Here is a 243,793-nt window from a genome sequence, read left to right as displayed (position 1 = left end):
TTTAAGTAGATGATGCATGTAAACTATGAACGACAAAGATGAAACATTACACAGTTGTCTAACCCCTGTTAAGTACCTTGAACCAAGAACTCATTCTATCATCAATTCTCACTGTAGCCCAATTATTAACATAAATGTCTTTTAGACATGATATAGGCTTTTGGGCTTATGCCGTGTCAAGAAAAAAAGGTGAAATTTTTTATGTTTCGCAGAGAACTGTGCTCTGTGTCATCAGAAGAAAATCTTGACTGTCCACGAGAAAGGCTTCTTAAATGATGAGACTTTTGAAATGTCGACGTTATAATAGAAGTGGAAATGGTATGTTCATTTGTCACCAGATGGGTCCCCAGACGCGGCACAGCACTAGCATTCGAAGCTGACCAAACCATCAGAATCAGTCCACGTCCGACTGGATCCCTCGCTGCGCAAGTCGGCCGTGATCAGTCTAAGAGGGTCACATAACATGTGTACATAACATATGACATTGACAGGTGTATGACATAGACACAAGCCTGGAAAGAAACATCTGGCGATGAGGAACGTATGAATTTGCAAAACACCAACACAAAATTACAATAGTGAAGGGACAGGGAAGGGAACTACCTATGTAAATCGTTAATGGCTGGCAACCAGGAATTACTTAATTGATAGCCAGTGTCCCTGTTGAAATTGTTAGGATTTCTACGTATTTCCACAGCTTCCTCTATAATCTTGGACCTGTAGTGTCTAGTGTGGCTAAGAGCTTGAGCATCTTGGAACAAGGCATCATGACCAGCTCAGCTATTGCCAATTTGTCTGGCTGGTTGACATGAATATTACGTTTCTATTCCTTGATATGGGTACCAATGGACCAGCATGTTTAGCCGATGTACACCTTACTGCAAGTACAGGGAATTTTGTATACCCCAGGATGTAAAAGTGGGGACAATTTGTCCTTGGTTTTACCCAGACTGTGAGCAATTTTAGTGGCGGTGCCAAACACGGTTTTTATGTTGTGTTTGCGGAGGACCTTGGCAATTCGATCTGTGGTGTTGTGAATATAAAGCATGTAGGCAGTCCCTTTCACTGCTTCCCTCTGTGAACTTTGCTTGGTCGTTTCTCTGGGATGCAGGGCTCTATGAATCTGCAAATCGCTGTAACCATTATCCTTGAACGTGACTTTGAGTGTCCCCATCTCCACCTGGATATTTGTTGGCTCACAAATTTGTCTCGCCTTCTTGGCAAGTGTCGTCAGAATCCCTTGTTTTTGTGCTGGATGGTGGTGAGAATCTGCATGAAGACAGCGATTTGTGTGGGTAGGCTTACGATAGACGGTATGTCCTAAGGAGCCGCCCAGTTTCTTTCTTACTAGAACATCCAAACCAAGGACAAACTGCATTATTATTAAATTATTCTGTTTCTAATCTTTTAAAAGAAAAAGAAAAGGAGGACACATTTCCACTTACTGAAGTTGATCTAAAACTGGTATCTTATTTCCATATATGGAATATTTAGAAGGTTTCATTAATTTTCTCATAATATCAGATCAACAATAATATGTCGAGAGATTATTAATCTAAACAAAAGATCATACTGTTCCATATTGGAGTTAGGCTGGAAAATGAAGTGTTCTCTACAAAACCATTTTCCAGCCTATTCACTGAATTAAAAAGCTCCATCATTAGACTTTGGGTGGCAGCAGATTCTGTTGATTTCTAAGAATAATGTAATACTACAAAACCTGAACTACACTACCTGATCAAAAATATCCAGACACTCCTATGCAATGCGGAATTGAACCTTAGATGTCATGAGAGGCGGACCCGCTAATATAAAAGGAGGCAGGGAATATTGTGTTGTCAGTAGATAAGCAGTAATAGCAGAATGGGTTGGTCAAGAGAGCTCGGTGACTTGGAACGTGGACTTAGTCGCTGGATGTCACCTGAGTAAGAAATTCAACAGGGACTATTCAACCCTTCTAAAGCTGTCCAAGTTGATTGTCGGTGATGTGATTGTGAAGTGGAAACGCGAAGGAACAACTGCAGCTAAACCAAGACCATGCAGACCTCATTTAATGATGGACAGGGATTGTCGAATGTTGCGGAGGGTAGTTGTAAAAAATCACAACAAACCAGCATAAGGAATCACTTGCGAGTTCCAAAGTGCCATCAGCAGTCCAGCCAGCACAATGACTGTGCACTGGGAGTTAAATGGGGTATAATGGTAGAATTGCTGCTCATAAGCCAAATATTTCTGTAGTCAATGCAAAGCAACGCTTGAGGTGGTGTAAAGAGTGATGCCACTGGACAGTGGATGACTGGAAATGAATGATTTGGAATGATGAATTACGCTATACCCTGTGGCAATCAGATGGAAGGGTCTGGGTTTTGCAAATGCCTGGAGAACTTTGCCTGCAATCATGTGTAGTGCCAACAGTGAAGTATGGAGGAAGTGTGTTATGTTATTTTAAAATTTTTTTGTCATTAGGGTGTGGTCCTCTTATTGCGCTTAAGATAACTGTAAATGCAGAATGATATGAATGCATTTTAAACCATTGTATACTGCATACAGTAGAAGACCAGTTCAGAGACAATGATTTTATTAGCTGAAAATGCAGTCATAAAGCTGCATCTAGAGGCAATGGTTTGTGAACAATAACATTCCTAAAATGGACTGGCCTGCCCAGCTCTTGAGGAAGAATGGGCTGCCATTCCTCTACTCCATTGAAAGTGTCCCCAGCAGAGTTAAAGCAGTCATCAAGGCAAAGGGTGGACCTATCCCCATATTAAATGTTCAATAATAGGGAACATGACACAGGTAAAAATCTAAGTGCAATAATTTCAGATATAACCCATATAACTACATAGCACTTCCTCTCTATTCAACCAAGTTATTACCTTCCCCCATATGGTAAACCAACGCCATGACATATATTCACACTATTTTATTTAGTGCTTAATGAATGTCACAGGAGGCTATTCTGACGCTAAACATCTGGAATGTGGGTTATTTTTATCTTATTTGAACTTAGACAGCGTTCTTGTTACTTAAGACATTCTTAGCAAGTTATTGTCAATAAAATAATGTCTTGCAAGATACTCCTTAATTCAGTTCCACTCTTTTCTTTCATCAAAACCATTTCCATGCATCTACTCTCTAATACACAACAAGACAAATATAAGATGGCCTACCAGCACTTTCCCTCCCCTCTCTGCTGAACAGTTATAGCCTACAACATTGTCCTACATAGCAAACATGAGTGGAGCAAGAAAACTGGCTTCAATCCAAATATACAGTAGTCACTGGAGGTACCGTATAATTAGCAGCTTACGTTAGTACAGTGGAGGACTACAGCAATCATATCCCCCTGTGGGTATAATAACACCCATGGTATCCTCTGCCGGTTGGAAGATGCGACTAAAGGAGTCCCAGGGGCTCTGAACTTTAGAGCGTGGGTTGGTGAACACGGGGCCCTTAGCTGATCCCTGGCATTGCTTCCACATACTTATACCAGGCTTCTCACTTTCATCTATCCTATCCGAACACCCTTGGTCAACTCTTGTTCTTTTCTGACCCCGACGGTATTAGAGCACATGAGGCCTAGGGAGTCTTTCATTTTCATGCCCTTCGTGGCCCCTGTCTTTCTTTGGAGCGTGGGTTGGCGACCACGGACCCTTAGCTGAGGCCTGGTATTCTTCCACTTATTTGTGCCAGGTTCCTCACTTTCATCTATCCTATCCGACCTCCCTTGGTCAACTCTTGGTTTTCCGACCCCAGCAGTATTAAGTATGGAGGCCTAGGGAGTATGTCATTTCCACGCCCTTCGTGGCCTTTGTCCTTCTTTGGCCGATACCTTCGTTTTTCGAAGTGTCGGATACCTTCCATTTTCTCTCTCTGATTAGTGTTATATAGGGGATGGTTGTCTAGTTGTACATCCTCTTAAAGCAATAATCACCACCACTACGGCAATCATCATTCATCTCACTTGTTCATAACATCACCAATTCAGAATCATTGACAAGTTTACACAACATAAACAATACTGTACATATATACACATAGTTTAAAGTGATTTGATAGAATTTGAGAATGTTCATTAATGCTGTTTTACAGGTAATTTATAGTGTTATAATTAGTGTTTTCAACAGAGTGAAAAGCTTAAAAGTTACATTAACTGAGTCAACACGGGAAAGTATGGCTTCCTTCCTGACAATATTAAAGAAGGAACTAAAATGTCTGGATGCAGCAAAAGTAGTCATGAGAGTATCAAAGTAATAGCCTCATTTTCTAGGAGATGTAAAAGTTGCTCCTCATGTGGATCATTTTATATTGATACATATTTTTGGGTTTTAAAAGAAATCATCTGCATTTCAGTTTTTCCATATGGGAAAATTTGCTTTGATATATGAGTGCTTTGGATTACAAGCACATTTACAGAATGAATTATGCTCATAATCCAAGACTTTACTGTGATTTTCAATTCCTTGTTTAGGTACAAATTTATTTCAATGAATGGCAAGGATAGGGGAAAAGGCATGGCTATTAATTTTGAAATGAACAAAACAAAACAACTTGAAACTGTTTACTATAAAAACCTTTAGAAATTTTCTGTACAAATAATGTTAGTTAACATTATTATCAGTCTGAATTTGTTTCATCTGAACTATCATCAGGAGAATGTTTACTCTTTTTGTGGCTCTTGTGAGAATGTTTTTTTCTTTTTCTATTCTTCTTATGTTTCTTCTTCTTCCTCTTTTCATCTTCACTATCATCATCGCTATCACTGTCTTTACTTGACCTACTTCGTGATCTATCACGAGACTTAGATTTCTTCTTCTCTTTTTTAACTTTACTTTTTTTTGATTTCTTTGCTTTCTTTAACTTTTTCTTGAGCTCCTTCTCCCGAAGTTCTGTTAGAGGGGTGAGGTAATTCTCTTCACTATCACTGCTAGTACTACTAACGTCAAGTACAATCTCTTTATTAGGATCAATTTTTATAAAATTACGACACTGATAAGTAAGATGACCAGCATAACCACATTTCTTGCATGCCGGAGAGATTGTTTCTTTTCCTTGAGGTATCAATCGAGCTAGAATCTCTGGATCCATAGTTAGGTGGTTAAGAATGATGGCAACCTGGAACAAAAAATATACAATTAAATTGATGAATTCCCTAACAATGGAGTATACATTTAATACATACATGCAACCATGTTACAAGCCAGCTGCATATATAAATGAACCATTATCATCTGCAAAATTCAATAAGGGAAACAAGAGGATGAAGATCTGCATAAAGGCAGACCACAGGTGTAAATGGTTCAACAGTAATGGATTAGCAGAAGAAGTACAAAATAAGATGTTGGGATGTACAGGATAAACTCCAATCCGTGATATTGGAAAATGTTTATTGATGAAGAAGTAAGCTAGGAAAATAAAAGAGACAAATATACAGATGAATTCAGGTGGTAAAACACCAGAAACAGGGCAAATGGAGAAGGAGAAGAGGAACCCAACAGATCAATATAAGAAATGGAAAGGAGCAAATGTTTGACAAGTCAAATGATATTCAGGAAAAAAAGAGGATCATGAATAAGAACCTAATAAAAATAAAAATGGCAATTTATCTGTTCACTTCAAATTTTTGCCTCATATATTTATTTTTTACCTCGGATTAGGCATACAAAAGTCGATAGTGGATTCGGTTCAGTTCGATTTCTGTCTGTTTGGATGTTTGTGTGAACATCATGGGAAAATGGATACACAAAATTTCTTTAAACTGTATTTAAGTTAGGGAGATCCAGAGAATGCACTAGCTATATATTATTTGATTAGTATACAGTGGCTTAGAAATATTGGTGAAAAAAAAAAAAACTAACTAATTCAGTTAGTTTTTTATTTTATTTTACTACATATGGTATTTATATGATAATGTTCTAATTACCCCGGATTTCCCTAGTGTAAAATATAATTTCCAATCTTTTATGTTTTTTACCCCCCTTGCGAACCATATGACCTTCAAGGGTTATGAATTTCATGTTGTTGGTCCGTACTGAACTGAGAATAACATATTAATTATAACACAGTAGAGATTTCCACCTATTCAATATTAAGATGTATTTACAATATTCATATTACATGGGACTAGTTTCAACCCTCCTCGGGGTCATCATCAGCCATATTAAAACAAACAATTTATGGCGAAATCCTAAAACATGTTTTTTAACGGTAAGAATCTTATGGATATACAATTTACAATATGAAGTGTGGTTGAAATGTTGCAAATGAAAATGAGAGATATTACGTGTGATGCAGGTGAGTAATAATTAATACAAGTAAATAATACATACTAAGAAGTCTGGAATAAAAGTACAAATAGGTGCTCTGTGTTGTAAAAATTTATACACTTATGGAATTCAGTAGGTCCTGGTAATACTGAACACAATGTAAAATGACACATATAAAAATATACAAGTATGTACAATGTCTGGGTAGTAAAATGTGATACTCTCTAGATGAAGAGTTGACTTTACACTGTATCAGCTTAAGCCGAGAATTTGGCAGTTGGTGTATTTAACCAAGCTGTGTTGATGGGCTGGATTGTTGATTGTTGGAGTTGTGCAGAATGTGAAGCTATTTTGAATTCTTGTTAAGAAGAAAGTAGACACTGCGCATGGAGATATTAATTGGTGGAATTCTCAGTTCATAGCGGAAACCAAATTAGACCTATTAAAATTGAGAAAAGCCAGTAAAAAGCAAAGTATGCAGAAAGAGGAAAAGATTACCATAAAGTGAAAGGACACTTACCTCACGCTGCGGTGTGTGTAGTTTGGCTGAAAGTGTGCAATTGGTGGCAGGAAGAGAAATATGGGCAGGGAGGAGGGCTCGCGCCTGCTGGTTAGGTAGAGTGCAGGTGGCTTGAAAAGGCGGGGGTTAAGGCGGAGCTGAAGGGTGCGGGAGAAAGGGTAATTGTTTCGGAAAAGTACCTTTAATTAAACTTAGGATTGAGTTCTGGTTGGCTGCATTATTGTTTCTGAGAAAAGTGATAAATAAATCGAAAAGTGTGTTGGGTTGCTCTGAGATTTCATTAAGATTGTAATTAGTGTTAAAATATTGATCTAGGTGTATGTAGTAATTTTCCATTATGTTGAGTAAAGGGCCCTTGTTTGCTAATTCAAAGATGATCATGTCCTGTTTGATATTGGTAAAATTATGGTTATAATCTTGCATGTGTTGGCCGATAGCTGAAAACTTATTGTATTTTATTGCGTTAGTGTGTTCATGGTATCTTATATTGAAGTTTCTTCCGGTTTGCCCAATGTAGGATTTTTTACAGGTATTGCATTTGATCCTATAAACTCCTGATTTTAAAAAGCTGCCGGTCTTGTTGATATGTGAAGTATTGTGTAAAACGTTCATGTTTTTGTTGTTGGTTTTGAAGGCTGTTTCAACGCCCTGTTTCTTGAAGATATTGGTTAATTTGTGAATATCATTGTTGAACGTGAAGGTGGAAAATGTTAGAGGTTTATTTCTTTTTTGAGGGTAGTTTTAGGGCGATGTTTGTGTTTATTGATTATCCTTTCTACAAAATGATTGCTGAAGCCGTTGAATTTTGCAATTCCGCGGATTGTGTTAAGTTCATTCTTTAGATCTTTCTTGAACATAGGTATGCTAAAGGGTTGAGGAACTAGGTTATTGTATGTAGCTCGTTTGTGGGACTGGGGTTGCAATGAATCTTGGCGAATGGTGGAGGCTGTTTGAGTAGGTTTTCTGAATATTTTATAACTGAAAGAATCTGAGTTTCTAGTGATAGTTAAATCTAGAAAGTTGATTTTTTGATTTGATTTGGATTCTAGTGTGAATTTGATATGAGGATCAATATTGTTGAGTTTTAAGAGGGTGGTGGAAGCGTTAACTGATTTTTTGTCCATGATTACAAAAACATCAACATATCTGGCCCAGAAGTGAATGTTTTCAAATTCATTGTCAATTTTGGTGTATTCGAGGAAGTCTAGATATATTTCTGCCAAGATGCCTGAGGCCGGTGATCCTATTGCCAAACTATCCTGTTGATATATGACATTGTCGAAAGTGAAAAAGTTATTGTTGACGATTAGTTTTAATACTGTGATAAAGTCTTGTATCTCTAGTTTGCTTAAATGGCTGTTTTTGTTTAAATTGTTATTAATTATTGGAATTAATTTTGATACTTGTATGCTTGGGTACATATTTACAATATTGAAAGAGTGGATCGAGTAATCAGGTTGCATACTGAACTTGTTTAGTTTTTCTACTAGCTCTGATGTGTTTTTAATATACTTTTTTGATTAAAAAATATTTTTTTCTTAAGAAACTTTGGATGAATTGTGATATTTTATATAAGGAGCTTGGTCTATACTTGATAATTGGGCGAATGGGAACTCTGGCTTTGTGTATTTTGGGGAGAGCTTCAGCAGTGGGGAGACCTGGTTTCATATGTATGAGTTTGGATTTTTCCTGTTCGGTAAATAAAAATAAAGTGTATTCGAGGAAGTCTAGGCATATTTCTGTCAAGATGCCTGAGGCCGGAACATATCCAACAGTTGATGCTGATGAAATGGGAGACCTAATTTTGAGTCAGAATTCGACAGATCTTTAAGAGACCTAAATAGGAACAAGGCACCTGGAATTAATGATATTTCCTCTGAATTACTGACTGCCTTGGGTGAAGTGCCATCTGATTATGGGCAGAATGTTGTTATACCTATTCCGAAGAAAGCTGGTGCTAACAAGTGTGAAACCTACCACACCATTAGTTTAGTATCTCATGCCTGCAAACTTTCAACACATTACTTACAGAAGAATATGGAAAGATAAGGTGAAAACGAGTTGGGAGAAGATCAATTTGGCTTCAGAAGAAGTGTAGGAACATGTGAAGCAATCCTGACTTTAGATCTGATTCTACAGGATTGAGTTAAGAAGGAGAAGGCCACATACATGGCGTTCGTAGATCTAGAAAAGGTATTCGATAATACTGACTGGACCAAGTCTTTTGAGATTCTGAAGGTGAACAAGATCAGATAGCAAGAACGAAGAATGATTTACAATCTGTATAAAAATCAATCTGCAGTGATAAGAATAGAGCGCTTTGAAAAAGAAGCAGCAATCTGTAAAGGAGTGAGGCAAGGCTGCAGTTTATCCCCCCTCCTTTTGAATGTTTATACAGAACAAGCAGTAAAGGAAATCAAAACCCTGAGATTTTTCGATGATATTGTTATTTTATCTGAGACTGCAGAAATTCTAGAGAAATTGCTGAATGGCACGGGCAGAGTCTTGGATAAGGAGTACAAGATGAAAATAACCAAAAGTAATGGAGTACAGTCGAACGAAGTCAGGTGTTGCAGGTAATATTAGATTAGGAAATGAAGTCTTGAAGGAAGAAGATGAATATTGTTACATGGGCAGTAAAATAACTAACAATGGCAGAACTAAGGAGGACATAAAATGGAGACTAGCGCAAGCAAGGAAGAGTTTTCTTAAGAAAAGAAATTTGCTCACTTCGAACATTAATATAGGAATTAGAATGATATTTTTGAAGACCTTTGTATGGAGCGTGGCATTGTATGGAAGTGAAACATGGACGATAACTAGCTCAGAAAGAAAGAGAACATAAGCTTTGGAAATGTGGTGTTACAGAAGAATGCTGAAGGTGAAATGGATAGATCAAATCACAAATGAAGAGAGAGATTTGGCTAAATTTGATGATAGAAGGGACAGAATGATAGGACACATCTTAAGACATCCAGGACCTGTTCAGTTGGTTTTTGAGGGAAGTGTAGGCAGTAAGAACGGCAGGGGTAGATCAAGGTATGAATATAACAAGCAGATTAGAGCAGATGAAGGATGAAGTACATATGTACAAATGAAAAGGTCTGCCTAGGATAGGGTGGCATAGAGAGCTGCATCAAACCAGTCTATGGACTGATGACTCAAACAACACAACACGTTTTATGCTTTTTTGCCTTACGGATACTACTAAAAATAATGATACAAATAATGGAGATATTTACGATTATTATATTTTTTTACAAACTTCCCAATATCATACCTCCGCAGGAATAGTGACACAACTCAAAAATGTAGGTTTCCAAGAAAACAAAGTTTAACAGTCTAAGACACCACATCAAATCATGGATAATATTTTATCAGACTAATAATACACGATAAAAAATTGAGCATATTTATATTACATCACATTTTCACAGAGTTGCAATGAAATTAATTGCACTTATGACAGTTTTCTAGATCAAAGGAGTGATTATTTTTGCACATGGTGCATGTCATGACATTTTTTAAGTTGTGTCACTATTTTTGTGAGGGTGTGATATCTCCGGAATATTTGTGCCATTTTAAACTCTTACATAACAAAAGTAGAAACTCAATTCCTGACTATTGATGTTTCATACATTTTTACTGCTAGGCCTTTAATAACAGAGATATTCACAAATTTAGATTTTTAGTGCCAAGTCCATCAACACTGAAGATTGCTGACAAAATAATACAAGAAAAGGGAGTTGCGAAAGGAGGTAAAGTAAACTCGTGTCCTCATCCCGAGCTGGTTCAGCTCTTTTTGGGCACAACCCCATTCGAGGTAAGCTGCATGTACCGTTTCACCCACATACCAGCCCTCCTGCCATTCTTAAATTTCTGGCAGTACCGGCAATCGAACCCAGGACCCCGATGACGGCAGCTAATAACACTAACCGTTACACTACGGAGGCGGACGCGAAAGTAGGTGGAAATAAGAGACTCTCTTGACCTCGGATGCCCTAATATCACTGATCCAGAAGAAAATGAAATGTGGTGACCTACAATGTCCTAAGCTCATATAACCAACCAACAATTATATTATACTGACTGTTGTTAACTGAGTAGTGTTCTCACTCTCTTTCTCTGTGGCTGCCACTCATCTCTGCTAAATGGCTTTTCTCCTGCAATTGTATAAAAACTAACCTGTAAATGACGGGTCCAGTAGCTAGTATATAATAAATACATAGGAAGAGGGAGTAACAGAAAGAGGAGAGAAGGAGAACCAAGAAAATACAAAAGAACAATCTCCACTTCTTCATCTACTGCCAGATCTTTTATAGCCATTTCTTCTCCGTCACTGATGAGCTTTTTTCTGCTTTCCAGTTACAGCAGGAAGACAGGCATCAATCACTAAAGGGTCATCTTGACAGGTCTTCAGATTTGATGTGGGAAGTGAAGGGTAAGGGTAAGAAATAAGTGTAGAAATAACAAAATACTAAGTAAAAGACAAAACAGCTTGTCCATTATCATTATACAACGTACCAACAGAGAGACAAAATACAAAGAACCATCTCATAATGAACAGTATGATTTAAAAAAAAAAAAAAAAAAATTAGACTAAGATAAAAACAGAGAGAACAAAGAACACTAGGGTTATCGGCTTGTTGGTTGTTAATGACCTTAATGTGGAACACCATGAGTCTTTCACTTATTCCATGAAGAAGAACAATAATAATAATTTAGGTAACTGTGTATAATGTAGTACATATTGCAGTTAACTAAGCAACATTGAAAAGATAATCATCACACTTTTCACTGGTGAAAACAGCCCAGTTCAATCTGTGTTCTGGTGGTAATTATTAATAAGAAAATGAAAAATGAAAGTTACCTCTAGTTTTCATTGTACGCGAGTATTAAAACGAAAATTACAGGGCGAGTTGGCCATGCGGATAGGGGCGCACAGCTGTGAGCTTACACCCGGGAGATAGTGGGTTCGAGCCCCACTGTCGGCAGCCCTGAAGATGGTTTTCCACGGTTTCCCATTTTCACGCCAGGCAAATGCTGGCGCTATACCTTAATTTAGGCAACGGCTGTTTCCTTCCCATTCCTAGGCCTTTCCTATTCCATCGTCGCCATACGACCTATCTGTGTCGTTGCAACGTAAAGAAAAAAAAAACTTCTCAGATTTTCACGACTGTGATTTATTCAGACTTCTATTTTCAGCTGTGCTTCCAAGGATGTGTTCACCTTTTTCAAGATCTTTAAACGGGAAGAGTTGGGAAAGAAACTTGAGTCAATAAGGCAGAACGTCTGGGTGATATGTATATGAGCACTCACTTCCTCGCCTAGTTAGCCTGTATGCGGCCTTGTGTTGAACTGTGGACAGCTGATCACCTGTTTGGAGTAGCAAGTATGTAGGGGAAGGAGTGAGGGGGTTGTAAAAGTGAAGTGGGAGTATACAGATTGTGCGTAATTGTTGCAGTGTTAATGAAAAATGTATTAATGATCTCTTCAAACAGGAAGCTGAAACTTTCAGGTATTTTGTTCAAATTACAATTCAGGTTATTCCTTTGGTCTATATTAATAAAAATGTTCTCAAAGATGTATAAAAGAATACTTTTGTTAGCTTTATGAAGAATGGATAAATATTGTTTGATTAATGAAAATGAATCTTTTCCAGTTGTAAATCAGAAAGCATCACATATAACTCAGATTAATCAAATGAAAGTCAGATGTAATTCAGATTAGTCAAGTGTGGTTCAGGAATACATTAGATGTAATTCAGGTCAATCAACTGTAATACAGAAAGTGTTGTATGTATTTCAGACAAATAAACTGTAATTCAGAAAACATCAAATGTAATTCAGATTAATCAACTGTAATTCAGAAGACGTCATATGTATTTCAGATTAACCAATTGTAATTAAAAAAGAATCACATGTATTTCATAAAACATGAATTGTAATTCAAGAAACAACTGTAAATCAAATTGTGGAACAAAGAGGATATATGACGCTGGTGGTGGTGCTTTGTCCATCGGATGATGACTTTAAGCCTTGAGCAGACCCCTCGGTGCTATTCGACAGGAGTAGGCTATGCGCCGGTACCAAGTTTAAATTTTTAGTGAAAATTATTATTTAGTAATTATAACAACATATTTGTTTTCTGTATATGTATGTTACAAAGGTCTGTGTGAAAAATTCAGTAGGGATGGAGTTTAAAGGTAATTGCGCAATTTGTCGTGTATATGTGGCACGAGATGAATTAGTACGAATACTTCCATGTCACCATTTATTGCACACAAAGTGTTTTTGAAATGCAAATGAACCGCAAGTCAACTGTCCTATTTGCTGGACTGATATAGCAGAAAACGAGCCTGTTTTGCAAAAACCTACAAGGAACATTCCAGAGAATACAGAAAAAGAATTGTACAATGTTCCAATAGAGGAGATGACTATGTGACATTGGCAGGTATATTAGGTATAAAATACAAAACAGCATTTCACTGGATTTGATCTGGTTGACCCACAATGCTACAAAAAGGAGGGATCAGGTCAAGAATTTTAAGTGAAGAGGAAGTAGATACTTTAGGATGAATGTCACACAATGCTCAAACAACTACGTGAGAAAATAAGACAAAACTTTAATAAGGAAGTCGTCACTATCTACAGTTGAACATTATTTGGAAGATTATTTACACTAAAGCAAGTATAACATGTACCAACAACCATGAATTCAATCAAAAGTAAATACAAGAGGGCTGAATATGTATGCAATTAAACAAATTTATTCAAGAGGGTAAATAAATTGTTTGAATAGATCAAACTAATTTGAATTTGTTTTGTTGGCGAAGTAGGTGCCGTGCCCTTGCTGCTTTGAGAGCTGTCTAGCAAATGCTGCCAGCAAGAGGACCAATTGTTCACCTCACTGCAGCCATTTCAGCAGTAGGCATTGTGATAATGAAGACAAGGAGGAGTTCATTCACGGCTGTGTCAGAGAATAATTGGGTTGCATCCCCTGCATCGTTGGGAAGAGATGGGCAACCGACTCAAAGAGTTAGTGGTAGTGTGTGATAATGCACCATGCCACTTGAGATTGGAAACAGTGTTTTACAGCACTGGAGCAACACTGTTGCAGCTAGCACCATATGCACCCATGCTCAATCCCACTGAGGTGATATGGGCCAAAGTAAAATCCTATGCAAAACCCATCTCATAGTACCTCGTGCTGCAGCTCCTGGAATTCAAGATAAAGACTCATTTACTTGGAGGAAGTCACTGACCAAGCGAAAAATACCATTGTGGAGCGGGGGAGAGATTGTGGTCGTGCAGCACAGCATACTACCGCTCACCACTCTGCAGCTTTGGTAATGGAAAACAAGCCAGCAGGTTGTTAAAAGCTTTGAATAACTTGCATTTATCCCCATGTAATTATCTACATGGCAACTATCTTTAATGAGTAGATATATTAGCGATCATGTCTTAGAAAAATGTTACTTGGCAACAATGATGATATGGTAGAAGTGTCTCGGAAGTGAGACAGGAAGTGACCGGAGTGCACTAAGTTTGGAATACGAAGAAGAAAGGACAAAATCCAAAGAAGAATATGAAATAGTATTGGGATTTGAATTAGGTAATATGTCTTCCTTTTCAGATCTAACTAAGAACTGTTTGCAAGAGAATGATTATGTATAACATTTATTCTTTAAGGTAATTCAAAACACATCCTTGTTTTAATACTAAGTTATCCTGTATTAAAACTACAGTAGTGAGTGATTGCCTATGTGATATGCAAGAACATAGTTTAAGATTCAGTGTACTTAACTTCTTATGAGTTACATGAATAATGATACTAGGTAGTACTAATGGTTTATGACTGATGTTTTCTGAAATACATTAAATGTTTTCTGAATTTCAATTGATTAATCTGAATTACATATGGCATGTTCTGAATAATTTGATTAATATGAAATACATCTGATGCATTCTGAATTATACCTGACTATTCTCATTTACATCTGACATTTTCTGAAAATCATTTGATTAATCTGAATTACAATTGACATTTTCTGATTTGCAACTCGAAAGTGTAGTACGGCAGGGTGTTTTACAATGCTTTCTTGCCAAACACACTCAAGAACATGTGCCTGAAGAAGGAATAATGTGTGTGAATTCCTGGCCACTAACAATGCAACTGTGATGCAGTGTGTGATGGACTCCTTGAAATTATCATGGCCACCTGGTATCAAGTATGACCGGCTACTTTTATTTCTTACAGATGCAGGTACTTATAATGGTAAAATCAGGACAAACACTCCAAGATATTTTTTCCAACTTTATTCATATAAATTGCTTAGCACATGTTCTTCATCGCATTGCTGAGATAATATGCAATTCATTCCCATTGGTAGACTGATTTGTAGCCTCTACAAAGAAAATTTTTCTTAAATCTCCATCGAGAGTACAGGAGAGTACAGTCGTTTAGATCAATAGTACCTAATAACTCGCTTCCTCCTGCACCAATGTTAACTTGTTGAGGAACGTGGCTGGATGCAGCATTGTATTATGCTCATCACATAGAATTAGACAAAGAGATTGTTAATTCATTGGACTTGAATGATGCTGTATCAATAGAAACAGTTCAAAATATTCTGCCAGGGATAGAGTTGGAAGATAACCATTTTTCTTTCTTACTAAGGGTCATAATATCACTGGTAGCTGTAGGATCTCCCTTAAATGAATCACTTACTGTTTTTGAAAAAACAGTATGTAATCAAAGATCTGTTCTTGGTAGTATAGGACAAAAAGTGAAAGAGAAAGTGAATTATGTAATTTCAAAAAATCTGTCTTATAAACAGATCTGCGATATTCGAAGCATTCTTGAAGGAAACTGTCTGGCATTCCAAGAGACTCGCCTCTCTCTGTGAAGCAGTTAACATCGTTTAAATATGCCCTAATAACCTCCTCTAACGTGGAGAGAAGTTTTACACGTTACAAAAGTGTTTTTCGAGACAAAAGACTAAGTTTTCCAATTGAAAATTTGTGCAAAATGATTGCTGTGAACTGCAATTTATCAGTCAATATTGGCAATCGGACTACTTCTGCTTCAACCTCAAGGGAATAACGTAAGTTCATTAATTTAATACAACTCGTCTTTTCTACTTGCAAGGGGCATTAATTCTTTCAATTTAATAGTGAATGGGCATATTGTCAGTTTTTTTTAAAGAGCATATGTGCATTCATATTTCCTGGATTTTTAGGGCATGAACTTTTTGGCCCTACTAATAACAATTATTACTCCAAGCAACACTGGTATGAATTCATCACATGAATTACATCGAAACCTTTTATGTACTTTCATATATCTTATAGTTGAAGTTAGAAGCAGTAGTACTGTAATGTTATGTTAGTAAATTATCATTATTTTAAAAATTGCTTTACGTTACGTTGCGCTGACACAGACAATGGGACAGGAGAGGGCTAGGAGTGTGAAGGAAGCAGCAGTGGCCTTAATTGAGGTACAACCCCAGCATTTGTCTGGTGTGAAAATGGGAAACCATAGAAAACCACCTTCAGAGGTGCCGACAGTAGGGTTCAAACCCACTATTTCCCGAATACTGGACACTGGTCACACTTAAGTGACTGCAGCTATTGAGCTCGGTGGTAAACCTTCTACCTTGGTTGAAGACAAACTCATATTAACTGCACCAACATCACAAGCATGTCTCGATTAGATGTATATAAAAGGCAAATACCACTCAGGGATCAAGAAATCTTCAGATCCAAAAGACCTGGAAAGGTAAAATTAGGAATATAGGTTCATCTCTTGCCCTAGAGCTGCACTAAGAAAGTATTTTTTTAAATTCAGCTTCTGTCCTAGATTTAGGCCCTTTGCCACAGTAGGATAGGGTAATATAAGTGAAAATCAAATCTGTCCTACAAGGACAAGACAAAGCTCATTTTAAGTCTTATAACGTGAGAGAAGTCCCACAGGGACACCGAAACAACGTTCTGAGGCCCTAAAACCAACTGTTTTTGAGATATGGACACCACACTGCCACCAGTCTACAGTCAGTACTGGAGAGCAGATGTTGATAGGCTCACAAAGAGGCGATTGGAAGCATGAAAACTTCTGCTTGGGCAGACTGCGTAAGACACGCAGGAAGAAGATGTTGTTCTGTGAGAGAATTTCACGGTGCTCACTGTCAGTTGTCTCATTTACAGCAATACAATCAGACATGGTTCTGTATTCTATCAGACAGCTTTATACTGTTCACTGTACTAACTCTTATTCGTCATATCCCTTTCAGACTGTGTACGCACAACTGTGCGGGTTTGTATTTTATTTATGTCTGAGCTTATTTGACGTTTTCTTGGCGCTAGACTGGACTGCAGTGCTTGTGCGGGACATGTAGCATGTACTTCAGCTGTTTTTATTTAGTACTTGACCATCAGGGGGCAGGAAGAAGAGTTTAAAAATACAGTTCATTAGCAATATGGCAGGAAGCAGTAATGCCTAAAGTAAGTGTTTATTGCATTCATATTAATCTAGAACCTTTACTGAATATCAGAATATAATCAATGAGGTGTGTAGATTGTGTAGCAAACGTAAATTGTGAACTTACAACATCGTACGTAATACCATGAGGTTTTGAATGTTGATATGCACATATGTGCGGGCTAGGTTTCCTTACAGGCAATGCATGCAGGAGTGCTGGGTGCTGTCACAAAAAGGACTGTGAAAGAAAAACTCGTACTCTACATGAGAAATGTAATGTATACGATTTTAATTGTTTAAAATCGTTCCACACTGTAAAATAGAACATTTGATCATGTACATGTGCATATTCACATGTACTGAGTCAAATTTTTTATTTTTTGCAAGTAGTAATGAAGTCCTGACACACACAATTGTGTGGGTTCTGTTTTTCAGCTGATAGTTCTTATTTTGTAAAATAAACTGTAAAAACATGTATTTGAGAGCATTTTAGTAAGTTTTTGACGTTTTGACACGTCCAGATTTCTTTCAGGTCTGTGTTTGAACGAAGATTTAATTGTTTTTAAATTATTCCCCACTGTAAAATAGAACATTTGATCATGTACATATGTATATTCACATGCATTGAGGTAATTTTTCTTTTTTGTAAGTAGTGAAGTAAGTCCTGACACGCACAATTGTGCGGGTGCTTTTTTTTCAGATGTTAATTTTTATTTTGCAGAATAAACTAAAAATATATCCGCCAGGTTTCTTTCAGGTCTGAAAGGGATAAACTATGTCTTTTCATATCTATCTATCTATCTATCTATCTATCTATCTATCTATCTATCTATCTATCTATCTATCTATCTATCTTCTTCTACTCTTAATACTTTCCAGTTTTACAGACTTATCCGTGTCACAATACTATAGTTATTCTACCAGGCTTTCCTAGAGCTCCTGAATACTGTAGTTCCTGTTACTCATAGCTGACTCTATTTTCCTTTCCTTTCCCACATCTATCTTCTATACACAGAAAAGCACATATAAGCTTTTGCGGTGCAGCCGTCTCATTTACAGCAGTATGATCAGATGCGCTTCTGCATTCTATCATACAGCTCAGTGAACTAACTTTTATTCATCGTATACATCTTCTCTTCTTTTATTCTTAATACTTTCCACTTTTCCAGACTCATTTTGGTCACTACGCTATAGTTGTCCTGACAGGTTTACCTTTCTGTTTACCTACAGCTCCTTTATACTGTAGTTCCTGTTTCTCATAAGTGACTCGATTTTCCTTTTGTTTTCCATAATAATAGGATTTGTTAGGCATGGAGATCATTGCTATTGGAGGTGTAATGGTACCTCACCGTGCTGTAGCTACGAAGGGAGACGGGTCCAGTATTTTCTATTGCCTATCTTACTTAGTACACATTACCAACTCCTAGGCGCCTCAGGTACGGCTTAGTGTCGTACGAGGACGGTTTGAAAAGTTCTCGGAATCACCGCTAGATGTCAGTGCTAGAGCGAGGTTCCCGCGCAATAATCACACATCCTTTGTGAGTGAACACGTGGCGCGTCAGTGCTCTAGCTGTAGGAGTGTGGTAGTGACGACTCTTTGTTGTTGTTCCCACGTAGTGATTTGTGACAATGGAAAAAACTGAGATTCGAGCAGTGATTAAATACTTTGTAAAGAAAGGTATGAAAGCAAAGGAAATTCATGCCGACTTTCAGAACACACTGGGGGAACTCTGCTCCTTCATTTTCAACTGTTGCCAAGCGGACCAGCGAGTTTAAATTTGGTTGGGAGAGCTTGGATGATGATCCGCTTAGTGGACGGCCAAAAAGTGTTACGATCCCAGAATTTATCGCAAAAGTGCATAAAATGGTCATGGGGGATCGTCGACTGAAAGTGCGGGAGATTGCTGAAGCTGTAGGGATGTCTTCTGAACGGGTATATTATATTTTAACTGAAGAATTGGGTATGAAAAAATTATCCACAAGATGGGTGCCGCGACTCTTGACATTGGACAATAAACGCACCAGATTGGAAATGTCTGAACAAAGTCTGGCTCGTTTTCAGTGCAACCAACAAGATTTTTTGCGCCGGTTTGTGACTACAGATGAAACTTGGGTCCACTACTATACCCCAGAGACAAAACAGCAGTCAAAGCAGTGGAAACATGCTGATTCACCACCACCAAAGAAAGCAAAGGCAGTGCGTTCGGTCAGAAAGGTCATGGCCACAGTTTTCTGGGATGCAAATGGCATTCTGCTGATAGATTATCTTCCTATTGGCCAAACAATTACGGGGCAATACTATGCAAACCTCCTAAACCAACTACAGGAAAAGATACGTGAAACAAGGCCTGGTTTGGCAAGGAAAAAGGTCATCTTTCATCAGGACAACGCTCTGCAGCACACAATTGTTATTGCCATGGCAAAACTTCATGAACTGGGGTACAAATTGTTGCCACATCCACCTTATTCACCTGATTTGGCACCATCAGACTTTCATCTATTCCTCAAGCTGAAAATTTCCATCGGTGGATGGAGATTTTCTACAAGGGAAGAACTGACAGCCGAATTGGAGAGGCTTTTTGCAGGCCTGGAGGAATCTCATTTTCGAGATGGGATCAAGGCATTGGAACATCGCTGGAACAAATGCATTAGTCTACAGGGAGACTATGTTGAAAAATAAAAGCAGTTCCACCGAGGTAAGATACTTAATTCTAGTACATTCCGAGAACTTTCCAAACCACCTACGTACAGCACAGCACTGGCAACAGTTTCAAGTGTTTACTATGATGCCATGTGGAAAAATGTACAGAACCATGATTGAGTACCAGGCTTACATGCCCCTTCCTACCTCATACTCTACCCAATGCACAATTGTCGTTGTGGGTGAAATATACCCTTACCATCTACAGAGTTTCTCATATAAACTAAGACCATCGAAGCAGTGTTTTTACTCTGCATTACGTAAGCTGCAGTATGGGAGGCGCGCTCATATTTCTTGACCTTGCAAGCAGCCTGCAAGTGTTCGATCTGGCAAGCATCACACCCCAGTCTGAATCTCAGCTGTTAACATGGTGAGACAGTTATCATTGCAACACCACATTTTGGTATGTAAAAGTTCTGGTTTTGTCTTAATCGTGGTGTGAACAGTCATAACTCTCACTATTGGTGTACAGAAATTCTTAATGATGTTTACAAAGTCCCCCATTACCACAGGAAGATTGGTGTCTGGTGTGCTGTTAGTGCAAGACAAATAACTGGACTTTTTTTTTTTCCAGACGACAGAAAATGCGGAGAGGTACCGAGATGACATTTCGACGCCGTACTTCCATCAGTTAACGGAAGAAGAAAATTTGTGAGGGTAGTTTAAACAAGATTCAGCTCCTGCTCATAGAGCAGAAGATTCCCTTCTTACAATCTCAGAAGTGTTTGCAGACAGAGTGATCAGTGCTGGTCTATTTCGCCCTTGTTCTCCAGATCTAACAGTGTGCGATTTTTACTTGTGGGGTACACTGAGAGGAAAAGTGTATAGAACAAATCCTCACACATTGGAGTAACTGAAAGAAAACATTACGAATTAAATCCGAAACATTAGAGGGGCAGAACTCACTTGCGTCAGTCAGAATGTGGTTACCAGATTCATTGTCAGTATAACCCAGGAAGGACAACACAGCATCTTTTATAAGGTAAGATTTCATATAAGTTTGTATACACACTTAAGCCAGGGCAGCCGTGCACGACTTAAGTTTGGTTGAGGAAGCTGCCATAGTGCAGAGTACAAACACTGTGATAATACAGCCTGAAGAGCCTATCGAGGGAAGGGCCATATTATGTTTTAAGTGTTCTAGTCCCATGATGTCATTGCATTTTGAACCATCAATACCTCAACATGTCCCTTCTCATCAACCACCACCTGCTGTTGATAGCCCTGCCCTTACATCATTTAATGTAATCAGCCCTGGAAGCTGTTTTATCCAGTGCTCTGCCAATGACAAAACAAACAATGAATTTCCATTCACTGATTATCATCCTCTTCCTAAAAACAGGGGCCTTTCTGCTGTGCCTGATAATAATCTAAATTCTCCCACTAAATCAGAAAACAGTTCAAAAGTTCTATCATCCAATGAAAATCAAAGAGGGAGAAAAAAAAAAAATCACACCATGCAAGATACACCAATGGATTAAGATAAGTTTTGGTTGCAAGTTGCTTTACGTTGCAGCAACACAGATAGGTCTTACAGTGATGATGGGATACAAAAGGGCTAGGAGTGGGAAGGAAGTGACCGTGGCTTTAATTAATGTACAGGCCCAGCATCTGCCTAGTGAGAATATGGGAAACCATGGAAAACCATGTTTAGGGCTGCCAACAGCAGGGTTCAAATCCACTATCTCCTAAATGCAAGCTGACAACTATGTGATCCACCCCTGCGCAGCCACTTGCTCGGTGAATTAAGATAAAAAAACATAGGAATTCCGAGGAAAAAAAAAAAAAAAAAAAAAAAAAAAACCACCTGATGTTAATATGAAGGCTGTTACAAGTAATAAATCTCATTGTAGACTGTATTGGACATTATTCTTGTTTTAATGAAGGCTGTTATGAAATACTCTAAGAACAATCACAAAGACAATCAAAAAGCTGTTATGAAATACAATGAAAATAAACAACTAATCCCGTGGACAACAAAATCTTTATCAGGATTCAAGTATGACCAATGACCACAGTACAGATTGCAGTGATAACAGGGTTGTTACTACTGGCCAGAAAGTTGAATGCAAGAGGTGCCATCCAAAACAATAGAAAGAAGAAAGCCCTGGTCTGTGTTATAGGAACTGAAAGGTACATCTCCCTCTTACTGAAGAGTCTCCCCATCATCTACACAGCCTCCTTACTAATGACCATCCCGAGTCCGAGCATTTTTGAGGAACATTAGGAAGTATAATGGATGTTTTCAAAAGATGCCTTTGGAGCTACGGAGGTACTAAATGAGGGAAATTTTATGCAAACTTTTAATGTTCAAGCAAGTTTACCATAGAATAGGAAGTTTGTTACCTTCATTCTATGAAAAACACCCATTTTTACAAATATATTTTGTTGAAACTCCAAAAATTGATTGTGACTGGCAGTAGGCAGGGGGCCTGCCATTGTAGGCCCTAATCTAAACTTCCAAATTTGACTGTCATTGGCAGTACACAAATGGGACCTGCCATTATAATGAAAACTCCCCAACCCGGACTTTACATGAGAAACGACGTATGAGGACCTCCCATTGTTGTTTCATGGGTAATGCTAGGAGCAATGCAATGTAATAAAAATCTTACTCACAAGGTGTATATAGAACTAGAATTCCGTAGCGAAGCACGGGTATGTGAGCTAGTACGTTTAGGCCTATAGTCTTATTTTATGCACGTTGTGCGTACTTCTGTTTAAAGAATACTTATAATCTTACCTTTCTTTAACAAACACTCAAACTTTCCTGTGCAAAAACATGGAAATCAACTCTGATGCTACGACACTTTTAGTCACATGGTCCTTACGATAAACACTATGACTCACGCAATTAGGTTATGAATGCCTTCCAGTATGTCCAGGAACGAAGTATAGAACAAAAATATAAATAGGTTCTTTTCGTTATTTTCTCTCACTCATCCTCCTGGAACTTGCTGAAGAGTATAATTCAAGTGTTAATATGCACATTACGCTTAACCTGACACCAAAACCAAGCACTCAATAAACCAAAGCGAGTACTGTCGTACCAAAGAGGTGTAGTACTGTACCCAAGAAGTTTGTAAACAAAACAGCCCAGCTGTACAGAATCTCGCACAACGCGCAGGTGTAAGATATTTTCGATACTGCACAATCGACTTGAGCGCTGACACATACAAAGTCCCCTATCTTATTCGCATGCTCTCATAATCCACTATCCAAGATATACGGGGTAGTTAAAATTCATACTGGTATTGATGCACGGCTGAAGTATAAAATTTAAAGTGGGCGAAAATGTGGATTCTTCGACTTGTTGGTTGATATATCTTTTTCCTTTTATGATAACGTTCATTTCGATGATCGACTCAATGGCTCTTTGACTCGATGAATGTTATGTTACGATTGTAAACAGAGTTATGTTTCTGGAATGTTGTGAATCTGTTGATATTGTTGTATTTGGAATAATGGAGATGTGTTCGAATGTTAACTAGACAAAGTAATAATGGCTGCTTCAAAAATGCCAGGAACTGGGTTGGAGGACGTTGGTGTTCCTGGCCAGAGTTACCTACGAGATGCTTTGACAAGTTGTACGGATCCTTTAAAGGCTATTGAGGAGTTTCAGGCAAGCACAATTTTTATAAGATTTATTTTGCCAGTCGGTAAACCAGGTCAAACAGTCAATAAATAATTAAGGTTATGCTATAGTGTTTTATTAATTATTGGTTGTTTAAGCACATTATGTAGTGCAAACATAACCTTATGTCTAGATTTTTTTTTCCAATTTATTAAGGCCGTTTGAAGCCCTTTGCATAGTTAATTTCTGTGAATAATTGCTTGTTTAATTGAACATCATTCTTCTACTCGTACTTCTTCTTCAAGTACCATATGCGGTCCCCAGACGTTGACGATCACCCTGGACCCTCGCGAGGCAGTGTAACGTCAGTCGTCGCGTGCGGTGGAAAAGACCGCGCAAGAATTCCATATCCTTTTTGTTTTTCAATTTGCTATTTGTTTTTGTTATGTTGCTATATTTTTGTTTACTCTTTTTCATAATTAAAAATACGAATATTATTTATTTACATTTAAACAGTGCTTTAAAATAATACAATAACTAACGTTACGTTCTGCTTAACACACATCAAAAAACAGTGAAATGGGAAGAACATAGATTTACAGAATTCACAAAAGTAAACTGGTAAAAGAAGTATAGTGCGAGTAATTTACAACTATCAGTAAAAATATGTACAAAACAAAACTACACCAGTATAAATAAGGTATAATGTCCAATGGTAAGAGCAAGGCTACAACAGATAGAAGGGTAACAGCAATTAGAGATTTACTGTTCACTAAAGAAAATTTATTTGTCATTCTTCATTATATTCGTGAGCTGACTGTGTCCTTACATAACAAAATGGTCATCTTCACTTTCTTCATCTTCACCTGCTGTTCCCACACTGCAGGCTTGACAGGTGAAGACAGTGTGCTCCCAACATATGCACAGAAAGCAGGTAGCACACGAAGTCTTCGTCTTTCTGTTTCTAGAGCCTAAGAAGAACACGAAGTAGTACACAACAAGCTCGCATATCAAACACAAGTCAGCCACACCAATAACAATAATATAACATCACTGCACAGCTACAAATGGGAAAGGAGCCACTACTTTGAACCCAATGTCACTCAAATTTTATGGACGTCACAGGACAACATGATTCGATTTTAACATAAGGCAACAGATTCAACACACAGCAGAGCTGAACATATTTTAGCCTATTTCTATCCATACGTCTGGCACCTTTTAAAATTGGAAAGTGTTTTATTCTATGTATATACATGAAGACAAAATCTTTTATTCATACAACGTGACTGTTTTACAAACAAATCATATCATTTAAACTCCAGGAACAGCAACCAAGTGTACAACTATGTAAACAAGACTTGAACACAGAAGTCAACAGATGAATTGAACAACACACAAGACGTGAACGTTCATGTGCATGAAATGTTCTTATATATTGTATTCATCTTATATATATAAGTTAGTTTTAAGTAGAGATGTATTTTATAAACTAATTTTAAGACCTTAAACATTATTTTATACTTACAATTGCAGTGTTGCACATAGTGACATATATGCCAGTTAACGTTACGACATGCCCCATTTGGATGTGACCAAATGTTTATCATCATATGGCATTCCCTAGAAAACATAATCTTAATCATAGCTTCATGACATAGATATGAATGTATGGTTCAGCTGAAGAAGACCCTATGTAAGAGGTCGAAACCGGTCCTGTAGCATAATAAGTACAATAAATAAGTATTGATAGGTGGAAATCCTTTCCTATTTCTAATTGTGTAATTCGTCGGTACGGAAATGAAGATTATAGATTACGACACCTTTTGTTTGGTATTCTGACAGTGTTGTTTGAAAGATAATGTTCTGTCCAGTTTCACACCAAGGTACTTTGGTGTATAACAGTGTACAAGGACTACTCCTCTCCATTCCACATGCAGTTTTCTACTGACTTCTTTATTACGTAGACGAAATGCGCAAACTCGAGTTTTGCTGGGGTTGGGTTTCAAATGATTGTTCTCTTAGTATTGTAACCATTCACCAACATGCTAATAGACATGTCATGAAGCCCAACAAATAATATATGCCATTTTCCATGTCATTCTACAACATATTTGGTCATAATGAGCATTTTTCGTCTAGTCCGGGATATGAGCAGCACTGCACCAGCTCAGAGGGCGAAGGTCTAGTTACGCGTACAGAGAGAAAGAGAGCTCAGTACAGCGTAACCTTGAAATCACACTCTGTATTTGCTGATAGAGAACAGCCACGCCAAGCGCAAATAACATTTAGGTCAGAAGCGGAGTCTATTTACTGTGTTTTAACCCAAGAATGGGAGATTCTCAGCTATTTCCCTGTATATTCATGGATACCAACTCATAATGCACTTGTTAATAATAATAATAATAATAATAATAATAATAATAAAATTTTTGATACAAGCTTGTGATATCTACGAGTAAGGATTTGTTGGAAGCTGTGTAATTTCTGCTATTCAGTGATGTCAGAAGATGTCTTGCTTAATGAATGTATTGGTAATGACGCACCTTAGACAGATGTGCATAATAGGAAACAGATGTTGGGTGCGCGTAGCCTGATGGAGGCGAGGGAGTACCAGTTGGATTATGACTGGCGTGCAAATTTATGAAATTACTAGAGATTCAGCAATCGGATCTACATGAAATTAGATCAGTGTAAAGTGGAATTCAAGAGCTGGAAAATGACTGTTCACACGACTAAGAGAGATCATTATTAGCGGAGCGATTTCTCATAGGTGATTCACAACTAAGTATTTTTTATTTTCCACCTTGTCGATACATTAGTTGCTTAAGGCAACTTATTGGTTAAAAGTAGTACATGTTTCGTATATTATTAACATCTTCAGCCACATAACACTGTTTAGATGAAAAATTCATATATTGACAAAGTATCAGTGCTTTGAGAGAAAGTGTCCTTAAAGTAATAATAATAATTGGCCGGAATCAAGGCCGGTACAGTAGTAGGAGACGCTAATCGAACTAATAGAAATTGCTAGATTAGCTCTGATGTCTGATTTGGTAAGGGGCGCTCACATAAAAATAACGGCAATCATTAACTGTAAGTATTTTTTAAGGACACTTTCTCTTAAAGCATTGATACTTTGTCAATATATGAATTTTTCATCTGAACAGTGTTATGTGGCTGAAGATGTTAGTAATATACGAAACATGTACCACTTTTAACCAATAAGTTGCCTTAAGCAACTAATGTATCGACAAGGTGGAAAATAAAAAATACTTAGTTGTGAATCTGTTAAAGTGCGATACGGACTATGAAGTTGATTTTATGTAATTCTCACAGGTGGGCGGAGCCTACCACCTCTGCAGCCAGCAACCCGGATTCACTATAAAAGAAACCGTCAAACGAGCCCTAGTACCCAGTCTGATCTATTCTACCGCAGTTTTTACTCATTCGTTGTGAAACTTCGTCAGTCAGTGTGAACCAGTCAGTCAGTCCTCGGGCATTTTGATTCAGTGCTACTGAAAAATATTGAGTGTTCTTCATTTCTAACTGTTAAACAGAAGTCTGTTCCGTGTGACATCAATACACGTATAATATAATTAGACCGTATGGTGTAAAATAACAATTGTGGTGTGCGAATATAAGTGCTTATAGTTCCCGTGTTCTCATATTAAGGGGATGCAGAATGTTAACTCACTGGCAGCTCGCGTGAATAATATTTAAAGAATGGGTGAAACTTATGATAATCGCTTAGACGTAGTGAGATGCTGACTACATTCTACTAATAATTATTGGCCGGAATCAAGGCCAGTGCAGTAGTAGGAGACGCTAATCGAAGTAATATAAATTGCTAGATTAGCTAGGATTGCCTGATTGGGCAAGGGGCGCTCACATAAAAATAACGCCAATCATTAACTGTAAGTAAAATTCTTTCGAGAATTTGCGTGATTGACAACACACCACAGTTCTGGTTTTGTTGCTGCCAAACGTACAACATAGGTGATTAAAAAACACCTTCGGATGAACATACTTTTTACTAACTTTATTAACCTAATGATTCATCCAATGAAGATCCAGTTTTTTGCTTTGGACAATTTTAGTTAAAAGCAGATAATTGTTATTGTATTCATGTCACAAATTTTGGTTTTATTCAATGTACACATTTTAAACCCATGTACACAGCATCTAAGGAAAAGCGTTTTTATAAAAAAAAAAAAATAGAATAAGATCATTTTGTATAGCATTAAGTTCAAATGTTTAACTCAAACAAGGCCTTGGACTGATGATGATGATGATGCTTGTTGTTTAAAGGGGCCTAACATCGAGGTCATCGGCCCAGGCCTTGGACTTGACCTTAAGATTGTCAATAGACTGAAGATGCCCTAAAAGGGCGAAATATGTACCTAAAAAGTGTATGTAATTCATGTAGATTTTTAATCACTATAAATTGTGAATTGTATTGAAGGTAGTACAGTAAATTTTATTCTTGAAAGAATTTTACTTATTGTTATCTTCAATACGGAACAGACGTGAGATTTGTTACTTCTATTACATTGAATCCAATCAATACGGAATATGAAACTTATAAATAATAATTTGTTACTTGTAAAATAAAATCATTAACTGTGTCGTGTTGCAAAAGGGAAATGCACCAGCTCACAGGGTGAAGGTCTAGTTACGCATACAGAGAGAAAGAGAGCTCAGTACAGCGGAACCTTGAAATCACATTGTATTTACCGAGAGAGAACAGCCATGCCGAGCGCAGTTAACATTTAGGTGAGAAGGCAGAGTCTATTTACAGTGTTTTAACTCAAGAATGGGAGATTCTCAGCGATTTCCCTGTATATTCATTGATACCAATTCAGTGTTCACTTGTTAATAATGGTAATAATAATAAAATTTTTGATACAAGCTTGTGAAATCTACGAGTAAGAACTCGTTGGAATCTGCGTAATTTCTGCTATTCAGTGATTTCAGAAGATGTCTTACTTAATGAATCGGTAATGACGCACCTTAGACAGATGTGCGTAATAGGAAACAGATGTTGGGCGCGCATAGCCTGATGGAAACGAGGGCGTCCCCATTGAATTATAACTGGCGCACAAATTTATGAAAGGAAGCTTAAGAGATTGCTAGAGATTCAGCAATCAGATCTACATGAAATTAGATCAATGTAAAGTGGAATTCAAGAGTTACAAAATGACTATTCACACGACTATGAGAGATCATTATTAGCGAAGCGATTTCTCACAGGTGGGCAGAGACTACCACTTCTCCATCCGCAACCTGGATTCACTATAAAAGAAACCGTCAAACTAGCCCTAGTATCCAGTCTGATCTATTCTACCGCAGTTTTTACTAATTTGTTGTGAAACTTCGTCAGTCAGTGTGAACCATTGTGCTCAGTTATTTTGATTCAGTGCTACTGAAAAATATTGAGGGATGTTAAGTACAGAAAAAAAATGGCCAACCGGACACCAGTGGGATCCGAACCCACAACCTCCCGATTAACATCCCTTCTACATGTACTAAATGTACGTAACACAACCTAATAGGTTGAAAGTCTGTTTCGATTACAATGCGGTTGTGGAAATTCAATATTCAACACACTCCCCTGTTGTAGCCCAGTTTGTCTTTCCAAGTGGAGTCTGAATGCTGCTCACATAGTTTTTGTACATTGCTTGCACATTTCTACAGTTTGTGTACCCAGCCTCTTTTTGACAATGGTTTCCCGTACCTTCTCTCTGGGAACACTATCGTGTGCATTTGTCAGATCTTCGAATGTCATGATCTGATCCTTTCTATATTCCCAACTCTTTTCCATTAATTGCCTCATGCTGAAGATTGGGTCCACTGTAGCCTAGATCTTCCACTTCTAAAGCGATACTGTTCTTCTTGCAACTCTCCTTTTACCTTTAAGACATCTTATATCAGACAAACAACATGGTTTCCTTTCACGATGTTCCACAGTCACAAACTTGGGTTAACTTCATTCAGCGAGTGTCCACAGAACTTGACACGGGTGGACAAATGGACGTAGTATTTACAGATTTCGCAAAAGAATTCGATAAAATTAATCACAATGCCCTAGTAAGTAAGTTAAACCTGTTCAGTTTCTCGAAACAACTGTTGCTTTTTTCAGTTCCTATCTGGGTGATAGGAAGCAGTTCGTTTCTTTCCAGAGACATTCTTCTCAGGAATACCCTGTAAATTCAGGAATAATTCAGTGGTAAAATTTAAGCCCTTTAGTTTTTCTCGCATTCATCAGTGACTTGCCTGAACAAGTGAAATTCAAAGTGTTCAAAGCCATTGAAAACATAAACGACTGTGAACAGCTTCAGCTAGACTTGAAAAGTGTACTGGAGTGGGCGACTGAAAATAAACTATACTTAAATGTAGAAAAATGTGTATCTATGTCGTTCACCAGAAGGAAAACTCCCGTCCACTACATGTACAAGCTAGGTAACAGTGATTTACAATCAGTTTGCGAGACGAAAGACCTCGGGGTTTTATTTGACCACGAACTTACATTCAATTCGCATATAGGGGAGACCGGGGCAAGATGACGAATCAGCCATAACTTTTGTAGTATTCTGTTCACTAAGTTGGGTACCATGTGACCTTGGGCCCGATATCTCACACGTATAACTTACACATAGAAGGAAATTCCTTTCAGTCTGAGACATGCAGTGGTAGGGGGGTGTCTGTCTAGCGCTGTCGCACTAAAATATCTGAGGTATGTGCAGGAAGCTTCTACTACTAGTGTGCTCACAATATGAATTAACTGTTTTATTTTCTTTAAATGTCAATGTATTTCTTACTTACTTCAGTGTTAACTGAATCTTGATTGTAAGATGTCTGTCGATTATAAGGACGAACCGCTTCCTAAGCAACCTGGGGCAAGATGACGGGGGCTAGTTGACGAATTCGTCATCTTACCCCAAGCCAGGTATAGGCTACACGTAGTCTAATTACAGAAATACCTAGAAATTTTCGACGGAAGATGGATGGACGGGACAGGAATGAAGTAAGCATAATACCTGCAATGCATGCTGTCAAGAATCTCATATGTCTTGTAATGCAACTATGAGCAACGCCATCGAAAGATTTGAAGCTTGTGCGATTGACTCATTCAACCCACAAATATTTGATGAGGAAATTGCTCTTCAGCAGTGACAACAGAAATATATTATGAAGAACAGTGAATTAAATTAGCCTATGTTCATCATCTAAATGAAGACTGGATCAGTGTATGATAATTGTAAAGTATGGTGGCATGAAGACTGCTCAGTTATGAAGGTAGTTGACGGTTTCTCTGTGATATGTGCTGAGTATATTCCAGTTTAAAACGGTTAGAGTTTTTGTATTTAATGTAGTGCACAGTAGGCCTAGTCATTAATTTTAGCAGGAACTTCTAAAAGTTATTTTCAATTTATTTTAAAGTATTTTAACATTTTTCAAATTTATGTTCTTTAGAAATGTATGTCCTTGTGCAGTACATTATTAAAATTAAGTTACTCCACGTGTTGATTGTGTGTTGAACAAATTTCAGTGAAGTTCCGAGTTGAAACAGTTGAGAAGAATGCTCGTCATCTTACCCCAATAGGTTCGTCAACTTACCCTGGGCATGGGACAAGATGACGAAATTTACATAATTATAAACTTTACTACTTTATGAAAAAGCAATTTAAACAAGAACTTTGAATATTGCAGTACTGTTTCACGAAAAGGTAAGCGGTAAATAATCATGTCATCACAGCCGTAAAACACGCCATTTTCCGGCGGAATGTCGAAAGAAAGCTTATCGTCAACTTGCCCTGGTCTCCCCTACTGAAAGTGGTAGCTGAGTCATACAAGACCCTAGGATTCATTATCAGGAATATAAAACCCTTCAAAAACACACAAACTTGCATTCATCTGTTCAGTACCATAGTAAGACCAAAAGTAGAATATGCCAGCATCGTTTGGAGCCCTAGGTATCAATCATATGTCTATCAGATTGAAAAATTACAAAAAAGAATTTTAAAATACTTACAATATAAAAAACTGGCTGCTATCCCTGTATGGTACCCTATAGTGATATCCTTTTAAATTTCGGAGTGGGGAGTTTAGAAATTCGCAGACGGAAGGATGCAGTAAAATTTCTTTTTAAAGTTGCAAACTATGCTATTGATAATCCTGAATTACTTTCTCTCCTAAATTTCCATGTACCTCGCTTCAATTCCAGAAATAACATAACATTTTTAAATGAAAAAACCAGGACATGTGCCCATGATAACTTTCTGGTAAACACTCTCTGCAGTATCTTCAACAGTGCCATTCAGAAAAATAATGGCCTTGACTTCAGTTTGCCATTGCGTGAGTTTGTAACTGAACTTCATCGCGCAATTGTATGAAGTCATAAAAAAAGGGGAAATTGTAAGGTGAAGTTGTATAATATTATGCAATATAATGTATTGCTTCATTTATTTTATCATTTTACTTTGTCGTGTGTTGTTCCACCGCATTAACATAAGGTTCTTTAGTCTTTAGGAAAATACTTTGATATTTTATATCAATATTATAGGAGATTTGATAAAATTGTAGAATATAGTTTAGATATAAGTTTCACCATGTTAATTGTAGGTTATCTATCGTAGTTGCCACTGTAATTGGGACACTAAGTCCTGTAGTGTGAAATAAATAAATGAATGAATAAGTAAGTAAATAAATAAATGAATGAATGTTGAGCCATCATACTGTATTACTCCCATCTTCTCTGCACAATTTCTCACATTCAGCACTTTGTCATACTCCTTCCATCTTCATTTCTTCTGGGTATGTTATAAACTCTCCACCTTCTTCTTTCATCAGCTTTGAATTTATAAACTCTTTCATTCCTATTACTTTGTATAATTCCATTCAGCCTTCTTTTACTGCCAGCTCAATCTTGTTTCCATCTTTTGTGCAAATTCTTCCCAACTTTTCTCTCTTACCATATTCTTACATTTCCTTTTATTATCAAGATACTTCCTTTTGCCTTCTTCTTTCATCTCTTTTCCATTAATGCTATCCCTTCTTCTTTTCTTTCACTGCTTCTTTCACCTTCTCATTCCACCATAGTGTCTCCTTTTCTTTCACTCTCCTCAATGTTCTACCACAGGCCCTCTCTGCTTCACTTACAAATGCCCTTTTGAATTTGGACCATTCATTTTTTATATTTCCTACTCCAGTAACTGGAATTTATTGTTTCAGTCTCTCCAGAAATTCTTATTGTACATTCTTATCTTTAAATTTCCACACTTTTATTTTACTATCTCATATCTCCTTCAATTTTTACATTTTCTTCCCTCTCAGTTTTGCTATCACAACTCTGTGAACTCCATCGAATGCTTCTCCTGTTAAAGCTGTTATATCCATCAACTGTCTGTGATTTGTCCGTTCCACCAGAAATTAATCAATTTCAATCTTCTGTCCCCCAGCCATATCTTATAATTTTCCTGTTGTTTTTCTTCTGAAACCATGTGTTGCCCACTATCATTCCATTCCTGTCACGAAACTCACTCAACTAGTTTCTCTTTCTTTATTCCTTTTCCCATATCCATATGGTTTGATTTCTTCTTCCTTTCCTTCTCTTTCACTTCCCACCTGTGCATGTAAGTCTCTGATGATAATCACTTCCACATCAGTTATCTCCTTTTCGTGTTTCTCCAGGAATTCCTCAATATCCTCCTCTATGTTCCCTGTCTGTGGTGTGAACACTTGTGTAGTCCTTCACCGTTCTTCATTTTCAGTCTAATTTTCATTTTCCTGTCGCTGATGTACTTTACCATATCCACACACTCTTCCAGATGTTTTGAGATAATTTTTCGCCTCTTGCCACCATTCCTCGCTCTCTTCTTTTGTTTCTCCTTCCATTTAACTTCACTCAACCCCATAATTTCTATCCCCTCTTTCTCCATAAAATCCACCACTTTTTCTTCCTCTCCTGTTAGGGTTCTCCCAGTGCCCAAGGAACTGCCCGTCGCTTGCAGCAGGGTATGCCCTAAGCTTTTCCGAGACAGGTTCTTAAGTGCCATATCATATATAGGCTATTATTATGGTGGCGTTGCCACTCCCAGAGGCATTTTATATCTACTGCCAGGTGTAACTTTAGGCCGCTCCTCAGGAGTACAGATGCCTTTTACAACCGTTTATCTGACAGACGTTGCTGACAGGAGAAAGTTCTTCCGTTTTATCTGCCTTTAGGGCTGGGGTCCTTTTCTGCCATCTAAACCGTTTATTTGGCCAAAATAATAATAATAATAATAATAATAATAATAATAATAATAATAATAATAATAATAATAATAATAATAATAATAATAATAATATTAATAATATCACAACTTTAGCATTGTAGTATGATAAATAATAGGTTTACCAACATATTGATGTACTGTAGTTCTAATATTTAATTTTTTGTACAATCCCACTCAATTCTTCATTATTGCACTCGTTTTAAGAATAATGCAGAATCCATAAACACAGCAGTAAATTACTTGTACCGAGAGACATGGCGCAATTTTGATGGGACCAAAGTATTTAAGGAGCTGTAATACATTAGTTTCCATATTGCTAAGACAAACTTTTTGCACATTACGTATGTTCCCTTTTTTCTAAACTGTGGTCATGCCAAGTTATCCACCCTTGCAGAAAAAATATCATGGAGCCCCAGAACCAGTTCTGCAGAACTCAGTTTGAGAACTACTATTTTGGAATATGTGCCTGATATAAAGTTTTTTTAAAATCTTGGCAGAATGAGGTCGAGTTAATTAGTCCAAGAAAGGAAAATTATCAGGGCCTTGCATACCGTAATTGAAAATATCAGAGTTGACTTACAGTATGTAGGTTTGGCACAAATAGGTGAAAGAGAAAAGCCTAACTTTAAGTAATTAAGATAAATAAGGTCTTAATTATCTTGAGGTCCTGTGGTTACTAGATTTTTCTTATGTGGAAATAAATTATGCTTCATACTCCTAGTTTGTTATGAATGTAATTGTATTTTTGGACATAGCTGATGTAAATACAGTATATTGTCTTGTTAATCATTATGTATCTTCTTTTATGTTCTAGTTGGAGAATGGAATTTTACTTCCCTCCTTGAGACCAATGTTGCCACTTTTGGATCTCCACGGAGTGAGGCGATTGGATTTTCACACTTCTGTCCTGGAGGTTTGCTCTCATATTTTTTGTTACATTTTTTTACCCCTCCTAAGTGTTGTATACATTTCATCATACATATTTGTGTAAAGATCCTCTGTTATAATTTATTGCAGTAAAATGAAGAAATATCTCACTCGAGGACCTGCACTTGACCTTAAGTTCTGCAAACTGGATCATAATTGTAGGATATTGTTCATGTGGAAAGCATGCCTTGCATAGATTAAATTTGTATTTATTGGAATAATATTGTATAGCGTTATACCATTTCAGTGTTGTGTTAGGATCTTCCTTCAGAAATCTGAGTAATTAATGTGTAATAGAAAAGATAAATATTATTTACATACATAACCAGAATATATATTCCTTTTTTTATTTATAGGAATTGCGAGATCGGTTGGTTGCTCACATTAATGAAATTGGACAAAAGGAAGGAAAAGAGAGGGACCGGAAATTGAAGGACTTATTAGCTAAAAGTTTTCCTGTCGTGCGAGTGAAGGCTCTGCGACCAGTTGTCATGTGTATTCTGAGAAACACGCCTCACATAGATGATAAGTACCTGAAAGTCTTGGTAAGTATTCTGCCATATTGAAGAAAAAAAATTAGAGAAGGATTTTAGGAGAAATATATATTTTTTTGTCATGGTATCACCATCTGCTATACTTATAATGCCTAGCCACTTCAGTTGGAACATTGCACACACAATAATGTTACAGTCCTTCACTTCACAGCTCAGAGCACTGAAAGGATGTCCTTCAAGTACCTCACTGTTTTTGCATCTGCTGCAGGCAGCTTAAACTCTTCCGACTTAAAGGTTTTCCACTTAGGTACTAATAATATTTTTTTTTTTTTTTTTTTTACTTAGGTACTTAACATATTCAGATCGTTCTGTTTCGCCAACAGTTTTGTGAAGAAAGATTGGAATTCTGTGTTACAAATCAGCTTGCTGAACTGCTCGTTACGATGATGAGGTGTACAGTAGCAAAGGGGATTCTTTTCAGTACAGGCAGAACAATTTCAGTTCATGCCTGAACATTTCTTTGAGTAGAAATAAGGTCTCAGGAATTCGATATATTAGGTTGATAAGCCATTTATAGAAAACACATTAAATGATTCTCAAGTACTGTCATATTTTCTCTTGCACTTTGAAGAATAGGTTAATCATTGAGTTTGATTCACTAGAAAAGTTTTTTGTGCATGCTGAAATGTCCTTGCGATCAAAAATGTATCTAGCTTTTTAGTGTACTGTAGCTACTGTTTTGTAGACATCTCTTCAATAGTTAGAGAACATATTCTTTTGGCTAAACCCCTTAATAACCCGGCGAGTTGGCCGTGCGGTTAGGAGCGCGCTGCTGTGAGCTTGCATCCAGGAGATAGTAGGTTCGAACCCCACTGTCTGCAGCCCTGAAGATGGTTTTCCGTAGTTTCCCATTTTCACACCAGGCAAATGCAGGGGCTGTATCTTAATTAAGGCCACGGCCGCTTCCTTCCAACTCCTAGCCCTTTCCTATCCCATCGTCGCCATAAGACTGATCTGTGTTGGTGCGACTTAAAGTCACTAGCAAAAAAAAAAAAAAAAACCCTTAATTTGCAGTTCTCACAGGGTTATGCCAGAAAGATGAGTTCTTTTCTGAGTAAATAATATATTTATAGGAAGCAAGGAGTGAATGGAAGTTACTATGACGAAATAATTACAGGTAATTTTCAGTGGTTAATAAAAGCTTACGTTACAATTTTTTTTTTTTTACAATAGGCATTTCTTTTTTGTGAGTTTTATTGTTGTTTTGAGAGTAATGTCTTGTGACCAATACATATTTATCTCTGGCTTTTGAATTATTCCCAGAACAAAACAAGCGCGATAAACTGCCGAATTTCAAAAGAGTAGGTTTCTTTCCAAAATCATACCTGCCAAGTATTCCGGTTTTTCCATAAAATGTACGGATTTTGAGTGTGTTTTATGGTTGTACAGATGAACAACGTTATTGTACGTATTTTGAATATCCGCGCTGGAGTTTTATCTCCCGTATGCAGTTATCATACTCTGCCTCTTATAATGGGCTTCTGATAAGTTCACCTGCATACACCCCAGCGTCAGTGGGTAGGGTCTGACACATCCCACTCTGACAAGTCTAGTGTCAGACCTAAGACGAAACGCTGGTTAATAGAGCAAACGCCTGAAAAGCCATACATCTAAATTTTTTATCTGGTTTTGCTTTCTGGGGTCAAATCGGATTTACAAAGATTTACGACAATAAAAATCTTTATTGTTATAAGTCTTTGTGAATAGGATTTGATACGGAAAATGAAACTGATTTCTTGCTATCAAATCGGATTTGTCGATTTTCACCGTGCTTTTGTCACCTATTCGACCTCAACTGCTACTTCATTCAATTAGATGTTCCCAAACAAATAGTAGGCTGCGATTTTGAAGAAAAGAAATCCATGGAAAGTAGCAGGCTGTGAATTTATATAAAACAACTTTAGTAACTGCATCGTGCTTCGTAGTGGCTGAAAGGCTTAGTTTGTGTGCGTGTGTAACATTGGCGGTAGTTCTGAAACTCGTGTAATTGTGTGACGAACTTCTAAGTGATTTAGTATTTTTAGTGGTGTTTGTAATGAGTTACTAAGAAACGATATTATCAGTCTTTTCGTGAGGCATATTCTGCTTAATTTCCTTGGTATATACGATCATGGAAAGTGTTTCCAGTGTAAAGTGAAAACAGATGAGCACTCATCAAGATGTAACTTTGTGTATTTAATTTCAGGGTTGATCATAATATACTCAGTAAAACCTCGATGCATTGTTTTTCAGGAGGCAAGGGGAAAATGACGACGGATGTGGGAAATGACTATAAATGCGGGCAACATAAAAATAGCGGGATAGCTAAATAATAAAATATGGGTACTGTATTGGGACATTTCTCGTTATGTAGATATTTGGAAAATAAGTAAAATAACTCCGATCCTTAAATCTGGTGTTAGTTCGAAAATTGAGAACTACAGAGCTGTTTCAATAATATGTGCTCCAGCGAAGCTCTTTGAACAAATACTCTATGTTAGAATATTTAATCATATCAAACCATACGTATCAGAATTTCAGCATGGGTTTTATCCCAAGCGTTCTACTAATCTTATGAAGTTTATTCAGGATATTTCTGATTCATTGAATGAAGGGCTTCCTGTCGATGCAGTTTATACTGATTTTGCAAAAGCTTTTGATAAAATTGATCATGGTATTCTTTTGAGAAAATTATCATTATTTGGTTTATCTTCTGAATTTCTGAAATTAATTTCTTCATATCTGTTAGACAGAAAACAGTTTGTATCTTACGCACAAAATACTTCATTCAAGTTCAAAGTTAATTCTGGAGTCCCTCAGGGCTCAAACTTTGGTCCATTGTTCTTTTTATTATTTATAAATGACTTATCGAATGTAATAAAATATTCAAAATGCTTACTCTTTGCTGACGACTTAAAGATTTATAAGCAAATTACCGGGTATGATGATGCTATGGAATTGCAAGCCGATCTGAACAACTGTTACAAATGGTGTGTTGCAAACAGGCTTTTTTTTCAATATTAAAAAGTGTTTTCTGACCACATTTTCTCGTAATAAGAATGTGACTGTAAATAACTACAGTATAAATGGTGAGATCTTGCAGAGGTGTAATTTAGTAAATGATCTGGGTGTTATGGTTGATTCAAAACTTTCATTCAACAGTCACATTCACAAAATTACAAATGATGGATTTAGACAATTAGGGTTTATTATTAGAAATACTCGGGAACTTAGCGATGAATATACTTTAAAAATCTTATTCAGTCATCTTGTTAGAAGTAAACTTGAATATGCATGTGTAGTGTGGTCTCCTCAGTACATGTGTACAATTAACGAAATAGAAAAAATACAAAACAAATTTCTGCGGTATTTATATTTTAAAAAATATAACCGATCATCATATCACCAAAGAGTTTCTTATAGAACTCTATTAAATGAATTTGGTTTAATGCAGCTCAGTACACGTAGAATATTAGCTCAACAGATATTTCTTTACAAGACAGTTAATGGAATATTAGATAACCAAGAGTTTCTTAAAAGAATCAACTTCAATACCAAGGGGGTAACTCTTCGTTTGAGACAAACATTTTACTGCCCCTTCTCAAGCACCTCACATCATAAAAATTCACCTGTTGTAAAAATGTGTGAAGTATATAACAAAATATCTTCAGACAGCAGACAAATAGATTTTGCTTTATCACTTCCTTTATTTTCAAAAATGTTAAAACAATATTTACGTTATAATGAATAATTTATTGGAGAAAATTCAGCACTGAAATATGATGTATGTAATGCCACTATTATTTTTCAAATGTATATGTGTTCGTGTATTTGCTGTTCTTTTGAATATCTTTTTTCTCTGCTTATTTGTTTTATCTTCCTTAACTTTAATACTTTATATGTTTGTATGTTTTATTGAAAATGTGTTTAAATTATTCTTAATTTAGTCAAGGCAATCTCGGTTTTTTAATTGTTATATATTATTTTGTACATATAGGTACCATTTATATATTGAATGTATTTTGTACCATCCATTGTAATTGGGGATATACCCTGTTATGGATGTATTAATAAATAAATAAATAAATAAATAAATAAATAAATAAATAAATAATAATAATAATTATTATTATTATTATTATTATTATAAGAACAACAATAATGGCACGTGACCTTCAGAGCCGGGTGCATGTCTTTCGAGTTGTCGCATGATAGGCGATCTACGCGCATATTAAAATGTGGCCCTACCTAATACGAATATTAATGTTTAAATCGGCAGGCAGGCAGCCCCGAACCGTTGGAATTAACCAAGGAAAGTTAAAATTCTCGACCCAATCAAGACCCCTTGAACGAAAAGCCAACACATGCTAACCATTTAGCTCATACTATATATAACGGTATCAAAATATTGCAACCATGATATAGGCCTACGAGGTGAAAAGAAAAAGCGTGATATTACTCCGTTTCGTTTCACTTTTCTTTACACATTCCATAGTAATTGAAAACCTTTGTAAACCTTCAGGTTCAGTTCTCTTATTGCAAGTTCAATATATACGTGGATATTACGGCGATAACCTGTATTTAGGAAAAGATTCCGTAGACTCTTTGCGAACAGTAGGTTAGATACCCAACACGGCGCGGCTCCTGCAGCTCAGTTCAGACTATGTCACAGAGGTTAGAAATTCAACGCAGTGTGTCTTGAATGATGTCACAGCGGCTTGAGCGAAGCTGCCAACTTAGGAACTAGTTACAAGACTAGGCTATGAGAAAAGATTATTGGTCTGGCTTGGTTAGGTTCGGTTTGTAACAAGACTATTGTGCTGAGGGCAGGAAAGTGGTCAACAGGCCTCTAGCGTCCCACACACTCCACAAGGTGACGTGATTAATCACCCTGTGAGTGATTAAAACGAATCTGGCACACGGCACGATTTTCTCTTTTTTTCAACGAAGTTGGCAGCCCTAGCCAGCCTATACAAATGCAGAAAATGGTGGCAAATTTGACTTTTACGCTTTCTACGTTTTAATTCTTGTAAATAAGAATACTTCTGGGGTCGGTTAGTGGATCAAGGAGAAGCGTTGCCACCACAAGGCTCGTAGTGAGGTTGCGCGTGAATAACCTGCGCACACACTCCGGCCTACAAGATCCTTGTTCAAGACTAGCAACTCCGAATCGCTCATACATTCTCACAACAGGTTGCCGCTATTATATGCTAAGAGTATTGAGGAGTCTCTCTAAATTAAAAAAAAAAAAAGTTGCGTGTATTTTTCATACGTATGATCGATCAATGCGGGAAAATTGTGACCGAGTACAAATATATTTTTTTGACTCTCGATGCGATAAAATGATAGTTTGAGAAACGGTGGATGTGGAGAAATTTAACATTGGTTTATATGGAACATTTTTTGGACCGAATGAATTCAACAATGAATGCGGGAAAACGACAGTTCCGGGAACGGTGCATCAAGGTTCTGCTGTATAAGAACAACAATAATGGCACGTGACCTCTGGAGCCGGGTGCATGTCTTTCGAGTTGTCGCATGATAGGCGATCTATGCGCATATTAAAATGCAGCCCCCCACCACCATGCCGTCCTTTCTCATTATGTCTGAAGACTGTTACGCATGCGCGTGTTGTTAAAAAATTTTCACTTAAGGATCTTCCAGATTTCTCTTTTCGAAAGTTGGCAGGTATGCAAAATTGTGTCCTTGTATGTACAGGTTTCGATTACTACCAAACTTATATCATCATCCATTAGAAATAGTTCAAAACAGTCAATCGCACTAACCCTTACATTAGGTTTCCAGTAAATGTAATAATATTAGATCGTGCTGTATTTCCAGGATAAATTTTTTTCCCAGACAAATTTACATTCTACATCTTTTACCATAACCATTGCTTCTGCCGTATTATCTTCTTAAGTTTTCTAGAAATACCAACAAGGTCATCATTCGAAGAATCATTATCACTACTCTCAGAAATACTCACTTAGGGATTAATCTTCGATGTAGTTCTTTATTTTATTTTTAGACAAACATCTCTTCTGTTTCGCTCTCACCATTCCTGTTTACCTCGTCAGCTGATCAGAGATTGTACATAAAGGAGAGAAGGTAAGGTTTATGTTAGGCCAAAGGTTTCATGTGAAAAACCTCCTGCCATCTGTTGAGAATGCTGGAAAACATTTTCCACAAAGATTATGATACCTAAGAAAATATTGGGTGACCGTGAAATGAACGCTTCAGCTAAACGAGAATTTCTTGGACGGTCACGTATTGAAAGTTGTCATTTTTTTTTGGTTTTCTACAATTGCTCTTGCCAGCAATAGCTGCTTACAAGGAGCAGCTCCTACAAGAGGTGCAAACGAAAAGGAATAACATAGACAAAGAATTCTACACCACCACGGCTATGCAATCCAAAGACTGGATGAAGGTAGAATACGAGGTGAGGCACTTAGTGACATGTTTGGCAAAGCATGGTTTCCACCACCGAATTTGCAGTCTGAAGTCATTCCATGAGGCAGCGGATGAGTGTATTTGCGGTTTGTGCAGAAAAAAGTGAAAAATATCATGTCATGAAATGTACCAACAGAACAGCATCACTGACACAGTTCTGTTTATAGTAAGTTGTAATGTACTCCCGTGTCCATTGGACGCACCTTCATTATTATTATTATTATTATTATTATTATTATTATTATTATTATTATTATTATTATTATTATTATTATTCTTGTGTACAGTGCTATTAAGATGTTTGTCACACAAATCTTTTCTTTCCCATGTGACTCTCGTATGAGATTTTGCACATCATCACTTTGCGTTTTGCATAAAAAACATAGAAGCTTTCTTTCGCATATTCTAAAGCACAATGTACAGTAACCGTGGGATGATTTTTCGATGTTGAAATTTACATGAAAATGGGAATTTCATTTTATAATTTCCCCACACGTATACTCCTGTGATATGCTCTCAACCTATGCCTGTCTTTCACAGGAACTGGATACACATCGCTGCTTCACTGAAATAGCTACTTTGACGCCATTGTGGTCAAGAGTGTTCCATTCTACTGCGATTGTGTGGTGCTATTGAGAAGAAAAGAAACAAGAAAAAGAAAAAAAGAAAGAAAAAAACCTGACTCTTAACTTTCTTGAACTGGTAGCAGCCTAGTTGCACTGCTCTCTGGATGTCAGTTCTGAAACTTACGTTTCCATCATTGGCAGTTGGAACATGTTGCTAATGATGAGAGAGTCGGATAGAAACTTTCTTGTACTTTTTTATGAGTAGGCTTACATCATCATCATCTTTGACCATCTCCAGTTGCCCGGGTGTGGTGTACGAGCCCCCTCTATCTTTGTCTGTCCATGAACCAGTATTCTCTCATAATCTTCTCCCAGTCTTGTCCTCTCTCCTCGACATCTTTCTTTACCAGATCTGTCCATTTTCCTCTGGGTCTGCCCACTGGTCTTTTTTCTTTTACTTCTCTTTCATATTCTCTTCTTGCAGTCCAACGTACTTCCTGCAATCTTGACACTGTATTATCAGATGCATGCTGGCCTTGAATGTTTCATTCCATGCCCGAGCAAGCATGTTTTGTAAACAAACCTTCCACCAGCTGAACCCGATAAGATAACTGTTCAATGTTTGTCTCTGTCACCTGTCTAAATATTGTTAGAGAATTTCGGACAGTTGCATTCAAGAGTCTTTTGAACAGCTTTATATGCCATTTAGTCGTTTTCTTTCTTTCGACTAAAAACATGTAATAACTGATCTTTGAGATCTATGCGTCTCCTGCTATGGTTGTAATCTATTGCGCACAAAGGCTTTACCGTTTCTTTTCCCTTCTTAGTAACACTTTTGTGTTTCTGCATTGTGGTATGTAGACACGAATGTCCTTTTTTTTTTTTTTTTTGGTCACACCAGTTTAGCACAGTGACTGGACCAGAATGCATAGCTATTATTTACTCATTCTTAAATTTTTTCCTTTTACTTCGATGGGAACGTTTTTTCTGTTCACAATCTGTCTAATTATGTTTTAGAAGTCTTGCTAACTCTGGACTGTTGTAGTAATTGTCTAACGTAAAGTGTGTCCTTGGCCTAACAAAGGTTCTAACAATTTTAAGACAATTGCTGCAATTTTCGGAGTTTCTGGAGTGATAAGAGTTGATTCAATGAGAGTTCCTTTCCCTGTGTACACAAGAAAACACAAAAATTGAGTACTTGACTCACATAATTCAAATGTTTTTATACCAAAATTTGAGGCCTTTAGTGGTAAGTATTGCCAAAACGAGAGGCGTCCTTTAATAACCAGGCAAATGCTTGCGTGGTGGAACTCAGAAGGCTGACAAGAGTGATGTCCTACTATAGATCATTCCATGTTAAGAAAACAGTATTGCTCTTATGATAACAGGGTTGCAATATCGAACAGCTCTGCTCGACAGCATCACGGAGATGTGGCGGCACATACAGTATATTGCTGGAGCTCATTACTTAAGTTCAAAATAAAAGAAGGAAGAAACTAAGCTGCATTAAAAAATCTAAGGTATAGGGCTGTAAAAGGGGGGGAGGGCAGTACTATTTAGGTTTTTACAGCGACATGGGTACACTACTGCACACACACAAAACCTCAGTACTAAAGTTCAAGGTGAACTGGGAGAAAATAGACAACAGATCATTCTTATAGGCTCTAGGGGAGTGAGGGAGGAGGAAGGCTGTTAAGTGCATTTAATAAATTTGCCTAGAAAACACTGGGTACTACTGTGCCGTCATATCACCCCACGAAAAGATTGGTAACAATTAAATGCACTCATGAAAAAGTGGTAAGAAAGTGGCAAACATAAATTGCACTTAAGAAACAAAAACTAAGTAACAAAACCAAGCACAGATAAAAATCACTGTGAATTTCTGTATAAGTCATCCCAATATGTATCGCTGAACACCACAGCATCAACATTTTCAGCAATAACTGTTGTACAGTACAAGAATATTAGAACACACACACAAGTAAATAAATACAGTAAATAAGGAGAATTCATAAACGTAAAAATTTTACTCCCTATAACGGATTGTCGTTATATCCGATTTTTGTATAAAAGTCGGGAAACCCCCATATACATTAAAATCGGTATGAAACGGCAATAAGTTTGTTCAAAACTTGCGTTTCCGCATATGATATCCACACCGGCTTACTTGTTTGTTATTTTTCGAAATCTGGTACTACGTGAAAGTGTATGTTTAATTTCATTCTGTAAAAATATAGTACCTATTTCTCCGAATCCAAGACGAACCCCACTTTTTCCTTCAAAAAATTTAAATCAGGCTCAAAAAGTACTTTGTAAAATCATATGAATGCCTTTGTTGTACAGTAGGCCTACACATTTTAGACTATTTTTAGATGCAGAACATTAAATTTCGTCATGCCGTATTTTTTTTTTTGTTTTGGCGGCTGCACAATTATTCTTTATTCCCGTGGATTTAAGGACCATTAACTTAAAATTGGCATCATAATACCGAAGAGAACCCGTTGAAAATTTGCCGGCAATACCTGTTCCATGCATCTCTACAATACGACGATCCATCAGGAAATTATTCTTGCTGTCTCTAAAACTGTTACTTTTACTCAGTGTCAGATATAACCGGCTACCGCTACACGCACGTCTCGCTTGCCGGGTTCGGCCAAATTCAGCGGCTAGCGATGTATAGGCCTAATCGCGGACGTTGAAAGTCAACGAATGAGTTTATTGTGCCACGGTATGGCCATTCCGCCCTTGCGTTTTTCGTGCACATACCTCACAATTTTATCTTCGACTTCTTTAAAGCCTCCTTGTTGCGGACCACTGAATGCATTTTTTGTACAGTATGCATTTTTTTTACCTTTTGTCTTCACGCTAATACCAAATATTGGCTTTAGTTAGGCCTATGCCGTATTTTCTTGCGGCTGCACAATTATTCTACATTTACGAGTGTTTAATAACCATTAACTTACAGTAAAATTGGCATCATAATATCGACTACAACCCGTTGAAAATTTGCCGGCAATGCCTTTTCCACGTATCTTTACAATACGACTATCCATCACGAAAATATTCCTGCTGTCTATGAAACTTAATTTTACTAAGCGTCAAGTACAATAGACGCGTTATAACTCTGCCACTGAGTAGCCGTGGTCTTTCTATGAATTCGAAGGCTCGCATGTTTTGATGCCATTCTGCAGATTTGAGAAACGTTTTTGTAGAAGCTAATAGAACGCCATACTCTCTTCACTATTTACTGAGATCCATTGACATTACACACAAGCACTGTACAACTGGTTGTCGCGGATAGCGATGTAGGCTTTAGTAAAGAGCCGGTCGTTTATTGTCAACGAGTTTTGTGCGCGTGTGAAAAGCAGCAGCGTGGTTACCGCGGTAGTTGCCAGTGGTATCCATTAACTTACTGTTAGGCCGCGAATGCAAGACAACCCTTGAGTTTTCGCATGAGATTCTGAGAAAAAAAAGGTCTTGGATTCGGAGAAATACAGTATCACTCCAGAGGTTTCTCTGGCAAACACTTCAGTTTTCTTCTTCAAACGGCGTCACCTAACGTAACTGTGTATGTATCATGAAAACATATTTGAAACTCATGTAGAGAAATGATAACCTACTCGCGAAAAATTTACATGTAAATAGCCTTTCCAAAATTTAACTAGACGCGAGAAGATATGAAATATCCTCTGAAATAGGTGATGTACTCTGCAATATCTTGAGGTGTATCACATTCTTACTTAATTTCTGTATAGGCTATAACGTTCAGATCAAGATATCGTTTACTTCAGTCATTATTTTTAACGAATTAACAAATGCTATCGGCCACGTTATTTACACATTTATTACGAAAACATGTTATCCTCTTTCATTTCGAATTTTCTTTAGAGAACAGCAATCGACAGGTATTAGTAATCAATTCCAACATCGCCTTTGAATGTCGACGAGAGAGCTTGCAAATGCACAAAGTGAGAAAACTACTGTACCGAGGATGATCGATCGCATTTTGTTGCAAACGTTTCAGTTTTCTTATTCAAATAGCGTCACCTATCCAAACTTAACTGTTCTATGCGTATGATGAAAACACACTTCAAGCGCCAGTAGAGAAATGATAACCTTCTCGCCATAAATTTTCATAATAGCCTTTCCGTAATTTAACCAGAAGCGAGAAAATATAAACCAACATCTGAAATCAATTAAGCACTCTGCTATATCTTGAGGTGTATCCCATTCTTACTTAATTGCAGTATTTAGCCTCAAAATTAAGCAGTCGTTTATCAGCCTTAATTTTTAATGAGTTAACAACCGTTAATGGACACATTATTTATGTATTTATTACGAAAATATGTTCTCTTTCATTTCGAATTTTCTTTACGGAACAGCAGTTGACGGGTATTACTAATCGACTCCGACATCGCCTTCGAATGTCGATGAGAGAACTCGCTAGTGCACATAGTGAGGAAACGATGCCGAAAGTAATCGAACGCATGCAATATCATCGCTGGGGTGCATAAATATTGGTAATGGAAAAAAATCGTGCGCGCTTAATCGCTCGTAATAATGGATGCGTCAGTGATAGGGCTCTCGCTGTAACCGAAGGACGATACACAGTTTAATATAGGAAATTTGAAGGAACAGAAATCAGTCGTAGCTATAGCGGAGTTCTCGATATATGCCGTACTCGTTATAGCGGACTTCTACTGTAAATGATTTATCTACAACAGTGATAAGCTGCCGGCAATTCACAGCGTAATGAATTATGTATTGCATACACCAGAGCAACTCAGAAGGAAAATGAAAGATGGCAACAAAGCGATGGCTGTTCCTGCCATTGTGCTTCCTCCCTGCAAATGTATTTATTAAATAGAGAATGTTAAATAGTTATTTTAATAACTCATGGGTAAAAGCATGCCCCATCCATTTTCTTTCTTTCATAATACAATGTAAAGTGCATTATAATATTCCTTAATCGCAAGGAATTGTGGATGTCTAAGAGGGGGTGTGGTCACTCCTTGTAGGTCCATAAGAGCAATACTGTTTTCTTAACATGGAATGACCTGTAGCGCTCCTGTGAGAAAAACATCAACTACGTGCTGCTTGCTGTTTAGCATGGAAGTGGAGGCAAATGGCAAGGCGTTATGCGCATAGCAGATGGCGATGGTCATGCTATTACCATACACTTGATTTGTTATACATCCATTCTTTATGAGCTCCTAAAAACATGTTTACAGTGCAAGAATTTGTAAATTTTGAGTCCTGTCCTTTTTTTTTTTTTTTTGGTAACAATTATCCGTTCTGTTTCTAGGTTCGTGATCGTGAGTTGTATAGCGATACAGATACAGAAGTGAAGAGACAGATCTGGAAGGATAATCAGTCTTTGTTCGGCGATGAAGTGTCTCCACTCTTGAGTCAGTATATTAGGGAAAAGGAGCATATTCTATTTGACCACTTGAATCTCACAAATTTGTTCTTTACACCTTCTCCAAAGGTATGTATATCGATTTATATTTGAACGGTAATTTAGGTGTGGCTACTTTGCATTGTAATGATTTGCCAAGAATGGATCTGTGCATGTCTCATTTCTCTTTTTTTTGTGTCAGTATTGGCTATTAGACATAGTTTACTGCCAAAATTATGAAAGCAAGAAGCATTTCTTCAGATGAATTCTCTTAATTATGATGATTGCTGCTTGTAATGTGGAAATGATGTGATTAGTCAAGAATTTTGTATCGATTATGCAGGTCTGATGAATCTAGGCTATATTAAACCTCATCATTGACATACTAGGTTTTCTTTGGTTACAGCAGTAAAAATGTTCTAGTTTGTCTCATTTTGTTTTCTTTTGGCTTGGTGACATAAGCTCATCCAGGCCTACAAAGTCTTCCATTCTTCCCTTTATGATTTGTTTCTTCCTCATTCTTCAAGTTTATCAGTTGTCATTTTCATTATCTTTCTGAACAATAGGGGCTGCTGGCAATGCAGTTTTGCACTTTATAAAACAGTCAATACACCAACCACCACCATTGTCACAATACTGTTAATGATGCTCACTGTTGATGGACTTGGCAATAAAAATCTAAATTTCTTAATATCTCCATCATCATAGCTTGTAAGGTAAAGTGTATGAGATAAGAGATTTAAAATAGTATTTTACACTACTTTTATTATGTACAGCTTTTCAATACACCTCATATTAACGGAGAAATTTGACATATTATGTTTTTTTCCCCCCCCTGATATTGCTATGCCACTGTGTATTGTAACGTGACAGGCCCGCAAATAAACACACAACTAGTAACTATACCCTACCTGGGAGTTAAAGTAAATGCCAAAAACACATGGTAAATGTGGTGGTACTGTCTATCTTTTGGTAAGGCGTTAAAAATACTTTACATGTGTTAAGTAATGTTATTTCCACGTAAAAGTTATGTACGTCATCTAAATATGTTCATCTTCACTTTTCACTTTTAAAAAGCTGTGTAGTTTCAATTTATAATTGATACTCATGCGTTAAAGTGCCTTTTGAGAGGGGCGATGTGTCAAAAGTGGAACAGCCAATGCAGTATTCAGTAGTGGCTCATTTAGCTAACATACAACCCACGTGCTTTCTGTTTACTGCTGTGTTCCAGGTGTTATTGGCACGCCAGTGACTCTGCATATTCTTACGAGTTTCTTTCGTGCTAATATTTAATGATATATCATTATTAAGTTGATAGTCAGTCTTTGTCTTTGTGTTTAGGATTTAGTCAACTGTTTTAATTTGCATTTACGTTTGTTAAAGTTCTGTGTGGAGTGAAGATGGATGAGCCCAGCATTTCTCATGTAAAGCATAAGAAAGGAAGAGCATTGAGAGGTGGAGAAAAACAGTTGTTTTCTCAATGTTTTTAAGAAGTTTAGAGACGCAAATCCTGGTAGTACTCTCAGAAATGTGACGAGGTTAGTAGTTGCTACTACTGACATTTCTAGGACTAGTATTTATCGTGCTAGAAAGAAACTTAAAACTACAGAAAGCTTCGGGAGGGGGGAAGACGAATTTATTACTTGGGTGAGATGTGGGTAAATTCAGGACATACCTGTGCGAAAGTATGGGGTAAAACTATCAAATCCAGTAAGGACGCATTCTTGAAGGGATTATTAAGCGGCTTAAAGAATCCTTTGGGGAAGGGGAAACACTTGATAATTATGCATATCGGCAGTGAGAAAGGTTTAGTGGAAGGAGGGTTACTATGTTTTGAATCTTAACTCCACGAAAGACTATCACGAGGAAATGAATGGAGATGTATTCGAAGAATGGTTTGTGAATGTTCTTACTCGTCTTGAAGCCAATGCAAGAACCTTTCTTATCTGACGCAAATAACGTCTTTGCCACAAAACTATTTCCTCCCTTTTAATGAGCAGTGGTTGGCGACTACGCAACATAAACTTGAAATTTAGAGTTTTTAAAAGCTTATGAAGCGTTTCACATGAAAACAAAGGCAGGGTTTCAGCACTCTTCACAGATTCTAATATCGTGTTGATTGTTGGTATTTCACTTCTGAAGAAAAACTTGTGAACGATCTATGATGGCTGATGCCCTGAGAGAAAAGCATTACAGTAAAACTTCGTTAATTCGAAGTCATTGGGACGCAAAATTCAGACTTCGAATTAACCACAAACTCTTAATTCAGAAATGCCAACCCTTGCTGCATCAAAAAATATTCTAAGATCTGTACTGCATGAAATTAACCTTGTTTCAAAGTTTAAACCTTTGAAATGCCAAGGAAAAAACCGATTTCCAAAATGTATCCAAGAAGGTGCATTTGCAGTATTCAAATTCACAATACAGTATTCACTTGGATAACTCACTGACAAACATAACCTCATACAACGAAAGAAAACAAAAGCATGATTCTTTTTTTTTTTTGCTTTACGTCGCACCGACACAGACAGGTCTTATGGCGACGATGGAATAGGATAGGCCTAGGAACTGGAAGGAAGTGGCCGTGGCCTTAATTAAGGTACAGCCCAGGCATTTGCCTGGTGTGAAAATGGGAAACCACGGAAAACCATCTTCAGGGCTGCCAACAGTGGGGCTCGAACCCACTATCTCCCGATTACTGGATACTGGCCGCACTTAAGCGACTGCAACTATCGAGCTCGGTTAAAGCATGATTCAAAGACGAGGGGAAATCTAAGCTGGCTTCCCTGAGCAAGTCCTTTACTCATTGGATTACTGAACTTTCCTATCACGAGGGGATAAAGTCTCTCACTTCTGTCTGCATTCGAACACAGTACAGTGACTCACCTATCTTTGTATGATTTTCTGCCATGGTACTTATCTCGTAACTCAGAAATGCGAACGCTTGCCACGTCACAAAGTATACTAAGAAGCATTAATGTATGCAATCACCTTGATTCACAGTTTAAGCCTTTGAAAAAATCTATTCCCAAAATGTATCCAACAAGGTGCATTTATATAATTCAAATAATGCACTTGAGTAAGTCAATGGCAAACATAACCTCACGCATCAAAAGAAAAAGAACACACGATTCAAAGACGAGGACAAATTATGCTGGCTCCCTTGTGAAAGTCCTTTATTCATAGGATTACTATACTGAATGCATTTTAGATGTCCTGTACTTGCACGGAAAGTGCCCGACGCCCTTATAGCATAGTGGCTCTACCGCACCATATCATTTTATGGTACGTTTACTTTTCTGATGTCTTCACGTTCCTAGCGAACTCTAGTATCTATCAACTATTACTCTTTCCCATCATGTGTCCTTACCACTATGTAATCCTTCTCTATTCCGACAGATGGCGTCTTATACGATAGGATAGGTCAAAGCATTTCTTTCTGCCCCGTCTTGTGGAATTATCTTTCTGATGGATTTTTTTGAGATCTTTTCGACGTGAGAAGATGGAGGGATTCGATTTTCAAGTCGCCTTTATGGCTTATAAAATATATTTTAAGAAATTCAAGATGTCTTTGGACACATCTCAACCTTTTGAGTATGCTGTTTGCTTATATTATCGAGGTATTTATTTTTCTTTAATCTTCTTTTAGTTGAGTTATAAAGGCTTCCCTCATTACGTGTTTTTCTGATTTATTCGTGTGTTAACCTTGATTTCTTTTACTGATTCACTATGTTTGAGAATAGAAGGTAGTACGGATTCATGTGTATGTATGAGATTGTCTGCTGTGTGCGACCGAGACCTTTTTCCCATGTCGCTTTATTAACATTCCGCTTGAGCTCATGTCGTATTATTTTATCACGTGTTCTGTATAATTCATATCCATTTCATTGATCTGGTATGAATTCAAGCTAACTACGCGATTTGCCTGCTTCTGTGTGTTTTGATGGACCACTTTCTGTTTCATATTGTCTGAGCTCGAGAGCGGTTGTTTATTTATTATGTGCTGTTCGTCGACACTCTTATATGTTCCTTTATTTGCGACAACCTAACCTCTTGGTCTCTGTGTGAGCGTGGGTGGTTCTGACTTTTGATTCGTGCTACCTTTTGTGCTTAATTTACCTGTTTATTGATCGTTTCATATCACCGTCATTGGCTTTCCTTTCTTATTTTCTAGTTTAATATGTTTTATTCCTTGAGGGTTGCCTTTCTATATTTTCTTGTTGTGTTGCGTGAAACTATGGTAACCGCCCCTTTTGCTTTTCCTCTCTGGTTGAATTTTAAGAGCTCGGTGCACCCTTCCCTCTTCTCTATTTATTCTCTTTTTACTTAATGTTATTCTATTCTCGGGGGATGTGATTATTATTGTTGAGAGTCTTGATGCCTTGACGGTAGAATCGAATGAGAGTACGTTATGATGTGAGGCTATTACTCTCTAATCTTATGATTGTCTTGACCTGACGTGCTATAAAGAAATGTTTTGTACTGTCTAAACTCATATGCTTCAGCTAATTGGTATAGATGCCATATCTTTATGCTAAACTTTTCTTCACGTCCTTTACGAAGGTAAGTTTTTGCGAAGGTATTATTATCATTGTGTCTGGTGTATTTCAATCATGGGCCACATATTATTAATATTGCCCATTTGATTTTCGGCCCCCGTTTTACTTATGCTATTTTCTTTTGATTTTATTTTCATAATAAATTTAAGTTCTTACCCTTGTCACTGTTATGTTTTATTTTCTTTGCGTCTCTTATATGTTTCTTTTACCTATAAGAGGCCCGAGTCCAGTTCCTGGCAGTTTTCTTTTCGCTAGTTTTGACCAAATCCACTGCACTGGGTCTTCATCGTATCCTTAGTGTCAGTTCATGGCTTCTCGAACTTCCCTGTGATGAGGGGAAGAAATCTCTCGCTTCCGTGTGCATTGCAACACAGTGCAATGACCCCCGTTGTACGATTTCCCGGCTGGCACTTCCCTCCTATAAAACTGTAAATCCGTTTGGGCTCGGCATTAGAAAAACAATGCAGTTTCATCGGCATTGACAATGTTCAGTTCGTACCAATTGATTATATGAGCCAGGCTTTTTCGCCAACCAATGGCATCGCTGGTGTTCGCGGATTCTGCTTCTCCGCACACTGCCTGCTAAGTGATAATATGGTGTTCCTTAAAATGCAGAATACAAAAGAATGACAATTTTACTCAAACTTAGCAAATATGAAGCACACTGTAGACACACCGAAGTGAGTGAAAATACTGAATGAAATCTACCCCAGCATGTTCTGGAAGATGCGTTCTATCATGACGCGGGTAAATTTCTAATTTAAATTACTCTGAAAAAAAAAAAAAAAAAAAAAATATATATATATATATTTTTAATATAAAGGCAGTTTGAATTAAAAGTCTGAATTTCGGTAATGGGACCGACATTATTCTTCGATTACATAAAATCAGCTTCATGGTCCGTATCGCACTTCAATAGATTCACAATTAAATATTTATTTTCCACCTAGTCGATACAATGATTGCTTAAGGCAATTTTTAATGGTCAAAAGTGGTACATGTTTCGTATATTATCAACATCTTCAGCCACATAACACTGTTTAGATGAAAAATGTATAAAATTGACAAAGTAATGTCCTCTAAAGCATTACTTTGTCAATTTTATACATTTTTCATCTAAACAGTGTTATGTGGCTGAAGATGTTGATAATATACAAAACATGTACCACTTTTGACCATTAAAAATTGCCTTAAGCAATCATTGTATCGACTAGGTGGAAAATAAATATTTAATTGTGAATTATTCTTCGAATTACGAATTATCCATATTTCGAATTAATTTAAATAACATGCAAAACCGTACCTCATGTTTCCAGGAACGGGAGCTTCTTCGTATTAGCCGGGACTTTGAATTAACCGATTTTGAATTATCGAGGTTCTACTGTATGAGGAGGTACATGGATTGTCTCAGACAGGGTCAAGCCGACGGATTGACATGTTAGCTATACCACCGGGCTCAAGTAGAGTGTTCATAATAGACCCCACAATTAGAACCAAAGCATCATCCACTCAACCGCCCGACTCGTTGGCTGAACGGTCAGCGTACTGGCCTTCGATTCAGAGGGTCCCGGGTTCGATTCCCGGCTGGGTCGGAGATTTTAACCTTAATTGGTTAATTCCAATGGCACGGGGGCTAGATGTATGTGTTGTCTTCATCATCATTTCATCCTCATCATGACGCCCAGGTCGCCTACGGGCGTCAAATAGAAAGACCTGCAACTGGCGAGCCGAACCCGTCCTGGGATATCCCGGCACTAAAAGCCATACGATATTTTATTTATCCACTCAACCACATGATGTACACAAGGAGAAATGAATCACGAAATGCAGAAACACCCTCTGTCCATTCGAGTGTTTTTTTCAGGAGGAACTAAAAACTTAATAATTATGTTGTATTATGCAGCAGGACACTGAAGTTTTGCAGGTTAATAGAATTTTCCTACAGGAGTATTACTACAAAGTTTCAAGTTGATATTTGTAGCACATATTGAGAAAAGTATTAAATAATGCCGTGGACATACGGGGTTTCTGCAATGCATGAAGCAACCTCAGTTATTAAGGACAATAAGTGGCAAATATACTGTTTATTGTGCCAAACTATACTATTTCAAGAATACAGTGAATATATTTTCCCATATACTAACTGCATTTATCTTCTGATGATGGGCTTAAGCACAAAGCAACCAAATGATTAATATTCATTGTCAATCACATTCATGTTGATAGTTCTCCTCCCCGCTATGGGTAGGCCATGTCATGATGTCAACATAAAATTCTTGAATATCGGAACTGTGAGGTAGATATGGAAGGAAACGTTGCAGATCAGTACGTTTAGGTGTCCAAGATAGGAAGGCGGCTTGGATAAGCTAATGTTGCCGGTGGTGAAGGGATGATGTTTGTGGACGCCAGCCTGAATGTATGTTGCAGCAGTCCACCAATCACTACTGATCCTATGTGTTCTCGGGAGTAGTGGAATTCCTTAAATTGTGAGATAGAAAAATGACAGTCCCCTTCCCATTCACATATTGTGCATTTTCTGCCATGGTACTTATCTCGTAACTCAGAAATGCGAACGCTTGCCACGTCACAAAGTATACTAAGAAGCATTAATGTATGCAATCACCTTGATTCACAGTTTAAGCCTTTGAAAAAATCTATTTTTTTTTTTTCACTGTTTATTTCTTATACAACTTGCATTTAACTCCTTTTTCTCTTCTTTTTAACCCCTCAGCGTCGCAGCCATTTAAATAGCTTCCTACCCCGCGGCCGGATGAGATTTCAACTACGCGCGACTGCAATACATCGATTCACTTAAAGCGTTACTACAAGTATAAGAGTAGCCCGATTTTCGCGAAATTTGGAATACCTTATGATAGAACTATGTACATGCAGATAATTACATAATTGTTTCACATTTCCTTAGTAATTTAGTTCCGTGTGATAGAGTTCGAACACTCTTTGAGACAGGGACTCAAGTCACACTCCTGGAAGCAGTACACTGACGTCTTCTTTTCGCTGTGTTTTGAACACAGGATACAATGTCTCTGAGGTTTGGATTTCCAACACTTGGGTGCTAATTTCCTGATAAAATGTCTTTCCTCCAACCTTAGAACTGTATTATCTGATGCGCGCCGGCCTTAAATATTTCGTTCCCCTCCCGAGCGAGCGTATTTTGTAAACAAACCTTTCACCAGCTGAACCCGATAAGGTAATTGCTCAATATTTGTCTCTGTGACCTGTGTGAGTATTATTAGAGAATTTAGCAATCAGAATTCACCGTTGAAAACTTCTCTTTGACCTGTATAATTATCTAGTCTCTTATACGAAATTTCCAAGTACTGTTTCCTCCTCATCGTCACTCTCATCATTTACCACTGCTACATCATCTATTTCATTATCACTGCTGCTTATACTGTCACTACTACTTCCGACTAAACTTTCATCTGAATTATACAATATTTCAAGCACGGTACTGACCACGGCTGAGCGTGGCGCGTCACACGGACTGATGAAGCTGCAGCGAGACCGAAAGCAACAGGACGAAACTGAATGAGGGGAATAACATTTATGACAAAACAAACCAACTCGATACATATTTCAGATAAAAGGTCGAGACATTTTCTTTCAAGCGAGATGTATACCATGAACAACTGGTTCTCGTATCGTATGACAGAAAGCAGCACTAACTGATGCCTACACAGAGCGCTCGTGGAGAGTTACGAAAATATTACAAGCTGAGAAATAAAGACAAATATAATAAATAAACCGCACTCCCAATGTACAAATAGAGCAAAGAACATCACACGAAAAGACAAACTTCTCAGATCATCTTTTCTTTATTTTATTCTGTGGGAAAGAATTAAGCAAACAGACTTTTAAAAAAAGCAAGAGATTAGTGCTCAGACTAATTTGACAAATAATTATCCTTGCAAAAACAACTACATCATAACAATTTTTCAGTTCTTGTTTACAACGCTGATAAACCTGAAAATGTCTTCTTGGAAACAAAACAATTTGCATATCAATAACTCCAAAACTCTTCGCGCTATAGCCGTAAATGTGAAACAATGTATGGGTCTATACCACGTATAGAGGTCGGCGGCTACGGAAGAAAAGAGGGTCTATACCACGTATAGAGGTCGGCGCTGAGGGGTTAACTGTATCAAGATCCATTAAAGTACCCTCAGATACACACGTTGCTTTGTCAGACATAAACTCAGATTAAACAACAGGAAACACTAAAAATCAATCAGGTCATAGAAACAAGATGGCTGACAATGCGTGTTGTGTGCTCTGCAGAAATCCCCTATGTCCAGGACATAAGGGGTTTCTGTACTTCATGAAAACTTCATTGTTCGATATTTCGGCTAAGGGAGTCTGGACGTACGGCACTTCTGCACAGTTTGTGCGCCGTGGTATAACAAGCCCATAACGGCCATAAACTCATTTTGGCCAAAAAGTGGACATAGGGGGTTTCTGCATTTCGTGATTCAAATGTGATGTATATAAACCTACAATTCCATACTATGCAGAGAAATATAATCTGGACTCCATAGATGTTTTAGGATTGATGATAGGAGCACGAGTAACCATTACTCGCACGTTTCACAACTTTTGTAAGAAATTTAATTTGCATAACCAATTTATTAAGGACATTGGGGTATCAGCTCTGAAAGGATCGTTAGCAATAGTAAAAAAAAATATCTATACTCTTAGCTAATCTTTGTCCTATGAGGAATTCCTCATGGATTTCAAAATTATTGACTGATGAACAATTTTTTAAAATTATTAAGTAGGCCTTATTATAGTACACATCATTTATGGACATATTTTAAACGAACCTTGTTTTTATGAATCAAATTTTCATGTAAGCTTTGTCTTTTTGGCAGCCTCCAAATGGGGGAAGCAGAAATGAAATGGCGTATGGCTTTTAGTGCCGAGAGTGTCCAAGGACAAGTTCGGCTCGCTAGATGCAGGTCTTTTGATTTGACACCCGTAGGTGACCTGCTCGTCATGATGAGGATGAAATGATGATGAAGACGACACATCCACCCAGCCCCCATGCCAGTGAAATTAACCAATTAAGATTAAAATTCCTGACCCTGCCGGGAATCAAACCCGGGACCCCTGTGACCAAAGGCCAGCACGCTAACCATTTAGCCATGGAGCCGGACTGGGGGAAGTAGAAATAAATGCATTTCTCTCTCTATAGACAATGCTTCTTACCATTCAGTTAGAACTGAGAAACTGCCCAAGTAGCTGTGGAGAAAGGGAGATATAATTACGTGTCTGGACGGGAAGGGAATCCCTTATGAACCGAACAGTTTCAAGTCGGAACTTCTTCTTAATGTCATCCCACAGCATAATGTAAAACAAAAGCTAAAGGTTTCCACTTATTCAATTCAAATTCATGAAGCAAACATGTTGTTGAAATTCATTGCAAGAGAAGTAAAGATTTGGATGTTAAACACTCGTCACAATCACATATCATGAGTAAGTTCTCACTTTTCTTCCACTTTGAAGAATGCACTTCACAGAAGACCAGGTAAGACACTTAAAATACTAGCATTTGAAGAATTTTCTAGAACAAATGTGAGGAGAATGATGTTGATGGGAAAGTGTTGAGATGTTCACTTATTTCCAATATGGATCATTGAAAAAGTTGAAAAAACAAAAGCAAACAAATAGAATAGAGCTGAGTTGTAGATAGAAGGTATAGTGTAGCCTAAGGTTGGGCTGAGGGATGTGGAATGGTGGGTGATTGCTGGAGGGAATTTGGAGAAAAATAATTTGATCTGTAATTCACATCTTGCCTTAACTCTTGATTTTGACTGATGATGGTCTCTAGTAAGACCGAAACTAGTTTCATCAAATATATGTAATTTTTTTTTTTTTAAGGTGGAAACCTTTAGCTTTTGTTTTACATTATATTGCTCTTCAATATGGAATAATATGAAAGTTATTACCTATGAATCCACAGCATATTAAGGACTCGTGTGGTGTGTATCGAGTAGATGATATCACATTGCAATCGGGAAGGCAAATTTTAAGGTTACCTCTTTACCATTGTCTTTAAATCCAATTGAAAGTGTGTGGAGCCAAGTTAAGGGCCGTGTGGCTTGGAACAACAAAACTTTCACCCTTGCGGAAGTAAGAAAACTGCTGCTGGAAGGGATTGAACTAGTGACCCCTCAACGTTGGGAAATGTGTGTAAAACACGTCATCGAGACTGAAGAAAAACAGATGTGGGAGACAGGGGCGTATTCTCTTTGAATGCAAGGCATTCATTGCATGCGTTATGATAACACAAAGAACTGTCTGATGTACGATTTTAGGTTGTTTCAAGTCAAATATTAACGATTTCATCTCTCAGAAGTTCAAAAGGTCCACGCAACTGTACTGGTTCCATTGCTTGACTACGTGTGGTGCTGGTGTAGTCTCGCCGTCTACTCCACTCTAGGAAGAAAGAGACAGTGAATGGAACAGTTAAGGATGTAAGGCATTCAATCTTAAAATTGCATTCGGTGGCAGATGTAGTTCTGAAACCCTCCGAACGATGTCGCTGCAATTGAAACTTGGTCAGAATTTGTCACCCCATACCCGTGCTACCCTCTGCCATCTGTTAGCAACTTGGAGGAAGTCGGCATCTTTACAGCGAACGGGACCCACAGATTACCCCCCAGCGAGAACCCAACGTGACGAAACTGACCAATGCCACTGGGGGACTTACCTCCAGTGCTTGAGTTGTGGCTAACTAGTGAGTTAATTCATTGTGTTTTCGGTGTTTTATTATATTTTGCGCACATGTGGTATTAACGATGAATGAGTCTAAAACGGATATAATTGTAAATCAGTTTGAAAAGCCATTTACTGGCCGTTCGTTTGATGAAAAGATTCAAATAGTTAAAGCCGGGAGACCTCTACCTTCCCTCATAAATTTCTTCTTCTTCTTCTTCTTCTTAATCTGCTTACCCTCCAGGGTTGGCTTTTCCCTCGGACTCAGCGAGGGATCCCTCCTCTACCGCCTCAAGGGCAGTGTACTGGAGCTTCAGACTCTGGGTCGGGGGATACAACTGGGGAGGATGACCAGTACCTCGCCCAGGCTGCCTCACCTGCTATGCTGAACATGGATCTTGCGGGGGATGGTATGATTGGAAGGGATAGACAAGGAAGAGGGAAGGAAGCGGCCGTGGCCTTATGTTAGGTACCATCCTGGCATTTGCCTGGAGGAGAAGTGGGAAATCACGGAAAACCACTTCGAGGATGGCTGAGGTGGGAATCGAACCCACCTCTACTTAGTTGACCTCCCGAGGCTGAATGGACCCCGTTCCAGCCCTCGTACCACTTTTCAAATTTCGTGGCAGAGCCGGGAATCGAACCCGGGCCTCCGGGGGTGGCAGCTAATCACACTAACCACTACACCACTGAGGCAGACCCTCGTAAATGTAAAAACAGAAAAACAAGAATTGTGTACGCACGTTCAATCCAGAAACTTACAGTAAAACTGTTTGGCTTGAGTTCACCTACATGTAATTTGGGTGAGTAGAATTGAAATATACTTAATACATTGTGTTAACTGCATCATTACTAGTTGCATGCCTCAGTGGAGATTCCAGGATATGCCACTGGTGGGAGACCAGTTAGTAGATGATACCATTGAACGGATAGTGGTAAATGTGAACGGCTCTGACAATGATGGGAGGTGATTGAGTAGCCCATCTTTCTTCCGCAGGCGACATTGAGTACAATAATCTTCAGAATGGTATTCAGTATCATCTTGATTCATTCTGGTGATTGTGTAAATGTTGTATGCTTCTTATAACATGTTAGTTACAGATGGTTTGAACTAGTTATCGATCTCGCGGATTCTGGACTGATGTTTTTATGCGACTAGTACTGTAATGCGCATGTGGCTGGGTTATTTGAGATAGGGTATAGTAGCATTTTACTCTATGACTTATTTAACTACTGTTATTGCCGGGCTGAGTGGCTCAGACGGTTGAGGCGCTGGCCTTCTGACCCCAATGTGGCAGGTTCGATCCTGGCTCAGTCCGGTGGTATTTGAAGGTGCTCAAATACGCCAGCCTCGTGTCGGTAGATTTACTGGCACGTAAAAGAACTCTTGCAGGACTAAATTCCGGCACCTTGGCGTCTCCGAAAACCGTAAAAGAGTAGTTAGTGGGACGTAAAGCAAATAGCATTATTATTATTATTATTATTATTATTATTATTATTATTATTATTATTATTATTATTATTATTAACTACTGTTATTTATACATAAACACAGACACACTAGTTCACAGTTTATGCTTATGCACCTACACAATCACACTGGCTCCACAGTTACACACAACACATTTTCCAGTATTGCACATTGTGCACTGTCTGTCTCAATGAGCCTTTGACGTTCATTCATTGGTCGCACATACCAGCAGTCTCTGCTCATTGTTACTGCTAGTCTTTGTCAGACTCCCACACTGACGTTTAAAGCCCAGGCCTCTCAACTCCACGTCAGAACTCACTTCATTTCAGAACTCCATCTGAACTCTGACTGACTACCTGCCTGTTTGGATTATATTGTTCAGGTCAGCAGCTCTAGATATTTCCATAAAGGGGTCGTCTCCAGAACTCTTTTCGGTCCGAGCAATCCAGAGGTTTCTAGGATGATGTCGGAGGGAGGGTGGCCTCCCACTTCAGGCTCGCCCTTCCTGGCTGGTAGACCGTACATACAGCGGGTGGGGCAGATAGTCTAGCCATGACATCAATTGTTCATGGACTGGGCAAAATCAGCTTGCTTCTCCTCAAGACCCCCTCAAAGCCTACAAATAAAATGGCAGACATTCCATTATATTCCTCACCATGCAAGTGTAAATTACTTTCAAAGTATTTTAGTCCTTTCAGATATTTCTGGACTAAATTACTACAAGAGTAAAATGTTGAAGAGCACCATCTTGTAGTATATTACTAAAGAAGTAAATAACTTACGAATATAGGTTAAATTTTACTCTCACGTCGTGCATGGAGTAAGCTAAGTTTAGACTTGTTGACTAATGATAATATCGTGCCGTATGAGAGGAAAGACGTTTCAAATGTGTTTATGGATTACTTAGATTATATTGAGGATCTTGACTCAGAAAATGATGGGAAATATAATAGTGTGTAGGCCTACAGTGCGTGAAAGGCGAGAGCTGCGTAATGTGCACACGGCGAGTTTCAGGAACGTTTTTGGTCTTAGGAAGGAATCCTTTATTTTCCTTCTAAATCCACTCGGATATCACTTACAGCTGAATTCTTGTTTTAATTTTGTTGTATCTCTCAGTTTACAGTTGCTGTGTGCCCTACGAGTGTGTCGTACCGGAACATTTCAGTACAGTTGCCGGTGATCTAATTAACGTTTACCGCACAACTGCTGGCTGTATCTTTCATCGCGTGGTTAAAGCACTAGTTGAGGCCAAATACAGTCTCTACTGTATTTGTTGAGGCTAAGAGGGAGGTACGCCTGCAAATGGTGATGATTGTTCGGAAAACAAAAGGATATTCTTCACGTTGGCAGGTTTCCGCACATCGTGGGTGCAATTGACTGTGATTGCGCGCATATTTCCATTTTTTGCCCTCTCGGTGACAACGGTGAACTTTTCAGAAATCGGAAAAGGTACCGGTATTTATCTTTTTTAAAAAATTTGCTTAACGTCGCACCGGCACAGATAGGTCTTATAGCAACGATAGGGCAGGAAAGGCCTAGGGATTGGGAAGCGGAAGTGGCCTTAAGGTAGGGCCTACAGACCCGCCATTTGCCTGGTGTGAAAATGGGAAAATTTCGCTGTGGATGTAGGCGATCTGTATGAAGAAACCACCATCAGATTTAATTTTTCCTGCATGTCCATGACTTTCTGCATTGCTTCCGCCTTCGCTTTTAAGTCCTTCTACAGAATCTTAACTTGCTCTTCACTGCGTTTTCCGTCACTCGAAGCATTGAATTCTTCTGTCATGACTTTCCATGAATTTCTTTTCTTATCAGTTATCCAGCATCTTTATGTTGTGTTTCTTACACCCTATATCCTTTGCATAGATCGTCATTATCTCTATTAAGATGCATTTATCTTTTTTGCTTACGTTTTTCCCCGTTTCCTATTGCACATAACCTTATCCATTTAGATTTCTTTAAAGAAGATACACGAACACAACACTACTCCGCGAATAAGGAACGCTACTTCTTTAGTAGTAACTAAAAGAGTAAATTGTACTTCAACTCTCCGACGTTACTTCTGGAGTAAATAACTCCCGTAGTAATTTACTTCTGTAGTATGGACTTCTTTAGTAAACGAACTTCCGTAGTAATTTACTCCAAGATGGTGCACGCCACCCTACTCTTTCTCCTAGATTAAAAATGGAGGTAGTAAAATGAAATGGCGTATGGCTTTTAGTGCTGGGATGTGTCTGAGGACTTAGGCTCGCCAGGTGCAGGTCTTTTGATTTGACCCCCATAGGCAACCTGTGCGTCATGATGAGGATGAAATGATGATGAAGACGACACATACAGCTAGTGCCCGTGCCAGGGTAATTAACCAATTATGGTTAAAATTCCCAACCCTGCTGGGAATCGAACCCGGGACCCCTTTGACCAAAGGCTAGCACGCTCCCCATTTAGCCATGGAGCCGGACAATGAAGGTAGTGATTTATAGTTATTTTCTAACTTTTGGGTGTGATTCAGTGTCACTTACTATACAGTGTAGTGACCCTGCTCACCAATACGACATCTTACTGTTACCGTTCATCTCACACGGCACTATGTAGTAACTTTTGAGATTATATGCCCTGCCACTGCCATGTTGTGAAAAATCACTACTATTACTTTTGCGAGAATAAGTAATGCATATTTTCTTTTTCTGTAGGATTATAAATTAATTTAGATAATATCACGTAAGTAGAATCGTGGCATGATCGAATAATGCATTTAATAACGTAGTTGGTGTGAAATGACAAATGTACAAATTTATTAATAACGGTCTTATTTCGCCCACTTCCTATGTAGAATTTAATTATGATGTCTAAGAAGCAAGGAAAATATGCAAGAACTTCTCCAAAAAGGGAACCGACGTCCTCTCTTTTACAAAGCTCTGTTCAGAAGGCTATTATAAATATCTATGAGGAATTGAAAAAGGAAGACATAGCAAACACAAACATACAGTGCAGTGATATGACAGTGATAACAAGAGTTGCAACATTATCGGAGGTAAGAATGTATTTCAATCTTGTTTCAATGATAAGTTTCTGACGTAATGAGAATCAGTTGAAATGGAAAGAAATGTTTTTATCAATCTAACCTAACCTAACCTAACCTAACCTAACCTAACCTAACCTAACCTTGTATTGCCTTCATGGTGTTACTGTTTGAAGACTTCGCCTTTGTGTATTCTTATTGACTTACGGCATATGTGTATTTAATATGTATATATACATACAATATTCTGTATTTACCTATGTGTATTATTACAGCATGGTTTCACTTCAGTCCAAAGAATAATAACAAATTACAGGAAGAATAAACCACAGAAATCTGGACATGATATTGGAGAATTGATTTTCAACCTATTTCTAAGGGAGGATGACTAGTTATTGTTCATGCTGGAATGAAAAGGAGCTTTGTACCTGGTATGTTTTTACTTCATGTTATTCTGAACTGAAATTGACTGGCACAGTATTTTGCTTTCTATCAGTTGTTTTTGATTTTTCCCTTCTCCCCTGTTAAGGGGTCTCTTGGTCATTCCAAAGACCTGTAGGTATTTCACTTTAGGTCAAAGATTAACTTTAGAGAGGTACTTAACTTAAAACTTCTCCAATGCATTTTCATTGGTATCAGCATCCGACTCCATGGCTAAATGGTTAGCCTGCTGGCCTTTGGTTACAGGGGTCCCGGGTTCGATTCGCTGCAGGGTCGGGAATTTTAACTCTCATTGGTTAATTTCCCTGGCACAGTGGGCTGGGTGTATGTGTTGTCTTCATCATTATTTCATCATCACGGCACGCAGGTCGCCTACAGGCGTCAAATCAAAAGACCTGCACTTGGCGAGCCGAACGCGTCCTGGGATTTCTCAGCACTAAAAGCCATACGCCATTTCATTTCATTTGTATCAGCAAATTACTTGTAAACTTAGGCTTATGTATTAGGTTTGTTCTGTATTGGTAATCTTCTCCTGAGTCAGTGTATGAGCTGGTTGTTAGATAGTAACTTAACATCCCTGAAGAAGGTGATATATTTTTAGGGAATACATTTTTAGAACAGATATGGTAAATTCATGCTAAAACTAAAAATTCTTGCAGGTGTTGATTTATTATTTAAAACAAATTTGAAGAGAAATCAGGACTACCATGGTGATATTAATAGTGAAATATTTCAGATGTATGTGGAAACACGATTGAGAAATACTAGACTGTGTGTCGTGATGAATGGACAATGCAGCCTATCACTGTAAGCTTGTAGAGCATCAACCAATGAAGAAATGGAGGAAAGATCAGTTAGTGGGAGTTATACTAGATGGAATATTTTCTTCTACTGAATGATATTATAGAATTTAATTTTAATTAGTCGGAGCCTCCGTGGCTCAGGCAGTACGCTGGCCTCTCACCTCTGGGTTCCGTGGCTCAAATCCCGGTCACTCCATGTGCGATTTGTGCTGGACAAAGCGGTACAGATTTTTCTCCGCATACTCCGGTTTTCCCTGTCAAATTTCATTCCAGCAACACTCTCCAATATCATTTCATCTGTCATTCATTAATCATTGCCCCAGAGGAGTGTGACAGGCTTCGGCAGCCGGTACAATGCCTATCCTTACCGCTAGATGCGGGCTTCATTCATTCCATTCCATTCCTGACCTGGTTGAATGACTGGAAACAGGCTGTGGATTTTCATTCATTTTCATTGTATAGGCAGAAAGGTGTGTGCTCACAAGAAAATGCAACAAAAGATGAGCTTCAGAGGTTGTGTCATATGAATTGAAGTCACTTAAAGGGGTGTAGTAGCATCTAAACATGAGTTTAGCTAATGTTGTTTACTTACATGTATGCATAATAATATTCTGTTATTTTTCTTAACCAGGGGCATTGTTGATGAGATGATGCACTATAAAGGCCATACTGTCCTACGACCTCCTCCATATCTCTCAATTTTCATTTTTCGAATTAGTATGGTCTGTGGCAAAGCAGTATTATAACAAAACAGTGGCTTCAAGACCAGGCCATGGAAAGAATCTCTTGATCAGGTAAGCCAAGTGATAATGTTATTTTTTGGATATAGGCAAGTGAACTTTATCATATACTTGCAGACTGTGATACTTAAATATATCTTACAGGTTACAGCAGAAGGAGAAATGAAGTGAAACATGCCGAGGAGAAGATTTTGAAGTTCTACAATAATGAGGTGAGAAGTGATTCTGAAGTGGAAGAACTTGTCATTAATCATGGAAGCAGTGAATTTGAGGTGGAAGAACAGAAGAAGTGGAGGAGTTAGCTGTACCATTGTAAAAGCCATTCTGTGAGATTAAGGGCATTCCAGCTTTGCCGGGAAATAATACATTTTTAACTGTCTTGTCCTGATATAAAAATTTACATTTGAAAATTATAGGGAAATGCTATCTTTTTGCTAAACATAGCTACTTTATGCTGGTACCTCAGTTTGTTTGTAGCAAGCTTGGCTCTTACTACTGGGAAGATCTGGGTTCAATTCCCAGGCATGTTGGGAATTTTAACCTGGATGAGGGGGGGGTTGGTTCTAAGTCCATTCAGCCTATGTGAGAATAACTGAGGAGCCATTGAATGGTGAGATATTGGCCCCGGTCTAGAAAGTCAAGAATAATGGCTGAGAGTTTTTGCGCTGACTATGTGCCACCTCATAATCTGCAAGCTTTGAGGCTGAGCAGTGGTCACTTGAAAGACAAAGACCCAACAAGTCTGTAGCACGAAGTTGGGGGGAAGAGGGGCGTGAAAAATAGAGTTCTTACTCAAAATTATGCTCAAGAGCATGAGCTCTGATTAGGAGTATGTTCTCAGCCAAAGGTAGTATGTACTCCATTTGGTAAGAATAAGAAGGTTCTCCTTCAATGTAGTAGATACTCAAGCAAACTGCCATGTGGATCATTTCAAATTTCTTCATCAACTTTAGGTACAATTTCCAAATAAGATACCATATTTACCCGCCCGCCGTCGAAAAATGTCCGCACCCTCATTTTAGAAAGGCTCATTATGAAAAAAATGAAATAAACTAAAATTCCTTTGATCGGAGGAGTAACTTAGGCATAAACAAATATTTCATATCACTCCGCGAGGTCCACGTCTTTACGCAAATATCACTGCTATGAAATATATTTTCCATGAAAATGAGCAAGTAGGTCTACTTACGTGACAGGTATTTCATTAATCTGAACTTGCAATAGGCTCGATTCAAAGATTCATTGTCTCTTGCATCACTAGAATCCTCTCCTAAATTACTTACAAGTTCGTCACACTCCACGTCTAACGCCCGTAGGCAGCTGGAATATCTAACTGAAAGATAAAATCACAGTGACGAGTAATATGATCAAGATTATGCAATTAATAAACGTCAGACACATTTTAATGGTTATGAATTTCATGTTTTTGGTCCGTATTGAACTGAGAATAATATACCGTATTTCACGGCATAATCGTCGCACTTTTTATACCAAAATTTTCGAAAAAAATTGTAGGGTGCGACCATTATACGATGAATATTTAATACCAGTATTTGTATTACTCAAAAAATGTATTTATAACTAAATTGTATTTGATACAAATTTAAGATGCACGTAATACTCGCGTTTATACATCAAAATAATTAAAATAGTCTAAAACAAAATTCATAATTTTTCGCAACAATTCGGCGAACGTTTTTCCAACCTGAAAATAAAAATGAACGTATTAAGTTAATTTGTCATTAATTTGAGTATTAAAGTTAAAATATTACACTTGCAAAAAATTATCGCTTTGTTGTGAAATGCGGACTTACCGGTACGCAATTTATTCCAAATCTTAGGTGTCGCTATCGCAGGTTTCCCTATCTGATGCGCCGTCCTCGCCTCTGTTAATACCAGTATCAGATTCTTCGTCTCCCTGCCACACTGCGTCATCTTCGGAACCGTCTAGTGCATTCGAAATCCCAGTCCTTTTGAAGCTCTTGGAGACTAGTTCAGGTGGTATGAGATCCCAACTCTTCTTCACCCACGAGCATAACAAGTCCAAGGGTGGACGCCTGATATTTCCGGCGGGCGTCAATTGCTGATCGCCGCTCATCATCCACTCGTAAAATCGACGTAAGTGGTCTTTAAAGGGTTTATTAACACATACGTCTAGTGGCTGCAAAGCAGATGTTAGGCCACCAGGAATGACTATCTGTCGTGTCTTATTTGTAGTGAGAATTTGCTTCACTTCGTTTACGAGGTGACCTCGGAAACTATCTAAAATAAGCAGAGCTGGTTGTTTTAGTAGGACACCAGGTCTTCTATTTCACACAGTTTTAACCCAGTCCAGCATGAGTTCTACGTCCATCCAACCCTTTGGTTGCACTCGTACATGAATTCCACGGGGAAACTGTATATTCTTAGGCATCGTTTTCCTCTTGAAAATGATGTAAGGCGGCAACTTTCTCCCGTCAGCTGTAATGGCTAGCATTGCCGTGCATCGCAACTTCTCACTACCGCTGGTTTTCATTAATACACTCCGTGATCCTTTTAGCGCAATAGTGCTGTTGCGAGGCATATCAAAAAAGATTGGAGTCTGATCGGCATTACCGATTTGAGAAAGCAAGTACGAAGTTTCCTTGCGCAAACGTATGACAAATCGGTGAAAATTTACAATCTTGTCCGTGTAATCAGCAGGCAACTTTTGGCTTAGTGTTGTTCTCCTTCGCACTGACAGATTGTGTCGTCGCATGAACCCCTTAATCCACCCACGAATCGCCTTAAACTGAGTTACCGGTATGTTGTGTTTGCGCGCTACCTCCTGTCCCTTAATTTGTAACATTTCATATGATACACTGCAGCCATTGTTACGTATTTCACTGACGTACCTAAACACTTCTTCGTCAATTATAGGAAACTTCCCTGTTTTAGGACCTCTAAACGCGCGTCTAGAAGGGTTTGTGCTTTTTAGCTTGTTTACTTTCCTCCAGTCACGCACCATCTTTTCACTCACAGAAAATTTTCTTTCTGCCGCTCTGTTCCCGTGCTGTTCAGCGAAGGCAATTACGCTTAGCTTGAAGCCCGCAGAATAGTTTCTATATTTACCCATAATCGCTTATAAATGCTTCACACGTTAATGTTTTGCGATATAAATGACTTTCCGTAATTGTTCACTGTTAAAACAAATTATTTCTGCAAACACCCAAAACACAAATTAAAAACTTAAATTCTCACGCACACATGTCTACAGTAATCACGTAAATCTGAAACAAATAAATGCATCTGTGATCTGTCCATTCCAGAGCAGCCAATACTGTTAGGCAGCAAAGAAGCATGCAACAATTTATCAGTTTAGCTCGTTGGTTGCGACACACTACTGCGCTTGCGCAAAGCTTGCAAACCGGAGCTCTAGCTAGCGCGGTGTAGATCTACTGTATAGTTGACTGTATTCCGAGACGTCAGTAACAAACATTCATTTTTTTCAATTTCTTTTAAACATACGGTAATTAGGTTAATATTTCTTCCCAGTTATTGATGATTTTACATTACATTACTGACGAGTTTCTAAAATAAAACTTTAATAGCATTGGATAATAATTATCTTGACTGCTTGGATAAAAGTTTTCATCCCATGCCCGGACACGTATGACGTAGTAGTAAGATAAGAGTCTAGCGATGACAACTGAGACATCGTAAATAATTCGGCTGAATAATTCCGTGGAAATCTGCGTTATCGTCTTGGATTTCACTTCGTGCGCAATAACACAGGAGCCGGCCCCATGGTGTAGGGGTAGCGTGCTTGCCTCTTACACGGAGGCCTCGGGTTCAATTCACGGCCGGGTCAAGGAATTTTACCTGTATCTGAGGGCTGGTTCGAGGTCCATTCAACCTACCTAGCCGGTATTTCCTGGCGACGTTGCCGATAAGCGATAACTTACAGCCTTACGTATTTCAAATGGGAACTCCTAATATGTACAGTAGGTGGTGAATAAATAGTACACTGCCTCGCGACCACGTTGTCAAACTGCCGATAGCCTACCGGTAAGCATAATATGTAGGTGGTGAATAAATAGTACACTGTCTCGCGACCACGTTGTCAAACTGCCGATAGTCTACCGGTAATCCATGCATCGTACATATACCGGTATTATGTATTTATACGTTGTGCAACATGTCGCAAACGTGACTGTGTTGCCAATTTGTCCATAAACCATACACGTATTTAAATTGCGCATTCATGTGCAACTTACGTTGCAGTTCCATTTACCTTTTAACCAGATTAGTGAACAAAATTTGGACGTGCGACGATTATGTAATTAAAGGTTTTAAGTCCGATTTTTGTATTGAAAATAAAGGATGCGACGATTACGCGGTGGCGACGATTATGCCGTGAAATACGGTATAAGTAATAATAATAACAACGTAAACGTTTCCACCTTGTCAATACTAAAATATATTCACAAAATTATAAATTACACGGTACTAGTTTCGACCTATCTAGGGGTCATCATCAGCCGTATTGGAGCAAAGATCACTTTTGGTGAAATCCTAAGAAAATGTTATTTTAAAGAATAACAAGTGAAATGAGATGTTATTATGGTAATAGTTAATAATACAAGGAATATACATACTAAGAGGTTTTTAACAAAGAATAAAGTATAAATGGGGTGTTGTAAAAATTATAATCATGGAAATCAGTAAGTTCTTGTATTGAAATGACATATATAAAATTATATATGGCTTAGGAAGAGGGCTTAAGGTGGGGCTGAAGGGTGCGGGAGAAAGTGTAATTGTCGGAAGGTGAGCTAGGAGCGTGTTGGCAACCTTGACAAAATAAAACTCGCACTCCAATTTCGTGCCTCGAATTTAAAAAAAAAAAAAGGGGATTATTCGCGTAAATACGGTTACTTTTATTCTTTTTATGCAAGTCATTGACAGTATTACTAGGACTGGAAAGGAAACTACTATGGTCTTGAATCAAACTGTGAAAATGGGAAAGCATAAGAAAAACTATCGTCCAGGAGGATGACTGTGGGGATCAAACCCCTGTCTCCCAATTCCACCATGATAGTTATGAGACCCAAAACCCATAGTGAACTTGCTCGGTAAATAAATAATATGACAGTGAAAAACCTAGTTTTCAAACAAAACATCTGTTCGGCATTCCAGGTGACCATGAAGGTCCAGAAGGAAAATATTCATTGGCTTTCTTATTTATATACACACTACCTCTTAACATGAGTGCAGTGAAAAGCAGCTACTGCTGCTGAAAATTCATACTTCTTCTGCCACTCTTGTTTTGTCACATCAAATTTTGAGTCATTTCAAGGAAATTTAATCCACACTGCAGCTTTAGTCATGATGAAGTAGTACCTAACTTCAACAACATTTTTAGACAGTTGTTTGCTGGATACCAAGTCCCCTATACCACACTGAAATTCAGGTGAACTGTGCGTTGTGATGAGGATGAAATGATAATGAAGACGAAACATACTCCCAGCCCCCATGCCAGCGGAATTAACCAGTTATGGTTAAAATTCCTGACCCTGCTTGGAACTGAACCCAGGAACCATGTAACTAAAGGCCAGCATGCTAACCATTTAACCAAAGAGCCTTAATTAAGGTCCATTTGTGTGGTGTTAAAATGGGAAACCACAGGAAACCACATTCAGGGTTGCCAACATTGGGGTTTAACCCACCATCTCCCGAATGCAAGTTGACAGCTACGTGGACCAAACCACGCAGCCACTTGCTCGGTAAAGTTATTTTCATTTAACTATAGTCTTTATTAGCACTTCTTGTTTCCAGTTTCCCTGATCCCAGTAAGTTCAGTTTAAAAAAAAAAAATGATACAGAATTTTTGGGTTTTTAGAATTTGCATATATGTCCCTCACTGGCAAATGATACAAGAACCTTCAGCACCCTACAGGAGACCTCCACTTACAGCAAGTTTATTCACTCACGTATCACACCTGAATTGTGGTCATTTGCTTGGATTAACACCCATTAATGCTCAGAATTTTTTTTTTTTAAATCTTATAATATTTTCAGCATTGTATCTATAACCAATCCTTCAAACAAGGATATAAGAAATTGCTGATTTTGTCCATTTTAAGGAAACTTTTTTAGCATATGATATACTCTGGGCAGTAACAGGTGATGTATTACACCAGTCACATTTATGATTTACCATATTTTTCGGGGCATAAGGCATACTTTCTGTTTACAAAAAAATACAGCCTAAAATAAGGCTATGTCTTATGGTCCAAAAGGTCTATCATACTTAGACACTGAATATATATGATTTGCTACACCAATGCTCAAAATATTCCTTACAGTACTCTCAGCAGTTGACGCCTTTTATTACTTCAGGTAAGAAACAGCAGCTATGTTATACCTGTATTTGTCTGACAGGAATATGAGTTGCCAGGGAATTCCTAACAAGAAGGCTCACAATTCCATCCCCGCCCGCCTCCTTATTGTATCAGGCAAACACAAAGAGCTACCACCGTCACTACCATTATAGGTAACTTTGAAGGAAGGGTAGAAAGAAAATCTTGCACTTTGTAAGCGGTAGCAAGTTACAGTAGTGACAAGTTCCAGTAGTGATACACTGAAGAAAATGGAAATTGCAACACCCAGAAGGAGTGGTGCTACATTGCTGCAATTGAACATGCAGTGTTCAGTTGTGATTCGATGATTACACTTTCAGGTCCCTCTGACCACAAGTTTGGACAACAATGAATACAAGATGTGCCCACCACGAGCTGCAATACATTGATGAATTCGTTGAGGCATGGAGTCAGTAAGGCCCTGGATCGCTTCCTGAGGAATTGTGGCCCATGCTTGCTGCACTGCACGGGTCAGTTGTTCCAGAGTTGTGGGTGGCTGAGGACGGTTGGCCAGTTGTCGACCCATCATGTCCCCCACATGCTCAAAAGGACTGAGGTCCGGGGATCTGGCGGGCCATTTTAAGGTTGTGATGTTGTGGAGAGCTTCTCTGGAGATGCGTGCAGTGTGAACCTTGGCATTGTCCTGCTGAAACATCCCATTAGCAATGTTCGCCATCATAGGAACAACCACTGGATTGAGTATCCTATCAACGTACTGTCGAGCAGTCATAGTGCCCTCAAACAAGCACTAATTGTGATTTCACATTAAAGCCAATAGCTCCCCAGACCATAATGCTTGGTGTGGCCCTGTGTGCCTCTCGACAATAAGATCTGGGCGGCCCGTCTCCCCGGTACGTCTGCGCACACGATTCCGGCGATCGCTGTGGGCAAGACAGAAGCGCGATTCATCACTAAAAACGACCCTATGCCATTCGTCAACCCACGTTGATCTTTCTCAACACCAGGCCAGCCATACACGTCGCTGTTGTGAGGTCAATGAAACACCTTCTGCGGGGACATGGGCTCGTAAGCCAGCTGCACGCAGGCGATTACCAACTGTTTGTTGTGTAACGTGGGGTGTCACAGCTGCTCGAATTTGCGCTGCTGTTGCATGGGGTTCCATTCGGGCCATCCGAATGATGCGGCGATCCTCTCTCACAGTTGTCTGTCGTGCTGGGCCTGTGCCAGGTCTACGAGTGTGGGTACCTTCATTTGACCACTGCTGCCATACACGTTGTACCGTAGATGCCTGTAGGCCAACACGTACAGCGACAGTCCTTAGCGATAATCCAGCCTCACACAGCCCAATTATCCGAGCCCTCTCAAACGGCGACAGTTGTTGATAGCGTGCTCTTCTCTGTCGTCGAGGCATGTTTGACGGGGAACACTTCACTGCACAGACTGTAAGTCAACTACGCTACACTAGAGTCCGTATACTGGAGTTGATTCCTCCACGACCAATCACGTGGGGAGACCTGTAGCAACAAACCAATGGGTCTGAAACTTTGATCGTTGACATACCTACATGGAATCATTCCATATCTTGAAAATCAACACAAACGACCAATGCCTTCATGGTGTTGCAATTTCCATTTTCTTAACTGTAATACAGAAGAGGTTTCTTTATGACTTAGCATTCAAATTAAAAGTTACGGAATACACAAAATTACATGATAATAGGGCAGCAGGAAGACTATACCTATTTGTGATTTGTAACACTATTGCACTACCTACCAGTAATTTGTGTATGTACACCTGACATTGTATCTATAACCAATCCTTCAAACAAGAATATAAGAAATTGCTGAATTTGTCCATTTTAAGGAAACTTTTTTAGCATATGTAAAATTTTTTTTGAAAATACAGTGAAGTGATATTTTTCCTTAAATTTTCATCAAAATATGAAGGTGTGTCTTACCCTTGGCGCGAATCCTGTGGTTTTTTTTTTTTTCCCCATGGCACCACAGCCCTTGAAGGGCCTTGACCTACCAAGCGACCGCTGCTCAGCCTGAAGGCCTTCTGATTACGAGGTGTCCTGTGGTCAGCACAACTAATTCTCTTGGCCATTATTCTTGGATTTCTAGACAGGGGAAAAATGCGATACATGGAACAATATGATTTAATGTGACAGTAATTAACTCTAAAAACATAATACTGTACTGATCTTATAGATAGGATTTAAATAATCCATAATCCTCTGCAGACGGGCAGGGGCAAATACTCGCGAGTGAAGCATGATGTCCCTTATTCCCAACTTGTCATATTGATGATTTCATATTGAAACCTCGTAAATGTGATCTGATCAGTGGGTTATAATTTGAGTTGTCATTTAAATGAAAAATATCTGTGAATTTGTTCAAATTTATTCCTTGTCATTGCGCAAGGATTCGCTAAGGGTATGAAGCCAAGGATAGGACGCAGCTTCTCGTGATTACTGGTTGAGATTTAGATAATCGAGTACTATGTGGACGAGAAGGGAGATGAAGTAAACATGACGGCAAAGGGATTAAGGAATTTCTATTCCTCTAATTGAAGAAACATTTTGAATTAGTCAGTCTTGAAAATAATTAAATAATGAAAGCATGACTGTGACATGTAAATTTTTCCTGTGAGTAATTATTTGGAAGTTGTTTTTATTCTCACTTAGTGGTGATAGCCATTTAATGTCTTTATGCTAAAAACCACAGAATGGAGTACTGTAGTGTCTTTTCCCCTGCAAACTTTGGTCTCACTCCATTCCCATGTGAAAAAAAAAAATCAGTTATTTCTTAAAGACTCTAATTCTGAGAAGTGATTGTAATTGAGTACAGTAAAATATTTCTTAAGTAAATGTAATTTAGCCCAATTAGTTTTATTTTGTACTTTTCCCATCACTGATTAATGGCGACCCTCATGCTTTAAATGATGGCTTTAACATTTACAAAGCACTTACGGTGACAGTGTTATAACATAATTTTTAAAGCATGTTTTGTGTATACCATTTGGTAGGTATTAGTGAGTTAACACCCCCATGGGCATGAGGATGCTTGCCTAGAACCCAGGGACATCTGATCTCACTTCGATGGAGCACATCTGGGATGGTGTCGAAAGTGATGTGCTTGCCTTGGTTATTTTCCAACGAACGTCTGTTTATTATGTGAGACTGTGCAGTGGCTGTGGATCAGGATGACTTCCCAACATTTCCAGTATCTTTCCAAAACCTTGCTACTCCACATTGCCACCATGATCGGGGGAAAGGAGGTCCTACATGCTACTAGCCAGTTATCACTGATTGAGTTGCTCATCAGTGTATGTTTCAGTATACTCTCCATTAGTCATACTACCATAACTGAGTATCTGCTCTGAGACTGTTCGAAATGTCGGTTTATACTACACCAACTCCATAAATACATGCTGAGCTAAGAGGTACAATCTCAGGAACTTAATTCTTATGAAACGGAGTATTTGCTCAGAAAAGTTTATACTGTATTAAATATTGCTGTTAGGGGATGCCTGGCCGAGGTGGTAAATGCACGCTCGTTTTGCCCACCTAGGACATGGGTTCCATTCCATGTCAAAAAGTCGAAAATTTAAGAAACAATATTTCCACTTCTGGAGGTGCACATGGCCCCAAGGTTCACTCAGTCTACACCAAAAATAAGTACCAGGTTAATTCCTTGGGACAAAGGTGGCTGGGCATAGAGCTAACCACTTTACCCCACCAAGTGCTGAGGTTTACCTTCCACCCCTTCAAGGGCCTTCATCGCTTATACAGAGATGACTTTGCTCTTTAAATACCAGTACACATTATTATGTTTGTTTATTCATACCTCCAGTTTGTAATTCAGTGACCATGGAATGGCTCTTAATGTTGTAAATTATATTTATTTCTTAATTGCATACTTTTGTTGTTGTTTTTATTATACATATTGTATTCCTTGAAATGTAAATAAACTAATATTTTATGTAGTAAATTATGCTTATCTTTTTGTATTAATTTATTTTCTTGTATATTGCTATGACAGCATGCATTCTTTATGATGTAAATATACCAGTATAAATATACAAGTATTTCTTCCAAAACATATTTTTTTTATATCTGCACCAAACAGGCAAGGGACTAGGGAAGTATCTTTTATTAAGGTTCATAATGTTCTTATGCATATGTATAATTGAAGAACTGAAGATCTATATACAGGTAACTGAGTTGCCCTTTGGTTGAAGTCCAAACTATGTCCAATTTGGGTCAGTAAGTCCAAGATAGTCAATGAAATCAGAAACTATTATACAGAGTAATAAAATCGAAAAGAATAAATCAAGAGAAAATCAAGGCATTAGAGAGAGAAGATGGATCCATAGTACATGACGAAAAGGGACTTCAGGAAGCGATGGCAAAATATTTTGAAAAACTTTATAATGAGGATGAATGCTCGGAGGAAGAAGGAGATATGAAAATGGAAATAATAGCTGGAGAAAAAGAAGAGAACCTGATATGATTAAGGCAGCAGGGAGCAGTGGACTACAGTGGCTATACCGAGCCCTCAGTGCCATATGGAAGGATGAAAAGATACCTGAAGATTGGCAACAAGGAAGCATTGTACCATTGTTCAAAAAAGGAAATAGGAAGAAATGTGAAAAATAGAGGTATAACTGTATTATCACATGGGCTAAAAATAATGGAGAAAGTCGTAGACAGAAGACTGAGGGATATAATAGAAACACAGTTAGAGGAAGGACAATATGGCTTTAGACTGAATAGATCAACAATAGATTTGATATTTACAGTGTGACCGATAATGGAAAAAAACCTGGAAAGGAACAAGGAAATTATCTTTGTATTTTTGGATTTGGAAAAAGCTTATGATACACTTAAGAGGAAACATGTATGGGAATGCCTACGGAAAAGGAATGTACCCAAATCATTAATTAACAAGATAAAAATGTTGTATCGTGAGTGTACAAGCATTGTACTAGTGGGGAGTAGTGACTCTGAAACATTTTATACAAAGAAAGGTCTGAAACAAGGAAGTGCACTGTCACCATTATTGTTTATTATATTGATGGACTAGCAACATACCCGTACTTCGCTATGGTATTATACTGAAATTTACAATTGAATGCTTATTGTTTTAGATATATAATCTGCCGAAATTCGCGATCTGACTCGTTTTCTGTGAGAATCCGCCAAAATTCGCGATCTGACTTGTTTTATAATAGATTATGGTATGTTTCCTCCCATTTTTCAATCTTTCTTTCCAGCAATCGATTTCGTATTTCCCGGGCTAGGTCCAGATATTCCACCCGGTCAGTTGGGTCCCTAAATCTTTGCCATCTTTTCCTATAAGCATTTTTAATGTGGATCAAATCCTTCAGGAGATCCGGTGTGGTGTCGTCTTGGGTGCCTTGGTGGTACTGAACCCGCGGCCGGACTGCATTCTTAGTCATTACCCGTCCAGGACCCGTTTCCAGGGTGGTCTGCACATTTGACAACGGTCCAGAACATTATTTTTATTATTATTATTATTATTATTATTATTATTAAAAGATATTATGGACCCCACAGCAAGATGCAAGACCGCTACTTAGCGGTAAATTACATCTGCTGCCAGTGTCATTGTTACAATGTGACCAGCACCATCGTCGCGCGTAGGCAAGTGTGCGGGATTTCTGGCGAAACGAATGACATACTTCCGTGCATTATTGACCTTATTATAGAGGTGAACAATTTGACGGTCCATCTCATTCCTATCGTTTATTTCAAATGTGTTTAATTTTTTATTTATATTCCAGGAGAATCTCCTGTAATCTAAGAACGTTATCCGAATGAAAAGATGGCTGTTGAAAACGAACCCAGGAAAGATTAAAAATGATCGGTTTATGATCAGAATAAGTACATCGAAGATCTACAGCCTGTTTCCAGTCATTCGACAGCGTCAAGAATGGAATGAATAAAGCCACATCTAGCAGTGAAAATAGGAATTGTGCCGGCTGCTGAAACCTGTCGCACTCCTCTGGGGCAGTGATTAATGAATGACAAATGAAATGAAATTTGGACAGTGTTGCTGGAATGAATGATGACAGGGAAAATCAGAGTATCCGGAGAAAAACCTGTCCCGCCTCCGTTTTGTCCAGCACGAATATCACATGGGGTGACCGGGATTTGAACCGTGGAACCCAGCTGTGAGAGGCCGGTGCGCTGCCGCCTAAGCAACGGAGGCTCCTTATAAGTACATTATGAACAGTAAAATCAATTGGTCTCGCCTCCTTTTACACCCACCGCTGTTAAGTTTATTTACCCCCCCCGAAAAAAAATAATTAATAGACGGCGTGTTTATGTTTAAAGGAGATTCCGAACAACAATGTTCACGTCTGTTACCTTCAGTTTTTAGATATAAGTATCCCCATAAAAATAATACATTTTTTTTTCACTTCCTTTCACACTCCCACCCCCCGTAAGTGAATTTTCCGGCAAAAAATACTTGTTCCTTTAATAGTAAAGGATCTTCTAAATAGCAATTATCATGACTCTTACTTCTTCAGTTTTTGATTTATGTGTCTTCATGAAAGGAATTCAACTCCTTTTCACTCCCGCCCCCCCCCCCCCAAGATGGTTCACCCCCCCTCCCTCCAAACACGTTTTTCTTTGTTTAAGGAGATTCAAATACCAATTTTCACGTCCGTAACAACTTTAGTTTTTATTAGATGTATGTATTTTCATACAATTAAGTCAATGAATTTTTCAATTCTTTCACCGCCCCCCCCCCCATTCATTGGATTTTCCGAGAATACGTGTTTCTTTACTTTTAAAACAGATTCCAAGTGTCTAATTTCACGTCTGTAATATCTTCATTTTTGAGATATCATTAGCCTAATTAAAAGAATTCAACACCATTTTCAGTCACTTTTACCCTCCCCCTTCCACCCAAGTGGTATTTCCGAAAGCAAAAAATACACGTTTCTTTATTTTTAATAGAGATAAAAAAATACCATTTTTCACTTCTGTAACATGTTAAGTTTTTTAGATATACTGTAGAAATTCTCTTTTTAAAATTTCACCCCTTTTTAGTTCCCCTTAAGTGGAGTTTCCAAAAACAAATCACCTATCTTTCTTTATATTTACAGGAGATTCCAAATACCCACTTTTTACGTCTGTAACATTTTATGTTTCTCAGATATTCTGTAGATATAGTCTTTCAAAAAATTCACCCCAGTTTGTCACTCCTGTTTAACCGCCATTAATTGGTTTTTCCAAAAACAAAAAAAAAATACGTGTTTCTTTATTTTTAAAGGAGCTCCCATATACAAATTTTCAGTTCTGTAACATCTTCAGTTTCTGAGATATATGTATCCTCATTAAAGGCATTCAACCCATTATTCACCCTTTTACACCCCTCCTATTGGGATTTAAAGAAAGCAAAAAATACGTGTTCTTGTATTTTTAAAGGAGATTCTAAATACCAATTTTTTACATCTGTAAACTTTTAAAGTTTTAAGATGTAGACCCCCCCTTTTCACCCCCATTATTTGGATTTTCCAAAAATGAAAAATACCTGTTTCTTTATTTTTAAAGTAGATCCCAAATACCAATTTTCAGGTCTGTAATATCTTCAGGTTCTGAAATATAAGTAGCCTCGTTAAAGGCATTCAACCGCTTTTTCACCCTTTTCTACCCTTTTCCACCCTTCCTATTGGGATTTTCCGGAAACAAAAGAATACATGTTTCTTTATTTTTAAAGGAGATTCTAAATGCCAATTTTTACATCTTTAAACTTTAAAAGTTTTGAGATATAGATACACTCATTTTAAAATTTCACCCCCTTTTCACACCCCCATTAATTGGATTTTCCAAAAACAAAAAAGTATGTATTTTTTTATTTTTAAAGGAGATCCCAAACGCTAATTTTCAGGTTTGTAATATCTTCAGTTTCTGAGATATAAGTATCCTCATTAAAGTCATTTAACCACTTTTTCACCCCTTTTCACCCCTCCTATTGGGATTTTCCGAAAACAAAAAAATACATGTTTCTTTGTTTTTAATGAAGATTCTAAGTACCAATTTTTACATCTGTAAACTTTAAAAGTTTTGAGATATAGATGCACTCATTTTAAAAATTCACCCCCTTTTCGCCCTCCCATTAATTGGATTTCCCAAAAACAAAAAATACGTGTTTCTTTATTTTTAAAAGAGATCAAAAGTACCAATTTTCATGTCTGTAATATCTTCAGTTTCTGAGATATAAGTACCGGTATCCTGATTAAAGGCATTCAACCCTTTTTTCACCTTTTTCGGCCCTCCTGTTGGGATTTTCTGAAAACAAAAAAATACGTGTTTCCTTATTTTTAAAGAAGATTCTAAATACCAATTTTTTACATTTGTAAACTTTAAAAGTTTAGAGATATAGATACACTCATTTTAAAATTCCAGCCCCCCCCCCCCTTTTCACCCCCTTAGCGATGGAATATCCAAGAATCCTCTCTTAGCGAGCACCTATATCTTAATATAAATACATCCCCAAAATTTCATTTCTTTATGTCCAGTAGTTTTGGCTCGGCGATGATGAATCAGTCAGTCAGTCAGTCAGTCAGTCAGTCAGGACAAGTTATTTTATATATAGATTACATTTCAGGCCTTCCCGTAAACTACCATTTCACTCAGTGTGAATAACATTATTGATAGCCTAGATTATAGTGACTTATTCCCCGACTTTGCATACCAATTTTCGTGAAGATACGACCACTAATATAATAAAAATTTGACAATTAAATTTTAGGCCTTCCTCTAAACTACCATTTTTTTCAGCGTGTATAGCCTATATTGTAGCAACTTATTTCCAATCTTTGTCTACCGATTTTCATTAAGACACGACCACTAATAACATAAATATTTGAGAATTAAATTTTAGGCCTTCCCCTAAACTACCATTTCACTCAGCGTGATTAAAATAATTTTTAGCCTAGATTGTAGTGGTTCATCACCCGACTTTACATTCCGATTTTCATTAAATTCTCTTCAGCCGTTTTCTCGTCATCCGTGTACATACATACAGACAGACAAACAGACAGACAGACAGACAGACAGACAGACAGACAGACAGACAGACAGACAGACAGACAGACAGACAGACAGACAGACAGACAGAAATTACGGAAAAGTAAAAAATGCATTTTCTTGTTACTGTGGACATGACCGATACAGAAATACCATTCTTTTCAAATTCGGAGGAATGTACAGACAAAACTCTTATTTTATATATATAGATGAAATCATAAAACGTGTGATACAGAGTGTCAGTAGTGATGAAGAGAATGCTTTGGTATTTGCAAATGATGTGGTGATTTGGGGAAAGGGAGAAAAGGAAGTCCAAAGGAGACTGGGCATTTGAAATGAAAATCTGAAGGAGTTTGGAATGGTAATTAGTAAAAAGAAAACTGTAGTTATGCACCGTGGAAAAGAGAAACCAAGTGAACATAGACGGAGAACTTTACATATCTGGGTAGCATTATTAATGAAAGTAATGAAATCAACCCTGAAATTAATAACAGACTAAGTAAAGGTACAACACACCGGGCGAGTTGGCCGTGCGCGTAGAGGCGCGCGGCTGTGAGCTTGCATCCGGGAGATAGTAGGTTCGAATCCCACTATCGGCAGCCCTGAAAATGGTTTTCCGTGGTTTCCCATTTTCACACCAGGCAAATGCTGGGGCTGTACCGTAATTAAGGCCACGGCCGCTTCCTTCCAACTCCTAGACCTTTCCTATCCCATCGTCGCCATAAGACCTATCTGTGTCGGTGCGACGTAAAGCCCCTTGCAAAAAAAAAAAGGTACAACATTTTATCATCAAGTCAGAGAGCTTTTATGGGATGACAAAGTACCCAAGAGAACAAGGTTTTTTTTTTCTATTTTGCTTTATGCCGCACCAACACAGGTAGGTCTTATGGCGATGATGGGACGGGAATGTGAAGGAAGCGGCCGTGGCCTTAATTAAGGTACAGCCCCAGCATTTGCCTGGTGTGAAAATGGCCAACCATGGAAAACAATCTTCAGGGCTTCCGACAGTGAGGTTCGAACCCACTATCTCCCGGATGCGAGCTCTCAGGTGCGCGCCCCTAACCGTACGGCAAATTGCCAGGTAGAGAACTAAATTAACATTATATAAACAGTATTTCATACCAGTTGTAATGTACAGACTAAAAATGCTGGTAACTATTAAGAGACAAGATTGTAAGATCCAAGCGGTAGAAATGAAATTTTTAAGAACATCGGTTAAAAAGACAAGAAGAGATAGAATCCAAAATATTAAAATGAGAGAAGAGCTCAGTATAAAACTGTTAGTACAGAAGATATAGAAAGCAAGACTGAGATGCTTCGGACATGTAAAAATATTGGGAAAGGAATGGGTAGCAAGATGGGAATTAGAAAGAGAAGTTGAGGGAAGGAGACCAGTTGGAAGACCGAGAAAAAGGTGGATGGATCAGATTTGGAAGGACATTAGGTAAGCTGGATTGGCTGTATCGGAAGTAATGGAGCAGGGAAAGTGAAAGGACAGAAAGAAGTGGAGGAGGCTTATTAACCACACCCGGGCGATGAGTGGGACATTGTTGATGATGATGATGATGATGAAGAAGAAGTCCATATGGTATTATAAATCACAAGGAAGTGAGTGAATTGGCTGTGCAGTTCGGTCACATCGGTGCGAGCTTGAAAGGGAGATGGTAGATTCGAACCCCAAAGTTTACAGATCTGAAGTTGTTTTTTCGTGGTTTCTTCATTTTCACTCCAGGCTAATACTGTGGCTGTACCCTTATTAAGGCAACAATCACTTCCTTCCGTTCTAGTCCTAGCCCTCTGTCCTATCCCATTATTGCTATATGACCTTTCTTCAGTTGGTGTGACTTAGGCCAATAGGAAAAATACAAATCTACTTATGAAAAAAAAACCAGCCAAGCAAAAAGCAAAAGGAAGGGCAGAGGGGTCCTACAAAGTAACCAAGTTCTTGAACTTTTGGAAATCATAATAAAACATACAATTGAGATCTCTCTCCCCTTTTAAGAATATGGTTAAAGAAGTGGGTACATCCAAATAAAGGGAGGAAATGTTTAAAATTACTTTAAGCAAGTGATGGAGAGTGTATGACTATCTCAGATGGTAGAGTGCTGACCACCTGAGCTCAGGTTGATGTTTTCAATCCTGGCACAGTCCGGCGGTATTTGAAGGTGCTCAAATACACCAGTCTCTTGACTGTAGATTTATTGGTATGTAAAAGAACTCTTGCAGGATGAAATTCCAGCCGTAGAAGTAGTTGGTGGGGCATTAAACCAATAACATTTTTTTTCTCAATTCCTCAATTTGTGTTCACGTAGCTTTGCTCAGTAGTGCTCCTATAAGTTTTTTGGATAAGCTTGAAAATATAACCAGCCTGCAAGCTGAAAATATGCTCAGAAATCTCTATCCTTTACTGCTTATTAACACGATGAGTGTCAGATCGAAATTCATGGGATTGCTGTCTAGTGCCATGAGCTAATAATATCGAGTTACTCCCTGGTGCCAAAACGTTCACAGGCTTAACCAAGCAAGTGATCGCTGAAATGAGGATATATTAGGTTAACTTATTATCTATATTAGGTCAAATATTTCGACCCCATATGGGGTATTGTTCATTACAAACTGTACATGCACCCCCATATGGGGTCACACTTCTACAGTAGTTAATGTCCCGACGGTTGGCCATACTTACTGTTCCCTTTGCAGGGATACATATATCTTTGATTATGAGAGACGTGTTAGCTTGTTCATACTGGAGCCTACAAAAGTACGATCCCCGATTTTAGGTTAGGAAATGTTTGTAAATGACGATCTCCCGATTTTAGGTAAGGAAATTTTCGTATAAAGTTCTCTTACATAAAGTAGTGAAAATCTTTGAATTTGGTAAATTACAATGTAAGAGCGTAATATTAGAAGCATAATTTGTAGTTAGGGAGTATTGAGTATGTAAATCATTATGTTTGTATAACTTTTAATTTGAATAAGAGTCTGTACACATACGTAGCCTAGCAGTGATGATTTGGCAGCATGGGAAACGGTGACTATATCGTTGAAGTTGGTTGAAAGTTTTGCGACAGGTTGCTTGGAAACCTGGAGTGCAGTCGGGAGGTATATGCTGAAGATTATAATTCATCAATGTGGATGAACGTGTGAGATCACTATTTTCTCTGTACTGTGTTCAAAATCACTGTAACTATATTCTTCGTCTACATCATTATTGTCGACTTGTTCAATAAATCGTCCAGACTATCTGCACTAAGGTTTCTACTGCTCAATTTACTCATATTGATTCAAAGGAAACGGAAACTCACGGCACTGCAGAGTTACATAAACAATCCGTGCGCGAGATAGACAATGACTTTGTGACCCTACAAAACATGCCTGACGTACCCATATGAGGTTGTTCTACAACAGGAATTGACAAATGAAAGGTGGACTATGCACGTACTTAACAGATGGCAGGAACAGGCTATATGCAGTTTTGAAATGCACACTTACTGCGCACCCAAATGGATTCGCACAACTCTCGATTCCGAACGAACGTATGACCCCATATGGGGACGTGAAATTCAAAAACTTGACTACTGTCACGTACCCAGATGGGGTCGCTTGGTACTCATCTTGTTAAAGAGAGAAGAAAACATTTGTGCAAAAGAAAGAAAAACCATTAAGTAATTTCTGGAACTTTCGAAAATCACACTACAAAGATTTTTATTAAATAAATTGCATTGTTCAAGAATGCGGTTATAGTAATGCATGTATCAATATAAAAGCAGAAATATATATTAAGGAATGAGGGTGAGAGAGTAGTGAGAGTAGTGTAAATTGCTGCCTGGAGACTGATTACCTCGGATTGAGTAGGGGTATTTGTCGCCTTGACAAAGAATACTGCAATGTATTCGAAACGTCAGCAAACTGTACGTGATGTACAGACAACTACAACACGGTTCAACCTAGAAATTGACCTAAATAATTCTTCACACCGTGGAAGCTTCACGTCTAAGAGGGTGAGAGAATTTGTTTATTTCCTTAATTCGTCATTGAGCTTGAAAACTGACTTCATTATGAATGTCTTGATTTATTTAATCTTTTACCATTTTCTGGATAAGAGACCTCCATTTTTGATGCTTACATTGAGGGTAGTTTGTTATGGTTTTGTCTGGTGATTTTAATATGTAACTAGTGAAGTTGGGACCAGTGATGAAACAAAAAAGAATATGGCAGCAGCTGTATTATATTATTCAAATAGTATATAGTGTAGTGCAGAACCCTGCTATCCCCGGTATTAAATACTGAATTTCAAAAATTCTGTTAGGCCTTTTTCCCATGATGTCATAACAAAGAGACAGGGCAAAAATTGAACCGAATCTGCTTGTTTTGACATATGTGCACCTCATCTGAGAGAAAACAAAGGAGGAAAAAAATTTGAAGTGTAGAGACAAATTTGTAATTTTATATTCTGTAGAAATTCACAGGTGTTTATACACTTTTCCCTGAACAAATAGGTTTTAAAACTGTTTCATAATTAAAATTACAGAAAAAAATGTGGTAATCCCTTTGCAATGCAGCCGTCCAAGTGAATAAACACTGAAATCGGTTTGATAGTTCAGTTTAAACTTGCGCGTGAAATGTTGAGGACGGTATGTATCAATAATGATTACAATACCATTAAGTTCCAAAATATATTTTTAAAAAAAAGTCTGAACACTGAAAACAAAAAATATCAAATTTCAAAAATAGCAATAAAAAATTTCATAATTAAAATTACAGAAAAAATGTGGTAATCTCTCTGCAATGCAGTCGTCCAAGTGAATAAACACTGAAATCTGTTTGGTAGTTCAGTAGGTAATTACCGTTATGTAACTGCCAATAGTCACATGACCAGAGAAACTCGTGAAATTCAGAAATCCAATGTACATAAATAAGTGAACAAATGAGCCATGTAGTGATAAAATTAGAAACTATGTTCTTTACTTTATGGAAACGAAACATAAGATATTGCCATCTGCCATTCTTCATTGTGCTAAATGCAGATAATAAAGTGCACTGTTCAAGCGACGATATATCGTTGCTAGCACTTTATGCACAAGTACCAAACAACGATATATTGTCTGGCATTCTAAAGGTTAAGGAAGCCTAAAATGTTACTAAATTTATTTTGATCTACCTAAGTGGAGGGATTAAATTTCTCTGAATATTAATGGTTATTTGTGAGTGATAATACACACAGTAATAACATTCATAATCATGCACTGAGTATTGTTTTCAAATAGCTTCAATAGACAGAACTAAACCAGACTTCTTACAATTTTTTCAAGGCACCTTCAGCAGCTATTAATGCTTTGATTTGCTTTGGCATACTGTTAATGTATGCTTGCACCATCTCCTGCATTTGTGGGTGATAATTCCACACTTGAATTACCTCCTCAGTGAGCTGAATATTGGCAGTGATGGCTTCCTTTATCAACTCGGTCGTCAACAACTCCCAAACAGTGTCAGTTGGTTTCATGTCTGGTGAATATCCTGGCCGGGATACAGAGGGACATTTTGTTCTTGCAAAAAGGCTTTCACTAATTAGGAGGTATGGTATGGAGGAGATCCATTGTCCATATAAACAAACGGTTCTCCATTAAGGAATCGTTCTTTTATTTGTGGTAGGAGCCTCTTCCTTAGCACTTCCTTGTATTGGTCCTGTCGCATCAATCACCATTGATTTGCATTCAGGGCTATCATCCAGGTGACAGACTCCTTATCAGTTGTTTATCTAGAATTTTCTTAAATGATTTCAAAGAAATTGGAAATTCCTTGAAGATGTCCCATGGTAAATTATTTGAATTCCTAATTTCTCTTCCTATAAATAAATATTTGCCCCAGTTTACCTTCTTGAATTTCTACTTTATCCTCTTATTATGACCTTTCCTACTTTTAAAATCTCCATTCAAGCGTATTTCTGTTGACAGCTCGGAACATTCCTCTTAATGTAACAAATTGACAGTAATTATTATTCCACATTATCGATACAGTATGTTGTAGTACATGTTTCGTTTTATTTAAACATCATCAGCTACAAATACACTGAGTGGCCAAAAGTCACGGGAAGGGGTGTCCCATTAGAAAACATGCCGAGTATGACCCCTGAGCGTTGCGGCTAGGTGCTGTGTAGCTGAGCAGTCTGTCACAGACACCAGTGTCATGAAGATGAAAACACGTCGCGAGTTAACCATTTTTGAACGTGCTATGATCATCGGCGCACAACGCATGGGTCATACCGTTGTGGAGCTTGTGTGCGAATTCAGGTTTCCAAGGTCAGCGGTGTCGAGGGTGGATCTTCAATATTGCAGAGAGAATGTTACCACCCACGTAAACCACCGCATGGGAAGACTTCTTCTTCTTTCCCTTTGTGCCATTAGGCGTCGGGACATTTCAGCCATTTACTAAAGTTTCTTTTGTCGCGCGCCATTCTCTGAACCTCACCCAGGGTCTTCCCTCGCTTCCTGATCAGTCCCAAGATGTACTCCTCCGATTCAATCCGTGGCCTCCCACGTGTTCTTCTTCCTGTTGGTCTGGCTCGCCACACCTGCTTCACTTTCATCTTCCATTCTTTCTAGGTGACCAATCCAGCCCAATCCTCTCCTCTCAATGACATCCATTATTGGCTCCTGCTGAAGCTCATCTCTTACTGTGGTGTTTCTAACATGGTCTCTTCGAGTTTTCCCAGCAACTTTCCGTAAATATCTCATCTCAGCGGCAACCAGACGGCTCTCCAGTTTTTTATGCACTGTCCAACTCTCTGGACCATACAGGAGGGTTGGCAGGTACACAGCATGATATACCCGCATTTTTGTGTTTCTAATATTTCTTTCTTTCCTATGACTGTGTTGTTTATACCATAGTAAACTTTATTAGCTTTTCTAATTCTGTTGTTTATTTCTGCCTCTAATTTTCCGTCCTCTCTGAAAATGGTGCCCAGATACTCAATTTGTTCTACTTGCTCAATATCCTCATTGTTCCACTTGATTTGAAGCTGTACTCTTTCTCCTTTGGTGAACTGCATGACCTTGGTTTTGCTCGCATTCACTTCCATCACACGGTCCTGGAAGGCATAAGCCCATTCAGTAAGAGCTTGTTGAAGATCCTCCTATTTCCCAGCCAAAATCAGAATGTTGTCTGCATAGACCAGGGATTGGACATATATTGGTCTCATGTTCCAGTTGCCAACCTTAATTCTTTTACACTGCTTAATGACTTGGTTCATGAAGATCACAAAGAGAAGAGGACTCAAGCTGTCACCCTGCTTTACTCCCTTCACCATTTCAAATTCCCTAGAGCATTCACCAGCTATTCTCACTACTCCTTGGACTCTATTGTACATACTCCTAATGCGGCATAAGAGAGTCTTGGTTACCTTTTCGTCTTCAAGTGCTGCCCAAAACTGTATATCTTTCCGGCCACACTGGAAAGACAAATTGCTTGATAGTTTGCACAGTCCAGAGTGCTGCCCTTCTTATGGATAGGAACAATAATGCTCTTCTCCCAATCCTTTGGAATCTTCTGAATGCTCCATGCCTGTTGGCATATACTTGTCATCCATTTCACCACAGCCTCTCCTCCATACTTCATCAATTCCGGTGAAATTCCATCCCAACAGCTGCCTTGCCCACCTTCATTTCAGTGATAGCCTCTCTTCACTCTGCATAATTGTCTCCCCTACTTCTAGTTCTTCTTCTGCCCCGTTACCGGCGTCGTCTTGTAAATTCTGGTCTGCGCGGAACACATTCTCATAGTACGTGCTCCATGTATCAAGGATGTCCCGTGGCCTCGTTTGGATCTTCTGGTTCCTGTCTTCAATGTTCGTGATTCCCTTTCCAGTTTTGCCTTGGAGGGATCTTAGTATCTTCCAAAACTTCTTCTGATTAATTCTGTATTCTGATTCTATTTCCTCATCAAATTCCTGCCAGTTCCTTTCTTTTGCCTCTTGTACTTGCTGCTTTGCTTCATTACGTGCTTCAACATAGTTCCTCCAGTCCTCTACCCTTCTTGTTCTCATGTACTCCTTCCAAGCTACCTTTTTCCTCCCTACAGCTTCCTTGACTTCCTCAGTCCACCACTTTGTTCGTTTCCTTCGTGTGTTTACTGTAGTTTTCCCACAGACCTCGTCTGCTACTTTGATAATATTTGTCTTAAATTCACTCCAACTCTCTTCTAAGTTCCAACCTCTCTCAGGTTCTTCTCTTTCTGTTTGCTGAAGAATTTCCCCCAACTTCTGAACATAATTCTGCCTTACCTCTTCCTCTCTAAATGCAGAAATTCTTATTTTCTCAAGTCGAAGATGAGAGGGTGTGGGTGTAGCCTTGAATCTTGTTTTCATATTCAGAAGCCGATGTTCTGTACTCATTTCTGCACTGCGGAAGACCCTTACATCTAGTGCTGCATAAGTCATGTTCTTAGTGTAACAAAAGTAGTCAATGCAACTCTTTGCTCCTCGGCCTACTGCTTCAGAAGTTATTTTATGGATACTTTTATGGGGGAAGAAGGTGTTGCCAATCCTTAGCTCATTATCAATACAGAATTCCAGCATTTTTTCACCATTGGTATTGACGGTTCGTTCTGCTCCATGTTGGCCCATACATCCATGTCCTCGACGTAACCTATTTCCGATCCTAGCATTCCAGTCCCCCATCACAGTAACATGTCTACTTCTTTCCTTGGCTTTGTCTATAGCTTTTTGCATTTGAACATAAAATTGCTCCTTATCTACTTCTTGCATATCTTCCGTGGGGGCATAGATCTGCATTAGCATAATACTTTCTTCTAGTTCCACATCCACTGTGATAAGCCTGGAGTTAATAGGTTCCCATCCTGTCACTTTGTCCTGCTTCGGACATAATGATGGCCACACCTTCTTTTGCCCGTTCATTCCTGCTGACTCCTGAGTATCTCATTACATATCCCTTATCCAAATTTATTTGGCCATTACCTTTTGTCTTGGTTTCACTGACTCCAAGTATGGCAAGCTTGTACTTTTCCATTTCTTCGACTATTTCTAGCTTCTTCCCTGACAGAGAGGTCACATTCCAAGTACCAGTTCTCATATACCTTTTCGCGCCAGGTTGTTCCCTTGTTATCCGTCCGGCTACTCTCATGTTTCTCTGAATAGTTAATTTTGCTCCACGTGGGATATTAGTCCTACGGAAGCTAGCATGATTGGGGGGGGGGGGGGGCCTCTTAGCTGTCATGCCAGCCCATTTTCTGTAAGGGTATCTTCCCTTAGCCTTTGGGGTCCACTCCCTATCTGCAAGGCAGCAGTTTGTGGTTAGCAGTTCCTCTGCCTACTCTGCCATTGAGGTGTTTACAAGGTTCCTTCTTCCATCTTCGTAGCCATTGACTGCCAACTTCTGATGAATTTATGTGCCATTTCCTGCACAAAGGCTTCATCTGACCTCCAAAAGGGGAACTCCTCCGCCCGTAGCCGTTGGCCCCCCTTCTGATTGTCAGGTTTGGTAATGGCCGCCTGACCCTCGGCCAGACAGTCGCAGGTTGTACCGTCTACTGTCACATACGGTAGCAGGATATTCCTGACCTGATCGGGGCATGGGAAGACTACAGGTGTTTAATGAACGGACATCACGTTGCCTCTGCAGAACCATACTAGGCGCTTGACGGGCTACTGTTAGTCAGACCACTGCCCAGTTGAATGTTGTGAGTCAGGAACCCATTTCTACCAGGACTGTTCGGAGGCAACTGCACTGCATAGGTTTCACCAGCCGACGACCAACTCGTGTCCCTTTGCTGACACCTCAACACAAAGCTCAATGACGTGCATGTGCCTGCAAACATCGGCAATGGACCAGGGAACAGTGGCGGCGTATGGTGTGGTCTGATGAATCCTAGTACCAGTTGTATCGAGCTGATGGGCGCATGAGAGTGTAGCGTATACCCCATGAAGCTATGTATCCTGCATGTCAACAAGGTTGTGTCTAGGTGGGAGGTGGCTCAGTTCTGGTCTGAGTGGCGGTCGCATGGTTGCAATTAGGCCCCATTGTCCGGCTGTAGGGAGCGCTGACGTGCATGTTATGTAGACATTATTTCAGACCATCTGCATCCCTTTCTGGCCCTAGAGTACCCTGATAGAGATGCCGTGTTTCAACAGGATAATGCGCCATGTCAGTGCTCAGTGGTGGCACGCAGGTGGATGGAGGAGCACTCCAGGGAAGTTACGAACATGGATTGGCCCTCTAGATCCCCGATCTTAATACAGTTCGAGCATTTATGGGATGCTGTCAATGCTGGTGTGTGCTCCATTAACCCCGCATCAACTACATAAGACGAGTTGTGGGTAGCAGTGCAAGGTGTGTGGGTCCAGATCCCTCCAGAACAATTCCAATACCTTGTAGAGTTTATGCCTCGCCGTATTGCTACCATTTTGAGGGCTCGCGGAGGAGCGACTCGTTTTTAACATGACATTCATTGTCTTTCCATGACTTTTGGCCATTCATTGTGTCTTTCTTTAGGTAAAAATATTAAATGTGCAAAGACATAGTCTTCTCAAGATGATTTTAAAAACATACTTGAATACTTAAAAAATATTGGCTAAGGGGGAGGAAGTGAAAGATGGGACTTGAAAACAATTACTAACTACAAATTTTAAAAAATCCTTTGTGAATTGAGACAATTTGTTGCAGTGTTCATATAGAAAGTCTTTGTATACACTTATACACCATGATCAATAAGAAACGAGGGTAAAATGTGTCTTCTTTGCAATGTGTTTTTGAAAAACTCATTAGCAGACCTCAAAATTGATGAGGCTCATAATATTCCTTTGTAGAAAAACATAAAGGTTCATGACAGCTATAAGTGTGGGACCTTCCATAATTGGTCATTATGAAGTTGATATTTTGCAATTCGAATTGTGACCTCAAAATTAAAGTGTCCCAATATTTTTTGCTAGTCTTGGAGCAGTCTCCTTGCCGTTAATATGGCTTTATGTCTAGTCTATCTAGACTAATCTGTCTTGGGACACTTTAATTTTGAGGCCACAATTGCAAAATATAGTTTAGCGCCTATTTTAAAGCTATACAGTGGCTGCAAACAAGATTTTTCTCAATAAAATAACTTATTTTGTACCCCTTGTATATAATAATCTGCCAGTTTTCCACATGCTAGTTTAAATAGGATAGTCTTGTGAATCTCTTCCCCATCATGATGTGTAGTAAATTGGATCATGTAAATTGACAGTAATTTATGAAAGTGTGGAAGGCAAAATATGTTTGAAAAATATTTGTCAGAATTGTGTTTGTTGATGTACGTGTAGTATGGTACGTATCATGAATTAATGATCAGTCATAGCCTAATTTGCTTTTGTTGGACTTGTCTTTTCAGATCCGTCGCCAGGGGGAGGTTGTTCAGAAATTGGCTCACATGATTGGTAATAGTGTTAAGCTTTATGACATGGTACTTCAGTTCCTGAGAACTCTATTCCTTCGAACTCGTAATGTTCATTATTGTACTCTTCGAGCAGAGTTGCTAATGGCTCTCCATGATTTGGAAGTTCAGGTGTGTTCGTGTTTTATTGATGCATAAGACAATCTAAGAATTCATGGGTAGGAAAGATTTTAATGGCAGATGTTCAAGAAACATGTTTAAATTTGCCCAACATGTACCGGTAAATATTCTACAGGATGTTGCCAAGTAACCTGGACTAAACTTCAATGCTTACATAGCTGCATGCTCCGCATGATATCCATCATTGTTCACTATGTCCTCCACGTGGTCAATAATTTATTTATTTATTTTTTTATTTATTTATTATGGCTTCTTTCATGTGGCGAAGTTAGGGCACACGGCCCTCTCTTACACTTAACCACAATACAATAAATAATATTAAGGTTGCCTGTTACTGATTATACTAATCCATGCAACCATATCAGCAGTCTGATCTGGAGTTATAGTAATTATTATGGACTCAATGATTACCCTGCCTGCTGTCATTTCTTGATGGATACAGTACTTTGCATCCATCTCTTGGCACAGGCCAGAGTAAAGTGTAGCTTCCACCGAAGTCCCAGTCAACATCCATGGCTGTGACAATATGGAAGTTGCTGGGGTATGCATAGTGCTGAGTAATGACATTCAGAGCATGACTAGTGCATCTGAGTGTTATGTAAGGTGCTGCTCATAGGGTCAGTCGTGCTGCAGTAGTACTTTCTGACCCAGTGAGGAAAGCAATGGCAAACTACCTCACTCCTCATCTTGCCTAGTACACCTCATTTTGGTGCTGCCATTGGTTTTTGGGGTTTCCTTATAACCGCATAACCTTTGGTGGTGCTATTTGAGGATCCAATCAGCCTATGGGCTGATGACGTAACAGACAGACAATGATTACATATACTGTAGTTCAACAAGGGTACATGTTACTGGGGTGAAAGACAATTCCTTTACCTTATCCCACAAAAGAAGTGTCGTACACTCTGTGAGGTCTGGGCTTCTGGCAGGATAGGTAAAGGCATATCCTCTGGACATGACTTCGTTCAGAAAGAGTTCCTTGAGGAACACCAGGTTACAATTGCCAATATGGGGAGCTGTGTCCTGCTGAAAGACTTGCTACTCAAAATCCAAATCATTGATTCACAAAAGATCTGTAAATCAGCATGGAAACGGGTAAGGACCTGTGCATTTCAGTGGTGACAGTTGTTTTAAGGGGAAGCACAACTAGACAACCACTCTTTTGAATGTTTTAAGGCCATTCTAACTTCATGATAGAGGATGTACCCTAGTATCTCAGAATCCAGACAATTGTGAAGACATGCCTTTTCAAAAATCTGTTAAAAACGTAGGTGTCGTTTTGAATGGCATATTAAGCTGGAATGATCACATAACAAGTGTCTGTAGAAAAGTACAGTACTGTATATGCATCTCTTCATCCCCTAAAAATTAAACAATCCATTCTTTCACATAATATGAAAATAACACTTATTCAAACATTAATTTTTCCAGTGATTAATTACTGTGATAATGTACTAACCGGCACAAGTGTAGACTAAACAAAGAAACAAACCGAAAGGCATTTTGCAAAATGAGTTATACCAATATTTTCCTTTGTTTAATTCTGCGCTAGAGTGTATAAGACAAATTATTTTTGAAGTACATTATTTTTTAAAATTTCTGGTTGTAGTAAATATTGTCCAGGTTTTTGGCTTCTGCTCTAGGAACCATTCACTTAAAAATATATACATGGAAAACTACTTATCTGATGGTAATGACATTTTTATATGTTAATATAGCCACATTTGCGACAGACTTAGGAAGCTGGCACAATTCCTATCCTCGCCGCTAGATGGGGGCTTCGTTCATTCCATTCCTGACCCGATCAAATGACTGGAAACAGGCTGTTGATATTCATATATTCAATATAGCCACATGTATTCGTAGTGTAATACTCAAGTTACAGTTTTATTCAATCACTCCAGAAAAAGTTCTTATCATTTTTGTACAGCAACTTTTTCTCAGCCCAGGATAAGCATTCAACAGGAAAGTTGGGTTTGTTTTGAAGCACTTATTTATGGCTACCAGAAACTAGAACCTTTTTACCGGGTGAGTTGGCCGTGCGGTTAGGGGCGCACAGCTCTGAGCTTGCATCCGGGAGATAGTGGGTTCGTAAAGCCACTAGAAAAAAAAACTTTTGTAACCATACAGTGTGATACTGAATTTATGAAGAGTAATATTGATGTGTGCATGCTGGACCGTGCAATTAACAGCAGGGGAAGCCTCACCAAAAACACGCAGCAAAGAATAATGACATTCTTTGACACTTAAAATTCTTTTTATAATAAAAAAAAAAAATCAAGGCGCAAAAATTGGGGTGCGACAGATCCATCCTGTACCGTGTCTGACCCAGCACTGTCTGTAGTTTCTTCCTGTGCTGTGGAGGAACCACCGCTGGGAGGGGTTGTGTGTGCTTGTTCTAAGGTCGAGAAAAATCACTCGTTCAAATGAAAAGAATCCTCTAGTCTTCAGAATTACTGTGTACGGACTGCTAAAAACTTTCGGCATAGCCTTCATATATTGTGGTTAAGTGTAAGAGAGGGCTTTGAGCCTAAGTTTACTACTGTACACATACAAAGGCATAAAATAAATAAATAAATAAATTGAAAAGAAGGTACAGCATGGTGATACTGTCAGTATGGTAAGTGCTTGAGCCGGTTGGTGGTTAACGATGATGATGACGAGGTTGTCAAGAGGCAGGAATACACATATGGCCCCAGCATTTGTCATTGTAAGGCCACGGAGACCCTAATCCAACTTAAGTGGTCAACAGGGACATCCCATGTATCCTCTGTGGCTGTGGTGCAGTCGCACTTGGCAGGACTATCTTCTGAAACAGTAGTGAAACTGCCGAATAAGGATAGCTTGAAGAGAACAGTGAGGAGAGTGATGAACCAGCACCTCCCACCAGAATCAAAATCTGTTGATCTCCACAAATTGCTGGACAAATTCAGACTGTACTCTGGTGAAGGTTGCTGACAGAAAACTTGAGGGAAGTATATGGTATTTGCAGGAAGGAAATGAAGGCATCCGAGATGACTTTCTCAGCCTGATTGTGGTCACCTTCATACCGGAAGAGGATGTCGTCGTGGTAATGCTGATAATGCTCATAACTCGTATGCACTCGAATTCAGCCACATTGAAGACACTTCTGAATGTGGCAGGAGGCTCGGGTGAGGTTGAGGAGCGCTACCTTTTCCTCTTGGAACGTGGAACTGCTATAATTGATCTGTGCAAGGTCTTCTTTGGACAACAAATACTTTTGAGGCCTGGCATCACTTGCTGAACACCCTGATAGGAAAAGCTCATCCAACTCTCTTCACTTTCCTCAATCATCTTCAGGATGGGCAGAGAGCAGCAAATACACCCTCGCCCCAGAAAAGGGGGAAGAAAGTATGTGTTGACGGATGCACGCACAGGCTGGGTGGTTGGACGATATCACACTTATAAAGATAATGATGACATTCTGTCCTACCTGCAGACCATTGGGCACAATATTGCCAATGTGGAGTAAGTAAATAATTGGCAACAAAGTCCTGACAACCTTGAAATTATCTAAAACACCTAACTAAATAAGTTATTAAAATGATGTAATTGGGAATAAATAACGCTAAGTTCGCATTGTCTTTGGAACCAATTTCAACAGGGACCAAAATGTTTGCAACCAGTTTCCTGGACGTTATTGTCCAGGGACAGAATATCATGGACAAATTGTTGTAGATCTGTGTAACATTATCACTGACTTCACTCCCAAGTTGCCCACTGTTTGGACCCTGACCTGTATACGTGCAATTTTTGGAATGAAAAGTCTGTCCATGTGATTCAGATTGTTCATTAACTGGAGATCCTGTGGCTATGGCCAGCAGTAACGTAAAACTACAAGCTTGCTTTTAAATTCATATTAGGTCCTGTAGGGGGTATTAGCCTGCCTTTGCTGATGAGACCCAGTGATTGCTGTGCATGATGTTTTTGTGTATGGGCTAGAACAAATTTTTTACTTTCATTGACCTATCTCAGTGTCATCCTTGGCTTTGGCCACAGAAATCATTCCCAAAATTGTTCCAAATTAAGTTCTCTCTTTTTTTCTTTTCTGTATTTGTGAAACTGCAGTACTTGAGCGCACACGTTCTCACTCTCTCCATTACTAAGTTACTATCGCCTTCTTGATAGCTAATATCTTCCTGTTATAGTCAAACTTTAGTTTTCTCAGTTCTCTTTTCACTGTAACATTAACTAAGTTATGTCACAACCTTCCTTCACCGAGTCCGATAGCTGCAGTCGCTTAAGTGCGGCCAGTATCCAGTATTCGGGAGATAGTAGGTTCGAATCCCACTGTTGGCAGCCCTGAAAATGGTTTTCCGTGGTTTCCCATTTTCACACCAGGCAAATGCTGGGGCTGTACCTTAATTAAGGCAACGGCCGCTTCCTTCCCACTCCTAGCCCTTTCCTGTCCCATCGTTGCCGTAAGGCCTATCTGTGTCGATGCGACGTAAAACAACTAGCAAAAAAAAAAAAAACAACCTTCCTTCCTTGACTCAAGTTCACAGCGACTCTTAACCATCTCTCTCATAAGACTCTCCTAAGTTAAGATGGACTAAGTCTTAATCACATATGATACAGTAAAGTAAGACTGAATCACCACCTATGATCAAATAAAGACAAGACTCCACTAATGTAAGATCTGATAACTTGAGATGCCTGACAGTCCGTCTTTGATCTATTTATCACTTCTTTAGATCCTACTTTCTGAATTTCACCCATCTTAGTTTTGGGCTCTTAATCAGTCACCGCTGAAGATTCATGTTGACACCCCTCCGAATTGGATATCAGAATTCGCATTTCCTATCCCCAGTTTGCCTCTCAAACTTTCTATATTCTTCACGCGAATTAGAAATCTCCGTTCAAAACCCTTTGTTGTTCGTCTTCTGTCTTGCCTGTCTAATACTTTATTTATGGTTCGTAATATCTCTACTCTGATGTTTACTTCTTTATGATGTTTAGTGCAATTTTTTACAATATTCACCAAGTGTTTTGAGAGCCTAGCCGTCTTCTCCAGCTGCCTAGTATTAAGGCATTGTCTCAAGGGTTTATTGGACCTGTAATGTCCTCAATCAGCAACCTGCATGTCCTTCTTCTACACTTCATTTCATTTTTTTAAATGACGGCTCAGTCACTAGCTGGCTGATTTATGACCTCATTGTGGCTCACCTCCACTGTCTTATCATCCCTTAGTTTCAAAAGTTGTAAAGGCTCCTCGGGTCCCACATATTGTTTAACTCCACTGGACACATGTTCTTTCTGTACAATTCATTCATTATTACATTTTTCATATTATTGAATTTAAATTACATTGGACTATAATCACTGAGCACATTGTCTAGTTAGTGAAATTGAATTGATAATACTATTCCTTTGGAGAAATTGAATTCCAGCCATTCTCTCAGGTACTTAAACATGTTTGTTTTCTTCATTGTTCTCTGCTCCAGGTGCAGTGTACAAGGAGATTCACTGATGTTCGTGATGTATTGTGTTTTCTCAAGTGAAATGTAAAATTTCTAATTATTATTATTATTATTATTATTATTATTATTATTATTATTATTATTATTATCATCATCATCATTATTATTATTATCTGATCAATGATCAAGAGTCTGACTGTGGTCAGGGTGTTTGCTATAGAATAGAATTCTAGATTCCATTAATGATTTTTCCTCAGATTCATCAAGAGTAGCATTATTAACAATTAAAGTGGAAAACAAGATCTCTACATTGATAAATGTTCATGCTCCAACAAATGAAAAGAACAGAACTGACAGAGAGGGAACAGATCAATTTTGGGATGAACTTGACCAGTTAGTAACAAATATACTTGATACTAACATTAAAATTCTTCTTGGAGATTTTAATGCAAAGATTGGACATGAGAGAAAATTTTGTGTTGTGGTGGAATGACGACCAGCACATAAATTAACGAACAAGAATGGCGAACGATTAATAGAATTTTGTATTAACCATGGACTAATTTTAGAAACAACAAGGTTTAAAAGAAAACCGCATAAATTAATGACTTGAAAAAGTCCTATCACGACCGTGTGTCATGATGCATCCCCTTTCATGTCTCAGTGCCGAGTGAATGGACTTGAGCGAGTCTGGAATCTGCGACCTCTGAGACCAAGGATATTGAGTATTGATTTAGAGTTTATATGATCATGTAACAGTGACAAGGAGTCATAATGTTTCAAATGTTTGAGTGATAATCTTATTAAGGGGAAGAGAATGATAAGTATTCAAAGCGTAAGATTTCATACAAGTTTTATTTGAAGCAAGCTTGTGTAATGCTAAGTTAGTGCATGTGTAATGTTGTGAAATAGCCGACAACATAGCGTCATTGTAAAACGGAAAATGCAATGGAAAGTTCTGAAAGGGTTTCTGGAAGCCTGTAGAAGAAAGTGTTGCGTAGAACTTCTGATGCAGTAAGAAGCAAGTCGTTCGAGTAAATTCGATGACACTCCCCATCAGTTAGTGGGAGGAACACATGAACCAAACAGACTCAAAAACGGGATACTTCTGTAGAAGGAGAGGGAAAAACTTTGAGAGGCTTCGAACAGAAGATAAAGGGAAGAGTACTTGGACAGATCGGGGAGAATCTGTCCGACTACTGTGCAAACAACATGTGTGTGGCTGTGCGCCACAAAGAGGGAGAATCTAGCCAGCTTCCGTGCAAGCATCGTGTGTATGGCTGTGAGCCAGAACAGTACAGAATTTGTAGGTTATGTGTGAGGCAGTAAGCTGCGAAACAAATAGTACGTGGGCGCATGCCATTGAGAGAAACAGTCCAGAAATTGTAAAGGGTTACGCAAATCAGTGAAGGTATCTCTGTGTACAGCATAGTTAGCAGGTTGCTGGAGAAGGACTTACAGTTGCAACGACTAAGTTACTTGTTGTAGCTATGAGCCTAAAGACTGGGAACGAACATGGAATTGTTTGCTAGGAAGGCCGAGTGTTATAATGCGCCTTTCCTATCAGTAAACTTAACTTTACAGTCAGTACTGTTAGGAGATAGGCCATTCTGATTGACGGCAGAGTTTGAGGGTGTTGTGTTCAAGCCCTGGAGATACACATCCACTTTAACTAAACATCGCATCGCTTGAGACGCCAGCACAGAGAATAAGTTAAGAAGGAAGACGGATGCAGATGGAAGAAGAAGTCTTCAATCACAAGCTAATTAATTACCAAGTTTTGCAGGGTTTGGAGATAGACTATCTAACCAAGAGCTATAATTGTACTTGTACAAAGATTTCAAGAGTCTTAATTGAATATTTTGTAAATGTACAGTGTAAATACAGGTGAAGGGAATTGGTGTGTTGTAAAGTTGGACTTATTATTGTTTAATAATAGCTCCCGAAAAAAAAGAAAAAGAAAAAAAAAAAAAAAAAACCTGAATCCAGTCCCTAGCCTGCTGAATCCCTAGGATCATGACAGTCCAAATGTTAAATTGGGTGAATCCCAGATAGATCATGTGGCCATGGATCGTAAATTTCATAAAGAAATTTATAATGTTAAGGTTCTGCATGGTGTCGATATTGATTCAGACCGTTACATCTCCAAGATAAAAATTTAAATAAACTCCTAAAAGGGAATATAAACCACATAACCTTATTAGGAAAAGATTGTATGATCATAGTTAAGTCATTAATAATCAAATATTCTTTGAGAAATCCACAACACTTTTAAGTGATAGCTTAGGAACCACTATTAACAAACTAAAAGCCATAGCGGAGGAAGTTGCTCCCATTAAAGAAAAAAAAAAAAAAAAACACCATGCTTGGTGGAATGAAGCGTGTGATACAGCAATACTGTGCCGGCATAAAGCCTGGATGAATGATCAACAACAACAAAAAAACAAACAGAAAGCTCTAGAGAAGAACTAATTAATGCTAGATGATTAACGGCTAAAGAAATCAGGAGAGTTATAAGAAATTATCAGAAGGAAACATTAAAATCTATTGATGAGGCTTTCATTTGAAATAAAACAAGAGACTATTATAGGATATTTAAACAATACAAAAAATTACACTCCCCCTACTCTCCTGATGAAAGATAAGAATGGAAGCGTGGCCCATAATTAATATGACAATGCGATAATTTTGGCTGAACACTTCAAAACATTACTTAATAGTGATGAACCTGAAAATTATTTTGAATTTAATCTATTTCCCAGAAATAAAACACCGGGCGAGTTGGCCGTGCGCGTAGAGGCGCGCTGCTGTTAGCTTGCATCCGGGAGATAGTAGGTTCGAATCCCACTATCGGCAGCCCTGAAAATAGTTTTCCGTGGTTTCCCATTTTCACACCAGGCAAATGCTGGGGCTGTACCTTAATTAAGGCCACGGCCGCTTCCTTCCAACTCCTAGGCCTTTCCTATCCCATCATCGCCATAAGACCTATCTGTGTCGGCGTGACGTAAAGCCCCTAGCAAAAAAAAAAAAAAAAGAAATAAAACACCTTTGGAGAAAGTCATACCACCAGTTTACGATGAAGTAAGTGCAGCTATTGATTCACTGAAAAATTTTAAAGCAGCAGGAGAAAATCAACTACCAGCTCTGAAGATGGTATTCCGTAGTTTCCCCCTCAAATAAGGCCAAGATCGCTTTCTTCACACTCCTGTAGAGCATCCAGCGTTAAGAAAAGATTATAGGTCTTATGGGCTTTTACTTCTATTGGTGTTACCCACTTCAGTTCTACATGTATATAAGAATTATAATGAATTCCTATCAAAACGTATATTTTTTCTCATGAAACAAGCATTGGTTGTGCCATACAATACTGAAGAAGATGTAAAATCATTTTGATATCTTTGAGTTTATCCTTTTAAATATTGTATATGCGGTTCAGTACATGGAACAGCCGGCCATGCTTGTCGCATCGCGTGCCACATTTCAGCGTGTAGTGCGGAAGTGTGTACAGTAGTCAACACATGTAATAACACAGCTTAACTACTGCGAATCATCATTTGTGAGGTAAGCGCAGCATGTTTCCTGTTTTGTGTGTGTCACTCATTACAGTGATTGCTTATGTAAGGGAGATGTTCGACAGATTGAAGTGATCGTCTTTCTGGGGCGCATAGTGTTTTGTTTGTGTTTCGTTTTTCGTGTAGGCCTATTGCATTGATTTTGGTTGTGTATCTTGTATTGTTTTTGTCTGTTTAGTATTTTATATAATCAATCAGCAAGTAATAAATTTAAATTATGGCTTAACATGTGCAAAGAAGTGGTGAAGTTGTCAGGAGAAAGGAACCGCAAATGGTGCTTAACACATATTCATATTTGAAAACAAAGCATCCAGGACAAAGTGTAAGCTGGGTAGTAGATGAAACCGCAAAGTTTTTAGGAATTTCGAGGTCTTCCTTCTTCAAAATAAGGAAGGAAGCCAGCGAAAGGACACTCCAGCGTCCCAGCAAGAAGCGGGAAAGGAAAAAGTTAATTCGGAATAATTGCAGACTCATTAAATACGATGATTTTGTCAGAAGTGGAATACAGCGCATTGATCATGAATTCTATTTCAGAGATGAACAGTGAACTCGGAATACAATCCTCACTTCCGAAAAACAGTAACCCCGAACAACCTGATTTTTAGAAATCATAAGAATAGGTCATTCAGCATTCTGTGTTGCAGAAGAATATTTAAGTTATCGTATTTTGTGATAAACACGAAGCCCTTGCATCTGTTGTCACTTACGAGTAAATTTATCTGAAGTGAGCCGAAGGATACATCACCGAGATGGAGATACCTCCCCGCCAGTTTCCTGTGTTGTGATCACAAAGTATTGCCTTAATAGTGAAATGTTTCTGGGGGCTAACCATACTCAGCACTGTGCTCCCTTAAAGCAACAGCGATCATGAAACTTTCTCAGATATAAGAAACAAGTCAATCATTTTGGTTTCTGGACACGCATATTATTATTATTATTATTATTATTATTATTATTATTATTATTATTATTATTATTATTATTATTATTATTATTATTCTGTTGTTTAGGCCTACTGAGGACCACGGGGCTCGTATCTACTCTTGGGTAAAGTTGTTGCTTTCTTCTTCTTCCAATACTCCTTCATTTGCTGACTATGAGACATCTTTCTCTCCTCGGTCCACTTAGTTCCTGTAGTCTTCTTACTTGTAAGGGACGTTGGGAAAACTCTGTGTCGGATGGCTTGACGGAACAGTAGTCGGTCATGAGTTTGTCCCAGTGGGATATCTAGTTGTTCCATATCTGACTTAACTGTCGTGATCCATTTGTTTTTAGAAGCCTTGCCTCTTCCTGTTACTGTAAATATCCTGTTGGTGAGTCTTTTGGAATCCAGACGGGCCAAGTGTCCATAAAAGGTCAGGCGCTTTTTCCTTATAGACCTGACGATGTCCTCCTGGTGTTCATACAGTTCATCATTATGGCGGATTCTGTAAGTGCCTCCTTCCTCTCTGATTGGTCCTAATATCCTCCTCAGGATCTTCCTCTCTTTTAACTCCAGCTTTCTGAGTGGGCCCTTCCTAGCCATTACAAGGCACTCAGAAGCATACAGAACAGATGGTTTGACTACCGAGTTATAGTGTCTGAGTTTGAGGTTCTTGGAGAGGCACTTAGATGAATAGATACTACGACACGAGTGATAAGCCCTTTCAAACTTGGTACATTATTATTATTATTATTATTATTATTATTATTATTATTATTATTATTATTATTATTATTATTATTATTAATAATAAAGTTCGCATCCCTACATGTTCAAACTCTTACTCTATTTCTAATGATACTGTCAGTGGGCTGTTATCCTTAGAAACATTATGGCAAAATGAAATTTCATGACTGTAATACATTAATGATTGGAGATAATCTGGCATTTATATTATCATTATTATTATTATTATTATTATTATTATTATTATTATTATTTTTGCAGCAGCTGTACCAAGTGATGTATAATTTTATGTCGTCATTGTATTTTACAAGCGGTGAGTGAGCGGGTATGGCAACAGTGGAAGGTAGCAGGCCCATAAGGCCTGTAGTCTTTTCTTAACTCTGGATGCTCTCTATATACCCTTTGTTATCCCATTGTCGCCATAAGACTTATCTGTGTCGGTACAACATAAAGCAAAAAAAAAAAAAAAAAAGAAAATTACTCGGTACTCTATCGGAGATGAGTGGCAACAGAAGACACAAAGTACACCACAACAAACAATGGTCCATGTAATGTTATAGTCCCCTTTCCTATCCCATCATTGCCATAAGACCTATCTGTGCTGGTGTGACGCAAAGCAAATATTAAAAAAAAATATTCGGTACGCAGCAGTAATCCTATCTATGGGAGATGAGTGACAACAGAAGACACAATACACATCACAACAAACAATGGTCAATTTATAGTGCAGACTGTAGTTCCTTACCGTACCGATTTTCATTAAATTCTGTTTGCCCATTTTCTTGTGCTCGGCGCTGATATAGACTTAGTAATGAAAATCCAAATTAATGAATATTTTTGTATAAAAAGACATAAATGATCAGAAATTTGTGTAATACTTATTGATATGGCCACTAACAACATAAATATTTGAGAATTACATTTTAGGCCGTCCCCTAAACTACCATTTCACTCAGCGTGAATACAATTATTTATGGCCTAGATTATAGTGACTTATTCCCCGACTTTTCATTAAGATATGACCACTAATAATATAAATACTTGAAAAGTAAATTTTAGGTCTTCCCCTAAACTACCATTTCACTCAGCAAGAATAAAATTACTTATGGCCTAGATTGTAGCGACTTATTCCCTGACTTCGCATACTGATTTTCATTTAATTCTCTCCTGCCATTTTCATGTGATGTGTGTACATACATACATACATACATACATACAGATAGAAATTACGGAAAATTAAAAAGTGCAATTCCTTGTTACTGTGGACACGACTGATACAGATTTACCATCCTTTGTAATACTGAGCAATGTACAGAAAAAAACTCTTGTTTTATATATATGTCGACAAATAAACTTGGCAGATATTTACAGGATATTTACTATACATAAATAGTCAAAATTATTATTAAATGATTTTCATTAGTCCTCTGTATATGGTGGATGGTTCATGCCAATAAACTTCCTTACTATATGGCAGGTGGCCAGGATTGCTGCTTTTTATAATTCTCTGTAAGTGAGAGGGTGGAGATTAAGTGCTTCAGTGTTCCCTGTGCAGTGTCTTCTGTATAATACAGTTGAACCTGCTTTATACATAATTCTGTTCTGTATAATTCATATTTGTACGTAATTTCCTTTAGGTCCCGGCAAAATGTAATTTAAAAGCGCGTCAATTAAATCTTATTTTGCCGAACTCGATAGCTGCAGTCGCTTAAGTGCGGCCAGTATCCAGTAATCGGGAGATTGTGGGTTCGAGTCCCACTGTCGGCAGCCTTGAAGATGGTTTTCCATGGTTTCCCATTTTCACACCAGGCAAATGTTGGGGCTGTACCATAATTAAGGCCACGGTCGCTTCCTTCCAACTCCTAGGCCTTTCCTATCCCATCGTCGCCATAAGACCTATTTGTGTCAGTGCGACGTAAAACAAAAAAAAATCTTATTTATACGTAATCCGCTGTTATACGTATTAAGTGTCAGAGAAATATAACTGAGTTTTGCGTAATTGTAATGAGCAGGTGCTTTTTTAAAAGGAACTACTGTATTCACGAAGTTTCCTCTTTATCAGCATAGGCTGAAGTAGAGCGGCCGGGTTTCAGAGCTGAAACAGAGCACAAAGAGTTGACCCTTACTTACTGGTGGCTTAACAAAGGCCAACCGAGCAAGTCCCCTTCGCTCTCTATCTCGCTCCTCCTCTACCTTCGTCGTTTTTCACCTTCACAATGCTGCCAAAGATTAAGATACATTGCAAGCAAAGTGGGCGTTTTTGGTGCGGAAACAAAAGAAAATACAGTAAATTTGTTTGAATATGAGAATTTCTTTCGTGGGAACAATGGAGAAGTAAAATGTCCACAGTGCTGGTATCTGGTGTTTACGTTTGAACAGTAGTTTTGTCATTCAGTTGCTTTTGATTAGCCACGGAGAACAGAAGAAGGAAAAATAATACCCTAGATGAAGAAATAAAATTTATACAAGAAGTGGACACTAATTCACATAAAACAAAAACTGAAATTGCTTCAGACTTAGGGATTGCGTATACCATGCTATGTACAGTCATCAGTAAAAGAAGTGCTATTTTGGATGAGCTCATAAAACTGGGTTCAAAATCAGCAAAGCACAACCATCAACAAGAGAGAAGGTATGTAGATTTGGAGAAAGCACTTTTCACATTGTTCCAGCAAAAGCAGGTTGCAGCTCTACCAATTCGTGACAACATGCTGAAGGCAAAGGCGGTAGATTTAGCTAAAATGATTAGTATCACTGCTGATTTCAAGGCTTCATCAAGATGGTTGCAAGGATTTAAAGATCGTCATGGAATCACAGGGAGAAGAATTTGCGCTGGCGCAAAAGCTGTGGATGACGTCATGGTGCAGCACTGGAAAGAAGAGGTTGTGGTACTATTAGGAGCCTCCAAACATCTACAATTGTGATGAGATCGGCCTATTCTACAATTTCCTTCCTAATAAAACATTATGAGGGAAGAAGGGTAAAATTCGTGTAACAGTACTTCTCATCACCAATGCACGACCAATCCTCCACTTGTGATAGGAAAATCAAAGAATCCGAGGTGTTTTAAGGGTGCGAAAACAAAACCTACGGAATATGAATCCAACAGAAATTCTTGGATGATTGTGCTTGTAATGGAACAGTGGTTGAAAAAACTGGACATTAAAAGGAAAAAGAAACAGAAGAAGATCCTTCTTCTTATGGATGGAAGTGCAGCACATCCACCGCAAATCGTTCTGGAGAATGTCCGAGTGGAATTTTCCCCTCTTATCTGTACCAGGGTTCTACATCTGCTCGATTTGGGCATCATTGCAAATTTCAAAGTGCATAATAGAAAAATGCTGGTTCAACATTTAATAACGCTGAGTGATGCAGGAAATGAACTTCTCTCCATTAATTTGGTACAAGCCATGGACTTTATTTTGGCTGCCTGGAAGCAGGTGTCACCCTCCACAATCAGCAACTGTTTCCGGAAATCTGGTGTCTTACTAGAAGGGGCTGCCTCTAATGATGATTATGGGGAGGAAGTTTTGTCTGGCAATGAGTTAACGCTACCGGAGGGTGTAGAATTCAATACTTTTGTGCTTTTAGATGATAATCCGGCTGTATGTGGAGAACTACTGGATGAAGAGATTTTTGCTGATATATGCCAACAACGTGGTGGTGATGGACCGGCTACAGGCAATAGTGAAGGAGATGGAGATAATGACTTGAATCTTGAAATACCTGAACTGAGTGAAGTGTTAAGTGCAATCGATGTGTGTAGGCATTACACCAGTGCGAAAAGTTGTAGTGAAAATGCTTCGAATTCATTACTAAGTTTGCAAAAGGAGGTTTATACTCTTAATGCAAGAAAAGTGAAACAAGCCAAACTATCCGATTTCTTTAAGGCTAGACCAAGTTCAAAATAATATTTTCTGTCTTAATGTATTTATTATTGCAAGGATTTACACATGTAGGTCTGTTCCATTGGTTTTTCACTAAATTGTGTAAGTCTGATATCTAAGTAATTCTGAGTTACACGTAGTTTTTTCTCTTCCCCTTGATATACATATAAGTCAGGTCAACTGTACCATTACATCCAAATCACTACTGGAATGGTGATAATATTGTTGAGGTACCACATGGTTTTTATTTCTATGGCAAAATCTGTGTACTTATCTATTTTCTCTGTATGTGTTGAGTGGATGTTGTGAGGATTAGGGCAGACTATATCAATTATGAAGCAGATTTTCTTGTTCGTATCTACAAAAGTTATATCCGGTCTATTGCAGGTAATAGTTTTATCAGTGATGGTACTTCTATCCTAGTAAAGTTTGTAATTTTCACTTTCCATGACTGATTGTAGTTTGTACTTCCAACATGCTGTAGTACAATGGACTAGGTTATTTTGTTGGGCGAATTCCTGATTAATGATTTTTGCAATTTTGTTGTGTCTGTATTTGTAGTCTGTATTTGCCATTAATCGACAACCTGAGGTTATGTGTTGGATGGTTTGTGAAGATGTATTACATTGTTGGCACTGACCTGAATACTGTAGACAGATCTATCATGCAGTATATGCTTTCTGTAGTTCCTTGTGGCAATGACTTGCTTGTGTGGTGAACATAAAGTCCTCTGTTTCTGGGTATATATTATTATTATTATTATTATTATTATTATTATTATTATTATTATTATTATTATTATTATTATTATTATTATTATTATTATTATTAAACTGGTTAAAAACGTATATAATTTTTTGGACATCTTACATGAACACCTGACACCAAAATTAGCAGAAAAGTAATTAAAAAATTATGTAATAGCAAGACCAAGATTTAATGCATTACAGGAGTTAAGGATGTTATTAAAGTCTATAGGCCTGTTGCTATTTCTTGATGGATGCAGTATTTTTGTATCCATCTCTTGGCACAGGCCAGAGCAAAGTGTAGCTTCCACCGAAGTCGCAGTCTCAATCATGGCTGTGACAGTATGGAAGCTGCTGGCATATGGGTGATGCTGAGTAATGACATGTGGAGCACAACTAGTGTCTGAGTGTTATGACAGGTGTTGCTCATAGGATCAGCCGTGCTGCAGTACCACCTTCTGGTCCCATGAGGAAAGCAATGGCAAACTACCGCACTCCTCATGTTGCCTAGTACGCCTCATTTGGGCTCTGCCATTGGTTTTTGCGGTTTCCCTATAACTGCGTAGCCTTTGGTGGTGCTATTTTAGGATCCAACCAGCCCCTGGGCTGATGACTTAACAGACAGACATTAAAGTCTAATGGAAGGGTGTCTTCATTTGACGAAAGAAAGGCAGCATCTTTCAGAATGAAGAAATATTGGGTTGATAGAAAGGCAAAAATTCCTCTCCACAGTTGACTAGAGTGGTCCAATGTAGGCCATAAAATGTAAAATAAAATATATGATGATGATGATGATGATGATGATTATGATGAAGATGATTATGATGATGATTACGATGATTTTGATTAATATAGACTGACCCTTTAACAACTAAAGTTTGACTGGTTTTGTTGCAGGATATTATTTCTGTTGATCCTTGCCACAAGTTCACCTGGTGTCTTGATGCTTGTATTCGGGAAAAGAATGTTGATATCAAAAGATCAAGGGAATTGCAGGTAATTTTGTTGACTGTAATTAGTAGTTTGCAGATACTATTTTATAATCCATCGTTTGAGTGTTTGCTATGAAAAATACATTTTTACTGCCTTTAATAGGTAGGCCATGTAACAAATTAAGTGGTAAGAAATTGGTTTTGCTGATACTTCTTTTCTTGCTTGACTGTCTTTGAAGTGATTAAATATGTTAATTGTAATGTCTTTACAGGGTTTCTTGGACAGTATTAAGAGAGGGCAGGAACAAGTTCTTGGTGATTTATCCATGACGCTTTGTGATCCGTACGCAATCAATTTCCTTGCTACTTCAGCTACAAAAATCTTACAACACTTGATAACCGTCGAGGGAATGCCCAGGGTAATGTGGCATGGAATACTTTTTTAACCATAAAATATTACTGATGCATATAAGGATATTTTCATCCACTTCTATCTCTTAAATTTTCCCCTGTTATTCCATATAAAATCTACATAATTGGTAGGCTACGTGAGATTTTTAAAAATGAAAAGTTGCACCCGTGGTTTGAATTCTGTGTAAAACTACGTATTTGTGGCTATGAACATAACGTCATGCAAGACTATAAGCTTACTTTACCTGGCTGACAGATAAGGAAGGATAAATATACACTGAGTTTTCAAAAGTCATGGCAAGACACTGAATGTGATTTTAATAACGAGTTGCTCCTCCACGAGCTCTCAAAACAGCAATAATACGGCGAGGCATCAACTCTACTAGGCATTGGAATCGTTCTGGAGGGATCTGGACCCACGCATCTTGCACTGCTACCCACAATTGGTCTTCTGTAGTTGGTGCAGGGTTCATGGAGTGTACACCAGCGTCGATAGCATCCAATAAATGCTCAATTGGATTAAGATTGGGGGATTTGGAGGCCCAGTCCATGGTCGTAACTTCACTGGAGTGTTCCTCTAACCACCTGCGTGCCACCACAGAGTGGCGACATGGTGCGTTGTCCTGTTGACTCATGGCATCTCCGTCAGCATACTCTAGGACCAGAAAGGGAAGCAGATGGTCTGAAAGAATGTCCACATAACATGCACCTGTCAGTGATCCCTGCAGCTGGACGATGGGGCCTAATTGCGACCATGCGAACGCCACTCAGACCAGAAAAGAGCCACCTCCTGCGTGGACACAATCTTGTTGACACATAGGAACCATAGCTTCATGGGGCATATGCCACACTCTCACGTGCCCATCAGCTTGATACAACTGGAACCAGGATTCATCGGACCATACCACACCTGCCTCTGTTCCATGGTCCATGTTTGCGGGCCCATGCATGTTGTTTAGCTCTGTGTTGAGGTGTCAGCAAAGGGACATGAGTTGGTCGTCTGCTGGTGAAGCCTGTGCAGTGCAGTTGCCTCCTTACAATCCTGATAGAAATGGGTTGACTCCCATCATTCAACCGGGCGGTGATCTGACTCACAGTAGCCCGTTGAGCGCCCAGTATAATTCTGCGGAGGTGACATGTTGTCCGTGTGTTAAAGCCATGGGGTCTTCTCGTGCCCCTGTTTACGCGGTTGGTAATATTCTCTCTGGGATATTGAAGATCCACCCTCGACACTGTTGACCTTGGAAATCTGAATTTGCGTGTAATCTCCGCAATGCTATGTCCCATGCGCCGTGCGCTGACGATCATCCCATGTTCAAAGTCGGTTAACTCGCGACGTGTTTTCATCTTCACAACGCTGGTGTCTGTGACAGACTGCTCAGCTACGCACCTGCTAGCTGCAATGCTCAGGGATCATGCACAGCGCATTTTCTAATGGGTACCCCTTCCTGTGTCTTTTTGCCACTCAATGTGTGTATGTGTATGTGTGTATATATTGTACCGGGAACGCCATTACGGAAGCGAAGTTCGAAGTATGTTTATTGAACTTCGCGCGAGGCGGAAGATATGCATTCCGCCGAACTCAATGACGTATGCAGCGAGTGACGTAGCCGCCTCGGGTGTCCTCTACATGACCATATATGGTCGTGTTCCAGCCTACCTGCAAAATTCTATTTTGCGTTAAAATATTGCTATTTTGACACTGCCATCGTAAAGACCATTATAATGGACGCAACCTGTCAACATTTCAGGGAAATCCACCGTATACTTTAAGAGTTATAAGGGTCGATAATACCCATGTTCTAGATACTTACCCACATTCGGGTATAAAAGGAGGACGACCCGGACTACAAATTCAGTATCTGTCACTCCACCGTCTCTGCAGCACGGGTGACGGGAGGAGCGCTGTGAGTGCAGACCGAACCTATAGTTGGAAAAGTCTTTGAAATCTGAGAGTTGGAACTTTGTTATTTTCTTAAAGTGCCACGTCGGGACTTTGTTATTTTCTTAAAGTATCGCGTCGGGACTTTATTTTCTTCAAGTGCCACATTGGAACTTTGTCATTTTCTTCAAGTGCCGCATTGGGACTTTGTTATTTTCTTCAAGTGTCACGTTGGGACTTTCTTATCCAGCGACTATTGAAGAACCTTAGAATTCTCGCGAGTGTCGTGACTTCTGCAAGTACCACGTTTGAACTTATATTTCGAACTTGTGCTTTCGTGGATCAATTTCAGGAACATAGGAATTCTCCGAATGTGTAAAGTTGGACTTGTGTTCTATGACAAGCTGTGTCAACGTAAAGTTTCGTGTGAATGGTACGATTTTTCTTCCAAGTATCATATTGAACTTATGTCTTACGACAAACTGTGGAACTTAAGGTATTTTTAAACATTGCGTTCGATTGTGAAAATATGAAATACTTTCCGAGTACTGCATCAGGACTTGTGCTTAGGCTCGTGTCAACATAATAGACTGTGACAACTTAGAATACACATGCCATGTTCCGAGGGAACATAAAACGTTCCAGCGTTATAAGTAAACTCACAATTTATGGAGTTAGACTTTTTCCAAGTACCATTTTTCTTTAATGATTATTTACTTTGCTTAGTGACGGAATAAGACATTTTCCGAGTGCTATTTCATTTACTAAGCTTATTGCAAATGTGCCAGTGTATTCCGAACCTTCATAAACTGTGCATTAAGAACTGTGATGACTATAAACGGCAATCCTATAAAACATTCTAGTTTACCGTGCCTGTGTTAGTAAGCTCACGTCACGAACTTAACATTTTACACATTATTTCCACCAGTACAAGATCAAATATTTAATGCAATCATCCTGTTTTTCAAGGGACTGTTTAGGAACATTTTTGATTCAATGAAGTGTCTGAATCAAGGATTTAGTAACACTTGTCACATTTCATTGTACGAGTAGATGCAATCATTGCAAGGTCATATCTATTTAACAGTGCCACAAATAAACGGAGTGCCGTACAGGAACTTGCACGTGAATCATGTCTTAAAAATCGAACCCCGGAACGTGTGCGTCCAAAACTTCAAGAAATTCCAGAACTTCGAGAAATTCCAGAACTTCACATCTAGGCGGGCGTGTTTCCTACCCAGGCCGTATCCAGCGCCATCCCAGGACCCGGAGTTACCAACCAGCCACGACGCTTCAATTCTACTGTATGAAGGTGATATTAACTTTTTTTCAATGGTCAATAAACTCAGATTATCCAAAAAATCTCTCTAAGTTCGATGAACTATACCCCTCTCTGTACCAACTCCAATGTTTTAAGCCACACTCTAAGATATAGTCCATGCTCATCTGTGGATCGGTGGTAGAGTGTCGGCCTCCGGATCGCAAGATAGCGGGTTCAAACCCGGCAGAGGTAGTCGGATTTTTGAAGGGCGGAAAAAAGTCCAATCGACACTTCATGTCGTACGATGTCGGCATGTAAAAGATCTCTAGTGATACATTTGGTATTTACCCGACAAAATTAATTAAATCTCAGCCATAGACGCCCAAGAGAGATCCGGTTTACTCTAGGTCCGCTAGATGGCAGACAGGGTAAACCGGAACGTCGAAATTGACGAGCAGACAGCCAGATGGCGTCAAATCGAAATGTCTGCAAACGGTAGCTGAGGCCATACGATTATTATTATTATTATCAATTGAGTGTTAAGCGCCTCTAAGATAAACATCTTTTCCTGGTACGGAGAAGAGGTTGAATACGTGGCGCCCAAGCTTCAAGGGCTCGATTCCATTGGAGTGTTAACATAAGACATTAACCTACAGCCCAAGCTAAGGTGACCAGTTTCAATCAGAATAGGAATGCTAACAAATTTCAGTGGACGCCATCCTAACTAAAAGTGTATAATTTAAGTGACTTGGTAGGAGTGATTTGCATTAATTTCAAAAGACCTGGTTTAAATAATTTAAGTTGAAATATTGGCACTAGGACTTATGAACTTTTTGAACTTTTGACTGAATGCAAGTTCCGAAAAATCTTTAATTTTTTTTAATTGTGTCAATCATTATTTCTGTACTTGGTACTAGCGTTATATATTTTAATAAATGGAGGAGATTATGGCAGCGATCGAAGCTCTTAGGCTCAGTATGAAAGTGGCAAATGAGAACTTGGAACGTAGGATCGTTGAGACCAGTGCTCAACTTAATGAGTCTAGTTCTAATCTTGAACATCGACTTAATGAGTCTAGTTCTAATCTTGAACGGTCTTTGAGAGAACAACTTAATGAGTCTAGTTCTAATCTTGAACGTCAACTTAAGGGATCCGTAGTTCAGATCAGTGCCGAAATAGACAAGAAATTTGTAGAAGCGAATGCCACTTTAGAATAAAAACTTACTCAGGCTGGTGCTCGCATTGAACAAAAATTTAAAGAGTCCAATGATAGGATAGATGGAAAAATTTTTGAAATAAATGACCAATTGAAAAATTACATGGAGGTCATGAAAGAAGAAATTAAAACCCAAGTTGTAGCCCTTCTCAAAGATGACATCAAAGCTATTCTTCCAAGTTCTCAGGAAATTACTGAAGAGGTAGAAGACTTAAGAACTCAGTTTCAAGAATCACTCTCACAATTATCCTTAGCCCAGGTTAAGATAGCCTCCATTCAGGAGAATCTTAGAGACACGCTTAAAACTGACATTCAAAGAGTAAATAATGAAGTCAGTCTTATAAAGAGTAAACAGGGAGAGTTTGATAAAAAGTTTTCATCTCAATTAGATACTACGCATACTCAGGTTACGTGTATATGCAGAGATGTATCTGAGCTAAAAAGGGACCTTCAAGAAGAAGTTAAGGTGGTAGAAGGCACTATTAAACAAAAGTGGAAGACGTTAAAACAGAACTACAGGGACAAATAGAAACTCTTGGTAGTAAGGTCTCTAATTTAGAACTAAAAGAGATTCCCTCATTTTCATCAAGTTTACTGAAAACTAACGAGAACACAAATTTTACCACTACCATCCGAATGGCAGATGAACAGCCTGCTAAATTCTAATGGAAGGAGGAATACACCGCTAGGGAATATTTACTCAACACTGAAGAATATTTTCAGGAGAACAAAATCGGTCCTGATCGACAGCTCCGTGTCGTTTCCAAGTTACTAGAGGGACGCGCCCTATCATGGTATTCCGCTTTTAAATCTTGCTTTAACACTTATTCCGAGTTCAAAGAAGCTCTACTGAAGCGTTTCTGGAATTCAGAGACGCAACATTTAATTAAGTTGCTGTTATATGCTAAGAAGTATAATAATTCTATAAATACGTCCCGTTACTCAGATTATTTCATCGGGCAACTTAAGAAGATGCAATTTTTGGACCCACCATTGCCTGAACAAGAGCTGATCCAAGTGATCACATTACAATTCCCAGCCCTAGTCCAGGAGATTTTGGTAGCTGCTAATATACAATCTTTAGAACAAATGGATGCGATACTTCATAGATTAGACACAGCCCATGCTCAATCTTTACCCAAAGGGGGTAAGACTAAAGAAATGACTACCAGTCCTGTCGCTATTGTGACACAAGGACGTCCAGATCTAAAAATACCAGAGGAGCGGCCTACAAAACGACACACACCTATCCGATATCGAGGGTATAAAGGACGGCCGGACCGAGGGAAAGTGCCATACTGGTAAGAGAAACGAAACACCTGCCCCGAACCCTAACGCAACGGGTGGAAAAAAAAAAAAAAAAGAAAACTCCAATGTTCTCTTAGGAAGATTGCGTGATAACGGAAGGAGGGAGGAGCCGCTCTGCGTAACTCAGGTACATTATTGGCATGTAGAGGACTCGGAACTACTCCATGAGAACATGACACCATCTAGGCCAAGAATCCAACGTAGCCTGCCAGTAATCACCATTAGGATTGGCAACATCAAAGTTATGTCGTTGGTAGATTCAGGAGCTCAAGCCTCCCTCATTTCAGCTAGACTATTGGAAACCATAAAGGAAAGACATGATGTACTTGTGATGCCTGTTTCCCAACTTAGGACTAAAGGGATTGTTCCAGATAAGTGCATTAAATGTAAATTACAGACTTTTGTGGAATTCATCGTGGGACATGTTCAATTTGAGCACGTTTTTCTAGTGATTTCTCAGATGAAATTCAATGTTATCCTTGGTTCTGATTTCCTTATCAAACATGGAGGAGTGATTGATTATACTGCAAACGTCATTACGTTTTATAATGTTGACCCTGTAGAATTACAGCTGATCGAAGGAGACGATGGTCGGATACAAGGGATAGATACCCCACAAGAAGAATTCGATGGCGGAAATAGCGATGTTGCACCAGTCGAAAATGAAGAGGATGATTCCGATGAAGTGCGATCCGTCGAAGATGTACCCCTGATAGATGAGATGTACGACGACGGTCCAGACTATGTCAGCTCCATGTATGTATGTATGTTGGGTATTCAGCCCGAAGGCTGGTTTGATCCCCTGCAGCTCCGCCAACAGCTGTCATAAATAGCCTAGGCGTCACTGAAGAGGCGTACTAGGGAAATGAGGTGTGAGGTAGTTTCCAGTTGCTTTCCTCACTGAGCCAGAAGTTGCTATTACATATTAGTCTGCCAAGCCCACTGAAATGCATGCACCAACCGAACCTATGAGCAATATTTTCACACCATTCATAGCAGGGACTGGCTGCATAAGCAATGGTATTACCAGCACCACTCATACCTCAGTCACTTTCATATTGTCAAAGCCAAGGATGAGACTGTGACAGATCAATGAAAGTAACAAATTTGATATAGCCCATACCAGAAGACATAGTGCACTGTAAACACTACATCTCGCCAGCAAAGGCATGTCAGCTCCATAGTCAGTGTAATTGAAGAACCAGCGGCCGACAAAGACGTTACAGATTCAGTCCAGGAAATTTTCAAAACTTATCCAGACGTGTTCAATGACAAGCCCGGAGAGATCTGAGATTTTACATATCATCTGGATGTCAAGGATACTTCCACATACAAGAAACGACCCTATCCTATAGTAGGAAGATGCAGAGCAGAAGCAAGAGCGCACATCAAACAGATGGAACAACCAAAGGCATATATAATGCTTCCAGCTTAAAAACATACTTCGAAAGAGAAGCATAAAGAAAATCCTGATCGAATTTTCTTTGCCCTGAGAGGGGGGACATGTACCGGGAACGCCACTACGGAAGTGAAGTTCGAAATATGTTTATTGAACTTCGTGTGAGGCGGAAGATATGCAGCCCGCCGAACTCAATGACGTACACAGCGAGTGTCGTAGCCGCCTCGGGTGTCCTCTACATGACCATATATGGTCGTGTTCCAGCCTACCTGCAAAATTCTATTTTGCGTTAAAATATTGCTATTTTGACACTGCCATCGTAAAGACCATTATAATGGACGCAACCTGTCAACATTTCAGGGAAATCCACCGTATACTTTAAGAGTTATAAGGGTCGATAATACCCATGTTCTAGATACTTACCCACATTCGGGTATAAAAGGAGGACGACCCGGACTACAAATTCAGTATCTGTCACTCCACCGTCTCTGCAGCATGGGTGACGGGAGGAGCGCTGTGAGTGCAGACCGAACCTATAGTTGGAAAAGTCTTTGAAATCTGAGAGTTGGAACTTTGTTATTTTCTTAAAGTGCCACTTCGGGATTTTGTTATTTTCTTAAAGTATCGCGTCGGGACTTTATTTTCTTCAAGTGCCACATTGGAACTTTGTCATTTTCTTCAAGTGCCGCATTGGGACTTTGTTATTTTCTTCAAGTGTCGCGTTGGGACTTTCTTATCCAGTGACTATTGAAGAAACTTAGAATTCTCGCGAGTGTCGTGACTTCTGCAAGTACCACGTTTGAACTTATATTTCGAACTTGTGCTTTCGTGGATCAATTTCAGGAACATAGGAATTCTCCGAGTGTGTAAGTTGGACTTGTGTTCTATGACAAGCTGTGTCAACGTAAAGTTTCGTGTGAATGATACGATTTTTCTTCCAAGTATCATATTGAACTTATGTCTTACGACAAACTGTGGAACTTAAGGTATTTTTAAACATTGCGTTCGATTGTGAAAATATGAAATACTTTCCGAGTACTGCATCAGGACTTGTGCTTAGGCTCGTGTCAACATAATAGACTGTGACAACTTAGAATACACATGCCATGTTCCGAGGGAACATAGAACGTTCCAGCGTTATAAGTGAACTCACAATTTATGGAGTTAGACTTTTTCCAAGTACCATTTTTCTTTAATGATTATTTACTTTGCTTAGTGACGGAATAAGACATTTTCCGAGTGCTATTTCATTTACTAAGCTTATTGCAAATGTGCCAGTCTGTTCCGAACCTTCATAAACTGTGCATTAAGAACTGTGGTGACTATAAACGGCAATCCTATAAAACATTCTAGTTTACCGTGCCTGTGTTAGTAAGCTCACGTCACAAACTTAACATTTTACACATTATTTCCACCAGTACAAGGTCAAATATTTAATGCAATCATCCTGTTTTTCAAAGGACTGTTTAGGAACATTTTCGATTCAATGAAGTGTCTGAATCAAGGATTTACTAACACTTGTCGTATTTCATTGTACGAGTAGATGCAATCATTGAAAGGTCATATCTATTTAACAGTGCCACAAATAAACGGAGTGCTGTACAGGAACTTGCACGTGAATCATGTCTTAAAAATCGAACCCCGGAACGTGTGCGTCCAGAACTTCGAGAAATTCCAGAACTTCACATCCAGGCGGGCGTGGTTCCTACTCAGGCCGTATCCAGCGCCATTCCAGGACCCGGAGTTACCAACCAGCCATGACGCTTCAATTCTACTGTATGAAGGTGATATTAACTTGTTTTCAATGGTCAATAAACTCAGATTATCCAAAAAATCTCTAAGTTCGATGAACTATACCCCTCTCTGTACCAACTCCAATGTTTTAAGCCACACCCTACGATATAGTCTATGCTCATCAATTTAGTGTCAAGCGCCTCTAAGATAAACATCTTTTCCTGGTACAATATATATACATTTTTAAAATTCAGCTACTGTAAATCAAGTGAGGTATATAATGAAGGTATGCAACTTTTTTTTTTTAAAAGGAATATGCGAATGGTATTGATGTTATTAATATAATAGTTGTTTATAAGCTTCTTAACGTTTTAAGTTGTTTTAAATAATTGAATATCTTCTCATAAGTTTTACCTGTCATGAAACCAGATAGTGGATGTGAATGTCTTTTTAAATAAATTAAAATAAACAGCTGATATTGTGTGTTCTACTGGAAAAACAGTAAACCCTGTTTCTCCGTGAATTTTGTAGATATCGTTTTAATGTATGTATACATGTAGCCTACATTAGATAAATGACTTTTTTCTGGGATAGGTCTTTCTGTCATATAATAATGGATTGTGTTTAAACTTTTTTCCAGGACAATACTGTCCTCATCCTCTTGCTAAGAATGTTGGCACTAGGACTTAGTGCATGGGTCATGATTGATTCTCAGGTAAGGGAAGTTAGAGCATATATTATTAATTTCCTGTATTAGTACATACAGTATACTTATAAAACTCCATTAGTAATCCTTGATTTGAATTGGCCTGTTGTGTCTATACTCAGACTGGTATGTTTTTTAATCACCTAGGTTGTACATGCAATGAAAAATAATTATATATATAAAACTGGGGTTTCCAAATGGCGGCCTGCTAAGGCTTTCACAAACAAATATTTTAAGAAATGTGAGAAAAATTTACAAAAATAGTTTCATAGCTCATTCAAAAATGTATTAATTTAGACACCCAAGTCAGAACTATTTCATTCTTTATTATTATTTCCTTTTTTTAAGTATCATTAGGTCTGAACAGATAATTTTTGATTGATAAAATTGTAAAATCCAAACTTCGGCAGAAAATGAGACCTCACAAACGTCAGTGCTAAGTCTTAACCATTATAAAAGTGGTTATGGGATCCATACTAAATCTTGAACTCCATGCTAACCTCACTGTGGATATTTGATGTACCGTAACATGCGGTGAATACCTAGAAATACTTTAATTGCCATTGGTGTAAGAAGTGGTTTCAGTTCTTTATTCTTCTCTCATTGGTAGCACTGGATGGTACACAGTGCCACACACTCGTAATGTTCAGGGAAGTACTCCTGGAAGAACACTGCGGGAATTTTAGGCTTTTAGAACTGTATATCATTGTTCCCTTCACGCTACTCCTGCTAAATTGTCCTCTTTTAACCCTCGAATCGGTAGCTGACGATAGATCGGCAGGTGTGCGCCTATCTCAACCTCCGCTGACAATAGATCGTCAGGTCCACTTTACCAGTAAATACAGCTAGAAGAAGTTGTGAATATTTCTGTTAGATGGCTGCATTCACCAGGCATGTTTTCTCCTTGGAATGTGGAATGTTTCGTTTTAAAATACATCCATTTATGTGTGATATCTTTGAAACAATTGAAGGTCGCAATTCGCACAGCTTTGAAACACGTGTTGATTTTGTCGTGACTTGCTTTCATTGTTTACTGTGTGTTATGCACACACGACGGCTACATTTTCGGATTTAAATGATGAAGATATTGTAATAGAATTAAATTCATCTGTAAATTCAAGGCCTACTCCAGCAGAATGGATGTGTTGTGCCAACTGATTTAGATTATGAACGCCCACCGGTTAGAGTTCTATCAAATGCCGTACTTTTTATTGAATAATTCCTGAAGTATTAACACTATTCACTTAAAATTTCCAGTCTTGCCTAAACCACGGACGAGTGAGGTCGCATTGAGTGGAGGGTCCCGGGAGTGGGAGGTGTGGGTGAAAGTGCTGAGAGCTGGAAGGTTGTGGAGAAGTGTGCCGACAATGATTAGTGTAGAGCAGTTCAGGGCGACGGTAGGAAGATGGCAGGGAAGAATGAAGAAAGAAGAAATGAAATTAGGAAGGTGTAATATGGATTTGGAGAGAAAAGGTGAATTACTGCTATCAGCGGCGGTGATTATAATTTTGCTATGCATTGGGGGGGTCGAGTTGAACCCAGGCCCGACCCCTAGTAGAAATGAAGAAAGGGAAAATATGGACGCATTCAGAAGAGCTGTAAAAGAGGTGGTAGAAGAAGCTGGCCCTTTTGAGCAAATTAAAAATATGATTAAGGAACAAACCAGGGAATTTGGAAAAATGGAGGTATGGTTAAGAGAAAGAACGGAAGATATAACAGCACAAGTGAGACATAACACCGGAGAAGTTGTATCATTAAGGGAAAAAATAAATCGATTAGAAAAGGAGAACTTGAAGCTGAAAGTAGAAGTGGAAGCCAATACTTTATATCGAAGAAAGAAGTGCTTATTTATCTATGGTGTGCCTGAAGAGTTGAGAGAAGACAAAGTACTGACAACTTACAAAGTTGTAGACTTAATACAGGGGAATTTGAAACTTAATTTTAGTGAAGTAGATATAGATGATGTGCAGAGGGTGGAAAAAATTGGGGGCAATAGGCCTATCAAACTAGAACTGTTTTCTACGTTGATGGCTGATGCTGTGATAAGAAATGCGAGTAATATGCAGAGAGAGAGAAAATATGGATCAAGAGAGACGTGGGATGGGAGGCGATGAGGAACGAGAAAATACTTAGAAAACACAAGATTCGTGCAATAAATCAAGGGTTGAGAGCGACTATTAAGGGACAAGACCTAGTGGTAGCAGGCAGAAATTGGAAGAAAATCTGGACTGTAAATAGACTGATGGACTTAGACAGGAGGATAAAAGAAGACGAAGAAAAAGTGAGTAGTGCAACGAAAGGTGGGGAAGTGAGGAGAGATATCAGTAACAGTGTGCAGTGTGAAGAGGGTCAGGGAGAGGCGCCATGGGAAAATGTGATCATAAACAGGGAAGAAGCCCAAGTTCAGGAGGAGAGGACAAGTGAAAGGGTGACCATAAGAAGTGAGGAAGAAAGGCAGGGGAGGGAAAGCAGTGAAGAGGGCAGGCAAGGAAGGGAAAGCAGTGAAATAAGGGAAACTCAAAGATTCGGAAGTGAAAACAGTAGAGTAAGGCAAGATCAGGGTAAACAAGTAAGGACAGAGGTAACCCGGCAGAGTCTCGGGCAGAATTTCGATCTGAGCCCGGGGCGGACAGAGAGAGAGAGACTTTAGGGCCATGTTGGAAGCTATTTATAGAAGCAATAACAATAATAAAGTGAGGAAGTAAGTAATTAAGGGCATGATTGTCGAGGAAGCAAGAGATGTAGGTGGTGTTGTGGAGTTGGAAGTTATGATGGTATTCATTTGTGAAGGCTGAAATGTGGTGATGGAGAAGTGGTATGTAAGTTATGATGTGTTATGGGGCTGAAATGAGGTATTGGAGAAGTGGTGGTATAAGGTGGTGGAGGGCAGAAGGAGAGTGTAATGGTCGAAGAAGTGGAGGTGGTATATGAGGTGGAGTTGGTGTTATATTGCTGAAATGTGGTGTTGGAAGTTTTTGAGGGCTTGGTATGTATGCGTATGTGTTATGATTAAATTAGGAGGTGTTATATTGTTGAGATGAGGTGTTGGAGAAGTGGTGATACAAGATGGTGGATGACAGAAGGCAAGTTGTTATTGTCGAGGCATGGTTGAATATGTAGGTAATGAAGTGTGTTTATTTATTGTTGATATTTGGAGATGGAGGAGTGGCGGTACACGTAATAGCAGAATTTATGAGGTGTTATATCGTTGGAATGTGGTGTGGGAGAAGTGGTGATATAAGATAGTGGAAGGCAGAAGGTGAGTGCAATTGTCGGAGAAGTAGAATTGGTATATATAGAAATGAGGTGTTGGAAATGTGGATATGAGGTGATGTATGGTTTGGTATTGAGATGGTTTATTTACGGTTGAATTCGTGGGAGTTGGGAGGTGGTATTATTGTATTGGTGTCTGGTATGAGTATTGAATTTTTGGAGTTGGAGAGAGGTGATTTTATTATCATTTTGTAAATTTTGGTTTGTTTGTAGGGAGAGGACGAAGAAATGTGATGTTGGAGAGGTGTTGGTATATGCGTGATTGGTAATTGTTATTCATTGCCGAAATTTTTGGAGATGGAGAGGTAATTTTATTATGGAGTGTTATGGCGGAATGAAATGAAATAGGGCAGAAGGTGAGTGTAATGGTAGAAGAAGTAAAGGTGGTATATGAGGTGGAGTTGGTGTTGTATTGCTGAAATGTGGTGTTGGAAAATATTGAGGGCTTGGTATTTATGATTATGTGTTATGATTAATTTAGGAGGTGTTATATCGTTGGAATGTGGTGTGGGAGAAGTGGTGATATACTGAATTACGGAGATAGAGAGGTGGTATATGAGGTGATGCGCGAAGATGGTTTGGTATTGAGATGGTTTATTTACGGCTGAATTCGTGGGAGTTGGGAGATGATATTATTGTATTGGTGTCTGGTATGAGTATTGAATTTTTGGAGTTTGAGAGAGGTGATTTTATTATCATTTTGTAAATTTTGGTTTATTTGTATGGAGAGGACGAAGAAATGTGATGTTGGAGAGGTGTTGGTATATGCGTGATTGGTATTTGTTATTCATTGCCAAAATTTTTGGAGATGGAGAGGTAATTTTATTATGGAGTGTTATGGCGGAATGAAATGAAATGAAGCAATGTTAACGCGGATTGGTAAAAGTTGTGGTATGGTGGATTGGAATGCAATGACGGAATATTGTTGTTATTATTTAGCCTTCTACTATAGGAGGGGGAATCTGAAAGATTGAATGCAATGTTAGTGTTATGGCTGGTTTGGTATGCATTCGTGTAATGTTGCTGTTGTAGCTTATTTTGGAGTAGGTCAGGGAACAATAAAGGTGATGAAAATGCTGAAGCAAGAAGGTTGCGTGATGAGTGGGTACGTGTGAGTGATAACAAGGAGAAAGTTGCAACACCAGCTGTAGAATGTAAACATAGATCCGGCTGAGGAGGTAAGATAGTTTGGGACCAGCAATAAGAAATGGGATAGTTGTTATTCTTAGTCTTATTTTTACTTTTACGTTTATTAATTTTGTTAGTTATTGATATTTAGCTATTCATTTGTTTATTTATTCAGCTATTTATTTAAGTGACGTGATAGTTGTAGGGTGGCTTAGGTAGAACTCTATTGTGAACATGTATTGGGGCTAAACGCCTGTGTTGTTCATTAATAAATAAATTTAAACTTAAAATTTGCATACCTATAATCGGAATTAATTTCTCTACAAAATATATATATTTTAGAAATTTTATGAAAAAAATATTCGTTATTTATATTTGTGTAAGTAAAAAACATTTCCTGATTTTTTTGAGGGGGCATTTAACGGGGCGGAAAATAAAATAATATTACATTAAGTGTAACTGCAAAACACTTTTCAAATAGTCCAGTTCCTGCTGAATGTTTTGGTATATTATTAGTGCATATTCTGTGAATAATACATTTGTCAAAGTGACATACACCAGGTACTGCAAATTTGTGGTGCACACCCACCGGTTAGAGCTATTTCAACTACCGGTTTGAGGGTTAAGTTTTGTTTTGACTACATTATTCATTTCAGTTTGTCTTTACGCTTTTTCCCGCCCTTTTGTTATTTGTCTAATATTAATTCAAATGAACTGTCATTGTTTGGTGCTCTTTCCAAATTCAGTTGTCCTGGATATAATAATGCTCATTTTTAATTTCACTCTTTAATGCAATTGTAAAATAGTGTTTTAAGCAAGTAAAACTTAATTTCAATTGAACTATGCATGTATTTCATACTGGTACTTCTTTTTGTGGAATGTTAAAAAAATTGGCCTGCGATTATGCCTAAGGTTTCCAATATGGCCCTCGAGCCCTTACTAGCTATAAAATAACATGCCCCGACCGACCGACCGACCGACCGACCGACCGACCGGGATGAAGTCTTGAAGCAGTAGTGGTCCATGAATAGACTAAAATGGAGAGCGCTCATAAACCACACCTAGGAAACTGGAGTGGAAACTTGATGATGATGATGATGATGATGATGAAAATAAGATCTCTGATATACATATATTGTACATTACATTATTGTTCAGAGTTCTTCAAATTCATAAGAGTATGAGTCACCCTCTCATGAACTCCAGTGCTGAATATCACCATAACATAAGAGCATTCAGAAGATTCATTAGATTGTGGCTGCCTCAGTGAATCAGAAGTATGCCCGGCTTAGATCTTCGGGTTTTCAGGTTTGATTCCAGCCAAGTTATTAGCATGGTAAAACCTCTGGTGGCCTCAGCCTTAGGAACTGTACAGTAAAATTCTGCTTTGCTACCTGGTGGCGTCCATGTCCGTAGCATAACAGTTAGCATTATTATTTGCTATCCTCGGTGGCCTGGGTTCAATTTCAGGTACTGCCAGAAATTTAAGAATAACAGGAGGGCTGGGAGCTGGTATGTGGTTAAATTGGTGCATATAGCTCACCTCTTTTGGGGGTGTGTCTGAAAAGAACTGCACCACCTCAGGAGAAGGAGAGCACTTTAGAAGGTTTGCAATCTGGTAGCTGAAGACATTATTGTTATTATTAATACTAACAGCTTTCTTATTAGTAGCAATGAACTACCAATTAAAATGTTGATCTAGAGACATTTGCCAACTAATTTGTCCATTAGTTTTCATTATATATTGATTTGTAAGAGATGACAAATTACTGTGCGGTTTCCATCTCAGTGACTCTGGTCGCTGGGATATTAGGGGTGAAAGAGTGCTTGCGGGGTGAGGAGACTGCTGTTATCCTAGTGTCACAGAGACCAGGAAATATTGTCCTGGCTCCCGGCTGCCTGTCTTGACATTGCAGGGTTGCAGAGCTGGGAACCACACAGTATGTATCTCTTTTCATCTTCAAAAAGCCATTGAAGTGGGCTTGGATCAAGCCTGTTGCCTAGAAAATAAAATCCAGCTTGGTCTCGTAATTTCCGCATTACTCTCCTCCGTAATATTTTGTTTCAGAATGGTTATTTTTTCAAGTGTGAACCACGTAAAAACTAGTAGTCCTGGGTAAACTATGCTAGATAGTATAGAACAGTTTAACCCATTTAAAGATGTCTTATTAGGCTGTACATTTGCAGATTGTCTCTCTACTAAGCACTCACATGTATTCATACACAATGCCTATGCCTCTAAGGGTGGTTTTTGCATAGAGAGGACCGCTATGTCATGTAGGTACAACAGTTAGGTGAAGAATGGATGATGATAGGGATATAGTTGATTATGAATCTCAAGGTAGTATGTTGTAGATATTTACTATTTTTAAGTAAGTTAGCTCATCAAGTTGATAGTTATTTCTTTTGTTTTGTTGAACCTTTAACAAAATGTTGAATGTAAGGTATTTATTATTCATTTATAACTAATTTTTTGATGAACTCTTCTTTGTTATTAGGAATTCAAAGAACCCAAATTAGACAGTCAAATTGTGACAAAGTTTCTTCCAGCATTAATGTCTCTTATGGTTGATGATCAAGTTCGTGCTCTGAATGCAAAGTTGCCTCCTGATGAGCGAGAATCTGCTATAACTATAATTGAACATTCAGGTAAAGTATCTTATTTGCTACAGTGGAAACCCACTTTTAACTTCTCAGGAGATCAGTGAAACAAAGAATGGTAGTATTCAGGAAAGTGTGATTAACTCTATAAAATGTTGTTATTAGAGTTTGGATTGACTGGGAATATGCTTGGACTTGTGCACTAAAAGATAACAAAAAATTTGGAAATAAGATGCGAAAGAAATTACTGTAAATATTGTCCAAAAATTGGTAGGGACATTTTCTATTAATCATTAAAAAAAAAAAGAGATGAGTATTAACTTCTAGTAGACTGTTATCCCTACAAAAAAATCACAATAAACTTAATATTTTCCCCCCTGTGTAACAAGAAAATGTGTTTGAATTCACACCTCACTGTAGAGAAGGCATAGAAAAAAAAGAGAAAAATGTTGAACGCCTGTTCTCTGCACAACTAATACTTTCACGGGTATCTTAACAAAATCACTGACTACTCAGAATTACTACCTGGCAACAACAGCGTTGGAACTACGTAACAGAGAATGTTTGGGAGAGGTGAAGGGGATATACGTGAGGTCGAACAGCAGCAAACTGGCAATATTCCTAACATTTTTTTGTCATTTTTTATTTTGACAGGTTACTGCTTGGAAAACCCATTGCCTTCAAACTTCATTCAAGTTCAGAATGTTAAAAAAACAAAACAAACACCACCTTGGTATTATCAGCACAAATCATATTAATAATACTTGGAGGATGGCTAAAACAAGTATAGAATAACCAAATATCTTTTATATAATTCTTTTGTCACATATGATTTAGTGATAAAATTCAGTAAAATATACATTTATATGACGAATAAAAGCTGTGTTATTGTGTTTGCATCAGCTAGAACTGTGTTTAATTTAACTTACGAGATCAGGATAAAAATATGAGCCCTTGTTAATACTCTTTTGAGTTTGAAAGCAGATCATACTGGAGTCCCTAAACAAATAGAACTGAACTACAGTACAAATCATTAGTAAATGTACAACAATTTACAGTTCATATGCAGACTGAAAAAGTATATCATTATGAGGAAGACTTGCTGAACACGATTGAAAGATTCTATCGAAGTAGAAGTGGTTCAAAATCATTGTTTCCTAATTGTTTTTCTCAAGAGCTGAAATAGCTTAATCTTATAGAATTTGCCTGAAACATCCTTTCATCTTTCGTGAATATTGTGTCAGATCTTGAAATAAAACTCGTACTTTTTCATGAAGTATTTATTAGGATTAAACTATTCAGTACAATTGTATTGAATTCAGTATCTATTCAATACAATATCTATTCAGTATCAATTGTATTGAATTCAATACGATATCTATTCAATATCAATTGTATTGAATAGGTTGATCCTAATAAATTTTAGTAATATTTTTTAAACCGATGTACATTTCAATACGGACCAGACATGAAATTTGTAACATGTAATGAAATATAATGTTATAACATACCTGCAAAAAATGAACAATTATTATAATTTTTTGCAGGTATGTTATGGTGTTCTAAGTGTCAAGTGTTGTGTTGTGTTATGTTATGTTATGTTATGTTATGTTATGTTATGTTATGTTATGTTATGTTATGTTATGTTATGTTATGTTATGTTATGTTATGTTATGTTATGTTATGTTTCAACAGACAGAAAATCTCATAAGTTGTTTTAACTGGGTCGACACTGAAAAACATACAAGTTGTATCAACTGAGTCAACACTGAAGAAGAATAGATTCCTTCTTAACAAATTTTAAAATAATCATTGTAGTTTCTATGGGCTTGCACCACTTGTGAATAAGCTGTTATATTCTGATCTCATAAATTCCTTGATGCAGTTCCGGGTATTGGAACGATTCTTTCTGTTCTTCTTTGTGTCTAGCTCCATGGCTAAATTGTTAGCAAGTTGGTCTGTTGTTCAAGGGGTCCTGGGTTTGATTCCCATTCGAGTTCTGAATTTTAATCTTCGGTGGTTAATTCATGTGGCTCAGCGGCTGGGTGTTTGTGCCTTCTTCAGCATTAGAATTCATCTTAGATATGGCTCCATCCTTACTGACATGCAGGTTGCCTACAGGCATCAGATTGATAGACCTGCACCAGGCCTTTCTGGAGGCCATACGCTGCTGCTGTTATTATTATTATTATTATTATTATTATTATTATTATTATTATTATTATTATTATTATTATTATTATTATTATTATTATTATTTTGTCAGTACAATGTTAGGTCACTCCACGACTTGCATTTGCTTTTCTTGTGTGCTGACCAACATTAAGTATTGTAAGGTCACCCCACAACTTGCAATTGCTTTTCTTGTGTGCTGACCAATATTAAGTATTGTATTGTCATGGAGAAGCAAATATTACCCATATTTTTGCAGGTCAAACTCTGTGAATGGTTATTTTCTTCTTCTTCATTGCTTCCACATACTGCTCTGAGTTAATTGTGCTTGCTTTATTCGTAAAATCCACAAGCAACACTTATTCTTTGTCCCAGAACACCATTACCATGACTTTAGTGGAAGAATGCTTGATTTTGAATTTCTTCTTCTGCGGTGTATTATTGTGCCATCCTATGTGCTGCCTCTTCTTCTCCATGTTGTAATGGTGGACCTATGTTTCATCATCTGTCACGTTGCACTACAGAAAATTTTCCCTGTTGTTTGTGTACCGTTCCAGAATTTTGGAGCAGATGTCTCCCAGGGCGCTGTCCTTATCAGTCAACATTTAGAGGACTCACCAGGAGCAAACCTTTCCATTACCATGCTCCTTTATGGTATTGGTCAGTGCTGGTTTTCGAATATCTACTACTGTACACGACAGACTTCACATGTTGTTATATGGCAGTCTTCACTGATGAATGTGACAGTTTGATCCATATTGTGTCATTTTGACACTTGTATCCTGTTCCTGACTAGCCACTTCTATTATACAGACACCAATCGTATTGTCACCATAGTTTGTTGTTGATCTTAGTTGAAAGTAATTTCTTCTGCTCTGCGAACCATGTGACCTTGCCGCGGTGGGGAGGCTTGCGTGTCCCAATGATGCAGATAGCCGAGCCGCAGGTGCAACCATATCGGATGGGTATCTGTTGAGAGACCAGACTAACGAATGGTTCATCGAAAGGGGGGTAGCAGCCTTTCGGTAGTTGCAAGGGCGGCAGTCTAGATGTTTGACTGATATGGCCTTGTAATAATACTCATCATGGCTTAGCTGTGTTGATACTGCTACACGGCTGAAAGCAACGGGAAACTACAGCCGTAACTAACTCCCGAGGACATGCAGCTCTCTCTGTATGAATGATGTACTGATGATGGCTTCCTCCCGGGTAAAATATTCCGGAGGTAAACTAGTCCCCCATTCGGATCTCCGGGTGGGGACTACACGAGAGGGGGCAATCATCAGGAAGATGGATACTGACATTCTGCGAGTCGGAGCGTGGAATGTTAGAAGTTTGAATCGTTGTGGCAGGTTAGAGAATCTGAAAAAGGAGATGGATAGGCTAAAGTTAGATGTAGTTGGTATAAGTGAAGTAAGTTGGCAGGAAGAACAAGATTTTTGGTCAGGCGACTACCGAATTATCAACACAAAATCAAACAGGGGAAATGCAGGAGTTGGTTTAACACTTTAGCGTCGACGTGTACATTTGCTTTTTCTGCGGTAAACTGCTGAAATGCCGTATACATTTTTCAGATTGTTGTGGGCTACGGATGTTCGTAATTTCATTCGTAGATGATAATCAAAGACATATTTTATGTTCAAAGTTACTATTTTTGTGTCCCCCCATTGGGGTGACATATGGTTATTAGGTTGACTATGCAACAGAGAAAGCGCATGTCACCCCTACAGGGGTGACGGCCTTTTTACCTTTGTTGTTGTGGAACACTGTGCTCTGTACTGTGAGCTGTTGATTTACGCGCCTTTCAACGAGTTCCTTGTAATTTACAGTTTTGTGACAAGAAATTAATTCATGTTATGTGTTTCTGTGTTGAGTAAGCCATGATTACTGATAGAGAGATAGAAGAACAACCTGAAAAGGGCTCGAGTGTTGAATCAAGAGATGTTGACATTTAGGATTTGCAATGTGATGCCACCTTTTCTGAGTCAGAATTCAACAATAGTTTGTGTAGTGAGGACACTAGCAAAGATTCCGGTGCTGCATCGGGCTATGATTCAACCAAATCATCAGCCAGTGATAATTACTGGGGAACATTCCCAGGTTTGCAGAAACATTTCTTTTATTCACACGTAGCCCCGGTTTACAATTTCATCTGAGTGCTAAATCTCAACCAGTATGTAAGAATAAAGCAATAATAGACTCCAATCCACATTATTTTCCTTACCATTAATAATTGAATTCTGATGGTTGCGTATGTCACCCCATATGGGGTGACAAATGTCAGAGAAATTCCACTGTTTGTTGCACAGTGCCCAGCATGCTGAGAAAGGAATGGGCACTGTGCTGCACTCTATGAACACCTTACGTGAACAAGCAATGCAATACAACAGCGAATGGTAGCGCTAGTTTCGTGCGACAGCCTAAAGTTGAAAGGCCTGGACACACTGCCGTGTCACCCCATGAGGGGTGACATACTATATTTTGTATGAGGGTCCGTCACCCCACATGGGGTGACATCGTCTTCAAATTCTTAATAATGAATAAGAAAATAGGGCAGCGGGTAAGCTACTACGACCAGCATAGTGAAAGAATTATTGTCGTCAAGATAGACACCAAACCAATGCCCACCACAATAGTGCAGGTCTATATGCCTACTAGTTCAGCGGATGATGAAGTAATCGAAAGAATATATGAGGAGATAGAAGATTTAATACAATATGCAAGAGGTGACGAGAATCTAATTGTGATGGGAGACTGGAATGCAGTGGTAGGCCAAGGAAGAGAAGGTAGTACAGTAGGAGAATTTGGATTGGGACAAAGGAACGAAAGAGGAAGTCGGCTGGTTGAATTCTGCGCTGATCATAATTTAGTCCTTGCTAATACTTGGTTCAAACACCACAAACGACGGCTGTATACGTGGACGAGACCTGGAGACACTGGAAGGTATCAAATAGACTTCATTATGATTAGGCAGAGATTCAGAAACCAGGTGTTGGATTGCAAAACTTTCCCAGGAGCAGACGTGGACTCTGACCACAACTTGTTGGTCATGAAATGCCATCTGAAGTTGAAGAAATTGAAGAAAGGAAAGAATGCAAAAAGATGGGATCTAGACAAGTTGAAAGAAAAGAGTGTGAGGTATTGTTTCAAGGAACATGTTGCACAAGGACTAAATGAAAAGGCTGAAGGGAACACTATAGAGGAAGAGTGGAGAGTCATGAAAAATGAAGTCAGTAGAGCTGCTGAAGAAATGTTAGGAAGGAAGAAAAGATCAACTAAGAATCAGTGGATAACTCAGGAGATACTAGACCTGATTGATGAACGACGAAAATACAAGAATGCTAGAAATGAAGAGGGCAGAAAAGAACACAGGCGACTAAAGAATGAAGTGGATAGAAAGTGCAAGGTAGCTAAGGAATAATGGCTGAAGGAGAAGTGCAAGGATGTCGAAGGCTGTATGGTCCTGGGAAAGGTAGATGCTGCATACAGGAAAATCAAGGAAAGCTTTGGAGAATATTAAGAGCTGAGATGGAAAGCCACTTCTAGGGAAAGAAGACAAAGCAGAAAGATGGCAGGAGCATATCCAACAGTTGTATGAAGGTAAAGATGTAGATAATTTGGTTCTGGAACACGAAGAGGCTGTTGATGCTGATGAAATGGGAGACCCAATTTTGAGGTCAGAGTTTGACAGAGCTGTGAGTGACCTAAATAAGAACAAGGCACCTGGAATTGATGACATTCCCTCTGAATTACTGACTGCCTTAGGAGAAACCAGCATGGCAAGGTTATTTCATTTAGTGTGCAAGATGTATGAGACAGGAGAAGTCCCATCCGATTTTCGGAAGAATGTTATTATACCTATTCCCAAGAAAGCCGGTGCTGACAGGTGTGAAAACTACCGCACCATTAGTTTAGTATCTCATGCCTGCAAGATTTTAACACGTATTATTTACAGAAGAATGGAAAAACAAGTTGAAGCTGAGTTGGGAGAAGATCAATTTGGCTTCAGAAGAAATGTAGGAACACTTGAAGCAACCCTGACTTTACGTCTGATCTTAGAGGATCGAATCAAGGAGGACAAGCCCACGTACATGGCATTCGTAGATCTAGAGAAGGCATTCGATAATGTTGATTGGACCAAGCTATTTATGATTCTGAAGATGATAGGGATCAGATACCGAGAACGAAGAATTATCTACAATCTGTATAAAAATCAGTCTGCAGTGATAAGAATGGAGGGCTTTGAAAAAGAAGCAGCAATCCAGAAAGGAGTGAGGCAAGGCTGCAGTTTGTCCCCTCTCCTTTTCAATGTTTACATAGAACAGGCAGTAAAGGAAATCAAAGAGAAATTTGGAAAGGGAATCACAGTCCAAGGAGAGGAAATCAAAACCTTGAGATTTGCCAATGGTATTGTTATTTTATCTGAGACTGCAGAAGATACAAATTATGTTACAAGTGTTTATTTATATATCCACCTATTCAATACAAAGAGATCTTTTTAGAAATTAAATATTATTATAAAATGTTAAGGGACATGTTTTGCCCATATTAAGGGCATCATCAGTCTCAAATTCAAACCTGTATGGTGAAAAATCAGGATCCTGATTGCTCTTACAAGCCATAAAAAGAGGATATCATTATAGGTGTCAGTCTAAACATACAAAATATTAGAATGTCCTTGGCTAAAATTGCAGTATCAAGCTGCATGTCATAAGTTCACATGAATATACTTTCCGGAGCGTTGAAAAACTTGTTGGGGTAGGGCAGTAAACAGCTCAGTCTTTATAATGAAACAGAAATGTGCCTCCTTGAAGATGATAAGAAAAAGCAAAGCTGATACACTGTTACAGATGTCAATATCGTATGTTGTGATAAGACAACAGATCTCTTAAATGGCTGTTCAGCTGCCTATAGTCTATTTAACTGGCTGAAGGAGTGAAAGTCGAATGTGTTATGATAAGATAACAGTCTTCCTTACGTAATTGTGGGAGCAAGGAAAAAGCATTCAGTTGTCTATAGATGTATTTATCTTATTTGAAGGACGAAAGTCGATAGTTTATCGACGTTGATAGAGCTCTTTGGTGTGAAGTCTGTAACAAGAGGAGAGTGAATGCTTAGGAAGGTATTTTTGAAGAGAATGTGGGTTTAAAGAAAGGTAAAACATGGAAGATGTATAAAAACACTTACCCTTTCGTCTGTGAAGATGTAAATCAGTTATGGAAAGGTTAGTTGAAGAAAAATAACGTTATGTGTAGGTTCATTTATTTCTTTGACTGTTAATGCAGTTGCTATGGTAGCGCTGAATGACTTGACACTTTTACTTCTGGTATTGTATCGATGTGTGATTGGCGGAGGAGGGTGTGGTTGAGGGGAGGGGGTAGGCGTAGCGTTAAGTTTATGTGTTGTTGGTTGCAAGAGATTTACATGGTCGGACAGGGAGGGAGTCGTGTTGGGTTGCGGGAGAATTGTGGGGGTGGGCATGAAGGGAGTCAAGTTAGTTAAAGTAGTGGAGGTTCTAGAAGATGTTAACTTAAGATTTTTAAGAATGTAGTTATGTTTTGAATTTAGAGTTTGCAATAATTTGGGTAAACTTTCGTATAATGGATTCTTGACTTCATTTAAATCATTGAAGTTTAGATTTTTGTTGTAGTGTTGGTCCAAAAATATATAGATGGTTTCAAGTTCATTCATCAACTTTCCTTTGTCTACTCTTTTAATAATTGTGAGGTCTCTTTCTATTGTTGTGAAGTGATGTCCTGTTTCTTTCATATGGGAGCTCATTGCTGAAAATTTATTGTGCTTAATGGCATTATAGTGTTCTAAGTACCTAGTTTGAAAACTCCGGCCTGTTTGACCAATATAAGAGGCGTTGCATTGCGTGCATGTGAGCCTGTATATGCCTGATCCTGAGTAAATGTTTTTGCTTGAATTGACTGTGTTGTGATTAAAAAATAATTTTTGGTTAGTGTTTGTTGTTCTAAAAGCTATACTGGTATTTTTTTTTTATTTTTTTATTGGGTTCAAGATCTGGTGAACGTTTGGATTGTTGTAGGTGAAGGTTAACGAATTTGGATTTTTTGGGTTTGTTAGGGATGAGGTTTGTTGTTAATTTGAATTTGACCTTATTTATTAAACCGTTAATCATTTCAGGTTTATATCCATTGATTTTTGCTAAATCCTTTATATAATTTAGTTCTGTTTGAAGGTTCTTGTGTGTTAGAGGGATTTTTAAAGCTCTGTAAATTAAACTGTGAAATGTGGCCAATTTATGGGAATTAGGATGTAAAGAAGTATTTTTGATTGTTAATGGGGTGTGAGTAGGTTTTCTGTAAATTTTAAAATCAAGTTGCCATTAATATTAGTTACTGTGAGATCTAGGAAATTTAAGGATCCACTGACTTCATCTTCCTTGGTGAATTTAATATTTTGGTCTAGGTTGTTTAAATAATTTAAAATATCGGTACTGTTATTGAGATCTTTATTGATTATTACGAATGTGCCGTCTACATACCTAAGCCATAAGCTAAGGCCTTTTATTTTATGATGTTCTAAAGAATCTAAATAGATGTCAACTAAGATGCCTGATAAGGGATCACCCATCTTGGTGGTAAATTTTACCATTAAAGGTGAAATAGTTGTTTTTTAGCACAAAATTTAGGATTTTTATGAATTCTTCTAACTCAAGCTTGCTGAGGTTGCTGTGTTTTGCGAGGTTGTCTTTGATAATATTTACAGTTTCCTTTCTTGGTACATTAGAATACATATTAGTAATGTCAAAAGAGCACATAATGTGATTTGGTAGTAAGGTGAATTTTTTAAAAATTTCGCAGAAGTCTATTGAATTTTTTAAGGGGGATTTATTGTTGAACCTGTAATGTCTTTTTAGAGAATAGTGGATATATTTTGAGGTTTTATATGTCGGACTACTTCTACAGTTGATGATTGGGCGTATGGGTGTGTTTTTCTTATGTAATTTAGGCAATGCTCTGGCTGTGGGGGTTTTAGGGTTCATAAGGATTAGTTTTTGCTGTTCTTGCTCCGCCTACCCCCTCCCCTCAACCGCACCCTCCTCCGCCAATCTCACATCGATACAATACCAGAAGTACAGTGTCAGTCATTCAACGCTACCATAGCAACTGCATTAACTGTCAAAGAAATAAATGAACCTACACATAACGTTATTTTTCTTCAACTAACCTTTCCATAACTGATTTACATCTTCACAGACGAAAGGGTAAGTGTTTTTATACATTTTCCATGTTTTACCTTTCTTTAAACCCACATTCTCTTCAAAAATACCTTTCTAAGCATTCACTCTCCTCTTGTTACAGACTTCACACCAAAGAGCTCTATCAACGTCGATAAACCATCGACTTTTGTCCTTCAAATAAGATAAATACATCTATAGACAACCGAATGCTTTTTCCTTGCTCCCACAATTACGTAAGGAAGACTGTTATCTTATCATAACACATTCGACTTTCACTCCTTCAGCCAGTTAAATAGACTATAGGCAGCTGAACAGCCATTTAAGAGATCTGTTGTCTTATCACAACATACGATATTGACATCTGTAACAGTGTATCAGCTTTGCTTTTTCTTATCATCTTCAAGGAGGCACATTTCTGTTTCATTATAAAGACTGAGCTGTTTACTGCCCTACCCCCACAAGTTTTTCAACACTCCGGAAAGTATATTCATGTGAACTTATGACATGCAGCTTGATACTGCAATTTTAGCCAAGGACATTCTAATATTTTGTATGTTTAGACTGACACCTATAATGATATCCTCTTTTTATGGCTTGTAAGAGCAATCAGGATCCTGATTTTTCACCATACAGGTTTGAATTTGAGGCTGATGATGTCCTTAATATGGGCAAAACATGTCCCTTAACATTTTATAATAATATTTAATTTCTAAAAAGATCTCTTTGTATTGAATAGGTGGATATATAAATAAACACTTGTAACATACTTTGTATTTACGTACATTTCAATACGGACCTAACATGAGAATTATAACATGTACTGCAGAAGATCTCGAGAAGTTTCTGAATGGTATGGATGAAGTCTTGGGTAAGGAGTACAAGATGAAAATAAATAAGTCCAAAACAAAAGTAATGGAGTGCAGTCGAACGAAGGCAGGTGATGCAGGAAATATTAGATTAGGAAATGAAGTCTTAAAGGAAGTAGATGAATATTGTTACTTGGGTAGTAAAATAAGTAACGATGGCAGAAGTAAGGAAGACATAAAATGCAGACTAGCACAAGCAAGGAAGAGCTTTCTTAAGAAAAGAAATTTGCTCACTTCAAATATTGATATCGGAATTAGAAAGATTTTTTGAAGACTTTCGTGTGGAGCGTGGCATTGTATGGAAGTGAAACATGGACGATAACTAGCTCAGAAAGTAAGAGAATAGAAGCTTTTGAAATGTGGTGTTACAGAAGAATGCTGAAGGTGAGATGGATAGATCGAATCACGAATGAAGAGATACTGAATCGAATTGGTGAGAGGAGATCGATTTGGCTAAATTTGATGAGAAGAAGAGATAGAATGATAGGACACATCTTAAGACACCCAGGACTTGTTCAGTTGGTTTTTGAAGGAAGTGTAGGTGGTAAGAATGGTAGGGGTAGACCAAGGTATGAATATGACAAGCAGATTAGAGCAGATGTAGGATGCAATAGTTACGTAGAAATGAAAAGGTTAGCACAGGATAGGGTGGCATGGAGAGCTGCATCAAACCAGTCTATGGACTGATTACTCAAACAACAACATGAGGAATTCAGTCATAATTTTTTGTTTTATATGATTATCTGATACATTTGTAATTTTGAAATGTTGCTACATATTATTCTCAGGATATGTCTCATTGCTGCTTGGTACAGTGAAGTTCAAGCATTTAGTGAGCATCTAGTACACATAACATCATAATGGAGTGCCAGGTTTCAAAGGAAAAGGAAATAGAAGGCATTATTTTTGTATTGCTGTACTATATGAAAATATTATGTTAAAAGTTATTTACTTACATCATTTTCTGTATTTTTAGCATTCTTAAACTCAAAAGATGGAGGGGGGAGGGAGGAATAATTTTGTGTAGTTTACTTTGAATCTATAATATCGATGGAAGGTATGGTTCTTTGGCATAGAGATGTCTTTCTTTGAAGAGAAAGGTTGTTTCTTTTCATCAATCTATTGTACACAGCCACTCTCTGCTTGCTTTAATGTATGAGATTCCGATACTTGGTTTATCTTGTTACAAGTGACTATTCTCATTTTGGTTCCGTATTGAAGTTGACGTATGTCTCAAGTGTTATTACAATATTATAAGTCCACCTGTCAGGATCTTTAACTGTAGCATCATCATTTATAACCTATGATATGCAGCATCTTGTGAAAAATTGAATAGCCGTTGTTTCTTAATCCAGTTACATAATTTAACAGTTCTTTTTCAGTTTTTCAGTACTGGACTGATTTGGGTCCCTGAAATAATAAGGCTCCCTTCTTGGCACACTACAACTGTTCTTTTTGTTTACACTAGTACATGTGAGGGTTCTACACAAAACTCATCTGCTGCAGCCTGATGGCCGTTATTTTCTGTGTATATGATCACTCTTAATTTAAAATGTTCGTTGTAAATCCCATTTTTCTCACCCATTGCTAACCACTTTTCACCTTTATTTGTAAAATAATTAGCACAGAGATTGATATATGGTGTAGACCTAGTGCGCGCCTCTCTCTCTGTTACTACAAGCATACTAAACACTATGAATAGCTTGCCGAGCAGTACCATTACTACAATGTTGCTGCTTGCACTTCTCAGTTAACATGTGTGAACTGATGACTGGCTGTTGAAACACTTGATGTTTTTATTACCACAAGTAACAAAAAAAAAACCACACATCGATGATAGAAAACTTGTATGTAATCATGGTGGGAAAATAATGAAATTTTTATTTTATACTAATTTCCATTTTAAAATTAAATAATTTGAAATAATTTTGGGAAAAATTATGTGAGGGGATGAACTACATGGGTAAATATGGTACGCTATATGACTTGTCATCTTTTTGTTCCTATCCATTACTTAGTTTGAGAATGTTGTTATGGGGAATACTGCATTTAGACCCCCCTCCCTGGCTTTTTGAGACAAAGAAACTGAAAAAAAAAAAAGTCTCACATACAAGGCTCCCCAACGTAATTCGTCGGAGAAGAATGATGATTCCACTTCGAAGCAGGTACAAGCCTTACTGCAGTTCCGATGACATCACACAGATTTGTAAATAGTTTCGTCTGTGTGACCTGCACAATGAAAACACATGTCAAAGTCCTGCGGTACATCTGTGTTTCGTTGTTAAATGTCCGCCTCCGTAGCGTCGGCCTACTGCAGCTCTGATGACGTTGCACAAATAGGTGAATAGTTTTGGACATTGCAAGCACGCATCAGTCATACTGTATGTCTGTGTTTTATAGTTAATAATGTCTGCCAGCATAATGGTTAGCACACTTAGCTGCTGTTTTCGGTGGACTGAGTTTGATTCCTGGTACCAAACTGCCAGATTTAAGAATGGCAAGAAGGTTGATATTCGGTAAAAATGGTACATAACAGCTCCCCTCCATTGGGGGTGTGCTTAAAAGAGCTGTACCACCACGAGTTTACTTTAGTTAAGAAATATTCATTGTTGTATTAATATAGCAGACAGGATCATTAACAAAGTGATCGTTTAATATCTTGTAACTCAGGCCAGTATAGGTAATTCTTGGAGAGTTGTAGGTTTAGAATGTGATTAAAAAAACAATCCAGTCGTAACGCTTGTTTTACTCGCCAACATACCTAGCAAATAATAATAATACTCTAATAATAATATTGATTTTACGTCCCCACTAACTACTTTTATGATTTTTGGAGATGCCAAACAGAACGTACTATGCATTAATAAAAAAAAATGGAGGCAATGAACTTATGAAATTGTACATTATGATTTATTATTTAGTGTATGGAAAAGAAAACATGCTTACGAGATAAAGGTACAAAATTACCTATATACATATGTAGAAAGTAACTTCACAATTACAAGCTCCTATGGATAAGACACATGACAATTCACAGCCCAATATCCAAAGCATCTATCCATGCAAGTGATGCCAGCAAAGCACTGAGGAAGTCTGTCCAGTTCCCACGATAGGCTCGTAAGTTGCACTTGTGCACAATATGTTGGATTGTCTGAGCAGGGGCACCACAATCACACTGAGAGTATGTAATCTTTTCCCACTTGAATGGGAAGTAGGCACAGACTCCCTGCCCAGAACGGATCCTATTCAGTGTACTCCACGTTTTTCTTGAAAGTTCAGCCTCCGAGGAACTAAAATCTTTCATGATGCTGAATATTGGCCAGTGCTGAGGGTCAGTTTTTGATGTCCAATCTTCCTTCCACTGTGCAGTGAGGCAGAAACTGCTTGCAGATAGCATCTGGGTACATCGGATCGGTGAAGATCTTCATTTAAGCTGATTCATTTCAACAATAGGAATGTCATTATGAATAGGCAGCTTGGAATTCCTTAGAATTTTATTATAGTCCCTTAAGCGCTCGTGTCCTGCGAAGGGAAGGTGGCATGATATTACTGAGCACAGGAAGCCAGTAGGAAAGTGTGGATCTTATTAAGCCTGAGATCATCCTCATTGTGTTGTTCAGCTGGGTGTCGACAAGCTTAACGTGACTACTGTTGAGCCATACTGGGCAACAATATTCAGCTGCAGAGAAGACTGAGCTCAGTCCAGAACACCTCAAAGTTGTGGCAGAGGCACCCCAAGTTGTTCCACAAAGCCTCTGTAAGATGTTTCGGCTCTATATTTTCGCTGCAGTGTTTGAAAGGTGCTGCTTAAAGGAGAGTGTCCAGTCAAGCACTAAACCCAAATACAGTAGAACCTTGATTATACGTTCCCGGAAACTACGTTTTCCCATATTATTCGTTCATATTACGTGGTCCTGCGAGCATCCGAATTAAATCACTTTAAAATCCCGCAGTATCCGTTCCTCGAAGAAACGATTTCCCGAATCAACTGTCCAGAAATTTCAGTCCCATCAACGCTAAATCCTTGATCACGTGTTTTTCAAGAAACTGTATCTCACGAAAGGATGGCTGCTGCATGGATCTTGAGGTTAATGTCCCGTCATTGCGGTAATTGGAGGAAGTACTATACTGGAAAAGCAGTTGACGGTGAAGTTGCATAAGGGACCATCTTAGCATCGCAATCGCGTGGTATTGTTTAGAGAATCCTCGGAAATCATAAAGCAGAGTGTGTTCACAACAATTAGGAGGAGACAGAGCACATTTCGACAGCTCTACTTGAAGACGAAACGAGTTTCGTCAAATGTTCGTACTTGCAAAAATCTACATTATGTCCAGGGTTAGATCTTCCCCCCCAAGTGTATCGCCGAACAGGTTTTCAACACTTTCCTCAGGGCACTGTATGTATAGTCACTGGACTTTCAGGCAGGAATCAGAACTGCTCCTTCTTAAGTAACACAGATTTAGTATTTTAATATTATCGTATACGATTATGTTATCAAGACCAGAACAGATGTTGCACCTTACATACATAAAGCCATGGGAGATTTTGGGATTGCCTATTACTGTTTTAGTCCTATTATAAGACTGGGAATTTCACGTTTCTTGTGTTAAAATGTTATAAAAACCTCAGTGGTTTTATTTGCGTATGTTACATTCTAAAACTTTGTATAATTTTGCACTCGTGGAGACTTGCACAGCGAGCACGCTTTCCAGCTGAGCTCAAGGTTGCAAATAACTTTAATTTCAGAAGTGTTAATGATATTTTTTCTCTTTCCAGTTTTATTGTTATTAGTGACGGGCAGAATGGAATATAATGCATTCGAGAACTTGAGGATCGACACTTACATTCAAAACCATATTCTCGAGTTCAGACATAACCTTTAAAAGTCGATGTAGGCCTAATTTATGCGGTACAAGATTTCCATCAACTGACTACGAACAGTAGTATACCGGTGACCAAATTACAATGGAAGATTAAAAAAGGGGGATTTCGCTATCATGTTGGGCACTTTTGTATCTAATGTGCTTTATTTTATTAGATTAGAAAATTGAAAACTACTTGTGTTTGATTGTTGTTTGGCTTGGTGTTATGGTATTAGATTTTTCAAAGATCAAAGCTGATCAAAGTTGTTGAACTGAAAGAAATTTTCAGAGGAAACTGACAAAGTTTCCCTGGTAAAACTGAATGTAAAGTTTCGAGATTTTTAATGTGCATACCGGTAATTAATGTTTGAAGCCGGCCGCGTGGTCTAACTTGCCTGCCTCTCAGCCAGAGGACCCGGGTTCAATTCCCGGCCAGGTCAGGCATTTTTACCTGGATATGAGGGCTGGTTCCAGGTTCACTCATTCTACGATTACCTTTCACTGAGGAGATATTTAATTGTGAGATGGTGACCCAGGTCTAGAGAGCCAGGAATAATGGCCGAGAAGATTCGTTACACTGACCATATGTCACCTTGTAATCTGCAGGCCTTCGGACCGAGCAGCGGTCGCTTGGTAGGTGGAAGGCTGTAGTTTGGTTTGGTTTAGGAGTGTTTGTAAGATTATAAGTATACATATTTCATTTTTGTTATGTTTAGCCAAATTGTTGATGGTTCATTCGTTCCTGGATTTTCTGCTTTCTCGTGTTGTACACTTTTTTTCCGTGGTCCCTCCAAAAACGGAGAATCGAGGTTCCACTGTACTTAGGAAACCTGTTATGTCTGAGAACTTTTCCTTCGACAGGTATTTGAAGAGTACATTGGGACATTTTGTGATTTAAGTGGAAGCAAGACACTTCAGTTTTGCTTGCACTTGGTTGAAGCCTCTTCTTTTTAAAGTAGTTCCCAAGGATGGCTAAGTTTTGGTGAGTACTTTCTCCGTTTTGTTAAAGCTGCTATGTCTTATGGCCAACGCTATGTCATCAGCATAGCCGAATTTCTTAGATAGAGTTTGAGGCAAGTCAGGTGTGTAGAGGTTAAAGAGGAGGGGAGCCAGTACCGATCCGTGTGGAAGGCTGTAGCTTAATTTTCTCAGTTTGCTCATTTTGGTTCCTAAAACAACTGTTAAGAGTCTATTACTGAGCATGTTTCCAATGAGGTTTACTGTCGTCTTACAGGGTATAACCTGAAGTAGTTTGTACAGTAGTCCATCTCTTCACACTGCATCATATGCTGCAGTCAGATCTAAGAAAATTACAGACGTTTTCAGCTGTAGTTGGAAGCCTGATTCAGTATATGTCACGAGGGAAAGAACTTGGTCGCAACAGCTGCGGTTCTGCCTGAAGCTCACTTACTCTACAGGAATGTGTGCATCTATGGTAAAACTGATCCTGTTATAAATAGGTCTTTCAAGAAGTTTGTAGCAGCAGCTAAGCAGAGCAATTGGTCTGTAACTTTGGGGCTGATGTTTAGATTTCCCAGGCTTTAAGATGGCGAGAATATTTGTCTTCTTGAAATGGTTTGAAAGGATACCGGTTTGCAATATCTGTGTGAAGAAGCAAGCTAACCATCTCCTAGTATTTTGTAAGGAACTAAGGGTGTATGCCATCAAAGCCAGCAGCCTTGCCAGCTTTCATAGACTTTATTGCATCATTGACTGCTTCTAAAGTGAAAGTCTCAGAGTACGAAGAAGACGATGGAGATGAAGATTTGAGTATTTGCATATTTTCCACTATCTAGTGTGATCCTTGACCTCTGTAGCACTAGAAGTTGACACAATATGACCCACAGTCTTATTTGGTGAGATCTCAGAGTATTTCTTGGTCACTGATGAACTGCCTCCAAGCTTTTCTGTTTGAATGACGGAAATCCAGCCCTTCCCCGTGAGGTATCCAAACTGTGTAACAGCTCCTCACCAGTTTCATGGTCACCTGTTTCTAGGAATTCATTATAGAGGGTATCACTTTCCTCATTTCACCCAGGAACATAATCTTTCCTGTAACCCTTGGAATATACAAAGGGCACTAGGAAAGTTTTGCAATACGCAGAAATGGTTGGCTGGACACCCCTGTTGTGGTGAGGGATGAAAAGGGTGAAAACCGGTCTAGGAGACAGTAAGGCGCGACCTTCACACCACTTGTTACCAAGCAGTGGGATTGAAAGCAAGTTAAGATATCAGTGTGGTCTAAAGGTGAATATCGCGCAATTATCCGCTACAGTTTTGCTCGTGGATTAACTGTTGACCAGTGCCTGGAGGAAATGACTCCTGTGCTGGGGAAATTTTGGGGTTGAAGACGATCCTCGTTCTGGGTGACCGTCTGAATCAGTGACTGAGGAAAACATTGAAGCTGTGAGGAAAATGTTGCGGCAAGAGAGGTGGTTGACATATTGGCAGGTAGAAGAGACCCTCCACATCTCTGCACCAGCTATTCATTCAGTTCTACATGACCATCTCCATGTTAGAAAGGTTTGTTCCCTTTGGGTACTCCATTCACTTTCAGAGGAACAAAGGGCACATCAAGTGAAATGGTGCCAAAAAATGTTAAAACAGTTTGAAAATGGGACTTCGCGTAACGTCTTTAGCATCGTTATAGATGACGAAACTTGGCTTTATTATTACGATGTCCCAACAGAATCCCAGAACAAGGTGTGGCTGTTTGAAGATGAGGGTACTCCTGTGACTGTGCAAAAGTCAAGGTCAGTGAAGAAAATGACAATTGCAGTATTTTTCACTAAACGGGGCATCCTGACTCGGGTTGTGCTAGAAACACAAAGGACAGTTACTGTGAAGTGGTACAGTGAGACTTGTCTGCCTCAGGTCATCCAGGCTCTCAAGCAGCTCTGTCCAAGGTCACGGCTCAACACTTGGCTCTTGCATCACAACAATGCTCTAGGACATCGTGCTAATGTAACAGTGGATTTTCTTGCCACATCAGGGTTGACTGTGCTTGATCAGCCTCCATACAGTCCTGATCTTGCCCCATGTGACTTCGCACTCTTCCCAGAAGTGAAGATAAAGCTGAAAGGGCGGCGTTTTGCATCCGACGAGGAGCTTCTGGCAGCATGGGATCAAGAGTGTGAAAATGTAACCGAATAAAAGTGGCAGAGTTGGTTTTGACGTATGGAGAAGTGTATTGAGTGTGGTGGAAATTATTTTGAAAAAGTCTAAAGCATTCACTCACATTGCAAAACTTTCCTAGTGCTCTTTGTACTTTTTGGTTATTGATGTAACAAGGGCCACACATCTCTGATAGTTACTGTTACTTGCAGGGACAGGGATCCACCTGATGCATTTGTCTAGTTGAGATGAAAATTTTGTCCAGTCTGCCTTTTTTTCTATTTACTTTATGTCGCACTGACACACGATAGGTCTTATGGCGACGATGGGATAGGCAAAAGCCTAGGAGTGGGAAGGAAGTGGTCGTGGCCTTAATTATGACACAGCCCCAGCATTTGCCTGGTGTGAAAATGGGAAACCACGGAAAACCATCTTCAGGGCTGCCAATAGTGCGGTTCGAACCAACTATCTGTCGGATGCAAGCTCACTGCTGCGCGACCCTAACCGCGCGGCCAACTCGCCCGGTAGTTTGCCTTTTGAAAGTTCCATCTGGGATGGGGGAATGATTGAATTAAAGGGATGGAGATATTGTTTTCTATGAGTACTAGTCTGTGTTGACTTCTTGGGAAATCTTCCATTACCTTTCTCAAGATGGCAAAGGGATAGCCTGCATTATTACTAGTGACAAAACAGAGGTCTGGTTTGTATTCATGTTTCCAACTAGCTGATCTGAATGTTCCCCTATCGTTAGCATTGGAAATAAGTTGTAGATTAAGATCTTCAGCCCATGCAACAAGAGCACTATTATACTCATAATTTTTTTTTGCATACTTCCAACTTTCGTGATGACTGTTGAACTCTCCAGCGTGGATGGCAGGATGATTAAAAGCTGGGAGAACTGGGGTAGGCCAGGGGATCATTGGTGGTTTATAGACATTAACTACTGTTAAGTCTTGGATTCTTACAACAGCAGTATGGATGCTGTTATCTGCATTACAAGAGAGGAGCTCCACATGATCTAGATTTTTACGAGCATATGTTGCTACTCCGTACACACTATCATAGTTTGCTCCAGTGACGTCATAGTCATAAATTCTTCCTCTCCTCTTAAGTTCCTCCCCACTGGCTACATGAGTTTCCTGGAGGAGTACTAAGTCCCTGTTATCCCGGAGCATTCTGGAGAGATATTCACATGTACATTGAAGCCTTCAACATTAAGTTGGCAGATTTTGATGCCATTTCCCAGTTTGACAGAGAAACATTATGATGAATATTGAATTTTCACGACCGCATTGTAATAGAAACCCACTTTCAACCTATTAGGTCGTGTTACATACATTTAGTACGTGTCGAAGAGATGTTAAATACAGAACTAAAATGGCCAACCGGACACCAGTGGGATCCGAACTCAAACCTCCCGATTTCGTGTCGGTTGCTCTATCAATTGAGCTATGGTGGCCTATGCCATCTTTGTTCTGTTGGAAAGGATTTAAGCTACAGGTCTGGCACTGCTGCCATCATACTGTAGAGTGCCTTATAAGTTGCCCGTTGACGGCCAAGTCAATGAATATTGAATTTTCACAACCACATTGTAATCAAAACCGACTTTTAACCTATTAGGTGGGTTCATCCCACTGGTGTCCGGTTGGCCATTTTTGTTCTGTACTTAACCTCTTTTAAACACGTACTAAATGTACGTAACATGACCTAATAGGTTGAAAGTCGGTTTCAATTACAATGTGGTTGTGAAAATTCAATATTCATTGACTTGGCCCTCAGTGGGCAACTTAAACGCACTCTACACTGTGATGGCAGTAGTGCCAGACCTGTAGCTTCAACCGTCCAAAAATTTCAGTCCCATCAATGCTAAATCCTCAATCAAGCGTTTTCAATAAACTGTATCTCACGAAAGGACGACTATGGCATATTTATGGATCTTGGTGTTAAAGCCTCGTCATTGCGGTAATTAGAGCAAGTACTATACTGGAAAAGCGATCAGCAGTGAACTCTTATATGGACTTGACTTTTAACACAAAACGTAAAATTCCCAGTCTTATATAAGGACCAAAGCAGTAACAGGCATCGAATTTAGGTGATATTGTTTAGAGAATCTCGGAAATTATAAAGCGGAGACTGGCCACAATAATTGTAAGGAGATACAGAGCATTTTGACAGCTCTACCGGTACATGAAGATGGAATGAGTGTCATCAAATGTTCATACTTATAAAACGTCCACATTATGTCCAGGGTTCGATGTTTATATTTTTACTTTTTTCTATTGTATTACCGAACAGGTTTTCGGCACTTTCCTCAGGGCACTGTACAGTAACTGGGTTTTTGCCCATTAATTTCAAAGGCGTGGGTGAAATTGGCTACTGTTCCAGGTGCAGCACTCAGGATGTGACCATACCGTTGGAGATGTTTTTCCCGTACCTTCTCAGTGGTGGGTGCAATGCCCATTTGCTGGTGAATGGTGTCGTTTTTGACATGATGTAGGAGTGTGATGCCCATCAGCTAACGGAACATGCACATTTCCATGGTGTGTAATTGGCGCTCTGTAGCTTTGTCAGCTGGTCAACATTCAACACCGTTTAAAGCAACAGGACATACTACCATGCGGTATATTTTGGACTTCAGATGTAGTGGCATCCTTCTGTCGCAGAGTATGCCTGTGACTTCCCTCCATCTCATCCATGCTGCCAGTATCCTACTTCGCACTTCATTATGTATTCCATCATCAGTCTGTAGGTGAGATCCTAGATACCTGAAGCTTATGGTCTTCATTAAGGTCTCTCCATCAACTTGAATTGAGCTGTTGCTTGGGATGCTTTCCAGGTATTCAGTCTTCTTTTTGTTCAGTCTAAGACCATACTGTGAGAGACGACTGTTCCAATCTTCAACTTGACGCTGTAATCCAATTCTGGTGGTATCAGTAAGTGCAACATCATCTGCGTATAAGAGAGTCCAAGGGACACTCCTCTGCAGGTCCCGTTTAATTGTGTCCATGACGAGAACAAGAGCAATGGGGACAATGCGGAGCCTTGATGTACACCGACTTTCAGTAGGAAGCTCTCCGAGATGCCGACAGCGCAACATACACGACTTGTGATGTACGTGTAAAGCATCTTGATCCATCCAATTGATAAACATTTCTGGTACACCATGGTCACGAAATGCACACCAGCTCACACAGTGTAGAACACGGTCGAAAGCCTTTTCAAGATCAAGGAAGGCAATATGCAGTGGCTGTTGTTTCTCTCGATGCTTTTCAATGAGCATTCTGGCAGCAAAGATGGCGTCAGTTGTTCCAGCATCCTTGACGAATCCACACTGTTTGGTACTAATGCTGACAATATCACACAGTCGATTGATGATTCTCTCAAAAATCTTCATTGTGTGCGACAGGTGGTGAATTGGATGGTAATTTGCATATTCTGCTGGGTCACCTTTTTGCTTAAAGATAAGCACAGTGATGTGTGTAGCCCAATCACTGGGAACAGAGCCAGAGTCAGCTATGGCATTGAAAATGTTGGTCAGTCAGGTGATCGTGGGTTCTTTTAATTCCTGCAATTTCCAAAAGTCTGCCAGAAGATCATTGGGTCCTGGTGCTTTTTGGTTCTTCATACTACTGATGGCATTGGTGACTTCCTGTGGTGTGATGTGTGAGATAAGACCTCTTGTTAGATTACTTTCTGGAATAGGAGGATGTGGGAACTCAGTATTGGAAATCTCTTCAAAATGTTGTTGCCAACATTGGAAATGTCCTGTTTGTCTTCTAATCGCTGACCATTAGTGCAATATCACGTTTGAAAATATCTTTCTCAAGCTACAATTCAGCATGTTATATTGCCCTGGTACATGACTTTTAAAGAAATTTATTATAGCCTTGCTTTCCATATACTGTGCCCAAATTGGAGGGTTTTCATTTGTTTTTATTAAAAATATTTTTACCTCTCCTTCTTGGTAGTTCTGTTGTTATTATTATGAATGTGATTCATTATTTCATAATGTACAATGTATATTTAAAGGTATTACAGGAATACTATCCCCAGTGAGACTCATTATTTATATTAAGATTTAAATTGGACTGAGCGAGTTGGCTGCATGGTTTGGGTCATGTAGCTGCCAGCTTGCATTCAGAAGACTGTAGATTTGAGCCCCACTATCGACAGTTCCAAAGATGATTTTCCATGGTTTCCTATTTTCACACCAGGCAAATGCTGGGACTGCATCTTAAGGCCATGATTGCTTTCTTCCCAGTCTTACCCCTGTCCTGTCTCATCATCACCATAAGATCTGTCTGTTGGTGCAAAAAAGAGCTTTATATTATGGAAGATGATAGGCTATTTAAATTTGGTTTTCAAAAAATATTAGATTAGAGCAAAAAACAAGTTAATTTGTTGTGTTTTTGACCAAGTGTTTTGTTCTCATATTTGAGAGGTATATATACATATTTTTCAAACTTGAATTTCTGTGTTCTAGAAATCTAATGCACATTTGTTTTTACAGGACCTCCTCCTGATGCTTGTCAAGCTTATGTTCAAGAAAGTAGCGTTGCAAGTATTTTGGCCATGTATTATACCTTGCACACAGCAAGGCATAAGGATCGAGTGGGACTAATGCGTGTCTTAGGAACTCTAGCAAACTGTAAAAATGATAGGGCCTTCGAAGATCCATTTCTTCATTCACTGGTTAGTATGAAAAAAAATTCATATATAAGGGATAATTTTTTTTAACAATTAAAAATATATAATGCATTTTTGAATCTTGTTCATTACTTCCTCAGATTTTATATGAAAAGTCTCTGCAGTGTAGAGAACTTACAAAAATTTTGTACCACTTGTGCTTCTATTGTCTATTACAATACATACCTAACATTTCTACAGCACTAAACAAATTGGAGTGTGAATTTGACAATTTATACCTGTGTGTATGAACTGAGCAAAAGTCCTGCACATTAAGGAAAGCAAAGTGGTTAAGTTACCCTAATTCAAACTCCACTGTCATCAGCCCTGAAGGTTGTTTTCCTTCTTTTGCCTTTTTTTTATCAGGGAAATATTAACACTGTGCTTTAATTGAGGACACAGTCACTTCCTTCCCTGAAAACCTGTTGGTCTGAGTGCAACTTTAAACAGTGTGAGAAACAAAAGCCCTTCAGAGTGGAAATATTTCAGGGTTGTCTTTTTATCCAACTTGTCTAATCATTTTGTGAATGTGGTTTAGTAATCCATGATCTGATAGAGTGTTCACATTGTTAATACAGAATGAGAAGTCAAAAGCCATCTCCATACAGGTCATGAAAGTCTTTGGAGGAGTGGAAAGTAAAGGACAGAACAGAGTATCCACTCAGCCAAAGGGTTGATTCCCTTAACCATTTGCACTTGTATATCAGATATGTTCCGATGCATATTTATTCCAAGAACATTGTGCATTAAAGCATCATTTAAACTTGTAGCAACTGTTGGACAGTATCGCATCTGTAAATTATCAGTTTACGGTGTGTGGAATGTATTTGTTTTCAGTCAAGATGAAGGCCACTGAGCAGAGAGCCACACTTCATCTAGGCAGAAACTCTGAAAATTACAAAGGACTGTGCTAGGTGCAGTAATAGGTAGAACAATGAAAGGCAAAGAGAAACCCAATGAAACTTTCATTGAGATGTTTGCTTTGAGGTGTGCTATACCGAGAGTAAAAGTAAATAACGAAGCATACCTACAGATTTTTCATTTCCAGATTTACATAATCATGTAAAGAACTTCATTTCAATTTTCTTCGGTTTTAGACTTAAGAATAGATAGCACTTCACCCATACTTTTCCAGAAAAATAAATACAAGTAGAGTTGTATAACCAGACAAACTTATTCGACTGCTAAGGGTTAATTATAGCTCACAGTCTGGCTCCATGGCTAAATGGTTAGCATGCTGGCCTTTGTTCGCAGGGGTCCTAAGTTTGATTCCCAGCAGGGTCGGGAATTTTAACCATCGTTGGTTAATTTCGCTGGCGCGGGGACTGGGTGTATGTGTCATCTTCATTATCATTTCATCCTCGTCCCGACGTGCAGGTCGCCTACGGCAGTCAAATCAGAAAACCTGCAACTGGTGAGCCAAACATGTCCTCGAACACTCCTGGCACTAAAAGCCATACGCCATTTCATTTTTCAATTCTAACTCACAGTCCTGTATACTTCTCTGACATATTACATGCATTGTCATATGACTGTCCTCTGCAGTTGGCGATGTCAATTTGAACGTGCTCTGCTAAGTCCGAAGTTTTGTGGCCAGCGTTTGGTAAAATCTGAAGAAATCGCTCTACAGGAGAGAGTTTTCCATTCCCTCGAGAAATATACCATATTATGAGAGCTAATTGGTCCACATGGGATAAGTCCATAGATGAATCAACAGTTATTGAAAAATACTTTGCAGTCTTAATCTCCTAACTCCTTAACAGTCTCCTTCTGTACTCGATAAGCAATGATAAAAATAAACTCGACACATATTTCAGTTGATAAATACGATGTACTACCACTTCCTGTGGACCCATACCTCCATAGTTGCTTGGAAAGGAAGGAATCAAATTCTGCTATGAGCTCCTGTGAGCTTATGAAATTTCCACAAGAAGATGAACCAAAATATTCATTAGAGCCTCACAGCAGTAAACCGCGACAACCGAGTGACTTGACCACAGTGACAACATGCTTGATGACATCCCACCAATGCTGTTTTTCCTTCTAAAGCTCTTCCTATAGTTTGCTGTTGATCTGCATTGTCATCTTGGACATTTTGTCGTGCTGAATTTTCATGCTCAGCAAAACATTCCGCTGTATTTTTCCAGTCGTCATAACCCTTTTCTCTGGGCGTGGAATTCCCTTGACATTTTTTGTAAATTTTTACAGGTTGCTTTACGTTGCACTGACACACATAGGTCGTATGGCGAAAATAGGACAGAGAAGGGCGAGGAGTGGGAAGGAAGCAGCTGTGGCCTTAATTAAGGTACAACCGGGTGAGTTGGCCGTGCGCGTAGAGGCGCGCGGCTGTGAGCTTGCATCCGGGAGATAGTAGGTTCGAATCCCACTATCGGCAGCCCTGAAAATGGTTTTCCGTGGTGTCCCATGCTGGGGCTGTACCTTCATTAAGGCCACGGCTGCTTCCTTCCAACTCCTAGGCCTTTCCTGTCCCATCATCGCCATAAGACCTATCTGTGTCGGTGTGACGTAAAGCCCCTAGCAAAAAAAAAAAAAATTAAGGTACAGCCCCAGCATTTGCCTGGTGTGAAAACGGGAAACCACGGAAAATCATCTTCAGGGCTGCCGACAGGGGGTTTGAATCCACTTTCTCCAGAATACTGGATACTGGTCGCACTCAAGTGACTGCAGCTATCAAGCTCAGTCCCTTGAAAAAAGAACATGGCAATGTGACCAAATATTCTCTTTATTAAGTCAATAATTTACTAAGTACATTGCCATCATTTTTCACTAAAAAGAAAGTTTATAATATAGTGCAGGTGGAGAAAAGTGGAAAACACTGTGTTAAGGCTGAAATGGGAATAAATAATAGTTTTTGAAAAATATTAAAAAGCTTTGATTTATTTAAGTATTCTTTTTATTATTTTTGAACTTAATGTACTATTACCAAACAGTCTGCAAGAGCAGCAAAACACCAATCTCATTTTCGGAGATAAAACTAGTAGTTGTCTCAGCTTCTTTTTTCCATTCCCTAGCTTGCAGTAGAATGGAGTTTTTGATGAGTGGCAGATGCGGACTGAATATTCTCGTTTTGACTTTGCAAAATCGCAGTCAATGTTTTGCTGAGCACCATGAACAGCAATTGCAGAGCACTGTGAACAACAATAAACTCTTAGGTAGCATCATTTAATAACCCATTCCGCTGTATCATTGAATGTTTTGGGCCGATTGCAGAAACGATGACTAGTTTTAAGCCTTAGGCATCGTCTACCTAAACAACGTCTAAATCATTCACGATCTTCCATTGCATAAACAATGTTCAGTCGATGTTTAACTAGACATCCCTTAAAGTTTCAATTTTGGTTTGAAAATGGAGACTGAAGTATCTTTCATGTGCTTGTCGCAACCAATGAAATTCGTCGGTGCGCACGCCGAACGCCAGTCAGCTGTTTGTCTTCCTACACATTACTCAAATATGGCTGAGCATGACTTGCCCACAGATAAGAGTATCGCTTTCGGTGCAAATTAAATCTCATAATATTATCGACACTAAAGCGACACGCCACCGTACGGGGAAGTGTAGCTTTCATTATAATGTTGTTGCAGTGAGTGTAATCTACTCATAAATACGGTAGCTTCGACGAAGGGAAGATGAAGCAATAGTAATGTGTAACCGAGTGTGTTGTACGGGCCATATAGATGTAGCTTGCATTCTGGAGATCGTAGATTCGAAACGCATCATCGACAGCCGTGAAGATTGTTTTCCGTAGTTTCCCCATTCTTACACCAGGCAAATACTAGGGCTATTATGGCCACGGCTCTTCTTCCCCAGTCCTCTTTAAACGATAATTACCACCACTTGCCTTTTCCTATCTGATAGTTACCAAAAACCTATGCGATTATATATGTAAAAATCCCATACAACCTACTTTTTAGTTTTCACTATTATGTGTGTTTACTTGGCAGTAAATATAAGTGAATATCTCCCGGTTGATGTATGTGACAGCCCTCAGACGATCGGGACACGTAATTGTGATATGTATGTAGTCGAAGTGACCTATAATTCCATGGAAATTACCCCATGTATATAATAAAATATATCGATTGCCAAGAATTGTATTCAAGTTGACAGTTACCGGCCTGTCACTTTGTCAGTCTCAAGAAACAAGTCTCTCGTAAAGCGGAACCTTATTTTTTATTATCTCCCCGTGCATGTCAAACGAATTGCTGCGATTTAGCAGCGGGCGACCCACAGAGAGGCCGTCGGACTAACCTTTCTTCCCGGAATCGTCTCAACATGATAACACAAATTACATATTTCATGGTACATAACCTCTGATTGTAATTCACTCCTGTCATTTGAGGTTAAACAGTGCTCTCGGCAGTGTTTAAACATGACCGGTTGAACATCGGTTTTAGACAGTGTCTAAGTGATAAATAACGTCTCTGCAATGCGGCAGCCATACTTAGGCATTGTTTAACCGTAGACATCGTCTAAATGCCGTTTCTGCAATCGGCCCTTTGTTTTCATTGTTCACATCCTTAGCACACAGTTTTATCTCAGCGTCCACACTTCTTGTTGCATCTACATACATCATTTGTTCTTTTTCCTCACTCTGTTAATGACTTTTCTTGTCACTGACACCACCCTCCTCTATTTCTTTGTTTCCAAATGTCGGAAGCATTGCTACCACCTCGGGCCCCTGTCTTTAATGCCTCTTCAGCAATGCCACTCTTATTCCCAACCCAACTGTTGCCACACATTTCACCACCATCACTGCTTTCACCAAATGTTAAAATTTCACATTGACTGTTAATGTCACTACTAATGTTTGGGCTGTTCAAATATGCATTTTCATGTTTTGAAAAATATTTGCCAAATCCTTTAGCTTGAACATCATCTTCCTTTTTTCATTCAGTAGTTCGTTTTCTAATCTGTGCACTAGAGTACTTAACTTCTTCAGACTGCTCATCGTGTTTGACAGACTGTATTAAAAAAAAGGAAAGAATAATAGGTAACACATGCAGTACTGACAACTGACCATCAAAGCCATGTTGATCTTTATATGAATCGATACAAAACACAACTATACAGCAGCTGTGACCAGCAACATTCTAAATGAATAACTGATAACTTTATTTTCAAATTGCATGCAATTCATTTTTAAATTTGTTTTTATGACCATGTGTACCAAAACTGCAAGTGCCAGTCGAGGTCTCTTGGCATCTCTTGGACTATGCGTAAAACTGTCCCTCCAACTCCACTCAAGGACAAACAAATGCTACACTAGTGACAGTGCTGCTGGCTTGGAAGTCCCTGCCTGCTCAATGGGTGCACTTGTGCTCGTCAAGTCACTGTCTAACTGTCCTGCCAGCCTCAGTGACACTTGTGCAAGTGCAAATGGTCTAAGGAAATAGGGAGATGAGAGTGGGTAGCATGTGCAGTCGTGGTTGTGCTATGTTATCAGGTTTGGCTTGGGTTAAACAGGAGTGGCAAGAAAATGATGATGATTTATGGTTGTAGTAGATAGGAGTCAGTTTACACATGATCGGGAATGGCAACTAGTGCCTAAATATTGTAGGTTAAAGAAAATCCTGTGCATTGCGGAAGACAAAAATGTTGTGAATTTCATTTATTAAAGTAATTATTCATTAAGAAAAATTGTACCGAGCTCGATAGCTGCAGTCGCTTAAGTGCGGCCAGTATCCAGTATTCGGGAGATAGTGGGTTCGAACCCCACCTTAATTAAGGCCATGGATGCTTCCTTCCCACTCCCAGGCCTTTCCCATCCCATCGTCACCATAAGACTTATCTGTGTCGGTGTGACGTAAAAAAAATTGTGATATTGTAAAAAATATTCATATAATTCTAAATGAATAACTGATAACTTATGTATTTTCAAATTGCATGCAATTCATTAAAAAAATTTTTTTTATGACCATGTGTACCAAAACTGCAAGTGTCAGTCAAGGTCTCTTGGCATCTGTTGGACTATGCGTAAAACTGTCCCTGAGCATTTAGTTGTTCAGAGTTTGAATTTAGAGGATGACTAATAAAATTAATAAAATTAATTTCAAATGTAATACGAAAAATCAAGGAAAAACAGAGTGAGAAATGAATATGTCAGGAAGAGGAAGAAAAATTGGAGTAGAAATTTTGAATGACAGAAGTAAGAAGAATAGACTAAGATGGTTTGGATATGTAAAGAGAATGGAGGAGGGAAGGATACCAAAACAGATGATGGAGGCTAAGTTTGAGGTAAAGGGAGCAAGTGGGAGATGCAGAGCAAGATGGATACACATGATCAAGACCATTATAAGATGAAGGAACCTGGAATGGAAGAGAAAAGTGTTACAGAAAAAGAATGGTGAAAGGAGAGAGGTAAATAGAGAAATACCATAAAAGTCCCAACCGGCTGTGGCTGCATAAGGAGAAATTATAATTATAAGGGTGAGAACTTATGATATAAAGTGTATTGAATTGCTGAAATCTGTGAAGGAACCAATAACAATTTTTACTTCTTGTAATGTTAGATAATGTTTAATTGAATTATGATTTGATGAAATTTCTGTTGTTGAAGTGAAATGTTTTATTATTCTTATATTTCTTTTTACAGGTATCCCTTCTAATTCATCTGGCTGATGAGTTTTCTGCAGAAGATTTTTGTACTGTTATTTTTGATGAATTTTTCTTTGCTGGACTCTCTCGTGATAATGTACCTAAACATTTACTCAAGCTGTTATGGTACATTTATCCCAAACTACCAGCTAATCGTCTTCAAACTCTTGTCAAGGCCTTACAACCTACAAGTCAGGTAAATTATAATTTTAACCCTCGAAAATTTTGCTGCCTGTACCCCTCCATCAACTTCTTTAAACTACCATATTTAAGAGTTGTGCTCCTTAAGTGCAGAAAATTCACTACAGTAAACTTTGTTCACATTCCAATATAATATGCTATCCTGCATGATACACTCCTTTTCTGAGACTCCTTCAACTCTTCCATAAGAAACATGCAAGAATATTCTCTTTTAAAACACACAGTTTTACAGGTTGTAACAGATAAATACTCAGTTAAGAGATTTAAAATTTTTTTTGTTTTGTGTGTCTGTAATTTTTAGAATAATTTGAACTGGAGCTTGTTACAAAAGTAACCATCCACAATATGTGTTATTCATAGGCACAAGACCTGACATAAATACATCTACTTCACAAGAATCGAGATTGTTGAGTAAAAATATGAAGATTAGAAGTAATCATGACCTCAATCATTTGCTAATACATCCAGGAAAGCAATTAATAAACATGCATTATTCTTTTTAAAATGGTGATTTCACTTAAAATAGTACAATTTCAAAGTGGTCTTATTCTGTGGTGATGGTACGTACTTTCAATAAAGCAGTCTGGAGGCTGATGACCCATACAACAGCAGTTCCTATTCTGTAAGTTATATAAATTGGGATTTTCTTTAATGAAGTAATAATTTGACTAGGTCGTGCAAGTAACATTGTTATCTAAATGCATTGGCGAGAGCCAGTGATCCCCCTGTAGGTGGGAGCAGTAGAATACACGTACGGTATCCCCTGCCTGTTATAAAAGACAGCTGAAGGGGGACCAAAGAGCTTTCATCTTGGGAACATGGATTGGTAACCACAGGTCCCCTAATGTGAATCTGGCATTGTTTCCACTTATGTCAGACTCCTCACTTCTTTCTTTCCTTCCTTCCTTCCTTCCTTCCTTCTTTCTTTCTTTCTTTCTTTCTTTCTTTCTTTCTTTTTCTTCCTGTTTGACTGCCCTTGGTCAACTGTTGCTTTCTTCTGAGCCCAATAATATTATACCAATATAAATGGTCCGTTATTGGACATTATAAATTTTCCAGCTAACTCTTTCTGGTTGTCCAATAACGGACCATTTATATTGGTATTAAAAATTTACTCATTCAGGACAAATATTTCAGGTTCCCTAGGGGAATCAGCATCTATATCAACCACTAACACAAGTTGTTGATTCAGTTTGAGGAAAGTTATTAATTTTAAGGTTGTCTGTTCTAATGGTGTAGTAATTCATTAAACACTTGTAATGAGTGCAAGTGAAGTACAATAATCTAATGATGTGCCAAATATATTTAACATGGACTCAATTCTTACAACAGTTTTTTGCATTTCAAGTTACCTTGGATAGTGTCTGATGTATCTTTGGACATTTTCTTCAAAAGTCCTTGCTTCTATTGGTACCTGAATACAGGACACGAAATGTAATGTGATAATGTTATTGAGCAGATACAGATCCTTGAGGTCTTTTATATGTACCAGGGGCAAGAATCCTGTGATGTACTGTCGGTTGGTTTGTACAATATTCAGCCGTAACTAAGGTACACTTTCCAACCAGATTGTAAGTTGCACTATTACACACAGCAATTTTTGTAAGCACAGCAAGCCTTTATACTGAGTATGGTATTAAGGAACTCAAATCTTCTTGGCTCTTCACATTAATATCAAGGGAAAGATCAAGAGTCCTTTTTCACCGAGCGAGTTGGTAGCACTATTCGTGTCAGGTAGGTGTGAGCTTGCACTTGAGAGATGGTGGGTTTGAATCCCACCGTCAGCAGCCCTGAAGATGGTTTTCTGTGGTTTCCCATTTTCACACCAGGCAAATGCTGGGGCTGTAATGCACCCATCAACATGCCCAATTAAGTGTTCTGGCTAAGTTCAGGGTCGCTCTCAGTTCAAGGTAAAAATATGGTATTCAAAACTTACAGGCATAAGGGCAGGAGAAAGGAAGCAGCTAACCTACTATGAATGACAAACCATGTATCTAATAAAATGAAAGTTTATTGCCTCTTGATGAATATATGCAAATCTAGAAACCAAAATGAATACATAGGTCAATAGGACCTTGACACAAGGATTGATCCTTGATCTAAGAAAGTTGATCTTGTGAATTATATGAGTTTGAAGGTGAGACCAAATACTACCATAGTAAACATTCTTGCCTTAACCATGTGTGTGCAGGACAAGTTACTTAATCCATTTTACAACGTGAATATATTTACAAAAAACACTATGAAAATTTGAGTGGGACCTAAATTAAGAATCTGTTCCCCTCTAGAACACACTACAATATCACTAGTCAAGGCAACCTAACATCATCGCAACACGCTAGGTCAGGACACAAGCACAGAATACATAAGAAAGGCCACAGGGCAGCCCCCGCTACTGAGGACAGGATCCTGTAAACCCTACTAGTTCATCATTAAGAGTTGGGCTACACACTGCCTGACCTGCTATACTATGCATAATTAGGTTATACTGTAAAATAATAACCTCCTATTCTGAATCATTTTACAGATTGACTCCCAACTACTTTGGGCTTGTGAAACAGCTCTGTAATGTGCTGTGCCTGGCTTAAAATAATCCACTACTCTGGTAAGCTGCATTAATTGCCTCAGTGTGACTTTGGCTGTCTACCAGAAAAGCACTTCATTTCATGGAATTAATGTATACAAATATCTCGACAGCACAATGTTACTCCGTACTTCATCAACAGGCCATTTTACATATTGCCTAACATTCGTGTAGCATCCATATTTCACATTTAAGTCCATTATTCATTCAGTGAGGCAATACACATTAAATCATACCCTTCACAGCGTTCACCAAGCTTTCCACACTACGATCCTGGCTTCAGAACTTACTACATTACAGAACAACTATATTCCTCTTATTTTAAAGTAATTTGATTCTTTTATAATAATAATATTTTATTGCAGCCAATGGCCAAAAGATATTTACATTAATACACAACATTAGTCATCTCTGCAGAAGGCTATCATCGATTCGCGCCGACAATTACAGCTCATGGCATGATATCGTTCACAGCTCTTACCACAACGTTTACATACACAGTCCATGTCTGGTTGATGGAATTTCTTTGTTTTACACAGCTTGTAATGAAATCCGTGTATTGCAAAGCGTGTAATTATGTGTCTGAGCTCATATCCTCCTGCTTGCCAGTCTTTGTAAACCATTGCGTCTGTCGAGTAAAATTCGCTCCATATGTCTCTCTTCTTTGCTCGTAATTTCTCTATGAACTGTAGATATGTTGGTGTAGTTGGTAGTGGTAGGTGACAACGGACATCTTCTACATAGAAAGGTTCGTGGGTTAACTCATATACAAGACTTGAAGGTGTATACTTCGAGAGACAAAGTGCCTTTTTCAGAAACGTAGCTTTCACTTTTTCTAATTGCTCGAACTGTTTCATTTTTAGATGCGGCCATACAATTTCTAATCCATAGGTAATCACTGGTGACACTTTGAGGTCAAATATTTTCAGGGCTGTTTTGATAGATAGCTTATTCAAATTCTGTATGTCGTTGATGGCTCTGATTGCTGCATTTGTCCTGTCATTGATGTGGGTAGAGAAAACATTACCTCTAGTTTGTAGTGTGACCCCCAAATACTTGAAGTTCGATACATTCTTTAGAGGTCTCCCATGTATATGAAACTCTGATGCTTTACCTCCTTTCCTAAATGTCATTGTTACTGTCTTTTCCTCATTTAACTGAAGTTCATTCTCTTCTGTCCATTTCACCAGCGCGTCAAGTGTCTCTTGCAGTTTCTCGCTGGACCTCGAGGCAATCACGATATCGTCTGCATACATATATATGCTTGTTTCTTCAGGGATTACTTCTGTGATGTCCGCCGTAGCAATTATAAATAGTAGTGGGCTTAGTGGATCCCCTTGTAGTACACTGGTGGTTTGTTGAATTGGGTTGGACTTCGCTATTCCGTCACTAATTTCTATGCAGTTTGAGGCCAGTGCTAGTTGCTTTATATTGCACTGAATGGGAAGGAAGCAGCTGTGGCGTTAATTAAGATACAGCCCCAGCATTTGCCTGGTATGAAAATGGGAAACCATGGAAAACCATCTTCAGGGCTGCTGACAGTGGGGTTCGAACCCACTATCTCCCAGATGCGAGCTTACAGTTGCGCGCTCCTAACCGCACGGCTAACTCGCCTGGTACTTGATTCTTTCTTTACGGATGATCGTTATTATACAAGTAGAGTAAAACAAACATTTGGTCACCTGTAGATGGACACCCAAGTGGTCATATTTTCTTTTATTTTAATGAAAATAATACAGCACAGAACTAGTCTCCAGTTACAGTATATAAATTCAAAATATAACACTACATATGCTAATTAATTGTACTGATGATGATGATCTTAGAATGATCAGGTTGATGTAACGAGATGTGGGTTAATGATAATGAAAAAAAGAACATAATGATGGCAAGAATGGTAACAACTTCGTGTAATAATTTCTAGCTAATCAATCATATTATAAATTTTTGTTAGTGCCTAAATCATGAGCCTGAGCTGATGCAGAAAATTTTGTTTGTTGCAGCTGAAATCTAGCTTCATATTGTTCATGACTATTCTGTGTTATACTTATTGCATATTCTGTGAAGTGGTGAGTTGTTGTTGCATTGGTTCCATATAAGAGTAGTATATTCAAGTCTAGAGAGCACTAACGTGTGTGTAATAATTGTTATCCCATTAAATTGTTTTACATTGTGTTCCTTTGTTCGGTTATCCCATTAAATGGTTGTACATTGTATTTCTGTGTTCAAACCTCAGTCACAGGTCATCTTCACACCATTTCACAGACAAATAAGTACTCTACTATTCAACAAAACCACATTCACGTTATATTGAGACCTTGAGTGTTGGTCTTGTTTCCATGTTCTCTTGAAAACATGCCCTTATGTGTATTCACTATGACAATGGGCAACATGCTACTATAATCAAGCCCCGCATGGAGAACCTAGCTGAAAGTATGTGAATTGAAATATTAAAAAAATAAACATGCATCTTTACATAAGTTATACCCACTCAGATTGCTATTTAAATTACACTTGTACCCCACGCTGTAGGCACATTCAACATCAGCCCTATCATCTAGTATTTACAGTATTTATTAAATTTATCTGCCACGCTACTTGATCATACAAGAAAAATATGATTAGTACTCGGCCTTCATCCTTCTGTGTGTCTCAGATTGAGTACTGAGAACTCCATATTGGGATTTAGTCAGCCATCTCAGCCGGATTGGTCTCTGTGTAGTGCAGGTTTCAGATCTCATTTATAGCTCGTAAATTCATAGTCTGTATGATTCCAGTCTCCACTCCTAAGGTCTTGTACAAGGAACACACTAGTTATTTCCCATCCCGACCATCTCCATCCAGCACACACTTTAGCCAGTTGGGTTTCTTCCCGACTCAGTGTTCTGAATTTGGGTTCTCAGACTAAGAATCCCGCGCATTCATTCCTGTTTTATTTCACTGAAATTGTTAATAATGTTACTGATAATATAGCTCCTCTAATTTATCATCCTTCCTATTATGCACAGCATGGTCTCTCTCATGGGATGACTTCCACAGTTTTACTTAGGCACAGAGCTGTACAGCAGAACCTCGATAATTCAAAATCGATTAATTCAAAATCCTTCCCAATTCGAAGAAGCTCTCATTCTCGGAAACATAAGGTACGGTTTTGCATGTTATTTAAATTGTTTAATTTGAAATATGGATAATTCGTAATTCGAAGAACAATGTTGGTCCCATTACTGAAATTCAGACTTTTAATTCAAAACTGTCTTTACATTAAAAGAAAAATTTGTTTAAGAGTAATTTAAATTTGAAATTTATCCGTGTCATGATAGAACGCATCTTCCAGAATGTGCTGGGGTAGCTTTCAGTACTTTCACTCACTTTGGTGTGTCTACAGTGTGCTTCATATTTGCTAAGTTTGAGTAAAATCATAATTCTTTTGTATTCAGCATTTTAAGGAACACCACAATATCACTTAGCAGGCAGTGTGCAGAAAAGCAGAATCTGCGAACACCGGTGATGCTAACAATTGGCGAAAAACCGTGGCTCATATAATCAATTCGCATGCACCGAATAATATTGTCAATGCCGATGAAACTGCATTGTTTTTTTTATTTTTATTTTTATGCCGAGCCCAAACGGTCTTACGGTTTTATAGGGAAGTGACAGCTGGGAAATCGTACAAGGGAGTTCATAGTTCATGCACTGTTTTGCAATGCAGACGGAAGCAAGAGACTTCTTCCCCTCGTCGTAGGGAAGTTCGACAAGCTACGATGTTTTAAGGGCGTCAGGCACTTTCCGTGCAAGTACAAGACATCTAAAATGTATTCAGTATAGTAATCCAATGAATAACGGACTTGTACAAGGGACCCAGCATAATTTGTCCTCGTCTTTGAATCGTGCGTTTTTTCTTTTGATGCGTGAGGTTATGTTTGACAGTGATTTATCCAAGTACATTATTTGAATGCCGGTAATGTAAATGAACCTTGTTGGATTCATCTCGGGAATAGTTTTTTCCAAGGCAGTTGAAAGGCTGAAACAGTGAATCAAGGTGATTGCGTACATTAATGTGTGTTAGAATACTTTGTGGCATGGCAAGGGTTCGCATTTCTGAATTGCGAGAGAAGTACCATGGCATGAAATCATACAAGGATAGAGTCACTGTATTGTGTTCTAATGCAGACGGAAGCGAGAGACTTTCTCCCCTTGTTATAGGTAAATTTGATAAACCATGATGTTTTAAGGGCATTGGGTATACTTTCCGTTCAAGTACAGGACATTTAAAATGCATTCAGTTCAGTAATCCAATGAATAAAGGACTTGCTCAGGGGAGCTAACATATGATTTCTCCTCGTCTATGAATCATGCTTTTTTTTTTTTTTCCTTTCATTGTGTGAGGTTGTGTTTGTCAGTGAGTTATCCAAGTGAATACTGTATTGTGAATTTGAATACTGCAAATGCACCTTGTTGGATACATATTGGAATTTTTTTTTTTTTTTCATGGCATTTACAAGGTTTGAACTGTGAATCAATGTTAATTGCATGCAGTACCGGTCTTAGAATATTAATTTCTGAATTAAGAGTTGGCGGTTAATTCGAAATCACGTAATTCGAAGTTTGATTTTTGCATCTCAACGACTTCGAATTAATGGGATTTTACTGTACCGTGTATGCAGATCTTCTCTTAAATATTAATTGAATTACATGTTCTGATATTTATCCCTATGTTCACCTGTTCTGTACTGATAACAGTTCAAAACTCCATCCATCTACCACAGTCTACATTGTGCATAAATAATAATAGTAATAATAATTTTTATGTATTACGAGGGATTGTGGAAAATCTTGCATGAAACACTTGTGAAGGGTTCGCACTTTGCAAACATGTGGGATCCTTACCCACTAAAAACCACACATTCTTTTCCTTTTCCCATGACGTGTACCTCCGTCCTGGAACTGCTCTCGCAGTACTTCAAGGCAGCATCGTGTTTGTACCCTCTGAGGGTTCTTCTTCTTCTTCCTTCATTTCTCCTTTACTGGCATTCGTGTGCATCCAGATCCCTCTTTTACCGTCATAGGATTTTTTCTGCATATACAGCTATCTGATCCCAACATTCTTGGCTCCGTAACATCACTAGAACAATAGATTTTGGTGTCAGTTCTCCTTGCTCGACTTCTAAATACCTTCTTTGTGCAGATCATTGCTCACATACAAAAAAAGTGTGAAGTACATTGTCAGCATCATTGCAATAAATACACACTGGATCGCTCTCTCTGCCTATTCTGTGTAGAAATTTTCGAAAATATCCAAGTCCTGTCAAGAGCTGCGTAAGGTAGTAGTTAACTTACATGTGCCCATGCTATCCAGTTTGCCAAACATGGTATTAGCTGCTTAGTCCATTTCCCTTGCAGATCTTCCTTCCATCTTTGTTCCCATTGATCCATTCGTTGGCCGTAAGTCAGCATCTTAACACGTTTTTTCCCTAATTCTCCTTGAGTACGCCAGGCTTCCTGCCTCTCTAAGGCAAGTGTCAATCGGCAGTATTGCTGCTACCGTAAGAATCACAGGTTCGGATGCAGTACGATATTCTCAAAGATGGTCTCCACTGTACTACGGCTGTCTTTCACTGGTATGTTTTGAACTTCAGAGACTCGGACAAAATTTCTGAACCATATAGGAGTATCGATTGAACTATTGGCATCAAAAGTGCCGGGCTGAGTGGCTCAGAAGGTTGACGCGCTGGACTTCTGACCCCAATTTGGCAGGTTCGATCCTGGCCCAGTCGGGTGGTATTTGAAGGTGCTCAAACACGTCAGCCTCGTGCTGATAGATTTACTGGCACGTTAAAGATCTCCTGCGGGACTAAATTTCGACACCTCAGAGTCTCCAAAAACCGTAAAAGTAGTTAGTGCAACGTAAAGCCAGTAACATTATTATTATGACATCAAAAGTTATTTCTTGCTAGATTTTGGACCTTTTATATTGCTTATTAATCTTCTTAGCAGAATCGTTGATTTCTCTGCCTTATCTGTCACATGTTTAATATGATCCCAGAATTTAAGTTTGGTATAAAGTGTCACGCCAAGATACTTTATGCTTCTAGACATCTTGATCACTATTTGTCCAACCTGCATTAGAATGAGGGTCGTAATTCTTTTTTTTTTTTTCTTCAAAAGAACAATCTCTGTTTGATGATTTGCCAGATGTAATCTGTGATTTGCCATCCATTCTTTTACGCATTACATTACTTGATTTAGCTTAAACAGAGCCAACTCCAACTTTTGAGTTACTATCAAAACAGCTACATTATCAGCATAACCCACTAGTATAGTATCTTCCGACATCTCCAATCACAACAAGCAATCATTCACGATGTTCCAGAGATTTGGGCCAAGGATAGACCCTTGTGCTGCACCTGCTATGAGATGTTTCGTTTTCTGACCATCTTGTGTACAATATAATAGAGTATGATCTTTCAAACAGTTTCTCATTATGCACATGAGATGCTCGGGTAGTTGGAAGGTTTTTTGAAGCGCTTCCAACATGTCATTCCACCTTGCCAAATTTAAAACTTTCTTAACATCCAAGGTCACAAGAAGTGTAATTTTTCAAGAATCATGGTTATCCGTTTGTCCACTTTTCGTAGTGTTCACCACTTTTAAATTGAAATAAGAAATAATGTGGTTCAACCTATTCAGTACAAGTAAATAAGAAATGTAGTGTTACATTCTTATTTGATTATGAGCGGAAGCGGTACCGGTTTCGACCACCAATTTGGCTCATCATCAGCCGAATAAAAATACAAAAACAGTGCAGAGGAAAACAAGAAATTAAAGGATGAGTCTTTCACAAAAACAGTTGAAGAAGCAATATAAGATAATAGAGATTAGCACTACACAATTTTAAATCATAAAATCTAGAAGAAGTTGAAGGTCAGTCACTTATATGAAGTAAGGTGCAATCCTCTGAAGAGTAGCACTACACACGCAATGTTCGGCACTGTGCCTTAAAATGTTTACGAGAAGAGATGAACAGTTAAGCGAGCCAGCCTGCATATACTATCAGGTGCAGTCACAACACGATTTAATAAATATGAAGTCCCAAAATTGTGTAGAAGTCAAAGACAAGTTGCTTGAAGCAAGATGCTAGCTCCTGAAGATCAGCGCAACATACTCAATGTCCAGCACCATGCTTTCAGCTGCTGACAAAACTCGGTGAATAGCTTAACGATCAAGCCTGTAATTGTTTTGGTTGCAAAAATATATATAATACAATTTAATATAATTTAGTATAATTGAAGTATGTAAATAGGATCTTGTAGATTCTTTCGAACAGTTGACTTAAAAAACAATCGTGAAGAGAAAATGGTAAAAAGCGCAATACCGGAAACAAATGAAAAACACATATGCACAGCGCGCTACTTCTTGAAGATAAGAGTTCAGGTTGTAATTGAGGTAGTCCAAGGCAGCGCAAGGCATGAGTCTAAATATGAATGTTGCAAATACCCAAAATGCAGGTGGCACAATAGTATACAGTTCAATTTGGAAAGTAGGTGGTGTTTTTTTTTTAATCGAGAGGAGAGGTGAAAAGAAAAGATAGGATAAATTAATATAGGAGGAGGATTAGTAGATAAGAGAAAATTAAAAGGACATAAAAATACTTAAAATTAATAACAAAGGCCCCGTTCTAAACACTACTGAAAATTTTTATTCACCTTGACCAAAACTTCAACCCTAATTTCAATTTAAATGACATTTCTGAAAAACCCAATATTCTGTTTGACTTCCTAATTCTTCTTCTCAAAATTGCTAAATTTTAAAACCGAAATTCAATTTTCCGTGCCTTACACAGTTCCTACCCATGTTTTTTTACCTCCAATAATCCACCCTTCTACCCACCCTAAACTACCCCTCCTTTATTTCCCTGTCCTATCCTTTCCCATCCTCTTTTAACTTCCCCACATACATTCAGTGCTCTGATCTATCGGTGTGCAAGGTAATTGCCAAAACACTTGCCGCCCCGATCCATCAGTGTTAAATTATACAGCTACTGTAAGTATGAAATGTTGCTCATAGACTACAGCACGATACAACTATAGTATCTTTAGGTTTTAATTCATAGTTTACTCAGCAGATAATGCTCTGGGAAATAATTTGTTTGAGACGAAATATGCACACTGTGAAAGTTTACATCTTGGCAGTAGGAAGTTTGTATGCAAGAACTGTCCTTGTGTTTTGCTTCGTATTACGAAATCAGCTAAGCGATTTTGTTTCCATTGTTAACTTTATTTAGTTTTCTGTGAGATTCTGTTAATTTTTCTAAGTTTTATTCATCATTTTCCAGTGAAGTGTAGTTAATTATTCTCTCATACCAAGTGTTTGTTAGTGTTTATTTTTGGTGCGCATTTTCGATGGTTGGGCCAAATTCATTGGTAAATGATACTGAGGTATTAGATTATTTAGATGAACTACATAGTGACATGGATTTTATTACCGAAAGTGACTCGGACTACGTGGATGATGATGACAGTGCTTCGGAAATTAGGCCTGCTGCTGCTCGTGCCATATCTGGCAGTGAAGATGATGAGATCAATGATGACTGCAGGGAAGTTCTGCCACCTGAGCAATTTCTCCCACATCCAGTCCAATAGCAAGAATTACCTGGACCAAAGCACAAGCCATTTTCTGATTCCCCTCCAATAGCATATTTCTACCTGTTTTTCACAGATTTCATTCTTTCCCTCATGGTCACAGAATCAAACAGGTATGCCCAGCAAATTATTTCTGGTAAGGTAAGTGTACCTACCTCTCTAAAGAAATGGACTAAAATTTCTACTGCATGCATCCTCAACATGTGAAAAGTAAAAAAAAATGCCAACCTTTACATCATATTGGAGTACACTACCTTCTCTAGCCAGCTCATGGTTTGGAAAAATGTTCACTAAGCATAGGTTCTCTCTTTTGTTGCAATTCTTTAATCTTATATTGAGGGATTACCAGGTCCTGGAGAAGTAGGTTATGATGCATGTGCAAAGTATAAACCTTTATGGGATCATGCCAACAGAATTTTCAGGCACTACTACACTTCACACCAGCAAATTGGTGTAGATGAGAGTTCAGTAAGCACTAAAAATAAAATTAGCCTCATGCAGTACCTACCCAACAAACACCACCAGAGATGGGGGATCAAATTTTGGCTGATACGTGACTCAATATCCAACTATTGTCTGGGATTGTTTACTTATCAAGATGCAAAATCCCAAGAAGATAAAGGCAACATTGTAAAAAGTATTGTGGGCTACACTGTTGTTAAGAAGCTTCTGGTCATGGGGGAGGGGTTACCTGAACAAAAGCTGTCATGTTTTCGTTGACATTTATTTCATGTCAGTGCCACTTGTTCACCATTTCTATCAGCTGTGTACATTTTTATAACTGGAACTGTTAGGAGGAACAGAAAACGTTTGCCACAACAATTTAAAAATACATTTTCTATTGGGCAGAAAATGTACTACAGTATAGGTCTGGTCCAATTCTAGCATGTGCTCTCTGTGAAAAGAAGTCTCAAAAGAACTCTGTCATTCTTCTGTCCAGTCATGCAACAGCTAAAGGTCAAGAAATTCGGGAGATAGTAGGTTTGAACCCCACTGTTGGCAGCCCTGAAAATGGTTTTCCGTGGTTTCCCATTTTCACACCAGGCAAATGCTGGGGCTGTACCTTAATTAAGGCCACGGCCGTTTCCTTCCCACTCCTAGCCCTTTCCTGTCCCATCGTCGCCATAAGACCTATCTGTGTCGGTGCGACATAAAGCAAAAAAAAAAAAGAGTCAAGAAATTCCAGTATCCCACAATCATTTCAATAGGAAGATCAAACCTGAAATAATTGCAAATTATCATGAATTCATGGGAGGAATAGACACGTCTGACATGATGTTATATAGCTATCTGGATGAAAATGGTATTGGAAGAAGGTGGCTTTTAATGTTTTAGCTAGGATGGTGTTGAACAGCTACATTCTGTACAAGGAGAATCATAAGGGAACTGGGAAAATTAAATCTATGCTCAGTTACACAGTGGTCACAGTGATCACTTGGGGGAGATGTGGATGGCTACAAAGTCATCAGTCATCAGTGATATATGAGGACCATTGGAGTTAGGAAGCTTCTTGGGAAAAAAGGAATCTCAGTGTGTAGTTTGTAGCACTAAAAAGACTAGGAAGAGAGCAAGAACAGTGTGCCAAAGGTGCAGTAAGGGCCTCCATGGAAAGTGCTCCCCTGGGCATAAATGCTGAACTCCCAGGTGTGGCATGTGCAGTGTATCACTAAAACTTTTATAATATTTTATCAACTCATAGTACTTTACACTGCATTATGTCAAATTAAATAGAAATTTGTGTTCTTTCTTTCATGGTAGTTCACAAAGGGCAAGGCAATCAGTATTTCAAGTTTTTCAACTTTAAAATTGACTTATTTTCAGTTTTTTCTTCTTTCAAAATTTGGTTAATTTTTTGTGAGTGCCATGTGCTGTTGAGTGATGTGAGATATTTGTTTTCAAAATGCATAGTCATAAATATATAAGTATACAGTTTTTCATTTGAATGTAATTCAGATTGTCAGTGTAGGAATTTTTCAAACATTTTGATGTAAAATCATGAAACTAAGTGTGAGCAGTATGGCGTATGCAGTGTAGCACTAAAATATGTCTAGTATTTGATCGACTCGCAGTACTTTCAACTGCGTTGTGTCAACTTAAAGAGAAATTCCTGTGGGTTTTTTTAGGGTAAGTTTACACAGAGCAAGACAATTAGAAATTCAAGTTTTTAAACATTAAAACTGACATTTTTAATCAATTTTTTCACATTTGCTTATTGTTTGTGAGTGCCATCAGCTATTAAGGATGTGTGAAATTTATTTTAAAAATGTATAGTCATAAGTGTATTTTTTTTTTTCATCAAACCTAGAAAGGCTAGGTCAAGCAGCAGGGAAACCATTCTGCACAATAATGAAGAATCTTAGGAAGGGAGGGATAAAGGAAATGAACAGTGTTTTGGGTAATTCAGGTGAACTCATAATAGATCCCAGGGAATCACTGACCAGGTATCCATAGCGTAACGGTTAGCACTGTTAGCTGCCGTCCTCGGAGGCCCGGGTTCGATTCCCGGTACTGTCAGAAATTTAAGAATGGCATTGGGGTGTGTGCCTGGAAAGAGCTGCACCACCTCAGGATGAGGGCATAAGTTTAATTTACTTACTGGATGGGTGGAGGGAATATTTTGAAAATCTTCTCAACGTAAGAGGAAATCTTCCTGGTGGTGTCGCGAACAACCAAGCTCATGGGGAGGAGGAAAATGATAGTGAAATTACGCTTGAGAAAGTGGAAAGGATGGTAAATAAACTCCACTGTCATTAAGCAGGAGGAATAGATCAAAGTAGACCTGAAATAGTGAAGTATAAAGGGAAGGCAGGGATGAAATGGCATGGAGTATTGATAAGGTACCTTCAGATTGGACAAAAGCAGTAATTGCTCCTATCTATAAGCAAGGGAACAGGAAGAATTGGAGCAACTATTGAGGTATCTCATTGATTAGCAAAGTATTCACTGGCTTCTTGGAAGGGAGGGTGCGATCAGAGGTTGAGAGGAAGTTGGACGAAAACCAGTGTAGTTTCAGACCACAGAGGGGCTGTCAGGATCAGATTTTGAGTATGCGGCTGGTAATTGAAAAACACTACGAGAGGAATAGACAGTTGTGTTAATGTTTTGTACATCAAGAGAAAGCATATGACAGGGTACCGAGGGATAAGATGTTCATCATACTGGGGGACTATGGGATCAAGGGTAGATTATTAAAATCAATCAAAGGCATTTATGTTCACAATTTGGCTGCAGTGAGAGTTGATGGTAGAATGAGCTCTTGGTTCAGGGTACATACAGGGGTTAGACAAGGCTGTAATCTCTCACCTTTTTTTATTTGTAGTTTACCTGATCATCTGCTGAAAGGTATAAAGACCGAGCTCGATAGCTGCAGTCGCTTAAGTCCGGCCAGTATCCAGTATTTGGGAGATAGTAGGTTCGAACCCCACTGTTGGCAGCCCTGAAAATGGTTTTCTGTGGTTTCCCATTTTCACACCAGGCAAATGCTGGGGCTGTACCTTAATTAAGGCCACGGCCGCTTTCTTCCCACTCCTAGCCCTTTCCTGTCCCATCGTCACCGTAAGACCTATATTTGTCGGTGCGACGTAAAACAACTAGGGGAAAAAAAAAAAAGGTATAAAGTGGTAGGGAGGGATTCAGTTAGGTGGAAATGTAGTAAGCAGTCTGGTCTGGCCTATGCTGACGACTTGGTCTTAATGGAAGATTGTGCTGAAAGCCTGCAGTATAATATCTTGGAACTTGAAAATAGGTGCGATGAGTATGGTATAAAAATTAGCCTTTCGAAGACTAAATTGATGTCAGTACGTAAAAAAACCAACAGAATTGAATGTCAGATTGGTGATACAAAGCTGGAACAAGTATTTAGGTTGTGTATTCTTCCAGGATGGTAATGTAGTAAGTGAGATTGAATCAAGGTGTAATAAAGCTAATGCAATGAGTTTCCAGTTGCAATCAACACTACAGTATTTTGTAAGAAGGAAGTCAGCTTCTGGACGAAATTCTTTACATTGGTCTGTTTTCAGACCAACTTTGCTTTACGGGAGCAAAAGCTGGGTGGACTCAGGATATCTTATTCGTAAGTTAGAAGTAACAGGCATGAAAGTAGTGAGAATGGTTGCTGGTACAAACAGGTGGGAACAATGACAGGAGGGTACTCGAAATAAGGGGATAAAGGTTAAGTTAGGAATGAACTCGATGGATGAAGCAGTATGCATAAAGCGGCTTTGCTGGTGGGTCATGTGAGGCGAATGGAGAAGGATAGATTACCTAGGAGAATAATGGACTCTGTTATGGAGGGTAAGAGAAATAGAGGGAGACTAAGACGACGATGGTTAGACTCATTTTCTAACGATTTAAAGATAAGAGGTATAGACCTAAATGAGGCCACACCACTAGTTGTAAATAGAGGATTGTGGCGACATTTAGTATATTCATAGAGGCTTGCAGACTGAACACTGAAAGGCATAATGGTGCATAATGATGATGTATGTATGTATGTAATTTAAATTGTTGTTATAGGAAATTTTGAAACATTTAGGTGTAAAATCATGAAAATAAGGGTGAATGTTGTGGGTTGCTTTAGTAGAAAGAGACCGAGTGCAAAAGGGTTAAGTTGTCTAGCATTTTGAAGGACTTGTTGATATACATCTCAAAATGCGGCCAGCGATCAAGTATAATGAATCTACATTAACAACAGAAACCTCACACTGACATATCTCAAGTGTGAAAACAAATATAGATTATAGACAATGTTGAACTCCTAAGTTTTGTTCAGATAGTTGTAATTTAAAATAACCATACAGGAGAGAAAGACAATGAACACATATACAAATATTCTCTCTCTTTTCCCTCCCTGATTTGACATAATGTTTTTATTTTATGACATTACAGCACAGCGAGTCCGTGCACAGACTGTACGAGTCTCTTCAAGAGAAGACTGGCAGTTCACAAGATCTACCTCACATTCCAACAACTATGGAACATCTGGACTCTCCACTCATGAGTGTTCCTACTCCTGCACCTCTTTGAGAGAAGAGAAATTAGTGCTTTCAAGTGAATGGATAACTCATGCCTGCAGATGGCATTGAATTTATGAACTAGATCTAAATGAATATCGGACGTCTTGATATTCTTTTAGTTTACAACAGTAACTTAATCCATTTAATGGATAAATATGATCTTCCCTCAGGTCACCTCTTCCAGGCTAGAAGATTTGTTGCTATAAGAATTAGGGAAGTATTAAATGTTCATCATGTTTTAATGATGTGATGTATATGATGCAATATATTATGTTTGTTTGTCCTATGTGTGCCATTAGATTCTGATGACATTTTTTGCATAATGTTGTATTTTACAGAACATAATTGTGTATAAATTTTCTGGGGTGTAATTTCTTTTACTATCTGTTTGTTTTGTCTTTTTCTACAGTAAACCTTTGTAAAGTCATTTTCTGTAATCCACTTCCTAAATATAGAAGGAAAATGATTTTAATGTAGTGAAATAAATTTCATGAATTGTAGTGTTTTTAGTGTTGACATACAGAATTGAAGGGGTTAGTGGAGTAAGGAAGAATTCCACAAAAACAAAGACTCCAAGATATTTCAAATTTTATTAAATTTCTTAAAAGTTCCTATATCAGCTAACTATCTGAGAGTATGTTATACATTGAAGTAATGTTTGCAAATGTAAAGACATTTTAACTACCTTTGGTAATTTTTTTTTAAACTTGGAAATACAAATCTATATATATATAAAAGAGTTTTGTCTGTACATTGCTCGGAATTCGAAAAGAATGGTATTTCTGTATCGGTCATGTCCACAGTAACAAGGAAATGCACTTTTTACTTTTCCGTAATTTCTGTCTGTCTGTCTGTCTGTCTGTCTGCCTGTCTGTCTGTCTGTCTGTCTGTCTGTATTGTTGGGAGATCAGAAGAATGCACACGCCCGGTGAAGCACGGGGCAAAGGGGTTTCCACCAGCAGAGCCAGTGACGTAGTGGTTACCATAGCAACTCCGCTACTACCCTGGCGACTTTATATTGTCTTCTACTGGCAGCTCTTCGCTCTTGTCAGTTGTAATCCAGCAAATTGCAAAGTGAGGGTCAATGTTTTCGTGTAGCAGATAAGAGCAGATAAGAGCCTATCTGTCTGGGCAGGACAGGAAGTTCGTGCTTGCAGGCCACATTCCACATTCTTGCATTCTTCTCATCTCTACACAGTATGTATGTACACGCATCACTAGAAAACGGCTAAAAAGAATTTAATAAAAATCGGTATGCTAAGTCGGGGAATAAGTCGCTACAATCTAGGTCATAAATAATTTTATTCATGCTAATGGAAATGGTAGTTTAAGGGAAGGCCTAAAATTTAATTTTCAAATATTTATGTTATTAGTGGTCCTATCGTAATAAAAATGGGTATGCAAAGTCGAGAAATAAGTCGCTACAATCTAGGATATAAATAATTTTATTCACCCTGAGTGAAATGGTAGTTTAGGGGAAGGCATAAAATTTAATTCTCAAATATTTATGTTATTAGTGGTCGTATCGTAATGGAAATTGGTAAACAAAGTCGGGGAATAAGTCAATACAATATAGGCTATAAATAATTGTATTCACACTGAGTGAAATGGTAATTTAGGGGAAGACCTAAAATTTAATTCTCAAATAATTACTAGTGGTCGTATGTTAATGCAAATCGGTAGCCAAAGTCGGGGAATAAGTCGCCACAATCGAGGCTATAAATAATTCTATTCATGCTAAGTATAATTGTACGTTAGGGAAGGCTTAAAATTTAATTCTCAATTATTTATGTTATTAGTGGCCCTTTTGTAATGAAAATCGGTATGAGAAGTCATGGAATAAGTCGCTATAATCTAGGCCATAAATAATTTTATTCATGCTGAGTGAAATGGTAGTTTAGGGGAAGGACTAAAATTTAATTCTCAAATATTTGTTATTAGAGGTCGTATCGATGAAAGTTATACAGTATTAAATTTCCGATCATTTATGTCTTATAAATTTTTACCGTACCTGCTATGATCACAGAGATATTCATGAATTTGGACTTTTGTTACTAAGTCCATATCAGCGCCGAGTCACGAGAAAATGGGTAAACAGATTTGAATGAAAATCGGTATGTAAAGTCAGAGAATAAGGAACTACAGTCTATGCTATAAATAATGTTATAAGATGCATCGAAGAGTCGAAAGAAAACTAAATGTGAAGGCCTACAATATAGAAAACTCATACAATTGATCAAAAATAACATTACATTGACCATTGTTTGTTGTGATATGCTTTATGTCTTCTGTTGCCATTCATCTCTGATAAATAGGACTACTGCTGCATACCGAGTATTTTTTTTAAATTTGCTTTATTTCGCACCGACACAAATAGGCCTTATGGTGACGATGGGATAGGAAAGGCCTAGGAGTGTGAAGGTACAGCCCCAGAATTTTCCTGATGTTAAAATGGGAAACCATGGAATACCATCTTCAGGGCTACCGACAGTGGGGTTTGAATCCTCTATCTCCCGGATGCAAGCTCACAGCTGTGCACCCCTAACCACACGGCCAACTCGCCTGGTCGTACCGAGTGTAACAGCCTGCCTGAATATTGGCGGAAGTAGCTGGGGAGTTAGATAACTTTCTTCTTTAGTATGCCATTCCTCAGGTTCATACATTTTCTGATACTACTGGTACGTAACACATTGGTTCATCATAGCATTCGAGCTATTCATTTTCTACTCTGAGGCACTGATTGGAATGAGCAGTGTACATATTTAACGGAATAAGGGCAGAGGAGTGTTCACGGCTGTCTGCAGCCTGGTCATTCCAGCTCTGGAACTTTGGGCTGTTAGATTGGCACCGTAGTACTGTTCATTAAAAGTGAGAGAATGTGGGGATTTTCATTTGATCGAGTATTTTATATGATAACATTGCTTTTAATTGCTACATTCCTACTGACATTTTTGTAATGACCTATGTTGACTTCAGTTAGGAAAACCACGAAGTCAGCCTTTATGAGAATCCCGTAGCGAAGCACGGGTACATCAGCTAGTTTATAAATATATTTGCTAAAAACCTTAGAACACCTATGAACATACTCCTGAAATAAATACAACCACTTTCTAATCTTTGTCATGTCCATTAATGTCTTCTACTCCTATATCTGTGTCATTAGTGAATTTCAGATTCAAATTATTTCCATGGTAAAAACTTCAAGGAGTAAGGAAGTGCCAATGCAATGCAAGGAAATCATAAACAAGATCTTCTTTCTACCAGTCTTGACATACAGGGCTGAAACTTGGGTAAGGACCAAAGCAGAGGAAAGTAAAATCCCAGCAAGTGAGATGAAATTTCTAAGAAGGATGCTGGCTAAGATACGGGTATACAAACTGTAGAAATGGTGCAAGCAATGCACAACATCTGTGTCAACAGCGTACAGAATCATTTGGAAAGACAGAATGGTTTAGAAATGAAACTGGACTGAGACAGGGGAATGGCTATCGTCTCTTTTGTTTCTAATGGTTATGGACGAAATTGTAAAGGAGACAAAGGAAGCATATGGGAATAGGGAGATGGAGTTATTACTGTTTGCAGATGATATTGTGGTCTGGGGAGCAAACAGTAAAGAAGCACAACAACAACTTGATGCACTGAACAAGAAAATTGAAATGTGTGGTACAAAAATCAGTGCAGAGAAAAGCAAGACCATGGTGATATCAAGAGGAGAAAAACAAGGGAAAGTCATTGTGAAAATTGGTGGGCTTTTCATATGTCTAGGGAATGAATTAATGCATATTACAAGGCTGGACGTGGAGATTGGCAAGAGGGTGCAACAGGGTAATGCATTCCACCAGAGTGTAAGAAAACTTATATGGAATAAGGAAGTACCAAGAAAGTGTAAATAGATAGTCTACAAAATGTATTATGCACCCATAGTGACTTATGGGGCTGAGAGCTAGACAGTGACAAGTATGGAGGCGAGTAGAATTCAAACGAGTGAAGTGAAATACCTAAAAATTATGATAGGAAAGACAGATTGAGAAATGAAAATGTGTAAAAAGGAGGTTGGATTGGAAAACCTGAATAAGAGAACTAGGGGTAAACTTAGATGGTTTGGACATGTAAAGAGGATGGAGGAGGAAAGAATACCAAAACAGATGATGGAGATGAAGTTCAAGATAAAGAGAGTTAAAGGGAGACCTAGAACAAGGTGGATCAATTCAATAAAGAAGAAGCCTTGGCTGGGACAAAATGATGGAAGAGGAATGGTGGAAGGAGAGAGGAAGATGGAGAAATGCCATAAATGCCCCAATTTGGCAGGAGCTGGATAAGGGGAAAGGATGATAATGATGATGATGATGATGATGATGATGATGATGGCTAAGGCAAGACGGGACCGAATATGGTAATACAAGGAACAGTATGTATATGCGGAGTGGAAGAGAGAATAGAATGATTGCGACAGGTGGTATGGGCACGTGAAAAGAACGGGAGGCATGGGGATCCCAAAGTCGATGCTGGAACTGGATGTTGGAGTTAAAAGATCTAGAGTTAGACTGAGGGAATGTTGGAGAGAATGAATTGAATAAGACCTAAGGAAGAGAGTGGTAAACTTTCAAGATATCTTTGATGAAGAATGGTGGAAAGACAGGCAGAGATGGAGATCAGTGATCGACAACCTAATCTAAGAACAAATTGGACAAGGGGAATAATGTTGATGATGATTATGACAAGGAAGACTATGATGATTAATTTAGAGCACAATAAGTAATTCTTTTTATAAGTCTCAAAACTGAGAATATATTTTGTAGTTAGAATTGAAATTTAAAATATTCTTGGCTAAAGAAAAATATCAGTGCCGGGCTGAGTGGCTCAGACGGTTGAGGTGCTGGACTTCTGACCCCAACTTGGCAGGTTCGATCCTGGCTCAGTCCGGTGGTATTTGAAGGTGCTCAAATACGTCATCCTCGTGTCGGTAGATTTACTGGCACATAAAAGAACTCTTGCGGGTCTAAATTCCAGCACCTCAGCATCTCTGAAAACCATAAAAGTAGTTGGTGGGAAGTAAAGCAAATAACATTGTTATTATTTATAAAAATTTCAGTAATTTTAAGGATCCAAAACATAAAGTTTGCATTTCAAGTGTACAAAAATTTTGATCATGTACAGGATCTACTTTCTACCAATCTTGATGTATGGAGCTGAAACTTGGGTAACAATCACAGCAGAGGAAAGTAAAATCCAGGCAGGTGAGATGAAATTCTTAAGAAGTTTGCTGGCCATGACAAGACAGGACCAAATAAGAAATATGGTAATATAAGAAACACTAGGTATATGTTGAGTGGGAGAGTGAGTAAAATGATTGAGACTGAGGTGGTATGGGTGAGGATCCTGAAGTCAGTGCTTGGAGGAAAAGGACTTAATTGCAGACTGAGGGAACTATAGAAAGAATAAATTGAACAAGACCCAAAGAATAGTGTGACAAACTTTCAAGGTGTCTTTGAAGAAAAATGGAGGAAAGACAGGCAGAGATAGAGATATGATCCACAATCCAATCCAGGATTTAATTGGATGAGGGGGACGATGATTATGTTTCAAGATGGACAAAATGTCCAAGTTTGACAGCTTTAATGGGCTTCCCATAAGGGCATTTTGGTATTGTTGCTTCAGTAAGTTTTGAAGACTTTAGTTTTGTCGTACGTACTGTACTGTACACGTTTTTTCACTGTATGTTTGTCATATGTCAAATTTATGGCCTCGAAATCTCAGAATCGACACCTTCCTAAGGTCTACCTTCAAGCTAAGAGAAGTTTTTATTCTCCTTGTCAGCTTACTATATCCTCTGTCTACATTTCAATTTCATTAAATGGTTTCTACTTTTTTTGGCTTTTTGATTAGATTTGCTCGTTCCTGACAACTTGTATTTGAACGTGACTATTCTGTCCTTTATTTCTTGTCATTGCCAATAATTACTCCACACACTATAGAAATACTGCACAGTCATCCCTTTCGTGCATATGCTAAGGAAATAATTACTATGATTCGTGGCCACGGTATTGTGCGTTAAGCACAACAGCATTTGACGCCATTTACTAGTTTTATTCCATACAGCAATCCATTCAGTTTTAAGATTTTAACTGTACCTGTCCGGCTTCCTTCATATCCTATACTAACCGCATCAAGACTCAAGATCTGTCAAGATGGCCCCTCTATGAGAGTTGATGCCTGCCCTCCTCATGAAGCTGGAAAGCAGAAACGAGCTTGCCGAGGGCTGGGAAGAGGTGGATGTAGAACTGGGATTGATGAGGAGAGAGCCTATATATTTGTCCTAGTCTTGTTTGTGTTTTCATGTTTGCCCTTATCTCCTCTGCTGCTCCCTCTTCCCACATTGACCTGCCATTACGTTCATCCTATTTTGTGTTCCTTTTCAACGAGCAAGTTAGCCGTGCGGTTAGGGGCATGCAACTGTGAGCTTGCGTTCAGGAGATAGCAGGTTTGAACCCCACTGTCGGCGGTCCTGAAGATGGTTTTTCCGCGTGGTTTTCCATTTTCACACAAGGCAAATGCTGGGGGTGTACCTTAATTAAGGCTATGGCCGCTTCCTTCCCACTCCTATAGCCCATTCCTATCCCTCCGACGCCATAAGACCTATCTGTGTTGGTGTGACATAAAGCAACTTGTAAAAGAAAAAAAAAAAAAGTTTCTTCAGGTTATATTCTGTCTTTTAGATATTTTTGTTTGTATGAGATAGTTTTCAGTTGGCTGAACAGGTGGACATTTTGCACATTGTGATCTTCAAGTTTCTTCTTCTGAACAGTGTTAATAGCAACATCAGTCTGAATATTCATATGAAATTCGGAAGGGATTGCTTTACCATTCCTAGACTTATAGTGCCCACTATTATGTATATTCTTTCTACTGTTGTCCTCCCAATTTTCATTTTCCCCCTTGCATTTCACCATCATCATCATCATTAATTTTCCTAGTCCTTGCATTTATTATCCTTAATTTTGTTATTTTAGGACATAACTATCATCTGGTATTTCATCAGCCATATTATTTACTACTAGTCTGTTCAGAAATTCATTCCCCTATTAGTCAGTTAGCAAATCAGAGTCAAAGTTTCAAAGAAATATGGGATTGCTCCATTTTTTAACTGAGATTTTGGAAGAATCTAATTACCTGCGTATAGTTATGTGGAAACGAGGCTCTCCCTCTCGGGAATACAGTAGCTTGACAAAATGATGAGGTTACAGAAAATGTAGCAAGTCTTTTTTTTTTTTTCATCTGGAAGAAGGATCCCTTGATGGTGTTGAGTAGAGCCATTCGATAAGGTAACCCTGCTGTCATAAGAGCAATACTGTTTTCTTAGCATGGAATGAACTATAGAAGTGGGAAGACTGGGCAAGTGGCTGTGCGGTTTGGGTCACGTCGCTATCAGCTTGCATTCGGAAGATAGTGGGTTCAAATGCCGCTGTTGGTAGCCCTGAAGATGGTTTTCCTTAGTTTCCCATTTTCACACCAGGCAAATGCTGGGGCTGTACCTTAATTAAGGCCATGGTCGCTTCCTTCCCACTCCTAGCCATTTCCTATCCCATCGTCGCCATAAGACCTATCCGTGTCTGTGCGATGTAAAGCAGATTGAAAAAAAAGTGGGAAGGAAGTGACCGTGGTCTTAATTAAACTACAGCCACAGCATTTGCCTGGTGTGAAAATAGGAAACCACGGAAAACCATCTGGCTGCCGACAGTGGAGTTCGACACTACTATCTCCTGAATGCAAGCTGATAGCTACGTGACCCAAACCACGCAGCCACTTGCTCGGTGCATTCCGTGTACAATTAGCTTTTGGCACTATTTCAACTTTACAATGTCTCTCTCTTTACATTGCAACTTTTAACTGGTCATGGCTGAAAACTGGCTGATGTAAATAGAGACCTACATGTCCCTTGAGGTTTATTGATCATGATACGAAAAGCCAAGTGAATTGGAAATTGGTGCCTCTTGAAATAAAATGGAAGTGTTTTATCGGATGTTGTTAAGTCAATTCGAGGGATTATATCTCTCTGTCCACCTTTATCTTATTATTTCCAAATATAAACAATTTTCGTACATACTTCTTAGAATTAGGCCCTAATCTGGTTCTGGTTAGGAGCCGTTGGGAAACGTTCAGATTTCTAAGGCACATAATTATGGCTCAAGTTTTAGAATAAGAATATGTGGAAGCGAACCACTAATTCCAAGGAATTCAAGAGTTATGTAGGAAATTGAAGTAGCTAGTTTTCATCTTCAGTATTAATCTGTTGACGCTAGTGTATGGTTTTGGATTACCGGGTATTAATCCAATGACTTCCAAATTAATTATGAATGGCATCTTTCGAGAAAATATCTTTTCAGAAGCGAACATTTTGCTATAAATATCAATTACAATATTATCATGTGCTAAAATTCTGGCTGGTAACTCAATAACATTTAATCCATCACCATCTACAGAGAGGCAGTCACCGTTACCGATTTCTTGCAAAACAAACCAGCGAATTCCATTTCTTTTGTGGTTTTGCCCGCATATTAAGTGGCGTATTTTGAAAAAGGTTCAACGAGGAGATTATGTAATACAGTTATAAATAAATAGGTCTAGAAAGTAAAAAATAACGACCGAGAGGATTCGTCGTGCTGACCACACGATACCTCGTAATCTGCAGGCCTTCGGGCTGTATAGCGGTCACTTGGTAGGCCATGGCCCTTCCGGGCTCTTATACCATGGGGTTTGGTTTTAGAGGTAAATAATTGTTTGGCTATAAGCATGTAGCAAAAAAGACAAAACCTTTGTGAAATCTCTCCCAAGAACAATAATTTTCCCACCGGAAGGAATGGAATGACGTTATCTATTATATATTTTAGAAGACGATTCACACACATTAATGAATGACTATTTGCCATGGGGGCATAATTCCATATTGAGCAGTGCTAATGGAATATCGCCAGCTGCTTTGGAATTTCATTTTAAACGAGACACCGAATTTTCTTTTAAATTTAGAGGAATGCTGAACGTAACGTGCACTGTTCAACAGCTGGGCAGCGAAGCAGCGGGTTTTCCTGTCGAGTGTCCAGGAAGTACCAGCTGACCAGGAAGACACTGACTGCGCATTCGTGCCTACTAACCCTCGACCTCCCTTATCGTGCCTGCTGTTCAGCGCTCTTAACGGTTCAGGCGGGTTTGAGCTCGCCGGTACGCGAGCGCATTTGCCAATCAGAATGATACATTTTAGTTAATAATGTAAGAATATACGGCAAGAAATGTTAATGCTTTTAAAGAAACCATGCAAATCTATAGGCCAAGAGCTTTCGTCAGAAAGGGCTGCACTACCTCGGGATGAGGACACGAGTTTATTCCACCAAGATGTTCGCTTTTTCCCGTCTTTACACACAGTCGTTCCTAGACATTTCCTTGCTGTTTCTACTACAGCATCCCTGTATGACACCCATTCTCATTCTATATCGTGAACCTGCTTCGAAACTTCTCTAATCATATCCATGTACTTCTGTCTAATTTCCTCGTCATGGAGATTTTCTACCCTTATTCGTTTGCAGAATGATTTCACACTCTCTGCCCTAGGCCTAGAGATACTTAGTTCACTACAGATCATATAGTGGTCTGTATCATCGAAAAATCCCCGAAATACCCGTACATTCCTAACAGACTTCCTGAATTCGAAGTCGGTTAGATATAATTTCTTATAGATTTAGTACCCCTAGCCTCCCATGTGTAGCGGTGAATAGCCTTATGCTTGAAGAATGTGTTCGTAATTGCTAAACCTATACTAGCACAGAAGTCCAGCAAACGCTTACCATTCCCATTAGCTTCCACATCTTCCCCACATTTACCAATCACCCTTTCGTATCCTTCAGTTCTATTTCCAACTCTTACATTGAGATTGCCCATTAGCACTATCCTATCCTTGCTGTTGGCCCTGACTACGGTGTCACTTAATGCTTCATAAAACTTGTTAACTTCATCCTCATTTGCACCCTCACATGGTGAATACACTGAGACAATTCTCGTCCTAATTCCTCCAGCTACCCACATCATTCGCTCATTTACGTGCCTAACAGAAACGATGTTGCGTGCAATAGTATTCCTGATAAACAGTCCTACCCCATACTCTGCCCTTCCCTTTTTAACACCCGTCAAGTACAGGGCAAAAGAGAGCGCTACAAAAATGTTGCAGAGTTTGGGCCGGGAAGACTTGGGAGAAAGGAGAAGAGCTGCTCGACTAAGTGGTATGTTCAGAGCTGTCAGTGGAGAGATGGCGTGGAATGACATCAGCAGACGAATAAGTTTGAGTGGTGTCTTTAAAAGTAGGAAAAACCACAGTATGAAGATAAAGCTGGAATACAAGGGGTCAAATATTCGTTTATAGGAAGAGGAGTTAGGGAATAGAATAACTTACCAAGGGAGATGTTCAATAAATTTCCAGTTTCTTTGCAATCATTTAAGAAAAGGCTAGGAAAACAGATAAAGAATCTGCCACCTGTGCCACTGCCCTAAATGCAAATCAATAGTGATTGATTGATTGATTGATTGATTGATTGATTGATTGATTGGTATCAAAGAACATGAAGTCCATGTCTTCGCATAAAATAATACAACAAAATTTGAGCAGTTTTGAGACTTATGTTCAAACGCCGTGCCATGTCCAAGTTCGAAATTGGCCTTGACCTTGGAGTCGACCCTATCGACACAAACATCGCAGAGTTAATTATCACGCGTAAAATGCGCGTATCAATTAGCTCATTAAGTGCAGATTAAAAATAAGCTTACCTGCATTTTAGTTTCTACAATATTTGTTCTATGTTTAGAATGCGGCTGATATCTACCAGTACTGACCGAAGCGGAGCACAGAATTAGTCGCACATTACGGGTAATTGTGTCCTGAATACAAGTACCCCGTAAGTGCGACTAATTTGCAAAGGAGGAACGTTGTGAGATGGACAGCAGGCAACGCCAAGACCAACTACAATATCTCAGACTTTAATGCTACTATCGAGCGACTGCAAGAAACCTGCGTGATGTAACAGGTTACTGGAACGTTTTATCTCCGGACCCCACTGTGGCACTTTTTAATTATTTTTTTGCGCGGTTCGAATAATACTGGAAGATATCTGCTGTATTCTAAACATTCTATTTGTTACTATAGGTTTTGATATTACATTGTTATTATTGTTATAATTGTAATGTATGGGAAAACCTAACTTGATGCTTGGGCGGCACTTATAACCCGGTCCTTTAAAAATAGCCATAAAAGCCTGAATTGGAGAGTAGCTCATACAGTGAAAATGAATTGAGACATAAATGAGGCGAAGTAGCCGTTCCTGTAATTTGGTTATGTATAGTTTTTAGATTAAAGATATTTTCTCGGATATTTGGAAATTTGTAAAAAGTATGATAATCGTGAAAATTAATGTTATTTTTCCTCACACGGTAAAATCGCTCGACCGGGCGAGTTGGCCGTGCGGTTAGAGGTGCGCGGCTGTGAGCTTGGATCCTGGACATAGTGGATTCGAATCCCACTGTCGCCAGCCCTGAAGATAATTTTCGGTGGTCTCCCATGTACCTTAATTAAGGCCACGGCTGCTTCCTTCCAACTCCTAGGCCTTTCCTAGCCCATCGTCGCCATAAGACCTATCTGTGTCGGTGCGACGTAAAGCCACTAGAAAAAAATCGCCCGAAACGTAAAATATCGGAAATTGCATTCCAAACAACTTCAGATATGTACAGGTTTTCGATACGGCTAATATTAACGGTGAATTAGACATTTACTGCCTTGGCCTCCTCAAAATTACTATACCATTTTGTTATTATCGTTACGATTATAAAGAAAATCTCTATTCGTTGCTAGGTGCATCTTGTAACACGGTACTTTAATAGCTAAAAAAAAGCAGTTGTTCAATTTCATTTTCAAACCCTTTTCGGATCTGCTTCTCCAAAGCACAGCAGCCTGGTGTGCTTTTTCTTCAAAATTCAGACCTCGGAAACACGTAAATTCGCCCATATTTCAAAACTAATAATACCTAATAACGCCTCGTGCTTCACAAAAGTTATTTTCGGTACTATTACATTTTAACAGCTAGCCTATACTTCACTGAAATTGCATAAAGAGTTGATCTTACTCTGAGCAGAATACATACGTTTAAATCAGCTGGCGGAACATTTTGCTAAACGATGGTGGAGACAATCAGAATAAAGCACTCGTTGCCACACTGTTCATTTATACAGTCACTATAACTTATATGACACCAATAAGTGACTATTATGATCTCTGATGCTTGAATATTTCAATTAATTATATTATAATCACAATAGAAACAGTCACAGCCTGAAAATTACGGAAGTACATAAATATACATAATTTGCTAGCACAGTAGACAACTTTTCTCAAATTTTAGAGTATTTTTTACAGTAATGGTATTAAGAAGTTATAAAATAGTCACTCCGAATGAACAGTAGTTGCAATATGTTTCACAGGAGACGTTTGCAATCGACACACACCATCGTTCGGTGACCGCCAGAATGGTTTTGCACACTGCGAATAGATTGCGTTGGTTTTTCTGTCACTCTGCCGTGGACAGATGTCACATCAAAGCATCCTCCGAACATCGCGTTGAATAGCCACTTGGTTAATCACCCCAATGTTCAAAATTTGAGCAGTTAGTTGAGGCCCAACGACACCTCTTTCCTTCTTGCAATCCTTAATTGACTAAATTCAACATAATTTATTCCATATCAATGAAATAATTGACTTCACCAGCGTCCAAAATTTCGAACATGACACGAAGTGATCACCGCTTATTTCTTCTACAAGTAGAGTATGTTTTAAACATGTCTATCTCACCGTGGGAAAGCTCCTCGATCTCAAGACAAGCGACAATGACCATAAGTCCGTTCGTATCACCTTTTAGAACGCCTGTAAGGTATGCATGCCCACTTAACGACACGGATGGAAAGATTGCCGACGTAACTCCTAGCCATTCCATTGTAAGAACGCCTGTGTTTATGTTTACGTTTCCTCTATGTTAATAGGATAGAAGGAAGTAGGTTAGTAGAGCAACACCATCGGTGCAATGGGAAGCATCGATAATCTACCAAAGTAAACTTTATTTTAGTAGACTGTCAGAGAAGCAGGTAAAAGGAAATATTAATGATTTATTGACATTACATCAGGGGGTATGGATATAGATTCTCTTAGAAAACCTGAATTATTTGCCCCGAATGAGTAAATTTATCATAAATTTATAAATTTCAACTTCATCGAAGAAACCATACCTTAAGCCAATCCTCGCGGACGCGCATTTGGAAGTTAAGAATTCAGTCATTTCCTGGACTTGGTTGTAGTCTCGTAACCAAAGAAAAATGAATATGGAGGCATAAGCACTCCACTGACAGTCCGACTCCTTGGCTGAATGGTCAACGTTGAGGCCTTCGGTTCAGAGGGTCCCGGGTTCGATTCCCGGCCGGTTCGGTGATTTTAATCGCGTCTAATTAATTCCTCTGACTCGGGGATTGGGTATTTGTGTTTGTCCCAACACTTTCATATTCATACTACACTACCAACCACCACAGGAAACACGCAATAGTGATTACATCCCTCCATGCAGGGTTAGCGTCAGTTTCTCGTCAGGGAACTGGTGATTTAGGCAGAGAAATACTCTCCTTTGGCGTCAGAAAGGGTATCCGGCTGCAAAACAGGTTCGGATCGACATGTGCGACATAGTTCGCACCTGCGACCTCACATGTGTGGGAAAAAGCGGTAGAAAAAGAAGAAGAACTCAGCTGACAGGTCTTGTACCTAAAATCAACCGAGGAGAACTCATCCAGTTCTAGACTAACTGACTAATGCAGTAAAATCTTGTATTGGTGACGACCATGCAAAGAATGGGTGCGCTTTGTAGCCCTCGAAATACTCTCGGGCTCGCACCATACCCAATACTTATTTGCTGATATCTCCGAGGGACTGCACCCTGAGGACATCATCAAATACGATGAGGGGATGTTGCTTCCTTGGCCTAACACAGGAAGCTTTTATACTGTAGCAGTGACGGTCCCTCCCCGCCGTTACCCTTGGCGACATCCAAAAAGTCGGTGCGCTTTGTCGCCTCCGGAATCCTTTAGGACACCTTACCTCGAATAACAAGTACAGTGAACAACATAGCAACCATCCATAGTGGCGATGGCACCTCCCCAGCAATACCCCTGACGACCATCCAGATAGTTGGTGCGTTTCGTCGTCTCCGGAATGCTTTTGGACGCGCACCGCCCCTATGAATGCTTGCTTCGTTGTTCCCCACCAGAACACAGAATCCTTGCCTCCTTGTATAAAATGAATGCGGACTGCACAGTAAACGACCTATTCAACGTTAACACGTCTCTGTTTTGTATTATTGTTAACCGTAAAACATCGAATTGGTTCTGACTTTAGAACAGAATGAAAGCTTCTCCTATTCCTACTATTTCCTATGAGAACTTATGAATATATAACTCGAAGGAGTAAGGTCGTTAGAAACAAAAACTGAGTTTATCTCGTATATTATATTGTTTCTCGTCAGAGAATTGGCGATTTAGACAGAGAAATACTCTCCTCTGGCAGTCCATCCTGAACATGCGTACATTTTGGAATATCCAGCGTCACTATCTCATTCATGTCGATGACGTATCACGCTCAGATAATATAGTATTGTACATAGCATGTATTAAAAGCCGTCTTATTTGTACACAATGATATATTTTGTGACAATAATAAATTAGTACGTTACCTTAGAAACAGTTTCGATATTTCAAACTTCGAAAAACTGACTGTAACTATATTCAGTTATTCGTCTATGCGGGTCATATTATGACTTTCACCGGCCTAAACGTCCATAAATATTTGTCTCATATAATCAAAACAGCTACAAGGAATGTACCTAACTTCATATATCACATGTAATCGTAAATAACATGTTACATTTAACATAACATGTCGGGGGTTGAGTTATCCTTTATTGCCGTTAGAGCCCGACGGTATTAGGGTTGCGAACCCTAGGGAGTCTTTTCATTTTCACGCCCTTCGTGTCCCTTATCTTCGTTTGGCCGATACCTCCATTTTCGAATTTTAGGATTTCTTCCATTTTCCCCTCTGATCAGTGTTAATAGGGGATGGTTAGGTCAGGTTTCTCTTAAAATAATAATCACCACAACTACTTTATTACGGTTAAATTCAAGAAGCATCAACTGACATACATTAATGACTTTCTTTCGTTAATCTTGTTTATGTAAATCTTTGATATTAACGAATAACACGAAAGTAATTAACTACGTTGGTACAGAGTCACTATTCTGTTCCATTCTTTGGCTGGTACAACTATTTCAAGGTCTAGAACAGGAATTTCTTAACATGAGCTCCTTGGATGGGCTTCAGCGGGTCCTTAAAGTCAAATAAGAATTTAACATTTTCATTGACTATAATTTTGTTTTATTTTTGGGAGTGCATGGTAATAATATTATTCTTTATTAAATAATAAAAACTGTTAACAGTCAGGTTTTATTACATGACTACCAAATGTACTCGTACTTCGCTACGGTATTCTATATTGTATACGGATTTCTACGTAAATTACTGTACACGTAAGGCTATATTAAATTGCATGTCTCTTAGCGTTAACCGAGAAACACCATGGGAGGTCCCCATACGTTCCGATGTAAGGAGCGCGTTGGGGAGTTTTGATGGTAATGGCAGGCCACGTTCCCTACTGCCATTTAAATTGAGTGTGTGAGTCTCTACCACATACATTAATGCCTACTGTCATTCACTATGGAGATGAGAAGTTTTCATTATAAAGCCAGGCCCCGTTTCCTAATGCCTGTCACAGTCGAGTTGGGGAGCTTTGATTATAATCGTGAAATGCAGCTCTATCTAACTTATAAGGGATCGAGATAAGTCAAAAAGTCATAGGACCAAATTTCTAGATCTCTCCAAATTGAGCCGCGATTGTGCTATCTGTTTTGTGATTCGACTTACCGTTTAGCCAGCAATTACCTCGAAATGAAGGTCTGCACGGTCATTAAAATTGCCTCCATATTTCGAAATTTTTCTGGTCCAGAAAGTCACACATTTGAAGATCTTGGAATGTGTCCTCAAAGGAAAGTGTCCAGGTTTCGGCTTAGCACTCGCATACACACGGAGAAATTAAGGAAGAAATTAATACAGTTTAAAAAGTTGACGTTAATTGAAGATAGGATGAAAACTGAGGACGGCCGTATAGGACAAAATAATATGTAAATACCAAGTGACTGTATTGGAAAATGAAATGCCTCTCACTAAATTGCGATGATATGAGTTACAGATTTAAGAAGGCAGTAACAGAGGAGAAATTTAGGCGCAGGGATTCCTAGGTAATCAGATAAGAAGATTACTTATGGTGTTATTACTTAAGCCTAAAGAAGCAAAGCAGAGGTAAGAAATGAAAGCAGAAAACGGAAGTAGAAGAGAAATAGAGTGAAAATTATAGCAAATGCCAAGACGCCCTACGGTTTGAAATAATGGGCTACACTCCTTGGTACTGTTGAAGTATTAACAGCCGTCTTTAGTGCTATTCGAGGACGATTGTAACTTTTAACGGTATTCCATAAATATCCCACAGAATATCGTCTCTCTTACCTTCTACCCAACCAACAACCACATGAGTTTACAGGAATGATGACGAAAATGGCATTACGTTACTTCCCTGCTAGCAAGCAGCCAGAGACGTTGCCATGGTAACCGGTAGATTCGTTGTCGGTCTGCGAAGGTGTCCGTTATCCAACGCAGAGCACGAAATGCGCAGGAAATAATAATTGTATCCGTCGTTTGAAGAGTAAGCGAAATTATGTAGATAACAAAACACATTTAAAATGAAAGGACGTTTCACATACAAGGAGCAGATTTTACATAATGAGAAAATATCAAATAACCTACGTGATCTCCCTATAAACCTCTAGTTTGTTCCTTGATTTTTAAATCATATGCATATAAAAACCTAGTCCTGGATGAGTATATTCTATAATCAGCAGTTTTGCCGTGATGGTGGAACAGACAAACAGACACGAAAGCTAATAACCATTGATTCGGTCTTGAGTTAAAACGGATAAATATCTGAAAAATTGGCAAAATAAACGAAATTACAGACAGCGGACCCGCTACAAGTTTATTTACATAGATGTGTAATTCTCATCCTTGTCCAGCTCCATGGCTAAATGGTTAGCTTGCTGGCCTTTGGTCACAGGAGTCTCGGGTTCGATTCTCGGTAGGGTCGGGAATTTTAACCATAATTAATTCCGCTGGCAAAAAAATAGATAGCCTACTCTTTGATTCTCTGACGTTTCCCACCTTCGAAATATACTCAACCGATGGCAGAAGGTTCCTAATAACTTACATGTTGCTAAGAGAAAACAGTCGACGTACGCCCAGACGGAAGTCGACTAGCCTTCTGTATGTATGACCATTAATAAAGAGCAGGGCAAACTTTTGAAGAAATGCCTTTCTACTTACCCGAACTATTAGGCTATTCAGTCACGGGCAACTGTACGTTGCACTATCTCGGGCAAGATCGTTTGAAAATATTAAGATCCAGATACGTCCGAATGGTTGAAGCGTAATGAATATTGTATGGAAAGAAGTGTTCTACACTTGATTACGAATCGACCAAATTATTATTGACCGGTATTAAATGTTCATAAAACTATTGAGAAAGGCAGACAAAACGATATGACTATGACAGGCAAATCAAGACGAGTTATCTGACCTATTTATAACGAATGCTGCGGGTCTACTAATTAATATATATTTAGTTTATCTTATTACTGACAGTTTCTTTTCTTTTCGGAATATCTGTGCAGATAATCTCCATTCTCTCCTTATCACTGTCATTATCATCAGCTACAGAAATATATCATACCGATATCCGTTCTTTCGAGCAAAGAGCTAGTTTGAGAACATTTTGTGGTGCGTGTCCAGACTCTCCTTATTTTAAATGGTTGTGCAATAATTATTGTGGGATAGCAACAGCTTGGCTTTAATGGTACGCTATTGGTATTGGCGAGTCTTTTGTAGTCGCATTTGTGGATTACCGTTCCCCGTTACGCCACGGTCAAATGGCTATTCGCTTATCCTTGGAGTGGGCGAGTAAATGGAGAGGATTTTTAGATGAACAGCAGAACAAAAAGGCAGAGATGTATTTAAGGAATTGCGGCAGACGATTTGGCGAGGATTATAAACTTTGTTGGAGTCCTGTATTGTGAAGTTAATTCTGACCATCTGTGGCTATAACGTTAATTCGGCTTTGTTGTTTTCGAAAATGTCCATTTATTTGACCAAAAACATATTGTTCAATAGATCATATATTTCGATTGTATCGCGGCTGTTTTTGGCAGTACCTACATTTAGATAATAGATCAAGTTACATTGTTGATACTACCTGTTAACAAGTTAAGTGTATCCAACAATCCAATACAATCTCTTCATAAATGACATTTTTACTGTAACTAAGTTACAAGCTGCTTTACGTCGCACCGACTCAGATAGGTCGTATGGCGACGATGGGATCGGAATAGGCTAAAGTAGGAACGAAGCGGCCGTGGCTTTAACTAAGGCACAACCCCAGCATTTGCCTGGTGTAAAAATGGGAAACCACGGAAAACCATCTTCAGGTCTGAGGACTGTGGGGTTTGAACCCACTATCTGCCGATGCAAGCTCACAGCTGTGCACCCCTAACCGTTGTAGTGAAGTTGTGCTGCATAATATATCGAACTAAATGCAAGAAGTATGCTTCTGTTGTGATTTCTGTTGGATGTTTATGGCTTATTTTGATGTGCTGACCTAGTGTTGGTGTTATTTAGTAGTTTTACGATCTCTATTTGCTGTTATTAGGGTTATATTTGTGAAAGTTTTACGCCCTAAGTGATAGCCTTATTGGATTTCCCACAATCATTCCAGAGATAACACTAGATAGAACGGCAATTTATTATATCTATTTATAGTCTCTTGTCCTAAGTGTCAGCCATCTTGTCCGATTCAACATAATTGCCATAGAAACCACGATTCATATAGGAACTTCACACTACATATCCGGTGTTACCTAGACCACAGAATCTGTTATGATATATGGAGTAGACCGTACAGCTAGTGTCTCAACGCCGAATGTTGGGCGGCGGGAAATAACCTGACCAACCTGAAAGGCCAACCGCTTCGGGCGGTTGAACTTTTAGGGAGGGATATGGTCCTCAGTGGAGGAAATGCCACTGGAATCCATAATGACGGAGGGCAGCAGCTTCGCCATTAGTGCACGTTGGCGTCAGCCAAGGTATCGGCTGATACGGTGATGTGACACACATTTGGGAGCGTAACCATAATGATGTAAGCGGTCTCAAAACTGCGCGAGGAAGGCAACGGGAAAACACCTCGTATTTTTCCCCAGGAAAATCTTTAGCATGACTGGAAAACATGAAACCAAGGCCCCCAGTCCCCGGCAGCCCTTCAGTGGGCAGGGGGTGCTAAGAATCTCCGGGCCAGTCATGAGAAGGATAGCAACGTGGAATGTTCGCAGCTTGTTTCATAGTGGAAAGACTCATAACGCCATCAGAGAGATGGAGAGACTCAAGATCGACGTTCTTGGCATTAGCGAAATGCGTTGGCCTCATTCAGGAAAGAGTGTGGTCAGTGGTTATCAAGTATACTATTCTGGTAATGACGATCCTCGCCATCTTAATGGCATGGGTTTCATTGTACATCGAGATATCAGTGAGTCTGTGAAAAATTTTATACCAGTATCAGATAGGGTATGTTTACTACAGCTTAATGCACGACCAATTTTAGTGAATATCATCCAAGTATATGCTCCAACATGTGATGCGTCAGACGTTGATGTCGAAGATTTTTACACGAAAATCGAAGCAGCCCTGTCATATATCAAACCATCTGAGATAAACATTGTGATGGGCGATTTCAATGCTAAAGTCGGCCATGGTCGACGGGCTGATGTAGTCGGTGACTACGGATTAGGAACAATCAATATTGGGTGTTCGACTGGTCCAGATGTGCCAAGAGCAGAGCCTTATTATAACAAACACGTATTTTCAGCTACCTCCACGTCGCATCTATACGTGGACCTTTAATGCTGACAACAGTATTAGGAACCAGATTGATTACATCACAATTAACAAGCGGTTCAGAAATTCCATCAAATGTGTGAAAACATACCCAGGTGCTGATATCAACTCAGACCATAGCCTACTGTTTGCTTCCATGAATCTCAGGCTGAAGAAATGTCATTTAAAGGGGAGTTTTAGTCGGATTGAGATCCAGAAGCTTCAAGATCAAGCACTGAAGGATGAAGTTCAGTCAGCTCTACGTGTAAAACTTGCGGAAGTTCAAAACAGCGTTAATACAAATGAGGTTGAAGGCACTTGGAATCACATCAAATGTGCAATTAACGACGTAAGTCAAGTAAAATTAATGAATGCTGGAAGAAGGAAAAACAAGCCGTGGATGACAGAAGAAATCTTGAATCTGATGGACCAGAGAAGGTCTTTTAAAAACAAAGATCCTGTAAAGTACAAAAGTTTGCAGAATTTAATACGACAAAGAATAAGGAATGCAAAAGAACAACAACTCTCTGAGGAATACAACGAAATTGAATTAATGAATTCCAAACATGATTTTTTCAACATGTACAATAAAGTGAAACAAGTAACTGGTGCATATAACAGGAAGGGTAGTGGAGTCCTCCTTAATAAGAATGGTGACATCTTAGGGAGCACAGAAGAGAAACTGAAGGAATGGATGGAATATGTACAAAATCTCATCTTGGATCGCAGAAATCTGGATCATGGTGCTTGGGCAGACGATGGTGTGGATATCACACGTGCAGAAGTAGAATATGCCATAAGAACAGCGAAGAATGGGAAGGCTTCAGGCCCTGATGAGATGTATGCTGAGATACTGAAACTCCTTGAGAAAGAAAAATCCCTTTCATTATTAGTTGACCTATTCAACAGTATTCACCGCAGTGGAACCATTCCTCGAGACTGGCTCAAATCGACTTTCGTAATATTGCCTAAGAGAGCCAATGCAAAATTCTGCAATGAATATAGAACAATTAGTTTGATGAGCCACGTTCTGAAAGTATTCCTAAAAGTCTTGCATGCGAGAATTTATCATAAATGTGAGGAGAATATCGGAACCTCGCAGTTTGGCTTCAGACATGGTTTTGGTACTAGAGGGGCATTATTCAGTCTGCAGGTATTAGTACAACGGTGCCGAGATGTCAATGTCGATGTTTTTGCTTGTTTCATCGATTACGAAAAGGCTTTCGATACAGTCCGCCATGATGAACTTATGAACATTCTTCGGGAATTAGGACTTGATGGACGGGACATTGGTATTATTGGTAATCTCTACTGGAACCAGTGTGCTGGCATAAGAGTTGATGGTCGTATCTCGGAAGAAGTCTCAATTATGAAAGGAGTTCGCCAAGGCTGTATTCTTTCCCCCATGCTTTTCTATTCAGAAAAGATTTTTCGAGATGCTCTTTACGGAAAGACTCAAGGAATTGTGGTTAATGGTTTCATCATAAATAACATCAGGTACGCCGATGACACTGTGCTACTTGCAACCAATCTCCAGGATCTACAGGAACTACTTAATGCTGTCACTGAAGCCAGCAGCGCAATGGGCTTGAAGCTTAATGTAAAGAAGACCAAGTGGATGATTATAAGTAGGAAAGAAGATGGCAGTCGATGTAATCTCACAACAGCGAAGGAACAGATCGCGAGAGTGGCAACATTTAAATACCTGGGATGTCACATCAATGATGACTGGGACCTTACTCACGAGATCCGATGCAGAATTGAGCAGGCCAGAACTTCTTTTCAGAGACTTAGGAAACTTTTGACAAGCCGTGACCTTTCCATTTCACTACAGACACGACTACTCCGGTGCTACGTTTTCAGCATTCTGTTGTACGGCGTTGAGGCATGGACACTAACTGAGACCATGTGCAAGAGATTGCAAGCATTTGAAATGTGGATGTACCGAAGGATGCTGAAGATACCTTGGACAGCTAAAATGACCAATATAGACGTTTTGCACCGTATGAACAAAGAACCAGAAATTCTCACTACCATCAAGAGAAGGAAACTAGAATACTTTGGTCATATGATGCGGAACTCTAAATACCACCTTCTGTAAGCAATACTCCAAGGGAAAATTAATGGAAAACGTGGTCCAGGGAGAAGTAGGACATCATGGCTCGGCAACTTGAGCCAGTGGTTTGGGGTGACAAAGCTTACTCTGTTCAGAACAGCTATGAACAAACAACAGATCATGCTACTGATCGCCAACGTTCTGCGAGGACATGGCACATGAAGAAGAAGATCGGTCATTATAACTCAAGACTTGGGAGAAATAAATGTGGCTTCGTAGGGTTTCAGCACAAAAACGTCATACACTAATCTCCTTGTGGTTGGAGGTGGTAGAATAACACCCACGATATCCCATGCCTGTCGTAAGAGGCGACTGAAAGGGGCCCCAGGGGCTCTGAACTTCGGAGCGTGGGTTGGCGACCATTGGGCCCTTAGCTGAATTATGACATTGCTTCCACTTACTTGTGCCAGCTCCTCACTTTCATCTATCCTATCCGACCTTCCTTGGTCAACTCTTGTTCTTTTCCGACCCCGACGCTATTAGGTTTGCGGGGGCTAGGGAGACTTTCATTTTCACGCCCTTCGTGGCCCTTGCCTTTCTTTGGCCCATACCTTCAATTTTCGAGGTGTCTGATCTCTTCCCTCTTTGCTCTCTAATTAGTGTTCTATAGAGGATGGTTGCCCTTAAAACAGTAATCACCACCACCACTACCACCACCACGTGTCATACACTAAAAGCATATTATTTGTACTTCGTCCCCTATGGATCGGAGCGGTAGAATGACAAAACGGTATCCCATGCCTGTCGTAACAGGTGACTAGAAGGGGGACCAGGGTCTCTCAGTTTGGGTCCCTATGGGTGGGGGCGGTAGAATAAAAACCACGGTATCCCCTGTCTGCCGTAAGAGGCGACTAAAAGGCGGACCAGGAGCTCTCAGTTTGGGAGCGTGGGATGTTGATTGAATACTAAAAAGCAAAGCAAAGACATCTCCGTACAGGCCATGAAGGCCCTTGGAGGAGTGGAAGGTAAAGGCTTCCACCATTGTTAACCTCGGCACGTGATGGGGTAGAGTGGTTAGCTCTACGCCCGGCTGCCTTTGCCCCCAGGAATTAATCTGGTACTCATTTTTTGTGTAGGCTGAGTGAACCTCAGGGCCGTATGCACCTCCGGAAGTGGAAATCTCGTTTCTTAAATTTTACAACTTCCTGACGGGGATTCGAAACCACGACCTTCCGGGCGAACCGAGCACGCCTTTACCGCCTCGGCCAGCCAGCCCCTTGATTGAATACTAGACTACAGAATAAAACTTTCACCAAAGGAACAATATACATATGCATTACAATTAAATAGAAGTATGGCGTGTTTATACAATCAAAAAATCATTTAGTATTTGATTACACACTAAGAAACTAACAGACACTAAGAGACTGCCAGATGGATGAATGCGCGCGACAATCAGTGAATCATACCTCAGTGTCCTTGATCTCGCCAAAAAGACATACCCCTGCTACCTTTTCCCATAGCACATGCAACGTCTCCACTACTTAATGAGGCGCTATGCATATCGGTTAGCCGCGACGAACGACATTTTGTACGTATTTCCGCTAATAATTAAAGAAAATAAACTAAAGAGCTAGCTGATAAGATAACAGGGCTCGTACAATTTTTAAAAATAATTCCAATAATTCTTAGTTTCAGTCAGCTAAAATGGATTAACAATCTAATATTTTCTTCACAAAGTGGGGTGGGGGTTGAGGTGTGACTGGCCCCTTCGCCCCCCTTAGTCGCCGCTTACTGGTGGACCTTCCCTTTTATTGTTTGCTGCCACCACCAACTTGCACTTCGTTCTCTGGGGGAATACATTTCTTAAAGTTGGTAGATGTAATTTTCTTTTTGAGTTATGATATAACAGTGTTCTTGGACTATCTGAGGTAGCGTACTTGTCGTTGAGGTTTTAATGTTTATGCAATTTCAGCAATGCAGTAATATAATATAGCGGAGGTGAGTGGCAGTAGAAGAGAGAGTGCACGTCAATTGAACATAGTTTAATTGTAGGCATGGGCGTAGCAGTTACTTTAGGGGAACGGGTACAAGTGAAACGATTACCCAAAAATATTTGTTAACCATAACGTTTAATAATAACCACTAGTACAAGGGCGGGCCAATATTCCAGGTGAAAGTTCGCTGGACTATGGAATGAGTGCATGTGTAACGACCGAGGGATAGAACCACTCTGCAATATCAATTTCGATGTTTACTGACAATATTAATGGGTACAGTTGGATAGTGCCGGAATTTTTTCCTTGACAAGATAATCTTTAATATACCAGTAAATTTGCTGAGTGGTTCTCTTGCATTTAAGCCTTTCAAATGCAAAGTGATGCACCTGGATTCGATCATACCATATTGAGCATAGAAAGAGAGAGAAATACAATATCCGTAGAACACTTTTACGCTCGTCCACTTCATCTAAGTTGCTTACATTAAAAAAAGTGTGAACATGAAATAGGTTTTCTTCTTATACATAGGTTCGACTACTGGAACTGCTGCTTCTAGAATAATTGTTGGGTGACCCCTTTCCAAGTGTTTTTTAAATGTGATGTTAAAGACTTGAGTGAGCATTTTCCACACCTACAGCATTTTGCGAATTCGTTATCTGTCACAGACACATATGAGAACTTAGAACTCGTCTTTGTGTCCTGTTTATAACTCCAGTGATGTTAAAAAGCGCGTTAAAGCCTCAACACTTGTTAGTAAAATTCTGGTTGCCCAGTCGGTTCACTGCAAAGATGACATGTAATTTTCCTTCATGCTTTTCGATTTCGTCCGCCTCTGTGGTGTAGTTGTTAGTGTGATTAGGCCAGGGTTCGATTTCCGATTCTGCCACAAAATTTGAAAAGCGGTACGAGGGCTGGAACGGGGTCCACTCAGTCTCTGGAGGTCAACTGAGTAGAGGGGGGTTCGATTCCCACCTCAGCCGTCCTCGAAGTCGTTTTCTGTGGTTTCCCACTTCTCCTCCATGCAAATGCCGGGATGGTACCTAACTTACGGCCACGGCTGCTTCCTTCCCTCTTCGTTGTATATCCCTTGCAATCTTCTCATCCTTCCCATGGCCCCTGTTCAGCATATCAGGTGAGGCCACCTCGGCGATGAACTGGTCCTCCTTCTCACTTGTATCCCCCGACCTAAACTCTCAAGCTCTAGGACACTGCTCTTGAGGCGAAATAGGTGTGATCTCTCGCCAAGTCCGAGGGAAAAACCAACACTGGAGTGTAAACAGATTAAGAAAAGAAGAAGAAGACTTTTGAATTGTGCAGTATATTAGAATATACTGATATTATGTTTCGATATTACTTCGTTAGCCCTCCCGGTGGCCATGATCCTTAGGGCGTGCACCCTATATGGTGTGACACCGTGGTTAGCCGGTTCGAGTCCCGTTGGCGAAAAAATGTTCACCATCAGAATGTTGGCTAGCAGGCTACGATAGGTGGTGATATACAATTTCTAATCATTAAATTGCGTGCCAAAAGCCTCGATTCAGTTCCTAACTTCTCCGCAGTGCTCATATAGAGTGAGGACGTATGACGCTGTTGATGGTGAATCGTCCGTCGGATGAGGGCATGAAGCCTTGAGCAGAGCCTTTGGTGCTATTCGACAGGAGTAGGCTATGTGCCGGCACCGGGTTTCACTCTCTCCCTACTATCAAACATCACGCCAACCGGGTGAGTCGGCCGTGCGGTTAGGAGCGCGCAGCTGTGAGCTCGCATCCGGGAGATAGTGGGTTCGAACCCCACTGTCGGCAGCCCTGAAGATGGATGGTTTTCCGTGATTTCCCATTTTCACACCAGGCAAATGCTGGGGTTGTACCTTAATTAAGGTTACTGCCGCTTCCTTCCCATTCCAAAGCCTTTCCTGACCCATCGTCGCCATAAGACCTATCTTTGTCGGTGCGACGTAAAGCAACTAGCAAAAAAAAAAAAAAAAAAAAAAAAGAAAACATCACGCCATTCATTTCATCTCATTAACTCCTCTGATGAGGTTGACGTCAGGGAGGGCATCCGGTCGTAAAAATCTGCGAGGAAGATTCATCTCGCTTCTTACCCGACCCCGCAGAGAAACGGGATAGGGGTTGGATATACACACTGTATATGTTTATATGTTTTGTTATTTCAGTGGTTTAAAAATGATTAGTCATTGCTTTATATATTTGTGTTCTGTGCTATAGTACGCGCTACCCTCGTCAGCCGAGGTCACACGAGCATGGCTCTACCACCTCGGCTAGGCAGCGACCCTTGCCCCAACATATCATAAATCAGTGATTCTCACCTCTGTGGCAAAATGAAAGAAGTTGACTGGGGCGAGTGACGAAGAAGTATGGCCCAATACATTACTCCTGTTTGTTAATTACAGTTCATCAAAGAGGAGAACGTGCATCGTGTTGCGTTGACTCTAGCTAGCGAAACAGGATCTTCTCAGCGTTGACTACTGGGGAAGCTACCACCGCACAACACAACCGTACGCACCGCCAGGTCATACTCTCAAAGATGACATAAACAACTTCGCTATGCCGTGCGCCGCCAGCCAGACGCGACTTAATACAGGCTCACTAGGCATGTGTCTAGGGGCAGCGGCAAATTTTGGCTATATTTTTATTAGTACCTACAGTAATATTTCGGCATGTTTTGAATAATCACAAGTAAAAGTTGTTGCCTTAAATTATCGCTGATTTATTCTTAGAACAATACAGCACCTGTGTGTTTTACATTTCTAACCGCCCCATGCAGTTCAAGTGAAGGCCATCTGAGCCCAGATCTCCATCTCCTACCCAACAAATCTCACTCCCAGTTTCCCCACATACCCACGCCATAGTCTCATTTAAATCCCAGATCACAGAATGTATCCTCTTATACATTATCCCGCTGATAATAATTTACGCTCCCTTAAACTTCTTCCGCGATGCATAACCAGATCCCACATATCCTCATTTCACTTATTCCTGGATAACACTCCACCTTGGTTCCCTTTCCTCCACGTACTCTCCCCACATGCCTAACAATAGAGTCACCCATTACCAGAGCGTCAACCCCAAACACCTTCCGTTCTGTTCCCTTGTCTTCGCTGACGGTTGCAGAGCCCATTTTACCCTTCCTTTTGTCCTTCTCATGACCCTTTTCCACATTCCTCTTTCTATGCTCAACTCTACGTTTCCCGTTTCCCTTTCCTCTTACCTTCACCTCCACTGTAAACACTTTCGTGCTGCCCGTCTTCTATATGCTGTTCTATTTGTTGTAACTCATACTTATTTCTTATCGATATCTCTCCTTTACTCTCCCCCTGACTAAGTACCTTAGATCTCAATTTCCTTCCCCTTAATACATTACCCAGCCTGTCCTCTACATCTTCTCTCCTTCTTCCCCATATTGTCTACTTACCGTACCCTGTAAATTGCTTGAGGGAGACCTACATTCCCGTCCTTCGTTATAAGCCTAATTGCCTCCATCAATCTATCTCTTCACTCATATTTCTTAATACCCACTCACACATGCAGTATGTACATCTGCATCTCTCAAGCTTTCTCAAGACTTAATCCCTTTCTTTTTTACAGAAATATAAGTATAACTCAAATGTCAACAAAAATGAAGTAGGTATTGTGCGAATAAAAAACAAAGGAAAGAAATAAGACTCACGCTTTTGGCTCTGTCTGGAGAACCTTCATTCTGTATGATATTCCTCCTATCCGTATATATTTTTAGTAACCCTCTGGGCTGGAATGGTGGGGAATACTTTGTTTGGACCCTACGTGCTGGAAGGACGTCTCGATGGTAATAACCACTTCCTTGAAGATATATCTATTGCCCGGAGGTTACTCTCAATGTACAACCCAGCTTGCGATTTCAATTTGGTGATTATCTCTCCATTACTCCCGCCGTATTCGTTAATGGATGAACACGAACTATCCCGGAATCACACCACGGACTTCCGCTCCGGTGAAGGCCTACACAATCGCGTACGGAATGCTGTAGGTAACATCAGACGTTGTCCGTCCATCAGAAGGCGTTGTCAAGCGTAACAAATAGTGGTGGTGAGAACCTTGATGATAATAATGATAGTGCTGAACACTATGTGGGTGAGGAGGAGTCCAGAAATTGTAGTGTGGGAGACGATGTATGTGAAGGAAGTTCAGGAAGCAGTATATAAAGACATTAAGCAAATAGTCACAATGTGTGACAAAGGACAAAACCTCTTCATAATATACCTACTTGGGAGGAAGCAATACCAAGGACGATGATCAAGAGCGTTAAAATTGCACGAAGGCGTGGACTAATACAAGGTCTTTATTTATGCTTGGCAGGGACTTCATAGCTCGAACTTGGCCGCCGATGACAGGCCACTGCCGGCCGCTGGCGCGCGCGGTTTCCGGCACTTCTGCAGTTCCTAAGAGCTGAGCTTCGAGATAGTAGGGTGTTGAATGAAGCTACTGCGTACAGCATGTCGTATTGTATAGTGTTTTATTGTGATTTTGTATAACGCGTATATCTGCACAATACGAACATTAAGTGCAGAAAATCGTGTGCTAGGACAAGACGAAAGTTTCGAGCGAAATTTTTTAGGGAGACCCATTCCTATCAATCGGACAAAGAAAAAACAACTGGCCAAAAGATACAAACCTACAGGTCCAGTAAACAATAAAATAGACGTAAAGGTCGTTATCTCCTTACTGAAGCGTGTTTGGTACGAGGATCAAAAGTAAAAATCTGTGGCCCCTTCGTAGCCCAGATTTAACGGCATGTGTTTTTTATTTGTGGGGAATGTTAAAAAACTAGATGAACTTATAGACAATATAAGAGTTGCAATTACATCCATCAGTGCTGAAGAACTTGGTAGAGTAACCGAAAACTTCATTAGGAGATGCCGATTATTTTGCCAGCACATGGGAAACATTTTCAGTATAAACTGTAAAAATGGTGAGTATAATGCATGACACCTCCTCTGCGAACCATGTGACCTTGCCGCGGTGGGGAGGCTTGCGTGTCCCAATGATGCAGATAGCCGAGCCGCAGGTGCAACCATATCGGATGGGTATCTGTTGAGAGACCAGACTAACGAATGGTTCATCGAAAGGGGGTAGCAGCCTTTCGGTAGTTGCAGGGGCGGAAGTGTAGATGATTGACAGATACGGCCTTGTAATAATACTCAACAAGGCTTAGCTGTGTTGATACTGCTACACGGCTGAAAGCAACGGGAAAATACAGCCGTAATTACCTCCCGAGGACATGCAGCTCTCTCTGTATGAATGATGTACTGATGATGGCTTCCTCCCGGGTAAAATATTCCGGAGGTAAACTAGTCTCCTATTCGGATCTCCGGGTGAGGACTACACGAGAGGGGGCAATCATCAGGAAGATGGATACTGACATTCTGCGAGTCGGAGCGTGGAATGTTAGAAGTTTGAATCGTTGCGGTAGGTTAGAGAATCTGAAAAGGGAGATGGATAGGCTAAAGTTAGATGTAGTTGGTATAAGTGAAGTACGTTGGCAGAAGAACAAGATTTTTGGTCAGGCGACTACCGAATTACCAACACAAAATCAAACAGGGAAAATGCAGGAGTTGGTTTAATAATGAATAATAGGGCAGCGGGTAAGCTACTACGACCAGCACAGTGAAAGAATTATTGTTGTCAAGATAGACACCAAACCAATGCCCACCACAATAGTGCAAGTCTATATGCCTACTAGATCAGCGGATGATGAAGAAATCGAAAGAATATATGAGGAGATAGAAGATTTAATACAATATGTAAAAGGTGACGAGAATCTAATTGTGATGGGAGACTGGAATGCAGTGGTAGGCCAAGGAAGAGAAGGTAGTAAGTAGGAGAATTTTGATTGGGACAAAGGAACGAAAGAGGAAGTCGGCTGGTTGAATTCTGCACTGATCATAATTTAGTCCTTGCCAGTACTTGGTTCAAACACCACAAACGACGGTTGTATACGTGGTCGAGACCTGGAGACACTGGAAGGTATCAAATAGACTTCGTTATGATTAGGCAGAGATTCAGAAACCAGGTGTTGGATTGCAAAACTTTCCCAGGAGCAGACGTGGACTCTGACCACAACTTGTTGGTCATGAAATGCCATCTGAAGTTGAAGAAATTGAAGAGAGGAAAGAATGAAAAAAGATGGGATCTAGACAAGTTGAAAGAAACGAGTGTGAGGGATTGTTTCAAGGAACATGTTGCACAAGGACTAAATGAACAGGCTGAAGGAAACACTATAGAGGAAGAGTGGAGAGTCATGAAAAATGAAGTCAGTAGGGCTGCTGAAGAAATGTTAGGAAGGAAGAAAAGATCAACTAAGAATCAGTGGATAACTCAGGAGATACTAGACCTGATTGATGAACGACGAAAACACAAGAATGCTAGAAATGAAGGGGGCAGAAAAGAATACAGGCGATGAAAGAATGAAGTGGATAGAAAGTGCAAGATAGCTAAGGAAGAATGGCTGAAGGAGAAGTGCAAGGATGTCGAAGGCTGTATGGTCCTGGGAAAGGTAGATGCTGCATTCAGGAAAATCAAGGAAACCTTTGGAGAAAGGAAATCTAGTTGTATAAATATTAAGAGCTCAAATGGAAAGCCACTTCTAGGGAAAGAAGACAAAGCAGAAAGATGGCAGGAGCATATCCAACAGTTGTATGAAGGTAAAGATGTAGATAATTTGGTTCTGGAACATGAAGAGGCTGTTGATGCTGATGAAATGGGAGACCCAATTTTGAGGTCAGAGTTTGACAGGGCTGTGAGTGACCTAAATAAGAACAAGGCACCTGGAATTGATGACATTCCCTCTGAATTACTGACTGCCTCAGGAGAAACCGGCATGACAAGGTTATTTCATTTAGTGTGCAAGATGCATGAGACAGGAGAAGTCCCATCCGATTTTCGGCAGAATGTTGTTATACCTATTCCCAAGAAAGCCGGTGCTGACAGGTGTGAAAACTACCGCACCATTAGTTTAGTATCTCATGCCTGCAAAATTTTAACGCGTATTATTTACAGAAGAATGGAAAAACAAGTTGAAGCTGAGTTGGGAGAAGATCAATTTGGCTTCAGAAGAAATGTAGGAACACGTGAAGCAATTCTGACTTTACGTCTGATCTTAGAGGATCGACTCAAGAAGGACAAGTCCACGTACATGGCATTCGTAGATCTAGAAAAGGCATTCGATAATGTTGATTGGACCAAGCTATTTATGATTCTGAAGACGATAGGGATCAGATACCGAGAACGAAGAATTATCTACAATCTGTATAAAAATCAGTCTGCAGTGATAAGAATCGAGGGGTTTGAAAAAGAAACAGCAATCCAGAAAGGAGTGAGGCAAGGCTGCAGTTTGTCCCCTCTCCTTTTCAATGTTTACATAGAACAGGCAGTGAAGGAAATCAAAGAGAAATTTGGAAAGTTAATCACAGTCCAAGGAGAGGAAATCAAAACCTTGAGATTTGCCGATGATATTGTTATTTTATCTGAGACTGCAGAAGATCTCGAGAAGTTGCTGAATGGTATGGATGCAGTCTTGGGTAAGGATTACAAGATGAAAATAAATAAGTCCAAAACAAAAGTAATGGAGTGCAGTCGAACGAAGGCAGGTGATGTAGGAAATATTAGATTAGGAAATGAAGTCTTAAAGAAAGTAGATGAATATTGTTACTTGGGTAGTAAAATAACTAACGATGGCAGAAGTAAGGAGGACATAAAATGCAGACTAGCACAAGCAAGGAAGAGCTTTCTTAAGAAAAGAAATTTGCTCACTTCAAACATTGATATAGGAATTAGAAAGATGTTTTTGAAGACCTTCGTGTGGAGCGTGGCATTGTATGGAAGTGAAACATGGACGATAACTATTTCAGAAAGAAAGAGAATAGAAGCTTTTGAAATGTGGTGTTACAGAAGAATGCTGAAGGTGAGATGGATAGATCGAATCACGAATGAAGAGATACTGAATCGAATTGGTGGGAGAAGATCGATTTGGCTAAATTTGACGAGAAGAAGAGATAGAATGATAGGACACATCTTAAGACACCCAGGACTTGTTCAGTTGGTTTTTGAAGGAAGTGTAGGTGGTAAGAACGGTAGGGGTAGACCAAGGTATGAACATGACAAGCAGATTAGAGCAGATGTAGAATGCAATAGTTACGTAGAAATGATAATGTTAGCACAGGATAGGGTGTCATGGAGAGCTGCATCAAACCAGTCTATGGACTGATGAGTCAAACAACAATGCATGACAATGATTTTTGAGCATAAACTGTAAACATGGTGAGTAAAATGCATGATAATGATTTTGAGCACCGTATTCTGCCGTACATACGCACGCGCGGTAGCCGGCAACTGAACCGTCGCTGGCGGCCAAGGTCGAGCTAGAAAGTCCCTGCCAAGCATAAATAAAGACCCTGTATATATAAATTGCGTAGCTTTAATTCTTATGCATATTTTTAATGTGTTAGACTCTGGTAATTGGAGTAAACGTGACAACAGCGCTTAGCAGCTTGGCCGGTCGGCACCTGTCCACAAACAGCCTTTGTTTTAGGCGTACTCTTCAACAGCCTGCCCGCAAATTGCAGTACGATAACGTCTCGTACACACCTACTGTTCACACTTGCGCTTAAATTGGGAGTGTTATGTGAGTTGTAATCGTGCAGGCGAAGAGGAAAGTTGTATAGTAGGGTTGGGCAGGCCGGAACATTCACTTGTTCCGCAACATTAGGAGCTTGAGGCGGAGTGTTTCGGTACAGAGTGCCGGGACACGGGACACAGGACTGTAACTGCGTCCTAGAGAGAACTTCGAGAGGCAACAGGACATGCTCCGCTTCAGATGGAATGTGCCTGAACCGAACGTGCTGTGTCAAGGCCGCACTTAGTTGGCCTTGGCTGTGTCTGCCTGTCGATACCGGCTGTGTGTCGCCCTGTGCTGGAGTGTCAACATTTTTTCATCCAGTTATATCTTTAATTCCAAAGCGATGACATATTTTTCTTGGGCTTAAAATTTTCCTTAAAGTCCAAATTAATGTTTAACATAAATCCCCGAGAAAGTGTTGAGGGAAATTTTCGAGATATTGAAGAAAGTAAATGGAAGTTGAGAGGGAAGGAATTAGAAGTGCAGAGAGCATAACAGCACGAAAGTACATCAATGTTTTCATCCGGTTATATTTTTAATTCCAAAGCGACGACCTATATTTTCCTTGGGCTTAACGGTTTCCTTAAAGTCCAAATTAATTTTTAACGTCAATCCCCGAGAAAGTGTTGAGGGAAATTTTCGAGATATTGAAGAAAGTAAATGGAAGTTGAGAGGGAAGGAATTAGAAGTGCAGAGAGCATAACAGCACGAAAGTACAACAATGTATTCATCCAGTTATATTTTTAATTCCAAAGCGATGACCTATATTTTTCTGGGGCTTAAAAGTTTCCTTAAAGTCCAAATTAATTTTAACGTCAATCCCCGAGGAATTGTTCAGGGAAATTTTCGAGATATTGAAGAAAGTAAAGGGAAGTTGAGAGAGAAGGAATTAGAAGTGAAGAGAGCATAATAGCACGAAAGTACAACACTGTATTCATCCAGTTATATTTTTAATTCCAAAGCGATGACCTATATTTTTCTGGGGCTTAAAAGTTTCCTTAAAGTCCAAATTAATTTTTAACGTGAATCCCCGAGGAAGTGTTGAGGAAAATGTTCGAGATATTGAAGAAAGTAAAGGGAAGTTGAGAGGGAAGAAATTCGAAGTGCAGAGAGCATAACAGCACGAAAGTACAACATTGCATTCATCCAGTTATATTTTTAATTCCAAAGCGATCACCTATATTTTTCTTGGGTTTAAAAGTTTCGTTAAAGTCCAAATTAATTTTTAACGTCAATCCCCGAGAAAGTGTTGAGGGAAATTTTCGAGATAGTGAAGAAAGTAAATGGAAGTTGAGAGGGAAGGAATTAGAAGTGCAGAGAGCATAACAGCACGAAAGTACAATGTATTCATCCAGTTATATTTTTAATTCCAAAGCGATAACCTATATTTTTCTTAGGCTTAAACGTTTCCTTAAAGTCCAAATTAATTTTTACGTCAATCCCCGAGGAAGTGTTGAGGAAAATTTTCGAGATATTGAAGAAAGTATATGGAAGTTGAGAGGGAAGGAATTAGAAGTGCAGAGAGAGCATAACAGCACGAAAGTACAACAATGTATTCATCCAGTTATATTTTTAATTCCAAAGCGATAACCTATATTTTTCTTAGGCTTAAAAGTTTCCTTAAAGTCCAAATTAATTTTTAACGTCAATCCCCGAGGAAGTGTTGAGGGAAATTTTCGAGATATTGAAGAAAGTAAATGGAAGTTGAGAGGGAAGAAATTCGAAGTGCAGAGATCATAACAGCACGAAAGTACAACAATGTATTCATCCAGTGATATTTTTAATTCCAAAGCGATGACCTATATTTTTCTTGGGCTTAACAGTTTCTTTAAAGTCCAAATTAATTTTTGACGTTAATCCCCGAGAAAGTGTCGAGGGAAATTTTCGAGATATTAATTACTCAGTAATTACTCACAATACAGGCCAATACATTCAATTGGTGAAAATATTCATAAATTGGTTACTTTTAAACACCTGCACTGCCATTGTAACCGTGTTATGTGTATTTTATATTGACCGGAAAAATCTTAACCTAAAAGCAGCCTTTAAACGTGATTATTGGGCGCGAATTTCAGTGTTCCGACTGTTCGTTCACGTTCCCTGCAGCTTTATGCTGGACCATGGCCATAACTACACACAGGCACACACCGCACAGCACGTTCCGTACAGGCACATTCCCACTGGCGCGGAGCATGTAATGCTGCCTCTCGAAGTTCTCTCTACACTGCGCAGTTACAATCCCGCGTCCCGTGCGCCCGCTGCACAGTTCAGCTAGTAGGCGAAGGGCAGTGCATAGTGGCGCTTCTGACGGGACAGCAAGTCAGTGTCTCCGGTTCGCTTGAGAATGTTTCGGAACAATTGACAATCGGTGTTCTGAAACAGCGGAACATAACTGTGCACCGGCACAGTGTGTCGAAACAGGGACATAGTGCCCAACCATATTGTGTAGTAAGCGAGTGCTGACATGGGGATCGCTATTCAGCAGTACCGAGTGGCGACAGGTCGTTGGTATAGGCGAGGAAGGCTCGTCTTACGTGCTACATAATACAGTAACGGGCAGCAGGTGGGGTTCACCACAATTTTGATGGCAGCCTCGGTAGTGGCGGTGCTGTTGGTCATTGGGAGCGTGGAAATGAACCCTGGATGCGGTCCTACTGGTGCCGTTGGGTGGGAACAACTGAAAAACTTAGCAGAAATTCCCAAGAACGTTTGCCAATCATAACAGACCAGAAAGCTTCTACAGGTGCATCAGCTAGTGAATAATGTATATGAAAGTACCTACTACGTAAATATTGTGAGCATATTCATTCAAAAATGTTCGCTCAGTTGTGGTATAATGTCATTAAGGATTTCACGGCCGTAGATAAACAAATCGTAGTTATAAGAACATTTTGGGTTATTAAGATAATGGAGAAATCGATTCGAGCACTGATAAAGATACAAAGGAAAGCACCACGATTTGTTCTGGGTGATTTCCAACAAAAGAATAGTGTTACGAAGGTGTTGTAAACTTTGGGATGGGAAGACTCGGAAGTAAAAAGATGAGCTGCTCGACTAAGCGGCATATTCAAAGCTGTCGGTGGAGATATGACGTGGCTAATAAATTCATAATATGAAGATAAATTTGGAATCCAAGAAAGGAAAATGGGGCGAATATGTGTTTATAGGAAGAGGAATTAAGAATTGTAATAATGTTCGAAAATCTTTTAACTTCTTTGAAATAATTTAAGAAAAGACTAGGTACGAAAACCAAAAGCGAATGTACCACCTAGGAGACAGCCCTAAATGCATTACAATGGTGATTCATGAGAATCTCTCCTCCTCTATCAGGTTAGCAACCTTCATTTACAGACTAGGAGGAATTAGGTAAACCTGGTAGGAAATCTGCCACCTAGGAGATGGTCCCAAATATAGATCAGTGATGATTGATTAGGACTGTGTAGACGGTCTGCTTGTGCAAGGCATTGTCTTCGAATAGTGTGCCAGTCTAAACGACGAGGTCAGTGACACGCTGTGGACGAAACACTGCACTCACAGGTTCTTATTGCTGTGATAATTTTGTTACTCGGCCATAAAAGCCTTAATTGGCAACTTTAATAATGTTCGAGAGTTAATCCGCCTGTCAGTATCATGTCATTTTATTTCAATATCGTACATATACACTAATGAGCAATTGAACTAGTCATAGCTGCCGTTTCATTGTGGCTAGAATGTCAGTACCAGACGTATATGACACTTAGTAGGGGAAAAAAAGCCGAGCTGACGCAGGGGCTAATGTGCAAAATGGCGGCTATACACGGACTCTTATGGGACCAACTCTAGGGAGCTGGCGCAGGGCAAGTGTGCAAGATGGCCCCCACACGCTATCCACTTCTTTTTTTGCTAGGGGCTTTACGTCGCACCGACATAGATAGGTCTTATGGCGATGATGGGATAGGAAAGGCCGTGGCCTTAATTAAGGTACAGCCCCAGCATTTGCCTGGTGTAAAAATGGGAAACCACGGAAAACCATCTTCAGGGCTGCCGATATTGGAATTCGAACCTACTATCTCCAGGATGCAAGCTCACAGCCGCGCGCCTCTACGCGCACGGCCAACTCGCCCGGTCAATCCACCTCTAGTCACGCGCTACGGCCTCTGACACCCTAAGACAATACAATGTCGTCATCTTATGCAATACTGTCGAAAAAGGCTACTAAAAGGGAACCTGACTTGCGAGAGCATGGGTTAGCGAACCCGGGGTCTTTAGCTGAGTCAAGTCACGATGTGTTCTAAGCTGTTGTCTATCTAACTTCCCTTGGCCAACTCTTGTGGGGACACTTCATTCCGAGGTGGTTGGGGTTGAGCAGATTGAAGCTCCTCCAGGGGCACCCTTGCCTTATGTAGGAGCCGAACAACCTGTGCTGTTGTTGTGTCTGCATTGGCGAACTAGGGGTCTTTAGCTGAGTCTAGACATGTTGTGGGCTAAGCTCTCGTCTATCTAACCTTCGACTACAGTAAATGTGGAGACATGCACATCTCAGCAGAAAAAGAATGACTTTGCGAGCTAAGCTGTATTTCCCGATCTGGTGTAGTGAAGGAATACCGACAATGTATTATGACGTAACACACCTCACTTGAGAGAACTCTGGGTTTTAAGCTGCAGGTCAAAGCTTGTTAGGGGGAAGGGGGGGGGGGCTAACTTGAACTAGAGGCCTAGCTGGGTAAAGGTCCTCCAGAGGCACCCTTGCCTTAGGCAGGAGTCGAGCAACCTGCGGTGTTGTTGTGTCTACATTGGTGAACTCGGGGTCTTTAACTGAGTCTAGACATGTTATATGGTAAGCTGTCGTCTATCTAGCCTCCTCAGCGAACTCTTGTGAGGCACCTCCGCCCTAGTGGAGCAGAGTAAAGGCTACTTCTAAGGATTCAAACGTGGAGTTGACATAAACTGAAAACTAAAGAGCTTAAGTGCAATTCAAATATCCTCACCCTGATTGAAATGTGTATACGATGAAGGTGTACTGACTACAGTAAATGTAGAGACATGTAAATCTCAGCAGAAAAAGAATGACTTTGCCAGCTAAGCTGTATTTCCCGATCCGGTGTAGTGAAATAATGCCGACAATGTGTTATGACGCAAGACATCTGACTTGAGAGAATTGTAGGTCTTTAGCTACAGGTCAAAGCTTGTTAGCGGTGACGTTACTACAGTTCTCGCTACTATGATGACGTTACTCTCAGGCCTAACTCTACAGAGCTACTTCGGGGGCTTACAACTTGTAACTTATGATCTATAGAACCAAGCGCTACGATATCTGACAGCTATACATAAGCTCTTATGGAGAAAGCTGGCCCAGGGGAGACATAGGACTTAAGGAGACGGCCTAGGGGCGAATGCACAAGTTGGCGGCCATGTGCAACTTCTAGTGCTAGGTTCCCCGAGGCAAGATGGCGGCTATACATAGGTTCTTATGGAGAAAGCTGGTCAAGGGGGAATATAGGACTTAAGGAGACGGCCTAGGGGTGACTACACAAGGTGGCGACTATGTGCAGCTTCCTAGTGCTAGGGTCTCCGAGGCAAGATGGCGGCTATACGTAGGCACTTTTGGAGAAAGCTGGCCCAGGGGAGACTTAGGATTTTAGGAGACGGCCGAGGGGCGATTGCGCAAGATGGCGACGATGTGCAGCTTCCTAGTGCTAGGGTCCCCGAGGCAAGGTAGCGGCTGTACATAGGCTCTTACTGAGAAAGCTGGCCTGTGGGAGACATAGGAATTAGGGAGGCGGCCTAGGGTCGATTGCGCAAGATGGCGACCATGAGCAACTTCCTAGTGCTAGGTTCCCCGAGGCAATATGGTGGCTATAAATAGGCTCTTATGGAGAAAGCCGGCCCAGGGGAGACATAGGACTTAAGGAGACGGCCTAGGGGCGACTGCACAAGATGGCGACCATGTGCAGCTTTCTAGTGCTACGGTCTCCGAGGCAAGATGGCGATTATACATGGGCTTTTATGGAGAAAGCTGGCCCAGGGGAGATACAACTTAAGGAGACGGCCTAGCGGCAAATGCGCAAGTGGCGGCCTCGTACAAGTTCCTAGTGCAAGGGTCCTTGAGGCAAGATGGTTACTATACGTTGGTTATATGAGACTAACTTTAAGGAGATGGAAGAGGGGCTAATGGCGGTACATTGTTCTTATAGGCCAAACTCTACAGAACAGCCTTAGGGGCTTACTACTTGTAACTTATGACTTATTAGTTTGATCAGCCTGACATTCGAGAACTGAGGCAAGGACTACTATGCATGATAGCTACTATACTGTATTCGTTTAGACTTAACTAGAGGGTCGCCTCAGGGGCTCACAACTTGTAACTTATGACCTACTAGTATGATCAGCCTGACATTCGATAACTGAGGCAAGGGGGACTATAAAAAATGGCTGCCATACTCTATTCGTATAGACCTTAACTAGAGAGCTCCCTCATGGGCTCACAACGTTTTACTTATGACCTATTAGTTTTATCAGCTTGACATTCCAGAATGCGGCAAGGGCTCTATGTGAGATGCTCTATTCGTATAGATCTAACTGCAGAGCTACCTCACGGGCTCACAATTTATAACTTATGACCTATTAGTTACGACCTATTAGTTTTATCAGCCTGAAATTCGAGATGTCGGATACACAATGGTTACCGTCTAGAACATGGTAAGTTAAGAAAAACATTTAAGAGTCAAAGAGCAAATTTGGGGATTAAGTGCAAAATGTCAAATATCTTGAAAACGGTGCGTCGTAGAACAAAACGGACAAAAGTTTAGCCCCCTATCACCTCAGGACCGTCTGTCTGGTACATGATAGCATAAGATAAAAGTGGCCTAAAGATAGGATCAACTATCTGCCTGGAACATGATAGCATAAGAAAAAGTGAGCTAACAATGGGATCAACGGTCGGTTTCTACTTAGACCCTTTGACATCGGTCTGCTTTAGCATGTTATGTTGTGTCTTGGAACAACTTTCCTAACTTGATCTGTTCTTGCCATGGCATAGGTCATTAGGCACAACGGTACGAGTCATCAAATTGCGGCTTAAATGCAAAATGTCAAATATCTCAAAAACGGTACGTCGTAGAGCAAAACGGACAAAATTTTAGCCCTCTAATTACGTGGTACGTCCTGTCCAGAACATGACGGCTTAAGAAAAAGTGACGAAGTGACCTAATGATTTGATCAACGGTGCGCAAGATGGCCGCTATACAGAGGCTCTTACGGGGCTAACTCCTGGGATCTGGGCCAGGAGCAAATGCCCAAGAAGGCTGCTATATATAGGCTCTCATGGAAAAAGCTGGCTCAGGATAGGATAGGTGGTATACATATGACATAAGGAGATGGCCTAGGGACTAATGCGTAAGATGGCGGCCGCGTGCAACTTCCTAGTGCTAGGATCCCCGAGGTAAGATGGCCGCTAGACATTGGTTATTTGAGGCTAACTTTAAGGAGATGGACCAAGAGCTAATGGTGATACATTGTTGTTACTGACCTAACTCCACAGAGCTACATCAGGGGCTCACAACTTGTCACTTATGACCTATTAGTTTTATCAGCCTGACTTTAGGGAACTGAGGCAAGGGCTACCATGCAAGATGACTGTAATACTCTATTCGTTTAGACTTAACTACAGATCTGATTAGGGCTTGCAACTTGTAACTTATGACCTATTAGTTTTACCAGCCTAACTTTCGGGACTGGGGCAAGGGCTACTATGCAAGATGGATGCTATTCTCTATTCGTATAGACTTAACTAGAGAACAGCCTCAGGGGCTCACAACTTGTGACTTTTGTACGACGATTGTCTCTCCCTACACCAGCTAGACAAGACATCCTATCTAATTGTGCAGGCTTAACCTCACGCTTATCAGGTGTTAACCAACCCGCTTGCCTTTCCTTCACCACGAGTTTAGCAGCTAAACCTTGTAGTATTAGAACTAGGGAGATGATGTAAGACTTAATGCATATGCTATATTAATCATGGGCAAAAGGGCAAAGGGGTTAAAGGGATCCTCCTCCTCAATCGTATGGAAAAAGGGCTGAATGGCTAATGGGCTAAAGGTCTCCTCCTCCTTATCCGTGTGGCCAAAGAGCTGACGTGCTAAAGGGCTAATGGCCTAAAGGGCTTCTACTCCTCATCCGTATGGCAAAAGTGCTGAAGGGCTGCAGGACTAAAGTGCTAAAGGGTTAATAATCTACAGGGCTAAAGGAAAAATCCCGACGGGTAAAGTGTAGGAGGGAAATTAGAAGGAGGAATAGGAGGAGCCCTTTAGTCCGTTAGCCCTTTCGCCATACGGATAAAGAGGAGGAGCCCTTTAGCCTTTCTGCCCTTTTGCCATACGGATGAGGAGGAGGAGCCCTTTAGCCCGTTAGCCTTTTAGCCCATTAGCTTGTGCTTGTTGTTTAAAGGGGTCTAACATCGAAATCGAAGGTCATCAGCCCTAGCCCATTAGCATTTTAGCCCTTTTTACCCTTTTGCTACTAAGCCTTTTTTCCCCTTTTGTCCTTTAGCCATATTGTCTTAATGCGGTTGCTCAGCTCCAAGACATAAGGTCGCCTTTCAGCGTTACGCCTGATGAATAAAGCATATGAATTAGGTCTTACATCATCTCCCTAGTTCTAATACTACAAAGTGTAGCTGCTAAACTCGTGGTGGGGACGGGCAAGCGGCTAAGTTAACACCTGATCAGCCTGAGATTAACCCTGCACAGTTAGCTAGGATGTAAAGTTATGTCCTAGCTGGTGTAGGGAGGGACAATCGTACGAAAGTTACAAGTTGTGAGCCCTCGAGGCTGCTCTCTAGTTATGTCTATACGAATAGAATATCGCATCCATCTTGCATAGTAGATAAATCTAATAGGTCATAAGTTTGACCCATGCTTAAATGGCATGTTCACGAATGTGACGTTTCTCATATGCATATGGCTTCTTACGGCCTCTATTCCTATGACTTATGTATTTCTGGTAATGTACTAGAGAGGACAGCACCCTCAGTTGTAAACCCAGAAGATCGTTCATTTTACGAGAGGAGTTCTATTATCTCTTTGAAGCGACTCTTTGCCTTGTTTATGTGAGAGGTAATAACAATTGAGGCCGCGCTGATCGAAGTAGCCTTTCTGTGTTTTAAATGGGTTTTTAATATATTCAAGCTTGGCCCATACATGCATGTTGCCTTTTATTTTGACCATTGATATTACAGGTATGTTGATCTTGGTTCTCGTTTTTGGTATTGTGATGATTCATAACTTTCCATTCATAGTAGATTGCAATGCATCTTTTCTGCTCCACTGCATGGAAATGCCGCGTGTGTGTGGTTGTTATTGTGATCATGAAATGTTGGTAACTGGGTCTCAGATTGATTCTATTTGTGTGCTCTGCGTTCTATGGTACTTTACCATCAGATGTGTTTATGCCCTCCGTCTCGACTTAAAGTTACATTCTTGTCGTACGAAGCGCGTGACCTGATGGATTTGAGCACGGGTGACTTTCAATCCCGTAGAAAAATTGTTTGCGTGGTGCACGCTGCTGCTCTGTATATGCGAGACCTGTTGTGTGTGGCCATGTGAGTCACGCTATATAAATTTATTTTGACATTAGTAACTGGAACGGCCGTTCATATTGCTTCCAGATACCTTCATATGTATCAATGCTTGGATGTGTGTTGCTGAGCGAGGGGAGAGGAAGATGCTATGTCGATCGGCCCCATTTGCATTTTTAGTCTGGTGTCTGTACCTTATGTTTTTCTGGGTACAGTTTTATTTATCCTTGCCATGTCTCTGTCTTGGACGTTTGCTAGCTCGGGAGACCGCCATGTTTTCTTTCATATATTTAGGATATGTGCAAGCCTGTGATACTCTGTGATTTTATTATTGTTCGCTTGGTGCAGAAATGTTTCTCTCTGTCCCATCCCGATTTCGGCTTTTGATTTTTACCTGCTCGGTTTTATCTCTGTGACGCGTGGGTCTTTGTCTGCTATGGGTATTGTTGAGTGGATAATGGAGTGAGAAGAGTCGTGTTATGAATGAGACGTATCTCGTAAAAAGGACGACCTAAATTGGGCCGTGATAATGATAATAAAATTGGCATATGATGTAATGGAGGTATTTCTGAGACGGTTAGCTTGTAATTATATCTGTTTGGGTCTTGAAATAATAGTAATGCTGCGCTCACGCGTCGAGGTGATGACATTCATTCGGGAAGGTACGTTTATGTAAATATCCACTTGGATTTTTTTAAATTATTGGCTTCCTTTTTCTTGTTTAATGTTTTTTCTTTAATTTTATCTTATCAATAAACCCTCATTTAATTTATTCTGCATTTCATTGATTGTAGTATTTGGTTCATATCCTTATTCAGCAACAATGAGGGTCATTTCCAGCTCAAGGCTGTGTTCTCTTAGCTTTTCCTAGTCGCGCTTCAGCCTCAGTTTTCCCTATGTGTGTGTTACGTTTGGTGTTATATTTTTATACATTATCGCTGAGGGAGTTAGGGTTCGGCACAAGTTACAAGTTGTGAGTCCCTAAAACAGCCCTCTATTTAGGTCTATTCGAATTGAGTATAGCATCCATCTTGCTTAGTAGCCCTTGCCTCAGTTCCCGAAAGTTAGGCTGGTAAAACTAATAGATCATAAGTTACAAGTTGTAAGCCCTAAGGCAGCTCTCTAGTTAGGTCTACCGAGCTCGATAGCTGCAGTCGCTTAAGTGTGGCCAGTATCCGGTATTCGGGAGATAGTGGGTTCGAACCCCACTGTCGGCAGCCCTGAAGACGGTTTTCCGTGATTTCCCATTTTCACACCAGGCAAATGCTGGGGCTCTACCTTAATAAGGCCACGGACGCTTCCTTCCAACTCTTAGCCCTTTCCCGTCCATCGTCACCGTAAAACCTATCTGTGTCGGTGCGACGTAAAGCAACTTGCAAAAAAAGTTATGTCTAAACGAATAGAGTTTTACAGTCATCTTGCATGGTAGCCCTTGCCCCAGTTCCCGAAAGTCAGGCTGATAAAACTAATAGGTCATAAGTGACAAGTTGTGAGCCCCTGATGTAGCTCTGTGGAGTTAGGTCAGTAACAACAATGTATCACCATTAGCTCTTGGTCCATCTCCTTAAAGTTAGCCTCAAATAACCAATGTCTAGCGGCCATCTTACCTCGGGGGTCCTAGCACTAGGAAGTTGCACGCGGCCGCCATCTTACGCATTAGTCCCTAGGCCATCTCCTTATGTCATATGTATACCACCTATCCTATCTTGAGCCAGCTTTCTCCATGAGAGCCTATGTATAGCAGAAACCTTGCGCATTTGTCGGTGGCCCAGGTCCCAGGAGTTAGCCCCATAAGAGCCTCTGTATAGCGGTCATCTTGCGCACCGTTGATCAAATCATTAGGTCACTTTTTCTTAAGCCACCATGTTCTGGACAGGCCGTACCACATTATTAAATGGCTAAAATTTTGTCCGTTTTACTCTTCGACGTACCGTTTTCGAGATATTTGACATTTTGCATTTAAGCCGAAATTTGATGACTCGAACCGTTGTGCCTAATGACCTATGCCATGGCAAGAACAGATCAAGTTAGGCAAGTTGTTCCAAGACACAACATAACATGCTAAAGCGGACCGATGTCAAAGAGTCTAAGTAGAAACCGAACCATTCATTCCATTGTTAGCTCACTTTTTCTTATGCTATCATGTTCCAGGCAGATAGTTGATCCCATTTTAGGTCACTTTTATCTTATGCTATCATGTTCCAGACAGGCGGTCCTGAGGTGATAGGGGGCTAACATTTTGTCCGTTTTTTTCTACGACGCACCGTTTTCGAGATATTTGACATTTTGCATTTAAGCTCCATATTCGCTTTCTGACTCTTAAATGTTTTTCTTAAATTATCGTGTTCTAGACGGTAACCATTGTGTATACGGCATCTCGAATAAAAGGCTGATAAAACTAATAGGTCATAAGTTACAAGTTGTGAGCCCCTGAGGTGGCTCTGCAGTTAGGTCTATACGAATGGAGCATAGCAGCTATCTTGCATAGCAGCTCTTACCGCATTTTCGAATGCCAGGCTGATAAAACTAATAGGTCATAAGTTACAAGTTGTGAGCCCCTGAGGGAGCTCTCTAGTTAAGGTCTATAGGAATAGAGTATAGCAGTCATCTTGCATAGCAGCCATTGCCTCAGTTATCGAATGTCAGGCTGATGAAACTAATATGTCATAAATTAAAAGTTATGAGCCCCTGAGGCGACCCCTAGTTAAGTGTAAACGAATACAATATAGCAGCCATCTTGCATAGTAGCCCTTGCCTCAATTCTCGAATGTCAGGCCGATCAAACTAATAAATCATAAGTTACAAGTAGTAAGCCCCTATGGCTGCAATGTAGAGTTCGGCCTATAAGAACAATGTACCGCCATTAGCTTCTGGTCCATCTCCTTAAATTTAGTCTCATATAACCAATGTATAGCAACCATCTTGCCTCGAGGACGCTAGCACTAGGAAGTTGTACGCGGCCTCCATCTTGCGCAATAACTCCTAGGCCGTCTCCTTAAGCCCTATATCTCCCCTGGACCAGCTTTCTCCATACGAACCTATGTATAACCGCTATTTTTGCCTCGGAGACCATACCACTAGGAAGTTGCACAGGGTCGTCACCTTTCGCAATCGTCCCTAGGCCGTCTCCGTATGTCCTATGTCTCCCCTGGGACAGCTTTATCCATAAAAGCCTATGTATAGCCGCCATCTTGCCTCGGGGACCCTAACACTGGGAAGTTGCACAGGGTCGCCATCTTGCGCAATCGTTCCTAGGCCGTCTCCTTAAGTCCTATGTCTCCCCTGGGCCAGCTTTCTCCAAAAGTGCCTACGTATAGCCGCCATCTTGCCTCGGAGACCCTAGCACTAGGAAGCTGCACATAGTCGCCACCTTGTGTAGTCACCCCTAGGCCGTCTCCTTAAGTCCTATGTCTCCCCTGGGCCGGCTTTCTCCATAAGAGCCTATTTATAGCCACCATATTGCCTCGGGGAACCTAGCACTAGGAAGTTGCTCATGGTCGCCATCTTGCGCAATCGACCCTAGGCCGCCTCCCTAATTCCTATGTCTCCCACAGGCCAGCTTTCTCAGTAAGAGCCTATGTACAGCCGCTACCTTGCCTCGGGGACCCTAGCACTAGGAAGCTGCACATCGTCGCCATCTTGCGCAATCGCCCCTCGGCCGTCTCCTAAAATCCTAAGTCTCCCCTGGGCCAGCTTTCTCCAAAAGTGCCTACGTATAGCCGCCATCTTGCCTCGGAGACCCTAGCACTAGGAAGCTGCACATAGTCGCCACCTTGTGTAGTCACCCCTAGGCCGTCTCCTTAAGTCCTATATTCCCCCTTGACCAGCTTTCTCCATAAGAACCTATGTATAGCCGCCATCTTGCCTCGGGGAACCTAGCCGCCAACTTGTGCATTCGCCCCTAGGCCGTCTCCTTAAGTCCTATGTCTCCCCTGGGCCAGCTTTCTCCATAAGAGCTTATGTATAGCTGTCAGATATCGTAGCGCTTGGTTCTATAGATCATACGTTACAAGTTGTAAGCCCCCGAAGTAGCTCTGTAGAGTTAGGCCTGAGAGTAACGTCATCATAGTAGCGAGAGCTGTAGAAACGTCACCGCTAACAAGCTTTGACCTGTAGCTAAAGACCTACAATTCTCTCAAGTCAGATGTCTTGCGTCATAACACATTGTCGGCATTATTTCACTACACCGGATCGGGAAATACAGCTTAGCTCGCAAAGTCATTCTTTTTCTGCTGAGATTTACATGTCTCCACATTTACTGTAGTCAGTACACCTTCATCGTACACACATTTCAATCAGGGTGAGGATATTTTAATTGCACTTAAGCTCTTTAGTTTCCAGTTTATGTCAACTCCACGTTTGAATCCTTAGGAGTAGCCTTTACTCTGCTCCACTAGGGCGGAGGTGCCTCACAAGAGTTCGCTGAGGAGGCTAGATAGACGACAGCTTAGCATATGACATGTCTAGACTCAGTTAAAGACTCCGAGTTCACCAATGTAGACACAACAACACCGCAGGTTGCTCGACTCCTGCCTAAGGCAAGGGTGCCTCTGGAGGACCTTTACCCAGCTAGGCCTCTAGTGCAATTTCCCCCCACCCCCGAGCTGTAGTAACGTCACCGCTAACAAGCTTTGACCTGTAGCTTAAAACCCAGAGTTTTCTCAAGTGAGGTGTGTTACGTCATAATACATTGCCAGTATTCCTTCACTACACGAGATCGGGAAATACAGCTTAGCTCGCAAAGTCATTCTTTTTCTGCTGAGATGTACATGTCTCCACATTTACTGTAGTCGAAGGTTAGATAGACGAGAGCTTAGCACACAACATGTCTAGACTCAGCTAAAGACCCCCTAATTCACCAATGCAGACACAACAACAGCACAGGTTGTTCGGCTCCTACCTAAGGCAAGGGTACCCCTTGGAGGAGCTTCAATCTGCTCAACCCCAACTACCCCGGAATGAAGTGTCCCCACAAGAGTTGGCCAGGGGAAGTTAGATAGACAACAGCTTAGAACACATCACGCCTAAACTCAGCTAAATACCCCGAGTTCGCTAACTCATGCTCTCTCAAGTAGGTGTCCCTTTTAGTAGGCTCTTTCGATAGTATTGCATAAGATGACGACATCCTATTGTCTCAGGGTGTCAGAGATCGTAGCGCGTGGCTAGATGTGGTTTGCGCGTGGGGCCCATCTTGCACACTTGCCCTGCACCAGCTTCCCAGTGTTAGTCCCATAAGTGTCCGTGTACAGCCGCCATCTTGCACATTAGTCCCTGCGCCAGCTCCGGCTCTTTTTCCCTACTACTCTAACACCTCAAACGTCGTGCAGTCAATGGAATTTCCACGGACCAATGTGTCAAGAGTGTGGCGTGAGTACCTATATCCGGAAGAAATCACCGCTGCCAAGATCAAATGTCGTGATGCACAGCGTGTTAATGACAGGGGCCACCGTCGTATAGTTTGGATGGTCAGAGTGGATAGACGGTCTACAAAGCAGCAGGTCACTCACAAATGCACTGCTGGGCAACAGTGATGTTTGAGCAGCAGTATCATCCAGAATCACTTCCTCGCAATGCTATACAGATGCCACTGTCCCAGTAGTGTGCCCCTGCTCACCGCATGTCACAAATCACAAAGACTGGCATCGGTAAAGAACCCTACCGTTGGATTGTCGAAGCGTGGGAAAAGGTTGTCTGGACAGATGAGTCGAGGTACCAGTTGTACAATGGTGGCAGGGTACGAGTGCTTCGACAAATATATGATTCAATGGTTCCCTCCTGCCATCAGAGTAGTATTCAGTCTGCTGGAGGTGGTATTCTCGCAGGGTTACTGTTCAGGTGGGGTGAAACAGGATCTCTGCTCTCATCTAGCAACGTCTCTCTTCGGTGAACGATACATGAATCTGTTATCAGATCATGTCCACTCATTTATTTGCCTCCAGCCTCCTGTCAAAGACCTGCACCTACAGCAAGACAATACACTGGCCAATAGTGGCCGATTGGTTTGATGAACAGTCCATCGACGTGACGATGTTTTTCTGGCCCCCAAGGTCACTTGACTTTGCTCCCATTGAGCGTGTCTGGGATCGTTCCGCGAGGAATGTGCGAACCTTGTTCCTACCAATTTCCGTGTATAATGGGAGAATGTGCAGTCGTCATGGCTCTCTAACGCTTCCAGTGACTTGTGGAATCCATGCCATGCTTCATTGCTGCCACCATTAGGGTGAAAGCGGGTGCTCTACGCTACTAGCCAGGCATCTCTAATTCAATTGCTCATGTGTATGTTTCGCTCTTTTTAAAAGCCCCTTCAGTGCGATTCTTTAAATCAACGTCATATTCAAACAATGAACAAACTAAAGGTATTATTAAGGCTGTGAAGATGTATTCAAATCCTCGAACGAGTTCTTTGCTACCCCATTTTGTGCTTTTAAATGTTGTTTCAATTTTATGTTTTCTACAATTTTGATTTACATTGCACCGACACAGATAGGTCTTATCGCGAGGACAAAATTTTATTCTGTGAGTTCGTTTGAAATGGTCAGTACGCGGTCTAGGGGTTGCGAACTGCACCTTGTCGGGCGTCTTGAGTTCGTTTCACAGACATGTCAGGTTCTTTTTTACTTGGATCTGAGGGCTGGTTCTAGGTCCAAGCAGCCTGCGTGAGAACTGTTGAAGAGCTGTGTGACAGTGGGATAGCAGCCAAGGTCTAGAAAGTCAAGAATACCGACCAAGAGGATATTCATCGGGCTGAGAAGCGGTTGCTTGGTAGGCCAAGTCACATCAGGGTTATAGAGCCATGATGTTAGCTCTTTAAAAAACTAAATGATTGTATCCTAGTATAGTTCGATCATTTATACTGTTAATTAGTTTTTAATATATCAACGATCTAAAACTCGCACTGAGGAATCCGTAAGAAGGGCGAACCTATCTATCTATCTATCTATCTATCTATCTATCTATCTATCTATCTATCTATCTATCTATCTATCTATCTATCTATCTATCTATCTATCTATCTATCTATCTATCTATCAATAAATAGGCGTGTGTGTCCGTATATTTCACCTCGTAGCCAAAACTACCAACCGCAAATGACTGGTGTTTGCATGTGGTAGTAACCTCGAGTTTCCCATCGTGCACTATGGTGGTTGCGTGTCGGTAGTGTGATGGTGTGGTAGACATGGGGGTTGAAAGCGTCCAAATATATTTTACCTTACAGCCACAACTATCCACCACAAACCACTGATGATTGTGTGTGGTATTAGCCTCGAGTCTTCCAGCGTGCACTATGCTTGTTGCGTGTCGTTATCTGTAGTGGTGTGGTAGATGTGCGGGTTGAAAGTGGCGACTATATATAAAAATAGACGCGTATGTTCGTATATTTCACTTTGGAGCCACAAGTACTCACCGTAGATATCAATAAATTATTAATTAATGTACCTTCTCTATAATTAATATTATATATATATATATATATATATATATATATATATATATATATCCACTGGTGGTTGTGTGTGGTAGTAGCCCCGAGTTTCCAATCGTGCATTATGATGATTTTGTGTCACTAACTGTGGTGATGTGGGAGATGTTGGGATTGAAATTGTCCGACTTCATATAAAAATAGACGCGTGTGTCCCTATATTTCACCTTGGAGCCACAAATACCCACCGCAGACCACTGGTGTTTGGTGTGTTTAGTAGCGTCAAATCCCCTATCATACACTATAGTGGTTGTGTGTCGGTAGCTGTGGTGTTGTGGGAAATGTGGGTATAGGAAGTGACCGACTATATATAAAAATTAATTGACGTGAGTGTTCCTATATTTCACGTTGCAGCCTTAAATACCCACCGTAGACCACTGGCGGATGTGTGTGATAGTAGCCTAGAGTCTCCCATCGTACAAAGTAGGCCTAGTGGTTGTTTGTCTGTAACTGTGGTGGTGTGGGAGATGTGGGGGTTGAAATTGACGGACTATATATCAATAGACGTGTGTGTTCGTATATTTCACCTTGCAGCCACAACTACCCTTCGCAGACCACTGGGGTTTAGTGTGTTTAGTAGCGTCAAATCCCCTATCATACACTATAGTGGTTGTGTGTCAGATGTGGGGATTGAAATTGGCCGACTACTTATAAAACTAGACTTGTGTGTTCGTATATTTCACCTTGCAGCCACAAACACCCTCTGTAGACCACTGGTGGTTGTATGTGGTAGTAGCCTCGAGTCTACCTTGCAGCAACAACTACCCTTCGCAGACCACTGATGCTTGTGTGTGCTGGTATCTGGAGTCTCTCATCATGGACTGTGGTGTTTTCATATCTGTAACTGTCGTGGTGTGGGAAATGTCGGGGTTGAAATTGGCTGACTATATATGTTAATAGACTCGTGTGTTCGTAATTCCACCTCGCAGCCACAACTACCCATCGCTGACCACTGGTGTTTAGTATGTAGTTGTAGCCTCGAGACTCCCGCCATGCATTATAAGGGTTGCGTGTCTGTAGATGTGGTGGTGTGGAAGATGTGGGGGTTGAAAATAGCCGACTATACATATAAACAGACGTGTGTATATGTCCGTATATTTCGCCTTGAAGCCACAACTACCCACTGCAGACCACTGGTGTTTGTGTGTGGTATTAGCCTCGATTCTCCCACCGTACACTATAATGGTTGCGTCTCTGTAGCTGTGGTGGTGTGGGGATGTGGACTTGAAAGTGGTTGGGTATATACTCTAAAAGGATGTGATGTGTACTCCTTGGTTTTATATACCACCTTTGATTTTTCTCGCAGGAGTATTGTGATCTCAGAACCATAACAGTTTGCTGCTTGGGTTCATCTGTGAGTATTTTCTGTAATTCTTGAATATGAAGCAGATAATTACTGAAACAGCTCCTTAACAATATCAATGAGGCAGTAATCTAACCAGCAAAGAAAAAGGAAAATCGGTTTTCATACTAAGAATTCCATGGATCTCAAATGATTTGTCATTTTGTTTCAAACGATTACAATTTTCAGTGAGATTAGCTTATAGTATGACTATCAATACGGCTCAGGGTAAAACGTTCCACAATTGCGGAGTTAATTTGAAGGATTCCTGTTTCACACATGGTCTGTTCTACGTTGCTTTCTCCCGTGTCGGACAAGCAGAAAATCTGCTTGCGCATGCATCAGAGAACAAGACATCAAATGTAGTGTATACGGATATATTTTTATGAAATGACTTAGAATGTAAGATATTTATATACCCCCGAAAAAGCAAAAAGCACGTTTTCTGTAGAGTAAACCGCACGGATGTACGAAACCCCCAGCGAAGCGGGTTGTTCTCAGCTAGTACTGAAATAAAATTGCAAGTATTGATTGGAGGATTAACTATTTAACTTCATTAAGAAATGCAGCTTTAAAGATTTTCAGTCTGCGGGAACACTAATTATAACACATATAGCACTATACATACCTGCACCTGTTACAATAACTAAGTCGACACTGGAAAATATGGCTTCTTTCCTAAAAATAAAATAAAAAGAAAGGTAATTTGTATCATAAGGCAACATGTTACAGCGATCTACTCAATTAGACTCTTCTTAAAACAGGCTGGGTTTATTGTGGCTGTCTTCAAACCACTGTCTGCAAGTAATATGGAAAAGGAGAAGGGTTCTGACCCTTTACAATTTGCTACGTAAAAAGGTTAGAATAATGGAAGGTGACATGAAAACAACCTTAGACTTGGGATGTAGCGTACCATCAATGTGGAGAGAGGAAAAGAGTAAACCAGAGGAAGCCGGAGAGGAAGAGAAAGAGGCAAGTAAGAAGGTTCAGCACAAGGGCCCTGTGCTCACCAAGCACGTCTCACAGTTGTGGGACCTTGGAGGCACATTGCAATCAATTTCCCCTATGAGCGGGGGCGGTGAAATACATCCACTGTATCCACTATCTGTCTTAAGAGGCAACTGAAAGGGGAACTCGCATGGGTTATCTTCTTGGGAGGATGGGAAGGTGACAGGGGGCATCTAGCTGAGTCTGTTAGTGCTTCTCTTTTACTTGTGCCAGGCTCTTCACTTTTATTTCCTATCTGACCTCCTATTGTCAACTCTTCCAACTGCGACGGAATTAGGTTTGCGAGGCCTAGAAAGTCTTTCATTTTCATACCATTCGTGGCCCTTCTCTGTGTTTTGCCGATATCTTAATTCCTCGAAGGGTCAGACTCTTCTTTTTTTAATGCACAATGTGATTTTTTCTTGGAGGACCTGCTTGGTGAAAATCAAAACAAGGGCAGCGTTATTAACAGCCCTAATATGCATGTGTGTACCTTGCCAGTTACCATATCATTTCAAAGTGTGAAAAATACATCTATTTATACTGTGTATCACATTAGCTATTTTACCCGCCTGTGCATGATTACATTCACATTTATTTCATTCCTTCTTCACTCCTCCTTTCTCTAGAATGCCTCTTCAGGAACGACTAGGACATCTATGACACCTGATGGCAGAGGTGTTGAGGGTTAAGCCAGCTTACGGCCTGAGTACCCAACATTTGTAAAAGCACAAGCCTCTCCATCCCTTCTTTAGCTCACTCGTCATAAACACGCTGCAAACCCAAAGTATGCATCACATCGTATTTATGAGACATGGTCCGACTCGTTGGCTGAATGGTCAGCGTACTGGCCTTCGGTTCAGAGGGTCCCGGGTTCGATTCCCGGCAGGGTCGGGAATTTTAACCACCAGTGGTTAATTTCTCTGGCACGGGGGCTGGGTGTATGTGCTGTCTTCATCATCATTTCATCCTCATCACGCCGCGCAGGTCGCCTACGGGAGTCAAATCAAAAGACCTGCGCCTGGCACTAAAAGCCATACGCCATTTCATTTTTTTACGAGACATGCTTGTATGTACTGTAAAATAGCAGTTGTGTAACTGAGATCACAACAAGAAGACAACTTGCGCCAGGGAACGCCGTCTGATACGGAAAGACCAGTACCCGCTCTCAGCCTCTAGAATCGTAGGTTGAAGTATTATCGATATTGTCTGATATATGAATTAATTGATCATAATAAAGCAAAATTGTTTTCGATATCTCCGTTATTAGAAATCCCACGGCAAACGTAGCTCAAGATTTCACGATCCCTTAAATAATGCCATTTAAGAATATGCTATTTTTTTGCTATTGGCTTTACGTCGCACCGACACAGATATGTCTTATGGCGACGATGGGACAAGAAAGGGCTAGGTCTGGGAAGGAAGCGGCCGTGGCCTTAATTAAGGTACAGCCCCAGCATTTGCCTGGTGTGAAAATTGGAAACCGCGGAAAACCATCTTAAGGGCTGCCGACAGTGGGGTTCGAACCTACTATCTCCCGAATACTGGATACTGGCCGCACTTAAGCGACTGCAGCTATCGAGCTCGGTTTTAAGAATATGAAAACAGAATGTCGATATCTTCAATGGATTATACATCTTTTCGGTATAAATATAGATGTTTTGGTTTTCTTCTGCTGAAAGAAGGTAATAATATTAATATTATTAATAATAATAACAACAATAATCTATACCTATATACGTAAGAAAAATAGACGTGTGTGTCCGTATATTTCACCTTGCAGCCAAAACTACCCACCGCAGACCACTGATGTTTGTTTGTGGTAGTAGCCTCGAGTTTCCCATCGTGCACTATGGTGGTTGCGTGTCTGTAGCTATGGTGGAGTGGTAGATGGGGGTTGAAAGTGACCAACTACATATAAGAATAGACGTGTGTGTTCGTATATTTCACCTTGCAGCCTCAACTATCCACCGCATACCACTGGTGTTTATGTGTGGTAATAGCATCGGGTCTCCCATCGTGCACTATAGTTTTTGCGTGTTGGTAGCTGTAGTGGTGTGGTAGATGTGGGGGTTGAAATTGGCCGACTATACATAAAAATAGATGCGTGTGTCCGTATATTTCACTTTAGAGCCACAAATACCCACCGCGGACCACTAGTGTTTGTGTGCGGTAGTAACCTCCAATCTCCTGTCATGCACCATAAATGTTGCATGTCGGTAGCTGCAATGGTGTGAAGCTGCGGGGGTTGAAAGTGGCCGACTACATATAAACATAGATGTGTGTGTCCCTATATTTCATCTTGGTGTCACAAATACCCACAGCAGACCACTGATATTTGTGTGTGGTAGTAGCTTCGGGTCTCCCGTCGCGCACTATAGTTGTCGCGTGTCGGTAGCTGTAGTGGTGTGGTAGATGTGGAAATTGACACTGGCCGACTATATATAAAAATAGACGCCTGTGTCCCTATATTTCACCTTACAGCCACAACTCCCAATCGCAGACCCCCGGATGTTTTTGTGTGTAGCAGCCTCGAGTCTCCCATCATATACTATAGGGGTTGGGTGTCAGATGTGGGGGTTGAAATTGGCCGACCACATATAAAATTGACTTGTGTGTTCGTATATGTCACCTTACAGCCACAACTCCTCATCGCAGACCACTGGTTTTTGTATGTGGTAGCAGCCTAAAGTCTCCCATCGTGCACTATATTAGTTGCGTGTCAGTAGCTGTGGTGGTGTGGGAAAAGTGGGGGTTGAAACTGGCCGACCAACTTCGTCATTGAATGTATTAAAATGACTGATAATATACTGGAAGGATAGGCGTGAGAATGTACTCTAGAATGTTGTGATGTGTACTCCTTTGTTTTATATACCATCTTGATTCTTCTCGCAGGAGTATTTATGATCTCAAAACCATAAAAGTTTGCTGCTTGAGTACATCTGTGAGTAATTTCTGTAACTCTTTACTATAAATCAGATAGTTACTGAAACAGCTCCGTAACAGTATCATTGAGGCAGTAATCCTAATCGACAAAGAAAAAGGGAAATCGGTTTTCATACCTAGAATTCCATTGATCTCGAATGATTTGTCATTTTGTTTCAAACTATCACAATTTGCAGTGAAATTGGCTTAGAGCAATGAAGCATGACTATCAGTAAGGCTCATGGTCAAATGTTCCAAAAAACTGTTGAGTTAATTTGAAGGATTTCTGGTTCACACATGGTCGGCTCTACGTTGTTTTCTCCCGTGTCGGACAAGCAGATAATCTGCTTGTGCATACGCCAAACGACAAGACATCAAATGTGGTGTACAAGAATGTATTTGTATATAATGACTTATTATGTAAGCTATTTATGTCGCCCGAAGAAATAAAAATAAAAGAAGAATCAGAAAAAGAGTGATCTTTTAATTCTCGTCTTGTGTGTTCATATAGATAATATCGCACGGATGTACAAAGAAACCCCAGCGAAGCGGGTTTTCTTCAGCTAATAATAATATCGTGTGGTTATTGTTAGTCTGGTGCAGCCCTTGTAATTCAGACCCTCCGATTAGGGTGGGTGGCATGTGCCGTGCATGGGAAACTGCGTGTTATTGTAGTGGAGGATAGTGTGTTCCAGGGACGTTGAGGGCATTATAAACCCTCAGTACCCGAGCCAACGGAATTAAGGTTAAATATCCGACCCGGTCGGGAATCAAATCCGGGAACTCTGAACCGAAGACGACTAACCCCCTGTGGGTGGGCGCGGTGGAATAACACCCATGGCATCCCTGCTTGTTGTAAGAGGCGACTACAAGGGGCCCCAGGGGCTCTGAGCTTTGGAGCGTAGGTTGGTGACCACGGGACCATTAACTAAGTCCTGGCATTGCTTATACTTACTTGTACTACGCTCTTCACTTTCATCTATCCTATCTGACACGCGTTGGTCAAATCTTGTTTTTTTCCGACCCTGATGGTATTAGGTGCCGAGGCCTAGGGAGTCTTTAATTTTCACGCACTTCGTGACCCTTGTCTTTCTTTGATCGATATCTTTTTTCCGAAGTGTGTCGGACCCATTGCAGCTTTTCCTCTGAATGTGTTAATAGAGGATGGTTACCCAATTGGATTTCCTCTTAAAACAGTAATCACCACCACCACTGAAGACGACTACGCTGACCATTCAGCCAAGGAGCCAAACAATATAACATTAATAAAACAACTAGTGGACCCGCGTTACTCCACAGCACTCGTTACAAACAGCCAGATAACTCATCTTGATATGCCTATCGTGGTCATATTGTTTACCTGCCCTTTTCAATAGTTTTATGAACATTTAGAACCGGTACCTAATAACTGATTCATTCGTAACGTAGTTTATAAAACTTCTTGCCATACAATATTCACTGCGCTTCGGCGTATCTGGATCTTAACGTTTTTAAACGACCTTGCCCGAGATAGTGCAACATACAATTGGCTGTGACTGAATACTGGTTCGGGTAAGTAGACGAGAAGGCTAGCCGTCTTAATACCTTCCTGTAGAGGCGGAAAACTATCGATAGTGCGGTTGATAGTTATCGATAGCGACCACTATCGTTTGATATCGATAGTCAGTTGCCTATTATCGATAGTCAACGATAGTTTATTTCCTCATTGACTTATTTTTCGCGCTAACAAAAATTGTACAGCTCTTTGCAGTTAACTGGTGAGGCGTTTGTTCCAATTCATAGGTGTGCATTTAACTATCTCTGTGTACCTGCGAGTTGATGCCAATATGGGGCAAAACATGAGATTTATAAGTTGTCAGAGATTGTATGTAGGCAAGAGAAGATAAGGCACATTTTAGGTAAAAGACTTCATGAAAGGAACTGAAAACTCTCCTGTCATCTGTTGAGAATGCTGTAAAACATTTTTCCAAAGATAGTACAATACCCGAGAAAATGTCGGGCGATCGCAAAATGAACACTGCAGCCACTGCAGCTGAAAGAGAATTTCTCGGGCGGTCACGTTATGGGCAAGCGCGTGCAGTCCGAGAATGTCTCGGACGTGCCACCGAAGAGATTTATGAGTGATTGCGATTTGAATGTCAGAAATTACATAGCATGAAATAGTTGTGCTTTCTACTGATTGTGTTCAATAAATGTTCTATTTTCAGGCCACTTTTTGAAACTATCGATTTCTATCGATAGTAGAACTCATAATATCGGAAAAAATTGTCGGCGATTACTATCGATAGTTGCGGCCTCTTCTTTCCTGTCTGTGCGTACGTCGATGTTTTCTGTTAGTGGCACGCGTTGCTTACGGTATTATACAAGGCTGGGAAATACAAGGCTTTGCTGGTCGTGAAACTGGTTCCCGCTCGGGCTTGCGAAACGCAACGTTTTGCCGCTAGGTGCGCTCTTCTTAGACATAAAATTGCGCGGGCGAGGTACTCATTCAAATATTCACGAGCGTTTGAAGCGTATTTTTGTATTTTATGAGCTTTCTTGTGCTAGTGCAGGTGATTATAATTGAGTGATTTAAATTAATCACCGTATTTACGTAATATGAACATCGGATAAACTTAAAAAACATGGTGTACTGCAGTGTTCCTTATTGCAGATCAAAGATCTCCAAAGGGTGTGGTATTTCATTTCAAAGATTTTCTAAAGACGAGAAACTTAAAACTAAATAGTGTTTGGCAATTTCTCGTCAGAGAAATAGACTGGGATCTCTGTGGAAACCTAGTGTACATTCCACTGTTTGCAGTAGGCATTTTAAGGACTCAGATTACAGTGTGAGCACAGCACTAAAAATCCTACTTCCGAACGTCGTTCCATCCGTATTTTAAGACTTTTCAGGACACAAACAAACACAATCACATACAGGAAGACCACTTAAGAGGAAGGCTCTAGAAGTGGGAAATGAAGCTAAACCCTACAAAAAAATTGAACTTCATGTGGAACCAAGCACATCTACAGCCAGTGAAGAGAATGACCCTCCACCTGTACTTATCAGTGAACCATTATATAAAACCACAGCCACACAGTGTTCTATTAAACATAAACTACCGTATACTGCACTAAATTAGGTTTGAAACTGCAAAGAATAGCCAGGAAATGTAGGAAACAAAGGGCACTTATAGCAAAGCAGAAACACATTATTACAGCTTTAAAAGAAAGGGTGCATCAACTCAAAAATAAAAAAAATAAACATGGACTTGACAGTCAACTAAATAAAATTACAGGACTAGCTGAACAAGGTGATTTAAAAGCAAATTTCTTGATTGAGCAGATTCAGGCTTTTTGTAAACAAAAGTGTAAATTCAGAGAGAACACTATAAAGGCCTGCATATTACTGTCCAATGGGTCATCTACAGGCTAATTTGATAAACGTTTTTAAAAGTGCTTACAAATGATTAATTTTGATCCTTAACTCAGCAGTGATAATTACTTTATTCTGTTTTCAGAATCTGTAGTTACTCTGTCATCAATTTCACTGGCGATGACAGCTGGATATTTGATACATGTAGCAGAAGAAGAAACTAGCCGTGACAGTTGTCTACAGATAATATCCTTACCTGCAACCGATAGTCCTGCAGTATGCTTAATCCGTTTTCAAGACAGGGGAGGGTTAAGGTACCCTAACGCTTTCTTTAGGGCTATGATACAAATGTGTTACGATTTCGTTATTGAAGCAGTACACTATCTCCAAAGAAAACACTCTCTACCGATCTGGACGGTACTCACTACCTGAAAAACAGGTTGTTAAGGGAACTCATGTGCAGGACCTGCAATAACGGAACATTGCCACTATTGTTGCTGCAGAAATTACTCAAGCCTTTGTTGGACAATATTGCAAGGAATGTTTCATCAACGTGCCAAAATATTCCGAATATGGACCGAAAACCTTTGAACAGAAAAGTGTTTAAGTTAAGTTAGGCTAGGCAGTGATGGTGACTCTGAACTGGAGACCCATTACAAATACTACATTTTAAGTAACAGCTTTTACGTGAGTATAAACTGACTATATATTTCCCAAACACTTTAAAACACTTTTGTAAATATGTATAAATTCGTGTTGACTGTGGGTCCATAATACGACGACTCATAACCTCAGGATACTGATGTAAATAATTTGCCAACAGGACACGTTAATATCATATTGACGGGATTATTTGCACCACAACAAAAATGGATCACGAGCAACATTCAAAACACGTGGTTCTCCGTAAGTATCATAATTGGCTGTATATTAGTGAATTTCCACGAGCACTTGTCACAAAATCCATGCTGAACATACGAAGACATTTAAAACTTGTGTCTAAGAAAGGCGATCTTAGTGGGAGAACTGAAAACTAAATTCCGTGTCTCCACTTCTCATGGCTCATTTTCCAGCCTTATATAATTGCGTAAGCAATGGTAGCACGTGAAGGACGAGGTGACTGCCGAAGGGAAAGGACGTACGTGCCTCTCGCTGCGCTCTCTCTCTCTCCTTGCCAGGCGCTCTGTACTTTTCAAGTATCAGCCAGGCTCTTGTACTTATTAGTACATCTTCGAAAGAGCATTTGTCAGAGCTGAGCACTTTTCAGTGCTCGCTATTTCTCTTTCAGGAGCTTTATTTTCAGGAGGACCAGGATGGAGAAGCTAACTGTTCCAGCGAGACCGGCCGACTACGACTGCGGGAGAGCCGTAGCGAAACTACAAGCGGCGCTCATAGCTGTGGACGCCCCCGATCTCCGACGCCCGGCGCTGTTGGTGTACAACCGATGGGGGAAGCACACCTACGAGGAGACGATTTATATAATCGACCTCCTTAAAGCCATCGCGGAGTTTATCGGAGAGTCGCTCTTCGAGATCATCAGCGAGGTGATCCCTGGCTGTGCGGTCATCATCCGCCCTAGGGATGCAACCAGCCTCAGGAGATACGAAGAGCTGGCGTCCCAGCAGCACCAAGTAGTCCGACTACCAGGACTCAGGGAGCACCTGGACGTCTCGGGCTACCAGGAGGCAGCCACGCAGGCGGAGCCAAGGACCGAGGACGACGGCGGCGCTCCCGAGCGCCGCGACGGCGCGACTTCAGTTGGAATGCGGTACTTTACGAAGTACACGCAGACCAACAAGGCCGCCATCCAGGATCGTCGACCACCTACCAAGGCGAAGTGGTCGCAGATGCAGGCCTACCAGGAGGGGCCTGTAACCCGGGCGCAAACCAGGAGAGCGCCCGTGATGGTGGATAGCAGCACGGCAGTGGACAAGGACGCCCCTTGGCGTGCTGAGGCCGCCGTCCAAGCCCTGCCAGTCAACATGTCGTTCGAGATGCAGACCTCGATGTGCGCCCCACAGGACAGGGAACGCAGTCGAGTGTTAGCACCGACCGACGCCGCCGCCGCAACCCAGGAGGAAGAAGCAGATGGCAACGCAGCGGAACCACCAGTCACCCCGGGGTCACCAGGTCGGGAGGAGGGCCACCAGGACGAGGCCTCCCCCCCAGCCGAGAAGCAGCCCCAGGGAAGAAGAAGAAGACGACGCCGCACCAGGAACCAGAAGGCGACGCTGGCTCATCAGGAGAGGACCGCCCAGCCGCAACCCAAGACTGCTCCCAGGACAGCAGTCAACCGAGGAGCCAATCAGGAGAGGACCTCAGCGGGTAGCGGCAGACAGGTGAGACTAAAACGTCCCCCTCAGCAGCTCTTGCAGTGTTTCCGCTGTTTGAGGTGGGGCCACCGTCAAGTTAGCTGTGGACTCCAAGTGAAGTGCAACCGCTGTGGTGGTGATCACCACTACACGGCCTGCGCAACACTTAAGGAGGCGCCGGTGTGCGCCAATTGCGCGGGAGGCCATCCGGCCTCCCACCGCAGTTGCCCAGTCTACAGGGCCATGGCGCGGGCAGAGAGGAGGGAGGCCCGGCGGCATGACCCACCCCCTTCCAGGAGGCCCCCGCCTCGGCGGGCTTGGCCTCACTCTCCGGGATCGGAGACTGGGTACGAGGTACCCCAAGGAGGTGGAGCTGTGCGACAGGCCCTAGTGGTACTTGACGCATGGCTCCGCAGCCGGCAAGGACCGTGCTAGTCACAGCAGTGCCCAGACGGACTGATCCCCAGATGATGGAATGGCAAGGAATTGGTTTATGTTTTGTGCATGTTACCTGTTCCTAACTAACCCAACCTCTGGTCTTTCTCCAGCCCACATCCTTGCATGTGCTATCAAAAGATGTCAGGTTTTACATGTAGGCTCTTTCTTCTTTCTGCCTATGTGGTTTTTCCCTGACCCTTCAATACCATACTTCAATACCATATACCTAACACAAACTCTTGCCGTGGTAGCGAGTCTGACTCGGAAACCGGCAGATACTCCTTGTATCACTTCCCACTCCTCCCTGCTATCTCTTTCTTCTTCTTAGAAATAATAGCATATCGGAGGCCATGTAGATTGAGTCGTTGGTCACGCGGGGAGAGCGGGCTTCGGCCCCCCCCCCCGATTAAAAAAAAAAAAGGTAGCAGGTACCATTCGAGAGCCAGCGCCTGACCTGAGCAGACGTCTCTCCAAGCTAGCACCCTGCCAACCGCCAGCTCACCGTCGTCGCCCGCCAAGAGCCAGCCCAGCCCACTCGCTCTCGCCTTCGCCACGAGCCCTTGCCCGCACTCCCGGCCAGCCAATCATCGTCGAGCCTGCCAAGTTCTCAGCGCGGTCCGTCTTCCCAGATGTACTCTGGGACCAGTCTTTCTGCGGTCTGCCATTTCACCACCGGCTCTTCGTGCAGCTACTGGTCCAGCCCAGCACGGTGAAGATCTCTTCAAGAAAAAAAAGAGCAATTTGTCTGCACTCTGCGGGTACCTGTTCGTGCCTTGTCCCGGCGCGATCGTTAAAACTACACCTGGTGCGACTGGTGCCCGCCGAGTGCCCCTACGCTGGTCCTCCTAGGAGTTTGACCGTTTAGTGCTTCACCCCCCCCTCCCACACACCCTGCCTCCACCGGGACCCCCTTGGTGGATTGAGTAGCCAAGACCCCGGTACTCCCAGCTATGGCCTCCGACTCTGACTCCTCCTTCAGCTCCTACTCTGAACTTCTTCTTCCGGACTCCCCACATCACCAACCATTGCTATTTCAAACCAACCTACCCGATTCCGAATACTTGCCTTTCATCCTACCATACATCAGTGAACCCAACCAAAATGCACTCCAGCAACTTCAGGCTCTCCATGCACACCGCTACGTCATTTCCACTGCCACCTCCCCAGTCCTGGACCACATCCAACTCATGCAGGAAATCAACAACGGCTATGTCCTCATCTTCGCTCATAGCCAAGAGGGATTTTTCAAAATCAGAGAACAGCTCATCAAGCACAATATTTCCTACCAATGTTGTGCTAATGATGCTGCTACCGTCGACACCTCCTGCCAAACCTCTCCTTCCGCCAACCATCTCACAATTCGCTCTCAACCTGCCGTCAACTACACTCCGCCACCCACCAAGTCCAAACATAAACTAACTCAAACCATGCGACCTCGTCCTACCATTTCCAGACCAAACCAAACCGATATCACCCTCTCTCCAGAGTCTGTCACCACCCTCACTTCACCACCTACCACTTCACAAGACACACAAACCACCTCACCCCCCCCTCTTACATCCTAATACCGAACCCGGAAGCGAGACTCCCTTAACCTCGCAACCGAGTAAGGTCACTCGCACCAAGCACACTCAGACGCGGAGTAGGCATGGAAAACCTGCTCCGCAGTCTCCCACCACAACAACATCTCACACTCGCAGAACAGAGACTCGGACCCGTCCCCCTACCCACCATGCTCTAGTGACTCAGTGCTACAACTGCCTTCAGCTGTATCATTCAGCGGCTTCCTGCCCTAATGATACACGCTGCAACAGATGTGCGGGTGCACACCGCCACACTGTCTGCACTGTGCCAAAGGCCCAGGCGAGGTGCGCGAACTGCGAAGGCAGTCACGCAGCCTCTTACCCTGGTTGCCCTTTTCTGAAGAAGGCTATTCGAGCTCACTACAGGCAAGCACGACACTTGCACACTGCTCCTCCACCAGACCTCCAAGTCCCTCCTCCACCAAGACAAGATAATTCTACACTACTCAACCTGCACCTCATCAGACTTCTCACGTCCCTCACCCCTCCCTCCATGCCAACCAGACAACTCCTCGTCAATTAACCCTGTCATGATCGCCAACTGTACCAAGCTTACTCCTCATGATCCTCCTCACCACTCCTCAAGCACTAAACTCTTGCGTAGCAACGAGAAGTGCTGCAGCAACATCGGCCATGGTCAACTAGTGGATGGGTGACCGCCATTCACCGCCTTGCCCACCTACCAAACATTCCCTCCTAAGAACATCTCCTCTCACTTCGTCCTGACAACATTTCTTTTTCTTTCTTCCTCCTCTTCTTCTCTTTCTCACAATTGCCCCTCGGGGCCCAGGGCATATCCTGCCCAGTCATGAAGATGAAAAGAAGATTGCCACCACCATCAACAAGCCAAGCAGCAGGAAGACATACATACACCAAGAAAAAGCACTCAAGACCTGCAATAGTGGCCGATGGGCTAAAATCCTCACGGAGCAGGCCCTGTCTGCTCCAATGAGATGGCTCTGACTGACGTAAGTTATTAGGAAAGTTCTGCCACCTGTTGAGTATTTAGAAACTGGGGAAGGTCAGAGAATCAAAGAGTATACAGCACAGAATAATATTCTTTCGTGATCAGAGGATGTGAATACTCTCTGGCTTGACAGGTAGTAATCAAACATGATTGCCTGCAATGATATTACTAAGGATGAAAATCATATATATCAGAATATTAATGAAAGTTTTGGTCGCTTAGCAACCTGCTGTATTGCGGTTAGGGTAGGCCTTCGCCTGTAATTGTTGGATTGATCATTTAATGATTTGATTTTATGATTACTCAAAGCTGGCTAAACTTAGAGACCTATCAGTGTCTTATGGTTCACTGGCAGGTAATTCTGGAGAGATTAAAACAAATAAAGCAAATTGGTCCAGTAGAACGGATGGACGGATTTTCCAAGGCTGTTTTTAGTAGTAGGTAAGGTAAGGGTTGTTCTGCCCGAAGGCAGGTCCGAACCTCCGCAGAGGTGTTCCTGAGCCGGAGTTTACGTGCGGTAGGGTGGCCAGTTCCTCTCCGCTCCTCCATTCCCTTACCCCCACCAACAGCGCGTGACAACTCATTCAACTCCTGACCACGCCCAATGTTGCTTAACTTCGGAGATCTCACGGGGTCCGGTGTTTCAACTCTTTTAATATATAGATAACGTTAGAGCTTAATCTGATTGTATTTAATACTTTAGGTAAGTGAAAGTTTCTCTAAAATTGAGTGAGTAAAGTTCGATGATATTTTAAAAATTTATTTGTGTTGTATCATTTCATCGTTATGAAAGAACGTATTCTACACATGGTGTTTTCATGAAAATTGTTTTTGTTTTGTTTTAGTGAGAGCAGTGTAATTATGTACTTGGAAAGTTGAAGAACCTGCACACATAACGTTACTTTCTTATCATTCATCGTGAAGGGGGAGCTCATGATAGCTGTTATCTGTCCGTTGAAAATTGACTAGAACCAGCGAAGATCTCGTTAGAATGAAGCACATCGTTACAACACCGCGATATCTTCTAAGTACTCTACTTTCTAACAAAAAATGTTGATTGTATGATACGTACACTACGTAGCTGGAAAAGTTTATCCTGTGTTCACCGACAAACTCGATAGTTGTAATTATTAAGCGTAGCAATAGCATTGTTCTTCTTGCTTGGAAACTGTAAAACAAGGCTGCAGCTTTTTTGCTGGACAAGAGCTGTTGAACGAAACTGTGGCGTTAGGAGGTTAGAGAGAAGAGGGAAACCTTGTTTTTTCCGTGCAATCTCCAGAGGGTGGCAGTAGCCAATTAAAGGAAATGTCCTCTCATTTAATCTCCCTGGTAGACTCAACAGAGCTGATTAACTGATGCGGGGGATAGATAATCCTTCCTTCGCCTTAATGTTGTCCTCTTTCACTTTTATCACCTGTTTTTCTCGTCTCCTTTCCAATCCGTTCTCCTGGAGTTGTTTAGAAGTAAATCTGATATTAGGTTATTTATAAGATTTTCCACAACACTGTTACCAGTATAGTCTCTGTAGGCAGGCACATGTGCGTATTAAAACGAAATGAGCAAGTGTAACTATTTCAAATACATCCCCTACATTTCTACATGGATACATCTTTCTTGTTGTGAATGACATATAAATAAAGTGTGGGTTTTTGGTTCAAAAAAATGAGAGAAATTCACCTTTGTTCAAAATTGAGTTAAAGCAGCAATTTTTAACCAGTGGTACGTGTGATATGCGTACCACCTGTGGTACTTGAGATGTCGTCCGGTGGTACGCAGCGAGATGGGTGGATAAAATGTTTAAACATCTCTAAAAACTTAAACTGTTGCTAGAAATTATTATTTTCATACTAGAGAATGTAATAGCCTAATGTTATTGTTCTTTACGTCCCAGGAACTACTTTTGATGGTTTTGGGAGATTCTGAGGTGTCAGAATTTTGTCCCGCAGGGGCTCTTTTACCTACCAATAAATCTACCGACATGAGGCTGACATATTTGAACACCTTCAAATACCACTGTACTGAGCCAGGATCGAACCTGCCAAGTTGGGGTCAGAAGGCCAGCTCCTCAACCATCTGAACCATTCAGCCCGGCATCAAAGAATGGACGCCTAATTGATCCCAATGTGCTGATAGGCATAAGAAACCACTGGAACAACCTGGTTTAAGACTTCACTGCTTACTTTACTGAAAATATTGACTCTCAAGACTGGATTAGGGATCCGTTTTCTGATCGAGACGTTTGACCAGAAATGCTAACGGATCTAGAAAGAGAAGAAATAATTGAACTTGCATATGATATGCAACGAAACAAGTATTTCTTTCTAAATATCCCGTTTTTGACTCTTGAAGTAAACACGATGTGACTACCCAGACATCTTCGAGTGCGCTATCAAGATTTATGTGATCAAGGATTTTCAAGACTTGTGTTCATCAAAGACTGGTAACAGATTGCGTGTGAATGCCGACCTAAGACTTATACTGAGAAAAATTTAGCTTGATATAAAAAAATCTGGTTTCTGTGTTGCAAGCTCAAGTATCTCATTAGTAGACTTATTGCTCTTTGTATTCACGAAAAACTTCTTAGGCTTCAGTTAAACTAATATCTTCGAGCTAGAAGAAAGCAAAAATTCAGCAAGGAGGACCGATGGCAAACATGACAGGAGGAAGTAGAAGAAAGGTAAGTAAGCCCTTCTAGGTTCCGTTGATGAACAATAACATTACTGACTGACTATTGTTAATAAAATTGAGATTAACTTCGTCTCTCCTCGCGCTTCTCATCTCTGGTAGATTGTATTATTGCTTCAGTTCAACGACGGGTACGACGTCTAGTCGAATGACAAAATCTTTGTTCTACAATTGGGAACATGCATCATTTTCAAAAATATTTTTTTTGAAAAGTACACCAATGAAATAGTACGTAAACGTATTACATTGCGGTATGTTGCCTTCTTTTCTACCATTAAAAAAATATTTAATAGTGCCTTTCCGCAAGGCGAGTGAAACGACCTCTGACGTAAGCGGCGCGCTGTGACGTCACGATCCAGTACCGCATGGAGCTCTACCAGCCGTTGTGCATCAGCCGTTGCTAAAAGCCGATTGTTTATTATTCATGATCGCGAATAACTTCAAAATGACAGAAGGAAGGTTCAAAACAGCACAATCAGACAATCTATCATGTGTAAATGTCATCATTCTTGAAAAATAGTGACTTTTGTGGCCGCAGAAATTCGCGGATAACAAACAAGTTTGTAAGTGGCGTCTTTTATATACGTGCAATGTACTGTAACCCATAGTATTAGGATAACAACGAACCTGGATAGAAATCACACCACTTTCAACATTTCCTTCTAGACTGATTCCCCTATTAAAGAATAACATTACATTTTCGGGCTTTCAGCATTAGTAAATTAAGAAATCGGATTTCAGCACTAACATAAACGTATAGGTAGAATTATAGTACTAGTCCGCTTCTGTGGTGTAGTGGTTAATGTGTGCCACTCCCGGAGGCCCGGTATCGATTCCCGGCTCTGCCATGAAATCTGAAAACAAATAGTACGAGGGCTGGAACGGGGTCTACTCAGCCTCGGGAGGTCAACTGAGTAGAAGGGTTTCGAATCCCACCTCAGCCATCCTCGAAGTGGCTTTTCGTATTTTCCTACTTCTCCTCCAGGCACCTAAGGTCACGGCCGTTTCCTTCCCTCTTCCTTGTCTATCCCTTCCGATCCTCCCATCCTCCAACAAGGCCCCTGTTGAGCATAACAGGCGAGGCCGCTGGGCGAGGTAATGGCCCTCCTCACCAGTTTCATCACCATACTCAAAGTCTCACGTTCCAGGACACTGCCCTTGAAGTGGTAGAGGTGAAATCCCTCGCTGAGTCCGAGAGAAAACCAACCCTGAAGGATAAACTGATTAAGAAAGAAAGAAAGAAGGAAAGAAAGAAAGAAGGAAAGAAAGAAAGATCATAGTACTATAGGGCTATAATCTATCATTCCCAAAAAAATATATATTTATGGTTGGGACAACTGGCCTACCCACTTCCGGGGCCCATGAAAGAGAATTAAATATCTTTGTGGAGGGAAAAAGTTAAACATGATAAAGATAAATATGACTTCATCTAGTTTTCACAAGTCGGGCTGAGTGGTTCAGACTGTTGAGGTGCTGGCCTTCTGACCCCAACTTGGCAGGTTCGATCCTGGTTCAGTCCGGTGGTAGTTGAAGGTGCTCAAATACGTCAGCCTCGTGTCGGTAGATTTACTGGCACGTAAAATAACTCCTGCAGGACTACATTCCTGCACATCGGCGTCTCCGAAAATCGTAGAAGTAGTTGGCGGGGCGTGAAGCCAGTAACATTAATTACATTTGGCTTTTAACAAGCTGAGCATATCAGAAAAGAAAAGTGTCCTGGTGACATTTTAGTCGCTCAATACAGGAATGTCTTTGGGTGCTGTGACTTTTACTTTTTTTTTTTTTTTTTTTTTTTTTTGCTGTTTGCTTTACGTCACACCGTCACATATAGGTCTTATGGCGACGATGGGACAGGAAAGGCCTAGGAATTGGAACAAAGCGGCCGTGGCCTTAGGTACAGCCTCAGCATTTGCCTGGTGTGAAAATGGGAAACCACGGAAAACCATCTTCAGGGCTGCCGGCAGTGGGGTTCATAACGCACTATCTCCCGGATGCGAGCTCACAGCTGCGCGCTCCTAACCGCACGGCCAACTCGCGAGGTATTTTTACCCTTCGGTTTATTGACTTGGCTTGTATAACCTAAAACTTAGGCTAAGTTGGATAATATTTTAAACACCTACATCACTATTTTCACCTGTGTGCAATTATGTTATTTATTTCATTAATATTATGATCATTATTATAATTGAGCATTGTTAACTTATAAGACCCCAACAGACAAGCATTGGTTTTGTGTAGAGTTATACATTTGTTAAATTCACGTTGTTTCCTTTCATGATGTACACGCCTATTCTTTGTTACATTATAGAGTATTTAGACATAGCCTAAATTTCTTTACCAAGTAAGCTCTTCAATAATGACATACATAACTGTCCCATGCCAAGATATATTGGTAGAATTAGAGCTGTCAAAATGGTTCATAACCCCTTTCATTTATTATCTTGACATGGATCACCCAAAACATAGGTTAGGTTTGGAGAATACTTTAATAATCAGCATTATTTAATGCACTGTTTATTACTTTCATATTCCAAGATGTAATTGAAGCATTTAAATAAAGCATCATACATTAAAATTTAAAGTTTTACCACTAGAACAGTTGACATGGAAAAGTGATTTGAAAATTCAAACAAATTCATCTTACGTTAAAATCTTCAAAAAATAAACTGTAGACTTTTCCGATATATCACCAGCATTTCTCCAGGTCGCCAAAATCCATTTCTCCCTAGTTTTAGCGTCTTTGGAACGTTTATAAACAATTTGTTTGGTATGGTATGCGATGTGCTATTGCACATCGGAACTCTACACCATTTATAAGTTTTCTGCCTCACTGTCTGCGCAGGATTCATTTTAAGTCTAAAATACACCACTGAGATTATTATCCAATGTGTAGACCTCGAATTTAACCATACTAGACACTAACGTAAAGTAGAAATACGCGAAGTGTATCCTGCTTCTCACAGCACACTATGTGTTATTTCGTCTGCTAATTCAGCCAACCTGTACGATGACGTCAGGCCAATGAGATCGCGTACTTGCGTGACGTGACATTTTCGTAGATTTTTATCATGTTTGGAGTTATTATTTGTACATTCTGATCACATTTTTGAATTCTGCATGCAATTTTGAATCAGATTAGCATATTTTTAATTAAAACCCCGGATCATGCATGTCCCCTATTACTTCAGTATACTGCAATATCATTTTCGCAATGTATCCCGTGAAGCGATTTTGTGAGGCTTACATAAAAAAAAACCTATAGTACTGGTTTACACCTTTATAAGTGTATAACGCATGTACTGCTACATTTTTCAGGTTGAATATACAAAGAAAACACAATAAATTTTTGTGTGTGATAGGTCATGGCTTCGCTTGAACTTAAACAACTCTTTTGCACCTCTTTTGCGCACCACATATTATCCTAACTTTTCGGAACTATGTGTTACTAAGTTAAATTTCATTTTGTGGGTTGGTATCCCTCGCGATCAGCAGGGTGGTACTCGTAGCTATAAAAGAGCCGTGTTTTTCCTCAGTTTTATTCTTTTGTTTTATTTCTCTGCGCCAGAAATAAAACAATAATAAAACTTTTACGTATGTTCTAACATACACATCTAATAGGTTCAATCTCCAAACAGTTCAAATTCTAAGGCCCAAGAGCTACCCCACAATAGGATAGAACTCGAAATAACTCCATCCGCTCGGATAGTGAACTTGACGTGCCCCCCATGTAGAGCAAAACACGGCAGTTCTTACGTTATGGATATATATATACAAACTAAGACATTTTCTCAGAAGTAGGGAAACTTCGAATCGCACAATTACGTATGTAGGGAAACATTGAATCACACAATTACGTATAATCGTTTTCAAAATAACACGGCGATTAACTATAACAAAATTCTTTGGCCAGCAGACCTATTAATGATTTATTACTAAGCTCTACAGAAGCGTTTCTCATGACTCGCAGGCTTAAATCCACTCTCTTACTAGTTGACTATCGGCACTATGAATTGAGTATCTCAAAAACAGGAGATTTAACTCTTCATCAGATATCGGTTAAGACAAGGAGTAGGTTATTAATAACGGCATATCGCAGTCTGAATGCTTGAGGGGTATGTGTAATAGATCACCAAACTGGGCTTAGCAACATTGTTTACTGCATATTTTAGAGTGGTGGTGGTTGTGGTGATCATTGTTTTAATGGAAAGTACAATCATCAAGTAAAACATCCTCTAATAACAATAATCAGAGGGAAAAAATGGAAGAGGTCCAATACTTAGAAAAATGAAGGTATTTGCCAAAGAAAGACAAGGGCCACGAAGGGCGTGAAAATGTGACTCCGTAGACCTCCAAACGTAATACCGTCAGTGTTGGAAAAGATAAAGGGAGGTTGTATAGGATACATGAGAGTGATGAGTCTGACACTAGTGGAAACAATGGAGGACTCGAGCTAAGGGCCCGGTGGTCGCCAACCCACACTCCAAAGTTAAGAGCCCGATGGGCCCCTTTTAGTTGCCTTTTACGACAGACAGGAGATACCGTGGGTTTTTCTACCACCACCACCACCACCACAACGGGATACATATTTCAGAGGTGGTAAGTCTAACCTACAAATTCTTACGAAATGTGGACGGTGGTTATGGGACTCCGAGATACTAGCACAATAACAATGGAAGTAATATAATATACTGCACTACATATTATACGCCACACTTAGAATATTATCATTCTGTCAAATTCCATTCCAGGAATATTTTTGGTTTTCTGATTCGTGCAACCGCAGCACAACACGCCATTACAATAGCTACAACACCAACTTAATATTAGTAGATTCGACAAATTTGATCATTTTCGGTCCCTTAGTCCGTGTTGACTAGGTTCGTATAATATATACGGCGGACCAAACAATCACCCGTAGTACATTATACAACCTGTGACAATAACGTTCGGTGAATAGTCCTGTACTACCGGGCTAGTTGGCCGTGCGGTTAGGAGCGCGCAGCTGTGAGCTCGCATCCGGGAGATAGTGGGTTCGAACCCCACTGTCGGCAGCCCTGAAGATGGTTTTCCGTGGTTTCCCATGTTCACACCAGGCAAATGCTGGGGCTGTACCTTAATTAAGGCCACGGCCACTTCCTTCTCATTCCTAGGCCTTTCCTGTCGCATCGTCGCCATAAGACCTATCTGTGTCGGTGCGACGTAAAACAACTAGCAGAAAAAAATAGTCCTGTACTATCAACATAGATTAACAATGCCCGACAGAGACCTTACTGTCCTTCGAAATAGCCCCCTCCCATAACTATGCACTGCTGAGATCGGCGATACATGTCCTGGAAACTTTGCAAGAAGGCTTCCTTTGGGATGATGTTCAAAAGCCTCGTCACGTTTCGTTAGATGTCAGGAATATCATCAAATCTCTTTCCTTTCAAAGCGAGTTTGAGACGTGGGAATAGGAAGAAGTCTGGGGGATTGAGATCTGGCGAGTATGGGGGATCTTCAAGTTGCACCACCCCCTTTTTGCCATGAACTGATTGACGATATTGGCTGTGTGTGTATTACTATTAGTATCTCTTTTACGTTTTAATGTGTAGTGCAGTGTTCATGTCTGAACATTCCCGCAATTACAGTTTGCGTTTACCGTATTCACTTCATTGAGCTGTGATTGGTTCGACTGTCAAAAAAACAACATGCATTCTCGCGCCTATATACGACCACGCCCCCTATGTAGAGCACTGTCAT

General features: G+C 39.8%; 2 protein-coding genes across 3 annotated transcripts; one reads left to right on the top strand and one right to left on the bottom strand.

Moving 5' to 3' along the window:
• Positions 1 to 4,547: 4,547 nt before the first annotated feature.
• LOC136871969 (protein SREK1IP1) lies at positions 4,548 to 23,042 on the bottom strand. Of its 2 annotated transcripts, none has more exons than XM_067145728.2 (2): positions 22,710 to 23,042; positions 4,548 to 5,115 (listed from the first exon to the last, which is right to left on the bottom strand). In XM_067145728.2, exon 2 carries the CDS (start codon positions 5,086 to 5,088, stop codon positions 4,618 to 4,620), a length of 471 nt encoding a protein of 156 aa, XP_067001829.1. In that variant the 5' UTR covers positions 5,089 to 5,115; positions 22,710 to 23,042; the 3' UTR covers positions 4,548 to 4,617. The 2 variants fall into 2 exon arrangements, with proteins under 2 accessions (XP_067001829.1, XP_067001830.1); XM_067145729.2 differs by having other exon boundaries at positions 22,817 to 23,042.
• Positions 23,043 to 23,212: 170 nt separating this feature from the next.
• NELF-B (negative elongation factor B) lies at positions 23,213 to 172,252 on the top strand. Its single transcript, XM_067145727.2, has 12 exons — positions 23,213 to 23,588; positions 34,635 to 34,733; positions 35,104 to 35,292; positions 47,602 to 47,784; positions 92,241 to 92,414; positions 108,636 to 108,734; positions 108,943 to 109,089; positions 118,522 to 118,596; positions 125,487 to 125,637; positions 148,325 to 148,506; positions 155,115 to 155,312; positions 171,428 to 172,252. The coding sequence occupies exons 1-12, from the start codon at positions 23,469 to 23,471 to the stop codon at positions 171,563 to 171,565; spliced, it is 1,755 nt and encodes a 584-aa protein (XP_067001828.2). The 5' UTR covers positions 23,213 to 23,468; the 3' UTR covers positions 171,566 to 172,252.
• The last annotated feature ends 71,541 nt before the right edge of the window (positions 172,253 to 243,793 follow it).

Source organism: Anabrus simplex, chromosome 4 (assembly GCF_040414725.1).
Source record: "Anabrus simplex isolate iqAnaSimp1 chromosome 4, ASM4041472v1, whole genome shotgun sequence".
Classification (NCBI taxonomy): domain Eukaryota; kingdom Metazoa; phylum Arthropoda; class Insecta; order Orthoptera; family Tettigoniidae; genus Anabrus; species Anabrus simplex.
This window is presented reverse-complemented; position numbering and strand designations above follow the sequence as displayed.

Bases quoted from the DNA above. Each gene is read 5' to 3' on its own strand.
- LOC136871969 (XM_067145728.2), bottom strand. From the start codon at position 5,088: ATGGATCCAGAGATTCTAGCTCGATTGATACCTCAAGGAAAAGAAACA.
- NELF-B (XM_067145727.2), top strand. From the start codon at position 23,469: ATGGCTGCTTCAAAAATGCCAGGAACTGGGTTGGAGGACGTTGGTGTT. The intron at 35,293-47,601 runs GTAAGTATTCTG...TTCTGTTTCTAG, and splicing joins ATAAGTACCTGAAAGTCTTG to GTTCGTGATCGTGAGTTGTA. The intron at 109,090-118,521 runs GTAATGTGGCAT...ACTTTTTTCCAG, and splicing joins CCGTCGAGGGAATGCCCAGG to GACAATACTGTCCTCATCCT.